We start from the raw sequence: 288,358 nt of genomic DNA, 5'->3' as shown, positions 1-288,358 counted from the left end.
TTGTATATTCAAGAGTTAAAAATATATACAAAGTTAATATAACTGAGCTTTTACAAAGAGCTACTATCAAAGTTTGTCTATAGTTTGGTAACCTTTGTAATCATGAATTATATAATACAAATAGTTTTTACATCATTGCTTTTTATTGTTCACCTTCAGTTTATTAAACATATAAGAAAAAACAAAAACAAACATAAGTTATTACTTGTTATAAATATGAATATTCATCAATTATAATTTGCTAATTAGCTTCTTTAAGTTATGTTTCAAAAGTTTGGGTGAACATTAAACAATTGAATTTTTAATGATATAAAGAGTAAAAAAACTATTATAATGAGAGATATTTATAATAGAATATTGTATATGTCATAACACTTCATATACTATATTTCATATTTGTATCTTATTATTAATTACTCGGTCGTAAAAAAATGTATAAAATCACTTTAGATGTATTTAATTCTAAATTTAATTCTATTATTTGATTGTTTATGACTCAATGATGCGTCATATCTTGTATTTTATTCTGTTTACTTAAATATCAAAATAATTTTGTGCAAGTATGTAACTCCTATCTACTTTCCTTATAATTTTCATAAAAAAAATGTAGATATACTTTATTGCAATAATACAAACAGTAAGATGGAAATAAACAATAATAGAAATACCTTAGATCAACAATATTACGACTTCCTTTTATTGCCCGCCGTAAATGCCAAAATTCCGAGTTGCATGTTACAACTTTGCGATATCATTACTTGCATGTCCTCCAAGTGTCCTTGCCAGCAAAGACTTCAATTTCAGTCGTTCACTCCTCTTGTAGTATACTTCCACCCGAAGCCCAGCTGTCCTCATCTTTACCGTAAAGCTTTCATATATAAAGCATAGCCATCTGATGAACTCCATAGTTATCCTTTTTCCTCATCTATAAAAAGCGTTGCCTGCCTTAATTTCTTTATAAGCTCGGACCTTGATTTTTTTCACCTACTTTCTTTGCTAGCTCTGCACTTCTAATTTTTTCCCCACATCACATCTCAGAAACTATGAGAATTTCAATCTTTCAAGAGTCTAAGATAATAGTGAGCCTTAGTGATGTTTGGAAGGAACTACGAGCGTTGCTAATTGTGCCATTATTATATGTTGCACTTGCTGCATGTGTGCTTATGTCCATTATGCTATTTATTGAACGACTCTACATGACCGTCGTAATATTGTATGTAAAAGCATCGGGGAAAAAACGATACACACAATACAAGCTAGACACCGTGCGAGAAAAGATGAAGCGGGATCGAAGCTATCCGAAAGTCTTAATCCAAATACCAATGTACAACGAAAGTGAGGTAAAATTATAACTTTACCTGTAGACTTCTTGTAACTATTATAAACATGTATAAATCATTATTTATTGTATTGCATACAAGAAAAAATTGTGTAACCGATAGAACAAATAATCAATAAACAATGTATAATTCATACAGATTATTTATTTCACACGACCATGGCGAACACAGCTTTTATATTAAAAACCTTCATTTGAGTAATTGGTTTAACATAAAATCATCAGTATATATCTCAAGAAGGATGACAATCAAAACATTTTACATATTACATGCTAGGCATGGGCACTTAATCAGTTTAAGTATATCTTGCACTGCGATATTCAGTTTCAGCATACATACACATATACTAGATCTAATTTAGAAGATCGGACTAAGGCCCTCAATCCTAGGACTTAAAAACCGTATATCAGCGGAATGAGTGTCTGGTACCAAACTCTCTGAGTTTTATTAAGATCTATCTTCATATCCTTTTGTCCAGGTCTACAAGCTCTCAATTGGAGCTGCTTGTACACTTTCATGGCCAAGAGACCGGCTCATCGTTCAAGTTCTTGACGATTCGACCAATAAAACAATAATGGTAGTATTTTTATCTCAATCAAATTAATTCCGGAACTATACTTGTTGGAAATGAATGTGTAATCTGATGTTCAAATGCAGGAAAATGTAAAGGCAGAGTGCAGGATATGGCAAAATGAAGGCTTGAATATTAAGTATGAAAACAGGGCCAACAGAAATGGCTATAAAGCAGGCGCTTTGCGAGAAGGGTTACAAAAGCAGTATGTTGACGAGTGTGAATATGTGGTGATATTTGATGCAGACTTTCAGCCAGAGAAAGATTTTCTTGAAAAAACTATTCCTTATCTTATTGATAACAAGGAACTGGGTATGGTTCAGGCCAGATGGAAGTTTGGTAAGACCTATGAATCTTTATCATGTTCAATATAATTTCCTGGATTATCTTATTGAATAATTTGTCCGGAATGATCAAGCCTTTAAGTCCTTTAATCTGTTTCTCAAGATAATAAACTAACAATATTTTTAACCTAGTTAACGCGGATGAATGTCTTATGACCCGGCTCCAGGAGATGTCGTTAAACTATCACTTCTCTGTTGAGCAAGAAGTAGGCTCCTCAACATGTCAATTTTTTGGATTCAATGGTAAAGTAAACCCCTAGCACGATAGAGTATTGGATTTGAGGAAGTAATAAATAACTCAATAATTTTTTTTAATATTATTCAAAATAATTATGTCCGTAGGTACTGCTGGTGTGTGGAGGATTCAAGCAATTAGGGATGCGGGTGGATGGAAAGAGCGGACCACGGTGGAGGACATGGACCTTGCAGTCAGAGCTAGTCTACGGGGTTGGAAGTTTGTCTTTGTAGGAGATGTGTCGGTAATTTCTATTTCAAACTTTAGTTTCATTCTTTATTCTAGTAGTATACGTCTGAAATAAAAAACCCCAATATTCTTTTATAGGTTAAGAATGAACTACCGAGCACCTTCAAGGCTTACCGATTCCAGCAGCACCGCTGGTCATGCGGTCCAGCTAACCTTTTCAAGAAAATGACAAAGGAAATTATGCATTGCAAAGTAAGACAACTTCACAGTCTAGTCACACCAAAAACCAACGACTCTCGAAAAATTTCACAAGCAGTTATAAATGTCCTTGAAAGAAACTTACATTTACCTTGTTTTGTTATACAGCGCGTGTCCATTTGGAAGAAGATTCACCTCATTTACGGATTTTTCTTTGTTAGAAAGATCGTAGCACACTGGGTGACCTTTTTCTTTTACTGTGTCGTAATTCCGTCATGCGTTTTAGTCCCTGAAGTTTATCTTCCGAAGGCATTGGCGATCTACATTCCCGCCATCATCACCCTTCTGAACACAGGTGGCACTCCCAGGTAGTACAATTTTTTAAAATAGTATAATACTTCATTTTAAGAGATATCTATCATATTTCATAGTATTTAGAAAAGATTCTAATTTAAATTTACCTGAAATGATACACTGATAAGCAGATCCTTGCATCTTCTTATCTTCTGGATTCTCTTTGAGAATGTCATGTCCCTTCACCGTACTAAGGCAGCAATAATTGGACTGTTAGAAGCAAGCCGAGTGAATGAATGGATCGTGACGGAGAAGCTTGGAAACAAGAAGAACCAAGCAAGAGTGTCATTTTTTAGATCCCGGTTCCAATGTGGGGAGAGGTACTATTTAATTACTGTTGCTCTACTATTTCATTGTCAATTAAGCTAACACCGGGAAACATTCAACCAATTCTCCTTTGTAACACATATATTGGGTTTGAACAGGATACAGAAGCTGGAGTTTGTGATGGGATTATTTATGCTTCACTGTGCCGTGTACAACATGTTATATGGTAATGATCACATGTTTGTATACTTGTTCTTGCAATCGGGAGCTTTTTTCACCATAGCATTCGGGTGTGTTGGCACCTTTGTGCCGGTGAATAACTGAAAATCAAGCCTGAGGATGGCACATTATCAGAACAACTGGATGATAATGTTTGTGAATGGTGCCAGAGAATTCTCGTTTTGCAAGAGGGCATAGTGAATGGTTCTGGGAGGTGCCCTATTTACTTTGTAATGTATGTCTGGTTTTTATCTACCTTATAATAAACTTTGTGCTTTTGGTTTGTAAGAGTTTGAAGAAGAGTACCGGTCAATAAACTATTCCCGCATAATAAATAAATTGGACTTCTGAATCAATAGTACGTGATAGACAACAGTAAATTTCGGATATATTTATCATTAGTTGCTCACAAGTATGTTCTAAAAAGGGCTTAACTTATTATCCTACTTCCATAGAATTGTATATTGCATTATTCTCCAAAAACACAATACAAAAAACTGCATAAATCTTCTGGCATCCAAAGGAAGATCAGGTATGAGGGTTGTTCTAAGAAATAGCATAGACATTTGTTTATCAGCTTATCTCTGTCCAAAATTCTTCACTTAAATTCCTTGATTGTCTACAATGTCTAAATTCCATGCTGCTTCTCGAAAATCTGTTCAATGCTTGAACTCAACTCAGTGCTGCTTCTCGAAAATCTAACTCAACTCATTTACTAATGTTCATCACTAATGTCAATAATTTACTAAGGTGCTTAATGAGATTTATCGATAATTGACTATCATAATCATGCTCTACCCCTAAAACTACAATCAGGCAATCAGCCTAATTAGTTAAATATCGAAAACTCACTGCCCATAAATATAATGTAATAACTTCAATAACTGACAAACAATTTAGGGTTCTTCAAGAGCCTAGCTTAAACGAGCTTTGACGTAACCGAGCACATTATGTGTGTTTGAGCTCCACCTCGGTAACTAAAGAGGGAAACACGAGTTTTTATCGAACAAAACAAGTCACAAAGCCAAAAATGCTCCAATTCAGCTAATTAAGTATTATAATTGTAACATGCCAAAACCAAACCCTAGGTAATTTGGTACACATTAATATAACACAACAATAATAATGCAATATGAAAGAAGTTTTCGTGCAGTAGTTGAACTCTTGTGCACATGGAAGGTCAGAAGTTCAACTACTAGCGTCGTGTGTAATCAATTAAAAAAATAATACCAATGCAATAAATTTATAACACAAATTTTGAAAATATATTCGAAAAGAAATATGAGTATATAAACAAAGGCAGATGAAGCAACTTACATCAGCATTAAAATGGACGGTTCAGATCAAATTTCACCACCAAAGATGATCTTTAATCCATGTCTCTTCAGAGAATTTAAATCATATTCCTATCCTCAGATCCTTTCTTCTCCATCTCGTGATTGACGTGGCGTGGTAAATCCCACGCGCCGCCACGTAATCACAGTAACGTTTGACACATCAGCGGGGTTTTAGCTTTTTACACGTATAATGGTAATGATTTTGTAAATATCTAGTATGTGGTTATTGGCATTTGGCACAGCACACGCTAAAAAATTTATTGGTAAAAATATTATTATTAAAAAACTCTACATCAATATTTTGGGATATCTCATGTACCCCTAGGAAAATCTGTAAACTATATTATTCATTTATTCTGATTAAAATACACTATATATATTATTTACAAAAAGAGCATTTATTTCAAAAAAAAAAAATTCGTATATGAGATTAAAGTATATTAATGCTCTTTTACATTTTATTTTATTCATCTAAAAAGATATTTATTATTCAATATCTCGCTAATAAGGTGTATCCGAGTTGTTTAGTGAAAAAAATTATAATGTCAGAATTTTTGTTCCAATTTATATGTATGTTAAATAAATTATTTAATATATATATAAGAATATATTATACTCCTTCCTTCTGTCCGATCTTACATGATTATTTGGCTTTTCACATATTTTTTTGTATTAGAAATATATACTTATAAATAATATATTTTATATTTTATATAAAAATATAAACTTTATATCTTTTATATAAGACAAAAAGTTGAAAATATATTATTTATAAGTATTTTTTCCGCGCACATCAAAATGCGCGAAAAAAATTAAATAAATCGGTGGGATAGAAAGTGTATGTATTAAATGCGGGGATCAAAATTCGGACGTGGATCGAAATTCGGACATGTCTCATCCTAATTTTCAAAATTAAAAAAAAACAAATTTATCCTTTCGTATCTTGAAAAATTAATCAATTTCTGCTGCGAGCAAAGCAATGATCCAAGGTAGGGCTGCACAATATTCCGGTCTGGATCCGGACCGGGTCTACCGGTCTCAGACCTGGACCGGATCGGACATACCCGGTCCGGTCCCCGGTCCTTAAAATTGAAAAAATCCGGTCTTCGGTCCGGTAACGTCCAAAACTTGAAAAAATCCGGTCCAGACCTGAATGGTCCTGAATTCATATATATAATTATTTTACGTTTAATTCATGTCTTATAAGATCATATATTAATATTAAATATTCACCCATATCATATTTTATTAATCCAAGTTAATAGATAATAAATTCATATAATAAAATAGATCGATCCTACACTTTAAATTACTAAATTACGTACTTCATATAATAAAATATTGATATTAATACTCTTAAAATTTTATATTTAGTTTTAAAATAATAAAATGTGTACTTACTTTTAAATTTTTATTAACGGATCAAGTAAAAAAAAAATAATATATATAAATTTGAAAAAACAATTAAAATAAAATTATATAAATAACTTTTTTATATAAATATTAATTAAACCGGTCCAAACCGGTCCGGTCCCGGTTCAATCCGGGTTTTCCGGTCCGGTCCTCGATCCTTAATTTTGAAAAAATCCGGTATTCTGTCCTGTCCGATTTTTGACCTTTGTGCAGTCCTAATCCAAGGGAATAAAAAGAATCGGCATCCCGCAGAATTTATAATCTCACGTAAATGCTTTAAAGAAGCTTCTAGAGTTCAATAAATCTTGTAAAAACAGGGGAACAGAACGTCATCTCAGGGCTCAGGCACTCAGCGTAATGATAAACATATAAGAGCAACTCTAAGTGGCTTTCTATTTCTTCTCTTTAAGTCATTTTTTGATAAAATTAATACAAAACTCAACTCCAACGGACTCCTAATCACTCCCTAAATATTTAAAATCTTCAAAACTTTCCTCATTATTGTTGAGTAGCCTGTATGTTAAACTAATTTAATATTAGTATATATTTTCCCTCCAAAATACTTTCACCCTTCCTATTTGTATTTGGTACATCAGATTCCCCCTATTTGTTGCCATTTAGTATCATGTCCAAAGATGATTCTGATTCCTCTGCAAGTCCAAGCAACAATAGCCCAATAACAAAATTGAACCTCTATAGGCAGCTCCCAACCACACTGTAGGAAAAAAAGCACGCCTAGTGGATGACAAAACGCTTCAGAACCTACCCAAGCACCTAGTTATAATTCTACATGTACAACAACTATATAGTTTCCTTTGCCCAATGCAGGTGACCGTTGTTATAAAACAGAATAAAAAGTATGAAGATATAAAATTTGAGGAGTGCTGTTGAAGCAGACCCAAATTTTATGACTTAAGAGCCCATATAATATTTGTTTTTATAAGGAGGCTACCAGCAACTCTTGGAGTTGCTCTAAGAATCGCAAGGTGCATTTACACTCCTCCATCTTTGGTTAAGACCACAGAGAGATCCTATCTACACTTACCCATCCTTCGGAGTTTTAAAAATGAAAGAAAGTAAATGAAGGGTAAATAAATTAATTTCACTTATTTTTGTAATTGAACTCCCCGGTTTTTAAAAGGAGCGAAAATAAGCGTTAATTATTGTAAATTTGATAATCTTTCACTCCAAAAATGGGATAAAAGTACTTTACTTGCTAATTACTTTTTTTCTTCCCATTAAAAAACTCGGGAACAAGTCCTTAATCTCGGTCCGGCTATTTCGACAACTAACATCGATGAAGATGATAGCATGTTTAAGCGGACGTTAGCATAACCAACATTCAACCTACGAACACGTGTGAGTTGGATAAGTTCGCCCCGCTTATGTTAAAGTGGGACGGCTTACGGGCTTTGAGTCCATTTAAGCTGAAATTTCATGTTACCAGACATACACTAAAACTTGTTATTCATCCATATTTATTAAAAAAAAGTTTATTTGAATTTCTTTTATGATACGTGACGGCTGACTACTTATTTCAAATTTGTATTTCAAACAAATTAATATATTATTTTTCTTCTGGCGAATGCCAAAATTTTATTTGAAAAAAAAGATAAAAAAGAGACTTTGTGCAGGACTGGATGTGAGGAAGTATGGAGGGTCAGGCAGCAACCGACCAGCTTTACAGAAAACACATCTTTACGCAAATCATAGGCTCTTTAGATTGGCGCTTTCTTAGTTTCGTCAACTATCCAAGTTCCAAAGTGATGTTAAAAGAAGTAAAACCAGTTGTTTATGTAAAATTTAATTACATTTATATAGTAACTCTTTGTGCAGCGAAATGAGATTGATTTATTACTTGTCGTCTCAGATTCGATTCTCGATCGCCCCCGAAAAGTATTTATTTGAACAAATATTACAAAGGTTCCTCTCTATTTTAGTGGTTGTGCATGTGCTCTGCAACCACAGAGAAAGGCTTTTGCTATATACTATGAATAATAATAATAATAATTCCACCGTCCATTCTGTTTTCCCAGAATTACATGCAGGATGCAGTATTGCAGTACATGATTCTTAACCTTTATAATGTTGTATAAATACAACACCTGGTTCTGTTTCATATACCAACTCATTTTGTGATTATACTCTAGTATTTTGGTCATTAATATTAGAGGTTATGGGGGAAGAAGTTAAGCATGTAAGTTCTTGTTTAGGTTGCGATGATATTATCTTTTTCATTAGTAGGTTATCGAAGATATGACTATTGCATCAAGCACGACCTTTAAAGCAATACCGAGCCTGTCTGTATTGGAAATGAACTAATTTCAATTTGTACAGGAACCAGAGCAAGCTCCGGTAGAAACCGAAGTAGAGGAGACGAAAGACGAAGAGAAAGCACAGGAGGAAAAGAAAGAAGAGCCAAAGCCACCTTCTCCATGTGTGTTGTTTGTAGATTTGCATTGTGTAGGATGTGCCAAGAAAATTGAGAAGTCCGTTTTAAGAATGAAAGGTACATTGGTTGATTAGTACTATAATTGAGACCATTTAATGTTAGTGTTAATTGGAAATTAATTAAATCAACAGGAGTTGAAGGTGTTGTTATTAGCATGGGGCAAAACCAAGTAACAATAAAAGGATTAGTTGAGCCACAGGCCATTTGCATGAAGATTATGAAAAAAACTAAGAGAATGGCTAAAGTTTTGTCCCCTCTACCTGCTGATGGTGAACCTCTTCCTGAAGTTGCAGCTTCCCAGGTTTGTAGATATCGATTTTTTTTTAAAGATTACGAATAAAGACTTGGGAGGCGTTTGGATGCACCACGGGAATGGGAATCGGGAATGAGAATGGAGGGTATAGGAATGGGGGTTAACGGGAATGGGAATGAAATGAAAACCCAAGGGGTATGCTGGGTTTGATTTACCCACCAAGAGGGAATGAAGTTCTCATTCCCCACCACTAAATTGGTAATCCAATCACTATCACTTGGGTTTAAGGTTTCGATTCCCGTTAACCGGACACATGAACCATCAACCAAACGCCCCCTTAGCATTTCAATATACATGAATTTTTTGCTTCAGGTTGCTGGATCAACTACTGTGGAGCTTAATGTGAACATGCACTGTGAAGCCTGTGCATTACAACTCAAGAGAATGATACTCAAAATGAAAGGTACATTCTAATGTTAAACCAATATAAATTGGCCTAGAAATGCATATTCTGAAAACTATCATAGAGTTTGTAGGTTAAATTGGTTTGCTGCAAACATGAACATAGAATTGCATTGAACTCTGCATATCTCATTCCTGCGGTATCTCAACATAACATATTCATTGAAAATTATTAGGTTCACTAACACTAGTAGTACAGTACTCTTGATAAAACTGAAATCGTTCATACAAAAAATTCGAGTGAGCATTTCTTGGTTCAAGACCGGGAACTCGTGTTGATTTTTACAAATTTCATTTCTCAGTCCGTGTTGATGTTAATTTTCCTTATTACAGGTGTGAAATCAGTGGAAACTGAGCTCAACTGCGGAAAAGTAATGGTGAGGGGAACAATGGACGGAGACAAGCTAGTAAATTACATACACAGACGTACTAGAAAACAAGCCAAAATTGTCCCACAACCAGAACCCGAAAAGCCACAAGAAGAACCAGCAAAACCCGAAGAAGAGAAGGCACCGGCTGCTGAAGAAAAGAAAGAAGAGCAGGGAGACATTGCCCCTGCGTCACAACCAACACCAGGAGAAGAGAAGAAAGATTGCAGGGACGGCGCTGGAGAAGCCAAGGAGGAAGAAGTAGTGATGATCAACATGATAAATGATGAACAAATAATGCAAAGAATGATGTACAGCAGTCAATATTATCAGCCAGTTTACATGGTTGAGAGAATCCCACCAGCTCCTCAGTTGTTCTCAGATGAAAATCCAAATGCATGTATCATTTCATAGATAATTATTACAAAGGAACATGCGAGGAATTTTATTGTTTGATCATTGAACTAGTTGTTGTTGGCTTGTTGCAGCTGGCTGGCCGTGGGGTTGCATAACAGCAATGTAATTAGTGGCTCCTAGTGTAAATTATATCAATTGAGATGTATTCGAAAATACAAACGGTCCCTCTCTATCTTATCATCTACGTTTTATTGAATTGTTAACATGAGTCAAGTTGTACGGAAACCACATTTTTGTCATAGACCTTAGAGACCACTTATGTTTTTCAACTGAAATTTTGCATAAAATATTTGCAAAACATATTATTTTGCGATTATGTTCTATAAAGATCATTATTTTATTCAAAATCTTGAACATAATATATATACTGCATGTAAAACATTACAAAATATTTTATTCTACAAAACATATTTAGTTTGCAGAAAATTTGTTCAAATTACAGAACTTATATATTATACTTATTAAACTTAAGTGGCCTTCAATAATTTTAATGAAATAATGATATTCGTTGAATATACTTTACAAAATAATATATTTCATAATATTTTAATTGCAGAACATAGTGGTCTCCGAGATCTCCGATAAAAACGTAGTCTCCGAACTTTTCTCTTGTTAACATGATTTAGACTATATGATGAAAAATTTGAATAATGTTAATAATTTAATGAGACGAACATAGGAGGAGAACTATTGTCCATTACCTTTTTATTTCCATAATCATATCTCATTATTGAACCTCGGACATTGTAACTAATTTTTAGTGACAAAGTTATATTCTCAATTGAAATGATATTCAAATGCTTTATTTTCCGGTGTGATTTCAAATCCATATGTTAGGTAATGTAAGCGTCTATGTGGTCGCAATGTTCATCCAACACGGCTTCTACTTTATACTTGGGCGGCAGCATATTAGATCCGTTTTTTAATACGGGCACATGATAAGCATATACTGATATACACTTGTGAAGTTGTGAGTTTGAGTCATTTGAATTAATTTTATAATTTAAAATATGATAGATATCTTGTATGCACAATAATTTTACACGTAAAAATGAATTTAACTTATAAAATTTAATAATTATTTTGTGCTCTTAGACATGTAGTAGACATTAGAAATACGCATTATTTATTTATTTGTTAAGTTCGGCGAGTTGATAATTCTTCAAAGATCAATTTAAATACTCCACGTAATACATTATAACGTTTAACTTAAATGTTTAAAAGTTTAAACGTATACAAGAACTTTAGGCATGAAAAAAATTTCAAACACCACCTAATACTTGCACTTTTATATAGCCTTAATTAGAACGATTTTTTTAATGTGTGTCCATATGCACATACTAAGAGAGTTATTGGTGTTTACAAAATATTGGTAGAGAGATAATGATGAACCACTGCATGTACAAAAAATTTCAATAATAAAATTTTTAAAACTCATCAATCACATTTTTATAGCATGTGCACATGAAAATATATTAGATAAACCGTAATTAAAAACCAACCATCTATACATCCAAATTATCGACCGTTGTTACATGTGCATAATTATCATCTCATTTGCTAAAGATGTATCAGAAACGGTGAGTTGAAAAAAGGGGTCAGAATGACTTGTTTAGTGATCGGAAGTTCTAAAATTCGAATTCGAATAAATTTTCTTTTCCGATTTGTGCGAGTTTAAACCAACTCGTATAATATATGGAGGAATATTTTAATAAGAGAGTCAGGATAAAAAAAATTATTAACAACATATTATATCACGATAAATATTGTTATTTGTAGATTACAAAAATATTTAAACCATTGTTATTCTCATTGTCTCAACATCCAATATTTGATCTTTTTATATCAGCAACATCTAACATGGCTTGCTCTTGGTCTTTTTTTAGTCTCCGGACATTGTGAATTGTGACTTGTACATAAAAAACAAAAGTTCCATCGACTGCTTTCAAAAATTCAACACAAGTTATAGTATTTAATTTCAATTAAGAACAAGTCCAGAAAATAATGAAGCTTGTGGGGCCCAGAAAGTTCATGAACTTTGGCCTTCATTTTTCCTACCGACCTCTAATCCTCTATATATAATCAACAAACCTAACAAAAACCTTCCACATTCAGGTTTTCAACTACCACGCGTTCCAGGGTTCGCTTCTACATTTTGTTCTACGTATATAGACGCACAACAACATCTCTCTCTCCCTCTCTCTCTCTCTCTCCCTCTCTCTCTCTCTCTCTCTCTCTCTCTCTCTCTCTTCCCCCTCTCTCTCTCCGAGTCTCTATAAAGATATAGGTAGAAAGAGATAAAGGAAACAAGGGGGAGAGATGATAAGGGTGGGGAAAATGGTGGAGTTATTGGAAGAATACAGAGTGTTCATGTCAATGTTGAGACAGGAGCTGTTGATATCAAGGCGCACAGCACCTCAGGCTTATGCTGTTGCTGCAGATACAAATGCTTCTCATTTTTTCGTTTACTTCTAAGCTACTCCATCTTCTCTTTTTTCTCCGAAACACATTGGTCCATTTAGTTTTATACCCCCGGTAGTTTATTTATGTATAGTCTCTGAGTTGATGTAATTCTTTCAAATCTGTTTATTTATGAGTAATCCCGGAAGGAAAATGTTATTTTCAAAATAATTTTTTTACTGAATGAAAATATCAAACTGCCCCTGCATTTACAATAAATATTTTCTGAAAAGATTAATATAAGGTTAATTTGATAATTTCACACTCCATTGCTCTAAAAACAAAAAAAATGCTCTGCAAAAATGACAAAAAAAGTATAAAAATAGTTATCAATGATTAATGCGACAGTATAAAATAATTTAATTTATGTTATTGACGTGAATACAAATATTTTATAATTATTATCCGTATATTTATCCGGCCAGTTAACCTGCTTTTAGCAGAGGTCTAATTGTGATTAAAATGTTGTGATTTTGAGCAAACCCTGCAAGTCTGCAACAGAAAAATGTTGCAACTCTGGTCGATTGGACAATGCTGGACAATTATTAGGAGTATATATTAAAAATACAATCTTTATTCTTTATTGATGTTTATGATTATAATAAAGAAAATGAGCAATTGGTCAACAAAGGCATATTATTTGATATGAATATCACGTGTGATGTGCCAAATTTCTCAAATTTTAAGACATGATACAAATTTTAAGACATGATATAATCATTCCAAGAGTCTCCACATTAACAGGGTGTCCCATAAATCATTTCATTTTGTGTTAGTATTATGTTTATTATTTATTAAAATATAATATAACTTAATCTAACTCTCACATTTTAATATTCTAAACGAGGTAATTTTTAATATGATATTATGATTCTACTTCATGTCACAAAAAAGGTAAATTATTACATCAAAAATGATCATTTTTATTCATGTTTGGGCTTAAAAATGAATATGCAGTCGCCAATATCTTTAAATGAGTTGAACATCTTCTAACATACTCTTAAAAATAATATAAATTATTACTCCCTCCGTACCGGCCAATTCTTTACGTTTGATTTAGGCACGGAGGCTAAAAGATATGTATAAATTAGTGAAAAAAAAAAGAAAAGTGAGTGAAGTGGTGGGAGATACTGGAGTAAAAGTAGTGTGAAAAATGAGAAAAAGTGGGAAAGTTTTGGGACCCATTAACTATTTTGGGTAAGTTTTAAAATGTAAAAAAATGGATGGAAAATTCCAAAAAGGAAAATTTAAAGAAATAGTTGGGACGGAGGGAGTAGCTCTTAACAATTTTGTACACATTTATTTCCAATAATACCCTTTATATTCACTCCTCCTTCAATTCTATATTATTGAAAGTAACTGAAATCATAAGAGTACAAAAAAAATGAAAAAAAGAGTATATCTTACCAATTTAATGTCAAATATTAGCTAACGGAGAGAGTCTTAGAATTGAATGGAAAAGCCTTTAAGAGAGTCTCTTGGAGCTAAAATTTAACCATTACTCTATATTTTTTAACTTAAGAACTTGGTGGATGATACTCTCCAAACAAGTTCTTAAATCAAAATAAGAAGAGTATGAAAAAAATAGAGCGCCAACGATACTTCTAATTACTCTTAAATTTGTAGGAGTCTTTTCTCTCTACTCTATTTTAAGAGCCATTATATTGATCTTAAACCTATTTTAATAAGATGTGTACTTGCACATATTTTTATTCAATTTTTTGTTATTTAAAAATTTCACATATAAATATTATATAGTTTAAGAGACAAGAAAAAGAGTATTATTAGAGTTAGAAACGAAAATTTATGCATTTACTTCTTATGAGCTACTCACATTATTTATATTATAAACTAGGAGCCTATTGTAGATTCTCTTAGTCACTTAATAAAGATGTTACTTATCAAGTAAAATGTATAAATATACAATTGAACATTGACTAAATAATAGTCAATAATTTTTTTTCCCGGTCCTAACATAGTATATATGGTTTTTTTATCGTATATAACTCGTAGCCGTTATACTTCTGGTGCGTACTGGGTAAATCCTACGGGTTCACGCAATAACCTGCAAAACACGTGAACCAAGTTAAACCGCATTACTTTACGGACTCACGTAATAACTTACAAACCACGTGAACCAAGGTAAACCGCAATTAAGCAGAGTCATAATCATAAATTCTCCTTTCGTGGGGATTCGAATCGCGTGGGGATTCAAACCTGTGATCAAGAGGATAATTATCACCTATTTAACCAACTGAGTCAACCCTTGCGGGCTATAGTGTATTTTTATTTTCAATAAATTAATAAACTCACTAAACCTCTGTTTTTTTATTACTTAATGCCTTGACTTTTGAAACATATATTTAGATGTTTTAAAAGTATACATATAAATTAATATTTTTTAAATTTTTTATTTCTATGAATTAAAACTTTTATTTAAAGTTTTATTCACAAACAAAAATTTAAAATATATTAATTATAATAGCTATACGGTCAAAATCTATACTATATTATAATAACCTGAATGTGATATAATTTGGTTCAACGGTTATTCTCTAATTTTGGTTATTAAAGAAAATTAATAAATAGTGTTATATATCCGCTAAATTACTAAATTATTAAACTACTAGATATATAGTCTACTTATCGTACTAAACTACGATCACAACCTATTCTATTATTAAAAAATAAATAAATAGTGTTATACATCCGGTAAACTACTAAATTATTAAAATATTAGACGGAGTCTACTTATTCTACTAAAATTATCCTATTATTTTTATTATAAATTAATAATTATTATATATTTATAAAAATATTTTCGAAATTAAAATATGAAAATATTTTTAAAATTTAAATATATGACGGGATAAATAAATTTTTAAATATTAACAGAAACTTGTGCATCGTACGGGATTTAAGCTATTTATGTTAAAACTAAATATTAAAAAACAGATAGAGTACTTTAACAAATTTAGCTCTTATTTTTTGTTTAGTGAAAAGTTAAAAACTTAATCAAATTTGTAGTATAATATACTCCGTACACAAGAAAGTCAAAATCTTTAAGGTAATTAAACAGCAAAATTTCTGTGGAAATCTGCCGACAAAACTGGTCGAAATTTCTGCTGGAATTGAGAAAATGATGGGAATTTTGTTGAAACTTATAGTACACATTACACAACTTTGTTGATGACCGTTTACTAGGACTTTTTTGTTGACACAGAAATAAAATAAAGAAAAAAGGGGAAGTAGATTAGATTAGATTTACATGCTGCCGAATACAAATGAAAAACAAAAACTAACACCAAATAAAGCACTTGTGATAATGAGTAACTATCATATGTCGTAAGCCAATTATTTTAAGCTCATAGTTGAAGATATACAATATATTCTATTTATAACAATCTGAAATAATAATAAAATATTATTTTTAAAATATAACCAATCATTATAGCTAACTCCACAAAATAAATAACCTTACATGTTCAGTAAATTTTTCGATAATCTCTATTTTAAATTATTTTAATTAACAGTTTTAACGATACCATTGGAAATGCAGGTAAACAGTACGAGTTAGGCTCTGACTCACTAAACATAATCATAAATTAATCATCAATTTGAAATATGACCAAAAGAATACTCCCTTTGTCCCATTGAATTTGATACGTTACTTTTCGGCACGCTTTTTTATGCTCATTTAAGATATAACTCCACAATATTTTTTAATTTTTTTTTCTGAATAAAAGTTTCATGTTTAAACTTTTAATAAAAAAAAATTTGAAAAAAACATTATCAAACAATACTTTATAAAAGTTTCGAAATACGTGTAAATAGTAAACGTATAATATTCAACGGGACGGAGGGAGTAGTTATCATCTTTTTAACCAATTGAGTCAACTCTTGCGGGCCATTTTATTTACAATTTTACTTTTAAAAAAAATACAAAAACGCTGATCGCAACCAAAAGTAATCGTATACTATACAACTTCTTTTTCGTTTTTTTAAAAGTGACTAAAATCCTTTTTGACTTCATTTGAGATTGTATTGATATCATTTGAGGTTGCAATTTGTTGAAAAATTATATTTTAATAAAAAATTTAAAAAATTGTATTTTTGTAAATAGAAACTTTAAAAACGTTGTATTTTTGTAAAAAAAATTCAAAGAAAAAAATATTTTTCAAAAAACCTCTATTACTTTTTCTCATGCGCGGTTTTGGGATATATAATACAATACGAAATTTGCATTATAGTTCCATGTAGTACTATTTAACGATAAGTTCGAATGAAAATACGAAAACTGGCCGTTGTTTAGCAGACCTGAAATTTGCACTATAGTTCCATGCTTAATATCCTTACTTTTCAAATTACTTGAATCTACTTAAAATATTTTCCATCGCACAATACTTTTTTAAGAACAAAGTGTTAATTTAAAAATAAAAAATTATACGAAATCTATATTATTAATCGAGTCGAATAAATAATAAATTGTAATCGCATGTTCTCATTAAAAGACAGTTAAAAGATATTTTGAACATATTGTAAATACAAATACCCACTTTCATACATTCTCGTTAAATTACCAGTACCCTCTTTATCATATCCCGATGTAGCTATTGTTTGAGTTATCGACCGTAACTGCGATTTCATAAAAAATTTCATCGCTAAATCAAGACCACCACTTACAATCAAGAAGCGAAAAACAAAGTTTTCACCGAGGAGAGATAAAATAACATGAAAATATAAGCCGAAAACCGAAATAAAAATAAATCAAAATAAATAAAAATTCAAAAAAACTAAGATCTGACATTGAGAACCACTATGCGATTAACTCTCGAATTCATTAAGTCTCATTTGAATTGAAGAAAAAAGTCAACCGAAAACCCCAATGTTGTAAATCTAAAAAAACAAATCAAAATCTAATTAAAAGTATAAAAATATTTCCCCTAACAGAAAGATTAATGAAAAAAATAAAATCAAACAAAATAAATAAAAGTTTGGGATTTTTCACCAGATAAATGGATAAAAATATCGCCAGTTATGGTATTTAAGCGGGAGGCGGCTCCGAGAGCAATGCTATTATTTGAGATCGATGCCATTGTTTGTTCCCATCACATAATACTTATTCATTTGTATTCAAATTCAAAAATTTAATAACAAATTTACAAATTTATTTGTATCATTTCCAGTACAAACACTACTACACCTTTTTTTTTGCTAAATAGTCAACTTTTTTTTTTTGCTAAATAATAAATAAATAGTCAACTTTTAATGGTGCTAACGTAATTAATAGAGGTAAGACTTGGAAGATATTGAATAACTTTTTATTAATATGTATAGTTTTTTTTCGAAAAAAAAACATTAGTTAATGAGATGGAGTAAGTTATTGACTTATTATTTTATTATATTTAGAAAATGATAATTGAGTGCCCAACATTTTCAAATATAAAAAAGAAAAATATTCGATGGCTATGTAATTGGACAAACACGACCCAAGGATTAATGATCATTTTTATGTGTTTATCTGTCTCGTATAATCTAGCTGATTTGATTGAACAATGATATAAATGGATCATCACAATTCACAATAGAGCATCTGCATCTATATTTATTGAAAAGGAAACAAAACATGTTCTGCTGTGTCCTACAAAAATCAGATAATTTCAAATTTTACTGAAATTTTGCATTCAGGGGAAAACGAAACATGTTCTTAATCGCAAGGTGCTTTGAGTTTGGAAACATTTGTAGTCTTTAATTCCGAGTTGGTGATAAGATATGTGAACTGCCAATAGTTTATTACTTTTTGTTGTAGGTCCGGGTTCCATTTTCACAAAAAATGAGTTCGATTTTCAAAAATAATAATTCTTATTATTACAATTTTGGACTAAAATATCCTAAATATCACAATATCTTTTATATTACAAAGAAACACAAATTAAAATTGAGTTTATAAATTTGCACATTAGGTGTTGTTGCTTGAGTGGTTTAAAGGGGCTAAAATAAGAACAATTGAACCTCCATAAAATAATAATTAATAAAATAATAATCTCGTTAAAATAATATTTTTCTCCGGTCCCAGCATAATGTACACAATAATAAAATAATAATCAATAAAGTAATAATCTCGGTAAAATAATATTTTTCTCCGGTTCCAACATAATGTACACAATATATATTTACTCCCGATAAAATAATAAACTAGTTAAAATAATATTTTTTCTTGGTCCAACCATATTACTTTAATGAGTTTTAACTGAATTTAGCACGTCGGAGGTTGCATGTTCGAATCCTATAGCCCGCAGAGTAATATTGTTTAGTACCAAAAATGCAAATATACAATACATTTTGTTATACCATAAAATCGTCATGGGTATTTTACTGGGTTTTTAATGAAATGGGTCGGATCACCGTCGAGGAAGAAGAAGGAAGAGTTCAGAAGAACGCGGTTCCGGAGCCTAGGATGCGCCCTATACAGGGCTAGCCTGATATGGGATTCGTTTGCGACGGCCGCTACGACAAGGAATCACGACTGTTGTTGACGAAGTTGTACATAAGGTTTATGACGGTCATTACATTGAAATCATCTAATGATTACAATGAAGGGGGCGTGTGATGGCCGCAACGACAAGAATGTTATAACGGCCGCTATAGTAGAAGACGACGACGGCGAACAAGTATTGGTGAAGAAGTGCTTAAAAGTTGTTGTGAAATTATGGGAAGAAGTAGAGCTATCAAGAATCAAGGAATGGTCCAGACTCTTGAAAAATGTCCCTTTAGGGCGCACCCCGTGCTATACGACCGCAGGGGGTGGCCGCTCCACAATATAAAATGAATAACTATCAAGGATTAGTAAGGAGGTTTCTCCCACAACTAAACTGGGAAGTGAATGAAACATTAAAAGAAGACAAGTGAAGAGGAGGAGCCCCGGAGGAGCCCCGAAGGGACCTTCCATGCCTAGATGCGCCCTAAGCATGCGGGGAGCCTCCGGAAGACTTCAACCTTCTTCCCTAAGAAGGAAAAGGGCCTCTGAGAGCCCGCCGTCCCGGAAAACATATTGAAGGCTTCGTTATGTAGTCTTGCGAGTTGTCCTCGTAGGGGAATGGTCATAAATACTTAGTGTGTGTTTGGTGTTATATCGCTGGGAGATTTTGGTTTTATATCGCACTTTACACTTATACGCTTGTGATCACTCGTTCTGTAGTCTGGTGGGTTATCCTCATCGGAGGGTAAGGATGTGCTTGAGTATTTGCGGTTAGTCATGTCTATACCTACTGAGAGTTTTCTTATCCATGAAGTTCCCAAGTCGTAACTGCACCTTGGCCTTTGTGACTAGGCCGCATCACCGGGCACTCCTAAAGTAAATCAATGTTCGGGTTATAATAGGAAGTTGGTTAGACAACTTCTATTGGGCCAATGAATGAGAAGTCAAGTCCATCTAGGTTTCTTGTTCTCCAAGAACTACATAGAGCTTGATCATCTATAAAATGAGGTACGTAGGCACATTGTAAGGGATGTGAAGCGAGAGCTCTATACGTCACTACCAAACACCCTTGCGATCTCAGCTCCCAATTCATCAGAATCACCACACTCCAACGACTTTTACCGCGAAGGACCACCGCTGCAGATCTTGATTACGGTCGTGAACCTCAAATCTTTGTTAACCAAATTCCTCCGTTAACAAATTGGCGCTATAAGAAGGGGCTTGAATCAAATCGAATCTTAGGAGGAAAATATGTCCAATAATGGTGGAAACTTTCGTGCCAATGACTTGAAGAATGCGGAACTCCGTTAGTTAGCGGAGCGTCTCCGGTTCTCATAAGCAACGCGGATCTGACAGAACAACTTTATTGGATGGGCGATGCATTGAATAGTTTTGATTCAAGATTTAGTACTGTACGACGGAGGAAGAGAAAAAGAGGCCACCACAAAATCCGTTCTGGTCAGACACGTAAAAAAGTTTCGATGGTAGAAGGAGGTGCTCCGGATGGTCATGGACAGTCTGAGGTTAAACATGTATCAATCACTCCGCGATGATTGAATTATTTTGAGGACACTGCTCCGATCATTGAACTCATGGGTGAAGATACAGATGGATGCAACAAGCAACATGGAGATGTACGCTTTAAGCGACATGAAGATGGACACAACAAGCAACATGGAGATGAACTCTTTAAGCGGCAGGAAGATGTATGCTTTAAACGACATGAAGATAGATGCTTCAAGCGGCATAAAGACGTACGCTTCAAGCAACATGAAGATGGACGCTTCAAGTGCCAATAAGATGAACGATTTCAATGACAGAAAGATAGATACTCCAATAAGCATGATGATAAATAACCTGTCACGCTTCAACAATGGTGATTTATTGAAACAACTCCATCGGATGAAAGATTCTTTAAAGCACTTCAGGAGAAGTTTAGGTCTAATCGAGGGTGGCGAAATCCAACATCACCCTCGAAGGTACCATTCTAAGGTGAACACGATTGATGAAAAATCTAAGAAAAAATGTGATGAACAAAATAAGGAAGATCGTGTATCCCACGACAAACATTTTCAGGGGGTAACACCCCGTCACTTGCAATACACTGAAGATGTTTTGATTGTAGAAATCTCAAATAATGAACAAATGTTTCAACCAAAGTCAAATCAAGAGCAAACGATAGCCCCACATGCACATCGCTCAGGATGTACTGATAGCGAGATCTGTCGTGATGATCTGGATATTGAGAAACAACGAAGAAGGTTATCTCGTTTGAAGGAGCGTATTGGCATCCAATTAAGCGACGAAGATCCGACGACGTTAATTCTAGAAACACAAAAGATTGGAGATCAACATAAAGTAGGGCTTCATAGGCGTTCAAGTACGCCCCTCACAAGGAAAGAAAGGTTTCGCGACAGTGAATACCCTCATTCGGAAAAAAGGCAAAGAAGTTTTGAATATAGAGGAAAAGGAAAAGAACCTGAAGACGTCAGCTGCGAGAGCCATAGTTGGGGAAGTAGAGGCGATACTCAGAGTGGCTCATACCGACAATGATGAAGGGGTAGAGATACACACCCCCAATAGTTAATGATGGAAGAAGGCCATACAGGAACATGGAGGCTCAAGATCAAATTTCGAGGCCTTAGGCGAATCTTAAAATGAGGCCTATTTTTATAAAATTATATATCATTTAATAATATTTTTTACAAAATTTAAGCATACAAAGTAATATCATCTTAAGCACACTGCTACATAAAAAAAGTAAAAAATAGTACATAAGATCAACTTGCTACTAACACCATGTCTTTTCTTCAAAATGCTAGTTCTCCCAAGTTTCACCATTCTTCACACATAACTAGCAGGGCAGTATAAATTGTGTCCATCTTCACTATTTCTAACACAATTTTAACTCTTCCAACTTTTTCTTCTTTCATTTCAAACTGAAAAAATAATTTAAAAACAAGAAAGTAGAAAGCATGAATAAAAAATAACAATTCACTCAAAATTTATTTGTCTAGCTTTCAATGTTGCAAATTTCTTAATAAAATCATTATAATCAATTTCTTGCAAGAATTCTTTTTCAATCGATAAAATAGTTAATTCATTCAACCTCTCCTATGATATTGTTGATCTCAAATATTTGTTTATCAATTTTAATTTTATAAAACTCATTTCTGTAGAAGCAACACTTACTGGAATAGTTAACATAATCCTATATGCAATATTAGCATTTGGAAAAGAATTAAGTTTTTTAATATAATTTAGTATGTCAAGTGGAGTACTATTATTCTCATGAATAAATTCTCTCAAAATTTTTATTTCCGAAAATAAATCTAAATCATTAATATTTGAAGCACTATTATGTTTTAGTGAATTTTTTAAATTGAAACAACTATCTTTCATTTTTTTATCATCTAAAGACTTCACTTTTTTAATACTAAATAAAAAACCAAAAATGTTTTTATATATCTTAAATTGATCAAAGCTTCTTTACAGTGATGATTAAGCTTGATCTAATATGTATAAAAGTAATTTGTTCTGAATGTTTATCTAGGAGATCTCCTAGTTTCACTGTCAATATTGTCATCAAATTTTATTTCTATGAAAAATAGGTTTTTTACAAATTCAGACTATACATCCATTTCACTAGCAATTTTTTGGCACAATTCATAGCATTTTCAAATCCATTTTCACTGTAATTTTGAAAAAAACAAATAAGAGCATTTAACTGTTCAATATCATCATTAATGCAAATATCTTTAGCCTGCATATTCTTACTAACAGAGTTAAGAACAAACTATATATCATACCAAATTATCATTGCCAATAAAAATTCAAAATTTGCAAGCTCATATGTGGCTAAATTTTTTGCTTCACTTTTAATTTTTTCATCCCCACCAATATCATATAATGTCAACAAAGCTTCTTTAAATTGTGGTGCTTATAGCTTTAATACTTTCAATACGACTTTCCCACCATGTTTATGACAAAGACTTAAGTGTTTGTTTAGGGTATGATCTTGTAAAATTTTCCATTTTTTAGTTGATGAAGAAAATATTGTATATATATGTTGAACGACACCAAGAAATTCAATAGTTTTATCACAAGAATTAGCCAGATCACAAATTACCAAATTTAGACTATGACAATCACAAGGAGTATAAAATGATCTAGGGTTAATATCTAAAAGTCTTTTTTGCACTCCCTGATGTTTCCCTTTCATATTTTAATTTGTGCTCGACTTTGATTGATTCGTAAGTGTTATTTTTTTATATGTTCAACAACATGATCTATCATCACTGTTCCAGACTTATATTAAACATGTTTAATGAGATTATGTTTCATTTCAGTAACTCATGAAGTATATTAATGTAAAATTTTAATATTAATGCTATGAAACGTATTTTGAAATATGCATAAAATTTGAATTTTGAAAAAAATTTTGTAATGAATATAATGATTTTTGAATTAATATTAAAATAATAATATAAATAACTGTCTTTTTATATTTTTATAAAAATTTACTCAACTGGAATGGTGTCACCATGGTAAACATGTTTAACGAGATAACATTTTTTAAAATATATGTGTATTGTTCACAATTTTAGAATGATCAATATTAATAAAAAATGTAACTAGGAGTGGCTTGATAAACTAGTTTATTGATTAGACACACACACACACGCACATTATGTTATTTTATTTCTTATATTTTTTTGCCAGAAAAGTCGAGATTTTATTCATTACTTAAATCATTAGACAAAACATACTGGAAATTGGAGTGGACATCTCCCACTCTCCAGATACGATCAGCAATGGAACAATTGTCACGAGCTAAGAAGTGCGCGACTTTGTTCGCAGATCGTTTAATGAACCTAAACATCAAATTTTTGCTAGATAAATTTGCAAGCAAAGTACGACAATCTTGAATCACTCTTTCCAAGTAAAATAAACACAAGAAGGAGCTTCAGATGGCATGTACCATCTACAAACAGTCGGATTCGATGATGACTTTCTTCTGGTTTGTACTCATTACCCAGCTTAAGGCTTCTCTAATTCCCATTACCTCATCTAGCTCTGGACTTGGACTTCCTCTCAAGCATTTTGAACGAGCTTCTACTAAGGAACCTTCGTGATTACGAGCAACTCATGCAAAGCTGTAGTTGTCTGTTTCCTCAAAAATTATTGCATCTATGTTGATCTTAATACTGTTAACATGTGGTTTGTTCCAGTGTTACATTCCGTCTTCTGGGGTCATGTAACCCATGAAGCGATTGAAAGTTTGATCTTGAACACTTCTCCATTGATTAAGAAGCGAGTACGCAGAATTCGACAACTCTGAGAGCTCCAAACTTTTTTAATTCCAAATGAGGTCGTTCCTAGTCTTCCATAACATCCAAAATATCATAACTGTGGTAGTGATATTCTTTGTTTTATTCTGCTGAAGCACCAACTCGAGCCAATTAGAAAATGTAAAGTACTCACCATAGACATGAGCTTTGTAATATTTGTCCCAAACTGAAATAACAAATGGGCACTGCACTAGAGTATGCAGGATTATTTCTGTATGTTCATTGCAAACTGCGTAAATTTCATTAACTGGGACTCTCCTTGAGATGGGATTATCTTTAGTGTGCAGACAATTTGAACCAAGAATCGTCCACCTCTTTGTCAACTGGAGTTGAGAGAATAATGCTTGCATCTCTACTGTCAAAGATATCTTCAACTAGATCGATATCCCAACTGTTATTCTCCATGCTAAACAATGATGAAACTTTTTGACCATGGATGGATTTAGACCTCGTATGAATGAACGCGTCATTATCTACAGGAAGCCAAGGATCTAACTCAATGTTTATCGAGTTTCCATTGCCTACTCTATAGCCTATGCCCTTTTTTATTATTTCCTGAGATTCAAGAACACTCCTCCAAATGTAGCTAGGATTACTACCAATTTTTGCTGACAGAAAATTTCCTTGGGGATAATATCGAGCTTTAAAAATCTTGCTGACTAGTTTTTATGGATGTTTAAGCAATCTCCACCCCTGATTACCTAACAAAACAATGTTATAATCCCTCATACTTCGAAAACCCATACCTCCTTGAGTCTTCTTCTTACATATTCTTTTCCAGCTTTGCCAATATATGTTCTTATCTTTCTTCGAGTTGGTTCTCCACCAGTACCTGCACATTAAGCTCTCTAGCTGATTGCACACCTCCATTGGCATTAAAAAAACACTCATGGCATGGTTTAGAAGGGTCTGGGCAACAGTTTTCAGCAGGATCTATTTCCCTCCATTTGAAATTATTTTTTTATCCCATATGCTAGTATTGTCCCGCATCTTGTTGTTAGGACGAAAACACACGCTAATATTCACGGAAGTATACGCGATCGCAAGTAATATAAAATTAATTCTAGTTCATTCCCACATAGACTAGTTTGGGTTAACTTTAATCAATGTACTTATGCAACAATGTTATGGTTATTATTCAATGCTAAGATGATCACAATTTGAGATTGTTTATAACTACGATTAACTAAGAGATTATAATAAGAATATTAACTAAGAGATTAAAAGAGATTGATTACTATATGACACAAACATGGGATTCTAACTTCATTACTACTTCATTCAATAGCCTCTTTGTTCTTAACCTTAGCATGCAATAGTGATGACACCAATCAGATAACACAAAACTAGTAAACGCCAACTTTCGTTGTATGAATACCCTACTACCAGACATTCACAAAAGAGATAGAAGCTGAATATACACCAATTATATTGAGACCCTATATATCTATAGAATTTGAAAATATAACGGTTTAATGCGCAAGTTATCCATCGTGATTACATAGGAAAAGTAAGATGGTTAAAATTACCTACGAATCATGCATAACAATACATGAACCTATGCTAGCATGGCAAGTTCTAAACCCCTAAATTCACTTTCGCTTCATTAGAGATTAACACGCTATCTTATAAGTTCACGACGCTCATAAAATGAATAATCACAACCAATACTAGATTATCATACAATCACCACACACTAAGGTATTGAAACAAATTAATTAAAGAAATCCATAAGTAAATCCGTTAGAACCCCACGATAACGATTAGCACATAATCGAACTCATCATCAACGTGGATTCCGATGAAAGCATGGTATAATAAACGTAGTGTTTATATTGAATAAATAATAAACCAAGTACGTAAAATAAGAGTATAGGTTCAATAAATAAGAAAACTAGCATCCAAGATTACAACTTAAAAAAAATATCACAAGAATAAACTAGATCCTCTTCGCCTTCGTTGAATTGTGCTATAAGGTATTCTTACATCATCTCCTTAAGCTCTGGTACGTCTCCTTATTGAAAAACGATCTTAATATGTTATTATATAGCAACCCATGCAGATTAGAAGTCCAAAGAATCAGAATTGTAGTAGAAACTGGATTCCTGGAAATCGACCCGACGCGACCGCACTCTTCACCAGCGCGGACGCGCTGTCTTCCTGCTCTCTGACGCGGCCGCTCGCTACTACAGCGCGGCCGCACGCTACTACAGCGCGGCCGCACGCTACTACAGCGCGACCGCATGCTACTACAGCGCGGCCACGCGCTACTACAGCGTGGGCGCCCTGACTCTTCGGAAAAACTTCTTTTTCTTGTTTTCTTAGCTGGTTTAAGTTGGTCTTTGCACGAGCAACCTTCTTGAAACATTCCTAACACCATTTTAGCATCAAAACAATGTTAAATTACCTGGATCCCTGCTATATATCTGAAATGTAAAAACACTACAAAACACATCAAAAACACAAATAACTCAAGTACAAAACACCAATTCAAGCCTTTATAGAGCATTCTAAGTGGACATAAATGCCACTTAACACTTGTCTTTAATAAAACTGAAAATTGCTGACTTGTTTTGACCCACAAAGTGGGGAAGTCCCAAATATTGATAATGAACATAGGCTTCCTTGAAACCTAGCTTTTGACTTAATTCCGTCTTCAAGTATTGCTGAGTGTTACTGCTAAACAAGACCGAAGATTTATCCACGTTAATCTTTTGACCTGAGGCTTGTTTTAAGACGTTTAACAAAGTCATTACATTATCTGCGCAGTCTAAGCTAGCTTTGTAAAAGATGTACGAATCGTCCGCGAAGAACATATGAGTTAAAGAGGGATCATATCTTGCCACCTTTATTCCAGATATGAGCTTACGATTCTCAAAATCTTTTAGAATAGCAGATAATCCTTTAATGCATATTAAATACATGTATGAAGATAAGGGGTCTCTTTGTCTGAGACCCCTTTCCGGAATTATTGAGCCAAAAAGCCTGCCAACATGAGATACCTTATAATTCACAGAAGATATGCAATAAACAGTTGGATTACTTGATGATTGAATCCTAATTTAGCTAATATAGCCTTCATATAGTTCCACTCGATCCGTTCATAAGGTTTAGACATGTCTAATTTCAGCGCCATCCAACAATCATTCCCTCGTTTTTTCTGTTTCATATAATGCATTACCTCGAAGGCAATCACTATTTTATCCGTGATCAGTTGACCCAGAATAAAAGCAGATTGAGATTCATAAATTATCGTATCAATAACACCCTTCAATCTGTTCGCCAATACTTTCGAGATGACTTTATAAAGCACATTACAAAGAGATATTGGATGAATATCAGTCAAGCAGAGATGATTAGTTTTCTTCGGAATTTAAGCAATATTTGTACCTTTCAGTTGATCATCTATCTTTCCTGACTGAAAAAAATTTTTGGCCATTGAAACCACCTCGTCTTTTACAATACTCCAACATTTTTGGTAGAACCTCGGGGTCATACCATCAGGGCCCGGGGATTTTTACGGATGTATACTGAACAGGGCATCCCTGACTTCCTTTTCCTGAACTTCAGCTAGAATTGCTTCATTTTGTTTCGTACTTACTTTCCTCGATATGCAATCTGTCACATTCCTCCAATTTGTGCTTACTGAGGTGAATAAACTCGTGAAATAATTCTCCACTGTCTGTTCCAGCCCTGTACCCCATTCGACCTTGTTTCGTTGACTATCATACAAAAGTCTTATACGATTAACTTTGCTTCTATTTTTCGAAGCCGCAAGAAAATACTTGCTATTTTGGTCTCCTTCACGAAGCCATAATTGTTTCGATCTTTGGCACCAAAAAACCTCTTTCTAAGCGTAAATTTCGGTCAGCTTCTTTTTTTCCATCATGATCCATTTGTGAAGAGTGATCATCTCTTCTCCCTTTTAGAGTTTTCAAGACTTTTTTAGAACGATTTATTCGCTCCTTAAAGTTGCCAGTGATCTCATTACCCCAAGCTGTCAAAATATCTGCACAAATAGTCAGTTTATCATACATGGAGCCATCATTTGAATTTTATACTTCCTCAATAATTTGATAGCAGCCAAGTGTTTTCAAATCTAAATTTTTTTGATCGAATGACTGTTGCATTAACCACAGGCTCTAGCAGAATTAGGCAGTGATCTGACGTTGATACCTCCAAGTTAGAGAGTTTCGCATCTTTGAATATACTAATGAAACCAGGGCTCACTAAAGCTCTTTTAAGAGAAACTTCATTATGATTATTAGTACCCGAACCTCCATCCCTGTGAACTCATAACCACATAAATCCATGTCTAAAATATTACAATCAATTAACACTTAATGAAAGCCTTACAACAAATGATTAGGATAAGGTCTACCCCCTCTTGTCTTGATGAGATAATACATTATTCATGTCTCCAATTAGGCACCGGGGGAGCGCATTTCGAGAAGCTAAAATTCTTACCAGACTCCAAGTTTCCTCCCTTTTGGTCTGTATAGCTTACCGTAAATTCCAGTAAGTCTATATTTTATGTTGTTTGTCCTTCAGAGTTATTATCCTTAATTTACTTTGATTACATTAAAAGTTGTCTTTGACCGGGTAATGATAAAAGTGGAATTCAGCTATATTATGAATCATATGAAAAATATGAATGATCTAGAAAAGACTTAACCCTCACATTTTTGGAAATACATTATTGGCCTCTTCTGTGAGCTAGACTATGAAATGCGTGGCGCCACACTCAAATGTTGATTTGAAATGATAGTCTACCATTGATCATGGAAACCTGGATTAAATCATGAAGATGATGACACATAACATGCCTCGAGTTTAATATATATTATATGGTTAAAGGGATTATATTACATTGTATATTATTCATGAAATATTTAATCGATCACCAATTTAATTATTATTACTTGGGTAATAATGATGTATTACTAGATGTCGCTCATTGTTTATAATTTTAATATGAGATATTAAAATTATTGTCAACGTAATAATAACTGTTATAGCCAAAATTTGGTACTGGATCATCTCGGGTCAAATACGGGTCAATTGGAATGGAATTGGGGCAAGAAGATGAATAATTAGGTTTTTTTCTGCATTGTATGAAGCGAAGACGCGCCCTGTATATGAAGGATGCGTCCATAATTGTGTAGGTTGTACTTTGGGTTGTCATATTAAGAGACGAGGAGGAAGATATTGAAAGGAGGAGGACGCGCCCAAGGCACAGGACGCGCCCTGATAAGTAAAAATAACGGGATGAGTTGTACAGGTAATAAGGTTGACATGCAAGGAGAATATGTGTATTTTACAAGGGGAGGACGCGTCCTGCCTCCTGGAGATGCACTTTTTGGGATGGTTGAGCTTGTTCTCATTCAGGACAAAGCAAATAGAGATACTTGGAAGATAGAGCAATATGTGGAGTTCATAGGGTCAGGACGCGCCCAATCGTTCAGGATGCGTCCTATGTGTGAAGAATGCATGATCAAGAGTAAGTTTATACCAAGGCAAGCGTGGAAGGAGAAATGAAGGATTATTTTCACTAACGTATTTGTTGTAGGTACTCTTTGAAGAATTCCCTCCTTGAGACGGTCAAGGAGGGGGTGTCCGTGAAAAGCTAGAAGACCTCCAGGGGTATGCTTGATGATTGAAGGCCTCCTCCTGTATTCAACGGGTGTCCTCGTTGGGGATGCAGGGTTAACTTTGGTGTATGCTTTGGGAACTCTTTTCTTGTATTCAATGGGTGTCCTCGTTGGAGAACTTTGGAGTCATCCTGCACTTTGCACCCAAGAGCTTGGGATCACCTGTCCTGCTATCTGGTGGGTTATCCTCATTCGGGTGACAAGGACGCATTTGGAACTTGGGGTGAACCGTGGCTATACCTGCGTCCGTAAATCAAGGGAGATAACTGTAGCAGAGTGTTATCCTTGCTTAGGGAGTTGCATTATCTATGAAGTCCTACGATTACGGACGAGCCTTGGGCCTTCGCGGTTGGGCCTCATAGTTGGACATTTCAAAAGCTAGTGGAAGATGGATTATTGATGGGCTTCTACCGGGCCTAGGAATAAGAAGTCTAAGCCCATTAGATTTCTTGTTCCCCAAGAACTACGTCAGGCTTGATCCCTATATAAATGGTACGTAGGCACATTGAGAGGGGTAAGAAGTTGAGAGCTGAAAAGGAGCCACCACTTGCCCTAATCAATCTCAGCCACCAATTGACACACAACCACCACACACCGCTTGATTTTTCGGTGAAGAACCACCGTCATAGATCTTAATTCCGGTAAGAAACCTCAAACTTTGTTGTTACCAGATTCCTCCATCAACAAATTGGCGCTAGAAGGAGGGGTGCTGATTAAGATCATAATCTTAGGTGGAAAAGATGTCTCACAATCATGATGGAGGTTCTTACGATGGAAGTGATAGCAGATCTGAAGGAGAGGGCGAGGGATGTTACACTCTCCATGAACCCTACGTGCCCAGAAACATAGTGAATCCTCCACGAGCTCCAGATATGGGAGGAACCCCACTCGTTCTCATCAGTAACAGTGATATATTGGAGCAGTTGTATCGCATGGGGTACACTCTGAACAATTTTAACTCGAGGTTGAGCACGACAGAGCGTCACAAAACATGGAGGGGCCGTCGTATGCCCCGCCATGGCCATGCTGCGGGGAAAGCTCCCGTGGTCGAAGGAGATACCCAGGATGTTCGCGGCCAAGCCAATGGAGGAAACCTGCAGATCACTCCGCGGTGCTTGGAATACTCTGATGATGTTGAGCCTATTGTGGAGCTTATAGATGAGGATACTGATGGAAGAGAGAGGCCTCGCACCGACAATCAGGTTGTCCCGCATCCGCATAGGTCTGGACGTACGATTGACGAGCGTCGTCATGCAGAGAATATCTAGAATTAGGAGGAAGAAAGACATGATTTGTCAGCCTTGAAAAGGAGACTTGGCATAAGATTGGAAGACGATGATTTGAGGATGTTGCTACTAGAATGGCAAAAGGAAGGAAATGGTGGAGAAGCGAGGCCCCATGATACAACGCGTATGCCCCCTACACATCCAAAAGATGATAGGGCGCGACACCACGAACACGAGCGTGCCCCTCCCCGTGAAAGGTTCGAGAATTATGGCCGAGGCTATCAAAGGAATGGACGGGGAAGGATGGGATACCAGCATGGAAGGGCGCCATATAATAGGAGAAGGGATGGCGCACCCTCCACTGAAGAAGCCCCTGTCATTGTTCGTATAGTTTCTCACAGTGCTACGGGCAATGGATCCAGTCTGCGTCCTCGTGACCGGGATGATGTTCAAATGCAAGAAAGGTTACAAAACAATGATGAGATACCGAGACGCGGCCAGGAGGAATCTCGTGCACAATCAATGTTCAAAATCAGGATGGTAATATACCACAACCACAACATCAGGGCGAGGGGTGGCAAGATCCACCAGTACACCCGGGGGGTAATCAAGGGGAACAACAACAGGTTGTGGGGCAACCTCAACAAATTAATATTCAAACCATCCCTGGAGTAGGAACATTTAATATGAATGATTTTAAAAGGTTACTCAATCATCTTGAAGGGGGTAGGGTAACAGCAACTGCTCAAGCCCCATCCCTTTTCTCTGTCGTGGTAAGGGAAGTGCAGCTGCCTGCGGGATACAGGAACACGGCCAATGACTTGCACTTTTATGGAAACTCCGACCCCGTGAAATTCTTGGGACGTTTCAATATTGAGATGGATGTATATCAGGTACCTGACTTAGCACGATGCCGTCTTTTGGCAGCCACCTTTAGAGAAGATGCTCAACAGTGGTTCCAAAAACTTGGTCCATGAGTTATCACATCTTGGGAACAAATGAAAACCTTGTTTCTGACTCAGTTCCAGGCTGCGGTGAAGTATACGCCACCTGTTACCACACTGGACAATGTGAAACAGAAGGAAGGGGAAAGTTTGACTTTATATTTCAAAAGATTCAATGTAGAGTCCTTTAAAGCGATTGAGCAATCACTTGCCGAGACAAAGAAGAATGATAATACCCACGGTTCAAAGGGGCGCGCTAAGAGGAGGCACATGTCCGTGAGTCCAGATTATCGGCGGAATGCTCGGAGCCCTAATAGGGTGAATGTTGTGAACGTGCGGAGAGAGTGGAGTCCATCTTCGAACTATGAAAAGAGAGTGAACAATTACACTCCGCTGGAAGCATCCATTGATCATATCTTCGAGTTAAATAAGGACATATGAATCTTCAAGAAACCGGACCGTTTGACCTCATGGTAAAGTAGAGAGAAGAAAAAATATTGTGAGTACCATGAGTCTACCGGTCACGATACCCACAAATGTCATCACTTAAAAGATGAGATTGAGGAATTGATCAAGGCTGGGTATCTGGGAGAGTGGATTGACAAAGTGAAGCAACGCAGAGGCAACGACAACAAGGGGAAATATGAATGGCATCCCCCACAAACAGACACCGATGAGAAGCCGGCCGAGGTTAAGTTCCAAAGAGCTGGAAGTAATCGGGAAATCTTCGGAGGACATCCATTTGTTGGTGATAGTAATCGGGCATTGAAAAGGAATGCTAGAGAGGCACGACACCTACCACTCACCAACATTCATAGCTTAGAAGATAGACCTCCAAAAATATTCAAAGGGGAATCCGCAGATATTACGTTCAGGGAAAGAGAATCGAGATGGTTGCATCATCCCCATAATGATGCGTTGGTAATAACTATGCTTATTGGGGCAATGAACGTACATCGAGTCTTCGTGAACAACGGAAGCTCTGCGAACATCTTATACAACAACACGTTCAAGAAATTGGGTTTCCCAGACAGTGACATGAATTTTGAAGACGCACACGTCTACGGTTTTACTGGGGAGGTAGTAAGAGTTATGGGTTCGGTTAGACTTCTTGTCACGCTCGGCGAAAGGGCTCTGTCTGTTACTCAAATGATAGACTTCAAAGTGCTGGATCAAGAGTCCGCGCACAATGTGCTGGTGGGCAGACCTTGGTTGCGAGCATTTAGGGTAATAACTTCGATACATCATTTAATGATAAAGTTCCCAACGCCTAACGGAGTGGGCAGTCTAAGAGGGTCGTAATACGAATCGCGTGACTGCTATCACAAGGCTGTTAAGGAATTTCGCAGGAGAAGGTATGAAGGAAAGAGTCTCCCCATTGAAGATATGGCAGACATTCAGGTAAAACCAAATGGAGAAGTTCACGCCCATTATTTTTTGGAAGATCCAGTAGAAGAAGGAACTCATATTACCAACACTCCTACTTGGATGTTGGGGAATGTTTCAAGGATTCGCAGTGTGGAGGAAGTCATGGTGAACTGCAAAGGAGATGTTGTGCAGAAGGAAATTAATGGAGAAAAGTTGGAAGGGAGAAGTGAGATTTTGCAAAGCCTGGAAAGTAGCCCCAAGGTCAGAGACAGGATGCGCCCTTGGAGAGTGAAAATAAAAGTGAGGTTGATGCTCCTCGAAAGAAGGATGCACCCTCATTATCTGTAAAAGACAATGTTCCTCTAACCGAGGATGCGTCCTCCCCACTTGCAATGCATGACACTATACCTTGTCCAGAGGTGGATGCTCCTTGCTATAAGGACGCGCCCTCAGGTGCAAAGATGGAAGTGGAAGACCACCGAGACTTTGATTTTGATCTTGATCCTAGAATACCTATGCCTACTGAGAAAACGGAACCAACTGAGGACATAATATCTATTCCAATTGATAAGGATGATCCAAGCAAGATTCTAAAAGTCGAATCTCAGTTAAGTCATTAAATGAGAGAGAGACTCACCCATTTTCTGATCAAAAATCTCGACGTCTTTGCATGGAGTCATTCAGACATGGTTGGGATCGACCCAGGAGTACTGTGTCATCGATTGAACATTTTCCCTGATTGCACGGGCATTCGACAAAAGCGTCACCCGGTGAGTGGAGAAAGGGTGATATCATTAAAAGAGGAGGTTGATCGATTATTGAAAGTTGGGTTGATTAAGGAATCCTTCTACCCCGAGTGGCTTGCGAATCCAGTGCTTGTGAAAAAGCCAAATGGGAAGTGGAGGACGTGTGTAGATTTCACATATCTCAATAAAGCTTTGCCCGAAGGACAGCTTTCCACTCTCACGAATTGACCAGTTGGTCGATGCGACGGAGGGGCATGCCCTTTTAAGCTTTATAGATGCATACTCCGGTTACAATCACATTCCCATGTACGGCCCTGATCAGGAGCATACATCCTTCATTACTGATAGAGGATTATACTGCTACATAAGGATTCCATTTGGATCGATCAACGCAGGCGCGACCTACCAACGATTGGTGAACATGATGTTCAAGAATCAGATTGGAAGAACCATAGAGGTATATGTGGATGACATGTTGGTGAAATAAAAGGAAGCAAGTGATCATATCAAGCACCTGATGGAAATGTTTAACATTTTAATGAGGTCTCGCATGAAGTTAAATCCGCAGAAGTGCATGTTTGGCGTGGAGTCGGGAAAATTACTTGGATTTATTGTCAAACATAGAGGAATTGAAGCTAATCCTGCAAAGATCAAGGCACTGCTAGACATGAAGTCTCCCACCAATGTGAAAAATGTGCAAAGCTTAAATGGAAGGATCGCCGCACTGAATCGATTTGTTTCTAAATCATCCGGCAGATGCAAGGAATTCTTTAAGGCGATTAAGGTGGCGGGAAAAAACTTTGTACGGACACCAGAATGTGAGGAAGCTTTCAGGAGGATCAAGGGGCAACTGGGAAACCCTCCTATGTTGTCGAAACCATTGGATAGGGAGTCTCTGTTCCTATATCTTACAGTTTCAGAGTATTCAATCAGCGCAGTGCTGGTGAGAGAAGAGGACGCGCAACAGTCACAATGTATTACGTGAGCAAACGACTGCACGATGCTGAAACTCGCTATACCAGTATGGAAAAGCTGGTTTATGCTTTAATCCTCGCATCAAGAAAGCTGCTCTCGTATTTCCAAGCTCATAGAATTGAAGTCTGTACAACATATCCTCTGCGACAAGTCCTTCACAAGCCAGAATCTTCGGGAAGGATGTTAAAATGGGTTGTGGAGTTGGGACAGTTTGACTTGGAATATATGCCTCACGCAGCAATCAAGGGTCAGGCCCTGGGTGATTTCTTGTTAGAATTTGATTTCGAAGTTGATGATAAGGCCTTGGTGGCGTTACATCCGCCTCATGCTGATGAAGTTTTAGATGAGTTTCCACACCCCTGTAGATTTTACATGTGGATGGAGCAATTAAGAATGGAGGAGCAGACATGGGCATAGTACTTGTATCTCCAGAGGGCCATCATCTGATGAGTTCAATTCACTTCAAATTCAATGTGATAAATAATTATGCGAAATATGAAGCATTGATCAATGGCCTAAAGATCGCTTTGGAAATGAGAGTGCGGAACCTAATTGCAAAGAGTGACTCGGAGCTGGTGGTAAACCAGGTAAATGAGGGGTTTTAAGCTCGAGGATCGCGCACAGAATTGTACTTGAGGTGCGCGCAGCGCCTGATCGGAAAGTTTAAAAAGGTTAGGCTGAAATGTGTTCCGTGGGAAAAGAACAGCAACGCGGATAATCTGGAAAAAATGGGATCCCAGCAGGAGGCTGTGCTGTTGGGATCTATACCCTTAGAAATCCAGAAGTTCCCTAGTGTCCCAGAGATAGAGGTGATGCAAGTAGATGAGGCTCCCAGGGAAACATGGATGACGCCCATTATTGCCTATATTTACAAGGAAACACTTCCTGAGGATAAGTTCAAGGCTCGGCGACTCCGCTACCAGGCTGCAAGGTATGTGGTGTATGATGAAGTTTTGTACAAGAGACGATTCAATCAACCGCTGCTCAGATGTATCGATGAAGAAGAAGGGAATTACATTTTAAGGGAGGTACATGACAGAATTTATGGTAATCACTCGGGGGGTAACTCATTGGCGATGAAAGTTTTACGTCAATGATATTATTGGCCTACGATGAAGGAGGATGCCGCGAATGTCGTTAGAGCATGCGATCGCTGCCAACGTTTTGTGAATTACTCATCTATGCCAGCGACGCTCTTGACTCCTATGGTGAGCCCATGGCCATTTGCCATGTGGGGGATTGATCTTATTGGAGAATTACCTAAGGCAAAAGGAGATGTCAAGTATGCAGTGGTCGCGGTTGATTACTTTACTAAGTGGGCAGAAGCTACGCCGCTGACGACTATCACCGTGAAAAAAAGCAAAGATTTTGTTTTCAACTTCATTGTGTGTAGGTTTGGAAGATTTTACAAACTTGTTTCTGACAACGGAAAGTAGTTCGATAGCAAGGAGTTGCAACAATTGTTTGAGGATTTAAAAATTAAGAAGGAATTTGCAGCGGTATATCATCCTTAGAGTAATGGACAAACAGAGGCCGTAAATAAAATAATAAAGCATACCCTCAAGACAAAGTTGGAGGAGCGCAAAGGAAATTGGCCTGAAGAACTCCCGAAAGTTTTATGGTCTTACAACACTACTCCAAGATCTACTACGAGAGAATCTCCATTTATGCTCACTTATGGGTACGAAGCTATGGTACCCGTGGAAGTTGGCTCGGGATCGCTTCGCAGAGATCGTTACACGAAGGAAGATGCAGAAGTTAACCAAAGGCTTCACTTGGACCTTTTGGAAGAAACAAGGGAAAACTCCCAGCTAAGACTCGCGACATACCAACAGCGTGCTGCAAGGTACTACAACAAGAAGATAAAGGGACAACTGCTGAAGGTAGGGGATCTGGTGCACAGGAAGGTGATGCCTAACATAAAAAATCCCCAGCATGGAGTATTTGGAGCTAATTGGGAAGGACCATACAAGATAAGAGCAATCTTATGGAAGAGGACTTATCATCTTGAAGACTTGGAAGGGAGGTTGGTTCCGCGAGTATGGAACGTGGAGCATCTCCGAAAGTATTATCAGTAAGGCGTGGCTTTGGCCCCTTACATATCATTTTTACATTTTCAGTTATATACTTAGGGTTGTGCCCAAATTATAGGCTAGAAGCAATAAAATTCCTCCTAGCCTAGGGGGTGGTGTATGTACTACTTACCTTAGAACTAGTTGAAGGATCGTATTTTCGAATAAATTCCCCACAGAGCATAGTAGCCATGGGACTGGTGCACTTTTGACACTAGAGCGCATTATGAATAAAGATTTAAAAAAATTTGCCAATGGCTGTTTGCTTGTATGTTTGCTTGGTTATATGACGTGTCCTCATACAAGGACGCGTCTTGAAAAGTAGTCCTTTATTTAAAATGGCAGAAACACAACTTGTAAAGGAAAAATTAAAGGAAATCCAGGTGACACTGAAACTAGGACGCGTTTTGGGCTAAGGACGCGCCCAACCTATGACTTACCAAATGAAATTTTATAATATAAGGCAAACATATGCATAATCTTGGTTGGTGCTCCTTTTGGTAGGATGCGCCCTATTTGTTTAAACCTTCAATTTTAGCATTCCATGAAATAACTGTACATGGGGACACGTCCTGGTTTAGGACGCGTCTATACTGATGTTAATCATTATATTACTTCAGGTTATTTCGAAATACCTGTCTTCAAAAAATTGAAGGTTGACGCGTCCACACAAGAGGACGCGCCCATATATTGTGCGTTGCATAGCAGGAATAGAAAAGTATATAGAAACACGCTATCATATCAAGGAAAAAACTTAAAGTGATAAATACATCATCCACGAAGTTTGATACAGTCAAAATACAAATACAACTTGCAAGGCTTAAAGGGACCTGCACCCTTGAGATAGTTCAAAAAAAGTTCATAATAAACATAAGATGCATCCTAAGTAGGAGGCGCGTCCTGGGGTTTGCCCTGGACTTTTGGAGAAGAAGGTGGAGGTTGGGCTTGAAGTGGAGAAGGCGTAGGGGACGCGCCATCCTCTTCCAGGCCGAGGATGATCCTTTTGTTCTAAATTGAGTCTGCATCCCTGATTCTAAAATCATTTACTTACTTCTGGGTATCCTCATCAAACTTGGAGAAGGTGTATTTTGGGTCATTTTCTATGTACCCAGAACACCACTCTTAAAAACCAGATGCAAACCCATTTTGATATACCAATTTCTTCTCTTCTTTCCAGCCGTGCAGCCTGTTATCATTCTATGTATCAAGCTCCAATTGCATGGTGAAATTTAGAGTAATTACGCTCTCCATAGCCTTCTCCACAGAGGTGATATTGCCTTCAAGTTGTGCCTTCTCACCCTCAAGACGCGTTTTATCTTGCTGCAATGGCAGGATCTCGGCATCTTTTTCGTTGGCAACAAGGTTTAGATTCTTCTCCAATAATCCGACTTTCTCTTCAGCTTGACTTTTGGCGGTGTCAGTAGAAGCAAGACGCGCCCTCATCCTGGCAACCATATTAGCACTCTGTCTTGCATGCAGATGGAGTTCAGCTGCATCCCTCATCATGGTCTGCTCGGTCTACTCCTCAGTTCTGAAAGTCCAACCCCTTACCTCCTCCTCAGTAAAAGTTCTAGAGGAGGATGTGCCCAGATATCCGAGGACAAAAGATTGATCATCAGGCACCATATTCTAATGCTTTGAGGGCGCGTCCTCCTTATCAGAGATGTTCAGCACAGTGGTATCAATGATCTTTGGTGGAGGGGAAGGAACTACAACATGCGAAGGATTTTTTATTTTTGGATCTTGTTTCACAGGAGCTTACTTCCTTGCTCTCAATTTTTTAGAAGTTCCAATAGCAAATCATTTTGGAAGAGAAGTCATGTCTGAAATATGACATGTAAGCATTAGTTCTGGGCACGCCCAAAAAAGAATATGACGCGCCTTCTACATATAAATTGACAGCAAGATATGAAAACTAATAGAAATTTATAATAAGACTTGCAATATTTAATCAACGAACAAATATATATGCCTCTTAAAGTGCTATGTCGCGCCCAAAGAAGAGGACACATCCACAACAATTGATTTTAAAACAAATAGGTATTTCTTAATACGAGCAATTAAAAGCAAGGTGCGTCCAACATGGAGGACGCGTCAAGATGAATATTTATTTCTAAGCATTATGGGATGTCATTGCAAGATAATTAGATAAACATTTAAACAAGTAGAGTAACAATTGACGCATCCTGGATACTATTGCATGCCCTATGTATAAGAGAAGTATTAACTTACCTTGTTCTATCAAGCTGAACTATTTTGGACGCATCAAGCCCTCTAGCTTTTTCAGAAGAAGTGAGCACAGGCTTCCCATTATAAAATTCGCGAAACTTACAAAGAGAACCTACTCGTAGGGACAAAGCCCCAATTTTCTTCAAATTTTCCTCAGTGATCATCTCCTTGAGGTTGAAATGGTCCTCAGCATACTTTAGAACTTTTAAGGCTCTTTTCTTTCTTTTTCCAGTTAACTCCCTTTGAGTTCTCTTATCTAAGAAGAAAAGTAAAGGAGGAACTAATAATAGGAAACACTACGAGGAAAGATAGGAAGAACAGTTAACATAGGGGTGGACGCGTTCCACACATAGGACGCATCCAGAAATTGCTATTTACTGGGATCCAGGTTAAAACGGACACGCGTTCTCTTGACATCGTAGACGTAGAAGAATGGTTCTTTCTAGTCTCTCTCATGGCTCACTTTGCCTTCATTGAATCCTTTGTTATTCAACCATTTGTTGACTACAAAGAAATGATACCCATGCAAAGATTTCCTGATGCTAAAGAAATAGCTGAACTCTTTCATAGAGGGCGCGCCCAACTCCAAGTTATGGTACATGATGTACAAGGCCCAAGCCAGCTTGTATGAGTTGAGAGAGAATTGGATATGGGCTACATAATACCATTTTAGGATTTTCTTGATGTATGGGTGCAAGGGCGTGCCCACACCTAGAGAGATGAGTTTGGGGGTGATCACTATCCTGGGAATCCTCAGATTCTCCATGGTGAAGAGATGGGGCTTCATCTTGCGCAGAGGACGCGCCCATATTCCCTCCATGTCATAATACTTCATAATCCAGCCAATCTACAATTATGTGGCTGTGGAATTCATGCCAACACAAGCCAACTTATTCACTTTCTTTCTCCATATATTCTTCTCTGTTTCAGGAAGGTCCTCGAGCTCTTTCCAGTCAAAGTCAAGTTCTACATCTTCTGGTTCCCAATGTTCAAGTGGAGTGTCAGACTTTTGAGGAGAAATGGAATATTTGTTGGGATCAGGAGCTCTTTGTTCGAATTCACTCTCACTATGAGGAGAGGACGTGCTTTGAGCAGGTGACGCGTCCTCCTCAGAGACAATCACATGAGAAGGCGGTTGGCTAGTTGTGGGGATAATCTCATCATCGGACCAATCTTCGATGGCTGACCTAGTGTTGAGAATTGGAGTTCTTTTACGTTTTAATTTTCTTTTTCCCATGCTGGAGCTTATAGGGACGTGATCCATAGAGTCAGAACTAGAATTTGGCATGATTGAAGATTTCGATTTAAGAGATTCAAAGACGCATGCTTCCGCCTCAAGAAATGGAGTAGTTCTATGAGATTCAGAAGGCTCGGGAAGGAAATGGGAGGTGGTGAATAAATACCAAGGTGCTTGTTGAAAACCTTGAATGGATGGAATGGAGAAGAAGAAGACGCGTCCTCCAGCTGAAAAAAGAAAGAAGAAGTTTCTAAGAACGCATCCACTGTTTTAGGAAGGAAATAGACGAGAAGAAAATAAGGAGATAAAAATATAAAAGGTGTATAAAAAATATATATATACATATATGTTCTAAGTAAGACGCGCCCAATTCGGAAGATGCGCCAATGCTTAAAAGTATGAAGGAAAGACAGTAAAGGCATGTCAACAAAACACAGATGAACGTAAGGTATAAAATAGGAAGACGCGTCTTCATTTGGAAATATGTATGGTGTACCCTTGGTTAAAACGGCGTAATTAATATCGGATAAAATATGCGACGAGGAAGTAAAATGACGCGCCCTATGTGGTAGACGCACCCACGTGTACTTAAACTTAGGGGAATTCTAATCGATTGTGGTTGATTTGGGGAAAATTTTTCTAAACCCTAGAAACATGCAATTGCAAAATCAAAGGAGCAAAACATGGAAGTTTAAAAAATATATACACTTATGCATGTAATGGGAAATGAAGAACAATAAAATGGAAAAGAAGAACACGAACAGTTTTTCACTCATTACAGATGATTTGTTAGACGAAATGAAGAAGTAAAAGAAGGTTCGTGTACCTTGGGACTTGGGGGTTTGATCGACTGTAGAAACTTGAAGAATGGTCGGTTGAATCGCCAGATTTCTGAATTAGAAACTCCTGCTTGAACGGCGGTGACGGCGGTTGTTGAGAGAGAAAGTGAAATAGTGATGAGGGTTTCATTTTGGGGTATTTATAGGGATATGTGGTGATGACGTAGGTACAGATGTCACATAATGGCTATGGAACGGTTAACCTCTGGGGAGTACGTGCGTAAAGCGATGACGTGTCTGTACGTCAGGACGCGTCCTGATGATTAAGGGAGGACAATCGAAATTTTTACTTGTATTTTTAAATTAAAATTCCAATTTTGTTTTCAACTGCAAATTGAATTTGGGGGGTAGTTATTATAGCCAAAATTTGGTACTGGATCATCTCGGGTCAAATACGTGTCAATTGGAATGGAATTGGGGAAAGAAGATGAATAATTAGGTTTTTGTCTGCATTGTATGAAGCGAAGACGTGCCCTGTATATGAAGGACACGTCCATAATTGTGTAGGCTGTACTTTGGGTTGTCATGTAAAGAGATGGGGATGAAGACATTGAAAGGAGGAGGGGCGCAGGACGCGCCCTGATAAGTAAAAATAACGGGATGAGTTGTACATGTAATAAGGTTGCCATGCAAGGAGAATATGTGTATTTTACAGGGGGAGGACGCGTCCTGCCTCCTGGAGATGCACATTTTGGGATGGTTGAGCTTGTTCTCATTTAGGACAAAGCAAATAGAGATACTTGGAAGATAGAGCAATATGTGGAGTTCATAGGGCCAGGACACGCCCAATCGTTCAGGATGCGTCCTATGTGTGAAGAATGCATGATCAAGAGTGAGTTTAAAGCAAGGTAAGCGTGGAAGGAGCAATGGAGGATTATTTTCACTAACATATTTATTGTAGGTACTCTTTGAAGAATTCTCTCCTTGAGACGGTCAAGGAGGGGGATGTTCGTGAAAAGCTAGAAGGCCTCCAGAGGTATGCCTGATGATTGAAGGCCTCCTCCTGTATTTAACGGGTGTCCTCGTTGGGGATGGGGGTTAACTTTGGTGTGTGCTTTGGGAACTCTGTTCTTGTATTCAACGGGTGTCCTCGTTGGAGAACTTTGGAGTCATCCTGCACTTTGCACCCAAGAGCTTGGGATCACCCGTCCTGCTATCTGGTGGGTTATCCTCATTCGGGGGACAGGGACGCGTCTGACACTTGGGGTGAACCGTGACTATAGCTGCGTCCGTAAATCAAGGGAGATAGATGTAGCGGAGTGTTATCCTTACACAGGGAGATGCATTATCCGTGAAGTCCTACGATTACGAACGAGCCTCGGGCCTTCGCGGTTGGGCCTCATAGTTGGACATTCCTAAATCTAGCGGAAGATGGATTTTTGATGGGCTTCTACCGAGCCTAGGAATAAGAAGTCTAAGCCTATTAGATTTCTTGTTCCCCAAGAACTACGTCAGACTTGATCCCTATATAAAGGGTACGTAGGCACATTGAGAGGGGTAATAAGTTGAGAGCTGAAAAGGAGCCACCACTTGCCCTAATCAATCTCAGCCACCAATTGACACACAACCACCACACACCGCTTGATTTTCCGGCGAATAACCACCGTCATAGATCTTAATTCCAAAAAGAAACCTCAAACTTTGTTGTTACAAGATTCCTCCATCAACAATAACCTATAGGACCCCACAAAGATAGTCTGGAGGAATATTTAATATAAATTCGGATTTGAATTAAATAGAACATTTGAATTATTTATTATTAATTAAGTTGGACTTTATTAATGGGATAAATAAATTTCGAAATTGTATATTATTAAATTTAAAATTCAGTTGTTATTAGATAACTGAGTTAGACTTAATTATTGAATAAATAGAATTTCAGATTATAATAAACTCTAATTCGGGTTATGGTTGTGATTGTTTTTGGCCTCTCTATATAAACATCTTTAAGGCTAAAATCAGGGCTACGTTTTTATTTGATAAAACACAAAACCCTAGTAGCTAAAGTTGTGTGAGAGAGTAGAAGAAAACAGGTCCATTCTTGGTGCTAGTACATGCCTCCTCCGTACCAACTTTCGTGTGGATATCTCTACGATGTAGATCATTAAGGCGGGATACGTGGTGTTCGATTAAATCCAGGATCTCCTTTAAACAACCATAATCGTAAATCTCTTTAGGTAAACATATAAATTACAAATTAAATATTATTTTTTTACATGGATCCTGCAGTGGGTTTCAATTTTATTCAGTTTTTGTAATTTTATTTATTGTTTTCGTATCGTTTTAATGCCCCGAAACCCTACATAATTTTTGTTTTATAATCTCTCAATTTTTATTGTGTCAATTTCTCAGTTAAATCGAGTAAAAAAATTGCTAGTGATTAGTACATTTATCTTTGGGGGAGTGACTTATCATACTACATAATTAGAAGGATGGTTAAATATTTTTATTTGATAGGTACGCTATAGCCTTGTTATTTAATAATTGAATTTTAAAAATATTGAATACTTTTCTTTGAGAAACGAGATAATATTGGATGGAAGGACCAAATGGTCTGGGAACAACAAGGAACTTGAAACAACTACAAACAAACTATTACTAACTAACAATAGAATAAAAACCTACCTTGCATAATACTTAGATAATGAGACCACATATTATTAGACTTGCCAACCAAGATTACCTAACATTACTTTCTCATTTTGTTTGCCCATTTGCAATATTAGTTGCCCGACATTCATGAAAGCATGTTAAATCTATCCCATTGCTGCAATTTGCTCCATTTTTGTCTTATCATTGTTGGCATCATTATCTGAATTCTAAGTCTCTATTGCATTCATTAATTCACTCACTAAGTTGTCAAGTATGTTAGGAGCATAAACACCCTTGAAGACTATCAGTGACATAAACACCTTTGAAAACTTCCTTGTTTAGGTCAACCAATAAAGAACTGAATACTCCAGAGAAGTGGATCAACCTTCATTCATCTAGAATTTGTGTAACATCTCGATATTTTTAAGATTATTTTTTTATTAAATATTTTATAATATTGGTGAGTTATCATTAAAATTAGTTTTTGTAAATTTATTTTTTTATTCTATAATCAGAATATTGTTTTAAGAGTAGGAGTTTTATAAAAAAATGAGGTTAAAAAAAAGAAGAGAAAGAAAAAAAGACGTAGTTTTTTTTTAAAAAAAAGAGACTTACGTTACTTACTTTTCTCAAAAATGGGAGAAAAAGAGAGAAATAGATGGAGAGAAGGGGAGAGAGTGAAAAAAGAAAGAAAAGTGAGAAGACAAGGAGAAAGAGTTGAACAACAAAGCTTAATTGAAGGTTAAAATTTTAGAGTTCAAGGAGATTAGCAAACCTAGTTGGATACTAAGGAATTTTGATTCTGAGGAATTAGGGTCTTTGTGATTGGGATTTCGGAATTCCTTGGTTAGCATTCATAATTACTAAACTCGAAGTACGAATATCTTTGTCACACTCTTTATCTTTGTATCGTTACTCGAAATTTGTATTTATACATTGTTATCCAATTTTGCAAATTTGAATTCTTGTAAATTTCGTATCTGATTCGTTATTCATCTCAATGTTACGATTTTATTCTCACTCGAAAGATAGTTTGAGTATATTTGTATTGCGTTCTTTAATTTTTCTGAGTTCTGCTTGTAAGTATGTTAAAATACGCCTTTTGTGTAATCTGGTGGGTTAAGTTCCGCTTGTACGTTCTAACTTCGTAAATTCATATTAAATTAAGAATTTGTTTAAATATTATGAGGAATGCCATTCTGGGAATCATTTTTCGTTATTTGCATTTTGTATTTATATGTTGCTGCTAAATTCTATGATATCAATGTCTTAAATTTCAAAATACTAATGTAATCAAGGGTTGATTTTGTTCTACAGTCCGCAATTCTTTGAGTTTTGAATTCGCTTCTTCTTCGTTTTTGATGAGGCTTACCATTCCGGAAAGGTCTTCGAATTACCTGCGACTTTTGTATTTCATGCTTTTCAATCGAATTCATTTTTAAAGAATAAATTGGCATTCTTTGAAACTCATCAGATTTGACCTTTTTTTAGTAATTAGCGATTTTGTACGATTTTTTGGTTTGTGTTATTGAAATAATATGTTTTGAGCTTATTTTAATATATTTGTATATGATTTGGGAGATATAAGATATTTGGGTATGTGGCCTTTGAGTCTATATTTTGAGTTATTTATAATCTATGTATGATTTGTGAGTTTGTAAGACATCAGTAGCAAGTGCATAATCTCGTGTTTGGCACCTCTTATGCGGTGTACTTCAAATTGTATGGGCGTGTAGCCGAAATTGTGGGACACATATAGCCATCTCTAGTGTGTTTATGATTTGGCCTTTTGGGTAGCATGCACTTATTATTGTGCAAGTCCCTGTAAGATATTGGGTATCATTTACTTTGTGCTATGCAAGCCTTGTAAGTTTTGATGACCGCATATTTTTGGAAATACGAAAATATAAGACATCCTCTAAGTGTAAGATTATCTCCCATTTTCGTATGTAAGTTATTTTGTGTATTATTTTGTAAGTGTAAAATTTTTTGTATGAATAGTTAGTAAATTATCTTGAGCATATTATTTGTAAGCGTATGGTTATATATAAGAGTATGATTACAGTTTGCCAGTTATGTTTTTGATTATATAATTTGTGATAATAATGCATAAGTGGTGAGAATATTTACAAGAGTAAGATTATTTTAATTCTATAGTATTTATTTTCATGCTGTGACTCGAGTATCAATTTTTATGTTGCCGCATATATTCAATTATTTTCTTGGACTCATCATTTTAATCTTTGTTTAGTTATGTGAGCCTTTGTTCATCATTTGTTCTCTTTATTTTTCTCGACATGTATTCTTACTTAGGTGAGATATCTTATGAGAAGAGTGCGAATTACAAATTTTGAGGATTTTGGTATTTTCTTACATTTCTGTTAGAATTTATTGGCGTGGTTGTAATTTAATTTTTTTTTATTCAAGGATTGTAAGTTTATAGATTTTGGGAAGATGTGGCGTTTCATGGATTTGTTTTGAGGAGTTTAATTAGGGGAGTTTGAATTTAATTATTGTTTTAAGTATTTATAGTTTATCGGGTTGTTAAAATTTGAGTCGCTGCCAAAATTTTATCTACTTTAGACCATTTTTATTTTCTTTATAATTTTTCTTTTACACATTACAAGATGCGATGGACGAGCGTCTTTCATTTTTCGTTTGAAATTATTTTAAATGTTTGAAACAAAATGGGGCTTTCATTATAAAAATAAATCATACATGAGGTACTCTACCAACATTAAAAAAGGAGTCATAAAGATGTTTTGACAATAGCAAAAATGGTACTCTAATTATGTAATGAGCTACTCAGCTCAATTTGATTGTCTTTTAACAAAAGAAACAGAGAATAAATTTATAAATTATAATTTTCAAAGTACATTTAAATGAAATATATTTGTTTATTATAATTTTAAAATTACTATTTTAGCCCCAGAATTGTAAATTTAGAATTTGGAATTACAATATGTAAATTATAAATTTAAAATTACTATTTAGCCCAAATTCACAAGTCATGGGCATTAGAAACAAAGTCAAGATGCAATTACCTAATATTTCATAGCTACTTACGCAACTACTGTTACAACAAGATAAACAACAAATTTCCATAAACAATTAGGCAAAAAAAACGTGATAAAAAATATAAATAAAAATCAAAAGCAAATTGTACTCAAGTGAGTCACAAACTCAACTCGCCATCACTTCCATTTTTTCAACTTGGTTTGCCATCTCTCTTCTTTCTCTGGTATGTTTCAATCTACAAACATGTATCAATAATTTTGTATCTTATGCAATTATACTTGTTTTTGTTATAATAAACTTACATACATGTATATGTGATTGTGTGTCACAAAATCAAGATTTTGCTATATAAATGGTCAAGTTTGTTTCTTGATTACCCTTTTCTTGATTTTTGTTTCTATTTTTTTGATATTTTTTGTGTAATTTCTTGATGATTGGTATGTATCAAGAATTGATTGTGCTGTGAATATTTGTGGGTTTTTGATCTGTTAAGTCAATGCTTAAACTATTCAAGAATTGATTTTTTTTTTTTGATTTTTGTTGTTGATAATTAGTCTTTATTCAAGATTGCTTAAAGGTGGAATTTTTGTGGGTTTTGATCAGTTAAGTCAATGCTTAAATTTAACATGATTTTATTAATCGCTGTTCCTGGTAATTAGTATTTATTCAAGATTGCTTAAAGGTGAAATTTTTGTGGGTTTTAATCAGTTTAATTATTGCTAAAAAGATTCATGATTTTTATATTGTTCTTCATGAATCTTGATATTTTGTAGATGTGAACGATCGATCGATTAAAGGTAGATTTTTTGCGGGTTTTGATTAGTTAAATTATTGCTAAATAGATTCTTAATTTTTTTATTGTTTCTTCTTGAATCTTGATATTTAGTTTATATTAAAGACTGATTCAAGGTGAACTTGTGGGTTTTGATCAGTTAAATTACTGCTTAAAAGATGCTTGATTTTTTTTATAGTTCTTATTGAATCTTGATATTTAGTTGATATGAAAGATTGATTGAAGGTGAATTTGTTGTGGGTTTTGATCAGTTTCATTGTTGCTAAGGATGCATGATTTTTTTATTGTTCTTCTTGAATCTTGATATTTAGTTGGTATGAAAGATTGATTAAAGGTGATTTTTTTTTGGGTTTTGATCAGGAAAGTCAATGCTACATAAAGATATGATGAGTTTTGGATATTTGGGTAATGGAGGATTATCATCAGCGGCTTCAAATTTATCACCTTTAGCTCCTCCTTTTACAGTTGATCGGTCGAATACAAAATTTGATTCGAACCTGATTAGTAATTTTAGTGAAAACAATTATGGGGTACCCTTTAGTTCCTCTTTGCATGATTGGCAATACCCTCAACCTTCAGCTTCTGCACCTGAATATTATTCCAATTATGAGTCGGAAATTGGTTCTTTACACACCACCGAATATTCTTACCCAGGCTCTGGGCCTATCAATCCACCAAATGTTCACTGGGCCCCTCCGAACCCTAACACGACGGATCCAAAAAGTAATCCATTTTCGTATTCTGGTGCACCTAAGCAGTACTATCCAACTTATCAAGTAGTTGATGATAGTGTGTCCTCGGTGGGTCTTAGTGAAGCTAATTATGAGTTGCTGTCAAGTTCTGGTATTGTACCTGTGGCTGGATCCTCTCAAGTTGATTACAGCCAGGGCTTGTCGAGTTTGGAGTTTGCCCCACCATGGGGTGGATATTGGAATGGATTATCAGAAGGAAATTGCGGTAGAAGGACTGATATTGATGGTAGTTTTCACTTTGAAGAGGCTGATTTTCCTGGTCCACATGTTTACCGAGATTACTTGAATCAAGGTATGGCCGATTTTTTAAGTGAACTGAACGTATCAATTTGTTCTTTTTTGTAATTTCTTTCTTTGATTAAAGGGCTTTATATTTCCAGCACATTGTTTCCGGTTTTATACGAAATATTTGGCTTTGATTTGATGCCTTTGTCTACAGTTTAAGATTAGTTCTGTCTTTTATATCTTCTGTCTAGTTAATGCTTAATTGTTTGGTATATAATATACTCTTTATTTAATTATAATTATACATTAAGCATTTTTTGCTGTAGTACTTGTTCAAAAAAAAGATTGTGGCTGGATAAAATCTTGTATAAGCTAAATAGTCCTTTTAAAAATACCATGTAAAATTTCAATATGCTCGTCTCATAAGTTGGCCGCTGTTATATACTTTAACTGCGAAGAACTTGTTTGCTGTTGTATACAGTATCCCGGATGACACATAGTTTGAAGCGACGAGAGCCATTGTCTTGGTTATATAGAATTTGTGCATTAAGTTCTTAGCAGAAGGCTATAGATTGTATAGCCCCTTATTTTCTTCTTACAATTTTAGGTCAAACCGAATAATATGAACGTTAGGGCATTAACAAATTTAGGATATTCTGTAGGTAAACAGACCTAGTATATCCCATTCGGAGGCAGGATCCGGGAACTGTTCCCCACTCTAGAGTGACTGTTCCCCATGCAGTAAAAGTACTCAGTTACATGTTCACCAAAAATGATGTTACATGACAAAAACTTAAAATGTAAATTAGCAAAAGAAAACCAAAAAACCTAAATTTATGATCTTATAAGGATTTGCATAAGAAAATGTATTTAATAAATGATTATGTTCAAGACAATATAATTGAGGCCCCAAATTTCAGTATGTACTATGTACATGAAGAGAGACTATACTATACTGCTGTTTTTTTTTCCAATTAGAAATGTATGCAGTACTGCAACTGTAATATGTGTGTGTGTACTTTGGATTTACTGCCCATCCTAGTGCTTGACAAGATATGTTTTTTTGCTTCATTGTCAAAGCATTGCTGTGTTTTTTTGTTTCCTTTTGGTTCCTAGTCCCGTTTCAGAACTTTTCTTGTGACAGATATCTTGTTGTTGGTTGTATTTTACTATTTCGTGCATGCCCGCTGGTTTATACATATTTTCTGTTCATGCTAGCTGATACATTGGTTTGACTTGGGTTTGTTATTGGTGGTTAATTAGTGTTATTTGCTAATCATAATCCGGTAACTCCTTTTGAGTCGTGACTTGAATAAAAAAATCATTCTAATATTTTAGGAGGGCCATACTTCCATGATACTCTGTCAGTTAGCTCCCCTACTGTTCTCTTCTGTCATAGTTGTCTCTTTTAGTGCAAGTTTTACTTCATAAAATTTCTTCCTGGTCTTCGACTAGTCCATGTCTCAGCTTATCCTAATCTTCCTTAACAATTATAATGTGAAACTTGCCACAATGAAGGGAAATTTAATGAATCGTCGTTACAACTATATCAATTATAAAAGAGAATTGTATTTGAAGTCATATTCATGATTTTCATCTGGCTATAACCTTAATTTCAGAATTGGTTTGTTCTTTTGGGATTTATCTTTAAAATGTTCCAACTAGCATCCATGCACTTTGCATTACGGAATATAAAAAGATCTGTCATTTATGGTCTTCTTGTTTAGCGGGAGAACCTGATTTTGTGAAATTATAAAAATATTTCATTTTTCTTTGTTTGACATCATTATAAAAATTAGGAAAAATGCTGAAAAAAATCCAGATTTTGAAAAACGTTTTCCTCTTCTAAAAAGGAGAATCCATTTTCTCCACAATCGCAAGGTATTTTAGAGATATTTTCCTCCAATTGTAAATATTTTATTTTCCTTAAATGTAATAAAGGCAGGAAACTCTGATATTTGTTAATATGAAGTAGATAAACGCTGGAAAATTAGAAAAGTTCGAAAAATATTTTCCCACGCTGAACAAACTCCTATATTCCTGGAAAAATTATGCGGAACAAAAGGGGCCTTAGGGAAATAATGTTATCTATGCGCAATTTTTAAACAAGTCCGGAAATATGTTCTGAATGGGACTAATACAATGTAACAGTAGATAGGCACCACGGGCCATAACAATGTTTTACCTTCTGCAATGAAAAATTACAAAAAATGCAATAGGTGCTTCACAGCTGAAAAAAGAAATGGCGAAGAGAAACATATACTTTTGCAGACCTCGATTTGTAAATATGTTCAACAGCAGTTTTAAAAATTTGAGCCACACAAATCCTGAAGGCCAATGAAGTTTCAGGGAGAGATTATAATACACGATGGGCAACTAGTATAGTTGTTCGTTTCTCATCCTTTTATTAGTTAAAACATGTTTGTGCTATGAATATTATAGGTATAACTGGTTTTAATAATAGCTGTTTGGTTTTAGTTAAAGTTTTTCCTCATAAAAATAAAGATGAAGTTCATAGGATCTGAATGTCATAAAGCAGCTTTAACATGTTTTATGTTAATTTTGTGTTATTTTGCAACATGCAGAAGTTGTTCCTGTTGAGTTTTCGAGGTGTAAAGAAAATTCTACAGCTACACAGAGAAAGTATGCTGATGTTTATGGAAATGAGAAGAATGCTCAGTTTCTTGCTAGAGATCAGCTGGATGATAGTTTGTGCCAAAATCTCAGATCTGGCCCTACTGAATCATTAAAAGCACCTTTCCTTGGAACTAGTACAAAAATTACAGAATCTAATCTCAAATCACCCTCTCAAGAACCAGTTACATTTTCCAGCAATCTTCGTAAGTCGAATAGTCTTTGCGGAAATGGGCTGCAACTATTTGATTCTTGCATCAGTGATTGCACATCTGTAACAAAGACGTCTGTACTGCCTGTAATAAGACCACCAATCTTTGGAACCAGTTTTCCTATACAAAATACAGTTGCTTCCAAAAATATAGACATCGGAGATGTTACAGCTGTTAACAGGAAGGATGTGAGTACTTATAACCAAACAATAGAGAAGGAACCTCTTCTGCCCCCAATCACTGAATTTAAAGAAGGTTTTTTGGATGCAAATCACATCGGCTTTCACGCAAGTAGAAATGACCAGCACATTTATTCCCCAGCCTCCTCTTCTTTGGCTAAGTCACTTTCTAATAATTCATTGAATCATGGAATTAAAGTAAGAGGAGGTCAAATTCCTGATATAAATGTTCCACATGGTTCTACTATGTCTGTTGATGGCACAGAAGCTTTGAAGCGTACCAATACCACAGAAAATTCTGATAATCACAACCCTGCTGAGGATTCACCATGCTGGAAAGGAGCACCGGCTTCTATGGTTTCTCCATTTGAACTTTTAGAAGCTATACCGCCTCAGAATCGTTTAAAGAAATTAGAAACACGTGACCTTTTGGATTTTGAAGCGGTTCAAAAGTTTCCTCCTCACGAGTTTGTAGTGGACTTCTCCAGTCAAGTATGTGAACCTAAACTCAGCAAAGAGAATTTGTCTCCAGATTATACTAAAGCAGTTCTTCCCATGAATAATCTCGATGCTACTTTGCCAGCCAAAGAATTCTTAGCAGCTGATGATGCTAAATTGAAGTCTGATGGCGTTGAACAGAATAGGAATATAGGAGATCAATATTCAAGCAATGTTGGAAACCCAATTAAACAATACAACCTGCTCGATACGTCAAAAAGTCATTCCGGCTCTGTGCAGAGTCAGACTCAACAACTGTGTCCCAAAGAGGTCAGTATAACACCTAACATGGCTGGTGCTGAGGATGCAGGGACTAGTACCTGTGATACCTTGGAAGATGGCTGTATCCCATTGCATTATGTGGAAAATGTTTTGTATTCACCCCATTCTGAAGAAGGTGATGGTCAACCACCTGTTATGGAGTCGAGTCAAAAAGTAAATATACAAACTATGGCCAGTGCACTGCAAAATATTTCAAAATTGCTCCTTTTATACAGCTTTGATGATGAATGGGAACTCAAAGAGCAAGAATCGAAGACCCTTGAGCATGCAATGAGGAATATTAATCTATGTTTGTCGAAGAAGATTGTTCAGTTGACTCCAAAACAGGAAACAATGTTCTCTAATGCAAAAACTTCTCATATACTTAAAGAGGTATCTAGTTTCAATGGTACTAATTGCATCTCAGAATTTTGCATTGGTTTCAGGGGTAGTAATTGCATTCCAGAATTTTGTCTAAGTGTTTTATGGTTCATACCCTTTGTCATGTAGTAAGTGGATTAATTATATTAGATCTGTAGTACTAGAGCTCCAAGCTGAACTAAATGTGTGTACCATATATTAATATGTTACCCTTTTGTTTTATTTTTCATCAAGCTGAGTTCCATCAATCATCTTCTCATATGAAGTTAACTAAATTTTTTCCAGCAAGTGAAAATGGATGGCTCATTGTCTATGTAAAGAGGAAATGATACTGTTCTGCAGCTGAGAATATAGTTCTAATACCAAGCTCCTCGTATTTTGTTGTGGAATAATAAGAGCTTATTACATTAATATTCTACAATAGCTTCTCGATGCTTATATTTTGACTTTTAAAATTTATTTATTACATAATTAATATTGTTTGCTTTTCTTGCATTGTCTACAGTTGATTGCAAATACTATTTATGTCTGGTCTCATGTTTTGACCACATTTTTCTTTAGGGTGCAACACAGTCGAGGCTCAATGCAACTGATGATGTAGGAAACACTACAGTTGATCATCTTGATTCATACTCTATGCATGAGAAGAAAAGGATATTTGGTGTATCCGATAAGGAAATTGAGAAAAATATGGATTTTGTTTCTCTGAGGAACGATGCAGATGTTACAAGACATCATAATATGGTTCAGGTATTTGTTTCAGCGGATCTCTTGAACCCAAAAATTATTGTTCAGATTAATTGATACGTGTAAACGAGATGATATGTAAATATTCTCATTTTTGTGTTTAAGCACCAAGTTACTGACATAAAAGTTTGAACCATTGCTTGCAGAACATCAAAAAGGTCCTTAATGAAAATTTTCAATTGGAGGAAGATATATCATCAGAGACTTTGTTGTACAAGAATCTGTGGCTTAATGCAGAAGCTGAGTTGTGTGTCACAGGCTTAAATTCGCGCTTTGATAAGGTGAAGATTCAATTGGAGGACTGCAAGTCATATGAAACCAAAGGTTATACATTTCCTCTTAAAATTTTTTAACAAAGCAAATGATTATTGTTCTGATCTTAGTGTGTTATGTTACAGAAAATTCAGTGATTCTAAAGAAAAGCCCTAGTTCAAACGTCTCTCCCGATCCCTGCCTAGACGTTGCCAGTGGGTTGACTCCTGAGATTAATGAAAGCCAAAAGCAAACAACATCAGTCCCTTGTATTTTAAGCACAAGAAGTGATGTTAATGATGATGAAGCATCTGTAATGGCCCGATTCCAGATCCTGAAATGCCGGGGTGACAATACGAATACTACTGTGGAAGAAAAGTCTCTGCCTAATGATGTGCAACCAGATGATGCTGATGTTAATGATGTTGATGATTCTGTCATGGCCAGATTCCAAATTCTAAAATGCCGGGGTGACAATGTCAATGAAAGTACCGTGGAATGGAATTCTCTGCCAGATGATACTGATGTTAATGATGTTGAGGATTATGTCATGGCTGGTTTTCATGTTCTAAAATTCCAGGGTGAAAACATGAGTACTAGTAATGTGGAAGAGAAGTCTCTGCCAGATGTTATGCCACCAGAAGGTACTAATTTTGAAGTGTCACGTCAGATTGTTGGAAGCCAAACTGGGAACAGAAGTTTTGATGTGGCAGTGGGATCTCGCGTTCACCCCCACAGTGACCATGGCAATGCGAAAAATATAGGGTCATCTTTACATGATCCTAAGCATGAAACAGTGAAAGAGGAGGATTCTGTCATGGCCAGGTTGCAGATTCTGAAATGCCGGGGTGACAATATAAATACTAGTGATGTGGAAGAGAAGTCTCTGCCAGATGTCGTACAACCAGAAGGTACTGATGTTGGAGTTCCGTGGCAGATTGTTGGAAGCCAAACCGGGAACAAAAGTTTTGATGTGGCAGTGGGATCTCGCGTTCACTCCCACAGTGACCATGGTAATGCGAAAAATGTAGTGTCATCTCCATATGATTCTAAGCATGAAACAGTTAAAGAGTTCAGTGTATATGCCTCAGATGATACAACTACAATACAATCCCGTAGAAACATCAGTATGCATAATGAGCTTGCTTCAGGCTCGGGCTGGCATAAAAACACTCCATCAGATTGGGATGATTCAACTAGATTAAACACCAGCATGCATAATGAGCTTGCTTCAGGCACGGGCTGGCAGAAGAACACTTCATCAGACTGGGATGATTTAACTACAATACAACCCCATAGAAACATTAGCATGCATAATGAGCTTGCATCAGATTGGGATGATTCAGGCTCGGGATGGCGTAAAAGCACTCCTTCTGATTGGGATAATTCAGGCTCGGGTTGGGGTAAAAACACTCTATCAGATTGGGATGATTCAGGCTCAGCCTGGCGCAAAAGTTCTCCATCAGTGTGGGATGATTCAACTACAATACAACCCCATAGAAACATCAGCATGCATAATAATGGTGGTTCAGGCTCTGTCTGGCATAAAAACACTCCATCTGATTGGAATGATTCAACTACAATACAACCCCGTGGAAACATCAACATGCATAATGAGCATGCTTCAGGCTCGGGCTGGTATGAGAACACTCCTTTAGACTGGGAACATGTGCTCAAGGATGATTATGTATGGAATAAGTGAAAAACAGAAATCGGCAGGTGTATTGCTCTTGTTTCACCTATTTCTACCGAGACATCTATAAATATTCAAATACTGCGCGTGTGATGTATATATGTGATATAAGAAGGTATTATGTCCAGTTGTGATGATACATTGTAAGTGTGATTTTAAACTCATGGCACCTGGTGCTCTTGTGCTCCTTTCTGCATTAAAAACTTGTGAAGTGCATTAAGAATGATGTATATAAACAAGCGGTGCATCCGTTATTGTAAAGTGAAGAACACATTGTGAATAGCCCCAAAGTGGGAGAAGTCCATGCAGCTTATACTCGATTGATTGCTATATAATACTGAGTTAAGAGTAGAATGCTTGTTGCTAGATGTCTGGGTCAACAAGATTGATGCCCTAAATTCAGTTCTATTTATATCTGCAGAATTTTCTACAACTAGATATTTAAGTCTTTAGGCTATTTGTTTCCTAACACAACTTTCTTGCCACAGATTTACAACCTTCACAGGCCAAGAGAGACCATAAGTCTGTAACTTCATTTTGTTGAGATGTTAATTGTTATATAAGCGGGATATACTAGATTGTAGATGCTACATTTGGGGATATACTAGATACTACGTTCTGTTTGGTTTGAACCGATCCGAAATTGATCCCATCCTAAACCGATTCGGTTATCCGATTTGCCAGGTCCGTCCTAGCAGGTTCTTAACATTGTTGTTGGGCACAAAATAGAAGGATGATGAGAAAAAGGGGTCTAAGTTAGCGAGACCTACTAATATAAATTTCAAGAAATGTGCTATCGAAGGAAATGTCAAGGAATTGAATAGGACATTACAAGATAGAAAGTGTTAAGAATCTATCGGGACGGAGGGAGTATGAAATAATTTCCGATAGAACTTGTCACCAGCCAATGGCCCCTGAACACAATTGATAACAGGTTCCTGCCTATGTAGAAGCTAATAAGCTTATACCAGTTCCTACTTTCTGGATTCGATACCTATCAGTTAGAAAATCGGCATTTAAAAGATCTTGATAATGATATTCAGAAGGCAACAACATAGCACAGCTACTGACCTACCTCTACCTTAAATCAAGGGTTAAAGACCGCAACTCACACTAATCAGCAAGATTAACTAATTATGATATCATATTAAGTTAACCACTAAAGTTGGATTATGTGCAACAAAGTCAATTGAACTGATCCCATGTATCCGATATTACAACTGTAATACGTTTCCCATGAATGATTAGATAATATAATATCGAATTTAAGTAAATTCTGTGCAAACCACTCTAGTTGTCCTTTTCCTCCTTTCTCCAGGCACTTACATCTTAGCTTCTTAAATGTATTCTACAGTCTCTAACCTAATCTTGCCATCCTCAAATGAGGAGTGTTAGGTTTCCCGAATCCGTTCCAAAAAATTTTCCGAAATGACGTGGCGTGACATTTGTCATGCCTTAATTTGTGGGTGCATATGTATGCACGTGGGGTCTCATCTCATTATCAGGAAAGTTACCAAGTATGCACCTTACACATCAGCATTTGAGAATGGTTTTGGGAACCATTTCGGGTACTCCAGCGTTTCTCTTCTCAAATTGCACTAAACAATCATTAATAGTAATCAGTGGACCATAGTATGAATAACTAAATCTTTATTTGTTACTATATATACAGACAGTAATTCCTTAACTAGGCAAGGACAAAGTTTTATAAGACCAAAATGAGTTCAAGAGAGCTATGTTCTTTTTTGTTTACTTTGGTTTTGGTTTCTTGTACTTTTCTTAAACTAGAAGCTCAGCTTCAAGTAGGGTTCTATTCACGGTCATGTTGGATGGCAGAGTTCATTGTTAAAAATGAGGTTCGAAACGCGTTTATCAGGGACAGGGGACTTGCTGCTGGTTTGGTCAGATTACATTTTCATGATTGTTTTGTTAGGGTAAGTAACACTTCACATGACTAATTTTACCTACTTAGTCAATGCTTAAAAGAAAAAAGACAAGGCTGCAATATGAATTCTAGTATTTGCTTCTGAACAAGTTCAATAGGAGATCAAAGTGCTAGCTGAAAGAAAATCTTGTTAATTTTTGAATGTAATCTATAGAATCTTTGGCAGATGCATAACTATATAATGTTATTAACAGGGATGTGATGCATCAGTCCTCATTGACTCTACCCCTGCAAACTCTGCGGAGAAGGATTCCCCGGCCAACAATCCTAGTCTTCGAGGATTTGAAGTCATTGACAGAGCAAAGGCCATGCTTGAAAGTACATGTAGAGGTGTGGTCTCATGCGCAGATATACTTGCATTTGCAGCCAGGGATAGCATCGAGATTGTAAGCACTGTCTCCGCACTCCTAAGTATTAAGAGTACTAGTATATGCATGCAACATGTCTATGTGCAATGTGTTTCATCAGCCTATAAATATGTTTATCGTAACATTGCTGTAGACGGGAGGACTTGGCTATGCTGTACCAGCTGGGAGAAAGGATGGCAGAATTTCAAGAGATTCAGAGGCATCGGCTAATCTACCAGGCCCTGCCAGTGATGTCGACCAACTCACTCAGGCCTTCGCAAACAAAGGACTGACACAAGAAGAAATGGTTACACTATCAGGTAAGCATTCTCGCAGTGAATAGTTTAGTACCAACCAGCACAACAAAAACTATATCTTTAAGCAACACAAAATAGATATATACTAAAGGTTTTATGAACTGTAGGTGCACATACCATTGGCCGCTCTCATTGCACTTCGTTCAGTAACAGACTGTACAGTTACAACACGACAACAATGCAGGACCCGAGCCTAGATTTTCCATACGCAGGGAGGCTAAAGCAGCAATGTCCAGAGGGAAGTACCAACGTTAATCTGGTGGTGCCAATAAACCCTTCCAGCCCTGCAACAACTGATGTAGATTACTACACAGACGTTCTTGCTAATCGAGGGTTGCATACCTCAGACCAAACGCTCTTAACAAATGCAGAAACAGCTAAGCAAGTTGCTCAAAATGCAATGAACCCCACACTCTGGAGAAGCAAGTTTGCTGCTGCAATGGTGAACATGGGTCGGATCGGTGTAACCACTGGTTCTGCCGCAGGGGAAATTAGAGCAAATTGTAGGGTCATTAATTAAAAGCGCCTTATCTGGCCTTCAATTCTATCTTTTCTTAAGTTGAAAGAAAAATGAGGATCCATATAAGCAATCCTCACACTGTACTATAAATTTGATTGTCTTGCATAGACCTCCAAAGGTCCTAGACAGATGCATGTTGATCTTAATTGGAGACCAATGTAAAAGCAGCAGCAAGTGTTAAGTCACGTATTACATATGTTTTCATTAATTGATGAGTTTGTGATTCCATATTATAATCATTTAAATATTATGTCTTAAAAGTAATTGTAATCAACATTCAACAAGACCTGGACATCAGATTTTAGAGAGCAAACAAAAACATTTTGTGATGGTTCCATCAGCATAACTGCATGAATGCAATCATCCGAAAGTAAAATATGACAAAATCTAGGTGCATCACAAACACTCGATAAATCATACAATCTACACAGTTCTATAATTATTAATTCACCATCGCACTGAAATCACAGGGAGAAAAAGGATTATCAAATTGGATTGGAGATTAAGCCTTCTTTACAAGGAAATGGCTGAAAACCCAACAAAACCAGAAAACACGCCTTAACCATGCAACAAGAATTGATGAATCAATATTCAATAGTACGCAGTTCATACGTTAATACTCATCCTAGGAGACCATTTGTTTCAGAAAAGACCAACTTCTACCTAGGTAGTGAGTTCCATTATAGCACTCACTATGTCACCGCTATGGGTCTTGAGAGCCTTAACAGCTTTGTTTCTTGATACCCCTGCTTGTGTCATTACCAACTCAATATCACGAACGTTCACATCAGTTTCATCAACCTCTTCCTCTTCCTCATCAGCTTGACTTATAGCAGGAAGGTCCGCCTTTGCCATCACAGATCCCAAGTCAGGCATCTTAAACTGTTGGGCAGCCTGTGTTTGCAACTGAGAGCTTAAATCTTCTATCTTGGCCTCTCCAAATATGATGTAGGTCTCAGAATTTGGGCTTTTGAAGACATCAGGTTTTGAGATGAAAAACAATACCTGACATGCGATACACAATAAAGATATTAATGCAATTTCCCCCGAAGAAGTTAAGCATCAAAGTCAATCATCATTAAGTTGAAAATTTACATTTTTAGTTCTCTTAATGGTGACCCTGCTTACACCTGTCACAGGTTTCATGCCAAGCTTCAACATTGCCTTGCGACTCTTCTTCTCACTTCTGCTCTGTTTTGAACTTTCAGTGCCACCTGGACCTCAATGTGTCAGTAAAAAGAAAATTTATGCACTACAATGAATTGGCTTGGAGCATATTGTATATTCCCCAGTTAAGTAAACAGAAGCAAATATCATATTACCAGTATGATTTGTGTTCTACTAGATTAAACGACGAGTTATATTCACACATTACATAAGTCGAAGTACTGACTATCAGCAAACAGAGAGACTCAAAAAACCCACAAAAACATATTTCCGTTGTATATATAACTTCTAAACCAGAACCATTTCTAGTGCTCCAGGCTTTGCATTAAAAATAAATAAATAAACTGACATGCAGATATTTAGGACAAAGGTAATATAACTTGTATACATGAAATCGGTATTCAACAGATCTCAAATAGATACAGCTTAGACATGGACTTTAAAAACTGATTGCAATGATATCCAATATAAACATTTGTATAACGAAAAGATACTAAAAAGTATACTTAGACATGATAAAAATATACATTTGTATATGTTGACTGAGATACGAGTAATACTATCTCATGTCATCATTCTTTAGGCAACAGATCATGCTGTATTACTAACAAAATCAATAAAACCATTATTTTACTAGCAAACGCGAAACATGATAACGATAAACATATGAAAGGCTGATACCATAACGCAGCATTACTGTTTATTTATTTTTATTCAAATCATTAAATCCAAATTATCCCCCAGAAAGACTTGTACCTCAACTTCTTGGTTTCCTATAGGGAGACGTGTCAACTATTACTTGCTTTTGGTAAATGGCTTACCTCTAGGCTCTAACCATAGGTCGCTGAGGTTTAGAGGGAACCGGAATTAGCTTCTACCTAATAATATAAGTATGCCCAATCACATCATCAAGTCATAAACATCGACCTTATATCCATATTATGATTATAGCTGTCAACATCATAAAGTATTTGTATACATTCATAATTCATATAACAAGGACGGACCAAAGGACAGAATAACAAGGAATGTAAAGTCAAGCCAACAGAGGAGGATGAGTAACGTCACCTAATGTCAGATACGGGAGTGAGGAATATTCAACAGATAAAATCATTTTAAACCTCTAATCCGATTTTAATACATTTTATCATTACAACTCCAACCGACTAATAAGACTTCCAACGACATTTTTGGTTAACATTCATCATTTCATCTGTAATATTTCTCACTAGTGAAAATAATAAAACCGTTTTCCCTTCAAAGACTAACTACAAATATTTCTTCAATATAAGCACTTTTTGTTTAAACCACTTACAATGCACATTTTGTTAACATACAACACAATTTAACATAAAATTATTATAAACGGAATCTAATAAAAAAGCTACACAACATAAAATGTTTCGCATTATGTCACAATTTAACCTCAATACTCTTAAAAAATAAATATATACCGCAAATTTATCAAAACAAAATAACGAATACGAAACATTCAAAAACAACAATTAGTAAGCATAGCAGTAAGCAAGTGACCTGGAGCGCCATCTTCCTTGTCATCCGACTCGGAATCGGACTCGTCATCATCATGGTCATCCTCTTCTTTCACATCCTCCACCACTGGCACATCTTCCTGTAAATCCACATTTTAATATATCAACAACTCACTAATAACATATAAAAAGGTCTTTATCTTATCTAATCTTATCTTACGTACCAGATTCCGGGTTCGATTCTAGACCGTCACGAATTCTAAAAAATTAAATACATACAATGATACAAAGGTCTAATTATGTTATTAATTTTCGTAACAAGTCGCTAATAATATATAAAAGGGCGTAACAATATATATTATCCTAGTATTTTAGTTTACGGGCGAGTCTTGTGTGCGTGAGTATTTAAATTTCTCGAAATTAAAGTAAGATAGGAAAAAGGTATACCTGAAGCTTGTTCTGGATTTCAATTTCTTCGATAACTGGACCAGGCATGGTGAATTTCAGGTGGCGTCTGTAGAGTTTAACACCAAATGTTGTTCTGTATAGGATAAAACTATTTATTTTTATATATCTAGGGTTATTAAGTTGGGCTCCCACATTGGGCTATGGTATTGGGCTCAGCAGGTTCTAGTTTCTGGGCTATAATATTTTTATTTTTCCTTTAAATTTCTTCAAAAAAAATAATAATAATGACTTAACTTTTTTAAAGAAATTTTATTTAGTAACAATAAAATTTTCTTTTATGCTATGAACAATGATATCTGGTGAGATAAAATCATAGGAAATGTGTGATTAGCCCTTTGAGGGAAACCTCTTACATAAAAAATCGTAGAGAACCCTTCATTAAATTATATAATTTCATCAAATTCGTTATTAATTTAAAATAATAATTATATTTAAATATAATAAAAATTTTAACAATTAAAATTTAAAAATTATTTTAAAATTGATTCTACTGTGTAATAATTTTGGATAAGTGTGATTTTACCGTAATTCTACATAAAATCACTTTAAACTATTCTATCAAATTTCAATAATTTTTTAAATAAAAAAATTGTGCAACTTTGTTTTTAATTTGGTAATTAAAATTTGTAACTATATATGATGAAAAATGAAATTAAATATATATTTATATTTTTTAAATAATGGTTATCTACAGACCCCTATCTAAGTCGGTTGACATCAAACATGATTATATTAATTAATATTTTGACATAAAAAACAAAATTATTAATATTAACAAATTCGTCATTATTTATAAATGTTACTAGCTCCTTTGTTAAGTTTTACTAAAATTTTGTGCAACATCCCACATATTTCAAATAGAAGTGAATTATTTATCAATGTGTATGATTTTCGTGAAAGACATTAACAACATAGGCAACGTTTTTAATATAACTCATTGAACAAATTATATATTTTCTTGTTTGTCTGTGTAATTTGTATCGAATTAATAAATGTAGGGTAATCATTATACATTTAAAATAGATTTAAATTAACCCATAAAATTTTGTCAATCTTTTCAAAAAATTAAACTTAAAATTAACACATATGTTATACGCAAAATAAAGCAAAATTTTTGAGTTTTTATCAAATAATCTATGAGAAATGATCCTCGATTTAAAAAGATTAATAATGCCTAACAAAAGTCATATAAATCCTGCAATTGTAATATTCAGCAAAGTAAAATTTACATTATCGTTAATATAAATTGTATTTTAATGGAAAATGTTAGTTTTTAAGGTTTAACGTGTAAGTTAATGTTATATCATTGTCTATATCGTAAATCATTAACTAAAGTTGAAAAAATATCCTTAGTTTTTAATCTTCTGAACAAAGTGCTAATTTTATAAGATCACATATAATTGTCAATGTCATGATTTTTGAATTAAAATTGACATAATCCATCTAGTTTTTAATATATTGAAAAAAATCTTAGATTCAATTAATCATTGTCATTTTCACAGAATAAAAGACACTTTTTTTCCTAGTGTATAATCTAAATACAAAGTTAGTATTCAATATTTTACAATTAGTAAAGATAAAAAAAAATTATGCATGTGTATGTATGTAAATTATTATTTGTTATATTTTCATGTAAATTATGCCACTCTCGTTTATTCATAAGTTAATTATCTTATTTATATAAATGTCCAATCATTATTATATTTGATTAGTCAATTGATTTTTCAAATAACATACATTTATAATTTTTCAAAAATTATAATTATTTAATAAATAAATTACAATTATTTATATATTGGAATCGCAGTAGCACATACAAATAATTCATACCTAATTTTACTCAGTCGAGCATGAACCATGGCTGCGACATAAAAATAATTTATATATTGTAAAGACTAATATATGATGATCACGTGTTTTTTTCTATTAATATCGTTATTCAAATAGTTTTAAGTTTCTTCGATTATGATTCTAATTTTTCTTCTTATAATAATTTAATAACATTGTATATTATTTTTCTAAAATTAAATATTTTTCAGCTCGATAAAATTTTATAAATCCTTTCAAATTATCGATCAATATAATATATATATATATAAATAGCATAAAATTGATTAAATCAAATGCTGCAATAGTCATTGATAATATATATATATATATATATATATAATCAAATAATGTGATCCTATAAACACATCTAAAACATTAATTTTTATTAATAAAAGATATTACAAAATTCCGCCTTATTGGTAAAATGTTCTCGTCGAACTCATAATTTAAATTTTCCAAACATAGACAAAAAAGATGTATTTTCGGCTAGATCATGTAGTCAAATTTCGAGTATTTCTTGAAAAATGGGTCAAGTTGTGATTTCTAATTCGAAATAAATCGAAAAAATTTGACTATTTATAATTTTAGCATATCTAAATGTTTAGTTTATGTATAGAATAGATATTTAAGTGATTTTGTGTTCGATATTTTATTTAGAAAAAATTAATTATATATTCAATATAATTGCTTTTTATAATAAAAAATTTATATAAAAAAACACGAGACATATTTTTAATTTGAAAATTGTTTAGCACATAAAGTAATGACCCGTTTATGTGTTATACTTAACTTTATATCCTTAGTACAATTTTTAAAATTAACTCTACAAATATTCATAATTATATTTGAATTTAAATAAAATGTTCATTATCTCTGACACTCACATATACTGATATGAAGATTTACGGGTGAACCCGAATGACTTATTTCAACTCCCATAACAATATTTTTTAATTTAATTTTTTATCTATTTTATAATCTCAGTTTGTACACGAATGAAGTTAATCTTGGAAGTAACAAATAGAAAAAAGGTATATTTTTGGTATTTTTTTTTAATTCTGACATGATAGTACAGACTAGGGGTGTACGCGGTTCGGATTGGATCGGTTTTGGGTTAAAAGTCGAATCAAACTGCGAAGAGCGGTTTTAGAAAATTGTCATCTGCAACCGCATCGGTTGCGGTTAACCGCATCAATTGCGGTTGCGAATTTGCGGTTATTGCGGACCAGTTTGCGATTCAACCACTTATTTTAAAATAATTAATAATTTGCAAAAAAATAAATTCGGAATAATAATAATAAATTCAAGTTTAAGTTACGCGATAAATTTACATTCAAAAATAAAATACAAACTAATGCTCCGTGTGGAGTAATGATATTAAAAACATACAAAAATATGGAGGTGAGAGAAAAGAAAAAAAAAGGATAAAAATAAAATTACATGTTAATTACATTTTTTTATTTATTTTGGTTATATATCTTATAATGATTGTGAATCTTATGAATGAAGTCTTAACATTAACCTAAGATTAGTTAATAAATGTGTATATTTATTAATTTATATGATATCAACTATATTTTTGGAAATATATTTTATAATAAATATATGTTGCGAGTTGCGAGTTACGGTTGTGGTTGCGATTTTTAAGAATCTAAAACCGCATCCAAACCACATCCAAACCGCGAATGAGCGGTTATTAAAATTTAAATCCATAACCAACCCTCGTTTCGCGATTATCCGTAAAATGCTGTTCAGTTGCGAGCGGTTGAGCGGTTCATCTGTACACCCCTAGTACAGACAATTAGCTTACATTTAAGAACGGAGTTAAGGTGCAAGTTTAATGGTTGCTTTTAGAACCATAAGCCTTATTGAAGCAGTTGATAATTGCATTACTAACATGCAAGTTTATTCATCTTCATATGAACTTATTTTTTATCTGCACCAACGAATCCACTAGAAAGATATGTTTAAGATGCAACTAATATGGTGTATGCATGACCCTATTTTTTAAGTTGGCTTTCAATAGACCGACTTTTTGGATGCTATATGTACCTTAGGCTGATAAAATTATTTTTCACTTATAATTATAATTACCGGAAAAAAGATCATCAATAACCGAAAAATGGTCGCAAATGACCTTGTCGATTTGGAAATGAATGAAGAACCGACCACGAACGATTGATATAGTCGGTCGTTTAAAACCTGGTTACTTTTGACCCATTAATTAGAAATAAAAGCAAATCGATCCTTAACCGACCGACTTTTTCGGTTGTTTATCAAATTTTGATTTTCTAATATCGGTCAATTACGTTGCAACACTTCATTACAATGCATTTATTTACCATGCATTTTCCACCACATATTTTCTAACTGATCTCGGTCTTTAATAGTTATAATGCTATTCTATATTTTCAATTAATCTTTTTTCAACCAATTTCAGTTGCATTTTAATCCGATGTGGATTGTCACATGACTGTTGGGCCGGAATATGAGACCTACAAAAAACTTAATCAACCGAAATCAGTCGATTAATTTCAATCGGTTGGAAAAGAAAAGAAAAAGTGATCAACCGTGGGTTAGTACGTGGTTGATTATAATCATAATTGCGACCAACCATGTTGATTGGTTATATTCGGTTGAAAATGAGGATCAAAATAACTAACGTGTGACCCACCCGGTAGTTTGTGACGAACCAACCAACGATTGACGGTCATAAAGACCTTTTCACAAGTTTCTTTTTCCGGTCTCTAATACTGGTATTCTCGATTTTCGATATTTGTTTTTGGTTTTTGCAGGCTAGACTTCAATTCATTATCTGCGGAGATGAATTCTAGTAGCTTAACTGAAATAACACCAACCTCCACATTTTCATGCTGCTAATAAATTTAAATAAAAACATTTTAAGAAATTTTGAGGGATTATTGAAACACCCTAGTTCCATATTGATAATATTAAAGACTTTTGTTAATTTTATAATTTCAAAGTACTATTACTATATGCATAAATTTATTAGGGGCATGTGATTAACTTGTTAATTACTCATGCTGACTGTATTTGGTCCAACACTCTTCTATTATTATATGCACCAATCTATTAGGGGTCTGTAATAGGCTTGTTAATTACTCAAGCTGTTCGATACATTTTGACTTATTTTGGAATCTGGACACACATTAAATAATTAAAAAATAAATTAATAATTATTTTATATTTAAAGTGATTCATATACATTATTTTAAGCATTAACCTATTGCAAATTTATGATTATATGTAATAGTTATTGATTGGAGATCCAAGTTGATGACAAGATTTCTCGTTTTGTCAGATTTGAATCAGACGGTATATATATGCCAAAACAGGCCAGAACATAATTGATCTAGTGCATGCATGATAACTTCCGATGAAGTTCTTTTAACATGCACGATGCATGATGCACCAGCACCATTGATTCCATTGGTAAGGTTGGTGACATTTCTTGACAATGCAACCTTCCAATTTCAGTAGGTGGACAACCAAGAATATCATGTCGTATTAACATGAACGAATCTCTGGCAATCTTATTAAAGAACAATTAACTGTTATGCTATATATGATCTATTGCTCAAGGATTGTTGAAAAACTAGTATGTCTGCAATATGATTTGTTTAAATTAACAAAGAAAGAGATGCTTTGAAAGCTGATTTTTATTCATCCAGTAATAGAAACATATATATGGCTCTTACATTAAAAAATGGCTGAAAAACAGGAACTAACAACTGCTCTCCTAGTACTTCTCTACCACAATGTTTATTCCACTACTTTCCTACAAATAAGCAACTAACAACAAACAAAATGACTAAACAAAAAAAAGACTCAAACAGACTAAACATTTAGATTATAAACCCAACAAATTCCCCCGTAATCTAAATGATTTGTTTCAGATTCTTCATTCCAAGTAGCCCCCGCATCCTTTCAAACTTAACTACCGAGAGAGCCTTTGTCAGTATGTCAGCACGCTGCAACTCTGTACGAACATGTTTCACTATAATCTCCCCTTTCTCAATGCACTCACGAATGAAATGGTAATGGATATCTATATGCTTACTTCTGCCATGAAATACCAGATTCTTTGTCAAATTAATAGTTGACTTGTTGTCTATGTAAAGAACAACAGGACCTCTATATTTTCCATTGATATGGCCAAGCAAGTTCTGTAACCAAATGGCTTGACACGCAGCAACTGTGGCTGCCATGAATTCATCTTCGCACGAGGATAACGCCACGCACCTTTGCTTCTGGGACACCCAGGTTATGAGAGACTCATTTAGATAGAACATCATGCCCCCGTGCCCTTCCTATCTTCGATTTGACCCGCCAAGTCGCTGTTTGAGAAGCTTGATAGAATGTTGTTTCCACTATTCTTTGAGTACACGAGACCATAGTTCAAGGTTCCTTTGACATACCTAAGTATCCGCTTAGCTGCATTTAGATGAACACTTGTAGGTTTTTCTATGAACCTGCTAATTATGCCTACCCTTCCTATCTTCGATTTGACCCGCCAAGTCGCTGTTTGAGAAGCCTAACAGAATGTTGTTTCCACTATTCTTTGAGTACACGAGACCATAGTTCAAGGTTCCTTTGACATACCTAAGTATCCGCTTAGCTGCATTTAGATGAACACTTGTAGGTTTTCTATGAACCTGCTAATTATGCCTACAGAGAATGCAATGTCCGGTCTTGTGTGAATTAAGTATCGCAATCCCCCAACTAAGCTCTTAAACTGAGTTGTATCAACCAGTTCTCCTCCTTCGTCCTTACCAATATTTTGCTTAGGATCCATCGGGTACTTAATTGGGTTACAGTCTCGCATTCCAACCGTGTCCAACACCTTTTTAGCATACGCTGTTTGCTTAACCTCTATGCATCCAATATTCTGTTTAACTTCCATTCCCAAGTAGTGTGAAAGTTTCCCTAAGTCATTCATATCAAAGCTTTCGTTCATCTGTTCCTTAAAATTTTTAATCACATCAGCACTTGTTCTTGTGACTAAAATGTCATCGACATAAACTGCAATTATGAGAGTCTCCCCATCGGTTTTTATAGTATAAACTGCATGTTCATGTGGGCACCTCTGAAATCCAATCTTCTCAATACACTTACTCAACTTCTCATACCAGGCCCGTGGCGCCTGCCTGAGACCGTAGAGTGCTTTTACTAGCCTATTGACTAAATGTTCCTTTCCTTTCTGCACAAATCCTTCAGGTTTTTGAACGTAAACTTCTTCGCGGATCTCACCATTTAAAAATGCGGGTTTGACGTCCAAATGATGGACCTCCCACCCATTATTTGCAGCAAGTGCGAGAAGCATTCTCACTGTTTCAATGCGTGTAACAGGAGCGAATATTTCTTCGAAATCGTCTCCTTCCTTTTGTACGTATCCTTTTGCTACAATTCTTGCCTTATACTTGATTATATCTCCATTTGTGTCCCTCTTGATTTTGAAAATCCACTTCAGTCCGATATCTTTATGACCAGGTGGCAATTGAGTGAGTTTCTAGGTACCGTTTTTCTCAACTGCTTCAATCTCCCTCTTCATGGCTTCTTTCCAGTTTCGATTATTTGCTGCCTGACTATAACTTATAGGTTCATCAACACCCATCAAGTTCAGTTCATCATCTTCAAGTTCTATCTCCTCGGTCTGTGCATAAATATCTGAGAGAGACTTATAATTATGTGGAGTCTCACTGCTGGCTTTAAAGTCTGCAAGTGATCCAGACGAGTTCGAACTCTGCATACTTTCATTGTTTGTAGACTCAGAATTTTCTTCGACTTAGTTTCTGCACTTGAATATGCAGCTGCATCTTCCTCATTTACACTTTCATCTTGTTCTTTCTCATTAAACCCAAACACAGTGAAAGTACCAGAGTGACTGTCTTCAACTTGTTCTTTAATTTCCATAGCCACTGTTTCTCCTCCTCGAAGATTACGTCCCTACTCACGTGCACAGTTTTGTTAATTGGATCATACAACCGGTATGCTTTTATACTAGGTTCTTTTCCCAAATGAATCACAAAAATGCTCCTATCATCCAGTTTTCTGACTTTCTGATTTGGCACTTTTATGTACGCCAAGCATCCGAAAACTCTTATATGTTCTATGTGTGGCTTTTCTCTTGTCCATGCTTCATACGGAGTCACTCCTGATATCGCTCGAGTTGGTAACCTGTTCAACAAATAAATGGAATAGCGTATAGCTTCTCTCCAAAATAAATTTGGTAATTGCATACCATTAAGCAAGCTACGAGCCATCTCGATCATCGTCCTATTTCTCCGTTCAACCACGCCGTTATGTTGTGGCGTGTAAGGTGTAGTGAAATGCCTCATTATTCCTGCATACTCACAGTAGTTTGTAAATTCTTTCGAGCAAAATTCTCCTCCCCTATCCTTCCTGAAGACCTTGATTATTTTTTCTGAACCATCTTCCACCAAAGCATGAAACTTTTTGAATGCATGAAAAGCCTCATCCTTCGTCTTTAACAGATATGTCCACATTACTCTACTATATATTCTACCAAAAGAAACACATATTTGTTACCTGCAGGTGTGAGAGGGGATAAAGGTCCACAAATTTCCCCATAAATTAGTTCTAATCCCCTTTTGGCATTGTAGATTGACCGATGAGGAAACCTTTTCCGTGGATGCTTTGCCATAAGACACCCAACACACAATCCTGTAGGGCAAGTTATATACCATCTTCGTAGAGTCCATCAACAACATTGCTTTAAAGTTTACATGCCCCAATCTTGAGTGCCATAGCCACGCATTATCATCAGATTTACCCAACAAACACATCGTTTCGCTGTGCTCAAGAATTATTTTATAAAGTCTGTTTACCGATCTTTTCACTTTCATCAATAAATTTCCTTTTTTATCATGAACCCACAACAAGTCACCATTAAGAGTAACCTTATTCCCTTCTTCTGATAATTGCCCAAGACTAATAATATTATTACAAAGTGAGGGAATATAGTATACCTCTCGCAAGATGCGTTCCTCACCCATTTTACACCTGAATACAATTGAACCTCGTCCCTTTATGTGCACCGTTGAACCATCTCCGAACTTGATTTGTCCTGTAATTTTTTCATCCAAATGTAAAAATTTTGAGCGTTGCCCGGTCATGTCATTGCTAGCCCCATTGTCCAAGTACCAGATATTTGATTCCACATGCTTGTCACCATGAGATTTGTTCAACTTTGGAGCCACCTTCTCTTCATTAATCAACATCATGCTCTCTTCTTTTCCTTCACATTCTGCAATCATTAAGGCTGGTTCATCATCCGAAATGTGCGAGATATCGACCTCCTCTTTACTCTCTTTCTCGCGTTTAGGCTTCCTACAGTCAACTGCATAACATCCAAGGATATTGCAGTTAAAACACCTAATACGAATTTTGTTGCGCATACCTCTGTTATTGTCCCGTCCTCGTGTTCTCTGGTCTGTTGTTCCCCTGCTTGAACGTTTGATACATTCATCTTTGGTGAGGAGTAGTTTCCCCTCTTCTTTCTCCTTCTTCACCCACTCTTCTTCAGTCAACAACAATTGGCTTCCACTTCCTTCTGTTTGACCCCGTAATCTCTCCTCATGAGCCTTTAAGGATCCCACGGTTTCTTCAAAAGTCATGTTTTCTACGTTGCCAAACTGCTCGATAGTGGACGTGATTTGCAAGAATTTTGGAGGAACAACTCTTAAAACCTTCTTGACAACGTATTCCTACGAAACTTCTTCACCCAGAGCACACATATTTGTTACTAGTGCTGAAATCTTCAGACAGAAATCATCCAACAAGTCAGAGTCTTTCATGCTCATAGACACAGATTCCGCTTTGAGAGTGTAACACCCTCAGATCCGGGGTCGGGAATCCGGATCGTCACGGTCTTTTTTTCCATAAATATCACTTAACTTAATTGAAAATAAATAACCTCATGCTTTGACCCCACAATAACACACACCACAACCCGTTATAGTCTCAGAGATGAAATTGAAATAAGTACAAGTCCTCGAATCCACAATTTAAACGTTATTACAATCCAAAATGATTACTTAATAAGTTTACAGTTAATTGCCATTATCTACCACAAGTTATAATTATACATAATTGATTCCCAAAGTAGAATGCCTGGTCTACAGATAGATCTACCTCTGCAGCTATAGCAGCTATGATATCAACGAGAAGATGCGGGACGCTTCCCACGCTCTTGCGTTGGGTCTGCTTGAGTCTGATCATCTTTCCTAACTGTTGTTGTGTGATGAAGAAATGAAGCAAGAGTGAGCATTACAGCTCACAAGATAATATATAGTGTAGTCAATAATGCAAGTATCTAAATGGATAACTTACTCGAAATTCTTATTAAGTGTAAGATAATTACTTACTGGATATAAACTTAAAGGGAGATGAAGTTACCAATTACTTCACTATACTTATATCATTTTAGAAAACTACTTGAACTATTACTGTTCAAAGTATAATAAGTTTTCAAAGGTTCATCACATAGATGGGACTTCAACATAAGACTTGAATAGATTCAATCTTTGAAATATTATTTGAATGAAATGAAGTTACGAGATACTTCATTAAGTCCCGATATATATATATATATATATATATATACCTATATATATCTCTCACGCATTCCCTGAAAACCTCTGTCATGATAAGTATAAACAGAGTTGTAATATCCAATGAATTTGGAACGAAGAGAATTTTGGCATAAACCCGATATCTTGCTGATCAGGAAAAGATACCAATAAGTAACCTTTTCTACTGTAGATGGATGAATTCCTCGCCGGTCATTACCCTGCCCGCATTAGGACCTCGCGCTAGACCGTTACCCGGCCACTCACGCGTGGATGGACTGTCACCCAGCCTCTTAGACCTTCATAGACCGTACCCCGGCCTGTCGCATATGCCGACTCAATTAGATGGACTTACTTCCCAAACGTTGGGCAAGTAATCAAATTGTTTTCTCAAAACAGCCACCTCGTTGCGAATATAAAATACACCACAGAGCCAGATCTCTCAGTTTTTTGAGCGAGTATTCAAGTCCCCTTCGAAAGGAAGATCTTAAATTTGAAAACGAGTTTGGGGATCCGCTCTAACTTTTAAAATCATTTTGAAGACTCGAAAACATTTTAAAGAATGTTTAGAGTAATGACGATTTAATAAAATAAATCAGTCCCGATATATTGGAGAATATCTGAATATTATTATTTAAATAATATTCCCTTAAGGATAATCTTTATAAAAATAATTGAAGTAGAAGTTTTAAAACTCATACTTGAAATGAATAATAAATAACAAAATATATACTTATACGAAAGTACGATCTTTATTTGAATAATCGAAAATAAGTTTGATATATCGAAACATTATTCTTGAATAAAATAAAGAATATTATTTAATAAAATAAGCGGAGTCATAAGTCCTCGAATGAATATTCAATATAATATTCATTAAATAAAATAAAGTTATCGAATAAACCTTATTCGATTAATAGTTTTGAAAACTATTTCTATATATATATATAAAATATATATACACATTATACTCGGGAACATCGACTCCCGGTTTAGAAAATGTTCACTTTTGGGTCCCCTATACTAAGGGTATACGCAACTACTGCTTATCTCTAACATATATATTATGCAACTTATAAGCAATTGAATCAACAATTAGATATCAAGATTTACGAAACAGGCATGCATATATACCATATTAGCATGCTCCAATATATCGCAAGATTTGCTAATAACAATCATGCACTTATCACAAGATAATGCATATACATATATACATCACAACAACAATATAACGGGTAGAAAACTTGCCTAAGCAACTGGGGGTGGTAAAAGGCCTGGGACGAGTCTGATAACCTATAAACAAAATATAAGTTGGAATTAAACCACGGTCGCGTAAGAAACTAGACTTTAACCAATTAGACTCTAACGTTCGCTTTTGCGCTTAACGATTCACATAAGTCGCTCGGGTACCCTCGGCTCGAGCTCCACCATTTTTAATAAATTGACCGTTACGAATTTTAAGGCGACTCTTTTGAGAATACTCTACCAACTGACCTATTAACCTTAAATAATTGTTTCATACTCCAAGTAGTCATTTAAGGACCTTAACCAAGGTTTCAAAGTAAGGCGAGGGGAAATGGTTCGTTCACGAAACGCTGTTACTTAAAATGGTCGTTTCTCCTAAACCGTACATCGGATTTAAGTGAAGCACATATCAAAACGAAGCTTATGACATAATCTAGCTAAACATGGTAAATTCACAGATTCAACAGTTAGCTCTCTGTGCCGAACACTAAGAACAAGCAGTTGTATAAAAACGGGCATTACGACGGCTATGTTTACGCGATTACCAAGTTTTAAACCACTCCAAACAACCACCATTCAACTCACAATCAACAATACAACCAAACCTCATCCAAACCTTACTACATCAGTCCTAAATCTCAAGATTTTCCAATTCATTCTGTTAGGTCCCAATGTGTTTGTAGAAGGGGGGTTGAATACAAACAATACCGAATAATCGAATTTAGTGCGGAATAAAAAATTGAAACAAAATTCAAGTTAAATAAGAATATTATTAAACTTGAAAGGTGTTACAACAACGGTATCAATTACAAGGAATTAATCTCAAATTAATTATCACAAATCTAGAATAAATTCGACATGAACTTTTTCTATTTTTTGCAATAAAAAGAATCAAATGCTAAACGCAATTTGAGATTAAGTTCTAGGGATTTTGATCCGCTAGATAGTTACACAAGAACAAGAGAATGATTTTTAGTTGTTTGGATTTAACTTTAATTACTAGAAATTGTGATCTTGAATTTAGCAGATGAAAATAAAATATTGTGCTCGGCTTCTGCTTCTGTTCTTGAGTGTGTTTTTTGGATAATGAATGACTTATGCTGCTTCTGTCTTTATAATTCAATCAACAGAATCACTTGAACTGGAATGACAATCCCATAGCTGGTAGAACTTTCGGTGAGACAATCTGTTGTACTACCATGACAATCGGTATGACAATCTGTTGTACTAGCATGACAATCGGTATGACTATCTGTTGAACTAGCAAGACTATCAAACTGAACTAGCATGACTATCTCCTTCCAGTAGAACTTTCGGTGAGACAATTGAAATGACCTGGCATGACAATCGGTATGACAACCCAGATTGTCATGCTAGTTCAATTTCAATTGTCTTGCTGAATTAAAATTGATTTTAATCCAAATAAAATTCTGAAAATTCTTAATATTAATTTAGAATTAATTAATCAATTAATTTAATTAATCAATAAATTAATCTTTGCAGATATAATTTATTTTCTTAATTAAATTATATGACTTAATTAATTAATAGAGAATTAATACTAATCTTGAGCAGCAACCACTCTTCTGAAAATCTTCTGAAAATTACTGAGAATTATGAATCAATTCCACCACTTCAATGTTGACACTCGATGTACTATCTGGTTCATGAGTGACTAACTTCCGTGACGTTTCTTCATGTCTTGACTTTGATACTCTTGATTTTATTCAGACTAAATCCTTATAATTCTCTGATACCCTGACGAGATCTCTGTCACTTGATTAAATCCACAATCTTGATTTGTATCACTGAGGCTTGATCAATTTCTTGAACTTCTTCCAGTGAAGTAATTCCTCAAGTCTGTAGATGAACCTTGTTTCTGAATCCTTTGACAGATGTTACTTTGTGAGATCTCTTTGACGGCAGATCCACTATTTACTTGTTACATTCTTATTTGAGTTGAATTAAATCCTCGAATAAACAAATAGGCTATGACATATGCCTTTCACATTCAACCCTAAACATGAACTACTAAATATACTTAAGTTTCATTAACTATAAACAAGATTCCAACATACAAATCACTACAAATCCAATCCAAACTTTAAAAACACAAGCATCATGCTTCTCATTTACTATAACAATCAAAACTAAACCTAATACTCAAAGTAAAGTTAGGGTTTGGAGGTGTTATACCTTCCTTGGAGTGATTAGAGTAGCTAGGAAGCCTTAAGAAGCCTTGAGATAGCTTAGGAATGCTTGGATCTTAAAGGAAATCAAAGAAAACAAAGTTAGTAACTTGAAAACACTATTCATCATCTTCTTCTTTGATTTATTGGAAGAGATTCATGAAGAATTGGAGGCTTAAACTTCTAGGATAACTATAACTAATCATTAGGAACCTTGGATAATTACCTTGTAATATAACAAAACTTGAATCTTGATTTTTGGAATTTTTCTTCTTGAAAAATGAAGAAGGCCGAGAGCTTCTTCTTTTTGGGAGGGTTTTACTTTGCTAAATATATTTGTGGTGGAAAATGAAAGTGAATGGGATATTTGGGTGATAAATGGGTTGATTAAAGTGAGTGGAGTGTGACTAAGCATGACATCACCTTGGTGACTTCATCATTTGCCACTTGTCATCACTTGGTGGTGGAAGCATCTTTTTATGCTAATCCTTGCTTAATTGATTGATTATCATCCTTAATCCTTGCACTAATCTCTCTTGCATTACATGTCGTTTAATTGTTATATGACTCGTTTATCGTTCGTTCTTGCTAATCGTTTGAGGGATCATATCCGGGATCTTATTACTTGGGTTTCCTTAACCTTTCTCAATATATTATATTCCTTTTATGATCCTCTCTAATAATCCTTGAATTTAAATCCTTTTAATCATGTTACCTTATACTCAATTCTTTCGGTATCAGGTGGATTTTTGGGAAAAATCAAAGTGTTTGAATTTGGATTCTGGCGATATTAACTTACACTTATATACCATATATAGTACTAATAAGATCTCAGAATATCAGTTAAGGAACTGCTACATAGTGTGGCATGAAAAGTTTTCTTAATCAGCATAATTAGCAAAATCACTATTCATAAGGGTTATAAAAAGTCCAAAATTTTTGGGGTTATTACAGTCTCCCCTCCTTAAAAGGATTCCGTCCCGGAATCAGATAAAAAACAAATGGGGGTACTTTTCTAGCATTGCACTTTCTAGTTCCCAAGTTGACTCCTCCATATTATGATTCTGCTATAGCACTCTGACTAGCTTGATCACTTTGTTCCGAAGCACCTGCTCCTTTTTATCCATAATCTTCATTGGCTTCTCCACGTAAGCCAGGTCTGGTTGCATGTCCACCTGCTCGTATTCCACTATGTGCCTGGCATCCCGATGATACTTCCTTAGCATTGACACATGGAATACATTATGAACTTGTTCTAGGTTCGGGGGTAAGGCTAGCTCGTAAGCTAACTTCCCAATTCGTCTTAGTATCTCAAAAGGTCCAATGTATCTTGGGCTTAGTTTCACTTTCTTACCGAACCTCATCAATCCTTTCCAAGGGGATACCTTTAGCAGTACTAAGTCCCCTACTTCATACTCCTTGTCCTTTCGGTCTAGGTCTACATACTTCTTCTGTCGGTCTTGGGCTGGTATAAGCCGTCCTCTGATGAGATCCACTATGTCTTTGGTCCTTTGGACCACTTCGGGTCCGAGCATCTTTTGCTCTCCCACTTCATCCCAACATAAGGGAGATCGACACCTTCTTCCGTACAGGGCCTCGTAAGGCGGCATTCCGATGCTGGCATGAAATCTATTGTTATAAGAAAACTCGATCAATGACAAGTGATCATCCCAACTTCCTTTAAAGTCTATTGCACAGACTCTCAACATATCCTCTAGTGTCTGGATGATCCTTTCACTTTGCCCATCCGTTTGGGGATGGTAAGCGGTACTCATGTTTAATTTGGTTCCCGTACATTCTTGAAAGCTCCTCCAAAATCTGGAGTTGAATCTGGGGTCTCGGTCTGAGACAATGGACGTTGGGACTCCATGTCGCATCACTATTTCCTTAAGGTAAATGTCCACCAATCTATCGACTGTGTATCTCTCATTAATAGGAATGAAATGAGCTGACTTTGTCAGTCGGTCTATAATTACCCATATGGCATCACGATTGGCTTTCGTCCTTGATAAGCCTACAATAAAATCCACAGCTATCTGTTCCCATTTCCATTCAGGAATCTCCGGGGGTCGTAAGAGTCCACTGGGTCTCTGGTGCTCTGCCTTTACTCTTTGGCAAGTCAAATATTTGCTTACCCATACTGCTACGTCCCTCTTCATGTTGGGCCACTAGTAATACTCCTTTAAATCCCTATACATCTTGGTGCTCCCCGGGTGAATGGAATACCTTGAAATATGGCATTCATCCAAAATCTCGTCTTTAAGCTCTTGAACATTCGGAACCCAAATTCGGTAGGAATACCTCATTATCCCCTTATCATCTCTCTCAGTATGGATCTCTTTTCCAGTCATTGACTCTTTGCCTTCATTCATTACTTTTTCTTGGCACAATCTAATCTTTTCTAATAATTCTGGCTGCTTCGAGATCTCAAACAGCTTTTCGGTTCCAGCTCAGGTTACCTTTACTACTATTTCCATTTTCTCGAAATCCCTTATCAATTCCTCCGAAGTCATTATCATTTTGAGTCTTTCCTTCCTACTAAGGGCGTCAGCCACCACATTGGCTTTCCCTGGATGATAGAGAATCTCACAATTATAATCCTTGATTAGTTCTAACTAGAGATGCACAAAAAGCCCGGGCCGGAAAATCTGGCCCGGCCCGATCCGGTCAAAGCCCGGTCAAGCCCGGCCCGGTCAAAGCCCGGCCTGATCCCGGCCCGGGCTTCGGGCCTCGACGGGCCCTATATTTTTAGGCAAAGCCCGGCCCGGTTAAAAGCCCGGGCTTCGGCCCGGCCCGGCCCGATTAAAAGCCCGAAAAAGCCCGGTTATAATCTGATTATTCTAATATATTTTCTTATATATTTATAAATTCACATTTACTATAATTATAAATAATACTTTAAACACATATATATTTACATATTTGTGATTAATAATATTATTTATATACTTCGTTGCATAAATAATGAAAGAAGATATAATAGTTACACTATATATATTTGGATATCATTGTTATGAATATTTGGATATCATTGTTATCATAACAATCCGATATAATTAGAAAAAAGCCCGGCCCGATCCGATCCGGCCCGAAAAAAAGCCCGGTTAGGCCCGCCTCGAGGGCCCAAACGGGCTTTGACATTTCCGGAAAGTCCGGCCCGGCCCGGCCCGGTCAAAGTCAAAGCTCGAAAAGCCCGACCCGGTCAAAGCCCGGGCTTTTTAAGGCCCGGTCAAAGCCCGGCCCGGTGGGCCTTTTATGCATCTCTTGTTCTAACCATCTTCTCTGACGCATGTTAGAGCTCTTTCTGCGTGAATATGTACTTGAGGCTCTTATGGTCTGTGAAAATCTCATACTTCTCTCCATACAAGTAGTGCCTCCAAATTTTTAAGGTAAAAACTATTGCCGCGAGTTCAAGGTCATGAGTAGGATATCTAATCTTATATTCCTTCAGTTGTCTTGACGCATTCGCGATCACCTTATCGTGCTGCATAAGCATGCACCCTAATCCTTTGTGCGACGCGTCACTATATATCACAAAATCTCTTTTTCCGTCTAGCAATGCCAACACAGGGGCCGTTATTAATCTTTTCTTCAATTCTTGAAAACTTTTCTCGCATTTTTCTGTCAATTCAAACTTCTCTGTCTTACGAGTAAGTCGTGTTAAAGGGGCTGCGATTTTCGCAAAATCCTGTACAAATCTACGATGGTAGCCGACCAATCCTATGAAACTCCTTAGCTCAGTGGGTGTGGTTGGCCTTTTTCAATTTGAGACCGCCTCTATCTTGGAGGGGTCGACCAATACTCCTTCCTTATTGATCACATGTCCTAAAAACTATACTTCATTCCGCCAGAATTCACACTTCGAGAATTTGGCAAACAACTGTTCTTCTGTGAGTATTTTTAGAGCTATCCTTAAATGCTCTGCATGTTCTTCCTCGGTCCTTGAGTAGATTAAAATATCATCGATAAAAACTATCACACACTTGTCCAAGTACTTCTTGAATACTCTGTTCATTAAATCCATGAAAGCCGCTGGGGCATTGGTTAATCCAAAGGACATTACCAAGAACTCATAGTGCCCATACCTGGTACGAAATGCAGTCTTTGGAATATCATCAGGTTTAATCTTTAGTTGGTGATATCCAATTCTCAGGTCAATCTTGGAAAAGTAGACAACATCCTTTAGCTGGTCGAACAGATCGTCTATTCTGGGTAACGGGTACCTGTTCTTTATGGTTAGCTTGTTCAACTCTCAGTAGTCGATACACAATCTCATGCTCCCATCTTTCTTCTTAACAAATAATACTGGTGCTCCCCACGGAGACACACTGGGTCTTATCATACCCTTATCCAAAAGTTCCTGTAATTGGGTAGCTAATTCCTTCATTTCTAATGGGGCTAATCGGTATGGTGCCTTTGAAACTGGCCGTCCCTGGGGCCAACTCAATAGCAAATTCAATCACTCTATCGGGTGGTAGTCCCAGAAGGTCTTGTGGAAATACATCTTCAAATTCGTTGACTACCGAAATGTCTTGCAAGTTGGGCACCTCCTTCTGCGTATCCACCACATAGGCTAGGAAGGCCTCATTTCCTTTCCGTAGCATCTTATTGGCCTGGGCCATGGTCAAAAATTTATGCGTCTGCCTCTTCCCTCTAAATATGACTCCTTTCTTCCTTGGGATATTCAACTTAACTTTCTTTCCCTTACAGTCTATATGACCATCATTTCTAGATAGCCAGTCCATTCGCAAAATTACATCAAATTCCCATAATTTAAAAGGAATTAGATCAACACTAAAAGATTATTCCCCTATGCCTAACTCACAGGCGGGGTGAATCTGGTTAACAGGAATAACTTCATGGTTGGCTATTTCTACTTGTAAGGGTTCTATCAAGGGTTCAGCCTTAAGTCTTAATTTAAGTGCAAAGTCCCTTGATATAAAAGATTTAGTTGCTCTCAAATCAAATAAAACATTTGCACTGACTGAATTTAGAGAAAGGGTGTTTGCTATCACATCTGAGTCTTTCATAGCATCTTGAACTGTCATGTTGAAAGTCCTCGCAGTAGGTGGTTTATTAGAAGCAACCCTGCTTTCTCCTGAGGCTGCTGGTTTGTTCCCTGGGCACTCCCTCCTCATGTGGCCTGGTCTTCCACACTGATAACAGATGGTGGTCGGGCTGACACTAGGGGGTTGTGAAGTACACTTGTTAGAATAATAACCCTCTTGACCATACTTAAAGTAAGTTACTGGCTTCCCTTTACACTCCCCCGAATGCATCCTTCCACAAGTGTTACAGGCTGGCAATGGGGGTCGAGATTGGTTGGAATAGGACATTCCTGACTTCTGGACGCTCTGGCTCACATTCACACTTACGGGCCGCTTAAACCCAGTACTCCTTCCCGGTAGGGACACTGCTCCTCGATTAAATCTAGTTGGGAAGCTCCCTCCTGCGGAACCTCCGCCCATGCTCATACTTTTCCTCTTTATTCCTTTCTTCTCTCTTTCCTTCTGCATCTGTTCACTTCTGGCTTCTGCAATCGTTGCCTTTTGCACCAGAGTGGCATAATCTGTAAGCTCAAGGATTGCCACCCTATTCTGAATCCATGATTTCAGTCCCTGCTGAAACCTCCTAGCTTTCTTTTCTTGGGTGTTCACAAACTCTGGCACAAACCTTGATAACTCAGTAAATTTTTCTTTGTACTCTGCTATAGATAAGTTATTCTGCTTTAGCTCTAAGAACTTTAGCTCCATCTAGTTCTCCATAAACCTCGGGAAATATTTTCCCAAAAACAACTGACTGAACCTCTCCCAGGTTATGATAGCATCTGTCTCCATATTTTTCTTGGATTCCCACCAGTAGTTGGCCTCTCCCTTCAGAAGGTAGGTAGAAAATACAGTCTTTTGTGCCTCATCGGTACTCAGAATCTCAAAGGATTTCTCCATTTCCTTTAGCCACGCCCTTGCCTCAACTGGGTCAGCTGATCCGTGGAACTCAGGGGGTTTTAGGGACTTGAAAGCCCTGAAAGAGTTTGCCACATCATTGTTATTTCCTTGAGGGGGTGGGTTTGGTTGACATTCCAAGTTCTGCCTTAGTAGTTGCATGAACTTCCCCATAGGATCCATGTCTGGGTTTGGTACTTGTTCCTCAACCTCAGCTTCTGCTTCTTCAGCCTCTATCTCAAATCCTTCAACATCAAATGTTTCCTCCACCTCTTCATACTGGGAGTCATCATGTTCAACATAATCCTCATCTTCCTCTTCACTGTGTTCTTGGTTCCTACTATCTTGGTTATGGCTTCCCTGGTTTTCAAACCCAGGGTTCGCCCTAGTTCCAATCCTTCTTGGCGGCATGATACTGATAAATTTTGGAAAATTCAACGTTAGGTCACAATCATACATAAGACTGTGCCTTGCACAGTTTCTATAATGGGGAGAACGTATCTCACAATCTATTATATTATGACAGTTCTAATAAGAAGTGCAGTAATAATAACGATAAAGACAGTGATCTCGTCACTAAGGAACTGAACTGAAAGGAAACAAATATATACATAATGCGAGAAATACATAGTTCGATCTGGTCAAAAGTACAACAGTGCTACAGTCATCTGCCCAAAAGTGAAATACATGAGTCTATCTATCTAGTCAGAGAAAGGGATACTATATACAAGTCAACTATCCCAGAAAATTAGCTCTTACTATGGCCTCGACTAACTAGACGACTAGACTACCGCATCACTGGTCCTGAATCAATCACCGGAGCGGGTCAACTCCCACACTCTCTCCATCGCACGACAGAAAATGTAATCAGCCTGCCTCCTGGATATCCTGCCATGTCTGTCTCCATGAAGTGATCGGAGCCTCGCATGGGCCATAAGCTCTATCCCAGTCAGCTCTCTCCTCAGAGATCGGAGTATGGTAGCTCTAGCCTCATGAGCTCGTGCACGCCTACCAGCTCTCTCCGCATCTAACTCTCTCCTGACCTCATCCAGCCGGGCCTCAGCAACAACCACTCGAGTCCTCAGAACATCCTGAACATAGCCGTGAACTAACGAAGACTACCTATGGGCAGGGTCGAGAGGTGATGAATCCGGAGCCGCTGGGGGTGCCTCCTCGGTCTGCCTAGGCTCGGGAGTATGGGTCTCAGAGCTGTCATCATAGGGGCTCCAAGATAGTGGTGGAGGGGTAGGAGCTCTGACCACGGGGAGTGAGGGTAGAGGGGTACCAGTATACTCCACTATAGCTCCAACATGCTCCTCAGCTACTGGGACCTCATCCGGGTCCTCCTCATCTGAAATCGCAATAACCTCTGTCTCTGACTCCTCACGCTCGAGCATCTCTGGGTCCTCTATCTCATGCTCCTACACATTAAACGAGCTAAGTTACTATCATGATACTTATAAGGGTTCCCGTAAGGGTTTTAACTGTCAGCGCTACTTTAAGTAGTCCGACCATGAACTTGACAAGAGTTCTTATTATCTTTGTGAGTTTATTATTATATCATCGGATCATCTCTGAGGTTTATAACACTTAGCTCTGATACCATTTCTGTAACACCCCCAGATCCGGGGTCGGGGATCTGCGTCGTCACGGTCTTTCTTTCCATAAATATCACTTAACTTAATTAAAAATAAATAACCTCATGCTGTGACCCCACAATAAAACACACCACAACCTGTTATAGTCTCAGAGATGAAATTGAAATAAGTACAAGTCCTTGAATCCACAATTTAAAAGTTATTACAACCCAAAATGATTACTTAATAAGTTTATAGTTAATTGCCATTATCTGTCACAAGTTATAATTATACATAATTGATTCCCAAAAGTAGTGTTAGATATATTTGATAATGTCATGTTTAATATGATTTGTGTTTAGTTTTCAGATCTTACTTAAAAAGGACAAATCAGTACTTAACTGAAATCAGCGCTTATACTGAAGTCAGAACTTAAGTTATCAGTACTTAAGGTTCAGGAGATATTTATCAGGAGATAATATCAGGACTTAAAGGAAACTTTCAGATAAGGAAGGCAGCTGATTGAAAGGAAAGAAGATCAAGACAAACGTAAGAAGAGATATGCATGAAGAAGGAATTCTGTGAAGAATGGAATACTTGGAAGAAAAGATAACTGATTGATATATTTTAGGAAGCAGAATTATATTCCATATCAATTAGCGATTATCTTGTAACTGTGTAGTATATAAACACATACATAGGGTTTACACTATATGTCTTATCATTATCGAGAATATTATTCATCGTAACCCTAGCAGCTCTCGTGATATTTGTTCATCACTGAGAGAGGACAGTTCTACATTGTAACAGAGTTTAATAAAGTTTGTTTTCTGTTACTTGTGTTCTTTGAATTCGATTTGATTGTGCTATACACTGTATTCAACACCCTTCTACAGTGTGTGTGACCTGACAAGTGGTATAAGAGCCTATCTGTTAATACACAAACAGTTTAAGATCCAAAAACAATCATGTATGAAGCATAAACTCCAACCAAGCCTACCAAAACTGAAGAACTCCCAAAGACTCAAAACTATAGTGGATATCAGGCTATTAGAGTTCCCATACTGAAACCATCTGAATATCCCATATGGAAGGTGAGGATGACTATGTTTCTGGAAGCTACAGATTCAGAATATCTTGACAGAATCAATGAAGGACCTCACAAGCCAAGAAAACTCGCTGTTGTAGTTGCAGGTGAAGCAGCAAAGTCTGTACCAAAGGAGAAAAGTGATTACACTGCTGAAGATATCGCATCAATTGCTAAGGATTCTAAGGTACGACACTTGCTACATAGTGCCATTGATAATGTAATGTCAAACAGGGTAATTAACTGCAAGACTGCAAAGGAGATATGGGATGCCTTGGAGATAAGGTGCCAGGGAACTGATTCGATTAAGAAGAACAGGAAGACAATACTCACTCAAGAGTATGAACACTTTGACTCAAAGCCTAATGAGTCATTGACTGATTTATATGACAGATTTGTCAAACTCTTGAATGATTTGTCACTAGTTGATAAGGAGTATGATCTTGAAGATTCAAACCTAAAATTCCCGCTAGCTCTTCTTGAAAGTTGGGATGTGAAGGCAACAATTATAAGATACAACTATAATATTGAAGAAACAACTCTTGATGAAATTTATGGGATGCTCAAGACTCATGAACTTGAGATGGAACAAAGAACCAAGAGGAAAGGAGGAAAGTCAAGGACAGTTGCTCTTAAGGCTGAAGAAGAATCCCCCAAGGCAGCTACCTCAAGGAAAGGCAAGGGAAAAGCGCTCATCACAAAGTCTGATACTGATTCATCAAGTTCTGATAGTGATGATGACTCAGAAACTGAAAGCTTGCCTGAGATGGATGCTGATGAAGAGATGATGAAGCTGTGTGCTCTTATGGTGATAGGAATCACAAAGATTGCATACAGGAAATTCAGAAAGGGAAAGAGGTTTTCCAGGAAAGGTGCAAGTTCTGATAAGAAGAGTTTCAGAAAATCTGAAGGCAAAGGAGGGAAGTCTGACAGAGGAGATTACACAAATGTCAAGTGCTACAACTGTGGTGAGAAAGACCACATATCTCCTGATTGCAAGCAAGTGAAGAGTGACAAAGGCAAGGCTCTTGTCACAAAGAAGAAAAGCTGGACATACACTTCAGATTCTGAAAGTGAGGTGAACTATGCCTTGATGACAAATGCTGATAGCAGTTATGAAACTGCTGAGTTAAAGGTACCTCAAACTACTTATGCCTTTCATACTGATGACATTAATGAGTTGAGAAGATATCTTAAAACCATGTTTATTAGTTATAGAGATCAAACTTTAACATGTGAAAGATTAACTTCTGAAAATCTTGCTTGTAAAAAGAGGAATGATTATTTAGAAAAAGAGTTAGTCATGTTCCATCAAACTCAGAAAGATAGAGATGATGCTTTCTATGTTAGGGATGAAATACGTAAAATGAATGAATCTCTAAAGAGTGAGTTAGAAAAGGAAAGAGAGATTATCAGGACTTCTGGAAGAACAACTCAAAATTTGTTAAGTAGTGGAAACTGGAAAGAGGGCTTAGGTTATGGAGATGATAAGAATGATAAAGGAACTGTAGATATTAAGCCTATAGTTGTTAAACAAAAGCCAAAGTTGAAACCTGTTAAGTTTGTAGCTGTAAAGATTGATACTGAGAAATCAGAAGTTAAAGAGGAATTAACTTCAGACAAACTAAAACAGGAAAAGACAATTGAAGTAAACGTAGGCTTAATGACAAAGAAGCAGCTTAAGCATAAGCTGAAAGATGTTAAGAATGTAAACAAGGTAAAGTCACCTAGGAAAAATAGGAATGGAAAGGAAGGTGTGAATAAAAGCAATGATTATAAGCCTGTTCCTTATGCTCCTAGAAAAACATGTCATAACTGTGGAAGTTCTAATCATCTGGCTTCTTTCTGCAGGAAGAATAAGAACATAAACTCCTTACCTTCAAAGTCAGGAGTTAAGAGTCAGTCTGTTAGATATAGGCCACAAAATCCTTGTTTACATTGTGGTAGTTTATGGCATTCCATTTATACTTGTAAGGAATATCATAGTTTGTACTATGATTATTATCAAATAAAACCTTCTTTGAAGAAAGTTAGCATTGTTCCTTCTAGTGTAAGTTCTGATACAAAGTCTGATAGTATAAATGCTGATAAGAAAAATGTTAACATAAACTCTAATGCTAAATCCGCTGCAAATGTTAACAAACTTAATAAGGCCAAAGGATCCAAGCAAGTCTGGGTCCTTAAAACTAATCATTAGTGGTCTTTGTGTTTGCAGGGAAACAGGAAAAACATCCTAGTTCTGGACATTGGATGTTCAGGACATATGACTGGAAATAAAGCCCTGCTATCAGACTTTGTTGAGAAAGCTGGCCCAAGTGTTTCTTATGGAGATGGCAACATTGGAAAAATACTTGGATATGGCAATATCAATCTTGGGAATGTCATCATTAAAGAAGTAGCTCTGGTCTCAGGACTTAAACACAATCTGCTGAGTGTTAGTCAAATATGTGACAGAGGTTATCATGTGGATTTCTTTGAAGAACACTGTGAAGTTGTAAGCAAATCTACAGACAAAGTTGTTCTGAAAGGATACAGGCATGGTAACATTTATGAAGCCAAGCTTTCAACAAGTACTGATGGTTCTGTAATCTGTCTGTTGAGTAGAGCATCAATTGAAGAAAGCTGGAATCGGCACAAGAAACTCTCTCATTTAAATTTCAACAATATAAATGAATTAGTCAAGAAAGATCTTGTGAGAGGACTGCCAAAATCAGTATTTGCTCCTGATGGCCTTTGTGATTCATGTCAGAAGGCAAAACAAAGAAAATCTTCATTCAAGAGCAAGACTGAATCATCGATTCTTGAGCCTTATCACCTACTACATGCAGATCTATTTGGTCCACTGAATGTCATGTCTATTGCAAAGAAGAAATATGCTATGGTCATAGTAGATGAGTTCACCAGATACACATGGGTGTATTTCTTGCACATAAAAAGTGAAACTGCATCTATCTTGATTGATCATGTCAAGCAACTGGATAAATTGGTCAAAGATTCTGTGAAGATCATAAGAAGTGATAATGTCACCGAGTTCAAAAATTTGATCATGGAAGAGTTCTGCAAAGACCAAGGAATCAAGCAGGAATTTTCTGCTCCTGGAACTCCACAGCAAAATGGAGTTGTTGAAAGAAAGAATAAAACTCTTATTGAAGCTGTACGAACTATGCTTGATGAAGCAAAGCTGCCAACCTATTTTTGGGCTGAAGCTGTGCAGACTGCTTGTTTTACTCAGAATGCTACACTCATTAACAAGCATGGAAAGATACCATATGAGATGGTGAAGAAAAAGAAGCCAAATCTGAAGTATTTTCATGTATTTGGATGCAAGTGTTTTGTTCTTAAGACTCACCCTGAACAACTATCCAAATTTGATTTAAAAGCTGATGAAGGAATTTTTGTTGGATATCCACTTTTCATAAAAGCCTTCAGAGTCTACAATTTAAGAACAAGGGTAGTCATGGAATCTATCAATGTCTCCTTTGATGATAAGAAGATTACTGGACTTGAAGATTTCAATGATCATGATCAGCTGAGATTTGAAAATGAAGATGCACCTGTGCAGGGGGAGCATACTGAAGATTCAACCAAATCTCAAGAAGCATCAGAACATACAACTGGCTCTTCAAGTTCTGATTCATCAAGTTCTGATAAGCCAAGTTCTGATAGTTCAGATAACTTAAATTCTGAAGGATCCAACTCAGAGAGCATAGTTTCAGGGGGAGCATCAGAAAATGTTGATGAAGATAGCATGGATCATGGGGGAGCATCCAGTTCTAGAGAAAAACTTCCATCTGCAAGGAAGTGGACTAAATCACACACACCTGACTTAATTATTGGAAATCCTGATACAGGTGTCAGAACTAGAACAACTACTTCAAGTGAATGTCTCTATAATTCTTTTCTTTCTCAGAATGAACCAAAGAAAGTGGAAGAAGCTCTTCAAGATGTTGATTGGGTACAAGCAATGCAGGAAGAGTTAAATGAATTTGAAAGAAACAAAGTCTGGACCCTAGTGCCAAGACCAAAGAACAGATCTGTTTTTGGTACAAAGTGGGTGTTCAGAAACAAAACTGATGGTAATGGCATAATTACAAAGAATAAAGCAAGGCTGGTTGCAAAAGGATATTCTCAACATGAGTGAATTGATTATGATGAAACATTTGCACCAGTTGCTAGATTGGAAGCCATAAGGATATTTTTGGCTTATGCTGCTCAAAAAAAGTTTACTGTCTTTCAAATGGATGTGAAAAGTGCTTTTCTCAATGGAGAATTGGAAGAGGAAGTATATGTTGAACAACCTCCAGGCTTTGTAGATTCCAAATTTCCAAATCATGTCTATATGCTTGATAAAGCACTTTATGGCCTTAAGCAAGCTCCAAAAGCATGGTATGAGACTTTAGCTCAGTTTCTTCTGGAAAGTGGATTTAACAGAGGAACTATTGACAAAACTCTGTTCTACCTCAACCATGGAAAGGACTTACTTTTGGTTCAGATATGTATTGATGATATCATCTTTGGTTCTACAAATGACAGACTTTGCAAGAAGTTTGCCAAACTGATGCAGTCAAGATATCAAATGAGTATGATGGGGGAACTTAGCTATTTTCTGGGCCTTCAAGTCAAGCCGAATGAAGAAGGCACTTTTATTTGTCAAACCAAGTACACCAGAAATTTGCTGAAGAAATTTGGAATGCAAGATTGCTCAAGTGCATCCACTCCCATGGCCACTGCAACTAAATTGGATAAGGATACTGGTAAATCAGTAGATATTACTGATTACAGAGGTATGATTGGCTCTCTACTCTATCTAACTACTAGTAGACCTGATATCATGTATGCTACCTGTCTTTGTGCAAGATTTCAAGCAGATCCATGAGAACCTCACTTAACAGCTGTGAATTTTTTTTTCAAGTATCTTAAGGGAACAGCTGATCTGGGATTGTGGTATCCCAGAGAATCAGACTTTAAGCTAATAGGTTACTCAGATGCAGATTTTGCAGGTTGCAAAATTGACAAGAAAAGCACAAGTGGAAGTTGCCAAATTCTTGGAGGCAGACTGGTTTCTTGGTTTAGCAAGAAACAAAAGTCAATTTCCACATCAAATGCAGAAGCAGAGTACATTACTGCAGAAATCTGTTGTGCACAGATTCTTTGGATAAAGAATCAGTTACTGGATTATGGGTTAACATATTTTAAAATCCCTATTTACTGTGATAATCAAAGTGCTATTTCTATGACAGGTAATCCAGTTCAACACTCAATGACAAAGCACATCAGCATAAGGTACCACTTCATAAGGGAACATGTGGATGAAGGTACAGTGGAATTGCACTTTGTTCCAACAGATCAACAACTAGCAGATATCTTCACAAAACCACTATGTGAAGCTACTTTTACAAGATTGGTAAATGAACTTGGAATGGTTTCAGGTTCTTTCTCTAAATCTGCTTAGTTTTTGCTCTGATGCATCAGACTTTATCATCAGTATTTACAGATATTATCATCTTTGTGTATTCTGTGCTTAATTGAAAATTGCTTAAATACTGATTGTTGTCTGATGTGAATTTCTAACCTCTGATAGTGATATGAATGTTTATGTGATTATTCAATCCAATGAGGATAAATATGCAAGATGCTGACCTAGTATTCTTTAATATACTAACAAATCCCATGTTTTAAGTAATTGTTTATGTGGAAATCTGTTGACAAGCAAATTCTGATATTTAGCTTAGTTAAGTTTACTTTGTCTATCTTATTACTAAGTCAAAAACTAGAATAATGCTTCTCATATGTTAAGTTCTGATGTTAGTAAATCTGGTGAATGTACTAAGTGCTGATAAGCCCCACTTATCAAAAGAAAAGGAAAAGGAAAAGAAATAAAAATCAAGTACTCCTTTGAGATCTAGAGTAAAAACTGTGGAAGGGAAGAACCAAGTGCATTGATGGTATTAAGTAATATGCATCAGAAAAGCAAAAACAAATATTTTTCTTGGTGACTTTTCACACTCTATGATTACTGGAGAAATACTCTGATAATAGCATAAATTCTGATAAGCAGTCGTGACTCACTTACACTGAGAAGCCACTGTAAAATGGAATTTCAAAAGATGCATAAAATAAGCACAAAACAGTTGAGGTAGACTCATGCATGAACTCATTCTAAAGTAGACTTCAGAATCATGACAGATTTTGAGCAAAGTTCTTAGTTATGCCTTATTTATAAGATGTACTAAAGTGAATCAAACTTTAATCTTTATCTGATATTTAGCTTACTGCACACACATACACTCCATATGAATGATGAAAATTACTGTGGTGATAAATGTTCTTTTAGATGAACAGTTTAAGTGTCAGTTGCATAAATTTTGAGGACAAGTTCAGATGGAAGTTCTGATAATAAGTTTTGAAGAAACGAAATCAGAATTTGTGTGACGAATTACAGAAACAGGCATTCACTTTTTGAGTTAAGAAATCATGTTCTGATGACTGTTAAGTTCTGATATAAGTCTAAGTTCTGATATTAAACTCTGATTCTTTACTTGACTTATTTGTGATTAAAATCTGAAACAGTCTTATTTAAAATCAAAATATGTTTGGGTGAGATATTAACAGTCAACATAATTTGGGTTAGTGGTGTACATCTATGCACAGTAATTTTTACTTGTTTCGTGTGCGCATTAAATCATGTTTTAAACTTTCAATGGCTATTTTTATTCTCATCAGTCTAGGGAGACGAGATAGAATTATTTATACCTATAACCATTCATTTTTCCTTGCGTCTCTTGGCATTCTATTGGCTATATAAACAGACACCTCATTCCGGCCAACAAATCTCTCATTTTCTCTCAAACTCTCAAACTCATTTCTTTTTCACTCATCACAATCATGGTTCATTACAACTTAGTTCTGAACTATGACACCTTCACTATCAATATGAGGTGTATAGAATGGCAGCAGGAATGACATGTCACTGCCATTCCTGATGAAATTTGGGACTCAGTTCCCCAAGAGGTCCTCACAGACCTCCTGTTCTTCTACATGGACTACCATCGCCATCTTGAGCGGCTGGAAGAGGAACGGCTGGAAGCTCTCCGACAGCAGGAGCGTATTATTCGTCTTGCTGTTCTTTTTGTTGAGAGTAGGAAGAAGAAATAATTTCTGCTCCCTGTTTCTCTTCACCGTCAGCTTTGTCCGGCTTCTTAGCTTAGGACAAAAGCTGTTGATGTTAGGATTTGTAGCTTAGGACAATCTTGTACTTTTAAGCATGTAATTTAAATTTCATGAAATGTATTTGCTCAATATATTAATGAAATTTTATATTTATGCAAGATTTTGTCACTGAGTCGTTTGATATTCTGATAACATTTTAAATCCTGATACTAACCATATTCTGATGACCTTCTTAGCTCTGATACAAATCAAGTTCTGACGTGGAAGCTTTTGTTTACTTGGTTTATTAATGGTCATTCTTTCATTGGTCTTTTTTAATATTGGTCACACAGTGATAAAAATTTATTAAGTGGGAACAGTTTTAAATTTTAAAATAAAACTGAACTACCTTGATTAATGGGATTACTTGGTAAGTGGAACGGTTTTTTTTCCTAGAAAAACTGCATGTGATAAGTAATGATTATACCCGTGCCCATTAAATATATTTTACTGCTGCATGTCTGACAGGTGTCTCAACGGTTACTTTTTCTACCGTGTATAAGTAAAAGAGAGAAAAGATTGTAAAATCTTTTATTTACTTTCATATTTTATCTCTCTCTCTCTCTCTCTCTCTCTCTCTCTCTCTCTCTCTCTCTCTTTACTTCTATTCTCTCATCTACTAACAATTTTTCAAACAGACATTTTCTCAAACACCTTACAGGCAATCTTTTTCCTCACAAATTCTCATGGCACCCAAGGACATAATCTTCGATGGAGCAACGTTTGTTCCAAATAACTTCTCTGCTATTCTTAGCAAGTCAGAAGCACCCTCTGAACTTCACTTCATTCATGAATTTCTTGCTAGTTCTGATATTGGGTATGCTCTGACTGAACTCGAAGCAGTTTCTGGTACTCAAGTACTGGAGTTCTGGAGAAACGGTGTGTATGATGATGGTGGTGCACAAGGGTCCCCAAGTAATATTTTTTCATCTGGGGAGGATGAGTATGTTGTGACATTGTCTACGGTTCGACAAACACTGCAACTACCTGAGAACTGTGTCTATTCTACTGTTGACGAGCCAGTTCTTCAAAACATGATGGCTAGTCTGGGATATGAAAGAACATTGGCAAAGCTGGGCCAGTTGAAGAGATCTTTCATAAGGAGGGAATGGAGTTTCTTCTTTGATTGCATAACTAAAGCTTTTCTAAACAAATGTTCCAATTTTGATGCAATTCCCATATTCAGCCAACAAATCGGGTATGCTCTTATAAACCGAACTGATTTTGAATATGCACGTGTTGTTTTAGGTTTTATCGGGGACATATTGAATGAAGATAGATCTACTGTTTATTTTGCTAGATTCTGTCAGCTTATTTATAGTTTCTGTTGTGATAATAAGCCCCAAGGTTTTGGTGAATTAATTTCATCATTCAGAATAGCTAAAAGAGCTTTTACTGACTTATTATCTACTGATAATAAGAAGGCTGTGTTAAGACCCCTCTTAATTCCTTTATCTGTCAAACAAGCCTTAATAACCTATGATCCCGTTAAGTACACTGCATTATATCCCGATGTTCAACCATCTGAACCTCATCCATCAGCACCTACCACTTCTACTCAACCACTACAAACTTCTCAATCTCAACCATCAGAACCTACAGTGCAGCCTTCATCTTCTAAACCTAAGAGGACTAAGAAAGTATCTCAGACACAACAAAAGAGAAGGAGATTCATTCTGCGAGATGAATCAGATGCTGAGGAACAGGTTCCTGTATCAGAACCTGTTGTTAAAGAAGCTGAGAAGGGCTCCTCTCAGAAGGATGATGATATTGGGAGTTCTAGGCCTATAAAAAGGCTTAGAAAGCATAATACTGATGATACAGCTCCTAAAGTCACCTTAAAAGCTAAAAGATTCAAAACATTGGCAAAAAGGCCTGAAGATTCTGGTAAAGGAATGGAAGCAGCAGCTAAGGAAGGAGATCAGGAATCTCTGATCTCACAAGACCCTGTTGAAGCTCACAATTCTCCTAGTGCTGATTCAGACCCTCATGCTACTCCTCACTCACCACTACATGAGCCAGAATCTACTCACATTCCTACACCTCCAGTATCTCCAGTAAATGCTGATACCCAAGGGCCAAGTGCTGAAATTGACATTCATAACTTGGGAGTGCCTCAAGTTTTGCATCTAGCAGCTCCAACAACTCAAGTCACTCCACCAACAACACCAATTCCTGATGCTGATGTAAATCAAGAATTGCCTACAACACCTTCTCTGTATCTAGATACTGAAGATCAGATTTTAGGTGAGCATCAGAATATGGATGTTGATCAGAACTTAGTTGGAGATCATCCCTTAGAAGATGATGTTGAAGCCTCCATAGCTTCTCATACTGTTCTTTTATCAGAAGATGCTGAAGCTGTTGACTTTGTAAGTTCTGATGCTGCAAATGTTGATGCTACTGGTAATGCTGCTACAAATTAAGATGCTGATGCAGCTGGTCCTTCTGGACATGCACCTTTGCAAGCTCCTTTAAAGGCTGAGATAGTCAAAAAGTTTGTTACAGGGGAAGAACCAGTACCTTGGAGTGAAACTCCTAGAGGACAGGAGTGGACTAAGGAGTGAAACTCAGTTACCTTTGTTCCTACTGAAAAGATTCTTGCTGAACACTTGGAAAAAGCTTATGAGTTGTTAGTCAATGAAGATTTCAAGACACAGCTAAGAGTTACTGCACTTACTACAAGGCACCTTCAAGGTCAACAGTCTGTAACTCAGGCCAAGGTGGAAAAGATTCAAGAAACCTTAATGCAGCAAGATACAGTTATCAAGCTGGACAAGAAAAGGTTTTTCAAACCTTCCTTTGACCAAATTACCAGCATTGAGAAAACTCAAGAGAAGCAACAGTCTCAGATTGATGAAATTTTGAAAAATCAAGCTTCTCAGCAATCTCAACTCAATGAGATCCAATCCTCAGTGGAATTGCTTCTCTCTCTTCTTTTACCTGCTGATTCCAAAAAGGGGGAAAAAGTAATTAAGTCCAAATGCAAACCTGATAAGACACTGAAGAAATGGATGATGGTAATGACCCGGGAAACTTTGGAATGGGTAGAGGTCGTGGTCAAGGTGGAGGTCTCTCATCAAGTAGAGCTGGAACTACAAGTTATTGAACAAGTTCTAATACTGGGAGAAGAATAACGTCTGATACTGGTAAAAGGATAAGTTCTGATGAGCTTTTGGAACTTGATGAAGAAATTTCAAGACAGTTATTTCTGAAAGAAAATCCGGGAATGGACTTTGAGAGTCTAATGGAAGAAGAAGCTAGACTTAAGATATAAAAGGTCAACTCCAAATCTGAAGCTTCTATTGTTAAAAAGAAACTTCCTATGGCTAAAGACATTGTGATAAAAGAAAGGACAAATCCTGTGGCAACCAAGGCCAAATCACAATTGCAGATAGATCTAAGGTCCAAGGGCAAAGAAAAAGTTGGTGAATCTATAAAGGTTTATGTGCCTCCTATGGATGAAGAAATTTCTGTTGAAGATGCTGATCTTACTCTGACTTCAAGGAAGATTTCTAAAACAACCTCTGACATGGCTCAAGTTGTTCAGAGTCGAGATATAGTTAGTTCTGATATAACAATGAAGCAAGCAACCTCTAACATAGCTCAAGTTGGCTTGATATTAGAAGATAAGTCAAAGGAAACCTCTGACATTGCTCATGTTAAATCCTCAAAGTTACTCCTACCAGGATTCACTAAATCCAAACAGACTCAACCTTTGAAGACTGCAGCAAATGGTTTTGAAGCAAGAGTGATTAATGGAAAGGAAGCAAGAGATAAATCTGGATTGGATAGTGATGATAAAAGAAGAGTGCAAAACACAACCAATGATCCAACTTCCTTAAGTGAACCAGGTATTGGAGCAACTCCTGAAAGATTGAATCAACTTGAATCTGTACTGATGGTCTACCATACCTTCTTGAAAGAACACATCTTGTTATATTTCATGACAGATGGAAGGGTTTACCATATAAGGGAAAATGCTATACCACTGAAGTATTTTGAGGAAGTGGAATATGTTTTATTCTTACTTCAAGTGAATGACAGAATAACAGAAAGTGCTGCAAATTATTTGAAGACTCAAATTCAGAGACAGAAAAGGCTTTATTCTGTAAAGTCTGGCAGCACATACTGTCCCAAGTACAAAGATCACAAGCGTGATATTGTTGATATGAAACCTAATACTGCAAAGATCAGAACATATCTTGGTATTAAGGGACTTGAATTCAATCTAGAGTCTGACGAAGCCTATGTCATAAGACCGGATCAGGAGTTGAGAAAAGCAAAAATTAATGATCTCAGATATGATATCTTTCAAACTGGTGAAGATACTGCAGAACTCAAAGATGCTAAAAGGAGGATGATTGATGAACTCAGATATGCTGAGAGATGTTTGTTAAAGAACTATCTCAGAACAACTCATGACATTGAAGAGATCAGAAAGTGAAGCCAAGTCAAGATCTACAACTGCTCAAATTCTGATGTATATACAGACTGAAGTTGTTATCAGAAGTTAAAGTTGGTAAAGCTTTAAGGACGGTAAGTTGTAGTTATCTAGTCAAATTCTCATGCATTTGTACTTAATGTTTTTGACATCATCAAATATCTGTTAAACTTGTATATTATGCTAATTTACAAGTTGGGGGAGATTGTTAGATATTTTTGATAATGTCATGTTTAATATGATTTGTGTTTAGTTTTCAGATATTACTTAAAAAGGACAAATCAGTACTTAACTGAAATCAACACTTATACTGAAGTCAGAACTTAAGTTATCAGTACTTAAGGTTCAAGAGATATTTATCAGGAGATAATATCAGGACATAAAGGAAACTTTCAGATAAGGAAGGTAGCTGATTGAAAGGAAAGAAGATGAAGACAAACGTAAGGAGATATGCATGAAGAAGGAATTCTGTGAAGAATGGAATACTTGGAAGAAAAGATAACTGATTGATATATTTTAGGAAGCAGAATTATATTCCATATGAAAGAGATATATCCTAAGTCCAATCATGTATGAGGATTTAGGAATAACTTTTATGTAATCTGTTTTGATTTCATAGATATTAATAAAAGACTTCTTTTGTTTTTATTGCGGGCTCTATCTATTTAAATATTTAAATAAGATATACCACAGTTTAGAGTAAAGATTTTTATGGATTGTGATGAGATCATAATAATGAGACCTAAAAGATGATAACTCTAAACTTAAATAGTTCCTGGTCGTAGGATTACTAACTGGTAATTAATAATCCGCAAAGATCGGTACATACTATGCTTGCTTCATTATGAAGGATGTCTGTTCTCATAGACATTTGTGTGGTGACACTATAGCTAGTATGTAGGTGCTTATTATAGAATAAGTTCACTGAACATGACTCACACAGCTGAACAACTGATGGAGTTCACTCACGTGTCAGCAGTTGTTCACATAGTGATAGTTGTACAAGTATCCTTAGACTTGAGGTCATCATAGTCATCTTGTGTACACTGAACTATGCTTTGGTTTAGTTCTTAGTCTCAAGGGACAATTATAAGGGCTCTACTGGGTATAAGAATTTGTACATGAAGATAGTGTATGATCAATAAAGGATCTACCCCTTCCAGTGTAGGAAGAGAATGTTCAATGCTGATCCACTTATGTTAGTTCAGGAATCTCTGGCCAGAGTGAATGAAATTAGAAAGGAGTTTCTAATTTACATTAAATAGAACTAAGTATAGTGAATGGGAAAGCAAGTGATTAAATAAGATAGTCTTGACACAAGTTCCATGCCTTGTATTTAATCGTGATATTGCAGGGTAGAAGGAATTAATTGTACCGTAACTACTCACTGAATAGGTTCTTGGTATTCTAAGCAGTGAATTCGTATTATCCGAATAGTCGCGATATGCTGAGAAGTATCCCTCACGATTTAGAATAAATATGATTAATTAATCACATTTAATGAATTAGAGAATTTATATAAATAATGATAAAATAGTTTTATTATTATTTATTTCTACTACCGGCTTAATATAGAACCTACAGGGTCACACCATAAAAGAGAATGATTTAATGGTGGAGAAATTAATTAATAATGGCTGATAATTATTTATTTATGAAATAAATAATTAATTGACAAATTTAATAATTGATTAAATGAGATTTAATTGATTATAAATTAATTAAGAAAAAGTTCTTAATATTATTAATTAAGAATTTCATTTTTGGAAATTAAATCAAGTGAGAGAATTATTTATAAAGTGTTTAGAAAAAGGATTAATAATTAAAAGGTATTTTAATTATTAGTGAGGATAATAAAGGGTTAATAATAATGATATTTTATGGGAAAATTTTCAGCTGAAAATTTTGCCTATAAATATACTATTATAGACCCTATTTTTGCCTCAACCAAAAAGATTTACAAAACCCTAATTCTCTCCATCTCCTCCTCCTTCATTACATCGTTTTCTTGGTGGATACCGGTGAAGTGCTTCACACTTGAGGAGCAGCTGCTAAGGATCTCCGTTCATCATTTTTGGATCGCCATTAAAGACCTCCATCTTTCCATTAACGTAAAGCTTCTTAAGGTAAACATACTAAACTACGAATTAAATATTATTTTTCGCACGGATCCTGCGGAGGGTTTTTTTTTTTTAAGATTTAAATTTATGTTTTCGTTGCGTTTATGTGCTAAAAACCCTTCAATGACATCAGAGCTACTTGCGAAAAGTTTTTAATTCATTTATGTGTTTAACTGTTTTTGATATATGAACATGTACGTGATTCACCATGATTTGATGTTGATATAATATGCTTATATATGTATGGTTTTGAATATATGATATTAATGTGAGTTGTATAATCATAAGATGATTATGTAATCTGTATATATACTGATATATATATGATTTATGTTTGTTCTAATTATGAGAATCATATTAGATACGGATTTTGAATTGGCTGCTGCAGATTTGCTGAAATCTGGGTCTGGTGTCCGATTTACGCAAATGAATACCCTATTCCATAGGTAAACGAGCGTCTGAACAAAACTGATAGCAAAAGCTATCAGCGACTTGTCTGTAAGGCGTTTGACGTCGTTTACTGCCCGTGAATAGTGATTCTTGTTTTTCTGATTTGATTCTGATTTTTCTGATTTTTGTCATATTTTCTTTTTATTATTAGATAATGGATAATATGATATGTTAAGATCGGATTATGTGTTTTAACATGCTTTATGTGTTGTATGAGCATGGTGGATGGTTATGGCCTTTCGACCTTAGTGTAATGGTTTTGGTTTTGGTTTTAAATACGACTTGCATGTCGTCAATCTTTGTAATCATAAATCTCGAATGTAACTCGAGTTATTCTTGTAAGTTCATTAGATTAGTTTTACTTTCAATCATGTAATGTAATTGAAGACTCAAGAAGGCTATCCAATGGTGGTGATACAAAGAAGAAGATGAGGCATACAAGAAGTCTAAACAAAGAAGAAGACTTATGTAATAAGTAGTTGTATTTATTTCCATCACCATATTAGATTGACCTTGATCTTTATCATGAGCTTGATAAAGATCACATAGGATGGGGCGATGACCAAACACATTTACTTTATTGCACTTTACATTTACTTGTTTATTTAATTTTATATATGAGATATATGCCTATGTTTACCATGCGATGATAGATTTAGGTGAACTTTAATCAATATAAGGCGTGCTCTAGAAAATCTAGAATATGAATCATTTCTTGCCTTAACAATAAATATTATGAATACGATCATGAGATTCTTGTGTTTATGAAACACGTAATTGAATATGAATTTTCAATATTGAGAGAAAGGATGATTCTGTTAACAACAGATTTCTATCTGTAAGAAAGGGTTATTAAGTGACGCCTCTTGACAATGCTCCACCCGATCTGGGAATCATCTGATTATCGATTATTGATTTGAAATATTTAATTTAAAAGGAAAAATCTCTTTATAATATGATTATGATTGTAACGTAATATAATCCCTCTAAAATTAAATAATATCAAGTAGTAATTGGCCAATGACACAACGGGCTTGTATCGGTCATAGCCTTCCAACATGGTAGAAAGTGGTTCTTATTTTTAAATCATTGTCGTTTTGTGCTACAGCCGAGGGCTTTGATTTTAAATAAGAAATACTTGTCTACTACATAGAGATGTGTACATTGAATTAGAATCTAAAGGTTGGTACGTGCTACAGCCGTGGACCGTTGGAGACTGATTCAATTGTACGAAATGTTGGGTTAGACTTGACTTAGAATATTGAGTTTGTCATGCCACAGCCGTGACTCAATTATTCAAGATGCTAAAGTTATATTAGGGAATAACATAAGATGTAATTGACAAGAGTTGCCTGCCTATTGAACATCACATGACGTTTCGTGCCACAGCCGAGGTTGTGTGATGGAATGTAGGATCCCTATTCCCACTAGAATTATGAATGCTTAATTTTCACTTAGGGGGTTGAATAAAATAGATAAACTAGTGGGAGACACTTATGAATAAAGACCCGATTCATATAGTGTTTTGAAATGAAATTGAATATTTGCTAAGTGTTGTTATGTATTTATCATTTACAGATTTACTATATTCGTCATGTCTTCTGTACTATCACTCCAGAGCATACTAGATGCTCACAAATTGACTGGTCCTAATTTAGCTATTTGTTTTCACTGTAACAAGTTGGGGCACTGGAAGAGGAACTGCAAGGTTTACCTTGCAGAATTGAAGAAGAAGAAGGGTAGTAAGACTACCGCTTCTGATTTAGGCATGTTCATGATCGAAGTTAATATGTCACTAGGTCAAATTTCTACTTGGGTATTAGATACCACCTGTGGTTCTCATATTTGCAATTCGTTGCAAGGACTAAAGGGAAGTAGGACTCTTGAAAAAGATGAGGTGATTCTACGTATGGGCAATGGAGCAAGGGTTGCGGCCATATCTGTAGGATCATTTAGTTTACATATGCCTACGGGCAAGACTATTATTTTGAATAATTGTTATTACGTTCCCTCTATTGTGGGGAATATTGTTTCTATTCCTATGTTGGATGTGGATGGTTTTTCATTTATTATTAAGAATAATGAATGTTCTATCCTTAGAGATAATGTTCTTTTTGGATATGGCATTTTAAATAATGGTTTGTATGTATGTGACATAGAGCATGATTTACTTCAGATTGAATAAACTAATAAAAGAAAACGAGATGATGAAAATCTGACCTATTTATGGCACTGTAGGCTAGGTCATATTAGTGAAAATAGACTGCGAACATTGCATAAGGAAGGGTTACTTGACCCCTTTGATTTTGAATCATATCCTACATGCGAGTCTTGTCTATTGGGTAAAATGACCAAATCTCCATTTAGTGGACATGGAGAGAGGGCTGCAGATTTGCTAGGATTGGTACACACAGATGTATGTGGACCAATGTCTACGCAAGCCAAGGGTGGATTTTCGTACTTCATTACTTTCATAGATGATAGATCTAGATTCAGATATGTGTATTTGATGAAACACAAGTCTGAAGCCTTTGAAAAGTTCAAAGAATATAAACATGAAGTGGAGAAATAAACCAAACACAGTATTATAACTCTTCGATCTGATCGAGGTGGTGAATACTTGAATGGAGAGTTTCTAGATTATCTCAAAGAAAATGGTATAGTCTCCCAGTGGACTCCTCCATATACTCTACAATTAAATGGGGTATCTGAAAGGAGAAATCGAACTTTGTTAGACATGGTTCAGTCCATGATGAGCTATGCGAATCTTCCAGTATTCCTATGGGGTTATGCATCGAAAACCTCAGCATATTTATAGAATAAGGTGCCTTCCAAATCTGTTCCTCTTACACCATATGAGATATGGAAAGAAAGGAAACCGAGTCTTAAACACGTTAAGATTTGGGGATGTCCAGCTTATGTCAAGAAAGTTGACCCAGATAAGCTGGAATCTCGATCCGTAAAATGTAATTTTGTGGGATATCCTAAAGAGACTTTGGGGTATTACTTTTACACCGATCACCGGGTGTTTGTCTCCAGACATGCTACCTTCTTGGAAAAGGAGTTTATCCTTGAAGGAAACGGTGGGAGCAAAATTGAACTTGATGAAGTTCAAGAAGCACAAACTACTACTGATCAAGTGGAAACACCTGTTCAGACTGAACAACCTTCTGTGGAACAGCCCATTCATAGGACAGGGAGAGTGTCTCACAACCTGAGAGGTATGATGGCCTTGTCATTGAGAATGACAATGAGTTGTCAATCATTGATGATGACGACCCTGTGACCTATAATGAGGCTATGCGTAGTGTTGACTCAGAGAAATGGCATAGTGCCATGAAATCCGAAAAGAAATCTATGTATACCAACCAAGTATGGACTCTGGTTGAGGCGCCTGAAGGTGTTAAGCCTATTGGGTGCAAGTGGGTATACAAAAGAAAGATTGGAGCAGATGGCTAGGTGGAGACCTATAAGGCCAGGCTCGTGGCAAAAGGATTCAAACAAAGGCAAGGGATTGACTTTGATGAAACTTTTTCGCCTGTAGCCCTGTTAAAATCAATTCGGATTTTGCTTGCAATTGCTGCTTACTACGACTATGAGATCTGGCAAATGGACGTGAAAACGGCCTTCCTCAATGGGGAACTTGAGGAGGAAGTGTATATGACACAGCCAGAGGGTTTTCTTTCCAAGGGAAATGAACACCTAGTGTGTAAGCTGCTGCGAACCATATATGATTTAAGGCAAGCTTCTCGTAGATGGAACATCCATTTTGATGAGACAATCAAAGAGTTTGGTTTTATCAAAAACATAGATGAACCATGTGTTTACAAGAAGGTTAGTGGGAGCGTGGTAACATTTCTTGTATTGTATGTGGATGACATACTTCTTATAGGAAATGATATACCGATGCTACAATCAGTCAAAGTATGGCTATCAAAGAACTTCACCTTGAAGGACTTGGGAGAAGCATCCTACATTCTCGGTATGAAGATCTATAGAGATAGATCTAGAAGAATGATAGGTCTTACCCAGGGTACATACATCCAGAAAGTGCTTAAAAGGTTTAGCATGGAAAACTCCAAAAGAGGTCTCATACCGATGAGCCATGGAGTGTCCCTTTCCGAAAAAATGTCTCCTAAGACACCTGAGGAAAGAGAGCGTATGAGTAAGATTCCTTATGCTTCAGCAATAGGATCTATCATGTACGCGATGTGTGTACAAGGCCTGATGTTGCTTATTCAATTAGTGTGACGAGCAGATTTCAGTCCAATCCAGGTGAAGACCACTGGAAAGCAGTGAAAAACATCCTTAAGTACTTGCGAAGGACTCAGGACATTTTTCTTGTTTTTGGTGGTGAATCTGAGTTGAAAATAGAGGAGATGTCAACGTCGAGAGAGTTGACACACATAACAACGTAGCAGACCCACTCACAAAGCCACTTTCTCAGAGTCACTTTGATCGTTATAAAGACAAGATGGGTATTAGATACCAGAGTGATTGGCTTTAGTACAAGTGGGAGATTGAAAGAGATATGTCCTAAGTCCAATCATGTATGAGGATTTAGGAATAACTTTTATGTAATCTGTTTTGATTTCATTGAAATTAATAAAAGACTTGTTTTGTTTTTATTGCGGGCTCTATCTATTTAAATGTTTAAATAAGATATACCACAATTTAGAGTAAAGATTTTTATGTATTGTGATGAGATCATAATAATGAGACCTAAAAGATGATAACTCTAAACTTAAATAGTTCCTGGTCGTAGGATTACTAACTGGTAATTAATAATCCGCAAAGATCAGTACATACTATGCTTGCTTCATTATGAAGGATGTCTGTTCTCATAGACATTTGTGTGGTGACACTATAGCTAGTATGTAGGTGCTTATAATAGAATAAGTTCACTGAACATGACTCACACAGCTGAACAACTGATGGAGTTCACTCACGTGTCAGCAGTTGTTCAAATAGTGATAGTTGTACAAGTATCCTTAGACTTGACGTCATCATAGTCATCTTGTGTACACTGAACTATGCTTTGGTTTAGTTCTTAGTCTCAAGGGACAATTATAAGGGCTCTACTGGGTATAGGAATTTGTACACGAAGATAGTGTATGATCAATAAAGGATCTACCCCTTCCAGTGTAGGAAGAGAATGTTCAATGCTGATCCACTTATGTTAGTTCAGGAATCTCTGGCCAGAGTGAATGAAATTAGAAAGGAGTTTCTAATTTACATTAAATAGAACTAAGCATAGTGAATGGGAAAGCAAGTGATTAAATAAGATAGGCTTGACACAAGTTCTATGCCTTGTATTTAATCGTGACATTGCAGGGTAGAAGGAATTAATTGTACGGTAACTACTCACTGAATAGGTTCTTGGTATTCTAAGCAGTGAATTCGTATTATCCGGATAGTCGCGATATGCTGAGAAGTATCCCTCACGATGTAGAATAAATATGATTAATTAATCAAATTTAATGAATTAGAGAATTTATATAAATAATGATAAAATAGTTTTATTATTATTTATTTCTACTACCGGCTTAATATAGAACCTACAGGGTCACACCATAAAAGAGAATGATTTAATGGTGGAGAAATTAATTAATAATGGCTGATAATTATTTATTTATGAAATAAATAATTAATTGGAAAATTTAATAATTGATTAAATGAGATTTAATTGATTATAAATTAATTAAGAAAAAGTTCTTAATATTATTAATTAAGAATTTAATTTTTGGAAATTAAATCAAGTGAGAGAATTATTTCTAAAGTGTTTAGAAAAAGGATTAATAATTAAAAGGTGTTTTAATTATTAGTGAGAATAATAAAGGGTTAATAATAATAATATTTTATGGGAAAATTTTCAGCTGAAAATTTTACCTATAAATATACTATTATAGACCCTATTTTTGCATCAACCAAAAAGATTTACAAAACCCTAATTCTCTCCATCTCCTCCTCCTTCATTACATCGTTTTCTTGGTGGATACCGGTGGAGTGCTTCACACTTGAGGAGCAGCTGCTAAGGATCTCTGTTCATCATTTTTGGATCGCCATTAAAGACCTCCATCTTTCCATTAACGTAAAGCTTCTTAAGGTAAACATACTGAACTACGAATTAAATATTATTTTTCGCATGGATCCTGCGGAGGGTTTCGTTTTTTTTAAGATTTAAATTTACGTTTTCGTTGCGTTTATGTGCTAAAAACCCTTTACCATATCAATTAGCGATTATCTTGTAACTGTGTAGTATATAAACACAGACATAGGGTTTACACTATATGTGTTATCATTATCGAGAATATTATTCATCGTAACCCTAGCAGCTCTCGTGATATTTGTTCATCACTGAGAGAGGACAGTTCTACATTGTAACAGAGTTTAATAAAGTTTGTTTTCTGTTTCTTGTGTTTTTTGAATTTGATTTGATTGTGCTATACATTGTATTCAACCCCCTTCTACAGTGTGTGTGACCTGACAAGTAGAATGCCTGATCTACAGATAGATCTACCTCTGCAGCTATAGCAGCTATGATATCAACGGGATGACGCGGGGCGCTTCCCACGCTCTTGCGCTGGGTCTGCTTGAGTCTGGTCATCTTTCCTAACTGTTGTTGTGTGATGAAGAAATGAAGCAAAAATGAGCATTACAGCTCGCAAGATAATATATAGTGTAGTCAATAATGCAAATATCTAAATGGATAACTTACTGGAAATTCTTATTAAGTGTAAGATAATTACTTACTGGATATAAGCTTAAAGGGAGATGAAGTTACCAATTACTTCACTATACTTATATCATTTTAGAAAACTACTTGAACTATTAATGTTCAAAGTATAATAAGTTTTCAAAGGTTCATTACATAGATGGGACTTCAACATAAGACTTGAATAGATTCAATCTTTGAAATATTATTTGAATGAAATGAAGTTAAAAGATACTTCATTAAGTCCCGATATATATATACCTATATATATCTCTCACACATTCCCTGAAAACATCTGTCATGAAAAATATAAACAGAGTTGTAATATCCAATGAATTTGGAACGAAGAGAATTTTGGCATAAACCCGCTGATCAGGCAAAGATACCAATAAGTAACCTTTTCTACTGTAGATGGATGAATTCCTCGCCGGTCATCACCCTGGCCGTATTAGGACCTCGCGCTAGACCGTTACCCGGCCACTCACGTGTGGATGGACTGTCACCCAGCCTCTTACACCTTCATAGACCGTACCCCGGCCTATCGCATATGCCGACTCAATTAGATGGACTTACTTCCCGAACGTTGGGCAAGTAATCAAATTGTTTTCTCAAAACAGCCACCTCGTTGCGAATATAAAATACACCACAGAGCCGGATCCCTTAGATTTTTGAGCGAGTATTCAAGTCCCCTTCGAAAGGAAGATCTTAATTTTGAAAATGAGTTTTGGGATCCGCTCTAACTTTTAACATCATTTTGAAGACTCGAAAACATTTTAAAGAATGTTTAGAGTAATAATGATTTAATAAAATAAATCAGTCCTGATATATTGGAGAATATCTGAATATTATTATTTAAATAATATTCCCTTAAGGATAATCTTTATAAAAATAATTGAAGTAGAAGTTTTAAAACTCATACTTGAAATGAATAATAAATAACAAAAGATATACTTATACGTAAGTACGATATTTATTTGAATAATCGAAATAAGTTTGATATATCGAAACATTATTCTTGAATAAAATAAAGAATATTATTTAATAAAATAAGCGGAGTCATAAGTTCTCGAATGAATATCGAATAAACCTTATTCGATTAATAGTTTTGAAAACTATTTCTATATATATATAATATATATATATACATTATACTCGGGAACATCGACTCCCGGTTTAGAAAATGTTCACCTTTGGGTCCCCTATAATAAGGGTATACGCAACTACTGCTTATCTCTAACATAGGTATTATGCAACTTATAAACAATTGAATCAACAATTAGATATCAAGATTTACGAAACAGGCATGCATATATACCATATCAACATGCTCCAATATATCGCAATATTTGCTAATAACAATCATGCACTTATCACAAGATAATGCATATACATATATACATCACAACAACAATATAACGGGTAGAAAACTTGCCTGAGCAACTGGGGGTGGTAAAAGGCCTGGGACGAGTCTGATAACCTATAAACAACATATAAGTTGGAATTAAACCACGGTCGCGTAAGAAACTAGACTTTAACCAATTAGACTCTAACGTTCGCTTTTGCGCTTAACGATTCACATAAGTCGATTGAGTACCCTCGACTCCACCATTTTTAATACATTAACCGTTACGAATTTTAAGGCGATTCTTTCGTGAATACTCTACCAACTAACCTATTAACCTTACATAATTGTTTCATACTCCAAGTAGTCATTTAAGGACCCTAACCAAGGTTTCAAAGTAAGGCGAGGGGAAATGGTTCGTTCACGAAACACCGTTACTTAAAATGGTCGTTTCTCCTAAACCGTACATCGGATTTAAGTGAACCACATATCAAAACGAAGCTTACGACATAATATAGCTAAACATGGAAAAGTCACAGATTCAACAGTTAGCTCTTTGTCCCGAACACTAAGAACAAGCAGTTGTATAAAAATGGGCATTATGACGGCTATGTTTACGCGATTACCAAGCTTTAAACCACTCCAAACAACCACCATTCAACTCACAATCAACAATACAACCAACCCTCATCCAAACCTTACTACATCAGTCCCAAATCTCAAGATTTTCCAATTCATTCAACCCTAAACATGAACTACTAACTATACTTATGTTTCATTAATTATAAACAAGATTCCAACATCCAAATCACTACAAATCCAATCCAAACTTTAAACACACAAGCATCATGCTTCTCATTTACTATAACAATAAAAACCAAACCTAATACTCAAAGTAAAGTTAGGGTTTGGAGGTGTTATACCTTCTTTGGAGTGATTAGAGTAGCTAGGAAGCCTTAAGAAGCCTTGAGATAGCTTAGGTTTGCTTGGATCTTAAAGGAAAATCAAAGAAAACAAAGTTAGTAACTTGAAAACACTATTCATCATCTTCTTCCTTGATTTATTGGAAGAGATTCATGAAGAATTGGAGGCTTAAACTTCTAGGATAGCCATAACTAATCATAAGGAACCTTGGATAATTACCTTGTAATATAACAAAGCTTGAATCTTGATTTTTGGAATTTTTCTTCTTGAAAAATAAAGAAGGCCGAGAGCTTCTTCTTCTTGGGAGGGTTTTTACTTTGCTAAATATGTTTGTGGTGGAAAATGAAAGTGAATGGGATATTTGGGTGATAAATGGGTTGATTAAAGTGAGTGGAGTGTGACTAAGCATGACATCACCTTGGTGACTTCATCATTTACCACTTGTTATCACTTGGTGGTGGAAGCATCTTTTTATGCTAATCCTTGCTTAATTGCTTGATTATCATCCTTAATCCTTGCACTAATCTCTCTTGCATTACTTGTCGTTTAATTGTTGTATGACTCGTTTATCGTTCGTTCTTGCTAATCGTTTGAGGGATCATATCCGGGATCTTATTACTTGGGTTCCCCTAACCTTTCTCAATATATTATATTACTTTTATGATCTTCTCTTATAATCCTTGAATATAAATCCTTTTAATCATGTTACCTTGTACTCAATTCTTTCGGTATTTGGTTGATTTTCGGGAAAAATCAATATGTTCGAATTTGGATTCCGGCGATCTTCACATACACTTATATACCATATAGAGTACTAATAAGATCTCAGAATATCAATTAAGGAACTGCTACATAGTGTGGCATGAAAAGTTTTCTTAATCAGCATAATCAACAAAATCACTATTCATAAGGATTACAAAAAGTCCAAAATTTTTGGGGTTATTATGGAGAGTCTGAACTCTCGCTTTCTTGACACGATCTGCACCTTGGCACATCACCTCCACTACTTCCCACGCCTCTTTGGACATTTCCTTGTCTACAATCGACAATAGAATGTCCTCAGGGATGCTTTGATAAATTGCTGTCATGACGATTTTATCCATCTTGTCATCGCTGGTCGCTTTGGGGTTTTTTGGTACAACTGCCTCCTACACTCCGTGGGCTTTCATAAACGCTTTCATCTAAAGCGCCCAGGATGTGTAATTTGCCCTTGTCAATATTGGATAGCTCTACCTAATTGTTCCTTCTTTGTTTTTCTCTGGATTCATCGTAGGTGTTGCCCTTGGCATAAACTTGGGCATCAAACGTTGAACCTATCGCTCTGATACCAGATTGTTGAAAAACTAGTATGTATGTAATATGATTTGTTTAAACTTAACAAAGAAAGAGATGCTCTGAAAGCTGATTTTTATTCATCCAGTAATAGAAACATATATATGACCCTTACATCAGAAAATGGATGAAAAATAGGAACTAACAACTGCTCTCCTAATACTTCTCTACTACAATGTTTATTCCACTACCTTGCTATAAATAAGCAACTAACAGCAAACAAAATGACTAAACAAAAACAAAGACTCAAACAGACTAAACATTTAGATTATAAACCCAACAAGGATTACATCTTAAGTTCTATCTCTTGATCATTAACTGCCAGCAATTGCACTCATTAACTATGCCAAACACTTCCTTTTTTCCTGATCATTTCTTGCAGCTAACACCACATATAAGAACAATTAATTAGTACTTATATAGTAATCTCAGTATTTAATAACTGAAAGTAGGAATCTTACAATCAATTCCAACAAAATGGTGGGCATGTGTCTAACTTTGCGAGCCATCTACCTTTTTTATTTATGTGAATCAGTAACGTAACTGTTCGTCGACATATTTTAAACTATCATAATCTTTGTTGTATTCAACCAAATATACTGTCGGCTCAAAACCTGGTTAGATATTGTATGTTTAAAGTTGATCTGTCAAAAACCATCCTATAAAAGAGGGTACGCAAACACCATACTTGTTACGAATTAAACAGATCTTTCAAATGGATTCCATAATGCACACTAAAATTAATTCACGAGAAGATGAAGAAGCTTGCTTGTTAGCAATGCAACTCCAACTGCTTCAGTACTGCCTATGGTTCTGAAAGCAGCCATTGCGCTCGACCTTTTGGAGATCATAGCTAAAGCTGGCCCCGACGCCTACGTTACTCCAAATGAGGTAGCCTCTATCACTACAAGAAAAACGGCCATTTCCTACCAGCGTTTTGGTAGGAAATGGGCTATTTCTGGTAGAAAAAGGGGGCAATTCTTACCAAAAGGCTTGGTGGGATTTGCTCCAGTCGGAATTGCTTTGTGGTAGGAATTGGTGCTTGTGTCTCAAATGGTCCCACTTGCCAAGTGGCCGCCCATGTGGCGCGCCACATGGGCGGCCACGTCACCTGTCATGTCAGCTGCCACGTCATACAAATTGGGGTCAGATTGATGAGTTGGCATGTGAGACCCATCCACGTGTCCTGCCACGTGGCAATTGACACAGAAAAGACCTTTTTCCTACCAAAATTGGTAGGTTTTGAGTGAGTATTTCCTACCATAACTGGTAGGTTTTGATTGATGAATGGTAGGTTTTATGTCAGAAGACATGAATATCAGCATTTCCTACCAACCATTTCCTACCACTGTTTAGCTTGAATGTGGTAGGAAATACCTTGAATGTGGTAGGAAATGGCTTGAATGTGGTGGGAAATATTGGACAGTTTTTTTATAAAAAAATTTATTTCATTGATAACAATGTAGAACAAGTTGTACATAAATTAATATCTAAATCATAAGCATACAACAATAACCAAAATTGAAAAATTCATCATAAATCACAATCCGGACATATCACCATTATAACATTAAAAAAAATTACATATCCGTGATAATTACATATTAGAAATAATAATTCATTACAATAATTAATAGATGATTCAAAAGTTAAGACTAATCATCTTCAAGTTCTCATCATTGTTGAATCATTTGCCTTCATTCTTTGTAATTTCTTCATTATCGTTGTTGAATAATTTGTCTACATTCTTTGTGAGTTTTCCATTTTCGTCTTTGTTTCTTTCATTTCCTTGGTCTCGAGTGAATAAAATCTACATAAGAAGAGATTATAAATGTTAGTATTCATTAACGTACATGAACAATTAATACATTTAGTAAAAACAAATAAGTAATTATATAAACGAATCAAGATAAAAAATATGTTAAAAATATTGAAATGCATACATATATATGAGATGGTTTAAATGAAGAAGATGAAGATATTTACCAAAAGATAAGAAGAGGATGGAGAAATTATGAAATGAAATTTTAGTGGAGTAGATGAAATTGAAAGTGAAAAGAGGAAGATAGTGGTTTATAAGTTCAAATCACCTATTTCCTACCAATATTGGTAGGTTATGGGTTTAGGCAGAATTTTCAAATTTTTGAGTTTAATTTTGGCTCCGTATTTGAAATTTTCATTTTTGATTTTGGCTCCACATTTGAATTTTTTGTGAAATTAAGGTTCATTTCCTACCAATACTGGTAGGTTTTGAATTTGACGAAAATTTTGAATTTTTGGTTTTGGCTCCATATTTAAAACTTTTAGTTTTGGCTCCATATTTTGAATATTTGAATTTTCGTGAAACTAAAGTTTATTTCCTACCAATATTGGTAGGTTTTGAGTTGGACTTTGTTTTTGAATTTTTGGATTTCGCTCCAATTTTAAAAATTTTGAATTTACTTTCATGTTTAAAATTTTCGTGAAACTACAACCAATATAGGTAGGTAATGGGGTTTAACGATTTTTTTTTAATTTTTAGTGTGAGTGCAATTATTAAAAAGTAAATTAAATATTTTAAAAAAATTTTAAATGTCAATATAGGACTAAATACTAGTAAACCAAATATATTTATTTTTTTTTCTAAAATTTTTATCATATCCCTAAAAATATATAGAGAAACTAACAAATATATCTTAGTTAAAAAATTGGATAATATTTATTAAAAATCGAATATTATACGAAATTGTTAAAATAAAAATTTAATTACTATTTTCAGGTGATGCCTTTTCCTACCAATTTTAGGTCTATTTCATACCAAACTTGGTAGGAAATACCCAACTAGGAAAAGGACAAACAATTTTTTTGGGCAAAACCTACCAATTCCGGTAGGAATTAAAAGTTTGTTTTATGGGTTTATTATTAAAATATAATAGCTTAATTTTTAAAAAATCAATATTTCGACTACATGTATAAAATTCATGTATCTAATCATCCTAAGGTTGGATTATTAAAAAATAAAAATAAAAAATCCAAGTGTGTAATCCTAAACATCCCCGACACTTTGAGTTGAAAACCTAACTCAATCTTCGAACAATCTCGACGTTCTGTTTTCTAAACGATTTTCTTAGTCATAATTGTTTTCTTACCCAAATTTTTTTCCTAGTTTTATTTCACTATAAATTGACATTTCACTTGAAAAGTTTTAATTTATCGAATCATTTTCATATTTAATATTTTTTTCGTAATAATTATAATTATCCGAAAAACAAATGGAAACACGGGACTATAATTGTAATCAACTAACTTTTAGAGTTCCACTATTAAAATTAATTGATGTTTATGTTTTTAGAGTTTGATAAACGAAAATGTGACAAACAATGGGCGAAAAGTAAAAAAATATATGTTTCTTGCATTTTTTTCTATAGATCTATTATAAAAACATAATAGCTTAATTTTTAAAAATTCTATATTTCAATTACATGTATAAAACTCATATCTAATCATTCGTAAGGTTGGATTATTAAAAAAATCTAAATGTCTAACCCTTCCCCGAAACTTTGAGTTGAAAACCTAACTCAATCGTCGAACAATCTCAACGTTCCGTTTTATAAACGATTTTCTTAGTCATTATTGTTTTCTTACCCAAATTTTTTTCCTAGTTTTATTTCACTATAAAATGACATTTCACTTGAAAAGTTTTAATTTATCGAATCATTTTCATATTTAATTTTTTTTTGTAACAATTATAATTATCCCAAAAATAAATGGAAACACAAAATTGTAAGTGTAATCAACTAACTTTTAGAATTTCACTATTAAAATTAATAGAAGTTTATGTTTTTAGAGTTTGATCAACGGAAATGTGACAAACAATGGGCGAAAAGTACAAAAAAATATTTTTCTTGCAGTTTTTTCTATAGATCAATTATAAAAACATAATAGCTTAATTTTTAAAAATTCTATATTTCAATTACATATATAAAACTCATATATCTAATCATCCGTAAGGTCGGATTATTAAAAAAAATCCAAATGTCTAACCCATCCCCGAAACTTTGAGTTGAAAAACCTAACTCGATCTTCGAACAATCTCGACGTTCCGTTTTCTAAACGATTTTCTTAGTCATAATTGTTTTCTTACCCAATTTTTTCCCTAGTTTTATTTCACTATAAAATGACATTTCACTTGAAAAGTTTTAATTTATCGAATCATTTTCATATTTAATATTTTTTTTCGTAATAATTATAATTATCCAAAAAACAAATGGAAACACAAAACTGTAAATGTAATTAACTAACTTTTAGAGTTTCAGTATTAAAATGAATAGGTGTTTATGTTTTTAGAGTTTGATCAACGGAAATGTGACAAACAATAGGCGAAAAGTACAAAAAATATATTTTTCTTGCAGTTTTTTCTATAGATCTATTATAAAACATAATAGCTTAATTTTTAAAAATTCTATATTTCAATTACATGTATAAAACTCATATATATAATCATCCGTAAGGTTGGATTATTAAAAAAATCCAAATGTCTAACCCATCCCCGAAACTTTGAATTGAAAATCTAACTCAATCTTCGAACAATCTCGACGTTCTGTTTTCTAAATGATTTTCTTATTCATAATTGTTTTCTTACTCAATTTTTTTTTTCTAGTTTTATTTCACTATAAAATGACATTTCACTTGAAAAGTTTTAATTTATCGAATCATTTTCATATTTAATATTTTTTTTCATAATAATTATAATTATCCAAAAAATAAATGGAAACACGGACTCTAAGTGTAATCAACTAACTTTTAGAGTTTCACTATTAAAATGAATAGATATTTATGTTTTTAGAGTATGATCAACGAAAATGTGACAAACAATGAGCGAAAAGTGGAAAAAACATATTTTTCTTAGTTTTCTCCCATTTCCTACCAATATTGGTAGGAAACGACCTGAATTATTGATATTTATTTATGCTTCAGAAAAATGTTATATATTCTTAACAATATATAACATTAAGATTCTACCAAAACCTACCAACCTTGGTAGGAAAAACTTTCCCACCAAACTTGGTAGGAAATGGTCTCGGATTGATGATATTATTTCTTTTTTCATAAAAAAGTTTAATCAATAAAATAAGTGAGGGCTGATGACGTGGTTGGTGGGACCATTTCGGTATCAAATTTTGGTCAAAACCTACCAAAATTGGTAGGTTTTGAGTTTCCCACAAATATTGGTAGGTTTTGGTACTTGCGTGTATAAAATCTGGGCCCCACCTAGAGCAATTCCTACCAGTTTACGGGTTGGTAGGAAATGGTAGAGCAATTCCTACCAAATTTTTCTGGTTTGATTTGCTTGGTAGGTAGGTTATGCTGCCCACTTCAAAAACTTGGATGCACCGGTTATGATCGACCGCATCCTCCGAGTCCTGGCTAGCTACTCCATTCTTAAATGGGGGCTTAATGAGCTAGCCAATGGTCAAGTCGAGCGAAAATATGGATTAGCGAATGTTTGCAAATTTTTGACAAAAAATGCAGATGGAGTCTCCATGGCACCTCTTACGCTTCTGAATATGGATAAGATTATGATGGAAAGCTGGTAATATATTCTTGCTCTAATACTAGAAATACATGTTAAGTAACTGGTCAATCTAAAATATTAAGGTGTGAGTAAGGTCCCAACCAGATCTTATACTGTTCAACTACACAAACTTTGGCAAAGTCATAAATTTAACGCAATGCTAATTATTACAGGTACTACGCAATGATGGAATGAATGTATATGATTATACTGGCACAGATCCTCGATTCAATAAGATCTTTAACCATGCTATGAAAAATCATTCTACCGTTATCATGAAAAAGATCCTTGAGAAATACGATGGTTTCAAAGGTCTCAGGACTTTAGTTGATGTTGGTGGTGGTACCGGGGCTACCCTTAGTTCAATTATCTCCAAGTACCCAACAATTAAAGGAATCAATTTCGATCTCCCCCACGTTGTTGAAGATGCTCCATCTTATAATACTGGTACATCAACACTCTTTAGTCCCTGCACATGTAGAACACAAATGTATATATCCTTCTGCGTTTTGTTTCCTGAGTTAAATTAAACTCCAGTTAATTCTTATGCGTGTGTACAGGCGTGGAACACGTTGGAGGGGATATGTTTGCTAGTGTGCCAACAGGAGATGCCATATTTTTGAAGGTTGTATACATAATCGGATAATTAATTACAAAATTTGAAACTGATTAATCTGTTTACTGATAATTTACCTTGTGATCTTCGCAGTGGATATGTTATAATTGGAGCGACGAACAATGCCTGAAGTTGTTGATGAATTGTTACCAAGCACTCGCGGAAAATGGAAAATTAATAATAGCAGACTCCATTCTTCCGGAGCATCCTGGAAACGAAAATGCAACTAGGACAGCCATTCATTTTGATGCTATTATGTTGGCACATATTCCTGGAGGAAGAGAAAGGACTGAAAAATAATTCGAGGCCTTAGCTAAACGTGCAGGATTTAAACGTTTCAACAAGGCGTGCTGCGCTTTTGATATTTGGATTATGGAATTGTGCAAGTAGAGCTTGATATGGGTAACAAGTTCTTTGGGTGTATTATTAGAAGTCCATTTCTCTAGCAACACAATAAATTTCTGTAGTGAAAATAAAACTTGAAGTGTATTTGCTCTCTTTAACTTTTGTCTGAGAACTCTTGCATTAATGATAACGTTAAAAACTCATAATGTATGTGCTACTAATGTATTATCTTCTCTTCTTTTAACATTAAAAACTCTTGCAATTTCGTGGATTTATCAAGATGATTAGTCTACTTATATATAGGTACTACTTGAAAGGCCTTTGGAAAGAACATAGTATACGATTATACTAGCACAGACCCTCGATTCAGTATCTAATCAAACAAAAACAGAGGCTAATTAAAGAAGCTTATGTTACATGGGTTTTATGATAAATCAGGGAATGCTACTCCGAAAATAACACTTGAAAGTACTCCAATTGCTAATTCACCAACAACTTTAAACATTCTTTTACGTCGTGACATCTTCATGTTTGAACCAACTATTTGCTGCTGCTGCTGATGATGATGATCATCATCATGTTTTGCGCAATTTTGCATCTTATTTGGTGATCCGACATGATGATCTTGGTTTTCGTTACCTTGAGCTGTCCCGACGACATCGGGGTTGTTCATCTCATTATGTGCCTCCGGCTTGCAATTTCCACAACCAGAAGGGTTGTAATGTGTACTGTTATACATGCTAAATGCAGGATTATACATGTTATATGCTTGCACATAGCCAGGTTGATGATGATGATGATATACAGGATTATATAGATGTGCTTGAGCATTTACAAAGCCAAAGTTGTACATGTTATGATATGGATATGAATAACCAGGAGGCACACCACCACCGTGATGTGGTGGTTGTGGCAAATATGGATAAGAATAGCCAGGAGGCCCCCAACCACCACCGTGAAGTGGTGGTTGTTGCAAATATGGATAAGAATAGCCAGGAGGCACCCAACAAGCACCGTGAAATGGTGGCTGTGGCGGGGTTTGTAGTGTGTATGGCGGTGAGAATTGAATATTTCTAGTGGTAGTTGAAGATACCACTACTAGCACACAATCCAAATGAATATCAAAGCCATCACATTCCCCACACCTATAGCGCCAAGTTTACATACGCAACAAGGAGCATCGATTGTTGGCTTCTGTAGCACCAAAGGGTGCTCAACATGAAGTGCATGCCTCAAGTTTTGAGGCAATTCCGTACATACTGGATGCAGATCAAAATCGCAATCTTTGCACCGATAGAAATAACCCTCAATGTCGTCTTCGCATACATCACAGGTACGATTATTTTTCCGCATGCCATGTGCCTTACGGACCACTAGACTTAAGCGGTGGAGAGGGTGCATAAACGTAGAGAGTTGTTCAGGACACTTGGCACAAAACTCATGCATATTGAAGTCGCTACATGAGCTGCATTGAAAAGTTTTGCCGGATCCAAATGTTTTGCAGCAACCACAAAGGTATTCTTTGTTGCTCTCAAGTTGTAATAGGTTGTGACCCGGATGTGTCAAGTGCTCTGTAATCTCTATCATGCTAGTGCTCATGTTAAGATATAGTTGTGTTCAGTGCAGACCACTTAAATCATAGATTCTTATAGACCACTTATATTGTTTTGCATTACGTACTGCAACCGTCTAAGAAGGTCAAGGTTTAAGTGTTCCACATGGAACATTTGCCTATTAAGATATCATGGTTGTTCCGAGAAACATCGACTGGTGGCCAGATTGAATAGTCTCCTGACTATAAAACAAAAAAGAAACATTGGTTTCTTATGAACATAGTTTTCAAGTACAAGCAAGTGGGGAGATTAGCATCAAAGTGGAAAATTCTTGTGGAAATTTGAAAGATTCTCCGGAAGCAATTCCAAGCCGCCTTAATAGAATACCCGGAAGATATTAACTTAGCAGATGAACTAGAATTTTCATCGCTATTCGTGTTTATAGCAGACTGTTAGAATTTGCAAAATCTCCCGAGACAAAAATAAAAAAAATAACTTGGTTGAATAAAGTTACAGCAATAATAGCTTCGTGAAAATATGGTAGGCTAAAGTTAATGGCCTAAGTCAAAGATATATGCATGCAAGGTGTTACAGATGTGGATAAAACGGAAGTATTTTAAACTGAAGTAAACTTAGCATAGAAGGCTTGGTTGTTAAAGAGTAAATAGCGTGGAAAATGATAGGCTGCACAAGTTTAGAAAATATTGCCTGGATGTATATAGCTGTAACACGGTTTACGGTGAAATTAAGAAGATTATGCAGTCAATATAGTAGGCTACAATAATAAATATTGTGTGAGGTAAGGCATGATGTAAACCAGGTCTTTGTAGCCTATAAATAAGGATGTATGTTTCTGATAATATGTACTGAAGAAAAGTTGATATACACATCTACACCACAGTTGTAGCAAAAGAGCTGAAGCTCTAATTTTAGAGTATAAAGGCAGTGGCCTATTTTGAGTAAAAATCGAGTACTCTGTTGCTTGTATTAACATTATAAATATATATTGTTTGTTTGAGTTATACTAAAAATATAAATATATATTTTGCAAACTCATCACGTTTCCAACACAGACCTCCTGTGCAAAAAATACCATGACTAATTACAGCCTCGAGTTTCATGTAGCAAGTTCTTTTTACATTTTCAGTATCTAAACTTTACCAGTGATAATCTTATTCCAGAATCTATTGTCCTTTATGTGCCAAATGATACTTTAGTACTCTACAATATGTATGTGGATGGACACAATATGTTCAACTTCACTCCTTTAATCTTGGCTCAATCAGTTGTCACTGATATTTACTGTTGCTGCCCTTCCAGCTCCCAAAAAACTTAGTCATTACTTCCCGGGGGTAATAGTCGTATATATTTTTTGCCTGTCATCTTATTAAAGTGTGTTGATATTGAAGAGTATAAGATGACCTTCTTTTGACACCTTAAGGTTTCAAAGTGACCGGTTAGTTAACATGTATGGTCTTAACATGGCACCGGGATCTCTATACAGGTAGGGTTTGGAGTTCCATTCCTACCATGTTAAGTTAAGTGCATGCAAAAGAAAATGTGCATAAATTTATTGGCTTCTGTAGATTTCCTCCTGCAAAAATCTGTATACTGAATGTGAGAATAAGATTGCCTCCATTTGTAAACTAAAAGTAAATATAAAGAATTCTTTTTTCCTGTTTAGGCATTAGATAGTAAGTGTTCATGGGAGTTGAATATTTCTAAATTGAACAACAGAATATATTCTGCAGTGGGACTTTCTTCATGCAAAGAAGAAATACTTTCAAAGAAGTACAAATATTGTCTACCAACATATATTTAATCTTTTTCACCTGGCCAATACTAGGTAATGAATATTCGACCACAACCAACTTCAGATATTTCGAAAGAGTGTCGGAAGTCATCTTTAAGCACCTTATAGTAATCAAAAAGGTTGGTCTAATAAGAAAGTAAAATTTAATAACCTAACAAGAAAGAAAGTGTGCAACAAACCATCTTATAAAAGTACGTCCCATAGTCACACTCATCTAATGAAATCAAGCAATGGCGCATATCAAGAGTACTGCATCTGAAGCAGAAGAAGCTTGTTTGTTTGCATTGCAACTCGCAACTGCTTCTGTACTTCCCATGACTCTGAAAGTGGCCATTGAGCTTGACCTTTTGGAGATCATTGCTAATGCTGGCCCGGGAGCCTACATAACTCCGAATGTGTTAGCCTCCATGCTGCCCACATCAAACCTTGATGCAGCGCTTATGCCTGACCGTATACTCAAAATCCCGGCTAGCTACTTGGTTCTCAAATGTAATCTTGTTGAGCTACCTAATGGTCTCCAAGTGAGGAGGTATGGCTTAATGCCAGTCTGCAGATATTTGACTAAAAATACAGACGGTGTCTCCTGTAACTCCTTAGTTTTGATGATCACAACACAGCAAGCCATCATGTTGTTAGTTGAGAATGTTTGCAGAATATAACACCTTGATATCAGTGCTGTTTAAGTATCATGACAGCAAGCTATCATAAGACAGTAATCTATTTCAGCAAGCTATGATCACGATTGTCAGAATAACAGCAAGCCAAGATGCACAATCCAGATTCAACAAGGAAGTCGAATTTCTTGGAGATTTTATAGGATCTTCATATATATCAGTTGTAAGGACTTCTCTAATATATTAAACGTGCATGATATATATAGAGCTCAATTATAAATTGTTTTTAATCATTCAAATTGATTTCCTAAAGAATAGGAGTTTGTTTCTCTTTCAAACTCTTTCTTCTATATTCTGATTAAAACGTTTTATCCTCTACTAAATAGAAGAGATATTTTCTGAACGTTGGACTTCTGTGTTTCTCTTCTATCTAACGTACACATGAACGTTGGAAAACCATCCCAACGATCTTACACGGTAGAATTGGATTCTAGCCGTTGTAATTTGTTGAGGCTGTTTTCAAATGTTAATGTGTGGTTATACATGTGGTTTCTTGCAGTTTTTTTTAGACGACTTTGCAAGCAAGAATACATACAACTCCTGATCTTTATTGATTTCAAAATACTCTCGAGCTCTAAATATATACACGTGTTTTATCTTAGAGAGAGTTTATAGTTTGAGTTGTAAACTTTATCATTGATTTGTATTGTTCAAATTGTATTGATTAGTTGCTGGATAAGTTGGCTAGGGAAACAAGGGTTTAGTGGTACTTGCTAGAGGAGTTTGTACTACGGGGTAGTATAGTACTTAGAGAGCAGGTTCTTAAACAGGGTTTCAACAAGCCATTATCAGCAGCTGGGATAAAGGGAGATATATTGTTGTATCTTGTAGTTGTAACCTTCATTGATCAATAATATATTCTCTTACCAAGTTGGTAAGGGACCAGGACGTAGACCATAGGGGCTTAGGGGTCGAACCTGGCTAAAATTCTTGTGTGTTCTATTTACTTTCCTGCACATTATTTTCTGCATTGTATTTAGTCATATCAGCTTACTATCATTATCAGATTATAGTTCAGTTGGTAAAATCTCAGTAAGCTATTATCGGGTAAAATTTAAAAGTAATCTTAGTTAGCCATAATCACCTATTCACCCCCCCTCTAGGTGTAATTTCAGTTGGTATCAGAGCTTTGGTATACTAATCTTTCTGTAACAGGAATAGTATTCGATCGAAATGGCTGACAAATATCCCGAAGGAACCTCAGATTACCGAGCACCTCTCTTGCTTGGTACAGAAAACTATAACTGGTGGAAAGGTCGCATGGAAGTGTATCTATCCAGGGAGCCACTAGCTTTGAGAGTTGTTCAGAAGGGTCCTTTTGAGTTCAAGGATAAAGATGGCAAAGATGACTCTTGATGGTCCTAGAGGAAATAGAGCAAAGGATAAAATGCCAATCTATGATGGTGAAGACTTAGCTCCTCCATCTAAGATAAGGAAGACTTCACATGAAGATATTGCAAAGCATTCATTGCCAAAAGCTACACGGACAGTGAAGAATCACCCTCCAGAACAGGTTATTGGTTATATTTCTGATGGTCTCAAGACAAGAAAAGGCACTGCAAATTTTTGTGCTTATGCTGCATTTTTAGCTCAAGAGGAACCTAAAAATGTCAAAGAAGTACTTGAAGATGAAAATTGGATCACGGCTATGCAAGAAGAACTCAATCAATTCGAACGATGTGATGTTTGGGAACTGGTCAAGCCACCAAAGGATGCTTCAATCATTGGTACAAAATGGATTTTCAAGAATAAAGTGGATGAATTTGGTACTGTTACTCAAAATAAAGCAAGGCTCGTAGCACAAGGGTACAACCAACAAGAAGGCATTGACTTTGATCAAACTTATGCTCCAGTAGCTAGATTGGAATCAATTAGGATGCTTCTTGCTTATGCATGCTACAAGAAGATCAAGCTACATCAAATGGATGTAAAAAGTGCTTTTCTTAATTTATTTCTGGAAGAGGAAGTTTATGTTAAGCAACCCCCTGGTTTTGAACATGAACAACATCCGGACTATGTTTACAAGCTCAAGAAGGCATTATATGGCTTAAAGCAAGCACCAAGGGCTTGGTACAAGAGGCTTAGTAAGTTTTTGATCAAAAATGGCTTCATTCGAGGTAAAATTGATCCTACTTTATTTACTAAGCAAAATGGTAATGATATTTTGATTGTCCAGATATATGTAGATGATATAATCTTTGGATCCACTAATGATTCTATGTGTGAGTGGTTTTCTAAGTGTATGAGCAGTGAATTTGACATGAGCATGATGGGTGAGCTCAATTATTTCTTGGGGCTCCAAATTAAACAATCTAAAGATGGAATTTATGTGCATCAATCAAAATATGTCAAGAATTTGCTAACCAGATTTGGTTTTGACAATGTCAAGCCGAAATCTACTCCAATGAATCAAAATAGCAAGCTGACATCGGATGAAAAAGGTAAAGATGTTGATATCAAGAAGTATAGAGGTATGATTGGTAGTCTTTTATATCTTACTGCTTCTCGGCCAGATATTATGTATAGTGTATGTGTTTGTGCTCGTTTTCAAGCTAAACCTAAGGAATCACACTTAAATGCAGTTAAAAGAATATTTCGATATTTAATTGGGACTATTAATCTTGGGTTATTCTATCCTATTACAAGCACATTTGATCTTGTGGGGTATAGTGATGCTGACTATGCAGGTTGTCAAACTGATAGAAAGAGCACAAGTGGTGTTTGTACATATTTAGGACAAAGTCTCGTATCTTGGCAAAGTAAGAAACAAACTTCAGTTGCATTATCCACAGCAGAAGGTGAGTATTTGGCAGCTGGTAGTTGTTGCTCTCAAATTTTGTGGATGATTCAGACTCTACGAGATTTTGGAATCAAGTGTGGCAAAGTTCCAATCTATTGTGACAACACTAGCACCATCAACATATCAAAGAATCCAGTTAATCACTCAAGAACAAAGCATATTGATGTTCGTCATCATTTCTTGAGAGATAATGCTGCCAAAGGTAAGATTGAATTAGTTTTTGTACCTACTGAATATCAATTGGCAGATATCTTTACAAAACCCCTTGGCGAAGCAAGATTTTCTACCATTCGAAGGGAACTTGGCATGTGCAGTGTATAATGGCAAGCTATCTTTGGAAATTTGGTAATGTTAGCTTACTATCATTTTTCATGTTAGCTTACTATGATTGGTTATTTAAATGACATTTTTTGTGTTAAGTTATTTTTTGTTAATTATGATATGTCATTCTCTGTTTAATTATGTTTAAATATTTGCATGATTTGCTGATTTAATTGTTAAATGAATAAAGTGCTAATTATGGTGTTTTAGATAGATTTAAGATGTTATTTTGATAAGTGTTAGAATTAGGATAATTATTATTTGTTTTTAAATCTTATCCTAAATTCTCCCCTAAAAAGGCTATCAAAACACGGGTTAGGGTTTCAATTCTTATTTCACCGCCGCTCAGTTATTTTTCTACTTACCGTCTTCTCTCCAACATCATCGCAATTTGATCTCATCATGGTTCGAGCAACAAGGAAATCAGGTCTTCTCGCCAATCATACTGTCTCTAAACAAGATAACACTGTGGTTGATTTGGGAAATGAAAGTGCCGATGAAGTGTCTCAAACTCCTGATTACAAGAAGCTCAAGATCACTCTATCATTTGACTCTCCGGATTTGGAACAGAGGTTCACCGAGAATGCATTGGATTCTCGTCCCATTCTTCTGGGTATTCCAGTCGTCGGTAAGCTTCTTCAACAATCTGGTGCTTTAGCTTTGTTTAAGACTGTTGGGATGGATAATTTTGTGCTTGAATTACCGAAAGTTTATTACCCTGATTTAGTTCGTGAATTTTATGCAAATTTGCATGAGGATAAGTTTGGTAATTGTGTGTCCACAGTTCGTGATAAGCGCATTCGATTGAACCCTCCTTTTCTTAGCTCATTAATTAAGTTTGAGAATCCAACTGAGATTGAGGTTTTTATTGAAAAGGGTTTTGTTGTGTTACCTGATTTTTCTATAATGGATCAATTTAAGTTGCTGTTAGGGTCTGATAGCAATATGGAAGAAAATCCCTAACCTCCATCCACTACTTTAGTCACTCCAATGGCTCATTTTCTGTTTAAAATTTGTCGTGCTAATGTGTGTCCTAGAGGTGGAAATAAATCCACTTTCAGTTGTCAGGATGTTACTGTGGTTGCCATGATTTTAGCCGGTAGGGCTTTTGACTTGTCTCATTTGATTCTCAAGAATATGCTAGCTGCTGTGAATCAGAAGAAAATAGGTTTGCCTTATGGGTTGTTATTATCCAAGATTTTTGACTCATTTAAGATTGATCTTAAGTCTGCTGATAAGTTGTCTGTCAAGGAGGTGTTGGATGCTAAAACCATAGCAATGTCCAACCTGCATATTGAAAATGGTGAGTTGGTCAGGATCATTCTTACTCTACCTACTGAAACCCCTGCTGTAGCTGAGCCCTCAGCCTTTTCTCCAACTGCTGAGATGATGCAATTGCTTAAGGGTATTCAAGATGACAATACTCTGCTTTTTGGACATATGGATGCTACTACAGAGCAAGTGAATCAGCTGAAGACTGAGATTAAGGGATTGAAAGATATTATGCTTAACTTCATGTCTGCTGCAAAACCCTCGGCTTCTCAATCAAATGTTGTTTTGGAAACTGGACTAGATGATTTGGTAAATGCTGCTGGAGATATGGAAAATGAAGATCAGCCAGATGCTTATTTTTCTCCAAAGGATGATGCTGTCAACACTTCTGATCAGCCTTCAACCTAGATCTTTTTGATGCTTAAAGGGGGAGAAATTTAGGAGACTTATTTTATGCTTATGTTTATTTCTGTTTGGTTATTAAGACTATCTTCTGTTGACTTATGGTTAAGAATTTCTGTTGACTAGTTGGCTTATGAGTTGGCTTATGTTTAATCTGTGGTTTGCTACTTGGGTTATGATGCTACTTGGTTTATGTTGGCTGTTATTTAAGACTTAATTGACTTTTGGTTTTTAAGACTTGATGTAATGATTTATGCTGGTTGTTAGTTATGATTGGATATTTGGATATGCATATGTGTCATTTATATTAATTGCAGTAACATGTTATAAGTTTTTGAGATATGCATAGATTTAGGGGGAGTTTTTATAATTCTCCTAAATGTGTGTAATCATCAAAAAGGGGGAGATTGTAACTCCTTAGTTTTGATGATCACAACACAGCAAGCCATTATGTTGTTATTTGAGAATGTTTGCAGGATATAACAGCTTGATATCAGTGCTGTTTAAGTATCATGACAGCAAGCTATCTTAAGACAGTAATCTATTTCAGCAAGCTATGATCACGATTGTCAGAATAACAGCAAGCCAAGATGCACAGTCCAGATTCAACAAGGAAGTCGAATTTCTTGGAGATTTTATAGGATCTTCATATATATCAGTTGTAAGGACTTCTCTAATATATTAAACGTGCATGATATATATAGAGCTCAATTATAAATTGTTTTTATTCATTCAAATTGATTTCCTAAAGAATAGGAGTTTATTTCTCTTTCAAACTCTTTCTTCTATATTCTGATTAAAACATTTTATCCTCTACTAAATAGAAGAGATATTTTCTGAACGTTGGACTTATGTGTTTCTCTTCTATCTAACGTACACATGAACGTTGGAAAACCATCCCAACGATCTTACACGGTAGAATTGGCTTCTAGCCGTTGTAATTTGTTGAGGCTGTTTTCAAATGTTAATGTGTGGTTATATATGTGGTTTCTTGCAGTTTTTTTAGACGACTTTGCAAGCAAGAACACATACAACTCCTGATCTTTATTGATTTCAAAATACTCTCGAGCTCTAAATATATACACGTGTTTTATCTTAGAGAGAGTTTATAGTTTGAGATGTAAACTTTATCATTGATTTGTATTGTTCAAATTGTATTGATTAGTTGCTGGATAAGTTGGCTAGGGAAACAAGGGTTTAGTGGTACTTGCTAGAGGAGTTTGTACTACGGGGTAGTATAGTACTTAGAGAGCAGGTTCTTAAACAAGGTTTCAGCAAGCCATTATCAGCAGCTGGGATAAAGGGAGATATATTGTTGTATCTTGTAGTTGTAACCTTCATTGATCAATAATATATTCTCTTACCAAGTTGGTAAGGGACCAGGACGTAGACCATAGGGGCTTAGGGGTCGAACCTGGCTAAAATTCTTGTGTGTTCTATTTACTTTCCTGCACATTATTTTCTACATTGCATTTAGTCATATCAGCTTACTATCATTGTCAGATTATAGTTCAGTTGGTAAAATCTCAGTAAGCTATTATCGGGTAAAATTTAAAAGTAATCTTAGTTAGCCATAATCACCTATTCACCCCCCTCTAGGTGTAATTTCATCTCCATGACACCTCTTTTGCTCATGGCTAATGATAAGATTATGTGGGAGAGCTGGTAATGTATTCTGTTCTCTTCTATTTACATTAAAAACTCTTGCATTGTCGTGAATTTATCATGATGACTACTCTATTTATATACGGGTACTACTTGAAAGATGCTGTTCTCGATGGCGGACTTCCATTTAAAAAGGCCTTTGGAATGAACATATATGATTATACTGGCACAGACTCTCGATTCAACTTGATCTTTAACCAAGCTATGAAAGATCATTCTACAATTATCATGAATAAGATCCTCGAAAATTACAATGGTTTCGAAGGTCTTACGTCTTTAGTTGACTTGACGTCGGTGGTGGTACAGGAGCTTCCCTTCATGCAATCATCTCCAAGTACCCTACTATTAGAGGGATCAACTTCGATCTTCCCCACGTTGTCAAAGATGCTCCATCTAATATATAGTAATGGTACATAATTTGCATAATATAACTAAAGAAACCACCGTAAATTATAGCTCTTTCCACACATTTCTTTTAGTTCACTGCACAAAATTTAGTAATATGTGCGTGTATAGGTTTGGAACATATTGGAGGGGACATGTTTACTAGCGTGCCAAAAGGAGATGCATATTTTTGAAGGTTTGTAATGTGTTTACATATCAGTGTGTGTCGCGTAAATTCTGATAATTAACTAACCCTTTCCCTTTTTGCTAATTTAAATTTATCCGCTAGTTCATGACTTTGTGAACTCTGCAGTGGATATGTCACAATTGGAGTGATGAAAAGTGTTTGAGATTCTTGATAAATTGTTACCAAGCACTTGCGGATGAGGGAAAGGTAGTTGTTGCAGAGTCCATTCTTCCGGAGCAACCTGAAACCTCACTTGTTACTAAGATTGTCCTTCAGTTAGACGCCTCACTACAAGAAAACAGGACAAAACCGACCGTCAAAAACGGTCGGTTAAGAGGCAAAACGGTCGGTTAAAAGGGTCATAACCGACCACAGGGGTGGTTGGTTTTAGCCTGGTCGGTTATGACCTTTGGTCGGATTTAAGCCTCATAACCGACCAACACAGTAGTCGGTTAAGTGCCTGGGCATTTTACTAAAATGTGGGGTCACTGTGTACACGTGGTAACATGTGTGCACACGTGTCGCCACGTCACTGAGTCATAACCGACCGCAGGTGGTCGGTTATGTCTATTTCTAAATGTTGACTGAAACTCATAACCGACCGTGGTCAAAGTGTGCACATCGGTCGGTTTTATTTCAGAAGCTAACTTAAACTTCATAACCGACCGTCCTAAAACCGACCACCCTCTAAAGAAGACGGTCGGTTATGTCTATTTTTAAAATGTTGACTGGAACTCATAACCGACTGTGGTCAAAGTGTGCACATCGGTCGGTTTTATTTCAGAAGCTAACTTAAATGTCATAACCGACCGTCCTAAAACCGACCACCCTCTAAAGAAGACGGTCGGTTTTATGAAGAAGGTGGTCGGTTATGTCACCTGACGGTCGGTTTTCTGGGTTTTGTAATGGTCAAAAGTGGTCGGTTATGCCTATTGTCGGTCGGTTTTAAGGTCTGATTTTAAAAAAAATTGCAGGTTTTTCTGCAGCCCCTGGATACCAAACCAAATCAATACACAAATCCAATCCAATCACAACCAAACAACCAAACAACCAAAATAAACAACAATGATAATCATTAAACTATACTACTCAAAATCATTCGCAAAAACTAGTAAATTTCATAATTAAACCATAGTAATTAAATCCAACGCAAACATTCACAAACTCCGATAACCGGAGGATTAAACCGTATCATTACATCATCATAGTCTTAAAACCATCACAATGTATTATATTACATCCCATAACCATCAAATTACAATAGTCTTAAAACCAATCAATATAAACTAATCTGACAAATCAACATCGGACGATCCACCGCCATCACCGCCGCCATCACCGTCGCCATCATCAAAGTCCTCATCATCGGAGGTCTCATCCTCGGACGTGTAATCCTTATCGACTTCCATAGCACGCCGATTGTTTTCCTAGATACAAGTTTAATTAAACTAGTTAAAAAGAAGAAACAAAATTTACATGTGAATGAAAATAATAAATAAACAAGAAGGTCAAAAATTATACCTCCGCAACACGAGCTTCTGTCTTTTGGACGATATCTTTAATCAAGGAGTCCATGATATGCATGATCTCGCCACCGATAAGGTTATTCCATTGCAACCTTTGGCCAGGATCGGAGGATGGATCCGAGGCCTCGAGAGCGGTACGTGCGAATGTAGCTATTTCCGCATCGGAAAGTTGGCGAGCAAACCGATTTGGATTAGCACGGATCTCTGTAAGCACATTCCTCACGAAGGTAAGATATACATTGTCGGGGATGGCTTCACGTTGTCTCGGAGCGGATGAGGATGAGCCGGCTTCATTCCGTGTGGAATCTCGGTACCGGGTAGCAAGTGTAGGCAAGAGATCGGTGGCCCGAGCATTGGGGAACCCCACCACATAATTCTTTTCCGGCTTTGTACCTTGGGGGACCTCCAACGCTTCCATCCACCAATCCCACGGCTCATCCCGATCACCCGTTTGTGTAACCTCCACGGGCATGCGCTCGAGAATGGCGGCATATCGTTCCTACAAGTTCATTTAAAACAATTAACTATGCATTTAAAATCAAATAAAAATACATATAAAATCACATATAAAAATGCATTTAAAATCACATAAATACATATAAAATCACATATTAAGGATGCATTTAAAATCACATAAAAATGCATATAAAATCACATATAAAAATGCATTTAAAATCACATAAATACATATAAAATCACATATTAAATATGCATATAAAATCACATTAAAATACATTTAAAATCACATTAAAGTACATTTAAAATCACATAAAAATACATATAAAATCACATATTAAAGGTGCATTTAAAATCACATAAAAATGCATATAAAATCACATAAAAATGCATTTAAAATTACATTAAATACATATAAAATCACATATTAAAGATGCATTTAAAATCACATAAAAATGCATATAAAATCACATGAAAATACATATAAATTCACTTATTAAATATGGATTTAAAATCACATAAAAATGTATATAAAAAAACATAAAAATGCATTTAAAATCACATGAAAATACATATAAATTCACTTATTAAAGATGCATTTAAAATCACATAAAATGGTCATAAAAGTAAATAAAAATTACCGCAATATGCATGGCGGTCGGTGTAGTGTAGACGGGATTTTCCGGATCGGATCCAACTTTCCTATGACATTTATCCCACACCTCGAGTCTCGTCGGCTTTTTCTTGTTCTTGTTCGTCATTACCTTTCAAAATATTAAATAACTTATATTAGCACGTCCTAATAATTAGTTGATTATATTAAATATGGTGAACGTGTATGTATGTGTGTGTGATGGAATATAATAATATTACCTCCCGAACTTTATTGAATGACCTTGCACCGGCACTATGCAATCTTTCAACTTGTTGTCGGTTGGTGGATCCAACCGATGACCGGTGCAAGTGTCCTTCATTCTTCTCCCAATACTCCAAAAGGTCCTTCCAAAAAGGAACGGACTAATAAGGCGGCTTCAAAGACAACTTGCTCACGCCCTCCTCCCTTGCTTTTCGCTCCATCCTCTTCTTAAGCTCGTTCAAAGTCCTTTTTATCGTCACTTTAATGTGTTCTTCCACAATTTTTTGGGCCTTTGAACGGCTTTGCCCCTTAAGATGCCTATAATATTTCTAAAATTACAAGAAAAAGAAAACGAGGATAAATGCATCATAAAATCAAGAAATAAATGACAATAAAAAATATAAAATTAACTTACTTGAAACTCCTCGACTCTTGCATTCAACCAACCCGGGTGACGTTCTTCGATATCGGTATAAGTGTAACGCCCAAGTGGCCACTTCTCCCGAATCATAGCCAAAAGCGTTTTCTTAGCCGTATCATCTTCAATACTATATTTAAACAAAAGAAAACAATAAACATTAACAATTCACATAACAATATTGAACAAAACCAAAAATATAAACATATAGGAATAATGCAATTTAAAAACTTTTTAACTTACTGTCCATCGGAGATATCAATGCGATATGGCTTCAATGGCGGTTTCTCTCCATATATGCCACTCGAATGTGATCGAGGTCGCCTTCCTCGCCATTCTCGCTCCTCCGTATTTGTCATGTGCCGAGTCGGATCATTCGGGTACGAATCCGAATCCGTCGGCTCATCCTGCAAATGCAAATTCCCTCCTTTTCCCTTTGCACCCTTGCCCTTGCCCTTCTTACTCACGACTTTGGCCTTTCCCTTGGCCTTTTCCTTCCTCTTATCTTTTTCCGGCTCTTTGTCTTTCCCCTTCCCTTTTTTCGCCATCGCCAACACCACAAGACTTATCATAACCAATGTCAACATCCAAGCAAAAAGATCTTAAAATAAATAATAAAAATATATTAGCCAATATGAAAACAAACAAATCGATGAAATGACTTGCATTAGTAAATCACATTACATAAAAAAGCATTTAAAATCACATAAAATGCATATAAAATGCATATAAACGTATCCATTTCACAAATTAACGATAAAAATAAACAAAACTAATTAGAGCATTATTTAATTACGCAAATTAAACTATTAAATCAACTTAATCTATATATACAATAAATTAAAGTTCCAAACTCACATATAAAGTGCAATATTTATCCATTTTTGCGTACGGATCATGTTTACAAGAGCAAACCCCTACAAATTAACCCTAAAAATACATTTATACTTCTACCTAAACGTAAACAAACTGACAAAAACCCTAAAATTTATACTTATACATATATTCAACAAATTGACAAAACCGACGAATCTTTTACATGCAAAATTTTACATGAAAACTGAAAAATCATATGAACTTCAATTTAAGTGAGAATTATCCATTCGAGTACTTTTATGTGTTAACGAGAGCAAACCCCTAAAAATTAACCCTAAAAATACATTTATACTTCTAAAAAGAGTAAACAAACCGACGAAACACCCAAAAATTATGACTTTAACCTATATTAAACAAATTGACATAACCGACGAATGTTTAACATGCAAAACTTTACATAAAAATTGAAAAATCAATGAAGTTCGATTTGAAGTGAAACACATCAATTTATGTGAGAATAATACTTTAACAAACACAAAAAAACATATAATTAACTTCGAATCATATATATAAACACAAAAAATACATACACATACACACATATATGCAATCGAGTAAAACAATATCTTAATCGTAAGAAAATCTTACATCGAGAGCGAAACCGGAGGCTATGAGAGATGATTTGGGGCTCCTTCGTGAATACGCCATTGAATCGAAGTATTTTAGTGAAGTTTTGAGTGTAAGAGAGAGATAGAGGGATAGATAAAGAAATAGAGAAAAGAAAAGTGAACCGTTTTTTTATTTATAACAGACTTAAAACCGACCGTCTGGCACTTAAAACCGACCACCAGGTCGGTCGGTTTTAACCTTGAACCCTGTGCAACATGCAAAACGGTGTCGTTTTGCTCTAGGCGGGGTTTTTTAATTTTTCCCAAAAAAACCCGCATTTTTTTAGGTGGTCGGTTATGACCCAAAGTGGTCGGTTTTATAGTATTTAATTTTTATTTTTTTTTAATTTTGGGGTTTAGGGGTTACAAACCCCTAAATTAAAAAAAATCTTATAAAAAGATGATTATTATTATTTAAATAACTTAATTTTTGGTACATTTGCTCGTTTTTACCGCGTCGGTTCATCCGTACGGTTCGATCATGTGTATTTCATAATTTATATTTTTTAATTATTTCACTTTTTTAATCAAAATTGCTAATTTTCTTATAAAAACGTATTTGTGATCGTTCAAATATGCTAATTTTTTGTGCATTAATATATTTTTACATGAAGTTAACATCCGTATGGTTCGATCGTTAAAAATAAATTTTAAAATTATACTTATAGTATCGAATGGTATGTTCAACTTATTCTGTCTATAGAATGCCGACATACTTACTGAAATAATTATATTCCATATGATTTTGATTATACTATTTTTCAAATAGCCTAAATTTTGGTACATTTGTTCGTTTTCACCGCGTTAGTCCATCCATACAATTCGATCATGTGTAATTTATATTTTTCAATTTTTTTTAATTTTTAATTAAATTTGTTAATTTACTTATAAAAACGTAATGGTACTCGTTCAAAAGTGCTAATTTTTTGTGCATAAACATATTTTGACATGAAATTAACATCCGTATGGTTCGATCGTTGAAAATAAGTATTAAAAATGTACTTTGACCAAGACTGCTAAAACCGACCGAGGTCAAATGTGCAAAGTGGTCGGTTTTATTTCAGAAGTCAATTTAATTCTTATAACCGACCACCTTAAAACTGACCACCCCTTTAAGGAGACGGTCGGTTTTATCAAGAAGGTGGTCGGTTTTAGTAAAGGAGACGGTCGGTTTTCTGGGAAATATTACGGTCAAATATTATGATTTTTTTGGCCCTAACCGGACGTAAACGCATAAAAACTTAGCATGAAAACCAAAAATTCACAAACCCATTAAAAATTTACTATAACTTATAAATAAAGTATCCTAATCATTACAAAATTTACTAAAAATCATCTTTAAAATACAAATGACGTTATTCAAAATCGTCAAAACCATCATCATCTTCGTCATCATCATCATCCTCATTGTCACCTTCACTTATTTCTTCTTCTCCTTAATTTTCATCTTCGTCATCCTTTGTTATTCCCAGTGAACTAACAATGAGATTTACAGAAAAGGGGTTGAATGTAAATCTCAAAACTTTTTCAAGTTTTGAGCAGTTTCTAAGGCTAAGTGTTTTAGTGAGCAAATGCGTGTGAATTGCTTGAAGCTAATACATACAGATATATATTCAAACACAAATGTAAAGAACATAAAGAACTTAAAAACTTTTCTGGTGGATTTGCTGTTCCACCAGAGATGTGTTATTTCAGAAAATCTGTGATTCAAAGAATTAAATCATAGCTGCGTCCTAGTACAAACTAGATGATTTTCTCTCTGAATTTTTCTAAACAGCTCTGGAAAATTCACCATCTAATTACTAGCTGCCACTTGGTTTATATATCACCAAATTTACAAGTGAAGACAAAACTGTAAAATACAATTAAAAGGCTCTTCACATGTTTCTTCTTCACTTCTCTATCCAGTGCAATTTAGGTTTAGTTGAATCTTTGAATACTTCCTTGTTTGCACCAGAATGGAAATGCTGCATTTTCTTGATTCCTCCTAGAGGCTGCCACATTCCAGTTTGTCTCTGTCAACCCATGTGCCTCTGTCAGCTTATGAATTGTCACTATCAACTGCTATTGAACTAAGCATCCGTTGAAGCTTTCATCCGTTGATGCCTTATCCGTTGAAGCTTTATCCGTTGATGCATTAGCAGTTGAAGGTTTATCCGTTGATGTACTCATCCGTTGATGGATGTTATCCGTTGAAACTTTAGAGACATCCGTTGAAGCTTTGTTTCTCATCCGTTGAAGGTCTTTACTATCAGTTGATACTACTTGACTTATACAAAATTACAAGACATAGAATATTTACAATTAGCCCTCCTATTTGGATATCCACTAGTAGTCAACATGACTGATAATTTCCCACAATATCTAAGAATTACAACTTAAATACAGAGAATGAAATGTGCTACAATACTAAACTTATTTCTAAGTAAAGCTACTCCTTCAACGGATAGCCATAATGGTCTTATCCATTGAGGCTACAAACACTAGATTTCTACTTAAGTGTTTTGTTTAACTTATCATCAAACTAATACACATATTCCTAACAATCTCCCCCTATTTATGTCCACTAGAAGTGTAGGCATAAATTTGGGTTTAACTTGATGATAACAAAACACTTATCAAACATATGAACTAAAATAAAGTAGAAATTCAAAAGTGCTGCAAAAGTGTGTATACTGAGATAAAATTGAAGAATTACATTGTTTCCAAGGGTGCTCCTTTAGTCTGAGCAAATTAATTCCTTTTCCTTTGATCCCTTGTTTTTTTCCCTAGCCTCCTGTCATTCTCCTCTATTTGGAGTTGGAGTTGTCTGTAGAATTCAGCTTCATCTTCTTCATTGATGTCAAACTTAGATTGCATATCCTTGAGAGTTTCATTACTGGCAATCTTGAGCTGATCTTCAAGTCTGAAAAATCTTTTGACTCCTTTATTGTCTCTGAACTCCATCAACCAATGAGGTGATTTATGAACTGTAATTCCTCTCTCTTGGATGAGTAATGTTCTAGGCAAGGCATTTGGCTCCCACCAAGTTTTCCTTATGCTGGCAATCTTGTTGAGAATCTTAGTTTTGGCAGTTCTGGTAAAGCCAGAATCCCTTTTTATAGCTGAGTAGACTCTAACCAAGGTAGATTAGCCTTCATTCAGAATTATGTAAAGAGGCCAAGTCCTTTCCCCACTTCCTTTGTATTTGAACACTAGTCTTTCTGGAAGCTGTCTGTAGGCATCTATTCCCCTTACTTCCTCCAGCTCATCCAGATAGAGTTCAATATCTGAAAATTCCTTTATGTCACAAATGTGAACATAATCATCCTTTGAGGCTTGTGGCTTAGGCTTAGGCTTCTGAGTGAATTTGATTGAGGTTAGAGGAGTTGTTGATTTGATTTTTCTTTTCTGTTTCTTTGATGGTGGAGAAGTGGTTAAGAAGGTGGGCAATTTGATGGTGTCCCAATCAATTGGTTCCTCCTTAGGAGTGATTATTTCACCATGGATGTTTATGAAGAGGTCAGGCACAATGGGTTCAGGAATAGAAGGTAGTGGTTTGGATTTTGATTGGGTTTCTTCAGTTTCATCTATAGTCTTCCTTTTTGCATTGGCCTTCTTTCTGTTCCCTTTCTGCCATTCCTTTCTTTCCTTACTTCTTTCTTCCACATCATCACTAAGCATGTCCCCCATACCTACATCTTCACCCTTGTCTTCAATTTCTTTCTTTTCTTCATCTTGACTTGACTCTAGCTGTTTTTCAAGTTTTGCTTGTGTTCTTCTGTCAGCCTTTAGCTTTTTAGCTTCTTCCTTCAACCTTCTGGCTTCTTCCCTCTTGGCTATTGAGAATTTGGGATGTCCTTGTATAACACAGATACTCTTTCCCTCTCTAAAGATAATAGCCATGTTCATTCTTTCAACCACATCCTTGGTCTCCTTGTGCTTTATGATATTACCACCCAAAACCTTGTCTTCATCAGGCTTTGGAAGAGGAAAATCCACTTCTTTCAACTGAGCAAGGCTTAGAGGGTTCTTTGTAGAGTCCTTATTGAATCTGTTGTTGTGCTTGAGAACCATAGGTTTCAGATTCTTGGAAGAAGTCTCTCCAACCTAATTTCTCCTTAATGGCTTGAGCTCCATAATGATTGGCTCCACCTTTGTGCTATGCTTCACAGATTGTGATTTTGAAGTTGTAGAACCAAAAATTTATTGCATCTTTTCATCAATTCTCCTCCTTTGCTCTTTGACTTTTATCTCAGCTGCTGCTATCTGGATTAGATCAATTCCATCAAGCTTTCCTTTGATTTGAAGTGTTGGAGAAGTGGTGATGGCAGGAACTAGCACTTTAGAGATTTGAACTTTTGTTGATGGCTCTCCTTCCCCTTCCCCTTTATTCTCCCCCTTTTTGTTATCATCATGGGTAGGGGTCAAGCCCTGTGCTTTTGCCAGCTGCAATAGTAGACTTGTCTGAGATTGTTGATTTTGAAGAATGGTGACCATAAAGTTTTCAATGACTTGAACTCTGTTCTCCAACTTGGCCAGCCTCTTGTCAGCATCAGATTCTCTCCTCAATCTCAGCAACAATTCTTGCATTGTACCATAAGGCATAACTGAATCCAACCTCTCAGAATTGTAGGATTTCAGATCAGCAATATCCTTCTTGAGTTCATCCACACTCAAATTCTGTCTGATGTGCTGCAACTGCAAGAGATACAGAGAGTCTAGATGAGCTTGAAGAATAGCCTTGGTACCAGCATCTGAAGTGTCCTGAAGGGCCTTTTGAATAGCCATAACTTGCTTGATCAAGGCTACACCAAACTGTCCTGGTGTAGATTTCTTTGTCCATGCCCATTCAGGTAAATTTGGAACATAACTTGGGCCTGCATCTCCCCCTAAGTTCATGCTTCCATCCAAAGACATAGATGAAAGGAATATGTCCTAAGTCCAATCATGTATTAGGATTTAGGAATAACTCTTTATGTAATCTGTTTTGATTTCATTGATATTAATAAAAGACTTGTTTTGTTTTTATTACGGGCTCTATCAATTTAAGTGTTTAAATAAGATATACCATAGTTTAGAGTAAAGCTTTTTATGGATTATGATTAGATCATAATAGTGAGACCTAAAAGATGATAACTCTAAACTTAAATAGTTCCTGATCATAGGATTACTAACTGGTAATTAATAATCCGCAAAGATCGGTACATACTATGCTTGCTTCATTATGAAGGATGTCTGTTCTCATAGACATTTGTGTGGTGACACTATAGCTAGTATGTAGGTGCTTATTATAGAATAAGTTCACTGAACATGACTTGCACAGCTGAACAACTGATGGAGTTCACTCACGTGTCAGCAGTTGTTCACATAGTGATAGTTGTACAAGTATCCTTAGACTTGAGGTCATCATAGTCATCTTGTGTACACTGAACTATGCTTTGGTTTAGTTCTTAGTCTCCAGGGACAATTATTAGGGCTCTACTGGGTATAGGAATTTGTACACGAAGATAGTGTATGATCAATATAGGATCTACCCCTTCCAGTGAAGGAAGCGAATGTTCAAGGCTGATCCACTTATGCTAGTTCAGGAATCTCTGGCCAGAGTGAATGAAATTAGAAAGGAGTTTCTAATTTGCATAGAACTACTCATAGTAAATGATAAGCAAGTGATTAAATTAGATAGGCTTGACACGAGATCCATGCCTTGTATTTAATCGAGACATTGTAGGGTATAAGGAGTTTATTGTACGGTAACTATTCACTGAATAGTTTCTTGGTATTCTAAGCAGTGAATTCATATTATCCGGATAGTCGCGATATGCTGAGAAGTATCCCTCACGATGTAGAGTAAATGTGATTAATTAATTAATCATATTTAATAAATTAGAGAATTTATATAAATAATGATAAAATAGTTCTATTATTATTTATTTCTACTACCGACTTAATACTGAACCTACAGGGTCACACCATAAAAAGAGAATGATTTTATGGTGGAGGAATTAATTAATAATAGCTAATAATTATTTATTTGCGAAATAAATAATTAATTGGAAAATTTAATAATTGATTAAATGAGATTTAATTGATTATAAATTAATTAAGAAAAGTTCTTAATATTATTAATTAAGGATTTAATTTTTGGAAATTAAATCAAGAGAGAGAATTATTTCTAAAGTGTTTAGAAAAAGGATTAATGATTAAAAGATGTTTTAATTATTAATGAGAATAATAAATGGGATAATAATAATATTTATGGGAAAATTTCAGCAGAAAATTTTGCCTATAAATACACTATTATAGACCCTAATTTTATTCTAACCCACACAAAACCCAAAAAGTTTGGAAAATCCAATTCTCTCCACCTCCTTCCTCCTCCTTAACATCGTTTTCTTGGTGGATACCGGTGGAGTGCTTCACACTTGAGGAGCAACTGCTAAGGATCTCTGATCGTTGTCTCCGAATTATTTTTAAAGGTTAAATTCGATCCCTCGAATTTTTATTCATGATCTGTATGCTTTTATTTGGATTTTATATGTGTAAAAGTGTTTTGCCATGCCCCCGCTGCGTTAAAAATCCAACAATGGTATCAGAGCATAGGTTGTATGCATATAGATCTGTGGTAAAAATTTCAGAATTTTATGTGTTTGTATGAATTAATTATGAATTTTACAAGTTATATCATGGATTAATTTTGTCTGATGAGAAATCGTTTCTCAAAATAATTTTGAATGTTGATCTGGGTTCTACAAGTGTTGTAGATCGTCTGGGTATTTTTTTTTCATAATTTTATGATGTATAGATTTTTTATTATAAATTTTTGGAGTTGTTTCAATTAAAATTCGTAATTTAATAAGTAAATATATGTATATATATAGTATATATATATATGTTTGTATGGGATGTATATGTTTCTGCTGTTGTCTTGCTGTTCTGTTGATTGCTGCATGGAGAAGGACAGAGAATGTCAGGCGGCTCGTTTTCCGAGAAGAAAGCAGGCGACGGCTGCTGAAAAAAAAAATATAAGGGTGTCGCGCATTCCGGGAATGCGTTACACCCCCGTGGCGCATTCACGGAATGCGTTACACCCTTTAATGGCTTAAAAGGGTTGTAACGCATCACCGGAATGCGTTACAGGGCTTGTAACGCGTTCCTGTAATGCGTTACAGCCCGTCTGTTAATTTTAAATTGATTTTCTGGGAGTTTCGTAACTCCGTTTTGGGCGTGCAATATACCGTTGGATTCGTTTTTCCGAGACGGATCTAATGGAGTGATTAATTTTAGTTTATATAAAAGTTTTGAACTGATTATATTTCATGAAGTGTTTTAAAGATGTTTTTGATTATTTAAATTGCTTTTAAATGCTTCATGTGATACATAGAGATGTATAATGCTTAGACTAATGTGCTAGATGATATAACATGCCTACCTTGATGTTTATTCATGTTGATATATGTGATATATGCTTAGTTTATCATGCGATGATAGATTTAGGTGAACTTAAATGAACATAAGGCGTTTGTTAGACAATCTAGTATAGTGAAATTGTTTCATAACCTTAAGAATAATATTATGAATACAATCATGAGATTCTTGTGTTTATGAAACACGTAATTGAATATGAATTTTCGATATGAGAGAAAGGATGATTCTGTCAACAACAGATTTCTATCTGTAAGAAAGGGTTATTAAGTGACGCCTCTTGACAATGTTCCACCCGATCTGGGAATCATCTGATTATTGATTATTGATTTGAAATATTTAATTTAAAAGGAAGAATCTCTTTATAATATGATTATGATTGTAACGTAATATAATCCCTCTAAAATTAAATAATATCAAGTAGTAATTGGCCAATGACACAACGGGCTTGTGTCGGTCATAGCCTTCCAATATGGTAGAAAGTAGTTCTTATTTTTGAATCATTATCGTTTCGTGCCACAGCCGAGGGCTTTGATTTCGAAATAAGAAATACTTGTCTATTACATAGAGATGTGTACATTGAATAAGAATCTAAAGGTCGTTACGTGCCACAGCCGTGGGCCTTTGGGGACTGATTCAATTGTACGGAATGTTGGGTTTGACTTGACTTAGAATATTAAGTTTGTCATGCCACAGCCGTGACTCAATTATTCAAGAGGCTAAAGTTTGATTAGGGAATAACATTAGATGTAATTGACAAGAGTTGTCTGCCTATTGAACATTACATGGCGTTTCGTGCCACAGCCGGGGTTGTGTAATGGAATGTAGGATCCCTATTCCCACTAGCATTATGAATGCTTAATTTTTCACGTAGGGGGTTGAATAAATTAGATAAACTAGTGGGAGCCACTTATGAATATAGACCCGATTCATATAGTGTTTTAAAATGAAATTGAATATTTGCTAAGTGTTGTTATGTGTTTATCATTTACAGATTTACTTTGTACATTATGTCTTCTGCACTATCACTCAGGAGCATACTAGATGCTCACAAATTGACTGGTCCTAATTATGCTGACTGGCTTCGAAACTTGAGAATTGTTCTCAGGATTGAGAAGCTGGAATACGTGATTGACTCACCTAAGCCTACTGAACCTGCTAGTGATGCATATAATGATGAACATGTTGTGTATCGTAAGTGGATAGATGATGCAAATGTTGCTCAATGCATCATGCTAGCTTCCATGAACATTGAGCTACAGAAGCAAAATGAGCATATGGATGCTCATACTATCCTCATGCATTTACAAGAGTTGTATGATGTGGCAGGGAGAACAGCTCGATATGAGATATCGAAGGAGCTGTTCGGTTGTAGGATGTCTGAGGGATCATCTGTGAATGACCATGTACTTAAGATGATCAATTTGATTGAACGTCTTGGACAACTTGGTTTTGCCATGGATGGGGAGCTGAGCCAAGACTTGGTCTTGCAATCGCTTCCGAGTTCGTTCTCACAGTTTATTGTGAACTTTCACATGAATAAGTTGGATGTCAGCCTGCCTGAATTCCACAACATGTTGAAGACTGCGGAATCGAATTTTCCCCCCTAAGAAGAGTTCTGTTCTTCTAATTGGTGAAGGTTCCAATCCTAAGAAAAGGAAGAGGAACCCTTCCAAGAAGAAGAAAGTAGGTGAGAAAACGCCGGTTCCACCAAAAGCTGAAGACCCCAAGAGCAAAGTTGTTTGCTTTCACTGTAACAAGGTGGGGCACTGGAAGAGGAACTGCAAGGTTTACCTTGCAGAATTGAAGAAGAAGAAGGGTAGTGAGACTACCGCTTCTGATTCAGGTATGTTCATGATAGAAATGAATATGTCATTAAATCAAATTTCTACTTGGGTATTAGATACCGCCTGTGGTTCTCAAATCTGCAATTTGTTGCAGGGACCAAGGAGAAGTAGGACTCTTGAGGAAGAGGAGGTGATTACACTGATGGGAAATAGAGCAAGAGTTGCTGCTGAAGATGTAGAATCATTTCATTTACATATGCCTACGGGCAAGACTATTGTTTTAAATAATTGTTATTTTGTTCCCTCGATTGTGAGAAATATTATTCCCATGTTAGACTTGGCTGAATTTTCATTTATTATTGATAATAATGAATGTTCTATTCTTAGAGATAATATTCTTTATGGACGTGGTGCTTTAAATAATGGTCTGTATATATGTGACATAATTCACTCCAGATTGAACAAACTAATAAAAGAAAAGGGATGATGAAAATCTCACTTTATAGTGGCACTGTAGTCTCCATTTAGTAGACATGAGAGAGGACTGCAAATTTGCTAGGAATGGTACACACAGATGTATGTGGACCAATGTCTAAGCAAGCCATGGGTGGATTTTCATACTTCATTACTTTCATAGATGATAGATCTAGATTCGGATATGTGTTTGATGAAACACAAGTCTGAGGCCTTTGAAAAGTTCAAAGAATATAAGTATGAAGTGGAGAAACAACCAAACATAGTATTATAATTCTTCGATTAGATCGAGGTGGTGAATACTTGAATGGAGAGTTTCTGGATTATCTCAAAGTAAATGGTATAGTCTCCCAATGGACGCCTCCAGATTGGTATCTGAAAGGAGAAATCAAACTTTGTTAGACATAGTTCGGTCCATGATGAGCTATGCAAATCTTCCAGTATTCCTATGGGGTTATGCATTGGAAACCTCAGCATACTTACTGAATAAGGTGCCTTCCAAATCTATTCCTCAAACTCCGTATGAGATATGGAAAGAAAGGAAATTGAGTCTTAAACATGTTAAGATTTGGGGATGTCCAGCTTATGTCAAGTAAGTTGACCCAGATAAGCTGGAATATCGATCCGTAAAATGTAGTTTTGTGGGATATCCTAAAGAGACTTTAGGGTATTACTTTTACACCGATCATCGGGTGTTTGTCTCCAGACATGCTACCTTCTTGGAAAAGGAGTTTATCCTTGAAGGAAACAGTGGGAGCAAAATTGAACTTGATGAAGTTCAAGAAACACAAACTACTACGGATCAAGTGGAAACACCTGTTCTGACTGAACAACCTTTTGTGGAACAGCCCATTCATAGATTAGGGAGAGTGTCTCGCCAACCTGAGAGCTAATATGGCCTTGTCATTGAGAATGACAATGAGTTGTCGATCATTGATGATGACGACCCTGTGACCTATAATGAGGCTATGAGTAGTGTTGACTCAGAGAAATGGCATAGTGCCATGAAATCCAGAATGGAATCTATGTATACGGTATACAAAAGATAGATTATAGCAGATGGCCAGGTGGAGACCTATAAGGCCAGGCTTGTGGCAAAAGAATTCAAACAAAGGCAATGGATTGACTTTGATGAAGCCTTTTACCTGTAGCCCTGTTAAAATCAGTTCGGATTTTGCTTGCGATTGCTGCTTACTACGACTATGAGATCTGACAATTAGCCAGGTGGTTTTATTTCCAAGAGAAATGAAAACCTAGTGTGTAAGCTGCTGCGAACCATATGTGGTTTAAAGCAAGCTTCTTGAAAGATGGAACATTCGTTTTGATGAGACAATCAAAGAGTTTGATTTTATCATAAATGTAGATGAACCATGCGTCTACAAGGGTTAGTGGGAGCGCGATAACATTTCTTGTGTTGTATTGAATTAAGAGTTGACACACATAACAACATAGCAGACCCACTCACAAAGCTACTTTGTGAAAGTCACTTTGATCGTCATAAAGACAAGATGGGTATTAGGTACCAGAGTGATTGGCTTTAGTACAAGTGGGAGATTGAAAGGAATATGTCCTAAGTCCAATCATGTATTAGGATTTATGAATAACTCTTTATGTAATCTGTTTTGATTTCATTGATATTAATAAAAGACTTGTTTTGTTTTTATTACAGGCTCTATCTATTTAAGTGTTTAAATAAGATATACCATAGTTTAGAGTAAAGCTTTTTATGGATTATGATGAGATCATAATAGTGAGACCTAAAAGATGATAACTCTAAACTTAAATAGTTCCTGATTATAGGATTACTAACTGGTAATTAATAATCCGCAAAGATCGGTACATACTATGCTTGCTTCATTATGAAGGATGTCTGTTCTCATATACATTTGTGTGGTGACACTATAGCTAGTATGTAGGTGCTTATTATAGAATAAGTTCATTGAACATGACTCGCACAGCTGAACAACTGATGGAGTTCACTCACGTGTCAGCAGTTGTTCACATAGTGATAGTTGTACAAGTATCCTTAGACTTGAGGTCATCATAGTCATCTTGTGTACACTGAACTATGCTTTGGTTTAGTTCTTAGTCTCCAGGGACAATTATTAGGGCTCTACTGGGTATAGGAATTTGTACACGAAGATAGTGTATGATCAATATAGGATCTACCCCTTCTAGTGAAGGAAGCGAATATGTTCAAGGCTGATCCACTTATGCTAGTTCAGGAATCTCTGGCCAGAGTGAATGAAATTAGAAAGGAGTTTCTAATTTGCATAGAACTACACATAGTAAATGGTAAGCAAGTGATTAAATTAGATAGGCTTGACACGAGATCCATGCCTTGTATTTAATCGAGACATTGTAGGGTAGAAGGAGTTTATTGTACGGTAACTATTCACTGAATAGGTTCTTGGTATTCTAAGCAGTGAATTCATATTATCCGGATAGTCGCGATATGCTGAGAAGTATCCCTCACGATGTAGAATAAATGTGATTAATTAATTAATCATATTTAATAAATTAGAGAATTTATATAAATAATGATAAAATAGTTCTATTATTATTTATTTCTACTACCAGCTTAATACTGAACCTATAGGGTCACACCATAAAAAGAGAATGATTTTATGGTGGAGGAATTAATTAATAATAGCTAATAAATTTTTATTTGTGAAATAAATAATTAATTGGCAAATTTAATAATTGATTAAATGAGATTTAATTGATTATAAATTAATTAAGAAAAGTTCTTAATATTATTAATTAAGGATTTAATTTTTGGAAATTAAATCAAGAGAGAGAATTATTTCTAAAGTGTTTAGAAAAAGGATTAATGATTAAAAGGTGTTTTAATTATTAATGAGAATAATAAATGGGATAATAATAATATTTATGGGAAAATTTCAGCTGAAAATTTTGCCTATAAATACACTATTATAGACCCTAATTTTATTCTAACCCACACAAAACCCAAAAAGTTTGGAAAACCCAATTCTCTCCACCTCCTTCCTCCTCCTTAACATCGTTTTCTTGGTGGATACCGGTGGAGTGCTTCACACTTGAGGAGCAACTGCTAAGGATCTCTGATCGTTGTCTCCGAATTATTTTTAAAGGTTAGATTCGATCCCTCGAATTTTTATTCATGATCTGTATGCTTTTATTTGGATTTTATATGTGTAAAAGTGTTTTTCCATGCCCCCGCTGCGTTAAAAATCCAACAATAGAGGCATCATCATTAGAATTTACTTCAAATTCTTTAAATGGCTCACCAGCTGGAGGAGGCATCCTATTAACAACAGCTTTATCTCTTTGAAGAGATTTTGAAGTGTGCACTAGGTTCAAAGTCTGCTCTGCCTCCACATTGCCCTGAGTTGCCAACAGTTGATAGGCTGAAACAGGATGAGTAAAAGTATCAGCATCCAAGGAAATGTTATCAATTTCTGCTTTGTAATGTTGCTGAAATTGTCTTCCCTTTTTAGCATCATCCACAATCATTGACTCACTAGAAATGGCTGGATCCACCCTTATAGCTTCTGTACCTGCTTTTCTCTCATTTTCTCTATATTCTTGCATCAGGGGCTCCCCCTGGCTCACACACATCCTCACACCCTCACCCTCACCTACTAAGGTGGCACTCCCCTCACTCACTTTTACCATGCTGGAAGAAATAACATGCATAGTTTGACTCTCAACCTCTCCTTTTGCCTGGGAGCAACCCAGCCTCTCACTCAAATTATCACTCCCTTCCCTCAATCCTAGAAGTGATTGTACAGTAACCATGTCTTCTACACTTGGAATTGATTCAGTTATATGTGTAGAGACCATCAACGGATAGGGAGTATCTGTTGAAGTGGAAACTGATGATATCAACGGATAACTGCTGTCAAGCTTATCCGTCGAAGAACAACCACTTGTCAACGGATGAGAGATATCCGTTGAAGAAGGAAAAGATGTAGATATTGAAAGTGACATAATTGTTGAATCTGTGTGAATTGATTTTAAGTGGGGGGACACATATTCTTCAACTAAGTCTGAAAGAATTGGATGATGATCCAACAAATCATCCAAAAGATGATGATCACCAGGATTTGAGTGGGGCTCCTCCCTGAGTTTTAAAGAGGGAGAATCAGGAATTGATGTGAATATCATATCCACATCCAGAGATGGTGATGGAGAATTTGGTGATTGATGTTTGTCTATTATGAGAGAATGGGGCTGTGACTCCACATTTGCTGGAGCCACATCAAGCTGAATTTGAGAAGGCAAAGATACAGGTGGATGTATCTGTGCAGTGTGTGCCCCCTGTGTTGAAACTAGGGTTTTAGCCTTCTTTCTTCTTGAAAAGGCTTTGATAGGTGAATGTGTGGCCTCAATGTCCCTCCCTCTTTTGTTCTGCGTCCCTGGTTGGGGACTATTTTCAATAGCTGCATCCTTTTGGGAGATGCAACTAGGGATGTGTTTGACTCCTTTTGAACCGCCACAGTCTTTCGAGAAACTGTGGCTTGGCTGGCTAGGGTACCACTCACCTCTCCCACCTTATCCTGGGGGGTTTCTTGATGTTCACCCCTCCCCTCACCACTCACACCCTGTTCACTCCCTTCAGGGTTTATGGTAGTTGTTACAACTGTTGTCTTTTGAGAAACAATAGAGGTGGTTTTCTTTGACTTGTGTTTTGGAATTTTAGCTTTGGTGGCTTTGGTAGGAATCTGTTGGGATAAAGACACAGATTCCATTGCCACACTAGAAGGCAAAGAAACAATGGGGTTGGAAGAAGTAGGAGTTGCAGAAGTATTTACCTCACTTACCTGAGGTGCATCCATTATTGACAAATATACCAATGGCACCTGGCTGTTGAGGTTAATTCTCACAAGGTCTGCAAGGACCCTTTTCTCTTGTGCCCAGCATTTTAGTTTATTGCTCTCATTAGTTATGACCAAACCTTCAGCAACATGGTTAGCCAATAACATAAAGAATCTAGCATAGCAGATGTTATGAGATCTATTAGCTTTGTTACCTAACCTGGAACCTAATTCTAGCATGACATAGTTGCTAAAATTAAAGTACCTATCAGAAACTAGCATATAGAGCATATTAACAAGAAATGAAGTTATGGCATCAAAATTGCTAATCTTCCCAGAGAAAACCTTAATAAAGGCATCTCCAAGAAAACTCCATTCTTTCCTAAGGCCCTTTCTTCTAATGCTCCCTAAACTAGCAGAATCAAAAGAATAGCCTATGGAATCTAACATAGCAGATACATCATTATCAGTGTGTGGTGTCATGGCATTATTCTCAGGTAACTTAAAACAAGACTGTATATCATCACAGTTAATACAGTAATCCTTACCTTTGAGAGAGAAAGCAATGGTCATATCTGTGGAGTTGAACTCTGCAGTTGTCCAAATCTCCTCAATTACCTCACAATAGATAGTTGGGGCTTCCAGCATTGCATAGCTTAGTTTGCAGTTCTTGATGAAGTCCATCATCTTGTGATAATCTGAGTGGGCTTCATTCTTTTCCACCAAGGCTACGAAATTGTTCTTTTCATAAACAAATCCAGACTGAGACATAATCTTGACTACTGGTGCCATTGTTGTGAGTAGAGGTTGCAGAGAAAAGATTGAGAGTTTTGGGAGAGAAAGAGAGTAAAAATTGTAAGAAAGCATAAAGTGAAAATAAGAATTCAATGGGATTTTATACTGTCTCGAATTAAAACGTAAATAAAATGATTAAATGATACTTTTAAGTAAATTACAGCCGTTTGAGAATAAAGAAAACTGTAGAAATTCTGAAAACTGCCTTTAATACATACAACAGTGTATATATGTATCAACGGTTAAGTAAACAAATCAACGGCTGTGACTCACTTAAAGTAACTGATGTGACACTTCAACGGATGAGGTAAATAGATATCCGTTGAAGATTAACACAGTTTTTATCCGTTAAAGGATAAAATTACCAGAAATATATTTGTCTTTCAACGGATAATGAACATCCATTGATAGAACAATTTTGGCTTTCAACGGATAGGGAATATCCATTGATAGAATAAACTTTACTTAAAGCCAACTTTGTTCTTGCCACAAATTCATTTCAGGCTCCATAAACAGATTATAATGAGGACATGAACTCATGAATAATTAAGCATACCTAGCTCACTTACTAATCTTGTGAATGTTGATTCATCAAGTGGCTTGGTAAATATGTCTGCAATCTGCTTTTCACTTGGAACAAAATGAAGTTCCACTGTACCTTTCATCACATGTTCCCTTATGAAGTGGTACTTGATGTCAATGTGCTTGGTTCTTGAGTGTTGTACTGGATTTTCAGTAATGGCAATGGACACTTGTGTTGTCACAGAATATAGGAATTTTGTCAACAGTTAGTCCATAGTCAAATAGTTGATTCCTCATCCACAGTATCTGTGCACAGCAACTACCAGCAGCAATGTACTTAGCTTCAGCTATTGATGTTGAAACAAAATTTTGCTTCTTGCAGAACCATGATACAAGCTTATTCCCTAGAAATTGACAGGTGCCAGTTGTACTTTTCCTGTCTATTTTACAACCTGCATAATCTGCATTTGAGTAGCCAATTAGATCAAAACCAGACTCTCTAGGGTACCAAATTCCTAGATTTGGAGTCCCTTTGAGATATCTGAAAATCCTTTTAATAGCCACTAAGTGAGACTCTTTAGGGTCAGCTTGAAATCTAGCACAGAGACATGTAGAAAACATTATATCAGGTCTACTAGCAGTTAAATATAAAAGTGAGCCAACCATACCTCTATAACTTGAAATGTCTACAGACTTTTCAGCCTTGTTTAATTCAAGCTTGGTGGCAGTGGCCATGGGAGTTTTTGTAGATGAACAATCCGTTAAGTCAAACTTCTTTAAAAGATCATAAATATATTTAGTTTGACTAATAAAAATTCCACCACTAACTTGTTTAACTTGTAAACCAAGAAAATAAGTTAGCTCTCCCATCATGCTCATTTCATATTTACTTTGCATTAATTTAGCAAACTTTTTACAAAGCTTATCATCTGTACAACCAAATATAATATCATCTACATAAATTTGAACAAGTATTATAGAGCCATTAACATTTCTAGAGAAAAGAGTTTTGTCAACAGTGCTCTTGTGAAGTGATTATTTAGAAGAAATTTTGACAAAGTCTCATACCAGGCTCTAGGTGCTTGCTTTAGTCCATAGAGTGCTTTCAACAGATAATACACATGGTCTGGAAAATTTGGATCTTCAAATCCTGGAGGTTGGCTTACATAAACTTCTTCCTCCAATTCCCCATTCAGAAATGCACTCTTGACATCCATTTGACAGACCTTGAAATTGGCATGGGCTGCATAGGCTAGAAAGATTCTGATGGCTTCAAGTCTGGCAACTGGAGCAAATGTCTCATCAAAATCTATTCCCTCTTGTTGAGAATAGCCTTTTGCAACCAATCTGGCTTTATTCCTTATGACAATGCCATTTTCATCCATCTTGTTTCTGAATACCCATTTTGTGTCAATAGAACTCTTGTTCTTTGGCTTGGGTACTAGCTTCCATACTTTGTTCCTTTCAAATTGGTTTAGCTCCTCTTGCATTGCTAAAATCCAATCTGGATCTAATAGAGCTTCTTCCACTCTCTTAGGTTCCTCCTGTGATAGAAAGCTACTATACAGACATTCATCTTGAGTAGCTCTTCTAGTTTGCACTTTAGATGTAGCATCACCAATGATCAGTTCAAAAGGGTGATTTTTGGTCCATTTCCTTTGAGGTGGTAGATTAGCTCTAGATGAGGTTGCCTCAGTATTGTCATGATGTGAGATAGAGTGTTGATTGGTTGAAACTCCCCCTGAGTTGCTGATCCTTTGAAAGGAATTGGGAGTTCTATCAACTGATGAGGTGAAATGATTATCCGTTGACAGACTGTGATCAACGGATGCTTCATTATTAACTTCAACAGATGATGCACTTTATCTTTCAACGGATGCTACATTACTTCTATCAACGGAAGCTGAATTGTGACTTTCAACGGATGCAGCATTCTGTGCATTATTCAAAGGCAGATTCTGAATTCTTTTCGAGGTGCCTTCTCCATCATTCTCATCTTCACTATCATCACAATATATCTCAATGTTGTCAAATTTGAGTCCTTCATGATGTCCCTCATCTGTTAGTCCATCAATCTTTTTATCATCAAACACAACATGCACAGATTCCATGACAATGTTGGTTCTTAGATTGTAGACCCTATATGATTTTCCTGCAGAATAACCAACAAATATTCCTTCATCAGCCTTTGCATCAAACTTCCCTTTGTGATCAGGTTGATTCCTTAGAATGTAGCATTTGCAACTAAAGACATGCTAGAAAGTTTAAAGTTGGTTTTCTTCTCTTGAACAATTGATAAGGAGTCATGCCTTTTGCCTGATTAATTAGAGAAATATTCTGAGTGTAACATGCACAGTTAACAGCCTCAGCCCAAAAGTATGTTGGGAGTTTTGACTCTTCAAGCATTGTTCTTGCAGCTTCAATTAGTGATCTGTTCTTCCTTTCCACCACACCATTTTGTTGTGGAGTCCTTGGAGCTGAGAACTCATGCATGATCCCATTTTCTTCACAGAACAACTTTATGGTTGAATTCTTGAACTCAGTTCCATTGTCATTCCTAATATTCCTTACTTTGAAATCTGGATGATTGTTCACTTGCTTGATATTATTGATGATGATTTCACAAGCTTCATCCTTTGATCCAAGAAAGTAATTCCATGAAAACTTTGAGAAGTCATCTACAATCACCTGACAATATCTTTTCCTTGAAATTGACAATACATTGACTGGTCCAAAAAGATCCATGTGTAGCAGTTGTAATGGTTCATCAATTGCTGATTCAAGCTTCTTACTGAATGATGCTTTCTTTTGCTTTCCTTTCTGACAAGCATCACACAGTCCATCCCTTATGAATTCCACTAGAGGGATTCCTCTAACTAAGTCCTTTTTGACTAGATCATTCATTGTCTTGAAATTCAAATGGGACAGCTTCTTGTGCCATAGCCAACTTTCATCTGGACTTGCTTTGCTGAGAAGACAAGTAATTGATTCTGAATCTGTAGAGTTGAAGTAAGCTAAGTACATGTTCCCTTTTCTAACTCCAGTTAGAACCAATTTGTTGTCCTTCTTCCTTGTGACAACACAGGCTTCAGAATTGAAGGAAACAGTATTCCCTCTGTCACATAGTTGACTGATGCTCAATAGATTGTGTTTGAGACCATCAACTAATGCAACTTCATCAATGATGACATTTTCTTTTGAAATTAAGCCATATCCCATAGTGAACGCTTTGCTGTCATCTCCAAAGGTTATGCTAGGGCCAACTCTCTCCTTAAACTCTGTGAGCAGGGTGAAATCTCCTGTCATGTGTCTTGAGCAACCACTGTCCAAGTACCATAGATTCCTCCTTTTTCCTTGCACACAACAAAATCAATCAAGTTGATTTTGGTACCCAAGTTTCCTTGGGTCCAGCCTTGTTAGTCTTTTTCCTAGACTTCATTCCTCCTGCATCTTTTGACTTAGGTAACTTTGGGTCAACCTTGGTCTCAGATGTAGTTGGGTGAAGTGTAGGGTTAGTCACAGAATCATTTAGCACATTTGATTGAATTTGATAAGGCATAGATTGTGCAAACATATTATTCCACATAGGCATGTTGTATGGCATCTGAGGCATACTGAATGCCTTAAAATAAGGATTATTAACATATGGCATGTTTGCAAAATGTGCATGAGGATTCTGATGAGACATAACAGGCATAGCATGCAGAGGTGATATAGACATGTTAGGCATGGGGGGAGTTAAAGGTATGGGAGCATTCTTAATAGATTTGCAGTTATCAGATAGATGATTAACACTTTTACAATGCACACAGCTGTTTCTAGGAGCATACTTATCAGGTATGTAATTGTTCTGTTTATTAATCCCTACCTTCCCATTTCTATTAGATTTTCTTTTAGTTTACTTTTTATCCTCAACCAATTTAAGCCTATTTTTCAACTGATCTAAAGTCATGTGTCCTATATTCACCTTACTGGCATCTTTGGATGTGCTACCTCCTTCTTTGACAAAGTTCTTGAAAGTTGAATCAACCTTCTTATTGAGATTTTTCTTTTTAGAATCACTTGCCTGTTTTAATTGATGAGCTTCCAACGGATGCTCTTTTTCTTCCTTCAACGGATAACTTTCATCATCCGTTGATTCCACATCCGTTGACAATCCATCAATTAATTCCAACTCCTTTTTGTTTTTCTTCCAGGCATTCTCACAGAATGATTCAATTCCCTGTACCTTGACAATCTGAGCACTAACATCCCTAGATGTTTTCCAGGCCTTGATTACCTCTTGCTCACTTTCTAACTGTTTAGAAAGAATTTCTACTTTCTTAACAGCTTCTTCTAGTTCGCTCTCAACAATCAAGCATTTAATTTTAATCTTTTCAAGCTCAATTACCTGATTCTCTAACACAACATTCCTATCACTTAAAAACAAATTATTCTCTTTGATTCTTGTGTTTTCTTTAGCTAGTGATTTAAGGGAAACACGCAAATGATATAATTCATTGGACATATCATTTATGGCTTCATTGCATTCAACCTTAGAAAGCTGAGAGAGATCAGTAGTAATTACCTGGTTGCTTGATGAACTAGTTTCATTTTCATCAGAATTAGCCATCAGGGCTAGGTTGACATATTCCATATCATCATCTTCATTGGCTCCATCTGCTGCTCAATCATCTTGAGTTAGAAAGGCTCTTTCCTTTTGTTTGAGAAAATCGAAATATTTCTTTTTGTAATCAACTTGCTCAAATTTCTTCTTATCAGAGGATGGTTTTCTGCACTCATTTGCAAAGTGTCCACTTAAGCCACAGTTATAACATTTGAACTTAGATTTGTCCACCATGTTCTTGTTTGACTTAGTGAATTTTGGATTTTTCCTGAATTTCATCTTTACAAACCTCCTGGACAGAAAAGCCAGATGTTCATCAACATCATCAGAGTCATCTTGACTGGAATTGTCTTCATCCTCAGCTACTTGCTCCTTTCCCTTGCTTGATTCTGATTTGCTTGTGCCAATTTTGAGATTTGGCATTGTCCTTTCCTCATTCCTGGCTTCAATCTTCTCATTGTCAGCTACAAGTGCAACTGATCCTCCTTTTCTCTTTCCCTTTTCCAACAGCTCATCTTGCTCCATATCTAGTTCATAGGTCTTCAAAATTCCATACAATCTTTCAAGTGTGAAGTCCTTATAATCTTGAGAATTTCTTAGAGAAACAGTCACAGGCTTCCATTCCTTTGGTAGAGACCTCAGAAATTTTAAATTGGAGTCCTTGACTTGGTACAGTCTAGCCATACAGCTTCAATCCATTCAACAGTTTCTGAAATCTGTTGAAGGTATCATTCAATGATTCTCCTTCTTCAAAATGGAAATATTCATACTGTTGAATGAGAAGCTGCATTTTGTTTTCTCTAACTTGCTCAGTGCCTTCACAGATAAGTTGCACAGTATCCCAAATTTCCTTAGCAGTTTGGATGTTAATGACATTGTCAAACATATCTTGATCTAGGCCATTAAACAGAATGTTCATGGCTTTCTTGTCCTTGTGAACCTCTTCAATATCTTCAACAGTCCATTCCGCTTTTTGCTTGGGAATAGACTGTCCAACAGCAACTGTTGCAGTAGCAGCTGTGGCCACTTTGTGAGGGATGTGAGGATCATTTTCAATGCAGTTGATATAGCTTTCATCTTGAGAGAAAAGATGTAAATGCATCTTCACTTTCCAGTGATGATAGTTATCTCTTTCTAGGATTGGAATCTTTACACCAATATCCTTCTTACTCATGATGTTAGCAGAATAGATCTTTAAACTCTTGGTATGTTAAGAGCTTGCTCTGATACCAATTGTTATTCCCAGTGAACTAACAATGAGATTTACAGAAGGGGGGTTGAATGTAAATCTCAAAACTTTTTCAAGTTTTTAGCAGTTTCTAAGGCTAAGTGTTTTAGTGAGCAAATGTGTGTGAATTGATTGAAGCTAATACAGACAAATATATATTCAAACACAAATGTAAAGAACACAAAGAACTTAAAAAACTTTTCTGGTGGATTTGTTGTTCCACCAGAGATGTGTTATTTCAGAAAATCTGTGATTCAAAGAATTAAATCACAGCTGCGTCCTAGTACAAACTAGATGATTTTCTCTCTGAATTTTTCTAAACAGCTCTGGAAAATTCACCATCTAATTACTAGCTGCCACTTGGTTTATATATCACCAAGTTTACAAGTGAAGACAAAACTGTAAAATACAATTAAAAGGCTCTTCACATGTTTCTTCTTCACTTCTCTATCCAGTGTAATTTAGGTTTAGCTGAATCTTTGAATACTTCCTTGTTTGCACCAGAATGGAAATACTGCATTTTCTTGATTCCTCCTAGAGGCTGCCACATTCCAGTTTGTCTCTGTCAACCCATGTGCCTCTGTCAGCTTATGAATTGTCACTATCAACTGCTACTGAACTAAGCATCCGTTGAAGTTTTCATCCGTTGATGCCTTATCCGTTGAAGCTTTATCCGTCGATACATTAGCAGTTGAAGCTTTATCCGTTGATGTACTCATCCGTTGATGGATGTTATCCGTTGAAGCTTTAGAGACATCCGTTGAAGCTTTGTTTCTCATCCGTTGAAGGTCTTTACTATCAGTTGATACTACTTCACTTATACAAAATTACAAGACATAGAATATTTATAATTAGTCCTCCTATTTGCATATCCACTAGTAGTCAACATGACTGATAATTTCCCACAATATCTAAGAATTACAACTTAAATACAGAGAATGAAATGTGCTACAATACAAAACTTATTTCTAAGTAAAGCTACTCCTTCAACGGATAGCCAGAATGGTCTTAACCGTTGAGGCTACAAACACTAGATTTCTACTTAAGTGTTTTGTTTAACTTATCATCAAACTAATATACATATTCCTAACATCCTTCAAATCATCTTCTTCGACTTCTTCGTCTTCTTCTTCTTCTTCACGCCGAATAAACGGTATTTGTCCATATTGTGCAAAATCGACAAAGAGCGAAAACGAGGTCGATGCACTAGATCTATCTTCCTAAAAAGCGTCCTCTATATCATTTTGCGCAACGATAGATTCATCAATCGTTCAACTTTTAGATTTGACCACCGTATATATTTTCGCTTTTGGATCCAATACACTGGGAGCATAATATACTTGTGAGGCTTGACTAGCTAAAATAAAAATCTCATTTGACTTCAATCTTGAAGTCATATCAATTGTAATCACACGATTCTTATCAATTCTCACACCATTACCAACACTATCAAACCATATACATTTGAACAAATATACATGATTGCATCCTTAATAAATAAGTCTAATAATTTCTTGTAGTTGACCATAATAATCAGGATTATTTCCGTGCAAATTTCCTTTAACAACAATACCAGAACTAGATGCAGATTTTGTTGAAAATTTATATCCATTAACTTGACAAGTCTCAAAAGTCATAACTTTTAATACCAGCCCTTCAAGTAAGTCCCTAAAACGAGGTCCTTCCACCTCATCTTTATCAACCTAAAAATAATTCAAATCGATGAGACATTGTAATTATAAGAATTTTAAAAAAAATCATGCAAATTAAAAATAGATAAATACCTTTTGTTTAAACCAAGTTTTAAATCGACTTTTGACAACACAATCTAAATCTCGAGGTGTTGTTTCCGGGCGTTGTCGCATAACAGGATCTTGGTACTTCCTACAATATAAAGTAAGATCATGCATGTGTTATTAACAAAAATTATTACGCATATTTTTTAAAGTAAGATTTGGTACCTTAGATAAGGTTGAACTTCAGGAGAGTTTAAAAGAACATATTCTTCCGCTAACTCTCGTTCATCATCACTCATGTATTGAGTTCCTTCCTTTCCAAGAGATTGAATTGGATATTTGAACACTTCTAAATTCTCGGAATTTTGCACATCAAACAAAACCTCGTTACGACGTACCTTATTATGGATCGTGTCAGAGACAAAATAAAAAGAACAAATATTAAAAATCTCCTCCTCCATATATCGTTCGGCAATTGACCCCTCAACCCTTGCTTTATTGCCGACTTTTTGTTTTAATTTTCCCAACAAACGTTCAATCGGATACATCCAATGCCAATAAGCAGGTCCAGCAAGTCTAATTTCTTCGGCTAAATGTACAACCAAGTGTTCCATCGAATCAAACCAACTTTGAGGAAAAATCGTTTCCAACAAACACAACGCTTTGATAACCGATTTTTCCAGTATTTCCAAGTCGGTTTTTGTAACCACGGATGAACATAAATCTTTGAAAAAGTTAGAAATTATCGTGATTGCATCGGCAATAGGCGCTGGTAGAAGTTCACGAATTGCGAGAGGCAATAATTTTTGAAGAAAAATGTGACAATCGTGCGATTTGAATACATAAAATGTACACTCCTCAACATTGCAACAACGTGATATATTTGAGGAATAACCATCCGGAAGTTTTAGTGAACTAATCCATTCACACAAAAGTTTACATTATTTTCTAGTAAGGGAATAAGGTGCTTTAGGTGACTTTCCTTTCTCATCGATCCACAAATGTGGTAACACCCCGAGATGCTTGCAATCCGCTCTTGCTTTTTTATGATCTTTTGACTTTGCCGCATTGACAATAGTAAAAAAAATGTTTTCAAAAACATTTTTTCTGTATACATGATGTCAATTGAATATCATAAACTATGTGATGACCAATAAGGGAGTTCGTAAAAGATTGGGACATGAGTCCAATGATGCTCTTCCCCGTATCCGACACTCCTTGCCTTCGAATTAGTCTTTCCGGGTGGTGGAAAAACTAAACCATCAAGCAATTCCTTAACACCCTCACCGGACAAACGACCACGAAACAATCTTCTTTCTTCGTTATCAAACAAATTACTTTTTTGACGGAGTGGATCATTTGATTCAAGGAATATTCGGTTCGTGCCATAGAAACTACATTTTCCACAATATTTTAATTGAAACCCTTGCACGCTTCAGACACACTTGACATCCCATCTTTCCTTTTCCCGACCACCCACTTATCATACTCATAGTGGGATAATCACTAATTGTCCACAGAATAGCCGCTCTCATTGTAAAATTTTGTTTCAAAGATTGGTCGTATGTCTTCACCCCGGTATTCCACAATAACTTCAATTCATCGATGAGAGGCCTTAGACAAACGTTAATATCTTTTCCAATACTATTTGAACCCGGAACTATATCGGTCATGAACATATAAGGCTTTTTCATACACATCGATGGTGGAAGATTGTAGACAACTATCACCACGGGCCACACACTATATGTTTTTTTTCCCGGTAGGGCCAAAAGGGTTGAAACCATAGGTCACAAGACTGAGCCTTATGTTACGAATCTCTTGAGCAAATGAAGGATACTGACGGTCAAAATTTTTCCACTCTTCTCCATCCGCGGGATGACTTATTTCTCCATCTTTCACATGTCTATTTTGTACCATCTCATGTGATCGGATGTATGTCCCGACATATATAAGCGCTGTAATCGATGGATCAAAGGAAAGCGTCTTAAGATTTTTTTTGCTATTTTTTACCATCTTTCCTAGAAACATCCCGATAACGATCTTCACCACATATATCACACACAAATTTATCCTTGTCATCTCCATAAAATAACATACAATCATTCTCACATAAATCAATTTTTTCATATTCAACCCTCAAATCCTTCATAATTTTTTTCATTGCATAATAACTTTCGGGTAATGTATGTTTTTTTGGTAACACATCCGTAAGAAGTTTAAGCAATCTATCAAAAGCTTTATTATTACAATGCGAGTTATTTTTGAATTCCAATAATTTGATGGTAAAGCTTAATCTTGTGTACTTTGTATTGCCGGGATAAATAGGTGCTCCATTTTCAACAATAACCTCGTACAATTTTTTAGCACTGTCATTTGGAGCTTCTTCTATATTCATAGTTTCCGTATCCGTAGTTTCATAAAATTGATAATTTTCATCGGCTAAATCATGTAACATCGCATTCAAATCTACCGGTTCTTCTACTCTCGAAGGTTCCCGAACACAATAACGGCGATGTGATGTTCGACTACGTTTTCTTCCTATTTTTTCACCGTGCGACGTCCACACGGTAATTTAAATTTTTACAACGTTTACAAGGACACTTCATTGTACCATCTTCCATTCCATTTTCGCTAGCAAATTTTAAAAAAATTTCTACACCAATTCTATATTCCGGGGTCAATGAAATTTTATCGCTTTGCAATTGATTACCAATCCAACTTCGATCAATGGTTTCCATCTACAATAATATTTTTTAAAATTAAAAAAAACATATTTAACAAATAATTTATCATTAATCTCATATTTATTCATGTATTTCATAAAACACACAAACACACACACTATAATTACAATAAATGAAACTAACTTACAAATTATCTACTACCAAACTTCAATTCTCACAACAAACATTATATAAAAAAATAAAAACATTAAATACATACAACAACATTTAATACATACACCACCAACATAAACACACACACACACAAATTATTACAAAATATGGAAATAACTTACAATTTTCTGAAACTCCTCCACTTCAATCCTTTGTTTTTTTTAATTTTTTGGCCAAAATCAAGAAATGAGGGATATAACAAAAAAATTAAAAAAAACTAGGTTAAAACTGACCGTCAGCGGTCGGTTTTAGGCAGAAGAATAAAATGATACTGTTTTCTCTATAACGGGTACTTTTTTTGTACTTTAAATTAATTTTTTATTATTCTACAAAACCGACCACCATATTAGGTCGATTTTAACCTGCTGAATTTGTGTATATAACCGACCACATGAAGGTGGTCGGTTTTAAATGTGACACATCAGCAAAACGATGTCGTTTTTTTTTCAATAAAACCGACCACCAGTGGATGGTCGGTTTTATGTGTGCCACGCCATCGATACGGTGTCGTTTAGTTGGCATATAACTGACCACTGACGTCGGTCGGTTTTAAGGTGACCAAATCGACGTCGGTCGATTATGTCCGGTCGGTTTTACCCTATTTTCTTGTAGTGTATATGTTGATAGATATTCCTGGTGGAAGAGAAAGGACTGAAAAAGAGTTTGATGCATTAGCTAAACGTGCAGGATTCAAACGTTTTAACAAGCTGTGCTGTGCTTTTAATATTTTGGATTATGGAATTTTGCAAGTAAAGAGCTTTATGTGCAAAGTGAGCTCTTCGATTGAGATATATTGCAGTTGTAATATTTCGATCCATTTATCTTGCTAATAAAATAAGAAATTCTGTTGTTTTCTGTTCAACTATGCCTAAACAATCACCAGATGTTTGATACTTCTCTATAACTACTATTACATATACTAGATAACCCGTGCGAAACACGGATTAATTAATTTTTAAAAATCATAAGAATGTCAAAATTTCTAATTTTAATTTGAAAACCCAACCTAAACTATCCAGCTGTCGGGAAAGATTGCCCAGTATACCCACTAAACATGAATGTAAATAATATATCACGAAAATGCATGTTTTGTATATATATAGGAATAAACATGTCGAACATGCATGTTCTTATAATTTTCTTTTACTATATGATACGCATGTTGAACACTCGTATTCAGAAAACTCAAAATTTTAATTACAGTGATTACGCATAAGAAACAGTTGTATAGTTCAAACAAAATATTAGTACGCATAAGTTCGTCGGTATTTTAACCACTATTACACGCTAATATGTATCTTCGGACATCTAGTTTTCGGGCATCGTACAACTATGTTGAAATTAATATAAGAATTGCAATTAAAAAATGCGTAAAATAATACATATAATATTATAAGTCATATATAAATTAAAGAAGAATACATAGGTGATACTTAAAAATTAAGAAGTATAATCAAAGCAGGATTCTACTAATTATATTAAATCCAAACAGCTAAAAACAATATATTTTCAAGTAGGAGTGTATCTATATTTATATATGGAATTAAGATGGTATGGGTGTTGTTTGGAAACAGTGGCGGATCCAGAATTTTTTTTCAGTAGGTTCCTTACACAGAAAAAATACAATAATTCGGCTTAGTTTTAATATATACGTAGTTTAGTTTTTTTTTTGAAAACAATATACGTAGTTTAGTTTTGTTTGGTAGAATTTTCAGAATTGATATCTAATTCGGCTTGCAACAGGTTAATTTGATTTAGTGGGCTATTATGACTTTTGGGCTATTCTATTTCTTAAACTAATGGGCTGGGCTGGAGTAGACTTATATATATTTGTGGGTTCCTGGTTTTTTGGTAGTGGGTTTCTGACTTAAAATTTTTTTATATCTTATGTCAGTGGGGTCCTCTCCACCCACTGAAGAAAGGATACATCCGCCCTTGTTTAGAAATCAAAAAGTATAATTACAATGGAATTTTAATAATTATATTAAAAAATCATATGATTCAAAAAAGTTAAAAAGATAAAATTACTTTTATTATAGTCGTATAATATATTGAATTAGCAATACATAAGAAAATTAGGAATACAAAGGTTAAATTCAAAAGGATGAAACAAAAATAAAATCAAACTTAATAGGATAAGACATGTATAAGATAACAAAAATTAAATCATATTTAATAGAATCATAAGACACGTAGAAATATAAGTTATACATAATAAAGGATGGTTATAAAAGTTTTAGTATAGTTAAAAGACATAAAAAATAAAATTTTAAGATATACATACATGAATGAATAAGTGAAACCAAAAGTTGGTGGTACCAAAAATTAGTAAAACCAAAATTTACCAAAAATTAGTGAAACCAAAATTTATGTACCACTTAAAAGGGGTTTCGCTTATTAATAAAGGTTACTAATGATATTACAAGCGAAGAAAATTACAGTTTTAATTGGACTACATCACAGGTACCGCGTCCGATGTCCCACAACCAGCAGATTAAGAATCAACTTCCGGTGACGGACTACAAAATTTTTGGAGACCATGATGATGAGTGTGCTGTGTGCTTGCGAGGGAGCTTAGAAATTGTCACATGTCCTTGCCAAAATGCTGATTTCGAATCAACCGATGTGTTATTGAAAACCTCTTAAATTTAATGATAGACATAAGATGTCTAATTTTATATAGACAAATATGATTAAACTGAAAATAATATTCATAATTTATTATCGTCAAAAATGGGGAAGCTCAACATTTCACTGCCTACTTTACCTGAACAAATTAGACAAAAAATTCCAACTCCCCTACTCATTCCTGTTTCCAAGACTAAGGGGGAGATTGAGGCTAGGATTGCAAAATATAGGGATGCTAAGACACAATCTAAAGAGACTTTTCAGGTGGGACAAAGCTCGGGTGCTAAAGTTGATGTTGGAAAAGAAAGACTACTAAGGGCTGCAGAAGGACCTAATTAAGATCAGGAATTCAATGACCTTCTTGCAGCACTAAGAGTATCTCTACAACACAAATATATGACTTGCAAGAAAGCTTTGGGCAAGAACATCAATTTTATAAGAGCAGTGGTCGTGAAAGTTGATAACTTCCTAGAGAAAAGGATTGTCATGAACATCAATAATGATGGTGTGGACAGATGTCTCCAGGTGACTCTTCCATATCTTCAAACCTTAAGAGCATCTGAACTGGATGTAATGATTGACAGAGTAAATTTAGTGATTCAAGAAGACACTCAACTACTCCAAGAGCTCAAAAATGCACAGATAGCAGTTTTCCCAGAAGCCTATCTACATCCACACAAAGGAGTAGTTTATGTCTGTCCAACAACCAGTCAAGCAAGGCATCTCATTGTTCCCAAACACTGTGTTAGATAAAACATGAGGCTGATCATGACATTGCAGTCTGACTTGAAGCATAAAAAGAATAAGAAGCCTGAGGATGTTGAAATGATAAAAATCTTGGACATGTATCTCTTGAATCCTGACACCATGTTGCCAAACACTCAGTACAATCTAAGGAAAGATGAGGATGATGATGAGCAGAAATTTTCAACCTTTAACTCAATCTTCAAAATCAACTATCTCAAATATCAAACCATCTCAAACCTCAAAGCCCAAATTTCTATACAGACAAACTGCTAACTCTTTCCTTAAAATTCCAATCACCACAAGCCAAACATCTCTAAAGAAAATCCTAGTCCTACCCTCTGTCAAACCATCACACAAAACTCATTTCAAGACTGTTGGGAGAAAACCTAAGAAGGCCAAGTCTACTGAAAAAGGTGAAGTTACTGAAAGGGCCATCTGGAACTGCTTCAAGTAAAGTGACTTTCTACCTTTAAATTGGTGCATCTCAGATGAAGATTATTTCCAATATCTAGCTGAAGAAATAGTTAGAGTCTGGGTTGTATCTCTAAGGGAAGTTAAAATTTACTATGAAGATGGGTCTTTCACCTTTCTTAGCTGTGATTTAATGGATTCTCTTTCTCCCACATGAATTAAGAGAATGATAAGTTTGCTAAAGGACAAGGATACTGCTACAAGGGCATGGAGATTAGTTCTAGCTGAATGGCTGATTATAAGGGAGGAAAGAAGAAAAAGAAATGAGGCTGAATCTGAATAAAGAGTGAGGAAGTATGATGAGGAAATTGAGATGTTCATTAAAAGATCATAAGAGCTCAAGGCCAAAGGGATGAGTAGAATCTCTAAGGATGGGAAATTTCTAAACATCAAGGTTGGTGGATTCTTAAGATTTAGGATTGATTTACTAGACATTGGTTATCCAAAGGTAGCAAGACAAAAACTTATAGAAGCTCTAAGTGGGACACCTATAGTAGAAGAACTTGAAATTCTCGATCATCTAAAGGATCTCCTTAGAGAAGAAACAGAATTAAAAAATGTCTTTACCTGATACTTGTAACCATTCAAACTCTGTAAATCTTCTAATGTATAAAAGTTGTAATTCTGTCAAGTCTTATGTATTAATTTCATTTTCCATTTTAACTTGGGGTTAGTCTTGTTAACAGGCATGAATTTATGTTAAGCGATCTTCTGACAAATTGGGGGAGATTGTTGTGCAAGATATGCCTGTACTTTAACAAGACTAAGTCAAATTGACAACCGTAAGTTAGTTGTATTGTAATCTTAGTTTGGATTTGTACTTGTAACATTTAAAGTCTATAAAAATGTAAAAGAGCAGACTGGAGTCTTTTTATTTAAACAGTATCAAGCTTAAGGATTATATCTGGAAGAAGATCAAGAAGATCATGCCCCAGAAGAATTATGAAGAAGCTTGGAGTTGAATAAATCTGTTTGGATAAAAATATTTTAAGTCAAAGATCTCTACAAGTCACGAATTTAGTGTTATAGAGAAGTTACTCGAGAACTCCAAATGACTTATCGAGAAGTCAGGAAAGCTAATAGAGAACTCAGAGATATCGACAAGCCAAATTGAAGACATGAAGATTGGAGATATCGATAAGTCATTTCTTTATTAAAGAACTCAGAGTTATCGACAAGTCAACATTCATTAGAGAACTCTGAGTTATCGATAAGTCAAATTCCACTAGAGAACTCAAAGATATCGATAAGCCAAAATTCACTAGAGAACTCTGAGTTATCTACAAGTCAAATTTGACTAGAGAACTCTGAGTTATCGATAAGTTAATAGGCCACTAGAGAACTCATAAATATTGATAAGTCAAAGTGAAGATATGAAGATTAGAGATCTCGACAAGCTAAATTCTCTTATAGAGATCTCAGAGACCTCTACAAGTCAAAATTAACTATGGAGTATTAGAGATCTTGATAAGCCAATATACTTATCGAGATGTCAAGTTCTCTATGGACTAAACTGGAAGATCTCGAGGTAAAATCTCAAAGTACAAAATTGCAGACCAGTTCAATATCCAAGTTTTACAATCAACAAACAATCCAACCACCTGGATTGACAAGTCTACAAAAAGTAGTTTGAAGAGTGTTCAAGATCAAGGGTGAAGATTAACTGACAAAGGAAGATCAAAGTTAACACAGTATGCAAAGATATGGTAATCTAGAAATGGAAGATACACTTATCCTAAAATGGAAATGACAAGTGACAGTTTACTAAAATTAATAGCATGTCTTATTATACACTTTGTAAACCAGCAGTTAACTAAATTATGAAGTTAATACTGGTCCTTTGTTAAAAGCAATATAGATTTTTAGATCAGGAACCCTTGTATTCTCTCAAGAAAGAAGCTAAGCTCTTTATCAACAAAAAGTCTAGATATTTTGTAGCAAAACATTCTTAATTTTAATATAAAATTAAGTGAGTTTTGAAAGATCTGTGTTCTTCATTATTGCATGTTTAATTTATGAATGAACACATTTCACTACCACAATTGATTTACTTCGTTCACAACCAAAATAGTTCAAGAAAAGCATAAAAATATAAAAATACATTCATCCCCCTCCGTGTGTAATTCATTACCTAACAACCCCCCCTCTGTGTGTAATTAATTACCTAAAAATATCCTTAGTTCAACTTTTTTTAAATAACTCTACAAATATTCATAAATTATGTTTGAATTTAAATAAAATGTTCATTATCTCTCATACTCGCATATACTGGTATGAAGATTTATAGGTGAACCTGAATGACTTGGTTCAACTCTAATAACAACATTTTTTAATTTATTTTTTATCTATTCTATAATCTCAGTTTGTACACGAATGAAGTTAATCTTGGAAATAACAAATAGAAAAAGGTATATTTTTGGTATTTTTTTTAATTATGACAGGATAGTACATATTAGGGGTGTACGCGGTTCGGATCGGATCAGTTTTGGGGTAAAAGTCAAACCAAACTGCGAAGAGCGGTTTTAGAAAATTGTCATCCGCAACCGGCGGTTGCGGTTAACCGCGTCAATTGCGTTTGCGAATTTGCGGTTATTGCGGATCGGTTTGCGGTTTAACCACTTATTTTAAAATAATTAATAAATTGCAAAAAAATAAATTCAGAATAATAATAAATTCAAGTTTAAGTTACGTGATAAATTTAAATTTAAAAATAAAATACAAACTAATGCTCCGTATGGAGTAAGGATATTAAAAACATACAAAAATATGGAGGTGAGAGAAAAGAAAAAAGAAAAGGATAAAAATAAAATTACATGTTAATTACATTTTCTATTTATTTTGGTTATATATCTTATAATGATTGTGAATCTTATGAATGCAGTATTAAAATTAACTTAAGATTAGTTAATAAATGTGTATACTTATTAATTTATATGATATCAACTACATTTTTGAAAATATATTTTATATTAAATATATGTTGCGAGTTATGGTTGCGATTGCAATTTTGCGATTTTTAAAAATTTAAAACCGCATCCAAACCGCGAATGAGCAGTTTTTAAAATTTAAATCCACAACCAACCCGCGTTTCGCGATTATCCGCAAAATGCGGTTCAGTTGCGAGCGGTTGAGCGGTTGGATGCGGTTGAACGGTTCGTCTGTACACCCCTAGTACAGACAATTAGCTTACATTTAAGAATAGAGTAAAAGATGCAAGTTTAATGGCTGCTTTTAAAACCGTAAGCATTATTGAAGCAGCTGATAATTACATTACTAACATGCAAGTTTATTCATCTTCATATGAACTTATTTTTTATCTGTACCAACGAATCCATTGGAAAGATATGTTTATGATGCAGCTAATATGGTGTATGCATGACCCTATTTTTAAACTGGCTTTCAGTAGACCGACTTTTTGGTTACTATATGTACCTTAGGTCGATACAATTAATTTTCACTTATAAATATGATTACCGGAAAAAAGAGTCATCAATAACCGAAAAATGATCGCAAATGACCTTGTCGATTTGGAAATGAATGAAGAACCGACCACAAACGATTAATATAATTGGTCGTTTAAAACATGGTTAGTTTTGACCCTTTAATTAGAAATAAAAGCAAATCGATCCTTAAACGACCAACTTTTTCGGTTGTTTATGAAATTTTGATTTTCTAATATCGGTCAATAACGTTGCGACACTGCATTACAATGCATTTATTTACCATGCATTTTCCATCACACATTTTCTAACCGATCTCGGTCTTTAATAATTATAATGCTATTCTATATTTTTAACTAATCTTTTTCCAACCAATTTCAGTTGCATTTTAATCCGATATGAACTGTCACATGACTGTTGGGCTAGAATATGGGACCTACAAAAAACTTAATCAACCGAAATCAGTCGATTACTTTTAGTCGGTTGGAAAAGAAAAGAAAAGAAAAAATGATGAACCGTGGGTCGGTACTTGGTTGATTATAATCATAATTGCGACCAACCATGTTGATTGGTTATATTCGGTTGAAAATGAGGATCAAAATCAACTAACGTGTGACCCACACGGTCGTTTGTGACGAACCAACCAACGCTTGACGATCATAAAGACTTTTCACAAGTTTTTTTTTCCGGTCTCTAATACCGGTATTCCCGATTTTTGATAATTGTTTTTGGCTTTTGCAGGCTAGACTTCAATTCATTATCCGGTTAGATAATTCTAATAGCTTAACTGATAAAACACCAACCTCCACGTTTTCATGCTGCTAATAAATTTAAATAAAAACATTTTAAGAAATTTTGAGGGATTATTGAAACACCTTAGTTCCATATTAATAATATTAAAGACTTTTGTTAATTTTATAATTCAAAGTACTATTATTATATGCATAAATTTATTAGGGGCATTTGATTAACTTGTTAATTACCCATGATGACTGCATTTGGTCCAACACTCTTCTATTATTATATGCACCAATCTATTTGGGGTCTGTAATAGGCTTGTTAATTACTCAAGTTGTCCGATACATTTGACTTATTTTGGAATCTGGACACACATTAAATAATTAAAAAATAAATTAATAATTATTTTATATTTAAAGTGATTCATAAACATTATTTTAAGCATTAACCTATTGCAAATTTATGATTATATATAATAGTTGTTGAGTGGAGATCCAAGTTGATGACAAGATTTCTAATTTTGTCAAATTTGAATCAGACGGTAGATTAGATGGTATATATGCCAAAACAGGCCAGAACGTAATTGATCTAGTACATGCATGATAACTTCCGATGAAGTTCTTTTAACATGCACGATGCACCAGCACCATTGTATCCATTGGTAAGGTTGGTGACATTTCTTGACTACAACCTTCCAATTCCAGTAGGTAGACAACCAAGAATATCACGTCGTATTAACATTAACGAATCTATGGAAATCTTATTAATTTTATTATTTTTTTACGATTAGCACCAAATAAATTATTTTACCATTTCTTTTTATAATTTGAATATTTTATTTTTCGCCGGGAATCATGTTATTAAGTTTAGGTAAAAGTATCTCAAATAATATTGCCACGAAAAGTTGTGATATAATGTTAGTTTTATTTTTTTGTTGCTAATATAAAAGAGAAAAACAAAAGTTTCAAATTAGACAATAGCATAAATTAATTAATGTGGTTCAATTTTATGAAGAAAATGTATAGATACCAAATTATGGCCAAATTGAAACACAATTGACACATCTAATATTCTTTTATCAGGCACCAAAAAGTTTCAGTTATTATTTTTACTACAACTACAAAGTAACTATCACTTAAATATAAAATGTAGGTATTTGATAAATATAGTTTGGAAGAAAAAATTTGAGTGTTACATCACATGGAGGTACATATTTGTTATTTTGTTAATTAACAAGCAAAATGTTTACCAATTAAACTGCAACAACCAAGTACGATATGACAACATTTTATGATCTTGTAGCGGAGGATTTGGAGAAAAACAAAACAGAAAATGGGAAAAATGAAGATATAAACGATATAATTGTATTTGAGATATTAATGTAACACCGGTCCCAAACTTCCTTATAATACTATAGCCTTCTTTTTTGTTGTTGTGTGTAGATGGAAAATGAATGCTTAGATGTTACACGATTCATCACTATTCTCGATCCTTATTAAGGTAATAATAATATTATGGTACACCTATATGTACATCCAAGAAATCACTATATGTTAAACAAATGTATAAAATATCCCATAATTTAATGGCTTAGAAATATGATCTCGTACTATGTCAAATAAACTTTTTTAAGTATTGTTGAAATAAAATATTTAAGTTATGCATCAAAGTAAGCTTTTTTTAATTTTCTTTATGTATATATGTAGGAAATTTCTATGGATGCCACTATTTAATCGGAGATCACCTATGTTCTACAATCAAAACACTATAAAATATATTAGTTTGTGAAGTATGTTCAATGAATATCCCTAATTTATTAAAATTATATATATATATATCTTAATATGTATATTTGAAGTACTAAAATATGTATATTTAATAAAAAATGTGAATTAAAAAATAATGCAAAATTTTGTAGTTCACAATTTCGGTAATTACATTTTATAAAAATCAGATCATGTCAATTTTTTGCTTAAATATTTTCTCAATAATTTTGAAATTTGACTAAAATCAAAATAAGATATTTATTGATAATTACTCGCCGTCGTCTTCGACGACGCCTCGTATTTTGTCACTAAAAAAAGTATAATAGAGGATAAACAATAATTTTAAAAATTTAAATAATATCAAGATAAGTTATTTATTGATAATTTCTCGGCATCGTCGAAAATGACGCCTGGTATTCTCCAACTAAAAAAGTATGAAGATGATATACAATAAATTTGATATTGGAATAAAATCAAAATAAAATATTTATTGAATGTTTCTCGATTTCGTTTTCGAGATGTCTCGTATTCTATAACTAAAAGATATAATCTAGTATATACATTAATTTTGAAATTGGAATAAAATCAAAATAAGATATTAATTGATAATTTCTCGGCCTCGACGACGCCTCGTATTTTGCAACTAATGAGATATAAAAGAAGATATAAAATAATTTAAAAATGGAGTAATACTAGAATAAAATATTAATTAACAGTTTCTCAAATTTCTTTTCAACGCCGCCTCATTTTCTATCACTCAATATTTTAAATGTAGTGCTGGGTACCCATTAGTGATGTGGCAATTTAGGCTATTCTATTTGGGATGATTGATATGAATGCATGAGGCTCATCTTATTTAATTATGCCATGACCAATAAACAGGTGACACATGAAATTTTGGAATGAGTTTGGGATTCAATTTTGGGTACATAGCATTTCTAATAATATAACAAAGGATATACAATAATTTTGAAATTATAATTTTAAAATTGGAATAAAATCAAAATAAGATATTTATTGACAGTATCTCAGCGTCATTTTCGATGACGCCTCATATTCTTCAACTAAATAGGTATAAAAAAGGATATATAATAATTTTTAATTAAAATGAAATTATAATAATATATTAATTGATTGTTTCTCTTCTTCATATTCGACGACACTACAACATTTTTGCAATCATACAACTGTTTTTTTTTCGTTGTCTGAAAGATAGTTTTTCCGTTGTCTATCCAACACTCGTGTGATCGAAGGTTGGACAACGGTTGTTAATACAGTTGTAATAAGGGAGATTCAACAACAGTGTTTAACACTGGTTACAATCTGGATGACACAACGGTTGTTTTAGAAAAACAATTGTTGGAACATTTTTAACATGACAGTTTTCTTAGTAATAAACAACGGTTTATTTACGTCATGAGAAAGTTCTAAATTTTCTTTCCAATTTTAAATATCTTTTCCAAACAATAGTTATTTTATCCATCTATTATTTATATAATAGAACAACAACAGTTATTTTCAGAGGTAGTAATATAAGTATCTTTTAGACAACAGTTTTAGGGTGGTGTTATAATGCAAAATAGATAACGAATTATTTTTCGGGAACCATTGAAGAAACATTTGTAACACAACAGTTTACTAAGTAATAGACAACAGTTTAAAAAACCATTATCTTATTAGGTATATGCATTTTGCATATCAATTTCATATTTAATTAAAACCAGCTGCATAAAAAACCACAAAAATCAGTCCCCTGCCAAAATAAAAATACCATAATTCATACCATAATCCAAAACAAAATCATACCATAATCTAGGCCCCCGCCAAAACAAAACCAATTCACTACCACACCATAATCCATACCATACCATAGTCCATCCGTTCAACAATCCAAAACAACCAGATCTACCTACCAAACTACCAGCAATCCACCGAACACAAAATACATTATCGCAAGTCTACTTATCACCAACTACATACATAAAACATCCACTTTACGATAAGTTCAAACGAGTCTACTTGTCAACATACGATAAGTTCAAACGAGTCTACTTGTCAACATACGATAAGTTCAAACGAGTCTACTTGTCACCAACTACATACATAAAACATCCAGTTTACGATAAGTTCAAAAGAAAAGAAAGGCGAGGACCTAGCTTGCACAATGTTTCATAAAATATTTTGCAAACTGAACCCTGATCTCGTTGATGTCATCCTCAGTGTAAACCAGGTTTGATCTACGCAGCCACTGAAATATGATCCAAAATTTTGTATAAGTAACATGTTCTGCCCTTATAAGAGTAAATACAAAGTGGATGAAAAGGCCCATAGATAGTCAATTGTCACCTTATTAGCAAAGTCCAGCTCCTTATCATGAATGATTTCCATCATGTATCGCATCACAAACAGGCCACAATCCTTGTTCCCGATTTGCACTGGAACTCCCTAAAATATCAAACATAAAATCATTTAAAATATCCAGTCTCCTTTAATAACATAATTAATATATGATCACAAAAATAAATAAATACCGCCATGTTCTCCCACAATACTTTCTTCTTCGGAACCTTTTTCAAATCCTCCTTGTACATTTTAATGGCACTGCAACCAAAACGAGATATATCAAAACATAAAATAACCACTACAAAATATGGTCGGACAAGATTTATAAGTTAAGACTTAATAATCAAATTTTATAACGTGAACTCTTACTTGTCGACAACATCCACCCATTCTCCATTTGCAATTCGGCGTTTAAGAGGGTCCATATAGTAGACTACCTCTGCGTCTGGATTGACAACTGTCAGGGTCCAGTGGTTGCTACAAAAAATAAACAGAGGTCCAGTAGATCTCTGATCGTTGTCTCCGAATTATTTTTAAAGGTTAGATTCGATCCCTCGAATTTTTATTCATGATCTGTATGCTTTTATTTGGATTTTATATGTGTAAAAGTGTTTTTCCATGCCCCCGCTGCGTTAAAAATCCAACAATAGAGGCATCATCATTAGAATTTACTTCAAATTCTTTAAATGGCTCACCAGCCGGAGGAGGCATCCTATTAACAACAGCTTTATCTCTTTGAAGAGATTTTGAAGTGTGCACTAGGTTCAAAGTCTGCTCTGCCTCCACATTGCCCTGAGTTGCCAACAGTTGATAGGCTGAAACAGGATGAGTAAAAGTATCAGCATCCAAGGAAATGTTATCAATTTCTGCTTTGTAATGTTGCTGAAATTGTCTTCCCTTTTTAGCATCGTCCACAATCATTGACTCACTAGAAATGGCTGGATCCACCCTTATAGCTTCTGTACCTGCTTTTCTCTCATTTTCTCTATATTCTTGCATCAGGGGCTCCCCCTGGCTCACACACATCCTCACACCCTCACCCTCACCTACTAAGGTGGCACTCCCCTCACTCACTTTTACCATGCTGGAAGAAATAACATGCATAGTTTGACTCTCAACCTCTCCTTTTGCCTGGGAGCAACCCAGCCTCTCACTCAAATTATCACTCCCTTCCCTCAATCCTAGAAGTGATTGTACAGTAACCATGTCTTCTACACTTGGAATTGATTCAGTTATATGTGTAGAGACCATCAACGGATAGGGAGTATCTGTTGAAGTGGAAACTGATGATATCAACGGATAACTGCTGTCAAGCTTATCCGTCGAAGAACAACCACTTGTCAACGGATGAGAGATATCCGTTGAAGAAGGAAAAGATGTAGATATTGAAAGTGATATAATTGTTGAATCTGTGTGAATTGATTTTAAGTGGGGGGACACATATTCTTCAACTAAGTCTGAAAGAATTGGATGATGATCCAACAAATCATCCAAAAGATGATGATCACCAGGATTTGAGTGGGGCTCCTCCCTGAGTTTTAAAGAGGGAGAATCAGGAATTGATGTGAATATCATATCCACATCCAGAGATGGTGATGGAGAATTTGGTGATTGATGTTTGTCTATTATGAGAGAATGGGGCTGTGACTCCACATTTGCTGGAGCCACATCAAGCTGAATTTGAGAAGGCAAAGATACAGGTGGATGTATCTGTGCAGTGTGTGCCCCCTGTGTTGAAACTAGGGTTTTAGCCTTCTTTCTTCTTGAAAAGGCTTTGATAGGTGAATGTGTGGCCTCAATGTCCCTCCCTCTTTTGTTCTGCGTCCCTGGTTGGGGACTATTTTCAATAGCTGCATCCTTTTGGGAGATGCAACTAGGGATGTGTTTGACTCCTTTTGAACCGCCACAGTCTTTCGAGAAACTGTGGCTTGGCTGGCTAGGGTACCACTCACCTCTCCCACCTTATCCTGGGGGGTTTCTTGATGTTCACCCCTCCCCTCACCACTCACACCCTGTTCACTCCCTTCAGGGTTTATGGTAGTTGTTACAACTGTTGTCTTTTGAGAAACAACTAGAGGTGGTTTTCTTTGACTTGTGTTTTGGAATTTTAGCTTTGGTGGCTTTGGTAGGAATCTGTTGGGATAAAGACACAGATTCCATTGCCACACTAGAAGGCAAAGAAACAATGGGGTTGGAAGAAGTAGGAGTTGCAGAAGTATTTACCTCACTTACCTGAGGTGCATCCATTATTGACAAATATACCAATGGCACCTGGCTGTTGAGGTTAATTCTCACAAGGTCTGCAAGGACCCTTTTCTCTTGTGCCCAGCATTTTAGTTTATTGCTCTCATTAGTTATGACCAAACCTTCAGCAACATGGTTAGCCAATAACATAAAGAATCTAGCATAGCAGATGTTATGAGATCTATTAGCTTTGTTACCTAACCTGGAACCTAATTCTAGCATGACATAGTTGCTAAAATTAAAGTACCTATCAGAAACTAGCATATAGAGCATATTAACAAGAAATGAAGTTATGGCATCAAAATTGCTAATCTTCCCAGAGAAAACCTTAATAAAGGCATCTCCAAGAAAACTCCATTCTTTCCTAAGGCCCTTTCTTCTAATGCTCCCTAAACTAGCAGAATCAAAAGAATAGCCTATGGAATCTAACATAGCAGATACATCATTATCAGTGTGTGGTGTCATGGCATTATTCTCAGGTAACTTAAAACAAGACTGTATATCATCACAGTTAATACAGTAATCCTTACCTTTGAGAGAGAAAGCAATGGTCATATCTGTGGAGTTGAACTCTGCAGTTGTCCAAATCTCCTCAATTACCTCACAATAGATAGTTGGGGCTTCCAGCATTGTATAGCTTAGTTTGCAGTTCTTGATGAAGTCCATCATCTTGTGATAATCTGAGTGGGCTTCATTCTTTTCCACCAAGGCTACGAAATTGTTCTTTTCATAAACAAATCCAGACTGAGACATAATCTTGACTACTGGTGCCATTGTTGTGAGTAGAGGTTGCAGAGAAAAGATTGAGAGTTTTGGGAGAGAAAGAGAGTAAAAATTGTAAGAAAGCATAAAGTGAAAATAAGAATTCAATGGGATTTTATACTGTCTCGAATTAAAACGTAAATAAAATGATTAAATGATACTTTTAAGTAAATTACAGCCGTTTGAGAATAAAGAAAACTGTAGAAATTCTGAAAACTGCCTTTAATACATACAACAGTGTATATATGTATCAACGGTTAAGTAAACAAATCAACGGCTGTGACTCACTTAAAGTAACTGATGTGACACTTCAACGGATGAGGTAAATAGATATCCGTTGAAGATTAACACAGTTTTTATCCGTTAAAGGATAAAATTACCAGAAATATATTTGTCTTTCAACGGATAATGAACATCCATTGATAGAACAATTTTGGCTTTCAACGGATAGGGAATATCCATTGATAGAATAAACTTTACTTAAAGCCAACTTTGTTCTTGCCACAAATTCATTTCAGGCTCCATAAACAGATTATAATGAGGACATGAACTCATGAATAATTAAGCATACCTAGCTCACTTACTAATCTTGTGAATGTTGATTCATCAAGTGGCTTGGTAAATATGTCTGCAATCTGCTTTTCACTTGGAACAAAATGAAGTTCCACTGTACCTTTCATCACATGTTCCCTTATGAAGTGGTACTTGATGTCAATGTGCTTGGTTCTTGAGTGTTGTACTGGATTTTCAGTAATGGCAATGGCACTTGTGTTGTCACAGAATATAGGAATTTTGTCAACAGTTAGTCCATAGTCAAATAGTTGATTCCTCATCCACAGTATCTGTGCACAGCAACTACCAGCAGCAATGTACTTAGCTTCAGCTATTGATGTTGAAACAAAATTTTGCTTCTTGCAGAACCATGATACAAGCTTATTCCCTAGAAATTGACAGGTGCCAGTTGTACTTTTCCTGTCTATTTTACAACCTGCATAATCTGCATTTGAGTAGCCAATTAGATCAAAACCAGACTCTCTAGGGTACCAAATTCCTAGATTTGGAGTCCCTTTGAGATATCTGAAAATCCTTTTAATAGCCACTAAGTGAGACTCTTTAGGGTCAGCTTGAAATCTAGCACAGAGACATGTAGAAAACATTATATCAGGTCTACTAGCAGTTAAATATAAAAGTGAGCCAACCATACCTCTATAACTTGAAATGTCTACAGACTTTTCAGCCTTGTTTAATTCAAGCTTGGTGGCAGTGGCCATGGGAGTTTTTGTAGATGAACAATCCGTTAAGTCAAACTTCTTTAAAAGATCATAAATATATTTAGTTTGACTAATAAAAATTCCACCACTAACTTGTTTAACTTGTAAACCAAGAAAATAAGTTAGCTCTCCCATCATGCTCATTTCATATTTACTTTGCATTAATTTAGCAAACTTTTTACAAAGCTTATCATCTGTACAACCAAATATAATATCATCTACATAAATTTGAACAAGTATTATAGAGCCATTAACATTTCTAGAGAAAAGAGTTTTGTCAACAGTGCTCTTGTGAAGTGATTATTTAGAAGAAATTTTGACAAAGTCTCATACCAGGCTCTAGGTGCTTGCTTTAGTCCATAGAGTGCTTTCAACAGATAATACACATGGTCTGGAAAATTTGGATCTTCAAATCCTGGAGGTTGGCTTACATAAACTTCTTCCTCCAATTCCCCATTCAGAAATGCACTCTTGACATCCATTTGACAGACCTTGAAATTGGCATGGGCTGCATAGGCTAGAAAGATTCTGATGGCTTCAAGTCTGGCAACTGGAGCAAATGTCTCATCAAAATCTATTCCCTCTTGTTGAGAATAGCCTTTTGCAACCAATCTGGCTTTATTCCTTATGACAATGCCATTTTCATCCATCTTGTTTCTGAATACCCATTTTGTGTCAATAGAACTCTTGTTCTTTGGCTTGGGTACTAGCTTCCATACTTTGTTCCTTTCAAATTGGTTTAGCTCCTCTTGCATTGCTAAAATCCAATCTGGATCTAATAGAGCTTCTTCCACTCTCTTAGGTTCCTCCTGTGATAGAAAGCTACTATACAGACATTCATCTTGAGTAGCTCTTCTAGTTTGCACTTTAGATGTAGCATCACCAATGATCAGTTCAAAAGGGTGATTTTTGGTCCATTTCCTTTGAGGTGGTAGATTAGCTCTAGATGAGGTTGCCTCAGTATTGTCATGATGTGAGATAGAGTGTTGATTGGTTGAAACTCCCCCTGAGTTGCTGATCCTTTGAAAGGAATTGGGAGTTCTATCAACTGATGAGGTGAAATGATTATCCGTTGACAGACTGTGATCAACGGATGCTTCATTATTAACTTCAACAGATGATGCACTTTATCTTTCAACGGATGCTACATTACTTCTATCAACGGAAGCTGAATTGTGACTTTCAACGGATGCAGCATTCTGTGCATTATTCAAAGGCAGATTCTGAATTCTTTTCGAGGTGCCTTCTCCATCATTCTCATCTTCACTATCATCACAATATATCTCAATGTTGTCAAATTTGAGTCCTTCATGATGTCCCTCATCTGTTAGTCCATCAATCTTTTTATCATCAAACACAACATGCACAGATTCCATGACAATGTTGGTTCTTAGATTGTAGACCCTATATGATTTTCCTGCAGAATAACCAACAAATATTCCTTCATCAGCCTTTGCATCAAACTTCCCTTTGTGATCAGGTTGATTCCTTAGAATGTAGCATTTGCAACTAAAGACATGCAGAAAGTTTAAAGTTGGTTTTCTTCTCTTGAACAATTGATAAGGAGTCATGCCTTTTGCCTGATTAATTAGAGAAATATTCTGAGTGTAACATGCACAGTTAACAGCCTCAGCCCAAAAGTATGTTGGGAGTTTTGACTCTTCAAGCATTGTTCTTGCAGCTTCAATTAGTGATCTGTTCTTCCTTTCCACCACACCATTTTGTTGTGGAGTCCTTGGAGCTGAGAACTCATGCATGATCCCATTTTCTTCACAGAACAACTTTATGGTTGAATTCTTGAACTCAGTTCCATTGTCATTCCTAATATTCCTTACTTTGAAATCTGGATGATTGTTCACTTGCTTGATATTATTGATGATGATTTCACAAGCTTCATCCTTTGATCCAAGAAAGTAATTCCATGAAAACTTTGAGAAGTCATCTACAATCACCTGACAATATCTTTTCCTTGAAATTGACAATACATTGACTGGTCCAAAAAGATCCATGTGTAGCAGTTGTAATGGTTCATCAATTGCTGATTCAAGCTTCTTACTGAATGATGCTTTCTTTTGCTTTCCTTTCTGACAAGCATCACACAGTCCATCCCTTATGAATTCCACTAGAGGGATTCCTCTAACTAAGTCCTTTTTGACTAGATCATTCATTGTCTTGAAATTCAAATGGGACAGCTTCTTGTGCCATAGCCAACTTTCATCTGGACTTGCTTTGCTGAGAAGACAAGTAATTGATTCTGAATCTGTAGAGTTGAAGTAAGCTAAGTACATGTTCCCTTTTCTAACTCCAGTTAGAACCAATTTGTTGTCCTTCTTCCTTGTGACAACACAGGCTTCAGAATTGAAGGAAACAGTATTCCCTCTGTCACATAGTTGACTGATGCTCAATAGATTGTGTTTGAGACCATCAACTAATGCAACTTCATCAATGATGACATTTTCTTTTGAAATTAAGCCATATCCCATAGTGAACGCTTTGCTGTCATCTCCAAAGGTTATGCTAGGGCCAACTCTCTCCTTAAACTCTGTGAGCAGGGTGAAATCTCCTGTCATGTGTCTTGAGCAACCACTGTCCAAGTACCATAGATTCCTCCTTTTTCCTTGCACACAACAAAATCAATCAAGTTGATTTTGGTACCCAAGTTTCCTTGGGTCCAGCCTTGTTAGTCTTTTTCCTAGACTTCATTCCTCCTGCATCTTTTGACTTAGGTAACTTTGGGTCAACCTTGGTCTCAGATGTAGTTGGGTGAAGTGTAGGGTTAGTCACAGAATCATTTAGCACATTTGATTGAATTTGATAAGGCATAGATTGTGCAAACATATTATTCCACATAGGCATGTTGTATGGCATCTGAGGCATACTGAATGCCTTAAAATAAGGATTATTAACATATGGCATGTTTGCAAAATGTGCATGAGGATTCTGATGAGACATAACAGGCATAGCATGCAGAGGTGATATAGACATGTTAGGCATGGGGGGAGTTAAAGGTATGGGAGCATTCTTAATAGATTTGCAGTTATCAGATAGATGATTAACACTTTTACAATGCACACAGCTGTTTCTAGGAGCATACTTATCAGGTGTGTAATTGTTCTGTTTATTAATCCCTACCTTCCCATTTCTATTAGATTTTCTTTTAGTTTACTTTTTATCCTCAACCAATTTAAGCCTATTTTTCAACTGATCTAAAGTCATGTGTCCTATATTCACCTTACTGGCATCTTTGGATGTGCTACCTCCTTCTTTGACAAAGTTCTTGAAAGTTGAATCAACCTTCTTATTGAGATTTTTCTTTTTAGAATCACTTGCCTGTTTTAATTGATGAGCTTCCAACGGATGCTCTTTTTCTTCCTTCAACGGATAACTTTCATCATCCGTTGATTCCACATCCGTTGACAATCCATCAATTAATTCCAACTCCTTTTTGTTTTTCTTCCAGGCATTCTCACAGAATGATTCAATTCCCTGTACCTTGACAATCTGAGCACTAACATCCCTAGATGTTTTCCAGGCCTTGATTACCTCTTGCTCACTTTCTAACTGTTTAGAAAGAATTTCTACTTTCTTAACAGCTTCTTCTAGTTCGCTCTCAACAATCAAGCATTTAATTTTAATCTTTTCAAGCTCACAACATTCCTATCACTTAAAAACAAATTATTCTCTTTGATTCTTGTGTTTTCTTTAGCTAGTGATTTAAGGGAAACACGCAAATGATATAATTCATTGGACATATCATTTATGGCTTCATTGCATTCAACCTTAGAAAGCTGAGAGAGATCAGTAGTAATTACCTGGTTGCTTGATGAACTAGTTTCATTTTCATCAGAATTAGCCATCAGGGCTAGGTTGACATATTCCATATCATCATCTTCATTGGCTCCATCTGCTGCTCATTCATCTTGAGTTAGAAAGGCTCTTTCCTTTTGTTTGAGAAAATCGAAATATTTCTTTTTGTAATCAACTTGCTCAAATTTTTCTTATCAGAGGATGGTTTTCTGCACTCATTTGCAAAGTGTCCACTTAAGCCACAGTTATAACATTTGAACTTAGATTTGTCCACCATGTTCTTGTTTGACTTAGTGAATTTTGGATTTTTCCTGAATTTCATCTTTACAAACCTCCTGGACAGAAAAGCCAGATGTTCATCAACATCATCAGAGTCATCTTGACTGGAATTGTCTTCATCCTCAGCTACTTGCTCCTTTCCCTTGCTTGATTCTGATTTGCTTGTGCCAATTTTGAGATTTGGTATTGTCCTTTCCTCATTCCTGGCTTCAATCTTCTCATTGTCAGCTACAAGTGCAACTGATCCTCCTTTTCTCTTTCCCTTTTCCAACAGCTCATCTTGCTCCATATCTAGTTCATAGGTCTTCAAAATTCCATACAATCTTTCAAGTGTGAAGTCCTTATAATCTTGAGAATTTCTTAGAGAAACAGTCACAGGCTTCCATTCCTTTGGTAGAGACCTCAGAAATTTTAAATTGGAGTCCTTGACTTGGTACAGTCTGCCATACAGCTTCAATCCATTCAACAGTTTCTGAAATCTGTTGAAGGTATCATTCAATGATTCTCCTTCTTCAAAATGGAAATATTCATACTGTTGAATGAGAAGCTGCATTTTGTTTTCTCTAACTTGCTCAGTGCCTTCACAGATAAGTTGCACAGTATCCCAAATTTCCTTAGCAGTTTGGATGTTAATGACATTGTCAAACATATCTTGATCTAGGCCATTAAACAGAATGTTCATGGCTTTCTTGTCCTTGTGAACCTCTTCAATATCTTCAACAGTCCATTCCGCTTTTTGCTTGGGAATAGACTGTCCAACAGCAACTGTTGCAGTAGCAGCTGTGGCCACATTGTGAGGGATGTGAGGATCATTTTCAATGCAGTTGATATAGCTTTCATCTTGAGAGAAAAGATGTAAATGCATCTTCACTTTCCAGTGATGATAGTTATCTCTTTCCAGGATTGGAATCTTTACACCAATATCCTTCTTACTCATGATGTTAGCAGAATAGATCTTTAAACTCTTGGTATGTTAAGAGCTTGCTCTGATACCAATTGTTATTCCCAGTGAACTAACAATGAGATTTACAGAAGGGGGGTTGAATGTAAATCTCAAAACTTTTTCAAGTTTTTAGCAGTTTCTAAGGCTAAGTGTTTTAGTGAGCAAATGTGTGTGAATTGATTGAAGCTAATACAGACAAATATATATTCAAACACAAATGTAAAGAACACAAAGAACTTAAAAAACTTTTCTGGTGGATTTGTTGTTCCACCAGAGATGTGTTATTTCAGAAAATCTGTGATTCAAAGAATTAAATCACAGCTGCGTCCTAGTACAAACTAGATGATTTTCTCTCTGAATTTTTCTAAACAGCTCTGGAAAATTCACCATCTAATTACTAGCTGCCACTTGGTTTATATATCACCAAGTTTACAAGTGAAGACAAAACTGTAAAATACAATTAAAAGGCTCTTCACATGTTTCTTCTTCACTTCTCTATCCAGTGTAATTTAGGTTTAGCTGAATCTTTGAATACTTCCTTGTTTGCACCAGAATGGAAATACTGCATTTTCTTGATTCCTCCTAGAGGCTGCCACATTCCAGTTTGTCTCTGTCAACCCATGTGCCTCTATCAGCTTATGAATTGTCACTATCAACTGCTACTGAACTAAGCATCCGTTGAAGTTTTCATCCGTTGATGCCTTATCCGTTGAAGCTTTATCCGTCGATACATTAGCAGTTGAAGCTTTATCCGTTGATGTACTCATCCGTTGATGGATGTTATCCGTTGAAGCTTTAGAGACATCCGTTGAAGCTTTGTTTCTCATCCGTTGAAGGTCTTTACTATCAGTTGATACTACTTCACTTATACAAAATTACAAGACATAGAATATTTATAATTAGTCCTCCTATTTGCATATCCACTAGTAGTCAACATGACTGATAATTTCCCACAATATCTAAGAATTACAACTTAAATACAGAGAATGAAATGTGCTACAATACAAAACTTATTTCTAAGTAAAGCTACTCCTTCAACGGATAGCCAGAATGGTCTTAACCGTTGAGGCTACAAACACTAGATTTCTACTTAAGTGTTTTGTTTAACTTATCATCAAACTAATATACATATTCCTAACATCCTTCAAATCATCTTCTTCGACTTCTTCGTCTTCTTCTTCTTCTTCACGCCGAATAAACGGTATTTGTCCATATTGTGCAAAATCGACAAAGAGCGAAAACGAGGTCGATGCACTAGATCTATCTTCCTAAAAAGCGTCCTCTATATCATTTTGCGCAACGATAGATTCATCAATCGTTCAACTTTTAGATTTGACCACCGTATATATTTTCGCTTTTGGATCCAATACACTGGGAGCATAATATACTTGTGAGGCTTGACTAGCTAAAATAAAAATCTCATTTGACTTCAATCTTGAAGTCATATCAATTGTAATCACACGATTCTTATCAATTCTCACACCATTACCAACACTATCAAACCATATACATTTGAACAAATATACATGATTGCATCCTTAATAAATAAGTCTAATAATTTCTTGTAGTTGACCATAATAATCAGGATTATTTCCGTGCAAATTTCCTTTAACAACAATACCAGAACTAGATGCAGATTTTGTTGAAAATTTATATCCATTAACTTGACAAGTCTCAAAAGTCATAACTTTTAATACCAGCCCTTCAAGTAAGTCCCTAAAACGAGGTCCTTCCACCTCATCTTTATCAACCTAAAAATAATTCAAATCGATGAGACATTGTAATTATAAGAATTTTAAAAAAAATCATGCAAATTAAAAATAGATAAATACCTTTTGTTTAAACCAAGTTTTAAATCGACTTTTGACAACACAATCTAAATCTCGAGGTGTTGTTTCCGGGCGTTGTCGCATAACAGGATCTTGGTACTTCCTACAATATAAAGTAAGATCATGCATGTGTTATTAACAAAAATTATTACGCATATTTTTTAAAGTAAGATTTGGTACCTTAGATAAGGTTGAACTTCAGGAGAGTTTAAAAGAACATATTCTTCCGCTAACTCTCGTTCATCATCACTCATGTATTGAGTTCCTTCCTTTCCAAGAGATTGAATTGGATATTTGAACACTTCTAAATTCTCGGAATTTTGCACATCAAACAAAACCTCGTTACGACGTACCTTATTATGGATCGTGTCAGAGACAAAATAAAAAGAACAAATATTAAAAATCTCCTCCTCCATATATCGTTCGGCAATTGACCCCTCAACCCTTGCTTTATTGCCGACTTTTTGTTTTAATTTTCCCAACAAACGTTCAATCGGATACATCCAATGCCAATAAGCAGGTCCAGCAAGTCTAATTTCTTCGGCTAAATGTACAACCAAGTGTTCCATCGAATCAAACCAACTTTGAGGAAAAATCGTTTCCAACAAACACAACGCTTTGATAACCGATTTTTCCAGTATTTCCAAGTCGGTTTTTGTAACCACGGATGAACATAAATCTTTGAAAAAGTTAGAAATTATCGTGATTGCATCGGCAATAGGCGCTGGTAGAAGTTCACGAATTGCGAGAGGCAATAATTTTTGAAGAAAAATGTGACAATCGTGCGATTTGAATACATAAAATGTACACTCCTCAACATTGCAACAACGTGATATATTTGAGGAATAACCATCCGGAAGTTTTAGTGAACTAATCCATTCACACAAAAGTTTACATTATTTTCTAGTAAGGGAATAAGGTGCTTTAGGTGACTTTCCTTTCTCATCGATCCACAAATGTGGTAACACCCCGAGATGCTTGCAATCCGCTCTTGCTTTTTTATGATCTTTTGACTTTGCCGCATTGACAATAGTAAAAAAAATGTTTTCAAAAACATTTTTTCTGTATACATGATGTCAATTGAATATCATAAACTATGTGATGACCAATAAGGGAGTTCGTAAAAGATTGGGACATGAGTCCAATGATGCTCTTCCCCGTATCCGACACTCCTTGCCTTCGAATTAGTCTTTCCGGGTGGTGGAAAAACTAAACCATCAAGCAATTCCTTAACACCCTCACCGGACAAACGACCACGAAACAATCTTCTTTCTTCGTTATCAAACAAATTACTTTTTTGACAGAGTGGATCATTTGATTCAAGGAATATTCGGTTCGTGCCATAGAAACTACATTTTCCACAATATTTTAATTGAAACCCTTGCACGCTTCAGACACACTTGACATCCCATCTTTCCTTTTCCCGACCACCCACTTATCATACTCATAGTGGGATAATCACTAATTGTCCACAGAATAGCCGCTCTCATTGTAAAATTTTGTTTCAAAGATTGGTCGTATGTCTTCACCCCGGTATTCCACAATAACTTCAATTCATCGATGAGAGGCCTTAGACAAACGTTAATATCTTTTCCAATACTATTTGAACCCGGAACTATATCGGTCATGAACATATAAGGCTTTTTCATACACATCGATGGTGGAAGATTGTAGACAACTATCACCACGGGCCACACACTATATGTTTTTTTTCCCGGTAGGGCCAAAAGGGTTGAAACCATAGGTCACAAGACTGAGCCTTATGTTACGAATCTCTTGAGCAAATGAAGGATACTGACGGTCAAAATTTTTCCACTCTTCTCCATCCGCGGGATGACTTATTTCTCCATCTTTCACATGTCTATTTTGTACCATCTCATGTGATCGGATGTATGTCCCGACATATATAAGCGCTGTAATCGAGGGATCAAAGGAAAGCGTCTTAAGATTTTTTTTGCTATTTTTTACCATCTTTCCTAGAAACATCCCGATAACGATCTTCACCACATATATCACACACAAATTTATCCTTGTCATCTCCATAAAATAACATACAATCATTCTCACATAAATCAATTTTTTCATATTCAACCCTCAAATCCTTCATAATTTTTTTCATTGCATAATAACTTTCGGGTAATGTATGTTTTTTTGGTAACACATCCGTAAGAAGTTTAAGCAATCTATCAAAAGCTTTATTACTACAATGCGAGTTATTTTTGAATTCCAATAATTTGATGGTAAAGCTTAATCTTGTGTACTTTGTATTGCCGGGATAAATAGGTGCTCCATTTTCAACAATAACCTCGTACAATTTTTTAGCACTGTCATTTGGAGCTTCTTCTATATTCATAGTTTCCGTATCCGTAGTTTCATAAAATTGATAATTTTCATCGGCTAAATCATGTAACATCGCATTCAAATCTACCGGTTCTTCTACTCTCGAAGGTTCCCGAACACAATAACGGCGATGTGATGTTCGACTACGTTTTCTTCCTATTTTTTCACCGTGCGACGTCCACACGGTAATTCAAATTTTTACAACGTTTACAAGGACACTTCATTGTACCATCTTCCATTCCATTTTCGCTAGCAAATTTTAAAAAAATTTCTACACCAATTCTATATTCCGGGGTCAATGAAATTTTATCGCTTTGCAATTGATTACCAATCCAACTTCGATCAATGGTTTCCATCTACAATAATATTTTTTAAAATTAAAAAAAACATATTTAACAAATAATTTATCATTAATCTCATATTTATTCATGTATTTCATAAAACACACAAACACACACACTATAATTACAATAAATGAAACTAACTTACAAATTATCTACTACCAAACTTCAATTCTCACAACAAACATTATATAAAAAAAATAAAAACATTAAATACATACAACAACATTTAATACATACACCACCAACATAAACACACACACACACAAATTATTACAAAATATGGAAATAACTTACAATTTTCTGAAACTCCTCCACTTCAATCCTTTGTTTTTTTTAATTTTTTGGCAAAAATCAAGAAATGAGGGATATAACAAAAAAATTAAAAAAAACTAGGTTAAAACTGACCGTCAGCGGTCGGTTTTAGGCAGAAGAATAAAATGATACCGTTTTCTCTATAACGGGTACTTTTTTTGTACTTTAAATTAATTTTTTATTATTCTACAAAACCGACCACCATATTAGGTCGATTTTAACCTGCTGAATTTGTGTATATAACCGACCACATGAAGGTGGTCGGTTTTAAATGTGACACATCAGCAAAACGATGTCGTTTTTTTTTCAATAAAACCGACCACCAGTGGATGGTCGGTTTTATGTGTGCCACGCCATCGATACGGTGTCGTTTAGTTGGCATATAACTGACCACTGACGTCGGTCGGTTTTAAGGTGACCAAATCGACGTCGGTCGATTATGTCCGGTCGGTTTTACCCTGTTTTCTTGTAGTGTATATGTTGATAGATATTCCTGGTGGAAGAGAAAGGACTGAAAAAGAGTTTGATGCATTAGCTAAACGTGCAGGATTCAAACGTTTTAACAAGCTGTGCTGTGCTTTTAATATTTTGGATTATGGAATTTTGCAAGTAAAGAGCTTTATGTGTAAAGTGAGCTCTTCGATTGAGATATATTGCAGTTGTAATATTTCGATCGATTTATCTTGCTAATAAAATAAGAAATTCCGTTGTTTTCTGTTCAACTATGCCTAAACAATCACCAGATGTTTGATACTTCTCTATAACTACTATTACATATACTAGATAACCCGTGCGAAACACGGATTAATTAATTTTTAAAAATCATAAGAATGTCAAAATTTCTAATTTTAATTTGAAAACCCAACCTAAACTATCCAGCTGTCGGGAAAGATTGCCCAGTATACCCACTAAACATGAATGTAAATAATATATCACGAAAATGCATGTTTTGTATATATATAGGAATAAACATGTCGAACATGCATGTTCTTATAATTTTCTTTTACTATATGATACGCATGTTGAACACTCGTATTCAGAAAACTCAAAATTTTAATTACAGTGATTACGCATAAGAAACAGTTGTATAGTTCAAACAAAATATTAGTACGCATAAGTTCGTCGGTATTTTAACCACTATTACACGCTAATATGTATCTTCGGACATCTAGTTTTCGGGCATCGTACAACTATGTTGAAATTAATATAAGAATTGCAATTAAAAAACGCGTAAAATAATACATATAATATTATAAGTCATATATAAATTAAAGAAGAATACATAGGTGATACTTAAAAATTAAGAAGTATAATCAAAGCAGGATTCTACTAATTATATTAAATCCAAACAGCTAAAAACAATATATTTTCAAGTAGGAGTGTATCTATATTTATATATGGAATTAAGATGGTATGGGTGTTGTTTGGAAACAGTGGCGGATCCAGAATTTTTTTTCAGTAGGTTCCTTACACAGAAAAAATACAATAATTCGGCTTAGTTTTAATATATACGTAGTTTAGTTTTTTTTTTGAAAACAATATACGTAGTTTAGTTTTGTTTGGTAGAATTTTCAGAATTGATATCTAATTCGGCTTGCAACAGGTTAATTTGATTTAGTGGGCTATTATGACTTTTGGGCTATTCTATTTCTTAAACTAATGGGCTGGGCTGGAGTAGACTTATATATATTTGTGGGTTCCTGGTTTTTTGGTAGTGGGTTTCTGACTTAAAATTTTTTTATATCTTATGTCAGTGGGGTCCTCTCCACCCACTGAAGAAAGGATACATCCGCCCTTGTTTAGAAATCAAAAAGTATAATTACAATGGAATTTTAATAATTATATTAAAAAATCATATGATTCAAAAAAGTTAAAAAGATAAAATTACTTTTATTATAGTCGTATAATATATTGAATTAGCAATACATAAGAAAATTAGGAATACAAAGGTTAAATTCAAAAGGATGAAACAAAAATAAAATCAAACTTAATAGGATAAGACATGTATAAGATAACAAAAATTAAATCATATTTAATAGAATCATAAGACACGTAGAAATATAAGTTATACATAATAAAGGATGGTTATAAAAGTTTTAGTATAGTTAAAAGACATAAAAAATAAAATTTTAAGATATACATACATGAATGAATAAGTGAAACCAAAAGTTGGTGGTACCAAAAATTAGTAAAACCAAAATTTACCAAAAATTAGTGAAACCAAAATTTATGTACCACTTAAAAGGGGTTTCGCTTATTAATAAAGGTTACTAATGATATTACAAGCGAAGAAAATTACAGTTTTAATTGGACTACATCACAGGTACCGCGTCCGATGTCCCACAACCAGCAGATTAAGAATCAACTTCCGGTGACGGACTACAAAATTTTTGGAGACCATGATGATGAGTGTGCTGTGTGCTTGCGAGGGAGCTTAGAAATTGTCACATGTCCTTGCCAAAATGCTGATTTCGAATCAACCGATGTGTTATTGAAAACCTCTTAAATTTAATGATAGACATAAGATGTCTAATTTTATATAGACAAATATGATTAAACTGAAAATAATATTCATAATTTATTATCGTCAAAAATGGGGAAGCTCAACATTTCACTGCCTACTTTACCTGAACAAATTAGACAAAAAATTCCAACTCCCCTACTCATTCCTGTTTCCAAGACTAAGGGGGAGATTGAGGCTAGGATTGCAAAATATAGGGATGCTAAGACACAATCTAAAGAGACTTTTCAGGTGGGACAAAGCTCGGGTGCTAAAGTTGATGTTGGAAAAGAAAGACTACTAAGGGCTGCAGAAGGACCTAATTAAGATCAGGAATTCAATGACCTTCTTGCAGCACTAAGAGTATCTCTACAACACAAATATATGACTTGCAAGAAAGCTTTGGGCAAGAACATCAATTTTATAAGAGCAGTGGTCGTGAAAGTTGATAACTTCCTAGAGAAAAGGATTGTCATGAACATCAATAATGATGGTGTGGACAGATGTCTCCAGGTGACTCTTCCATATCTTCAAACCTTAAGAGCATCTGAACTGGATGTAATGATTGACAGAGTAAATTTAGTGATTCAAGAAGACACTCAACTACTCCAAGAGCTCAAAAATGCACAGATAGCAGTTTTCCCAGAAGCCTATCTACATCCACACAAAGGAGTAGTTTATGTCTGTCCAACAACCAGTCAAGCAAGGCATCTCATTGTTCCCAAACACTGTGTTAGATAAAACATGAGGCTGATCATGACATTGCAGTCTGACTTGAAGCATAAAAAGAACAAGAAGCCTGAGGATGTTGAAATGATAAAAATCTTGGACATGTATCTCTTGAATCCTGACACCATGTTGCCAAACACTCAGTACAATCTAAGGAAAGATGAGGATGATGATGAGCAGAAATTTTCAACCTTTAACTCAATCTTCAAAATCAACTATCTCAAATATCAAACCATCTCAAACCTCAAAGCCCAAATTTCTATACAGACAAACTGCTAACTCTTTCCTTAAAATTCCAATCACCACAAGCCAAACATCTCTAAAGAAAATCCTAGTCCTACCCTCTGTCAAACCATCACACAAAACTCATTTCAAGACTGTTGGGAGAAAACCTAAGAAGGCCAAGTCTACTGAAAAAGGTGAAGTTACTGAAAGGGCCATCTGGAACTGCTTCAAGTAAAGTGACTTTCTACCTTTAAATTGGTGCATCTCAGATGAAGATTATTTCCAATATCTAGCTGAAGAAATAGTTAGAGTCTGGGTTGTATCTCTAAGGGAAGTTAAAATTTACTATGAAGATGGGTCTTTCACCTTTCTTAGCTGTGATTTAATGGATTCTCTTTCTCCCACATGAATTAAGAGAATGATAAGTTTGCTAAAGGACAAGGATACTGCTACAAGGGCATGGAGATTAGTTCTAGCTGAATGGCTGATTATAAGGGAGGAAAGAAGAAAAAGAAATGAGGCTGAATCTGAATAAAGAGTGAGGAAGTATGATGAGGAAATTGAGATGTTCATTAAAAGATCATAAGAGCTCAAGGCCAAAGGGATGAGTAGAATCTCTAAGGATGGGAAATTTCTAAACATCAAGGTTGGTGGATTCTTAAGATTTAGGATTGATTTACTAGACATTGGTTATCCAAAGGTAGCAAGACAAAAACTTATAGAAGCTCTAAGTGGGACACCTATAGTAGAAGAACTTGAAATTCTCGATCATCTAAAGGATCTCCTTAGAGAAGAAACAGAATTAAAAAATGTCTTTACCTGATACTTGTAACCATTCAAACTCTATAAATCTTCTAATGTATAAAAGTTGTAATTCTGTCAAGTCTTATGTATTAATTTCATTTTCCATTTTAACTTGGGGTTAGTCTTGTTAACAGGCATGAATTTATGTTAAGCGATCTTCTGACAAATTGGGGGAGATTGTTGTGCAAGATATGCCTGTACTTTAACAAGACTAAGTCAAATTGACAACCGTAAGTTAGTTGTATTGTAATCTTAGTTTGGATTTGTACTTGTAACATTTAAAGTCTATAAAAATGTAAAAGAGCAGACTGGAGTCTTTTTATTTAAATAGTATCAAGCTTAAGGATTATATCTGGAAGAAGATCAAGAAGATCATGCCCCAGAAGAATTATGAAGAAGCTTGGAGTTGAATAAATCTGTTTGGATAAAAATATTTTAAGTCAAAGATCTCTACAAGTCACGAATTTAGTGTTATAGAGAAGTTACTCGAGAACTCCAAATGACTTATCGAGAAGTCAGGAAAGCTAATAGAGAACTCAGAGATATCGACAAGCCAAATTGAAGACATGAAGATTGGAGATATCGATAAGTCATTTCTTCATTAGAGAACTCAGAGTTATCGACAAGTCAACATTCATTAGAGAACTCTGAGTTATCGATAAGTCAAATTCCACTAGAGAACTCAAAGATATCGATAAGCCAAAATTCACTAGAGAACTCTGAGTTATCTACAAGTCAAATTTGACTAGAGAACTCTGAGTTATCGATAAGTTAATAGGCCACTAGAGAACTCATAAATATTGATAAGTCAAAGTGAAGATATGAAGATTAGAGATCTCGACAAGCTAAATTCTCTTATAGAGATCTCAGAGACCTCTACAAGTCAAAATTAACTATGGAGTATTAGAGATCTTGATAAGCCAATATACTTATCGAGATGTCAAGTTCTCTATGGACTAAACTGGAAGATCTCGAGGTAAAATCTCAAAGTACAAAATTGCAGACCAGTTCAATATCCAAGTTTTACAATCAACAAACAATCCAACCACCTGGATTGACAAGTCTACAAAAAGTAGTTTGAAGAGTGTTCAAGATCAAGGGTGAAGATTAACTGACAAAGGAAGATCAAAGTTAACACAGTATGCAAAGATATGGTAATCTAGAAATGGAAGATACACTTATCCTAAAATGGAAATGACAAGTGACAGTTTACTAAAATTAATAGCATGTCTTATTATACACTTTGTAAACCAGCAGTTAACTAAATTATGAAGTTAATACTGGTCCTTTGTTAAAAGCAATATAGATTTTTAGATCAGGAACCCTTGTATTCTCTCAAGAAAGAAGCTAAGCTCTTTATCAACAAAAAGTCTAGATATTTTGTAGCAAAACATTCTTAATTTTAATATAAAATTAAGTGAGTTTTGAAAGATCTGTGTTCTTCATTATTGCATGTTTAATTTATGAATGAACACATTTCACTACCACAATTGATTTACTTCGTTCACAACCAAAATAGTTCAAGAAAAGCATAAAAATATAAAAATACATTCATCCCCCTCCGTGTGTAATTCATTACCTAACAACCCCCCCTCTGTGTGTAATTAATTACCTAAAAATATCCTTAGTTCAACTTTTTTTAAATAACTCTACAAATATTCATAAATTATGTTTGAATTTAAATAAAATGTTCATTATCTCTCATACTCGCATATACTGGTATGAAGATTTATAGGTGAACCTGAATGACTTGGTTCAACTCTAATAACAACATTTTTTAATTTATTTTTTATCTATTCTATAATCTCAGTTTGTACACGAATGAAGTTAATCTTGGAAATAACAAATAGAAAAAGGTATATTTTTGGTATTTTTTTTAATTATGACAGGATAGTACAGATTAGGGGTGTACGCGGTTCGGATCGGATCAGTTTTGGGGTAAAAGTCGAACCAAACTGCGAAGAGCGGTTTTAGAAAATTGTCATCCGCAACCGGCGGTTGCGGTTAACCGCGTCAATTGCGTTTGCGAATTTGCGGTTATTGCGGATCGGTTTGCGGTTTAACCACTTATTTTAAAATAATTAATAAATTGCAAAAAAATAAATTCAGAATAATAATAAATTCAAGTTTAAGTTACGTGATAAATTTAAATTTAAAAATAAAATACAAACTAATGCTCCGTATGGAGTAAGGATATTAAAAACATACAAAAATATGGAGGTGAGAGAAAAGAAAAAAGAAAAGGATAAAAATAAAATTACATGTTAATTACATTTTCTATTTATTTTGGTTATATATCTTATAATGATTGTGAATCTTATGAATGAAGTATTAAAATTAACTTAAGATTAGTTAATAAATGTGTATACTTATTAATTTATATGATATCAACTACATTTTTGAAAATATATTTTATATTAAATATATGTTGCGAGTTATGGTTGCGGTTGCAATTTTGCGATTTTTAAAAATTTAAAACCGCATCCAAACCGCGAATGAGCAGTTTTTAAAATTTAAATCCACAACCAACCCGCGTTTCGCGATTATCCGCAAAATGCGGTTCAGTTGCGAGCGGTTGAGCGGTTGGATGCGGTTGAACGGTTCGTCTGTACACCCCTAGTACAGACAATTAGCTTACATTTAAGAATAGAGTAAAAGATGCAAGTTTAATGGCTGCTTTTAAAACCGTAAGCATTATTGAAGCAGCTGATAATTACATTACTAACATGCAAGTTTATTCATCTTCATATGAACTTATTTTTTATCTGTACCAACGAATCCATTGGAAAGATATGTTTATGATGCAGCTAATATGGTGTATGCATGACCCTATTTTTAAACTGGCTTTCAGTAGACCGACTTTTTGGTTACTATATGTACCTTAGGTCGATACAATTAATTTTCACTTATAAATATGATTACCGGAAAAAAGAGTCATCAATAACCGAAAAATGATCGCAAATGACCTTGTCGATTTGGAAATGAATGAAGAACCGACCACAAACGATTAATATAATTGGTCGTTTAAAACATGGTTAGTTTTGACCCTTTAATTAGAAATAAAAGCAAATCGATCCTTAAACGACCAACTTTTTCGGTTGTTTATGAAATTTTGATTTTCTAATATCGGTCAATAACGTTGCGACACTGCATTACAATGCATTTATTTACCATGCATTTTCCATCACACATTTTCTAACCGATCTCGGTCTTTAATAATTATAATGCTATTCTATATTTTTAACTAATCTTTTTCCAACCAATTTCAGTTGCATTTTAATCCGATATGAACTGTCACATGACTGTTGGGCTAGAATATGGGACCTACAAAAAACTTAATCAACCGAAATCAGTCGATTACTTTTAGTCGGTTGGAAAAGAAAAGAAAAGAAAAAATGATGAACCGTGGGTCGGTACTTGGTTGATTATAATCATAATTGCGACCAACCATGTTGATTGGTTATATTCGGTTGAAAATGAGGATCAAAATCAACTAACGTGTGACCCACACGGTCGTTTGTGACGAACCAACCAACGCTTGACGATCATAAAGACTTTTCACAAGTTTTTTTTTCCGGTCTCTAATACCGGTATTCCCGATTTTTGATAATTGTTTTTGGCTTTTGCAGGCTAGACTTCAATTCATTATCCGGTTAGATAATTCTAATAGCTTAACTGATAAAACACCAACCTCCACGTTTTCATGCTGCTAATAAATTTAAATAAAAACATTTTAAGAAATTTTGAGGGATTATTGAAACACCTTAGTTCCATATTAATAATATTAAAGACTTTTGTTAATTTTATAATTCAAAGTACTATTATTATATGCATAAATTTATTAGGGGCATTTGATTAACTTGTTAATTACCCATGATGACTGCATTTGGTCCAACACTCTTCTATTATTATATGCACCAATCTATTTGGGGTCTGTAATAGGCTTGTTAATTACTCAAGTTGTCCGATACATTTGACTTATTTTGGAATCTGGACACACATTAAATAATTAAAAAATAAATTAATAATTATTTTATATTTAAAGTGATTCATAAACATTATTTTAAGCATTAACCTATTGCAAATTTATGATTATATATAATAGTTGTTGAGTGGAGATCCAAGTTGATGACAAGATTTCTAATTTTGTCAAATTTGAATCAGACGGTAGATTAGATGGTATATATGCCAAAACAGGCCAGAACGTAATTGATCTAGAACATGCATGATAACTTCCGATGAAGTTCTTTTAACATGCACGATGCACCAGCACCATTGTATCCATTGGTAAGGTTGGTGACATTTCTTGACTACAACCTTCCAATTCCAGTAGGTAGACAACCAAGAATATCACGTCGTATTAACATTAACGAATCTATGGAAATCTTATTAATTTTATTATTTTTTTACGATTAGCACCAAATAAATTATTTTACCATTTCTTTTTATAATTTGAATATTTTATTTTTCGCCGGGAATCATGTTATTAAGTTTAGGTAAAAGTATCTCAAATAATATTGCCACGAAAAGTTGTGATATAATGTTAGTTTTATTTTTTTGTTGCTAATATAAAAGAGAAAAACAAAAGTTTCAAATTAGACAATAGCATAAATTAATTAATGTGGTTCAATTTTATGAAGAAAATGTATAGATACCAAATTATGGCCAAATTGAAACACAATTGACACATCTAATATTCTTTTATCAGGCACCAAAAAGTTTCAGTTATTATTTTTACTACAACTACAAAGTAACTATCACTTAAATATAAAATGTAGGTATTATTTTTATTCACCGTGTCCATTTTGTTACTTCCTCCTGTATATGCACCCTTACATCATTAATTTTTTTTTTCACATATGATATTACATATGATACTTTTGTGTATATATTTAGGTTTGTTGAACATTAGTAATGAATGATTAAGTAATTGTTCGAATCTGATTTTATTCATCCATACATATTCTTCATATCATAGAATCAAATAGCTATTAAGTAAACATATAATGATTTAACAATTATAGATGAAAATGAAGTATATTTAAAACTTGGGGATTGAGTCTGAGTTAAAAGAATACTTTGTACCAAATGTTACAAACATGCATTTGAGCAATCCATAGAATAGTTAAACGCAGAACAAATATGTTGTAATCCAACTTGTACTTATAATAAGCATATAATGTCTGTATTGTGACATAGGTATTTGATAAATATAGTTTGGAAGAAAAAATTTGAGTGTTATATCACATGGAGGTACATATTTGTTATTTTGTTAATTAACAAGCAAAATGTTTACCAATTAAACTGCAACAACCAAGTACGATATGACAACATTTTATGATCTTGTAGCGGAGGATTTGGAGAAAAACAAAACAGAAAATGGGAAAAATGAAGATATAAACGATATAATTGTATTTGAGATATTAATGTAACACCGGTCCCAAACTTCCTTATAATACTATAGCCTTCTTTTTTGTTGTTGTGTGTAGATGGAAAATGAATGCTTAGATGTTACACGATTCATCACTATTCTCGATCCTTATTAAGGTAATAATAATATTATGGTACACCTATATGTACATCCAAGAAATCACTATATGTTAAACAAATGTATAAAATATCCCATAATTTAATGGCTTAGAAATATGATCTCGTACTATGTCAAATAAACTTTTTTAAGTATTGTTGAAATAAAATATTTAAGTTATGCATCAAAGTAAGCTTTTTTTAATTTTCTTTATGTATATATGTAGGAAATTTCTATGGATGCCACTATTTAATCGGAGATCACCTATGTTCTACAATCAAAACACTATAAAATATATTAGTTTGTGAAGTATGTTCAATGAATATCCCTAATTTATTAAAATTATATATATATATATCTTAATATGTATATTTGAAGTACTAAAATATGTATATTTAATAAAAAATGTGAATTAAAAAATAATGCAAAATTTTGTAGTTCACAATTTCGGTAATTACATTTTATAAAAATCAGATCATGTCAATTTTTTGCTTAAATATTTTCTCAATAATTTTGAAATTTGACTAAAATCAAAATAAGATATTTATTGATAATTACTCGCCGTCGTCTTCGACGACGCCTCGTATTTTGTCACTAAAAAAAGTATAATAGAGGATAAACAATAATTTTAAAAATTTAAATAATATCAAGATAAGTTATTTATTGATAATTTCTCGGCATCGTCGAAAATGACGCCTGGTATTCTCCAACTAAAAAAGTATGAAGATGATATACAATAAATTTGATATTGGAATAAAATCAAAATAAAATATTTATTGAATGTTTCTCGATTTCGTTTTCGAGATGTCTCGTATTCTATAACTAAAAGATATAATCTAGTATATACATTAATTTTGAAATTGGAATAAAATCAAAATAAGATATTAATTGATAATTTCTCGGCCTCGACGACGCCTCGTATTTTGCAACTAATGAGATATAAAAGAAGATATAAAATAATTTAAAAATGGAGTAATACTAGAATAAAATATTAATTAACAGTTTCTCAAATTTCTTTTCAATGCCGCCTCATTTTCTATCACTCAATATTTTAAATGTAGTGCTGGGTACCCATTAGTGATGTGGCAATTTAGGCTATTCTATTTGGGATGATTGATATGAATGCATGAGGCTCATCTTATTTAATTATGCCATGACCAATAAACAGGTGACACATGAAATTTTGGAATGAGTTTGGGATTCAATTTTGGGTACATAGCATTTCTAATAATATAACAAAGGATATACAATAATTTTGAAATTATAATTTTAAAATTGGAATAAAATCAAAATAAGATATTTATTGACAGTATCTCAGCGTCATTTTCGATGACGCCTCATATTCTGCAACTAAATAGGTATAAAAAAGGATATATAATAATTTTTAATTAAAATGAAATTATAATAATATATTAATTGATTGTTTCTCTTCTTCATATTCGACGACACACTACAACATTTTTGCAATCATACAACTGTTTTTTTTTTCGTTGTCTGAAAGATAGTTTTTCCGTTGTCTATCCAACACTCGTGTGATCGAAGGTTGGACAACGGTTGTTAATACAGTTGTAATAAGGGAGATTCAACAACAGTGTTTAACACTGGTTACAATCTGGATGACACAACGGTTGTTTTAGAAAAACAATTGTTGGAACATTTTTAACATGACAGTTTTCTTAGTAATAAACAACGGTTTATTTACGTCATGAGAAAGTTCTAAATTTTCTTTCCAATTTTAAATATCTTTTCCAAACAATAGTTATTTTATCCATCTATTATTTATATAATAGAACAACAACAGTTATTTTCAGAGGTAGTAATATAAGTATCTTTTAGACAACAGTTTTAGGGTGGTGTTATAATGCAAAATAGATAACGAATTATTTTTCGGGAACCATTGAAGAAACATTTGTAACACAACAGTTTACTAAGTAATAGACAACAGTTTAAAAAACCATTATCTTATTAGGTATATGCATTTTGCATATCAATTTCATATTTAATTAAAACCAGCTGCATAAAAAACCACAAAAATCAGTCCCCTGCCAAAATAAAAATACCATAATTCATACCATAATCCAAAACAAAATCATACCATAATCTAGGCCCCCGCCAAAACAAAACCAATTCACTACCACACCATAATCCATACCATACCATAGTCCATCCGTTCAACAATCCAAAACAACCAGATCTACCTACCAAACTACCAGCAATCCACCGAACACAAAATACATTATCGCAAGTCTACTTATCACCAACTACATACATAAAACATCCACTTTACGATAAGTTCAAACGAGTCTACTTGTCAACATACGATAAGTTCAAACGAGTCTACTTGTCAACATACGATAAATTCAAACGAGTCTACTTGTCACCAACTACATACATAAAACATCCAGTTTACGATAAGTTCAAAAGAAAAGAAAGGCGAGGACCTAGCTTGCACAATGTTTCATAAAATATTTTGCAAACTGAACCCTGATCTCGTTGATGTCATCCTCAGTGTAAACCAGGTTTGATCTACGCAGCCACTGAAATATGATCCAAAATTTTGTATAAGTAACATGTTCTGCCCTTATAAGAGTAAATACAAAGTGGATGAAAAGGCCCATAGATAGTCAATTGTCACCTTATTAGCAAAGTCCAGCTCCTTATCATGAATGATTTCCATCATGTATCGCATCACAAACAGGCCACAATCCTTGTTCCCGGTTTGCACTGGAACTCCCTAAAATATCAAACATAAAATCATTTAAAATATCCAGTCTCCTTTAATAACATAATTAATATATGATCACAAAAATAAATAAATACCGCCATGTTCTCCCACAATACTTTCTTCTTCGGAACCTTTTTCAAATCCTCCTTGTACATTTTAATGGCACTGCAACCAAAACGAGATATATCAAAACACAAAATAACCACTACAAAATATGGTCGGACAAGATTTATAAGTTAAGACTTAATAATCAAATTTTATAACGTGAACTCTTACTTGTCGACAACATCCACCCATTCTCCATTTGCAATTCGGCGTTTAAGAGGGTCCATATAGTAGACTACCTCTGCGTCTGGATTGACAACTGTCAGGGTCCAGTGGTTGCTACAAAAAATAAACAGAGGTGCTTGTTAAATAGTAAAGCCTAAATTTGATGCTTTTTTGTCACTCAAACAACTTAAATATCATAAAAAAAATTACATTTCTATTGAATTAAAATCAACCTAAAAATTATTTAAACTCACTATTTGTGAAAAATAATCTAAAATGTGATACTAGTAGAGTGTAATTTACTGTAATAAACATGATCAGGTATAACATCAAAAATTGAAGGCTCATACTGATAAAATTTAAATTCCAGTAAATAAATCAACTTTAAAACTGAACCTATACAATTATCATCAAATTTGAACTTCAAATATTATGAGGTTGAACTATACAATTTCCCCCGTCTTAGAAACAAACCTAACATCTAGTAACAAAATCAATTAAATACTGTAAGCCACTTGATTACTTTTATATTAACTTCAAAACTGTCAAGGCATTTGATTACGTTTATAATGAACCAATGCAATTAATATAAATTTCAACAAATATTATCGAGTTTAACTATACAGTTGAACCCATTCCTTACAAAATTAAAGCTAAATTCTTGAAAAAAATTAATAAAAAACTGGCAAGGCTTAACAGCTTAATAGCTTGGGATAGTAAAAATACTTACACATCATTGTACGGCAGGAGAAAATGCTGCTCTTTCCTAGAATCTTTAAATCTTGAACACAATTCACGCGACCTCTGCACTGCACTGCCACATCCAATGGCACCGATTGTGCCCGGATCTACAAAGCTAATCATGTTGACCATCTTATGCTTCTTCACATATTCATTCAAGAAGCTACAAATTAAATTAAGCAGTCCTTAGTAAAGATTGTCATATTTATTCCAAGGCTATATACTCCGAAAAAAACTTTGAATGAAAAGCTTACTGAATAAAAAGGCAAATGACAGAGCCGGCCATTTCACCTCCAGAGCACACTGCATGTATATCAGATAAGAACATGATTTGCTTCTTTGTAAAGCCAAATGCTTCTTTGCTTAGCTCAAAAGAAATTGTTCGGCCACCACTCAAGGCTTCCTTTGCCCATGTCCACAAACGTTTCATTACAGAAGGATAATTCGGACCAATTTGAACAACAAGCTCTGGTTCAACATCTTCAATTACTTTATACGTCTTCTTCTTTTTCTTAGCACGGGCTTTCTTGGTTTTCTAAAACAATTGCAAATAAAAATAATTAAAAAAACAGACTAAACAAACACATAGTACATATATTAACCATACTAAAAAAGCATTCTGACCTTGGCGGCCAAAACATGAGAAGTACTGCTATTGTTTCCTGCAATTATCAAGTTTCTCGGCCATGCAATAAAAGTTCCCATGGCTTCTTGAGCAGTCAAAATTTCATCCCCGATAGGGAAGGGAATCTTAGCATCTCCTTGAATGACTTTAGTGATAGACACCCTTGCGTTCTTTTCTCCAAGACTTACTCCATGGATAGTCTTCTCATGTCCTTCGGAAACGTGTACTTCATCAATTGTTGCACAAGCAACAATATTGCTCAACGATCCAACAGCCAATCGGCATACAGAACCACCTGAAGAATCCACTTTCATTTCCTCAACAGCCCTTCCATTATCATCCTCACCTGCCACCTTTTTATTATCCTCAAGCTCTACCGCTAAATCCACAAACAAATTATCTATCAATGTCACATTTTTATGATCACCTACAGCCACATCCACATCCACATCAACCCCACCCTTAGAGTGACAGCTTGCCTGCTGGGAATTTGGTTTCGGACTACCATCATATTGTACACCATTTTTCGATGAATGTGCATTATATTTTTCAAATTCAGCAGCCCAAAATGCATCTCTCTCTTTAATAATTTTTGGAGTCTCCTCTGCCATGTACTTTTGAATTGCCTCACGTACCCTTTCTTCCACTGTCCTCGCTTTTTTTTCCCTCGGAAGATCAAAATAAACCGACTGCTTCACATGAATTCCCTGACCACGTACTCTGCCTCCGTGCTCAGGCTTACCGAGCGCCATTGTTAACACATCATTAGTACCTTCAACTTTAAGCTTTCCTTCCTTAACCTCCTCCTTCATCTTTTTCTACAAAAAATTCAGTAACATTTTTCACCATAAGCACATACATCCTTTAAGCACATTCATCCTTTAATTAAAATATTACACAACTAACACCAATTTGTTTTTACTAGTTATAAGCACATTCATCCTTTAATATATTTAATTTAATAGATTCAATTGCAAGCACAAGAGACAACTTAGTTTACTTGGTGGTACAGGGGACCTAGTAAGTACATTCATTGACAAACTAATCCAAGGATAAAAAATATTAAAATAAAATATTAACCAACACAGAATACAAAATATAGACATTTAATATTATGAACCAATTTTCAATGTAAACATGTGTATTTGACTCTCTTAGTGAACAATGGATTATTAAAATATATAATTAACTACTAATATTAAATATGATACAATCAACATGCTACTAGCACTAAAGGCATACAAACAAATCCTAAGTTAAACTAGAGACCACTAATTCGAATTATACATTGTAATAGAAAAAGATAAACTGTAGAAAGGCTTCATGTGTATATAATTTATTAAAATTTAACTTTTGAAACTTCAGTTCCTTATTAAAAAATACACAAATATGTGCATCAAATAGAATGGACAATTATATTAATAACTTACAATTTCCTTAGCTTTTTCTGCAACTTCATGATTTAAAAAATTACCATCTTCGTCCATCCTTGCTAGGATCCAAGTGTCCGACCGATCTACTTCCTCTGCATCTGGATGAGATTCAGTCTACATTTACATGTAAAGGATCACCTTAGTAATAACATAAACATGCTTGTAAAATTAATATGAAGCAAAAAATGTGCATGTTATTTCATTTCACTAACCCATTCATTCTCGAGATTAGCATAACCTTTTCGAGACATTCGATGTGGATATTTACTCAGCTTCCTTCTTTCTTGTTGTTCTTTATGAATTTTCTTCATAAAAAGCAGCAATAAGGTTAGAAGATCATAACTAAGTAAATATTAAAATGAATAAAGCTAAGTAGAAATATACCAGAAACTCAGGCGACGTGCGATCAGCAACAAATATGTCCCAGTGTGATTTTTCTATAAAAGTAAAATCTGCAGGAGGATGTGCAAAAAATTGAGGTTGATCCAGATAAGGAAGAATGTAGTACTTGGTCAGCCGACATTTAAATTCCCTCCATTTTGCCCCGGCCGATCTGAATACCAACTTTTTTGCAGACTCAGGTACAACATAAGCCATCTACGTACATATACCAACAAATTTAAAGTTAAAAGGTGCTAGTTAATGAAGAACAACTAATAAAAATAAAAGTTAAAATGATGGAAGTTATTTATATTCATTTTACCTGCACACAGTCCCAAATTTTTGTCTTTGTCTCTTTAGGAACACATTTCCAAGAATCATGCCAGATCGGGGTTTTGGTTCTTGCCAAAACTCCAATATATGATTGCATCTCTTTACCTTCTTCACCATATGGCTCTCCTTTTGCATTAAAAGACACAGTAAGTTTGATCCCTCGGATCTTGCGTTTCACAATTCGGTGCATTGTTACACAGCCTCGCTTCAATAGTTTTAGTCCTTGAGTATTGTCCGGTTTGGTAACAACTTTTTCTCGTTTTCTTTTCTTTGATATTTTCTTTTGTAAGTTTTCAGAAATGGCCTTCTTCACAGTTTTTGGGGGAGAACTCAATGGAGTGGAGGTCTCGCTATTCGTGGACTTTGTCTTTCTTAAAGCCCTTAGCACACTCATTGTCCTTGGATGGGGTGAAGATCGTGTCTTTTCGAACCCATTCCTGTGAGACGCTTTCTTTTTCAAATTTCCCTTATCTGCCTTGGTCTTCTTCTTAGGAGTAGCCATAACCTATGAAGTACACAAACAAGGAATAAGTACAACATTAACATGACAGTAAACTCAATAAAACTCAAAGACATTACAGGTAAAAGAACCTAAAAACAACAAAAGAATAACCATCTGAGATATCTTAACTTTCCCACTTAAAAGCGTATTATAAATTTTACTTGAAATGACACACTTTGAGTGCCTAAACTAACCAGAGATGTACACAAACAAACATTCAACCACCAATAAAATCTAGCTTATAATCGTACAACTTACGGCATGTGAATAAAGATAAATTATCCATTTATTATAGGACAGTAGCACAGGGCACATTCAACTAACTAATCGACTGCAGAGTAATAACAAACAAACCAGTAATTTCATCTCAAAAATCAATAGAAACATGAAACAAAAAACAAGAAATTAGCACAGTTACAAGATTTCAAACAGAAATTAGCACCCTATTAATATCCATTTGGAACAAAAAACAAGAGAATAGCAAGAACCAGGGGTTTCATCATGAGATAATTACAGTTTAAAACCAGGGGTTTCATCATCAACACTCAACACTCCACAATTGCATGCAAAATTTACATAATAAAACAAACCAAAGACACTCCACAATACCATCAAACATTGCATGCAACATTCCGCAAAGCAAAGACACTCCACAATACCATCAAACAGAGCATGCAACATTTAAATCTCATAAAATATTTAGTTAAAAATAAAAAACCCCAACATAGATGAGGGCTTTACGGTCTCTAATTGAATTAGAAACATACCAGTATAATCGAATGGAAGAAGAGGAAGAAGATTGTGTGAAGAAGAGGAAGAAGATTGTGTGAAGAAGAGGAAGAAGATTGTGTGAAGAAGATCGCCGTGAAGAAGAGTAACTGATGATGGGGAAGAAGGGGGTTGGGGAGTTATGACGAGGAGTAACTGATGGGGAAGAAGGAGGTTGGGGAGTAAAGTTTTTGGGGGATATTTCGGGGGATACTAAAAAATAAAGGGGGGAGATGAAATTTAAAAGAGAGGGAAAATGAAAAAAATTCACTTCAAACCAACGGCCTAGATACAGATCTGGTTTAATCCAACGATCAACAAAATCTGTTATTATTTAATTTTTTTAAAACCTAAAAATCAAAAATTAAAAAATATATAAATTATCCATATATTTGGAGATATAGTAACTGTTGTAAGATCAACTATCACATAACGGTTCTTACAGGATACCGTTATCATATCCTATATTATTTAAATAATAGTTGTGTAACGGTTTCTTACACAAACCGTTGTCTCATATATTTTCCAACAAGAGTTTTTTGTTCTAAACCGTTGTCTATAATCTAAAACAAAAATAAGAATAATCTATTGTAAAACTTTTAATTTTTAAATGTTCGATGTTTGCGAGTGCACATATGTTGATAAAACATTTGACGTAATCCATAAAAGTTAAATTTTTGGTACCTTAAAAGTTCGATAATCTGATTCGAAGACTTCGATTATATCACTATAAACAAATAATAATAATAAGTAAGAATATTACTATAAACAAACGTAGATTACGCTGACAGAGACGTTTGTGAATAAAAATTTATTAAACAACTAATAATTAAGGATATTAAGTTTCTCTTTGTAAAATTTTAAAATAATTAAAGATGGAGTTGTAACTAGGGTGGAGCACGGTTTGGTTTGGGACATTTTTTGGCCAAAACTGAAACTAAAACCATATGTCATTAATTTTAATATTTAATAAATATAAGTTGAATTTACGACTTATAAGTTGATAAGTAAGTTATGTTTCAAGATGTCAATCTAATCAAAATTCATTAATTTTAATTAGATGTTGAATTGTTGAATTATGATTTTAGTGAAAATAAATGTTAAGCTATTTTATTGAAAGCTGAAAAAGACTTTCATACATAAGAAAAAAGAATTACTATCGTTGGGATCTGATTCTGCAGTAGAATCAGATCCCAACGATAGTAATTCTTTTTTCTTATGAATGAAAGTCTTTTTCAACTTTCAATAAAATAGCTTTACATTTATTTTCACTAAAATTATAATTCAACAATTCAACATCTAATTAAAATTAATGAATTTTGATTAGATTGACATCTTGAAACATAACTTTATAAAATAAAGTTGATGAAGAAGAAAAAATCAAAATATATTCAGAACAAAGTACGTCGTTACTAACATTCAACTTATCAGCTTATAAGTCGTAAATTCAACTTATAAGTAGGGTCGACTGATAAGGTGACTTATAAGGGGTTACGGTTACGATATAAGGATCACTAGGGGAAGAGAATTTATGATTATGCCTCCTGAGTTAGAGTATGTCCCTAAATGCGGTTTAGCTTGGTTCACGTGGTTTGCAGGCTATTGCGTGAACCCGTACGGTTTACCCAGTGCGCACCTGAAGGGTAGCGGCTGCGGGTTACCTACAATAAAAAAAATTATTTGGGGTTAAGATAGGGTTTAAAGTATAATGTTTAGAATAATTGATGAATATGCTTAATAAGAAAGATTCAATTAATATAAAAACACATCTGAACATCTTTTTCTAGAAAAGGTATCAATATTGTATATGATAATCATATTCATATTCGAAGCACATCCATATGTTTGGATCATTGAAAGGGTGATTTAAACATCCATATAATTGGATCGTCGAAAATATTTACAAATTTAAAAAATATCGATAAACATGGGATATCAACTCCAAAAAGTCGAACTTATCGCTAGTGAGTTATATGTAACAGTTTACAAACAACTATTTAATCTAGTGTTGGGCAATAGTTTTTCAAAAACACTATTATGTAAAACAATATATAGTTCGGAACTCCCAATTGTCGATACGATCAAGTTGTAAAAACAAATAACAAACTAAAGATAATTAGATGATTTATTTACCGATCGTTTAACACTAATAATATAAAAAATATTGAAATTGAAAATGATAATAAAGACATTCTAAACGATTCAAACTACACTAATATCTATTAAAGAACATCTTCACAATTTTTCGTGTAATATAAATTCGATATTCTTATTACCGACATACTATTTCGTTAAAATAATTTGTGATTATTTATTTTTTAATAAATTATATAATTTATTCCTCTATATTAATTTATTCAAATACATAAAATCCAAATTATTGTGGTCCTAGAAAATAAATGAATTAATATTATTCAAAATATTTTAATTTATGAGCCATGTAATTCTTATATAATAATTTAGTTGAGACTTAAACATATTATTAATTACTTTTTATTTCAGACATATATTTGTTCAGACATATGTATCTGTCGGAACAAGAACACATTTATTTACTTGGTAGTTAGGCCGTTCATCCATGTCCATGTGCTCTCAAATCCATAATACTCTCAAATCTATGCTCAAATTCATGCTAATACTCTCAAATCTATGCTCAAAATCGTGCTCATACCCTCAAGTCCTCGAATCTAGATATCAAATCCATGTCACATCAAGATTCCAAGACATCAAGATCTCGGGTTTTAAATTTATTTTCACACTTGAACAGGTAAGTACAGTCTTTTATGAAGTCTGGTTTATATGTACTCTCTTTTGAATTCATTTTGATGAATTCATTCTTTTGTGATTCTGAACTAGGGTTCATATTGATTCGAGGGAAATATAAAGACTTCACAATTCATTTTTAAGAAGCTATAAGGATAGGTAAGTACTTTAATTTATGCACTTGGGTTATATAAGTCCTCTGTTTTGAATTCATTTTGATGCCTTTTTTACTTCAATTAGGGTTCAGTTATAAAGATTTTGGGGAAATTTAAAGATTTCATAATTTAGTCTGAATTTGAGGTTCTATTCAGACTTTTAAAAGATGGATAGGTCATGGTTAAAAGCGGATAGAAGAACGAAAGAGTTCAAAAAAGGAGTGGAAGATTTGTTAATATTTGCATTTGAGAATGGTTATAATGCAGAAAAAATCAGTTGTCCATGTGTAAACTGCGCACATAGTAAATCATGGAGAGCGCAGATAGTTAAAAACCATCTTTTTCAAAATGGTGTTGATCAAACTTATACACGTTGGATATGGCACGGGGAGAATAATTCTGTAGAAAGTTCTAATGAAACCGACACTTCGGAATCTATCAATCAAGGCACCTCAAGAATGGGTGAACGTGACGAGGACGACGACGATGATATGTCTTCTGATGAAAGTTCGGACGAAACCGACACTTCTGATTTCATTAACCATGTTAAAGGTGAACATCAACCTCTTTATCCTGGATGTGGGAGGTACACTAAGATGAAAGCTCTGGTCCAGTTATACAACTTGAAAGTGAAGCATGGTATGTCTGATTCATGCTTCAGTGATATTCTGTTATTACTTGGCTCTTTACTTCCAGAAGGCAACAACATCCCTTCTTCCTTCAATGAAGCAAAAAAAACCTTATGTGCATTAGGAATGGGGTATGAAAAGATACACGCATGTCCGAATAATTGTCTCTTATACCGTGGCGATTTAGATGAAGAACAAACTACTTGTCGCGTATGTAAGGCCTCTAGATGGAAATTGAATAAAAAAGGAGATGAACTTGAAGGGGTCCCTGCTAAAGTTCTATGGTATTTCCCGCTGATACCAAGATTACGAAATTTATTCAATACACCTCACATTGCAAAGGACATGACGTGGCATGACACCGAGCGACAAAAGGATGGTAAAATGAGGCATCCGGCTGATTCAATAACATGGAAGGAAGTCGACCAAAAATGGCCTGATTTTGCATCAGAGACTAGGAACCTTCGATTAGCTTTATCTTCCGATGGTTTCAATCCTTTTCATGGAAACCGTACTGATTACTCAAGCTGGCCTGTTTTGCTATCAATTTATAACCTTCCTCCATGGCTTTGTATGAAGAGAAGGTATATTATGCTCTGCTTGTTAATATCTGGACCGACTGAGCCTGGAAATGATATCGACGTGTTCCTTCAACCACTAATAGAAGATCTGCAAGAGTTGTGGCGTGGGAAACAAATGTACGACACTTATAAGAAAGAGTCTTTCATGCTTAGGGGCATTTTATTATGGACAATAAGTGATTATCCTGCTTTAGGGAACTTGTCAGGAAATGTTATTAAAGGGTATAATGCGTGTACTATTTGTATTGATGAAACGAAAGCTACTAGGTTGGTTAATTACCGTAAGACGGTGATTATGAGGCATCGAAGATGGTTGCCCCGTAATCATCCTTATAGAAGGCAGAAATCAGCTTTTGATAACACTGTGGAGAAGGGGGTCGCCCCTGTTCCATTAACCGGAGAAGAGGTTTTTCAAAGAGTACAGCATTTAAGGGCCCATGTATTTGGAAAGAAACAACGGCAACCACGATGGAAGAAAGGTGAACCTCGACCTGTTTGGAAAAAGGTTTCAATATTCTTCCAACTTGAGTATTGGGAATTTTTGCCAGTTAGGCATGTTCTCGATGTGATGCACATCGAGAAAAATATATGCGAAGCCCTTGTTGGAACTTTACTAAATATTCCGGGGAAGACAAAAGATAGGGAATCTGTCCGTCTTGATATGGCTGAAATGGGAATAAGAACGGAGCTGAGACCTAAGACTCCTGGAAAGAAAGAAAAGGTACCGTTGGCATCATGGAACTTAACGCATGCAGAAAAAAAAATAGTTTGTTCATCATTTCTTAAAATGAAGTTGCCAGATGGATTTTGTTCAAATATTAAGAATCTTGTAAACATGGAAAATCTTCGGCTTGTTGGAATGAAATCTCATGATTGTCACACGATATTGCATCATTTGCTTCCAATCTCAATTCGATCAGTATTACAAAAACAAGTCAGGTGCACAATTATTAGGTTTTGCCTTTTCTTCAAGGCAATTTGCAGTAAATTGATCGATGTAGACAAGTTGGAAAAAATGCAGAGTGAGTTAGTGGAAACATTGTGCCAGCTTGAAAAGCACTTTCCCCCTTCGTTCTTTGATGTGATGATCCATCTCTCAGTTCATCTCGTGAGAGAGGTTAAACTTTGTGGGCCAATATTCCTTCATTGGATGTATCCCTTCGAGAGATATCTAAAAGCGTTTAAAGGATATGTACGGAACCCGGCTCATCCCGAAGGGTGTATTGCTGAGGCATACATTGCCGAAGAGGCGGTGGAGTGTTTGGTGAATTTTGAAAAATCTACCATAGGAGTGTCTCAAAATGCAAAGTATGAGCAGAATGCAAGACCTCTATCTGGTGCGACATTGATAAAGCCGAGCGATGAGGACTTGCATCTAGCACATTTGTGTTTTCTCCAAAATACAACTAACATTAGACCATATTTTGAGTAAGTTAGTGATATTTAAGTGTGTGTTATTTCATTATTTTATGCACTTTGATTAATATACTAAAGAAAGTGATTTTTCTTGCAGCGAGCATATGGCATCTTTGATGACAAGATACCAACAACATGAAAATGATGAAGTCTGGCTTAAAAACAAGCAAAATGCAGAATTTCATAAATGGTTCAAGAAAAAGGTATAATTGTTATTTGAATAAAAACATCATAAATAGGCCTAGTTTATATTTTTCCCTGGTAAATGTATTTGTTATTTGTTTATTTAAGCAAACATCATAATTAATATTTATCAATTTGTTTTAAATAGATTCAATCAGAATTGTTGGATGACCATAACAACATACCTGAGGAGATAAGGTGGATTGCTGAAGGGCCCAACAAGAATGTCCCTACATTTAGCGGATATAGAATCAATGGTGTTACGTTTAGCACCAAGGAGCGTGATGACACTCGACAAGTTCAGTGTAGTGGTGTCTGTGTCGTTGCAGATACAATGCTTGTACAGGGTAAGGAGAAGAATATTGAACATACTTCACAGACCTACTATGGAGTTATAATAAGTATATGGGAGTTGGACTATAACAAATTTAGAGTCCCAATATTTCGTTGTAATTGGGTAGATATGAACCAGGGGGTTAAGGTAGATGACTTGGGATATACAATTGTTAATTTGAACAAATTAGGTTTCGTAAATGATCCATTCGTGCTAGGAAAACATGTTAAGCAGGTTTGTTACATTGATGATCCTCTTGAAAAACATTGGTATGTCGTGTTGAAATTACCGGAAAAGAACTGTTATGAACAATGTGACGATGAAAATGATGGATCAGTAGAAATAGAACTTGAGAATGAGCTGCACTTGCCAATGTTTCCCAATGTTGACGAACTTGATGAGGAAAAAGCTAGTTATATGCGGGACGAAGATGAATGGATTCAACTCCCATGATGGTAAAAATTACCTTCTTTTAAGTTAATTTCCTAGAAAATTACCCCAGCATGAGTTACCTCTCTGCCTTCTATAATTTATTTATTCGTAAATCTTTTTTTATTTCTCGAATTATTATTTGCCAAAATTTGATAATTTTAATTAATCAGTGTCAATTACGATTACTGTTTTAATATATATGAAGTTAGCAGTTTTTTTAATTTTTATAAATGATTTATCATACTGGAATTTGTCATTTTCTAATTTATCGCTCCCTTTTTCTTGATTGTTTGGACTGTCTGGCATTTATATGTTGGATTCAGTGTCATCTAATTATTGGACAGTAGTGTTGATGGGCCATAAACCCTGTTAATCTTAAATTTGTAACCATGTTCAGTTTTTTTATTTTTCTTTCAGTGACCAATGTGATTATTGATCTGGATTTCATTGTTTCCCGTTTTTGCCCATTTTCGTGGAAAAGCCTGTTTGATTGCATTATTGGTTTTATGGACATGCCTAATTAAAACTGTTGGTCGCTTGTCAAGGTTTTGGTTGGAATTCTGATCGAATAAGGTGTTCATATATGATACCCTGCTTCTTCTCTGCCAACAACTTGTTACTGGGGGTGGAGGGTTACCAGCACCTTCTTCCACTGTCTTCAGCTGGAGGAATTTGGTCCAAGTCAACCGGTGACGATTAAAAAACGGGAACTTACTGCCAATGAAAAGACCCTTGTCTAGCTGCAGAAAAAGTCAAGAACACGGGTATTAGAAAGACACAGCGAGGAAGAAAATACTCAGTAATCATCTAACATCAACTCATCAAGTTTCTTCAAGAAATACTCTTGATATTTTACTTATTTATGAACTTTTATCAATTTGCTTACCTGGAATACATTTCTTTCACCCACAATTGCTCCATTGACAAACTTTGTGTTGTCTCTTGTTATATTAGCCTGTAAGAATGCCATTCGGTCAATGCCAGTGCCACTGAGGGTTGTCGGAGGTCCATGAGCACTTACGCCTCCACTTGGCAACACCCTTTGCTCAGCTGGACATATATTACTACTTTCATCTCGTGTTGTTATCTCTTCCATCACAATTCCATAAGTGAACTTGCTTTGACGAGTGAAATTCTGCAATAAGTAATTATTTGTTGGGTGTGATAAGTAAGCTTACATAACATCTTAATAAGTAATTTGGTTTGTGAATTATCCAATTGAAATTAGTTGTTGACTTGAGGAAATATTCTGATTTGCCAACTTGATTGAGGGTTTTTTGCTAGTCTATATTGGTTGGATGATATTTTGTTAGGTAGTCATTGGTTGGCTACTTTTGGATTAATTTTCTGGGGATTTAATATATATACAACTCATTTTTTTCATTTTAACATTACTCAGAGACAACAGTTTATAGATAATCTATTAAACTATCTTCTACCTAGAGTTTAGACAACATGCATGAAGAACCAAACCATTGTGTGTTTAAGTTTCTAACAAGTTTTTTACATCTCAAACCGTTGTCTATTAGTTAAATTAAAATAGGAGGGAGAATGAAAAATAAATAATTCAAAACAACCTCTAAAAGTATCTTTTAAAGTGTGGTGTTTAGACAACGCGTTATAAATCTGTCGTGTAAATCTTATAAATATAATGCTTTAAAACACCATTATCTGTGGCCTTTCCTTTTAACAATGGTATAAACGCACAGTTGTTTGATTTTTAATGAGACAAGGGTAAGAATAAGCACTTGTCCAAATTACACAACATAAGCAGCAAAACCATCGTCTTAATCTGATAAATGGTTGTTATTTAACAACAGTTCTAGCGTGTTGTCTTAGTATTCTAAGACAACATTTTAGTTTGCACACTGTTGTCTGATTCCATGGGAGGGCATAACAAAGACAACAGTTTTTGAACTAATAGATAACTATTGTCTGTCCTTAAGCTCACACAACTGTTTTTTTTCAAAATCATTTCACCGTTGTTGTATTTTTTAGGACAACGGTATTTTTTTTAACCGTTGTCTTTCAACCGTTGTCTGATTGCATTTTTCTTGTAGTGACATCGTATGCTATAACTAAAAAGTATAATAGATGATATACAATAATACTGAAATTAGAATAATATAAAATTAAGATATAAGACGCCTCCTATTATGCAGCTAAAAAGGTTTAAAATATAAAAAGTATTTTTTTTTAATTTCAAAGTTATTAAATTAAAAATGTAGCATGGTGAATTCTTTTTATGTATATTTAACAAAACGTATGAATTAAAAAATAATGTGAAACTAATGATGCACAATTTTGATCGTTATATTTTACAAAGTCATATAAATCAATTGTTTGCTTAAATATATATTTATTTATCAATATGTGTATTTAAAGTAGAAAAAATACATATTTTATGAAAGAGTATGAATCGAAAAAAGATGTGAAATTAATGATATAAAGTTTCATTTATTATATTTTACAAAAATTAAATCATATTAGTTTTTTTCCTAAATATATTTTTGAATAATTTTAAATTAAAATTAAAATAATATATTTTATTGGCGGTTTCTCAGTGTCATATTCGACGACCAATCGAATTTTATAACTAAAATGGTGTAATAGAAAATATGTATATATCATAATTCGTTGCATTATATAAACAATACTTTAATATTAAAGAACATAACACAACAGAGTTACTATAATCTCGTAGTATGTCAAATAAAAAATTATGATTATAGATGAAATAAATTTTAAGTTATAAAGAAACAAAATTAGATATTTCTCCTAATATACGTATATTCGAAGTAGAGAAATATGCATAATAATGAAAAAGTATTAATTAGAAAGGATGTTAAAATAATTGTGCACATTATCATATGTTCAATTTTATAAAAAACCGGATCACATTAATTTGTTGCTTAAATTTATTTCTCAATAATTTAGAAATTTAAACCTAATCAAAATAATATTTTTAGTGACGGTTTATATTCTTTAATTAATAAGATATATTAGAGACGTCAATTTAAATTTGTCTCTACATCCTCTTCTCTTTCTCAAACTATCAAACTATAGGGACCTTACCGGCGCTTTAAATTTTAATTTTATGGTAAAATTTATGATGTCAGATTTAAAGAAATAATTTAAAATAATAGAGACACGAATGTTGCGATACGCGGCGGACCAAAATTTTTGTTACAAATATATTATAAAAAATAATACCCAAGTTAAAAGCCAAAAAACATATATAAATTCCAAATTTGCTACCAAAATACCTATCCAAAACAATGAATACATGGCTTTTCCATAATTTGGCTTTCATTTCCATTTCCAGTACGACTACAAAGTAACCATCACTTCAAACATGGAGGCAAAATATATTGATTTCTAAACATATATATGTATATATATAATATAAATATATGTACATTTAGTAAAAATATGAATTTTAAAAAAGAATGTAAAATTTTTGGGCATATTTTTTATTATTACATATTATAAAAATATGACTAGATTTAAATTTTACTTAGATTTCTTTCTTAATAATTTTGAAATTTGAATAAAATCAAAATAAGATTCTTACTCAAGTTTTCTTGATTTCATGTTAACCATACCTCATGTTCTCCAACTAAAATCAGATAATAGAGGATATACAATAATTTTGAAATTAATAAAAAATAAGAAATTTATTTAGTGAGAGTTTCCTGGCTTTGTCTTTGATTACGTCTCGTGTTCTGCAACCAAAAATATTTAATAGACGATATACAATAATTTTGAAAAACGTTTAATAAAAAGGCATAAATTAAAAAAGAATGTTTCAATTATTATTTTTATAAAAATATGAGCAGATTAAATGTTCGATTATATTTCTTCATCAATAATTTTGAACTTGGATTAAAATTAAAATAAATTTTTTATTAACGGTTTCTCGGCGGCGTCTTCGACGACGCCTCGTGTTCCCCAACTAAATATAAAAGAGTATTTGCTCACAGTCTCTCGTCTTCGTCTTTAACGTATTCTGCAACTAAAAAAGTATAATTGAGGATATATAATAATTTTGGAAGAAATTATGTACAGTTTTGATATACAAAAAAAGTATGAATTAAAAAAATGTGAAATTTATGGTGCAAAGATTCAATTATTACATTTTATAGAAATCGGATAATAATAATTTTTTGCTTAAATTTCTTAGTAATAATTTTGAAACCACAATAAAATAAAATTTATATTGACATTTTATGTGCGACGCCTCGTGTTCAGTAACTAAAAAGATATAATCGATGATATACAATAATTCTGAAACTGCAAAAAAATAAAAATAAAAAACTTATTTTATTTCCTTACTTAACTAATTATTCTTTGTAACTAAAAAATATATTACCTTTTCTATTTTTCCCCTTTTCAAAAGTATCGTGTAAAAATAAATTTATAAATTAATACAGAAAAATTATAATTACTAATAACTAATAATATTTTCAATTAAAACACATTTAATTTTCTATTTTTTAAAAACAAAACTCCCTTCTTTTTTTAAACTAACATAATTTTAATGCACAAAATAAAGTAGTAATATTAAAATTACTCGTAATTAATCCTATCTTTGCATTATACTTTTTTTTTTATTTATAATGAAATGACTTTCGTTTCCAATGACATAACAAACATACACATGTATATATATATATATATATATAAACTATTATTAAATAATATATTTTAAATATTTTAAATAGTAATTTTTTAAAAAATGTAACAATGCTCCGCTACAACTTAAATTTGCATAAAAAGTACTTTATAATAATTTTTAAAGTGAAACTTTATTCAAACCCTTATAATTAGAGAAATTATATAGCGCTCCTCATAAATTCCAAACCTAGTATTTCTATAATAAAAATAATTATTGAAAATGTGGAGTATAAAGGTAAAAGCTACTCAATAACAATTATGTAAATAATAATTAATTAACTTATGCAAATTAGGTATATATATTTTCCCTTCTTAAAAATGGTAATATTCATAAATTGTAAAATAAATATTTTTCACTGTAGTTTTAATTGAATTTTTTTAAAATATAAATATTTTTAAATGTCACATTTAGAATTCTTAAAATTATATTTCTGGTAAATATATATTCTACTATTATTTATGACTAAAATTTTGAAATGCAAAATTCAAAAATATTACATAAACAATATATATATATATATATATATATATATATATTTGAAATATTCTTCTTTGTGATTTGATTCCATTTCATAATATTTTTATTCTTACAATTAAAGTACATAAAAAATGTTATTACAAACAATAAATAACTTTTTTAGGATGGTGATGCGCGCAACTTTAGAACTGCTAATTTAAATTATTTATGTATATATATTGTTGAATATTTTTTTTAAATAAAATATGATCATATTTTTATGTCGTATAAAGATTAAATTGCGCGATCACTTTTTTTAGCAATCCTAATTTTTTTTATTAATACCAAACTTGAGTTCATTTTATTTAATTAATTACATGTTTAATAGAAATGTGAAAAAATCATAATAAAATTTGGTTTCTAATATTGGAAAATTATCAATTAGCATGATTTAATATAATTGTAAATTTTATAATACGTCGTTTTTTATAAATTTTTGAAAAAGTAATTGAATAAAAAATGTATTATGATTATGTTTTAATTAAGTATAAATATTTAATTGTATAACAATTCAGTATCTTTTTAAATGATCTTTCTAATATCTAATATCTATTAAATATTAAATTTTATTTATTTAATTTAGTTAATTATAGTATGAATAAAATGAAGTCTAAAAAATTATTAAAAAAGATAATTTTGGGTTGATTCTGAATATAGTGTATATAATATTTAATTAAAAGTAGTTTGATTAGTCGAGACTTGAATATGATTATTTGGCAATTGGTCATTCATTATTTAAATATTTATAATATTTGAAATTAAAAATAGTTTAACATTTATATATCGCGATATAATTTTAACTAAATCAACTTAGTTGAAAATGATTTATAAATTAATTTATCTTAAAAAAAATTCATATATATATTTATATAATAAAGGAGCAATTGCCAAAAAATAATCAAAATTTAAATGTTTTGTACCTGTAGAAGATACAAAAGACACTTTTTTTCTTTTTAAAGATGACTCTCAATTCATTATCTTTGAATATATTTTAGAAGATTTGTTAACATTTTTTTACTAAATTATTTGTTATCTACCTTTCTTGTGAGAAAACATTTTCAACCAACTTCATCTCTAAAACTTGTTTTCTAGTCTTGTATCACATATGGATCCATGGCCAGAATAATCCGAATTATCAACTAAGTGAGGGTCTTTTTTTGCTTTATAAATTTTGAAACAAATTTATTAAGTGAATCAGCAGGTATAAAATTTAATATATAGAGAAAAAACCGTATAAAGAATAATGCACACAATTTGACAATTTTATGTATTAGTCTATAACAAAAAATAAATTTTGAGTAATGTTTAATGACTAGCACAATATAACTCCAATTCCTTTTCCTCACTTACAACAATGCATGTATCCAACAACTTTACCACATAGCTCTCTTGATACGTGATGTGGTTATCGTTGATCTGTTTTGACCAAGCTGAAAATATAGAGTCAACATGAACACTTACAAACATACCGAGCACATGAATTGCTGGTCTATGTTGCAATAAGGTGAGAAAAAAACTGATGTCCCGTATTTTACAATATTGACAAATTTAGTAAATTATTTTAAGATTTATAATTATACCCATAAAATATATGGACATATTTGGGAGAAAAAAACTAAGGTGACGTATATATGTAGAATACATTAGCAAGTGATATGTGAAATAACTTTGCAAGTGTACTGTAATTTTTGTTCCTTTTGTTGTATGTTCTCTAACCGTAGACAACCCTCACAATCTGAGTAAAGCATTCCACGATATTGCTTCCAACGCCACTCCTTCGCTAACTATCAAACTTCAAACCTCTATAGCTTCAAACTGATATTCTGGATCCACCATGACTTTGCAAGCTCCATGATAAAGAAATTGAAACGTGCACCACTACCTTTCTTATACATTGCATTTATGTGATGTTCCTGTTAGAAAATTAGGATTTTAGAGCTTAATTTAATTATGTTCTTGATGTTAATCCTAAAATCTAATGATTGGAAATTGTTCAATGATATTTGAACTTAAATTTTCATGTATGGTTTTAAGAATTTTCTTAATGAAATCCATATGAAATGAGAGTTGAAAGTAGCTTGGAAAAGCTTGGAAAAATTTGAGAATGTTTGTCCCACATTGAAATAAATAAAGGAGGGTGTGTGCTTTATATGGTATTACCCACATGAGTAGTATACAACTACTAAGGTGTGTGATGGTCCATTGTGTTGTTGTGTGCTTCACGCGCACACACACACACACGCGCGCCCCGCCCCGCCACGCACCGCACCGCACCGCACCGCACCGCACCGGACCGGGTCGGGTCGAAGGGCGATTTGGGCGAATGTCTCGGCGTCTCGCGTACGCGAGGCGACCTGGGCGAGGATTTTATTTATTTGAGAATTATTTAATTCGAATTTATTTATTGGTGATTGGATTATTGGGCTGGGTACTGATATAGGCTAAGTCCTACAAATAATCTGATCTGTAACAAGTTCTGAAATCAGAATCAGAACTTAAGAACTGATGAATAAAATCAGAACTTAACAAGTTCTGATATCAGAATCAGAACTTAAGAACTGATGAATAAAATCAGAACTTAACAAGTTCTGATATCAGAATCAGAACTTAAGTACTGATGAATCGAATCAGAACTTAACTTAAGTTCTGATTATAATGTGGGTGTTAATGTGAAAAGCTGTTACAAATAATTTAAATTCAAAAGCTGTTCAGTTTTGATTTTTTCATTTATGAATTCAAAATCTGATCAGTTTTGATTTTTTCATTAATGGAGCAGTTTAATTCAGACATTAAGTGTGTGGACAGTTTCATTTTTCCTCTCCTATAAATAGAGGCTAAACTGAATGAATATTGGGGAGACATAACACACACTACATTCTCATCTCTTCTCTTCAACCTCTCTGCTTTTCTCTCCCATAAGTCCTGAAGTGCTGATATTTTTCCGGCGACTGAGGTGCTGGTCGAAGTGGAGGTTTTGTTGCTGCTGTTAAACATAAACTCCGAGCTGTTTTATCCTGGTGGAGATATTGCACACATCCCAAACGCAGCAGGTAGGGGGCAATAATCTCTTCAAGAGCAGCCAGGACTTCGAGCAAGGCCTGGTGACTCAGCTGTGATCATTTTCTTGGCATTTTGTATCTGCAAACCTTTGTTTCAGTCACGGTTGAAAGCTATGGTTTCGGGTACATCTTACTTTCTCTCTTCGTTATTTCAGTTACTGATTTTGTTTACCTGCATGTTTTGTTTTGTTAACTGTGGTCTTGGCCTAAACTTGTTAAATTCTTTATACACTTGCCTCTATGTTGCTATACTTGTTAGTGAGATATCCAACATTCTTGAAGAGATTATTAGTTATTTAGAATTTAACATTATGGTTAACGAAAGTGAGGTTATCGTTGGTGGTGGTAGCAGTTCGGGTGCAACTGCTGGAGCCATTGATTGGACCACCTATAGTTTCCCACAAGCTGTTGAACTAACCGGTTTACCGGAGAAATTCAACGGTGGCATTGGCTTTTCTCGCTGGCAGAAAAGGATGAAGTTGTGGTTGACTATAAAGGGTCTGTGGCCGGTTGTGGAATATGAGAAACCAGTAGTGGATCAAGAGAAGGCTGACACAGTTAAGGCTTTTGCGAAGTGGGCTGAGAAGGATGGAGTGGCTAGGGCGGCCATTCTGGCGGCACTAACAAACACTTTGTTTGATGTCTATTCTTCTGATGCCTACTCTGCAAAACTCTTATGGGAGAAGCTGGACCAGACACATAATACTGACTCACAAGGTCTAGAAAAGTATTCTGTGGCAAGGTTCCTCGAGTTCAAGCTGGTGGACAATAAGTCCATGACTGAGCAGGTGCATGAGTTCGAGATGATAGGCATGCTTTGAAGGAGTCTGGAATGAATCTTCCGGAGAAGTTCAAGGTGATGAGTGTGATTGAAAAACTCCCGAAGTCTTGGGAAGAGTTCTCTCTCTCCCTGAAAAGACAGAAAGGAGAGATCACCTGGACCAACCTTATGCTGGACATCTCAGTGCAAGAACAACACAAGTCCAAACAGGGACATATGATGCCAACTGAACACGGTACCTCGAAGGTAAACATAGCAACTGTAGGACAAAAGAGGAAGGCTTTTGCTAAGAAAGCTAATAGTAATAAACCTAAGAATGACAAGGACAAGGCCAAGAAACCCAAGGCAAACAAACCATGCTGGTCTTGTGGGCAGGTTGGGCACTGGAGTAAGGACTGCCCTACGAAGAAATCGAAGAAAACCGAGGTAGCACAAGCAAATGTTGTGCTTGGAACCGCAAGTGGGCCTGTAGTGAACATGGTTGTTGGTGAGGCTACGGCTTCTGAAACCAACGTTGACCGGTATGTATCCTACAACCCTGTGATATTTTCTACCTATCTGTCAAATGAATGGTTGATAGATACTGGAGCTAATGTACATATTTGTGCTGATATTAGTTTATTTGTATCTTATCAACAGAGTCATAGCTTGACTGTGAAGATGGGGAATGCTAGTGCTGCTCAAGTACATGGAGTTGGAAACGTGGATCTGAAGTTCCCTTCAGGACGTATTCTATCTCTGACGAGAGTGCATCATGTTCCCGACATGCGTAGAAATATAATAAGTGGAAGCTGTTTAGTTTCTAGTGGTTTTGAAATTTCGTTCAAATGTAATAAAGTAGTTCTTATTCACACTGGTACATTCTTTGGCAAGGGTTACTTGTCAAATGGTTTATTTGTTATTAATGCGGATCCCGTTTTGGGAAGTTTGAATAATAATGTTATTCCTACTGTTAATTGTATTGAATCCTCAAATATATGGCATGCTAGACTAGGTCATTTAAACTTTGGTGCTCTTAAGAACATGATGAACTTAGAGTTGATTCCAAAATATACCATAGAAAAGAATTCTAAATGTCAAGTATGTGTGTCTGCTAAACAGATAAGGAAACCTTTTCATAACGTTGTTAGGGATTCAGACTTGTTGGATTTAGTACACACTGATATTTGTGAATTTGGTGGTGTGTTGACCAAGGACCAGTTTAGATACTTCATTACTTTTATAGATGATAGTAGTAGATACTGTTATGTTTATTTACTTAGACATAAGGATGAAGCACTTACTAAATTCATTATATATAAAACTGAAGTAGAAAAACAAACTAGTAAGCTACTTAAAAGATTGAGATCTGATAGAGGTGGTGAGTATACGAGTAATGCTTTTAATGAATTTTGTGCAAACAATGGTATAGTTCATGAAGTTACTCCACCATACACACCTGAGTCTAATGGGGTTGCTGAGCGAAAGAACAGAACATTTAAAGATATGATTAATAGTATGCTTATTAACTCTGGGTTGCCTAAATACATGTGGGGAGAGGCTCTAAATACGGCTTGCCATATTTTGAATAGAGTCCCTCTGAAACACATGGATAAAACACCCTTGGAGTTATGGAAAGGCAGGATGACTAGTCTTAAGTATCTTCGTGTGTGGGGGTGCCTTGCTAAGGTGCTTGTACCTGAACACAAGAGAAAGAAACTAGGTCCAAAGACTGTTGACTGTATCTTTCTGGGCTATCTTGAAACCACTAGAGCTATGAGATTTTTAGTGTTAAAATCTGACATAGATGGTATAGTGGCAAACACGATAGTTGAATTTCGAGATGCGACATTCTTTGAGGATGTCTACCCTATGAAGACTGGAATACCTGAAACGACTTCTGAGGAAGATCTTACTCACACATCAAGTTCTATTCCTGATCATGTGGAAAAGATGACAAATGTGGGGGCGGAACCTAGTAGTAGCTCTATTCCTAAGGAATTAGAGGAACCACGGAGGAGTAAGCGTGCAAAGGTAGTCAAGGATTTTGGAGGTGATTTCATCACTTACAATATCGAGGACGAACCTTTAACTTTCCGGCAAGCTATGGATTCTTCTGAGTCAAGGCACTGGAAGGGCGCTGTCAAGAGTGAAATTGACTCTATTGTTTCCAATGGAACATGGGAGTTGGTTGATCTCCCTCCTGGGTGTTCTACTATTGGGTGCAAATGGGTCTTTAAAAGGAAGTTGAACCCTGACGGCTCAATAGATAAGTACAAAGCTAGACTGGTAGCTAAGGGTTTTAAGCAAAAGGAAGGAATTGATTATTTTGATACATACTCTCCGGTTGCAAGAATGGTAACAATCCGAATGCTTATAGCATTGGCTTCAGTCCATGGTCTTATCATCCATCAGATGGATGTAAAGACGGCTTTTCTTCATGGTGAACTTGAAGAAGAGATTTATATGGATCAGCCTGATGGATTTGTTGCAACAGGCAATGAAAGGAAAGTATGTAAGTTGATCAAGTCCATCTATGGCTTGAAACAAGCTCCCAGAGATTGGCATAAAAAGTTTGATGAAACTATATTGCCTTTCAGTTATAAAATTAATGAAAGTGATAAGTGTGTCTACACTAAAGTTAAAGGTAATGAGTGTGTTATTTTGTGCCTATATGTGGATGACATTTTACTGTTTGGAACCAATATTGAGATTATTAACGAGACTAAAGAATTCTTGAAAAGGCATTTTGAAATGAAGGATATGGGTGAGGCAAGTGTGATTCTTGGAATCAAATTGATTCAGTCCACTGAAGGAATAACCTTGACTCAATCTCATTATATAGAGAAATCTATACTTGAGAAATATGGTTATTCACAGTGTAGAATCGCTAGTACACCTTATGATTCGAAAGTTGCCCTTGTCAAGAATACTTCAGGAGTGCCTGTTTCTCAGTTAAGGTATTCTCAGATTATTGGGAGCTTGCAGTATCTTGCTAACTGTACTAGACCAGATATTTCATATTCTGTGTCTAAATTGGCGAGATATACAAGCTGTCCAAACAGAACTCATTGGGATGCTCTTGATAGAGTACTTAGATATCTAAAAGGCACAATGTACCTTAGTTTACACTACAGGAGATTTCCTGGTGTGCTTGAAGGGTACAGTGATGCAAGTTGGATAGCTAAGAAGTCTGGTTCCAATGGAGTGACTGGATACGTGTTCACCTTGGCTGGTGGAGCAATATCCTGGAAGTCAAGCAGACAGACTATTGTTACTCGGTCTACTTTTGAGGCTGAGTTGTGTGCACTTGATGCCACAGGGACGGAGGCTGAATGGTTACACGGACTTTTGTCTGCAATACCTGTAGTAAGCAGACCGCTTCCTGCTATTGCTATTCACTGTGATAGTCGAACAACTATCGACAAGATTAGCAGTAAAAAGCATAATGCTAAAACTAAGAGACACATCCAAGTTAGACTCAAGTCTATAAGGGGTTTAGTGACTGATAGGATCATAGCTATAGAGTTCATAGGAACTCAGAATAATATAGCTGATCCTCTTACTAAAGGACTGGAACCTGCAGTGGTCCTTAAGTCAAGGTTGGGGATGGGATTGTCAACCCATCATAATTCATCAACAGTGGGAACCCAATACACATGAGAGGAGATCCCTCGAAGTGTATTCAATGGGTAATAACAAGCTGTAAGGATGAGTTGGTAGTACCTTTGCTACATAGATGATACTATAGTATCTGAGTCTATCCCCTGTAAACCTAGAAGGTACTGACACTGCCAGAAAAGCAAGAGTGGTAAAACTCTGAATGGGATCAAGTCATTTGACGAGATAGAGGCAGTATATCTCTGGAGATGCCCAACTAAGCGAATGTAATTGTGTGGTCGCAATTAGAGGATTGGGTTAATCCTTGAAGCATTCGACGAACAGGATCGAGACATGACCATTAATGTCTCAAAGTCGTAGATTGGCACCATAACCTTTGACTTGTCGTCGTCTATGGAATATGGTTATACTAAACGGATTAAGATTCAAGGTGAAACATTCCATCTAAGTCCGATAGCCATTGAAGTAGAGGAATTAGGAGGGTTCAAACCTGGAAGGGTACCGACTCTGAAAAACAAGTCATGATGGGAAATTGATCACATTTCTGTATGGATTTGTGGGGGATTGTTAGAAAATTAGGATTTTAGAGCTTAATTTAATTATGTTCTTGATGTTAATCCTAAAATCTAATGATTGGAAATTGTTCAATGATATTTGAACTTAAATTTTCATGTATGGTTTTAAGAATTTTCTTAATGAAATCCATATGAAATGAGAGTTGAAAGTAGCTTGGAAAAGCTTGGAAAAATTTGAGAATGTTTGTCCCACATTGAAATAAATAAAGGAGGGTGTGTGCTTTATATGGTATTACCCACATGAGTAGTATACAACTACTAAGGTGTGTGATGGTCCATTGTGTTGTTGTGTGCTTCACGCGCACACACACACACGCGCGCCCCGCCCCGCCACGCACCGCACCGCACCGCACCGCACCGGACCGGGTCGGGTCGAAGGGCGATTTGGGCGAATGTCTCGGCGTCTCGCGTACGCGAGGCGACCTGGGCGAGGATTTTATTTATTTGAGAATTATTTAATTCGAATTTATTTATTGGTGATTGGATTATTGGGCTGGGTACTGATATAGGCTAAGTCCTGCAAATAATCTGATCTGTAACAAGTTCTGAAATCAGAATCAGAACTTAAGAACTGATGAATAAAATCAGAACTTAACAAGTTCTGATATCAGAATCAGAACTTAAGAACTGATGAATAAAATCAGAACTTAACAAGTTCTGATATCAGAATCAGAACTTAAGTACTGATGAATCGAATCAGAACTTAACTTAAGTTCTGATTATAATGTGGGTGTTAATGTGAAAAGCTGTTACAAATAATTTAAATTCAAAAGCTGTTCAGTTTTGATTTTTTCATTTATGAATTCAAAATCTGATCAGTTTTGATTTTTTCATTAATGGAGCAGTTTAATTCAGACATTAAGTGTGTGGACAGTTTCATTTTTCCTCTCCTATAAATAGAGGCTAAACTGAATGAATATTGGGGAGACATAACACACACTACATTCTCATCTCTTCTCTTCAACCTCTCTGCTTTTCTCTCCCATAAGTCCTGAAGTGCTGATATTTTTCCGGCGACTGAGGTGCTGGTCGAAGTGGAGGTTTTGTTGCTGCTGTTAAACATAAACTCCGAGCTGTTTTATCCTGGTGGAGATATTGCACACATCCCAAACGCAGCAGGTAGGGGGCAATAATCTCTTCAAGAGCAGCCAAGACTTCGAGCAAGGCCTGGTGACTCAGTTGTGATCATTTTCTTGGCATTTTGTATCTGCAAACCTTTGTTTCAGTCACGGTTGAAAGCTATGGTTTCGGGTACATCTTACTTTCTCTCTTCGTTATTTCAGTTACTGATTTTGTTTACCTGCATGTTTTGTTTTGTTAACTGTGGTCTTGGCCTAAACTTGTTAAATTCTTTATACACTTGCCTCTATGTTGCTATACTTGTTAGTGAGATATCCAACAGTTCCTTGACTGTGGCCACTTAAACCAATACAGATTTTGTGTTGGCAGTGACATATAATCTATCAGTCCTTCTTGATGTTAATGTGAAAATTATATTTAATGAGCTTATGTAAAAGCTCTATATATTAAAATTTATAGACATTATCCTATTTATGTTTAGTTAGAATCCATATAATCAGAAAAAAAATCATGTTAAGACCTATGCAAAATGAATTACCTTAAACCATTATTACCACCTGGATTATAGAATGCTTCAAACTAGCACCTCAGGATAATATCAGAACTGTTGGATTTCAAATGCAGCGGGGGCATGGCAAAACACTTTTACACATACAAAATCCAAATAAAAGCGTATAAATCGTGAATAAAAAATTCGAGGGATCGAATCTAACCTTTAAAATAATTCGGAGACAACGATCACAGATCCTTAGCAGTTGCTCCTCAAGTGTGAAGCACTCCACCGGTATCCACCAAGAAAACGACTTTAAGGAGGAGGAAGGAGGTGGAGAGAATTGAGTTTTCCAAACTTTTTGGGTTTTTGGGGTTCGTCGGTTAGAATAAAAATAGGGTCTATAATAGTGTATTTATAGGCAAAATTTTCAGCTGAAATTTTCCCATAAATATTATTATTATTATTATTATCCCATTTATTATTCTCATTAATAATTAAAACACCTTTTAATTATTAATCCTTTTTCTAAACACTTTAGAAATAATTCTCTCTCTTGATTTAATTTCCAAAAATTAAATCCTTAATTAATAATATTAAGAACTTTTCTTAATTAATTTATAATCAATTAAATCTCATTTAATCAATTATTAAATTTTCCAAATAATTATTTATTTCACAAATAAATAATTATTAGCCATTATTAATTAATTCCTCCACCAATAAATCATTCTCTTTTTATGGTGTGACCCTGTAGGTTCAATATTAAGTCGGTAGTAGAAATAAATAATAATAAAACTATTTTATCATTATTTATATAAATTCTCTAATTTATTAAATATGATTAATTAATTAATCATATTTATTCTACATCGTGAGTGATGCTTCTCAACATATCGCGACTATCCGGATAATATGAATTCACTGCTTAGAATACCAAGAACCTGTCAGTGAATAGTTACCGTATAATAAACTCCTTCTACCCTACAATGTCCCGATTAAATACAAGGCATGGATCTCGTGTCAAGCCTATCTAATTCAATCACTTGCTTACCATTTACTATGCTTAGTTCTATGCAAATTAGAAACTCCTTTCTAATTTCATTCACTCTGGCCAGAGATTCCTGAACTAGCATAAGTGGATCAGCCTTGAACATTCGCTTCCTTCACTGGAAGGGGTAGATCCTTTATTGATCATACACTATCTTCGTGTACAAATTCCTATACCCAGAAGAACCCTAATAATTGTCCCTGAAGACTAAGAACTAAACAAAAGCATATTTCAGTGTACACAAGATGACTATGATGACCTCAAGTCTAAGGATACTTGTACAACTATCACTATGTGAACAACTGCTGACACGTGAGTGAACTCCATCAGTTGTTCAGCTGTGCGAGTCATGTTCAGTGAACTTATTCTATAATAAGCACCTACATACTAGCTATAGTGTCACCACACAAATGCCTATGAGAACAGACATCCTTCATAATGAAGCAAGCATAATATGTACCGATCTTTGCGGATTATTAATTACCAGTTAGTAATCCTATGACCAGGAACTATTTAAGTTTAGAGTTATCATCTTTTTAGGTCTCACTATTATGATCTCATCATAATCCATAAAAAGCTTTACTCTAAACTATGGTATATCTTATTTAAACACTTAAATAGATAAAGCCCGTAATAAAAACAAAACAAGTCTTTTATTAACATCAATGAAATCAAAACAGATTACAGAAAAGTTATTCCTAAATTCTCATACATGATTGGACTTAGGACATATTCCTTTCAATCTCCCACTTGTAGTAAAGCCAATCACTCTGGTATCTAATACCCATCTTGTCTTTATGACGATCAAAGTGACTTTCAGAAAGTAGCTTTGTGAGTGGGTCGCTATGTTGTTATGTGTGTCAACTCTATTTCAATACAATACAAGAAATGTTACCGCGCTCCCACTAACCCTTTTGTAGACGCATGGTTCATCTACGTTTTTGATAAAATCAAACTCTTTGATTGTCTCATCAAAACGAATGTTCCATCTTTCGAGAAGCTTGCTTTAAACCACATATGGTTCACAGTAGCTTACATACTAGGCTTTCATTTCCCTTGGAAAGAAAACCATCTGGCTATATGCCAGATCTCATAGTCGTAGTAAGCAGCAATCGCAAGCAAAATCCGAACTGATTATAACAGGGCTACAGGTAAAAGGTTTCATCAAAGTCAATCCATTGCCTTTGTTTGAATTCTTTTGCCACAAGCCTGACCTTAAAGGTCTCCACCTGGCCATCTGCTCTAATCATTCTTTTGTATCCCGTATACATAGGTTTCATTCCGGATTTCATGGCACTATGCCATTTCTCTGAGTCAACACTACTCATAGCCTTATTATAGGTTACAGGGTCGTCATCATTAATGATCGACAACTCATTGTCATTCTCAATGACAAGGCCATAATACCTCTCAGGTTGGCGAGACACTCTCCCTGATCTATGAATGGGCTGTTCTACAAAAGGTTGTTCAGTGAGAACAGGTGTTTCCACTCGATCTGTAGTAGTTTGTGCTTCTTGAACTTCATCAAGTTCAATTTTGCTCCCACTGTTTCCTTCAAGGATAAACTCCTTTTCCAAGAAGGTAGCATGTCTGGAGACAAACACCCGATGATCGGTGCAAAAGTAATACCCTAAAGTCTCTTTAGGATATCCCACAAAACTACATTTTACGGATCGATATTCCAGCTTATCTGGGTCAACTTTCTTGACATAAGCTGGACATCCCCAAATCTTAACGTGTTTAAGACTCGGTTTCCTTTCTTTCCATATCTCATACGAAGTTTAAGGAACAGATTTGGAAGGCACCTTATTCAGTAAATATGCTGAGGTTTCCAATGCATAACCCCATAGGAATACTGGAAGATTTGCATAGCTCATCATGGACCGAACTATGTCTAACAAAGTTCGATTTCTCCTTTCAGATACCAATCTGGAGGAGTCCACTGGGAGACTATACCATTTACTTTGAGATAATCTAGAAACACTCCATTAAAGTATTCACCACCTCGATCTAATCGAAGAATTATAATACTATGTTTGGTTTGTTTCTCCACTTCATACTTATATTCTTTGAACTTTTCAAAGGCCTCAGACTTGTGTTTCATCAAACACATATCCGAATCCAGATCTATCATCTATGAAAGTAATGAAGTATGAAAATCCACCCATGGCTTGCGTAGACATTTGTCCACATACATCTGTGTGTACCATTTCTAGCAAATTTGCAGCCCTCTCTCCATGTCTACTAAATGGAGACTGCAGTGCCACAATGAAGTGAGATTTTCATCATCCCTTTTCTTTTATTAGTTTGTTCAATCTGAAGTAAATTATGTCACATATATACAGACCATTATTTAAAGTACCACGTCCATAAAGAATATTATCTCTAAGAATATAACATTCAATATTCTCAATAATAAATGAAAATTCAGCCAAGTCTAACATGGGAATAATATTCCTCACAATCTAGGGAACAAAATAACAATTATTTAAAACAATAGTCTTGCCCGTAGGCGTATGTAAATAAAATGATTCTACATCTTCAGCAGCAACTCTTGCTCCATTTCCCATCAGTAGAATCACCTCCTCTTCCTCAAGAGTCCTACTTCTCCTTGGTCCCTGCAACAAATTGCAGATATGAGAACCACAGGCGGTATCTAATACCCAAGTAGAAATTTGATTTAATGACATATTCACTTCTATCATGAACATACCTGAATCAGAAGCGGTAGTCTCACTACCCTTCTTCTTCTTCAATTCTGCAAGGTAAACCTTGCAATTCCTCTTCTAGTGCCCCACCTTGTTACAGTGAAAGCAAACAACTTTGCTCTTGGGGTCTTCAGCTTTTGGTGGAACCGGTGTTTTCTCACCTACTTTCTTCTTCTTGGAAGAGTTCCTCTTCCTTTTCTTAGGATTGGAACCTTCACCAATTAGAAGAACAGAACTCTTCTTAGGGGAAAAATTCGATTCCGCAGTCTTCAACATGTTGTGGAGTTCAGGCAGGCTGACATCCAACTTATTCATGTGAAAGTTCACAACAAACTGCGAGAACGAACTCGGAAGCGATTGCAAGACCAAGTCTTGGCTCAGCTCCCCATCCATGGCAAAACCAAGTTGTCCAAGACGTTCAATCAAATTGATCATCTTAAGTACATGGTCATTCACAGATGATCCCTCAGACATCCTACAACCAAACAGCTCCTTCGATATCTCATATCGAGCTGTCCTCCCTGCCACATCATAGAACTCTTGTAGATGCATGAGGATAGTGTGAGCATCCATATGCTCATGTTGCTTCTGTAGCTCAATGTTCATGGAAGCTAGCATGATGCATTGAGCAACATTTGCATCATCTATCCACTTACGATACACACCATGTTCATCATTATGTGCATCACTAGCAGGTTCAGTAGGCTTAGGTGAGTCAATCACGTATTCCAGCTTCTCAATCCTGAGAACAATTCTCAAGTTTCGAAGCCAGTCAGCATAATTAGGACCAGTCAATTTGTGAGCATCCAGTATGCTCCTGAGTGATAGTGCAGAAGACATAACGTACAAAGTAAATATGTAAATGATAAACACATAACAACACTTAGTAAATATTCGATTTCATTTCAAAACACTATATGAATCGGGTCTTTATTCATAAGTGGCTCCCACCAGTTTACCTAATTTATTCAACCCCCTACGTGAAAAATTAAGCATTCATAATGCTAGTGGGAATAGGGATCCTACATTCCATTACACAACCCCGGCTGTAGCACGAACCGCCATGTAATGTTCAATAGGCAGACAACTCTTGTCAATTACATCTCATGTTATTCCCTAATCAAACTTTAGCCTTTTGAATAATTGAGTCTCGGCTGTAGCACGACAAACTCAATATTCTAAGTCAAGTCTAACCCAACATTCCGTACAGTTGAATCAGTCCCCAAAGGCCCACGGCTGTAGCACGTACCGACCTTTAGATTCTTATTCAATGTACACATCTCTATGTAATAGACAAGTATTTCTTATTTCGAAATCAAAGCCCTCGGCTGTAGCACGAACCGACAATGATTCAAAAATAAGAACTACTTTTCTATCATGTTGGAAGGCTATGACCGACACAAGCCCGTTGTATCATTGGCCAATTACTACTTGATATTTTTTAGAGGGATTATATTACGTTACAATCATAATCATATTATAAAGAGATTCTTCCTTTTAAATTAAATATTTCAAATCAATAATCAATAATCAGATGATTCCCAGATCGGGTGGAGCATTGTCAAGAGGCGTCACTTAATAACCCTTTCTTACAGATAGAAATCTGTTGTTGACAGAATCATCCTTTCTCTCATATCGAAAATTCATATTCAATTACGTGTTTCATAAACACAAGAATCTCATGATTGTATTCATAATATTATTATTAAGGTTATGAAACAATTTCACTATACTAGGTTGTCTAACAAACGCCTTATGTTCATTTAAGTTCACCTAAATCTATCATCGCATGATAAACTAAGCATATATCATATATATCAACATGAATAAACATCAAGGTAGGCATGTCATATCATCTAACACATTAGTCTAAGCATTATACATCTCTATGTATCACATGAAGCATTTAAAAGCAATTAAAACAGTCAAAAAACAGCTTTAAAACACTTCATGGAAATATAAACAATTCAAAACTTTTATATAAACTAAAATTGATCACTCCATTAGATCCGTCTCGGAAAAACGAATCCAACGATATATTGCACGCCCAAAACAGAGTTACGAAACTCCCAGAAAATCAATTTTAAAATCAACAGAGGGCTGTAACGCATTACAGGAACGCGTTACAGGACCTGTAACGCATTCCGGTGATGCGTTACACCCCTTTTAAGCTTTTAAAGGGTGTAACGGATTCCACGAATGCGCAATAGCCCTTCCCGCGCGCGTGCGCCACACGCGCCCGACAGCAGCCGCATGTACCTGTCTGCTTTCTCGGTTGCCGTGCCGCACCTGACTTCTCTGTGTTTCCGTCTCTTTCTTTCCGTGCAATCAGTAACAGTAGTAGACAAGCAGCATAGCAGATACAGATATATACATACATACAATTCATATATATATATATAGGATTTATTTAATTACGAATTTTAATTACAAGAACTTCAAAAATTCATAATAAAAAATCTATACATCCTAAAATTATGAAAAAAAATACCCAGACGATCTACAACACTTGTAGAACCCAGATCAACATTCAAAATTATTCTGAGAAACGATTTCTCATCAGACAAAATTAATTCATGATATAACTTGTAAAAATTATAATTAATTCATACAAGCACATAAAATTCTGAAATTTTTACCACAGATCTATATGCATACAACCTAAGCTCTGATACTATTGTTGGATTTTAAACGCAGCGGGGGCATGACAAAACACTTTTACACATACAAAATCCAAATAAAAGCATATAAATCGTGAATAAAAATTCAAGGGATCGAATCTAACCTTTAAAATAATTCGGAGACAACGATCAGAGATCCTTAGCAGTTGCTCCTCAAGTGTGAAGCACTCCACCGGTATCCACCAACAAAACGACTTTAAGGAGGAGGAAGGAGGTGGAGAGAATTGGGTTTTCCAAAATTTTTTGGTTTTTGGGGTTCGTCGGTTAGAATAAAAATAGGGTCTATAATAGTGTATTTATAGGCAAAATTTTCAGCTAAAATTTTCCCATAAATATTATTATTATTATCCCATTTATTATTCTCATTAATAATAAAATACCTTTTAATTATTAATCCTTTTTCTAAACACTTTAGAAATAATTCTCTCTTTTGATTTAATTTCCAAAAATTAAATCCTTAATTAATAATATTAAGAACTTTTCTTAATTAATTTATAATCAATTAAATCTCATTTAATCAATTATTAAATTTTCCAAATATTTATTTATTTCACAAATAAATAATTATTAGCCATTATTAATTAATTCCTCCACCAATAAATCATTCTCTTTTTATGGTGTGACCCTGTAGGTTCAATATTAAGCCGGTAGTAGAAATAAATAATAATAAAACTATTTTATCATTATTTATATAAATTCTCTAATTTATTAAATATGATTAATTAATTAATCATATTTATTCTACATCGTGAGTGATGCTTCTCAACATATCGCGACTATCCGGATAATATGAATTCACTGCTTAGAATACCAAGAACCTGTCAGTGAATAGTTACCGTACAATAAACTCCTTCTACCCTACAATGTCCCGATTAAATACAAGGCATGGATCTCGTGTCAAGCCTATCTAATTCAATCACTTGCTTACCATTTACTATGCTTAGTTCTATGCAAATTAGAAACTCCTTTCTAATTTCATTCACTCTGGCCAGAGATTCCTGAACTAGCATAAGTGGATCAGCCTTGAACATTCGCTTCCTTCACTGGAAGGGGTAGATCATTTATTGATCATACACTATCTTCGTGTACAAATTCCTATACCCAGAAGAGCCCTAATAATTGTCCCTGGAGACTAATAACTAAACCAAAGCATCATTCAGTGTACACAAGATGACTATGATGACCTCAAGTCTAAGGATACTTGTACAACTATCACTATGTGAACAACTGCTGACACGTGAGTGAACTCCATCAGTTGTTCAACTATGCTATAGTGTCAGCACACAAATGTCGATGAGAACAGACATCCTTCATAATGAAGCAAGCATAGTATGTACCGATCTTTGCGGATTATTAATTACCAGTTAGTAATCCTATGACCAGGAACTATTTAAGTTTAGAGTTATCATCTTTTTAGGTCTCACTATTATGATCTCATCATAATCCATAAAAAGCTTTACTCTAAACTATGGTATATCTTATTTAAACACTTAAATAGATAAAGCCCGTAATAAAAACAAAACAAGTCTTTTATTAACATCAATGAAATCAAAACAGATTACATAAAAGTTATTCCTAAATCCTCATACATGATTGGACTTAGGACATATTTCTTTCAAGAACACTGCTTTTTAATCCCACTAAACCTCACACTTCTGAATGAAAATAAATAAACCCATATATAACCTCCTAAGTCTTCACTCGATTCCTCCAAAGTTTCTGATTTCTAAATTTCCTACCAACAAATGAAAGATAATTAAGAAAAGAAATTCTTTTACCTTTAAAATTAATAAGATCAATATATGTAATCAATAAGATAAACAAAACTAAGTTATTATTGTTAAAGACATGAAACATTAAATTTTATAACAAAATTAATTATACTTTAATTTTTCTATGAAAACACCAAGAAATCACATCTCCTGTTCCAGGGTCCAAATCTTAAAATGTATTCCATGTAAAAATGCTCATGTTCATGCATGAATTACATCTATCCGACATGTCAAATATTGAAAGAAATTATTCTTTGTGAAACATCTCATGTAATATTGCTTTGTCCTTTATATGTACCTCGGTGATTGTATACAAACTTTATAATTTTCAACTGATACAATATCAACAAATTATCCGTGAGCCATCTTGGAAGTTGTCGATATAACCGCGCACGTGCAATACAAACGTGAATAGGAAGAGGCTAAAGGTGTTAGGTTGTTCTCATTTTCACATGCATATATTTTACATCAAAATATATTTTACATATTATTTTTAAAATTAGATAAAGATATAAGGTAAGAAAACATGTGTTACTTAACATAATTGATAGTATAGAAGCACATTTACATGGATATGAGGGATTCCGCATTTATTAGAGGAGCTAGACCACATAGAATTAGGCATCAAATACTTTGCTTCCATAGTCAGCATATACAATAATATATTTCTTTGATAATTATTATGAAATTGAATAATTGCAAGATTCTAATAAAAAATCATGACAAAGTTACATTGCATTCAATAATCAATTTTCTTAAAATTTTAAATATTCTGAAGAAAATATGACAAAATAGAGTTAACGTATTGTAACATTCAAATAATACACGCAATGTGCGAGTATATAACCTCGATGGTTGTAGCAGTATAAATTTTCTCTTCAAATCTCACATCAATTTTCTCGAGATCTTGTAATCCCTATTATCCACATAAGGGGAAATGTCTCTTCAAAGTGTCCATTCTATAAAAAAATAATAATAAAATATCACGTAGTCATGAAACTAAAAATTAAAGATATATGTCTCACAAAACTTTAATTCCTTTTAAATAATAAGAATATAGAGTCAAAAGGCATTAAAAATAGCAGAAAAAATACATAAAAAATCACAAAATAAAGGGCCTTTTCAAGATTCTTCACCGGGCCAAGTTTTGTAATGTACCATATTAACAAAGTAGTACTGATCTGGAACCTCCATTTCAACATGGAATATGTCCACAATAGTACTTTAGCAACTGCTAGTGACCTGTCCTCTAGAAGGGTGAGAAAACTTGATTCGGTTTTTAGAAGCAGATCGAATCTATAAAAAAAGAAGTAGTTACCTGAAGTTTGCATTGGGTGTCCTCCACCATTGCAGATAATTGTACCACTGGTTTGATATTCTTATTGAGTCTAAAATCAAAACATAATAAAAGAATTTTGTTGCATACTTTGCTGAGCCAATCCTAGCAGTGTTGATTCGCTGATCTAGCATTGTTAGGCGACAATCCTAAAGACCCGAAATAAAAGAATTTTGCTACATCTGAGCCATTGCCATTAATACATCAAAATTCACTGTCCAAAATACATAGCCTTTATGTCAACATAATATGAAAAATATAATAGCATATATAAACATTGTCCAACCCGCTGAACTCTAACAAAAATGAAAGAAAATAAATACATGTGCCAAATGTTTAATCTGGACTCTAATAAAAAATTAAATTCTTGTAAGGTTGTAAGAAACCTCCTCAACAAAAATATTTGATGTTATATTCTTGCTTGATCAATTTTTGTTGATGCATTGAGCTAACTATTTTTGATTGCCTGATGATAGATATATCGATAAAGCCTTAGAATATTAGGGTGATGTGATAGGAAGATGAGAAAACTTGATTCAGTTTCTGTAAGCAGAATCTACAAAAAATGAAGTAGTTACCTGAAGTTTACATTGTGTGTCATCCACCATTACATATAATTGTACCACTGGTTTGATATTCTCAACGAGTCTAAAATCAATATATAATAAAGAATTTTGCTGCATACTTTGTTGAGACAATCGCAACACTGCAGATTAGCTGATCTAGCATTGCTACGCGATAATCCTACAGAACCAGAAATAAAAGAAGTAAAAGAATTTTGCTGCATACTTTGTCGAGCCATAGTCATTCATACATCAAAATTCACTCTCCAAAATACATAGTCTAGATATGTCAACATAATATGATAAATACAATAGCATATACAAATATTATCCAACCTACTCAACTCTAATAAAAATTAAGGGAAATAATCACATATGCTAAATGTTTAATCTAGACCCTAATAAAAAAAATTAAATTCTTGGAAGGTTGTAAAAAACTCCTAAAAAAAGTACTATTATATTCTTGCTTGATCAAATTTTGTTGATGTATTGAGCTAACTATTTTTGAATACCCGATCATAGATATATCCATAAATCCTTAGAATATTACGGTGTCGTGATAATTTTGGATACCTTCTTTGTGGCGTAGCTGATGCTCCATCATGGCCTACTCACTGCGCATATAATTTCCAATGATCACACAATCATCAAAAAACTGATATTTAGTTCCTTACAAAATAAAAAGACAATATATGGTGGGAAAGTAGATGGAGATCATGTATATGAATCCAAATGCTTATACGAAAATAACATAAGTTCAAGCATCTAAAGATTGAAAAAAGGATTGACCCTCTTTTTTTCCAGTAGATACATATGCCCAAACTTTCCTCTTCCAAAAGGCTTCCCAATGTCAAAATCAATAAGCGTCAACCGCTTTTTCTTCGCAGATGCAACCTTAATGGATGCTTACAAAATCACATTATCAAAAACAACAATTTAGGTCCATAATAAAATAAACAAATCATTCAGTCTCATCAAACTTTAAATTTTAGCTAAAACTTACGAATACGACAATATAGCTGTTCCCAAATTCAAATTATAAAAATGAGGCAACATCGTAAGACAACAACTACATATACACAATTAATAATCAAATAATTAAACTCAACCTAATTTCGACAAACTCTAATAATCACTTGCTTCCTAAAAACACGAAAAACCATCTTTGGTTCGACTAATAATCCACAACAATATTGAGAACAAATTAGTTGAAACAATAAAAAAACCATCTAATACAAACATACATAAGATAAATTAGTTTACAAATTTACATAAGATGAATCATTTTACACTTCCTCATCGTTCATTTTAAGATCATTCTTCAAGAAAATAACAAAAATAACAAAACATAGTTATTTAGAACCAAAATCAAACAGTTGGAGTGCAAAACTTAAGTTTTTACATAATCAAAAAATTAATGAAAACAGAGGCATACTTTTGAATCATTAATGAAATACAATGATTACCCGCTTTTCAGAAGCAGCCATCGGTAATCATCTGTAAAAATACAATTCAAAATTATGAGGATCATAAAAATAAAGATTCAAATACATGGATAAGCATATAGATATATGTATGGATAATGATATCGTGATTGTAGACAGAGCATGCAATGAAAGAGACGATCGATGGAGGAGGCTAGAGTTATACAGCATTACCATATTTAGACAGAGTACAATTCGAAAAAATTCAAATGTACTATTCAGTTGTATTAATCAAGGAACAGTTTAGGTGTATAAATTGTATATTAGGTTAGTTTCCATATCGGTTAATATTAATTTAAATGTGAAATATACATGGATATGAGTATAATATAAAGTTTTATATGTAAAAAAATAAAATGAATCATGGATCGTGGGTCATGGGTAAATTAGGGGTAAAAGTTACATGAGCAATAGTAGCATTTAAGATTGTACAAATATAGATATCTCTTGATCATTAACGGCCAGCAATTGCACTCCTTAACTATGCCAAACACTTCCTTTTTTCCTTGCAGCTAACACCACATATAAGAACAATTAGTTAGTACTTATTATATAGTAATCTCAGTCTTTAATAACTGAAATTAGGAATCTTACAATCAATTCCTACAAAATGGTGGGCATGTGTCTACCTTTGCGAGCCATCTGCCTTTTTTATTTATGTGAATCAGTAACGTAACTGTTCGTCGACATATTTTAAACTATCATAATCTTTGTTGTATTCAACCAAATATACTGTCGGCTCAAAACCTGGTTAGATATTGTATGTTTAAAGTTGATCTGTCGAAAACCAGCCTATAAAAGAGGGTACGCAAACACCATAATTGTTACGAATTAAACAGATCTTTCAAATGGATTCCATGATGCACACTAAAATTAATTCACAAGAAGATGAAGAAGCTTGCTTTAGCAACTCGCAACTGCTTCAGTACTGCTATGGTTCTGAAAGCAGCCATTGAGCTCGACCTTTTGGAGATCATAGCTAAAGCTGGCCCCGACGCCTATGTTACTCCAAATGAGGTAGCCTCTATGCTGCCCACTTCAAACTTGGATGCACCGATTATGATCGACCGCATCCTCCGAGTCCTGGCTAGCTACTCCATTCTTAAATGTGGGCTTAATGAGCTAATGAGCTAGCCAATGGTCAAGTCGAGCGAAAATATGGATTAGCGAATGTTTGCAAATTTTTGACAAAAAATGCAGATGGAGTCTCCATGGCACCTCTTACGCTTCTGAATATGGATAAGATTATGATGGAAAGCTGGTAATATATTCTTGCTCTAATACTAGAAATACATGTTAAGTAACTGGTCAATCTAAAATGTTAAGCTGTGAGGAAGGTCTACACAAACTTTGGCAAAGTCATAAATTTAACACAATGCTAATTATTACACACACACACATATATATATATATATATATATATTCTTTTATTTCGTTCCATAGTTAAATTGAACTCCAGTTAATTCTTATGTGTGTGTACAGGCGTGGAACACGTTGGAGGGGATATGTTTGCTAGTGTGCCAACAGGAGATGCCATATTTTTAAAGGTTGTATACATGATCGGATAATTAATTACAAAATTTGAACTTGATTAATCTGTTTACTTATAATTTACCCTGCGATCTTCATAGTGGATATGTCATAATTGGAGCGACGAACAGTGCCTGAAGTTGTTGATGAATTGTTACCAAGCACTCGCGGAACATGGTAAAGTAATAATAGCAGACTCCATTCTTCCGGAGCATCCTGGAAACGAAAATGCAACTAGGACAGCCATTCATTTTGATGCTATTATGTTGGCACATATTCCTGGAGGAAGAGAAAGGACTGAAAAAGAATTCGAGGCCTTAGCTAAACGTGCAGGATTTAAACGTTTCGACAAGGTGTGCTGCGCTTTTGATATATGGATTATGGAATTGTGCAAGTAGAGCTTGGTATGAGTAACAAGTTCTTTTGGTGTATTTCTTAGAAGTCCAATAAATTTCTGTAATGAAAATAAAACTTGAAGTGTATGTGCTCTCTTTAACTTTTGTCCGAGAACTCTTGCATTAATGATAACGTTAAAAACTCTTAAAATCCAATCCGAGATCCGATCCGATAAGAAAAATCCGATCCGAGATCTGATCGGAATAAAAATATCTGTTTTAATTTACTTATAATTTACCTTGCCATCTTCGTAGTCAATCTGATAAACCAGGGAATGCTACTCCGAAAATAACACTTGAAAGTACTCCAATTGCTAATTGACCAACAATTTTAAACATTCTTTTACGTCGTGGCATCTTCATGTTTGAACCAACTATTTGCTGCTGCTGCTGCTGCTGATGATGATGATCATCATCATCATGTTTTGCGCAATTTTGCATCTTACTTGGTGATCCGACATGATGATCTTGGTTTTCGTTACCTTGAGGTGTCCCGACGACATCGGGGTTGTTCATCTCATTATGTGCCTGCGGCTTGCAATTTCCACAACCAGAAGGGTTGTATTGTGTACTGTTATACATGCTAAATGCAGGATTATACATGTTATATGCTTGCACATAGCCAGGTTGATGATGATGATGATATACAGGACTATATAGATGTGCTTGAGCATTTACAAAGCCAAAGTTGTACATGTTATGATATGGATAAGAATAAACAGGAGGCACACCACCACCGTGATGTGGTGGTTGTGGCAAATATGGATAAGAATAGCCAGGAGGCCCCCAACCACCACCGTGAAGTGGTGGTTGTTGCAAATATGGATAAGAATAGCCAGGAGGCACCCAACAAGCACCGTGAAATGGTGGCTGTGGCGGGATTTGTAGTGTGTATGGCGGTGAGAATTGAATATTTCTAGTGGTAGTTGAAGATACCACTACTAGCACACAATCCAAATGAATATCAAAGCCATCACATTCCCCACACCTATAGCGCCAAGTTTTACAGATACCTTTACATACGCAACAAGGAGCATCGATTGTTGGCTTCTGTAGCACCAAAGGGTGCTCAACATGAAGTGCATGCCTCAAGTTTTGAGGCAATTCAGTACATACTGGATGCAGATCAAAATCGCAATCTTTGCACCGATAGAAATAACCCTCAATGTCGTCTTCGCATACATCACAGGTACGATTATTTTTCCGCATGCCATGTGCCTTACGGACCACTAGACTTAAGCGGTGGAGAGGGTGCATAAACGTAGAGAGTTGTTCAGGACACTTGGCACAAAACTCATGCATATTGAAGTCGCTACATGAGCTGCATTGAAAAGTTTTGCCGGATCCAAATGTTTTGCAGCAACCACAAAGGTATTCTTTGTTGCTCTCAAGTTGTAATAGGTTGTGACCCGGATGTGTCAAGTGCTCTGTAATCTCTATCATGCTAGTGCTCATGTTAAGATATAGTTGTGTTCAGTGCAGACCACTTAAATCATAGATTCTTATAGACCACTTATATTGTTTTGCATTACGTACTGCAACCGTCTAAGAAGGTCAAGGTTTAAGTGTTCCACATGGAACATTTGCCTATTAAGATATCATGGTTGTTCCGAGAAACATCGACTGGTGGCCAGATTGAATAGTCTCCTGACTATAAAACAAAAAAGAAACATTGGTTTCTTATGAACATAGTTTTCAAGTACAAGCAAGTGGGGAGATTAGCATCAAAGTGGAAAATTCTTGTGGAAATTTGAAAGATTCTCCAGAAGCAATTCCAAGCCGCCTTAATAGAATAACCGGAAGATATTAACTTAGCAGATGAACTAGAATTTTCATCGCTATTCGTGTTTATAGCAGACTGTTAGAATTTGCAAAATCTCCCGAGACAAAAATAAAAAAAATAACTTGGTTGAATAAAGTTACAGCAATAATAGCTTCGTGAAAATATGGTAGGCTAAGGTTAATGGCCTAAGTCAAAGATATATGCATGTAAGGTGTTACAGATGTGGATAAAACGGAAGTATTTTAAACTGAAGTAAACTTAGCATAGAAGGCTTGGTTGTTAAAGAGTAAATAGCGTGAAAAATGGTAGGCTGCACAAGTTTAAAAAATATTGCCTGGATGTATATAGCTGTAACACGGTTTACAGTGAAATTAAGAAGATTATGCAGTCAATATAGTAGGCTACAATAATAAATATTGTGTGAGGTAAGGCATGATGTAAACCAGGTCTTTGTATCCTATAAATAAGGATGTATGTTTCTGATAATATATAAATAAGGATGTATGTTTCTGATAATATGTAGATATACACATCTTAGTAAAGTTGTACACCACAGTTGTAGCAAAAGAGCTGAAGCTCTAATTTTAGAGTATAAAGGCAGTGGCCTATATTGAGTAAAAATCGAGTACTCTGTTGCTTGTATTAACATTAAAAATATATATTGTTTGTTTGAGTTATACTAAAAATATAAATATATATTTTGCAAACTCATCACGTTTCCAACAAGTGACATCAGAGTTAAGGTTCCGTTCGTGAAAAATGGCGACGATGGTGCAACCAAATATTCCAAAATTGACGAGTACAAATTACGGGAACTGGAGTATTCAAATGAAGGTATTACTCGGTTCCTACGATAATTGGGATATTGTCGAAAGCGGGTATGACGAGCCCACAGATGCAACCGCTGAAGCAGCCCTGTCAAATGCTGAGAAGATGATTTTGAAAGAGATCAGGAAAAAGGATAAAAAGGTGTTATATACAATTATTCAAGGAGTTGACGAATCAACCTTTGAAAAAATTTCAAATTCAAAAACGGCGAAAGACGCGTGGGAGATTCTGCAGAAATCATTCTAGGGTGTCGAGAAAGTCAAAAAGGTTCGGCTCCAAGTGCTACGTGGTGAGTTCGAAAATTTGAAGATGAAGAGTTCTGAAAATATTAGTGAATTTGTTACGCTTTTGAAAACGGTGACAAATGAGATGAAAAGAAATGGGGAAAATCTCGATGATGTTCGGGTCATGGAAAAGTTGCTCCGTTCATTAACAAGAAAATTTGATTATGTTGTTACCTCTATCGAAGAGTCAAAAGACTTATCCACAATTTCCATTGATGAGCTGGTTGGTTCACTTCAAGCCCACGAGCAGCGAATGAACCAGTATGATGATGTAAGCCATTTGGAAAAGGCGTTGCAAAGTAAGGTGTCCATTGGTGACAGTTCTGGCAGTAACAGAGGTGGCTTTAGAGGTGGCTACCGTGGTGGACGAGGACGAGGAAGACAGTCCTTCAATAGAGGTCAGAATTCTGAAGGGTATCAGCCATCTGGCCGTGGTCAAAATTTCAGAGGCCGAGGACGAGGCGTATATCAACAACGAGGTGATAAGTCTCAATATCAGTGCTATAACTATAATAAATATGGCCATTTCAGTTATGAGTGTAGAGCACCAAAGGTGGAAGAAAGAAGTCATTTTGCAGCAGCAAAAGAAGACAAAGATGTTGGCACTGCTATGTTCCTCACTTACAAAGGAGACGAGGAAAGTAAGAAGAATGTTTGGTATCATGACTCAGGGGCCAGTAATCACATGACTGGTCATAAGGAATTGTTCACGGAGATAGACAACACCATCAGCGGAGAAGTTACTTTCGGTGACTCGTCAAAGATTCCGGTGAAAGGAAAAGGTACCGTCACGATCATGTCAAAGAAAGGTGAAAAGAAATATATAAATGATGTTTATTATATTCCTGCATTGAAAAATAATATTATCAGTCTTGGCCAATTTGTGGAGAAAGGATATAATATACAGATGCAGGACAATTCCCTCATTATCAGAAATCAAGCTCGGGAATTGATTGCAAATGTGGGGATATCAAAGAATCATTTGTTTACACTTGATATGCAAACAAATGTGCAGAAGTGCTTAAAGTCGGTCATTAAAAATGACTCGTGGTTGTGGCATTTGAGATATGGTCATCTTGGATTTTCTGGCCTGAAATTATTATCAAAGACAAAAATGGTGGACGGTTTGCCAGAAATCAACGAACCAGAAAATTTGTGTGAAGCATGTGTAAAGGGGAAGCAACATCGACAAAGTTTTCCCGTTGGAAAATCTTGGAGAGCCAGGAGGCCATTGGAGATTGTTCACACAGATATTGCTTGTCCATTTGATATATCATCACTTGGAGGTAATAGGTATTACCTAACTTTTATTGATGATTTTAGCAGAAAAAGTTGGGTGTATATCATCAAAGAAAAATTGGAGGCTCTTGATAAATTCAAGGAGTTCAAAGCACTGGCGGAAAAACAAAGTGGCCATTATTTGAAGATACTCAGATCAGACAGAGGAGGCGAGTACACTTCAAACTTGTTTAGAAGCTTCTGCCGAGCACATGGAATAAATCATCAATTGACAACAGCCTACACTCCTCAACAAAATGGCGTTACAGAAAGAGAGAATCGCACTATTCTTGATATGGCAAGGAGTATGGTGAAAGCAAAACACTTGCCAAGAACTTTCTGGGTGGAAGCCGTTCAATGTGCAGTTTATTTGTTGAATCGTTGTCCAACAAAAAGTGTCAGAAATAAAACTCCGAATGAAGCATGGAGTGGTAGCAAACCATCAGTTGGAAATCTCAGAATTTTTGGGTGTATTGCTTATGCCCATATTCCCGATCAGAAAAAAAAGAAGCTGGATGACAAAGGAGAAAAGTGTATTTTTACAGGATATGACAAAAGAAGCAAGGCGTACAGATTCTACAATCCCCTGATGAAGAAATTAATTATTTCTTGAGATGTTGAGTTCGATGAATCAGATTACTGGAGATGGAGCGAGGATGAAAGAAAAGTTGCTGGTTTATTTTTCAATGGTGATGACGATGACGGTGATAACCAAACATTGAAGATGACGGAGACGATGATCAAACTCCTCCACCAAGTCTAAATCAACAAACTCCTGTATCGACACCATCCACGGGAGGAAGCAGCAGTTCAGGGGGAGCACCACGAAAGATGCGGAGTTTGGATAATATCTACGAAGCTACAAGTTCGGTAGAAATATCTTTTGATTATTCTCTATTTTATCTAATGGCTGAATGTGATCCAGTTACATTTGAAGAAGCTTCTGAAGAAAGCAAATGGAATAAAGCCATGGACGAAGAAATTGGCTCAATCAAGAAGAATGATACTTGGGAATTCATAGATCTTCCAGAAGGACACAAAGCAATTGGTGTCAAGTGGGTCTATAAAACTAAGACGAATCAAGATGGAGAAGTGGAGAAATACAAGGCGTGGTTGGTAGCTAAAGGCTACAAGCAGAGATATGGCATTGACTATGACGAGGTATTTGCTCCAGTTGTAAGAGTTGATACCATACGACTTCTGACAGCAATTGCAGCTTAGAATCAGTGGAAAATATTTCAGATGGATGTCAAGTCAGCATTTCTGAATGGTTATCTTGAAGAAGAAGTCTATATTGAGCAGCCTCCCGGATATATTCAGAAAGGCCGGGAAAACAAAGTCTATAGGCATTAGATAATAAGTGTTCATGGGAGTTGAATATTTCTAAATTGAACAACAGAATATATTCTGCAGTGGGACTTTCTTCATGCAAAGAAGAAATACTTTCAAAGAAGTACAAATTTTGTCTACCATCATATATTCAATCTTTTTCACCTGGACAATACTAGGTAATGAATATTCGACCACAACCAACTTCAGATATTTCGAAAGAGTGTCGGAAGTCATCTTTAAGCACCTTATAGTAATAAAAAAGGTTGGTCTAATAAGAAAGTAAAATTTAATAACCTAACAAGAAAGAAAGTGTGCAACAAACCATCTTATAAAAGTACGTCCCATAGTCACACTCATCCAATGAAATCAAGCAATGGTGCAACATATCAAGAGTACTGCATCTGAAGCAGAAGAAGCTTGTCTGTTTACATTGCAACTCGCAACTGCTTCTGTACTTCCCATGACTCTGAAAGTGGCCATTGAGCTTGACCTTTTGGAGATCATTGCTAATGCTGGCCCGGGAGCCTACAGAACTCCGAATGAGCTAACCTCCATGCTACCCACATCAAACCTTGATGCAGCGCTTATGCTTGACCGTATACTCAAAATCCCAGCTAGCTACTTGGTTCTCAAATGTAAGCTTGTTGAGCTACCTAATAGGTCTCCAAGTGAGGAGCTATGGCTTAATGCCAGTCTGCAGATATTTGACTAAAAATACAGACAATGTCTCCATGGCACCTCTTTTGCTCATGGCTAATGATAAGATTATGTGGGAGAGCTGGTAATGTATTCTGTTCTCTTCTATTTACATTAAAAACTCTTGCATTGTCGTGAATTTATCATGATGACTAGTCTATTTATATACATGTACTACTTGAAAGATGCTGTTCTCGATGGCGGACTTCCATTTAACAAGGCCTTTGGAATGAACATATATGATTATACTGGCACAGACTCTCGATTCAACTTGATCTTTAACCAAGCTATGAAAGATCATTCTACTATTATCATGAATAAGATCCTCGAAAATTAAAATGGTTTCGAAGGTCTTACATCTTTAGTTGACTTGACGTCGGTGGTGGTACAGGAGCTTCCCTTCATGCAATCATCTCCAAGTACCCTACTATTAGAGGGATCAACATCGATCTTCCCCACGTTGTCAAAGATGCTCCATCTAATATATAGTAATGATACATAATTTGCATAATATAACTAAAGAAACCACCGTAAATTATAGCTCTTTCCACAAATTTCTTTTAGTTCACTGCACAAAATTTAGTAATATGTGCCTGTATAGGTTTGGAACATGTTGGAGGGGACATGTTTACTAGCGTGCCAAAAGGAGATGCCATATTTTTGAAGGTTTGTAATGTGTTTACATATCAGTGTGTGTCGCGTAAATTCTGATAATTAACTAACCCTTTCCCTTTTTGCTAATTTAAATTTATCCGCTAGTTCATGACTTTGTGATCTCTGTAGTGGATATGTCACAATTGGAGTGATGAAGAGTGTTTGAGATTCTTGACAAATTGTTACCGAGAACTTGCGGATGAGGGAAAGGTAGTTGTTGCAGAGTCCATTCTTCCGGAGCAACCTGAATCCTCACTTGTTACTAAGACTGTCCTTCAGTTAGACGCCTCACTACAAGAAAACTAGGACAAAACCGACCGTCAAAAATGGTCAGTTAAGAGGCAAAACGGTCGGTTAAAAGGGTCATAACCGACCACAGGGGTGGTTGGTTTTAGCCTGGTCGGTTATGACCTTTGGTCGGGTTTAAGCCTTATAACTGACCAACACAGTGGTCGGTTAAGTGCCTGGGCATTTTACTAAAATGTGGGGTCACTGTGTACACGTGGTAACATGTGTGCATACGTGTCGCCACGTCACTGAGTCATAACCGACCGCAGGTAGTCGGTTATGTCCATTTCTAAATATTGACTGGAACTCATAACCGACCGTGGTCAAAGTGTGCACATCGGTCGGTTTTATTTCAGAAGCTAACTTAAACTTCATAACCGACCGTCCTAAAACCGACCACCCTCTAAAGAAGACGATCGGTTATGTCTACTTTTAAAATGTTGACTGGAACTCATAACCGACCGTAGTCAAAGTGTGCACATCGGTCGGTTTTATTTCAGAAGCTAACTTAAATGTCATAACCGACCGTCCTAAAACTGACCACCCTCTAAAGAAGACGGTCGGTTTTATGAAGAAGGTGGTCGGTTATGTCACCTGACGGTCGGTTTTCTGGGTTTTGTAATGGTCAAAAGTGGTCAGTTATGCCTATTGTTGGTCGGTTTTAAGGTCTGATTTTAAAAAAAATTGCAGGTTTTTCTGCAGGCCCTGGATACCAAACCAAATCAATACACAAATCCAATCCAATCACAACCAAATGACCAAACAACCAAAATAAACAACAATGATAATCATTAAACTATACTACTCAAAATCATTGGCAAAAACTAGTAAATTTCATAATTAAACCATAGTAATTAAATCCAACGCAAACATTCACAAACTCCGATAACCGGAGGATTAAACCGTATCATTATATCATTATAGTCTTAAAACCATCACAACGTATTATATTACATCCCATAACCATCAAATCACAATAGTCTTAAATCCGATCAATATAAACTAATCCGACAAATCAACATCGGACGATCCACCGCCATCACCGCTGCCATCACCGCCGCCATCATCAAAGTCCTCATCATCGGAGGTCTCATCCTCGGACGTGTAATCCTTATTGACTTCCATAGCACGCCGATTGTTTTCCTAGATACAAGTTTAATTAAACTAGTTAAAAAGAAGAAATAAAATTTTCATGTGAATGAAAACAATAAATAAACAAGAAGGTCAAAAATTATACCTCCGCAACACGAGCTTCCGTCTTTTGGACGATATCTTCAATCAAGTAGCCCACGATATGCATGATCTCAGCCATCGATAAGGTTATTCCATTGCAACCTTTGGCTAGGATCGGAGGATGGATCCGAGGCCTCGAGAGCGGTACGTGCGAATGTAGCTATTTCCGTATCGGAAAGTTGGTGAGCAAATCGATTTGGATTAGCACGGATCTCTGTAAGCACATTCCTCACGATGGCAAGATATACATTGTCGGGGATGGCTTCACGTTGTCTCGGAGCGGATGAGGATGAGCCGGCTTCATTCCGTGTGGAATCTCGGTACCGGGTAGCAAGTGTAGGCAAGAGATCGGTGGCCCGAGCATTGGGGAACCCCACCACATAATTCTTTTTCGGCTTTGTACCTTGGGGGACCTCCAATGCTTCCATCCACCAATCCCACGGCTCATCCCGATCACCCGTTTGTGTAACCTCCATAGGCATGCGCTCGAGAATGGCGGCATATCGTTCCTACAAGTTCATTTAAAACATAAACGATGCATTTAAAATCAAATAAAAATACATATAAAATCACATATAAAAATGCATTTAAAATCACATAAATACATATAAAATCACATATTAAGGATGCATTTAAAATCACATAAAAATGCATATAAAATCACATATAAAACTACATTTAAAATCACATAAATACATATAAAATCACATATTAACCCTCATTTAAAATCACATAAAAATGCATATTAAATCACATAAAAATGCATTTAAAATCACATTAAAATACATATAAAATGACATATTAAATATGCATATAAAATCACATTAAAATGCATTTAAAATCACATTAAAGTACATTTAAAATCACATTAAAATACATATAAAATCACATATTAAAGGTGCATTTAAAATCACATAAAAATGCATATAAAATCACATAAAAATGCATTTAAAATCACATTAAATACATATAAAATCACATATTAAAGATGTATTTAAAATCACATAAAAATGCATATAAAATCACATGAAAATACATATAAATTCACTTATTAAATATGCATTTAAAATCACATAAAAATGCATATAAAAAAAACATAAAAATGTATTTAAAATCACATGAAAATACATATAAATTCACTTATTAAAGATGCATTTAAAATCACATAAAATGGTCATAAAAGTACATAAAAATTACCGCAATACGCATGACGGCCGGTGTAGTGTAGACGGGATTTTCCGGATCGGATCCAACTTTCCTATGACATTTATCTGACACCTCGAGTCTCGTCGGCTTTTTCTTGTTCTTGTTCGTCATTACCTTTCAAAATATTAAACAACTTATATTAGCACGTCCTAATAATTAGTTGATTATATTAAATATGATGAACGTGTATGTATGTGTGTGTGATGGAATATAATAATTTTACCTCCCGAACTTTATTGAATGACCTTGCACCGGCACTATGCAATCTTTCAACTTGTTGTCGGTTGTGGATCCAACCGATGACCGGTGCAAGTGTCCTTCATTCTTCTCCCAATACTCCAAAAGGTCCTTCCAAAAAAGGAACGGACCAATAAGACGGCTTCAAAGACAACTTGCTCACGCCCTCATCCCTTACTTTTCGCTCCACCCTCTTCTTAAGCTCGTTCAAAGTCCTTTTTATCGTCACTTTAATGTGATCTTCCACAATTTTTTGGGCCTTTGAACGGCTTTGCCTCTTAAGATGCCTATAATATTTCTAAAATTGCAAAAAAAAAGAAAATGAGGATAAATGCATCATAAAATCAAGAAATAAATGACAATTACAAAATAAAATAAAATTAACTTACTTGAAACTCCTCGACTCTTGCATTCAACCAACCTGGGTGACGTTATTCGATATCGGTATAAGTGTAACGCCCAAAAGGCCACTTCTCCCGAATCATAGCTAAAAGTATTTTCTTAGCCGTATCATCTTCAATACTATATTTAAACAAAAGAAAATAATAAACATTAACAATTCACATAACAATATTGAACAAAACCAAAAATATAAACATATAGGAATAATGCAATTTAAAAACTTTTTAACTTACTGTCCATCGGAGATATCAATGCGATATGGCTTCAATGGAGGTTTCTCTCCATATATGCCACTCGAATGTGATCGAAGGTCGCCTTCCTCGCCATTCTCGTTCCTCCGCATTTATCATGTGCCGAGTCGGATCATTCGGGTCCGAATCCGAATCCGTCGGCTCATCCTGCAAATGCAAATTCCCTCCTTTTCCCTTTGCACCCTTGCCCTTGCCCTTCTTACTCGCGACTTTGGCCTTTCCCTTGGCCTTTGCCTTCCCCTTATCTTTTTCCGGCTCTTTGTCTTTCCCCTTCCCTTTTTTCGCCGTCGCCAACACCACAAGACTTATCATAACCAATGTCAACATCCAAGCAAAAAGATCCTAAAATAAATAATAAAAATATATTAGCCAATATGAAAACAAAAAAATCGATGAAACAACTTGCATTAGTAAATCACATTACATAAAAAAGCATTTAAAATTACATAAAATGCATATAAACGTATCCATTTCACAAATTAACGATAAAAATAAACACAACTAATTAGAGCATTATTTAATTATGCAAATTAAACCATTAAATCAACTTAATCTATATATACAATAAATTAAAGTTCCAAACTCACATATAAAGTGCAATATTTATCCATTTTCGAGTACGGATCATGTTTACAAGAGCAAACCCCTACAAATTAACCCTAAAAATACATTTATACTTCTACCTAAACGTAAACAAACCGACAAAAACCCTAAAATTTATACTTATACATATATTCAACAAATTGACAAAACCGACGAATCTTTTACATGCAAAATTTTACATGAAAACTGAAAAATCATATGAACTTCAATTTAAGTGAGAATTATCAATTTCGAGTACTTTTATGTGTTAACGAGAGCAAACCCCTAAAAATTAACCGTAAAAATACATTTATACTTCTAAAAAGAGTAAACAAACCGACGAAACACCCAAAAATTATGACTTTAACCTATATTAAACAAATTGACATAACCGACGAATGTTTAACATGCAAAACTTTACATAAAAACTGAATAATCAATGAAGTTTGATTTGAAGTGAAACACATCAATTTATGTAAGAATAATACTTTAACAAACACAAAAAACATATAATTAACTTCGAATCATATATATAAACATAAAAAATACATACACATACACACATATATGCAATCGAGTAAAAAAATATCTTAATCAGTAAGAAAATCTTACATCGAGAGAGAGAATTATTTCTAAAGTGTTTAGAAAAAGGATTAATGATTAAAAGATGTTTTAATTATTAATGAGAATAATAAATGGGATAATAATAATATTTATGGGAAAATTTCAGCAGAAAATTTTGCCTATAAATACACTATTATAGACCCTAATTTTATTCTAACCCACACAAAACCCAAAAAGTTTGGAAAATCCAATTCTCTCCACCTCCTTCCTCCTCCTTAACATCGTTTTCTAGGTGGATACCGGTGGAGTGCTTCACACTTGAGGAGCAACTGCTAAGGATCTCTGATCGTTGTCTCCGAATTATTTTTAAAGGTTAGATTCGATCCCTCGAATTTTTATTCATGATCTGTATGCTTTTATTTGGATTTTATATGTGTAAAAGTGTTTTTCCATGCCCCCGCTGCGTTAAAAATCCAACAATAGTATCAGAGCATAGGTTGTATGCATATAGATCTGTGGTAAAAATTTCAGAATTTTATGTGTTTGTATGAATTAATTATGAATTTTACAAGTTATATCATATGGATTAATTTTGTCTGATGAGAAATCGTTTCTCAAAATAATTTTGAATGTTGATCTGGGTTCTACAAGTGTTGTAGATCGTCTGGGTATTGTTTTTTCATAATTTTATGATGTATAGATTTTTTATTATAAATTTTTGGAGTTGTTTCAATTAAAATTCGTAATTTAATAAGTAAATATATGTATATATATAGTATATATATATGTTTGTATGGGATGTATATGTTTCTGCTGTTGTCTTGCTGTTCTGTTGATTGCTGCACGGAGAAGGACAGAGAATGTCAGGCGGCTCGTTTTCCGAGAAGAAAGCAGGCGACGGCTGCTGAAAAAAAAATATAAGGGTGTCGCGCATTCCGGGAATGCGTTACACCCCTGTGGCGCATTCACGGAATGTGTTACACCCTTTAATGGCTTAAAAGGGTTGTAACGCATCACCGGAATGCGTTACAGGGCTTGTAACGCGTTCCTGTAATGCGTTACAGCCCGTCTGTTAATTTTAAATTGATTTTCTTGGAGTTTCGTAACTCCATTTTGGGCGTGCAATATATCGTTGGATTCGTTTTTCCGAGACGGATCTAATGGAGTGATCAATTTTAGTTTATATAAAAGTTTTGAACTGATTATATTTCATGAAGTGTTTTAAAGATGTTTTTGATTATTTTAATTGCTTTTAAATGCTTCATGTGATACATAGAGATGTATAATGCTTAGACTAATGTGCTAGATGATATAACATGCCTACCTTGATGTTTATTCATGTTGATATATGTGATATATGCTTAGTTTATCATGCGATGATAGATTTAGGTGAACTTAAATGAACATAAGGCGTTTGTTAGACAATCTAGTATAGTGAAATTGTTTCATAACCTTAAGAATAATATTATGAATACAATCATGAGATTCTTGTGTTTATGAAACACGTAATTGAATATGAATTTTCGATATGAGAGAAAGGATGATTCTGTCAACAACAGATTTCTATCTGTAAGAAAGGGTTATTAAGTGACGCCTCTTGACAATGTTCCACCCGATCTGGGAATCATCTGATTATTGATTATTGATTTGAAATATTTAATTTAAAAGGAAGAATCTCTTTATAATATGATTATGATTGTAACGTAATATAATCCCTCTAAAATTAAATAATATCAAGTAGTAATTGGCCAATGACACAACGGGCTTGTGTCGGTCATAGCCTTCCAATATGGTAGAAAGTAGTTCTTATTTTTGAATCATTATCGTTTCGTGCCACAGCCGAGGGCTTTGATTTCGAAATAAGAAATACTTGTCTATTACATAGAGATGTGTACATTGAATAAGAATCTAAAGGTCGTTACGTGCCACAGCCGTGGGCCTTTGGGGACTGATTCAATTGTACGGACTGTTGGGTTTGACTTGACTTAGAATATTGAGTTTGTTATGCCACAGCCGTGACTCAATTATTCAAGAGGCTAAAGTTTGATTAGGGAATAACATTAGATGTAATTGACAAGAGTTGTCTGCCTATTGAACATTACATGGCGTTTCGTGCCACAGCCGGGGTTGTGTAATGGAATGTAGGATCCCTATTCCCACTAGCATTATGAATGCTTAATTTTTCACGTAGGGGGTTGAATAAATTAGATAAACTAGTGGGAGCCACTTATGAATATAGACCCGATTCATATAGTGTTTTAAAATGAAATCGAATATTTGCTAAGTGTTGTTATGTGTTTATCATTTACAGATTTACTTTGTACATTATGTCTTCTGCACTATCACTCAGGAGCATACTAGATGCTCACAAATTGACTGGTCCTAATTATGCTGACTGGCTTCGAAACTTGAGAATTGTTCTCAGGATTGAGAAGCTGGAATACGTGATTGACTCACCTAAGCCTACTGAACCTGCTAGTGATGCATATAATGATGAACATGTTGTGTATCGTAAGTGGATAGATGATGCAAATGTTGCTCAATGCATCATGCTAGCTTCCATGAACATTGAGCTACAGAAGCAACATGAGCATATGGATGCTCATACTATCCTCATGCATTTACAAGAGTTGTATGATGTGGCAGGGAGAACAGCTCGATATGAGATATCGAAGGAGCTGTTCGGTTGTAGGATGTCTGAGGGATCATCTGTGAATGACCATGTACTTAAGATGATCAATTTGATTGAACGTCGTGGACAACTTGGTTTTGCCATGGATGGGGAGCTGAGCCAAGACTTGGTCTTGCAATCGCTTCCGAGTTCGTTCTCACAGTTTGTTGTGAACTTTCACATGAATAAGTTGGATGTCAGCCTGCCTGAATTCCACAACATGTTGAAGACTGCGGAATCGAATTTTCCCCCCTAAGAAGAGTTCTGCTCTTCTAATTGGTGAAGGTTCCAATCCTAAGAAAAGGAAGAGGAACCCTTCCAAGAAGAAGAAAGTAGGTGAGAAAATGCCGGTTCCACCAAAAGCTGAAGACCCCAAGAGCAAAGTTGTTTGCTTTCACTGTAACAAGGTGGGGCACTGGAAGAGGAACTGCAAGGTTTACCTTGCAGAATTGAAGAAGAAGAAGGGTAGTGAGACTACCGCTTCTGATTCAGGTATGTTCATGATAGAAATGAATATGTCATTAAATCAAATTTCTACTTGGGTATTAGATACCGCCTGTGGTTCTCAAATCTGCAATTTGTTGCAGGGACCAAGGAGAAGTAGGACTCTTGAGGAAGAGGAGGTGATTACACTGATGGGAAATAGAGCAAGAGTTGCTGCTGAAGATGTAGAATCATTTCATTTACATATGCCTACGGGCAAGACTATTGTTTTAAATAATTGTTATTTTGTTCCCTCGATTGTGAGAAATATTATTCCCATGTTAGACTTGGCTGAATTTTCATTTATTATTGATAATAATGAATGTTCTATTCTTAGAGATAATATTCTTTATGGACGTGGTGCTTTAAATAATGGTCTGTATATATGTGACATAATTCACTCCAGATTGAACAAACTAATAAAAGAAAAGGGATGATGAAAATCTCACTTTATAGTGGCACTGTAGTCTCCATTTAGTAGACATGAGAGAGGACTGCAAATTTGCTAGGAATGGTACACACAGATGTATGTGGACCAATGTCTAAGCAAGCCATGGGTGGATTTTCATACTTCATTACTTTCATAGATGATAGATCTAGATTCGGATATGTGTTTGATGAAACACAAGTCCGAGGCCTTTGAAAAGTTCAAAGAATATAAGTATGAAGTGGAGAAACAACCAATCATAGTATTATAATTCTTCGATTAGATCGAGGTGGTGAATACTTGAATGGAGAGTTTCTGGATTATCTCAAAGTAAATGGTATAGTCTCCCAATGGACGCCTCCAGATTGGTATCTGAAAGGAGAAATCAAACTTTGTTAGACATAGTTCGGTCCATGATGAGCTATGCAAATCTTCCAGTATTCCTATGGGGTTATGCATTGGAAACCTCAGCATACTTACTGAATAAGGTGCCTTCCAAATCTATTCCTCAAACTCCGTATGAGATATGGAAAGAAAGGAAATTGAGTCTTAAACATGTTAAGATTTAGGGATGTCCAGCTTATGTCAAGTAAGTTGACCCAGATAAGCTGGAATATCGATCCGTAAAATGTAGTTTTGTGGGATATCCTAAAGAGACTTTAGGGTATTACTTTTACACCGATCATCGGGTGTTTGTCTCCAGACATGCTACCTTCTTGGAAAAGGAGTTTATCCTTGAAGGAAACAGTGGGAGCAAAATTGAACTTGATGAAGTTCAAGAAACACAAACTACTACGGATCAAGTGGAAACACCTGTTCTGACTGAACAACCTTTTGTGGAACAGCCCATTCATAGATTAGGGAGAGTGTCTCGCCAACCTGAGAGCTAATATGGCCTTGTCATTGAGAATGACAATGAGTTGTCGATCATTGATGATGACGACCCTGTGACCTATAATGAGGCTATGAGTAGTGTTGACTCAGAGAAATGGCATAGTGCCATGAAATCCAGAATGGAATCTATGTATACGGTATACAAAAGATAGATTATAGCAGATGGCCAGGTGGAGACCTATAAGGCCAGGCTTGTGGCAAAAGAATTTAAACAAAGGCAATGGATTGACTTTGATGAAGCCTTTTACCTGTAGCCCTGTTAAAATCAGTTCGGATTTTGCTTGCGATTGCTGCTTACTACGACTATGAGATCTGACAATTAGCCAGGTGGTTTTATTTCCAAGAGAAATGAAAACCTAGTGTGTAAGCTGCTGCGAACCATATGTGGTTTAAAGCAAGCTTCTCGAAAGATGGAACATTCGTTTTGATGAGACAATCAAAGAGTTTGATTTTATCATAAATGTAGATGAACCATGCGTCTACAAGGGTTAGTGGGAGCGCGATAACATTTCTTGTGTTGTATTGAATTAAGAGTTGACACACATAACAACATAGCAGACCAACTCACAAAGCTACTTTGTGAAAGTCACTTTGATCGTCATAAAGACAAGATGGGTATTAGGTACCAGAGTGATTGGCTTTAGTACAAGTGGGAGATTGAAAGGAATATGTCCTAAGTCCAATCATGTATTAGGATTTATGAATAACTCTTTATGTAATCTGTTTTGATTTCATTGATATTAATAAAAGACTTGTTTTGTTTTTATTATAGGCTCTATCTATTTAAGTGTTTAAATAAGATATACCATAGTTTAGAGTAAAGCTTTTTATGGATTATGATGAGATCATAATAGTGAGACCTAAAAGATGATAACTCTAAACTTAAATAGTTCCTGATTATAGGATTACTAACTGGTAATTAATAATCCGCAAAGATCGGTACATACTATGCTTGCTTCATTATGAAGGATGTCTGTTCTCATATACATTTGTGTGGTGACACTATAGCTAGTATGTAGGTGCTTATTATAGAATAAGTTCATTGAACATGACTCGCACAGCTGAACAACTGATGGAGTTCACTCACGTGTCAGCAGTTGTTCACATAGTGATAGTTGTACAAGTATCCTTAGACTTGAGGTCATCATAGTCATCTTGTGTACACTGAACTATGCTTTGGTTTAGTTCTTAGTCTCCAGGGACAATTATTAGGGCTCTACTGGGTATAGGAATTTGTACACGAAGATAGTGTATGATCAATATAGGATCTACCCCTTCCAGTGAAGGAAGCGAATATGTTCAAGGCTGATCCACTTATGCTAGTTCAGGAATCTCTGGCCAGAGTGAATGAAATTAGAAAGGAGTTTCTAATTTGCATAGAACTACACATAGTAAATGGTAAGCAAGTGATTAAATTAGATAGGCTTGACACGAGATCCATGCCTTGTATTTAATCGAGACATTGTAGGGTAGAAGGAGTTTATTGTACGGTAACTATTCACTGAATAGGTTCTTGGTATTCTAAGCAGTGAATTCATATTATCCGGATAGTCGCGATATGCTGAGAAGTATCCCTCACGATGTAGAATAAATGTGATTAATTAATTAATCATATTTAATAAATTAGAGAATTTATATAAATAATGATAAAATAGTTCTATTATTATTTATTTCTACTACCAGCTTAATACTGAACCTATAGGGTCACACCATAAAAAGAGAATGATTTTATGGTGGAGGAATTAATTAATAATAACTAATAAATTTTTATTTGTGAAATAAATAATTAATTGGCAAATTTAATAATTGATTAAATGAGATTTAATTGATTATAAATTAATTAAGAAAAGTTCTTAATATTATTAATTAAGGATTTAATTTTTGGAAATTAAATCAAGAGAGAGAATTATTTCTAAAGTGTTTAGAAAAAGGATTAATGATTAAAAGGTGTTTTAATTATTAATGAGAATAATAAATGGGATAATAATAATATTTATGGGAAAATTTCAGCTGAAAATTTTGCCTATAAATACACTATTATAGACCCTAATTTTATTCTAACCCACACAAAACCCAAAAAGTTTGGAAAACCCAATTCTCTCCACCTCCTTCCTCCTCCTTAACATCGTTTTCTTGGTGGATACCGGTGGAGTGCTTCACACTTGAGGAGCAACTGCTAAGGATCTCTGATCGTTGTCTCCGAATTATTTTTAAAGGTTAGATTCGATCCCTCGAATTTTTATTCATGATCTGTATGCTTTTATTTGGATTTTATATGTGTAAAAGTGTTTTTCCATGCCCCCGCTGTGTTAAAAATCCAACAATAGAGGCATCATCATTAGAATTTACTTCAAATTCTTTAAATGGCTCACCAGCTGGAGGAGGCATCCTATTAACAACAGCTTTATCTCTTTGAAGAGATTTTGAAGTGTGCACTAGGTTCAAAGTCTGCTCTGCCTCCACATTGCCCTGAGTTGCCAACAGTTGATAGGCTGAAACAGGATGAGTAAAAGTATCAGCATCCAAGGAAATGTTATCAATTTCTGCTTTGTAATGTTGCTGAAATTGTCTTCCCTTTTTAGCATCATCCACAATCATTGACTCACTAGAAATGGCTGGATCCACCCTTATAGCTTCTGTACCTGCTTTTCTCTCATTTTCTCTATATTCTTGCATCAGGGGCTCCCCCTGGCTCACACACATCCTCACACCCTCACCCTCACCTACTAAGGTGGCACTCCCCTCACTCACTTTTACCATGCTGGAAGAAATAACATGCATAGTTTGACTCTCAACCTCTCCTTTTGCCTGGGAGCAACCCAGCCTCTCACTCAAATTATCACTCCCTTCCCTCAATCCTAGAAGTGATTGTACAGTAACCATGTCTTCTACACTTGGAATTGATTCAGTTATATGTGTAGAGACCATCAACGGATAGGGAGTATCTGTTGAAGTGGAAACTGATGATATCAACGGATAACTGCTGTCAAGCTTATCCGTCGAAGAACAACCACTTGTCAACGGATGAGAGATATCCGTTGAAGAAGGAAAAGATGTAGATATTGAAAGTGACATAATTGTTGAATCTGTGTGAATTGATTTTAAGTGAGGGGACACATATTCTTCAACTAAGTCTGAAAGAATTGGATGATGATCCAACAAATCATCCAAAAGATGATGATCACCAGGATTTGAGTGGGGCTCCTCCCTGAGTTTTAAAGAGGGAGAATCAGGAATTGATGTGAATATCATATCCACATCCAGAGATGGTGATGGAGAATTTGGTGATTGATGTTTGTCTATTATGAGAGAATGGGGCTGTGACTCCACATTTGCTGGAGCCACATCAAGCTGAATTTGAGAAGGCAAAGATACAGGTGGATGTATCTGTGCAGTGTGTGCCCCCTGTGTTGAAACTAGGGTTTTAGCCTTCTTTCTTCTTGAAAAGGCTTTGATAGGTGAATGTGTGGCCTCAATGTCCCTCCCTCTTTTGTTCTGCGTCCCTGGTTGGGGACTATTTTCAATAGCTGCATCCTTTTGGGAGATGCAACTAGGGATGTGTTTGACTCCTTTTGAACCGCCACAGTCTTTCGAGAAACTGTGGCTTGGCTGGCTAGGGTACCACTCACCTCTCCCACCTTATCCTGGGGGGTTTCTTGATGTTCACCCCTCCCCTCACCACTCACACCCTGTTCACTCCCTTCAGGGTTTATGGTAGTTGTTACAACTGTTGTCTTTTGAGAAACAACAGAGGTGGTTTTCTTTGACTTGTGTTTTGGAATTTTAGCTTTGGTGGCTTTGGTAGGAATCTGTTGGGATAAAGACACAGATTCCATTGCCACACTAGAAGGCAAAGAAACAATGGGGTTGGAAGAAGTAGGAGTTGCAGAAGTATTTACCTCACTTACCTGAGGTGCATCCATTATTGACAAATATACCAATGGCACCTGGCTGTTGAGGTTAATTCTCACAAGGTCTGCAAGGACCCTTTTCTCTTGTGCCCAGCATTTTAGTTTATTGCTCTCATTAGTTATGACCAAACCTTCAGCAACATGGTTAGCCAATAACATAAAGAATCTAGCATAGCAGATGTTATGAGATCTATTAGCTTTGTTACCTAACCTGGAACCTAATTCTAGCATGACATAGTTGCTAAAATTAAAGTACCTATCAGAAACTAGCATATAGAGCATATTAACAAGAAATGAAGTTATGGCATCAAAATTGCTAATCTTCCCAGAGAAAACCTTAATAAAGGCATCTCCAAGAAAACTCCATTCTTTCCTAAGGCCCTTTCTTCTAATGCTCCCTAAACTAGCAGAATCAAAAGAATAGCCTATGGAATCTAACATAGCAGATACATCATTATCAGTGTGTGGTGTCATGGCATTATTCTCAGGTAACTTAAAACAAGACTGTATATCATCACAGTTAATACAGTAATCCTTACCTTTGAGAGAGAAAGCAATGGTCATATCTGTGGAGTTGAACTCTGCAGTTGTCCAAATCTCCTCAATTACCTCACAATAGATAGTTGGGGCTTCTAGCATTGCATAACTTAGTTTGCAGTTCTTGATGAAGTCCATCATCTTGTGATAATCTGAGTGGGCTTCATTCTTTTCCACCAAGGCTACGAAATTGTTCTTTTCATAAACAAATCCAGACTGAGACATAATCTTGACTACTGGTGCCATTGTTGTGAGTAGAGGTTGCAGAGAAAAGATTGAGAGTTTTGGGAGAGAAAGAGAGTAAAAATTGTAAGAAAGCATAAAGTGAAAATAAGAATTCAATGGGATTTTATACTGTCTCGAATTAAAACATAAATAAAATGATTAAATGATACTTTTAAGTAAATTACAGCCGTTTGAGAATAAAGAAAACTGTAGAAATTCTGAAAACTGCCTTTAATACATACAACAGTGTATATATGTATCAACGGTTAAGTAAACAAATCAACGGCTGTGACTCACTTAAAGTAACTGATGTGACACTTCAACGGATGAGGTAAATAGATATCCGTTGAAGATTAACACAGTTTTTATCCGTTAAAGGATAAAATTACCAGAAATATATTTGTCTTTCAACGGATAATGAACATCCATTGATAGAACAATTTTGGCTTTCAACGGATAGGGAATATCCATTGATAGAATAAACTTTACTTAAAGCCAACTTTGTTCTTGCCACAAATTCATTTCAGGCTCCATAAACAGATTATAATGAGGACATGAACTCATGAATAATTAAGCATACCTAGCTCACTTACTAATCTTGTGAATGTTGATTCATCAAGTGGCTTGGTAAATATGTCTGCAATCTGCTTTTCACTTGGAACAAAATGAAGTTCCACTGTACCTTTCATCACATGTTCCCTTGTGAAGTGGTGCTTGATGTCAATGTGCTTGGTTCTTGAGTGTTGTACTGGATTTTCAGTAATGGCAATGGCACTTGTGTTGTCACAGAATATAGGAATTTTGTCAACAGTTAGTCCATAGTCAAATAGTTGATTCCTCATCCACAGTATCTGTGCACAACAACTACCAGCAGCAATGTACTTAGCTTCAGCTATTGATGTTGAAACAAAATTTTGCTTCTTGCGGAACCATGATACAAGCTTATTCCCTAGAAATTGACAGGTGCCAGTTGTACTTTTCCTGTCTATTTTACAACCTGCATAATCTGCATTTGAGTAGCCAATTAGATCAAAACCAGACTCTCTAGGGTACCAAATTCCTAGATTTGGAGTCGCTTTGAGATATCTGAAAATCCTTTTAATAGCCACTAAGTGAGACTCTTTAGGGTCAGCTTGAAATCTAGCACAGAGACATGTAGAAAACATTATATCAGGTCTACTAGCAGTTAAATATAAAAGTGAGCCAACCATACCTCTATAACTTGAAATGTCTACAGACTTTTCAGCCTTGTTTAATTCAAGCTTGGTGGCAGTGGCCATGGGAGTTTTTGTAGATGAACAATCCGTTAAGTCAAACTTCTTTAAAAGATCATAAATATATTTAGTTTGACTAATAAAAATTCCACCACTAACTTGTTTAACTTGTAAACCAAGAAAATAAGTTAGCTCTCCCATCATGCTCATTTCATATTTACTTTGCATTAATTTAGCAAACTTTTTACAAAGCTTATCATCTATACAACCAAATATAATATCATCTACATAAATTTGAACAAGTATTATAGAGCCATTAACATTTCTAGAGAAAAGAGTTTTGTCAACAGTGCTCTTGTGAAGTGATTATTTAGAAGAAATTTTGACAAAGTCTCATACCAGGCTCTAGGTGCTTGCTTTAGTCCATAGAGTGCTTTCAACAGATAATACACATGGTCTGGAAAATTTGGATCTTCAAATCCTGGAGGTTGGCTTACATAAACTTCTTCCTCCAATTCCCCATTCAGAAATGCACTCTTGACATCCATTTGACAGACCTTGAAATTGGCATGGGCTGCATAGGCTAGAAAGATTCTGATGGCTTCAAGTCTGGCAACTGGAGCAAATGTCTCATCAAAATCTATTCCCTCTTGTTGAGAATAGCCTTTTGCAACCAATCTGGCTTTATTCCTTATGACAATGCCATTTTCATCCATCTTGTTTCTGAATACCCATTTTGTGTCAATAGAACTCTTGTTCTTTGGCTTGGGTACTAGCTTCCATACTTTGTTCCTTTCAAATTGGTTTAGCTCCTCTTGCATTGCTAAAATCCAATCTGGATCTAATAGAGCTTCTTCCACTCTCTTAGGTTCCTCCTGTGATAGAAAGCTACTATACAGACATTCATCTTGAGTAGCTCTTCTAGTTTGCACTTTAGATGTAGCATCACCAATGATCAGTTCAAAAGGGTGATTTTTGGTCCATTTCCTTTGAGGTGGTAGATTAGCTCTAGATGAGGTTGCCTCAGTATTGTCATGATGTGAGATAGAGTGTTGATTGGTTGAAACTCCCCCTGAGTTGCTGATCCTTTGAAAGGAATTGGGAGTTCTATCAACTGATGAGGTGAAATGATTATCCGTTGACAGACTGTGATCAACGGATGCTTCATTATTAACTTCAACAGATGATGCACTTTATCTTTCAACGGATGCTACATTATTTTATCAACAGAAGCTGAATTGTGACTTTCAACGGATGCAGCATTCTGTGCATTATTCAAAGGCAGATTCTGAATTCTTTTCGAGGTGCCTTCTCCATCATTCTCATCTTCACTATCATCACAATATATCTCAATGTTGTCAAATTTGAGTCCTTCATGATGTCCCTCATCTGTTAGTCCATCAATCTTTTTATCATCAAACACAACATGCACAGATTCCATGACAATGTTGGTTCTTAGATTGTAGACCCTATATGATTTTCCTGCAGAATAACCAACAAATATTCCTTCATCAGCCTTTGCATCAAACTTCCCTTTGTGATCAGGTTGATTCCTTAGAATGTAGCATTTGTAACTAAAGACATGCAGAAAGTTTAAAGTTGGTTTTCTTCTCTTGAACAATTGATAAGGAGTCATGCCTTTTGCCTGATTAATTAGAGAAATATTCTGAGTGTAACATGCACAGTTAACAGCCTCAGCCCAAAAGTATGTTGGGAGTTTTGACTCTTCAAGCATTGTTCTTGCAGCTTCAATTAGTGATCTGTTCTTCCTTTCCACCACACCATTTTGTTATGGAGTCCTTGGAGCTGAGAACTCATGCATGATCCCATTTTCTTCACAGAACAACTTTATGGTTGAATTCTTGAACTCAGTTCCATTGTCATTCCTAATATTCCTTACTTTGAAATCTGGATGATTGTTCACTTGCTTGATATTATTGATGATGATTTCACAAGCTTCATCCTTTGATCCAAGAAAGTAATTCCATGAAAACTTTGAGAAGTCATCTACAATCACCTGACAATATCTTTTCCTTGAAATTGACAATACATTGACTGGTCCAAAAAGATCCATGTGTAGCAGTTGTAATGGTTCATCAATTGCTGATTCAAGCTTCTTACTGAATGATGCTTTCTTTTGCTTTCCTTTCTGACAAGCATCACACAGTCCATCCCTTATGAATTCCACTAGAGGGATTCCTCTAACTAAGTCCTTTTTGACTAGATCATTCATTGTCTTGAAATTCAAATGGGACAGCTTCTTGTGCCATAGCCAACTTTCATCTGGACTTGCTTTGCTGAGAAGACAAGTAATTGATTCTGAATCTGTAGAGTTGAAGTAAGCTAAGTACATGTTCCCTTTTCTAACTCCAGTTAGAACCAATTTGTTGTCCTTCTTCCTTGTGACAACACAGGCTTCAGAATTGAAGGAAACAGTATTCCCTCTGTCACATAGTTGACTGATGCTCAATAGATTGTGTTTGAGACCATCAACTAATGCAACTTCATCAATGATGACATTTTCTTTTGAAATTAAGCCATATCCCATAGTGAACGCTTTGCTGTCATCTCCAAAGGTTATGCTAGGGCCAACTCTCTCCTTAAACTCTGTGAGCAGGGTGAAATCTCCTGTCATGTGTCTTGAGCAACCACTGTCCAAGTACCATAGATTCCTCCTTTTTCCTTGCACACAACAAAATCAATCAAGTTGATTTTGGTACCCAAGTTTCCTTGGGTCCAGCCTTGTTAGTCTTTTTCCTAGACTTCATTCCTCCTGCATCTTTTGACTTAGGTAACTTTGGGTCAACCTTGGTCTCAGATGTAGTTGGGTGAAGTGTAGGGTTAGTCACAGAATCATTTAGCACATTTGATTGAATTTGATAAGGCATAGATTGTGCAAACATATTATTCCACATAGGCATGTTGTATGGCATCTGAGGCATACTGAATGCCTTAAAATAAGGATTATTAACATATGGCATGTTTGCAAAATGTGCATGAGGATTCTGATGAGACATAACAGGCATAGCATGCAGAGGTGATATAGACATGTTAGGCATGGGGGGAGTTAAAGGTATGGGAGCATTCTTAATAGATTTGCAGTTATCAGATAGATGATTAACACTTTTACAATGCACACAGCTGTTTCTAGGAGCATACTTATCAGGTGTATAATTGTTCCTTTTATTAATCCCTACCTTCCCATTTCTATTAGATTTTCTTTTAGTTTACTTTTTATCCTCAACCAATTTAAGCCTATTTTTCAACTGATCTAAAGTCATGTGTCCTATATTCACCTTACTGGCATCTTTGGATGTGCTACCTCCTTCTTTGACAAAGTTCTTGAAAGTTGAATCAACCTTCTTATTGAGATTTTTCTTTTTAGAATCACTTGCCTGTTTTAATTGATGAGCTTCCAACGGATGCTCTTTTTCTTCCTTCAACGGATAACTTTCATCATCCGTTGATTCCACATCCGTTGACAATCCATCAATTAATTCCAACTCCTTTTTGTTTTTCTTCCAGGCATTCTCACAGAATGATTCAATTCCCTGTACCTTGACAATCTGAGCACTAACATCCCTAGATGTTTTCCAGGCCTTGATTACCTCTTGCTCACTTTCTAACTGTTTAGAAAGAATTTCTACTTTCTTAACAGCTTCTTCTAGTTCGCTCTCAACAATCAAGCATTTAATTTTAATCTTTTCAAGCTCAATTACCTGATTCTCTAACACAACATTCCTATCACTTAAAAACAAATTATTCTCTTTGATTCTTGTGTTTTCTTTAGCTAGTGATTTAAGGGAAACACGCAAATGATATAATTCATTGGACATATCATTTATGGCTTCATTGCATTCAACCTTAGAAAGCTGAGAGAGATCAGTAGTAATTACCTGGTTGCTTGATGAACTAGTTTCATTTTCATCAGAATTAGCCATCAGGGCTAGGTTGACATATTCCATATCATCATCTTCATTGGCTCCATCTGCTGCTCAATCATCTTGAGTTAGAAAGGCTCTTTCCTTTTGTTTGAGAAAATCGAAATATTTCTTTTTGTAATCAACTTGCTCAAATTTCTTCTTATCAGAGGATGGTTTTCTGCACTCATTTGCAAAGTGTCCACTTAAGCCACAGTTATAACATTTGAACTTAGATTTGTCCACCATGTTCTTGTTTGACTTAGTGAATTTTGGATTTTTCCTGAATTTCATCTTTACAAACCTCCTGGACAGAAAAGCCAGATGTTCATCAACATCATCAGAGTCATCTTGACTGGAATTGTCTTCATCCTCAGCTACTTGCTCCTTTCCCTTGCTTGATTCTGATTTGCTTGTGCCAATTTTGAGATTTGGCATTGTCCTTTCCTCATTCCTGGCTTCAATCTTCTCATTGTCAGCTACAAGTGCAACTGATCCTCCTTTTCTCTTTCCCTTTTCCAACAGCTCATCTTGCTCCATATCTAGTTCATAGGTCTTCAAAATTCCATACAATCTTTCAAGTGTGAAGTCCTTATAATCTTGAGAATTTCTTAGAGAAACAGTCATAGGCTTCTATTCCTTTGGTAGAGACCTCAGAAATTTTAAATTGGAGTCCTTGACTTGGTACAGTCTGCCATACAGCTTCAATCCATTCAACAGTTTCTGAAATCTGTTGAAGGTATCATTCAATGATTCTCCTTCTTCAAAATGGAAATATTCATACTGTTGAATGAGAAGCTGCATTTTGTTTTCTCTAACTTGCTCAGTGCCTTCACAGATAAGTTGCACAGTATCCCAAATTTCCTTAGCAGTTTGGATGTTAATGACATTGTCAAACATATCTTGATCTAGGCCATTAAACAGAATGTTCATGGCTTTCTTGTCCTTGTGAACCTCTTCAATATCTTCAACAGTCCATTCCGCTTTTTGCTTGGGAATAGACTGTCCAACAACAACTGTTGCAGTAGCAGCTGTGGCCACTTTGTGAGGGATGTGAGGATCATTTTCAATGCAGTTGATATAGCTTTCATCTTGAGAGAAAAGATGTAAATGCATCTTCACTTTCCAGTGATGATAGTTATCTCTTTCTAGGATTGGAATCTTTACACCAATATCCTTCTTACTCATGATGTTAGCAGAATAGATCTTTAAACTCTTGGTATGTTAAGAGCTTGCTCTGATACCAATTGTTATTCCCAGTGAACTAACAATGAGATTTACAGAAGGGGGGTTGAATGTAAATCTCAAAACTTTTTCAAGTTTTTAGCAGTTTCTAAGGCTAAGTGTTTTAGTGAGCAAATGTGTGTGAATTGATTGAAGCTAATACAGACAAATATATATTCAAACACAAATGTAAAGAACACAAAGAACTTAAAAAACTTTTCTGGTGGATTTGTTGTTCCACCAGAGATGTGTTATTTCAGAAAATCTGTGATTCAAAGAATTAAATCACAGCTGCGTCCTAGTACAAACTAGATGATTTTCTCTCTGAATTTTTCTAAACAGCTCTGGAAAATTCACCATCTAATTACTAGCTGCCACTTGGTTTATATATCACCAAGTTTACAAGTGAAGACAAAACTGTAAAATACAATTAAAAGGCTCTTCACATGTTTCTTCTTCACTTCTCTATCCAGTGTAATTTAGGTTTAGCTGAATCTTTGAATACTTCCTTGTTTGCACCAGAATGGAAATACTGCATTTTCTTGATTCCTCCTAGAGGCTACCACATTCCAGTTTGTCTCTGTCAACCCATGTGCCTCTGTCAGCTTATGAATTATCACTATCAACTGCTACTGAACTAAGCATCCGTTGAAGTTTTCATCCGTTGATGCCTTATCCGTTGAAGCTTTATCCGTCGATACATTAGCAGTTGAAGCTTTATCCGTTGATGTACTCATCCGTTGATGGATGTTATCCGTTGAAGCTTTAGAGACATCCGTTGAAGCTTTGTTTCTCATCCGTTGAAGGTCTTTACTATCAGTTGATACTACTTCACTTATACAAAATTACAAGACATAGAATATTTATAATTAGTCCTCCTATTTGCATATCCACTAGTAGTCAACATGACTGATAATTTCCCACAATATCTAAGAATTACAACTTAAATACAGAGAATGAAATGTGCTACAATACAAAACTTATTTCTAAGTAAAGCTACTCCTTCAACGGAATAGCCAGAATGGTCTTAACCGTTGAGGCTACAAACACTAGATTTCTACTTAAGTGTTTTGTTTAACTTATCATCAAACTAATATACATATTCCTAACATCCTTCAAATCATCTTCTTCGACTTCTTCGTCTTCTTCTTCTTCTTCACGCCGAATAAACGGTATTTGTCCATATTGTGCAAAATCGACAAAGAGCGAAAACGAGGTCGATGCACTAGATCTATCTTCCTAAAAAGCGTCCTCTATATCATTTTGCGCAACGATAGATTCATCAATCGTTCAACTTTTAGATTTGACCACCGTATATATTTTCGCTTTTGTATCCAATACACTGGGAGCATAATATACTTGTGAGGCTTGACTAGCTAAAATAAAAATCTCATTTGACTTCAATCTTGAAGTCATATCAATTGTAATCACACGATTCTTATCAATTCTCACACCATTACCAACACTATCAAACCATATACATTTGAACAAATATACATGATTGCATCCTTAATAAATAAGTCTAATAATTTCTTGTAGTTGACCATAATAATCAGGATTATTTCCGTGCAAATTTCCTTTAACAACAATACCAGAACTAGATGCAGATTTTGTTGAAAATTTATATCCATTAACTTGACAAGTCTCAAAAGTCATAACTTTTAATACCAGCCCTTCAAGTAAGTCCCTAAAACGAGGTCCTTCCACCTCATCTTTATCAACCTAAAAATAATTCAAATCGATGAGACATTGTAATTATAAGAATTTTAAAAAAAATCATGCAAATTAAAAATAGATAAATACCTTTTGTTTAAACCAAGTTTTAAATCGACTTTTGACAACACAATCTAAATCTCGAGGTGTTGTTTCCGGGCGTTGTCGCATAACAGGATCTTGGTACTTCCTACAATATAAAGTAAGATCATGCATGTGTTATTAACAAAAATTATTACGCATATTTTTTAAAGTAAGATTTGGTACCTTAGATAAGGTTGAACTTCAGGAGAGTTTAAAAGAACATATTCTTCCGCTAACTCTCGTTCATCATCACTCATGTATTGAGTTCCTTCCTTTCCAAGAGATTGAATTGGATATTTGAACACTTCTAAATTCTCGGAATTTTGCACATCAAACAAAACCTCGTTACGACGTACCTTATTATGGATCGTGTCAGAGACAAAATAAAAAGAACAAATATTAAAAATCTCCTCCTCCATATATCGTTCGGCAATTGACCCCTCAACCCTTGCTTTATTGCCGACTTTTTGTTTTAATTTTCCCAACAAACGTTCAATCGGATACATCCAATGCCAATAAGCAGGTCCAACAAGTCTAATTTCTTCGGCTAAATGTACAACCAAGTGTTCCATCGAATCAAACCAACTTTGAGGAAAAATCGTTTCCAACAAACACAACGCTTTGATAACCGATTTTTCCAGTATTTCCAAGTCGGTTTTTGTAACCACGGATGAACATAAATCTTTGAAAAAGTTAGAAATTATCGTGATTGCATCGGCAATAGGCGCTGGTAGAAGTTCACGAATTGCGAGAGGCAATAATTTTTGAAGAAAAATGTGACAATCGTGCGATTTGAATACATAAAATGTACACTCCTCAATATTGCAACAACGTGATATATTTGAGGAATAACCATCCGGAAGTTTTAGTGAACTAATCCATTCACACAAAAGTTTACATTATTTTCTAGTAAGGGAATAAGGTGCTTTAGGTGACTTTCCTTTCTCATCGATCCACAAATGTGGTAACACCCCGAGATGCTTGCAATCCGCTCTTGCTTTTTTATGATCTTTTGACTTTGCCGCATTGACAATAGTAAAAAAAATGTTTTCAAAAACATTTTTTCTGTATACATGATGTCAATTGAATATCATAAACTATGTGATGACCAATAAGGGAGTTCGTAAAAGATTGGGACATGAGTCCAATGATGCTCTTCCCCGTATCCGACACTCCTTGCCTTCGAATTAGTCTTTCCGGGTGGTGGAAAAACTAAACCATCAAGCAATTCCTTAACACCCTCACCGGACAAACGACCACGAAACAATCTTCTTTCTTCGTTATCAAACAAATTACTTTTTTGACGGAGTGGATCATTTGATTCAAGGAATATTCGGTTCGTGCCATAGAAACTACATTTTCCACAATATTTTAATTGAAACCCTTGCACGCTTCAGACACACTTGACATCCCATCTTTCCTTTTCCCGACCACCCACTTATCATACTCATAGTGGGATAATCACTAATTGTCCACAGAATAGCCGCTCTCATTGTAAAATTTTGTTTCAAAGATTGGTCGTATGTCTTCACCCCGGTATTCCACAATAACTTCAATTCATCGATGAGAGGCCTTAGACAAACGTTAATATCTTTTCCAATACTATTTGAACCCGGAACTATATCGGTCATGAACATATAAGGCTTTTTCATACACATCGATGGTGGAAGATTGTAGACAACTATCACCACGGGCCACACACTATATGTTTTTTTTCCCGGTAGGGCCAAAAGGGTTGAAACCATAGGTCACAAGACTGAGCCTTATGTTACGAATCTCTTGAGCAAATGAAGGATACTGACGGTCAAAATTTTTCCACTCTTCTCCATCCGCGGGATGACTTATTTCTCCATCTTTCACATGTCTATTTTGTACCATCTCATGTGATCGGATGTATGTCCCGACATATATAAGCGCTGTAATCGAGGGATCAAAGGAAAGCGTCTTAAGATTTTTTTTGCTATTTTTTACCATCTTTCCTAGAAACATCCCGATAACGATCTTCACCACATATATCACACACAACTTTATCCTTGTCATCTCCATAAAATAACATACAATCATTCTCACATAAATCAATTTTTTCATATTCAACCCTCAAATCCTTCATAATTTTTTTCATTGCATAATAACTTTCGGGTAATGTACGTTTTTTTGGTAACACATCCGTAAGAAGTTTAAGCAATCTATCAAAAGCTTTATTACTACAATGCGAGTTATTTTTGAATTCCAATAATTTGATGGTAAAGCTTAATCTTGTGTACTTTGTATTGCCGGGATAAATAGGTGCTCCATTTTCAACAATAACCTCGTACAATTTTTTAGCACTGTCATTTGGAGCTTCTTCTATATTCATAGTTTCCGTATCCGTAGTTTCATAAAATTGATAATTTTCATCGGCTAAATCATGTAACATCGCATTCAAATCTACCGGTTCTTCTACTCTCGAAGGTTCCCGAACACAATAACGGCGATGTGATGTTCGACTACGTTTTCTTCCTATTTTTTCACCGTGCGACGTCCACACGGTAATTCAAATTTTTACAACGTTTACAAGGACACTTCATTGTACCATCTTCCATTCCATTTTCGCTAGGCAAATTTTAAAAAAATTTCTACACCAATTCTATATTCCGGGGTCAATGAAATTTTATCGCTTTGCAATTGATTACCAATCCAACTTCGATCAATGGTTTCCATCTACAATAATATTTTTTAAAATTAAAAAAAACATATTTAACAAATAATTTATCATTAATCTCATATTTATTCATGTATTTCATAAAACACACAAACACACACACTATAATTACAATAAATGAAACTAACTTACAAATTATCTACTACCAAACTTCAATTCTCACAACAAACATTATATAAAAAAAATAAAAACATTAAATACATACAACAACATTTAATACATACACCACCAACATAAACACACACACACACACACATTATTACAAAATATGGAAATAACTTACAATTTTCTGAAACTCCTCCACTTCAATCCTTTGTTTTTTTTAATTTTTTGGCCAAAATCAAGAAATGAGGGATATAACAAAAAAATTAAAAAAAACTAGGTTAAAACTGACCGTCAGCGGTCGGTTTTAGGCAGAAGAATAAAATGATACCGTTTTCTCTATAACGGGTACTTTTTTTGTACTTTAAATTAATTTTTTATTATTCTACAAAACCGACCACCATATTAGGTCGACTTTAACCTGCTGAATTTGTGTATATAACCGACCACATGAAGGTGGTCGGTTTTAAATGTGACACATCAGCAAAACGATGTCGTTTTTTTTTCAATAAAACCGACCACCAGTGGATGGTCGGTTTTATGTGTGCCACGCCATCGATACGGTGTCGTTTAGTTGGCATATAACTGACCACTGACGTCGGTCGGTTTTAAGGTGACCAAATCGACGTCGGTCGATTATGTCCGGTCGGTTTTACCCTGTTTTCTTGTAGTGTATATGTTGATAGATATTCCTGGTGGAAGAGAAAGGACTGAAAAAGAGTTTGATGCATTAGCTAAACGTGCAGGATTCAAACGTTTTAACAAGCTGTGCTGTGCTTTTAATATTTTGGATTATGGAATTTTGCAAGTAAAGAGCTTTATGTGTAAAGTGAGCTCTTCGATTGAGATATATTGCAGTTGTAATATTTCGATCGATTTATCTTGCTAATAAAATAAGAAATTCCGTTGTTTTCTATTCAACTATGCCTAAACAATCACCAGATGTTTGATACTTCTCTATAACTACTATTACATATACTAGATAACCCGTGCGAAACACGGATTAATTAATTTTTAAAAATCATAAGAATGTCAAAATTTCTAATTTTAATTTGAAAACCCAACCTAAACTATCCAGCTGTCGGGAAAGATTGCCCAGTATACCCACTAAACATGAATGTAAATAATATATCACGAAAATGCATGTTTTGTATATATATAGGAATAAACATGTCGAACATGCATGTTCTTATAATTTTCTTTTACTATATGATACGCATGTTGAACACTCGTATTCAGCAAACTCAAAATTTTAATTACAGTGATTACGCATAAGAAACAGTTGTATAGTTCAAACAAAATATTAGTACGCATAAGTTCGTCGGTATTTTAACCACTATTACACGCTAATATGTATCTTCGGACATCTAGTTTTCGGGCATCGTACAACTATGTTGAAATTAATATAAGAATTGCAATTAAAAAACTGCGTAAAATAATACATATAATATTATAAGTCATATATAAATTAAAGAAGAATACATAGGTGATACTTAAAAATTAAGAAGTATAATCAAAGCAGGATTCTACTAATTATATTAAATCCAAACAGCTAAAAACAATATATTTTCAAGTAGGAGTGTATCTATATTTATATATGGAATTAAGATGGTATGGGTGTTGTTTGGAAACAGTGGCGGATCCAGAATTTTTTTTCAGTAGGTTCCTTACACAGAAAAAATACAATAATTCGGCTTAGTTTTAATATATACGTAGTTTAGTTTTTTTTTTGAAAACAATATACGTAGTTTAGTTTTGTTTGGTAGAATTTTCAGAATTGATATCTAATTCGGCTTGCAACAGGTTAATTTGATTTAGTGGGCTATTATGACTTTTGGGCTATTCTATTTCTTAAACTAATGGGCTGGGCTGGAGTAGACTTATATATATTTGTGGGTTCCTGGTTTTTTGGTAGTGGGTTTCTGACTTAAAATTTTTTTATATCTTATGTCAGTGGGGTCCTCTCCACCCACTGAAGAAAGGATACATCCGCCCTTGTTTAGAAATCAAAAAGTATAATTACAATGGAATTTTAATAATTATATTAAAAAATCATATGATTCAAAAAAGTTAAAAAGATAAAATTACTTTTATTATAGTCGTATAATATATTGAATTAGCAATACATAAGAAAATTAGGAATACAAAGGTTAAATTCAAAAGGATGAAACAAAAATAAAATCAAACTTAATAGGATAAGACATGTATAAGATAACAAAAATTAAATCATATTTAATAGAATCATAAGACACGTAGAAATATAAGTTATACATAATAAAGGATGGTTATAAAAGTTTTAGTATAGTTAAAAGACATAAAAAATAAAATTATAAGATATACATACATGAATGAATAAGTGAAACCAAAAGTTGGTGGTACCAAAAATTAGTAAAACCAAAATTTACCAAAAATTAGTGAAACCAAAATTTATGTACCACTTAAAAGGGGTTTCGCTTATTAATAAAGGTTACTAATGATATTACAAGCGAAGAAAATTACAGTTTTAATTGGACTACATCACAGGTACCGCGTCCGATGTCCCACAACCAGCAGATTAAGAATCAACTTCCGGTGACGGACTACAAAATTTTTGGAGACCATGATGATGAGTGTGCTGTGTGCTTGCGAGGGAGCTTAGAAATTGTCACATGTCCTTGCCAAAATGCTGATTTCGAATCAACCGATGTGTTATTGAAAACCTCTTAAATTTAATGATAGACATAAGATGTCTAATTTTATATAGACAAATATGATTAAACTGAAAATAATATTCATAATTTATTATCGTCAAAAATGGGGAAGCTCAACATTTCACTGCCTACTTTACCTGAACAAATTAGACAAAAAATTCCAACTCCCCTACTCATTCCTGTTTCCAAGACTAAGGGGGAGATTGAGGCTAGGATTGCAAAATATAGGGATGCTAAGACACAATCTAAAGAGACTTTTCAGGTGGGACAAAGCTCGGGTGCTAAAGTTGATGTTGGAAAAGAAAGACTACTAAGGGCTGCAGAAGGACCTAATTAAGATCAGGAATTCAATGACCTTCTTGCAGCACTAAGAGTATCTCTACAACACAAATATATGACTTGCAAGAAAGCTTTGGGCAAGAACATCAATTTTATAAGAGCAGTGGTCGTGAAAGTTGATAACTTCCTAGAGAAAAGGATTGTCATGAACATCAATAATGATGGTGTGGACAGATGTCTCCAGGTGACTCTTCCATATCTTCAAACCTTAAGAGCATCTGAACTGGATGTAATGATTGACAGAGTAAATTTAGTGATTCAAGAAGACACTCAACTACTCCAAGAGCTCAAAAATGCACAGATAGCAGTTTTCCCAGAAGCCTATCTACATCCACACAAAGGAGTAGTTTATGTCTGTCCAACAACCAGTCAAGCAAGGCATCTCATTGTTCCCAAACACTGTGTTAGATAAAACATGAGGCTGATCATGACATTGCAGTCTGACTTGAAGCATAAAAAGAACAAGAAGCCTGAGGATGTTGAAATGATAAAAATCTTGGACATGTATCTCTTGAATCCTGACACCATGTTGCCAAACACTCAGTACAATCTAAGGAAAGATGAGGATGATGATGAGCAGAAATTTTCAACCTTTAACTCAATCTTCAAAATCAACTATCTCAAATATCAAACCATCTCAAACCTCAAAGCCCAAATTTCTATACAGACAAACTGCTAACTCTTTCCTTAAAATTCCAATCACCACAAGCCAAACATCTCTAAAGAAAATCCTAGTCCTACCCTCTGTCAAACCATCACACAAAACTCATTTCAAGACTGTTGGGAGAAAACCTAAGAAGGCCAAGTCTACTGAAAAAGGTGAAGTTACTGAAAGGGCCATCTGGAACTGCTTCAAGTAAAGTGACTTTCTACCTTTAAATTGGTGCATCTCAGATGAAGATTATTTCCAATATCTAGCTGAAGAAATAGTTAGAGTCTGGGTTGTATCTCTAAGGGAAGTTAAAATTTACTATGAAGATGGGTCTTTCACCTTTCTTAGCTGTGATTTAATGGATTCTCTTTCTCCCACATGAATTAAGAGAATGATAAGTTTGCTAAAGGACAAGGATACTGCTACAAGGGCATGGAGATTAGTTCTAGCTGAATGGCTGATTATAAGGGAGGAAAGAAGAAAAAGAAATGAGGCTGAATCTGAATAAAGAGTGAGGAAGTATGATGAGGAAATTGAGATGTTCATTAAAAGATCATAAGAGCTCAAGGCCAAAGGGATGAGTAGAATCTCTAAGGATGGGAAATTTCTAAACATCAAGGTTGGTGGATTCTTAAAATTTAGGATTGATTTACTAGACATTGGTTATCCAAAGGTAGCAAGACAAAAACTTATAGAAGCTCTAAGTGGGACACCTATAGTAGAAGAACTTGAAATTCTCGATCATCTAAAGGATCTCCTTAGAGAAGAAACAGAATTAAAAAATGTCTTTACCTGATACTTGTAACCATTCAAACTCTGTAAATCTTCTAATGTATAAAAGTTGTAATTCTGTCAAGTCTTATGTATTAATTTCATTTTCCATTTTAACTTGGGGTTAGTCTTGTTAACAGGCATGAATTTATGTTAAGCGATCTTCTGACAAATTGGGGGAGATTGTTGTGCAAGATATGCCTGTACTTTAACAAGACTAAGTCAAATTGACAACCGTAAGTTAGTTGTATTGTAATCTTAGTTTGGATTTGTACTTGTAACATTTAAAGTCTATAAAAATGTAAAAGAGCAGACTGGAGTCTTTTTATTTAAACAGTATCAAGCTTAAGGATTATATCTGGAAGAAGATCAAGAAGATCATGCCCCAGAAGAATTATGAAGAAGCTTGGAGTTGAATAAATCTGTTTGGATAAAAATATTTTAAGTCAAAGATCTCTACAAGTCACGAATTTAGTGTTATAGAGAAGTTACTCGAGAACTCCAAATGACTTATCGAGAAGTCAGGAAAGCTAATAGAGAACTCAGAGATATCGACAAGCCAAATTGAAGACATGAAGATTGGAGATATCGATAAGTCATTTCTTCATTAGAGAACTCAGAGTTATCGACAAGTCAACATTCATTAGAGAACTCTGAGTTATCGATAAGTCAAATTCCACTAGAGAACTCAAAGATATCGATAAGCCAAAATTCACTAGAGAACTCTGAGTTATCTACAAGTCAAATTTGACTAGAGAACTCTGAGTTATCGATAAGTTAATAGGCCACTAGAGAACTCATAAATATTGATAAGTCAAAGTGAAGATATGAAGATTAGAGATCTCGACAAGCTAAATTCTCTTATAGAGATCTCAGAGACCTCTACAAGTCAAAATTAACTATGGAGTATTAGAGATCTTGATAAGCCAATATACTTATCGAGATGTCAAGTTCTCTATGGACTAAACTGGAAGATCTCGAGGTAAAATCTCAAAGTACAAAATTGCAGACCAGTTCAATATCCAAGTTTTACAATCAACAAACAATCCAACCACCTGGATTGACAAGTCTACAAAAAGTAGTTTGAAGAGTGTTCAAGATCAAGGGTGAAGATTAACTGACAAAGGAAGATCAAAGTTAACACAGTATGCAAAGATATGGTAATCCAGAAATGGAAGATACACTTATCCTAAAATGGAAATGACAAGTGACAGTTTACTAAAATTAATAGCATGTCTTATTATACACTTTGTAAACCAGCAGTTAACTAAATTATGAAGTTAATACTGGTCCTTTGTTAAAAGCAATATAGATTTTTAGATCAGGAACCCTTGTATTCTCTCAAGAAAGAAGCTAAGCTCTTTATCAACAAAAAGTCTAGATATTTTGTAGCAAAACATTCTTAATTTTAATATAAAATTAAGTGAGTTTTGAAAGATCTGTGTTCTTCATTATTGCATGTTTAATTTATGAATGAACACATTTCACTACCACAATTGATTTACTTTGTTCACAACCAAAATAGTTCAAGAAAAGCATAAAAATATAAAAATACATTCATCCCCCTCCGTGTGTAATTCATTACCTAACAACCCCCCCTCTGTGTGTAATTAATTACCTAAAAATATCCTTAGTTCAACTTTTTTTAAATAACTCTACAAATATTCATAAATTATGTTTGAATTTAAATAAAATGTTCATTATCTCTCATACTCGCATATACTGGTATGAAGATTTATAGGTGAACCTGAATGACTTGGTTCAACTCTAATAACAACATTTTTTAATTTATTTTTTATCTATTCTATAATCTCAGTTTGTACACGAATGAAGTTAATCTTGGAAATAACAAATAGAAAAATGTATATTTTTGGTATTTTTTTTAATTATGACAGGATAGTACAGATTAGGGGTGTACGCGGTTCGGATCGGATCAGTTTTGGGGTAAAAGTCGAACCAAACTGCGAAGAGCGGTTTTAGAAAATTGTCATCCGCAACCGGCGGTTGCGGTTAACCGCGTCAATTGCGTTTGCGAATTTGCGGTTATTGCGGATCGGTTTGCGGTTTAACCACTTATTTTAAAATAATTAATAAATTGCAAAAAAATAAATTCAGAATAATAATAAATTCAAGTTTAAGTTACGTGATAAATTTAAATTTAAAAATAAAATACAAACTAATGCTCCGTATGGAGTAAGGATATTAAAAACATACAAAAATATGGAGGTGAGAGAAAAGAAAAAAGAAAAGGATAAAAATAAAATTACATGTTAATTACATTTTCTATTTATTTTGGTTATATATCTTATAATGATTGTGAATCTTATGAATGAAGTATTAAAATTAACTTAAGATTAGTTAATAAATGTGTATACTTATTAATTTATATGATATCAACTACATTTTTGAAAATATATTTTATATTAAATATATGTTGCGAGTTATGGTTGCGGTTGCAATTTTGCGATTTTTAAAAATTTAAAACCGCATCCAAACCGCGAATGAGCAGTTTTTAAAATTTAAATCCACAACCAACCCGCGTTTCGCGATTATCCGCAAAATGCGGTTCAGTTGCGAGCGGTTGAGCGGTTGGATGCGGTTGAACGGTTCGTCTGTACACCCCTAGTACAGACAATTAGCTTACATTTAAGAATAGAGTAAAAGATGCAAGTTTAATGGCTGCTTTTAAAACCGTAAGCATTATTGAAGCAGCTGATAATTACATTACTAACATGCAAGTTTATTCATCTTCATATGAACTTATTTTTTATCTGTACCAACGAATCCATTGGAAAGATATGTTTATGATGCAGCTAATATGGTGTATGCATGACCCTATTTTTAAACTGGCTTTCAGTAGACCGACCTTTTTGGTTACTATATGTACCTTAGGTCGATACAATTATTTTTCACTTATAAATATGATTACCGGAAAAAAGAGTCATCAATAACCGAAAAATGATCGCAAATGACCTTGTCGATTTGGAAATGAATGAAGAACCGACCACAAACGATTAATATAATTGGTCGTTTAAAACATGGTTAGTTTTGACCCTTTAATTAGAAATAAAAGCAAATCGATCCTTAAACGACCAACTTTTTCGGTTGTTTATGAAATTTTGATTTTCTAATATCGGTCAATAACGTTGCGACACTGCATTACAATGCATTTATTTACCATGCATTTTCCATCACACATTTTCTAACCGATCTCGGTCTTTAATAATTATAATGCTATTCTATATTTTTAACTAATCTTTTTCCAACCAATTTCAGTTGCATTTTAATCCGATATGAACTGTCACATGACTGTTGGGCTAGAATATGGGACCTACAAAAAACTTAATCAACCGAAATCAGTCGATTACTTTTAGTCGGTTGGAAAAGAAAAGAAAAGAAAAAATGATGAACCGTGGGTCGGTACTTGGTTGATTATAATCATAATTGCGACCAACCATGTTGATTGGTTATATTCGGTTGAAAATGAGGATCAAAATCAACTAACGTGTGACCCACACGGTCGTTTGTGACGAACCAACCAACGCTTGACGATCATAAAGACTTTTCACAAGTTTTTTTTTCCGGTCTCTAATACCGGTATTCCCGATTTTTGATAATTGTTTTTGGCTTTTGCAGGCTAGACTTCAATTCATTATCCGGTTAGATAATTCTAATAGCTTAACTGATAAAACACCAACCTCCACGTTTTCATGCTGCTAATAAATTTAAATAAAAACATTTTAAGAAATTTTGAGGGATTATTGAAACACCTTAGTTCCATATTAATAATATTAAAGACTTTTGTTAATTTTATAATTCAAAGTACTATTATTATATGCATAAATTTATTAGGGGCATTTGATTAACTTAGTTAATTACCCATGATGACTGCATTTGGTCCAACACTCTTCTATTATTATATGCACCAATCTATTTGGGGTCTGTAATAGGCTTGTTAATTACTCAAGTTGTCCGATACATTTGACTTATTTTGGAATCTGGACACACATTAAATAATTAAAAAATAAATTAATAATTATTTTATATTTAAAGTGATTCATAAACATTATTTTAAGCATTAACCTATTGCAAATTTATGATTATATATAATAGTTGTTGAGTGGAGATCCAAGTTGATGACAAGATTTCTAATTTTGTCAAATTTGAATCAGACGGTAGATTAGATGGTATATATGCCAAAACAGGCCAGAACGTAATTGATCTAGTACATGCATGATAACTTCCGATGAAGTTCTTTTAACATGCACGATGCACCAGCACCATTGTATCCATTGGTAAGGTTGGTGACATTTCTTGACTACAACCTTCCAATTCCAGTAGGTAGACAACCAAGAATATCACGTCGTATTAACATTAACGAATCTATGGAAATCTTATTAATTTTATTATTTTTTTACGATTAGCACCAAATAAATTATTTTACCATTTCTTTTTATAATTTGAATATTTTATTTTTCGCCGGGAATCATGTTATTAAGTTTAGGTAAAAGTATCTCAAATAATATTGCCACGAAAAGTTGTGATATAATGTTAGTTTTATTTTTTTGTTGCTAATATAAAAGAGAAAAACAAAAGTTTCAAATTAGACAATAGCATAAATTAATTAATGTGGTTCAATTTTATGAAGAAAATGTATAGATACCAAATTATGGTCAAATTGAAACACAATTGACACATCTAATATTCTTTTATCAGGCACCAAAAAGTTTCAGTTATTATTTTTACTACAACTACAAAGTAACTATCACTTAAATATAAAATGTAGGTATTATTTTTATTCACCGTGTCCATTTTGTTACTTCCTCCTGTATATGCACCCTTACATCATTAATTTTTTTTTTCACATATGATATTACATATGATACTTTTGTGTATATATTTAGGTTTGTTGAACATTAGTAATGAATGATTAAGTAATTGTTCGAATCTGATTTTATTCATCCATACATATTCTTCATATCATAGAATCAAATAGCTATTAAGTAAACATATAATGATTTAACAATTATAGATGAAAATGAAGTATATTTAAAACTTGGGGATTGAGTCTGAGTTAAAAGAATACTTTGTACAAATGTTACAAACATGCATTTGAGCAATCCATAGAATAGTTAAACGCAGAACAAATATGTTGTAATCCAACTTGTACTTATAATAAGCATATAATGTCTGTATTGTGACATAGGTATTTGATAAATATAGCTTTGGAAGAAAAAATTTGAGTGTTACATCACATGGAGGTACATATTTGTTATTTTGTTAATTAACAAGCAAAATGTTTACCAATTAAACTGCAACAACCAAGTACGATATGACAACATTTTATGATCTTGTAGCGGAGGATTTGGAGAAAAACAAAACAGAAAATGGGAAAAATGAAGATATAAACGATATAATTGTATTTGAGATATTAATGTAACACCGGTCCCAAACTTCCTTATAATACTATAGCCTTCTTTTTTGTTGTTGTGTGTAGATGGAAAATGAATGCTTAGATGTTACACGATTCATCACTATTCTCGATCCTTATTAAGGTAATAATAATATTATGGTACACCTATATGTACATCCAAGAAATCACTATATGTTAAACAAATGTATAAAATATCCCATAATTTAATGGCTTAGAAATATGATCTCGTACTATGTCAAATAAACTTTTTTAAGTATTGTTGAAATAAAATATTTAAGTTATGCATCAAAGTAAGCTTTTTTTAATTTTCTTTATGTATATATGTAGGAAATTTCTATGGATGCCACTATTTAATCGGAGATCACCTATGTTCTACAATCAAAACACTATAAAATATATTAGTTTGTGAAGTATGTTCAATGAATATCCCTAATTTATTAAAATTATATATATATATCTTAATATGTATATTTGAAGTACTAAAATATGTATATTTAATAAAAAATGTGAATTAAAAAATAATGCAAAATTTTGTAGTTCACAATTTCGGTAATTACATTTTATAAAAATCAGATCATGTCAATTTTTTGCTTAAATATTTTCTCAATAATTTTGAAATTTGACTAAAATCAAAATAAGATATTTATTGATAATTACTCGCCGTCGTCTTCGACGACGCCTCGTATTTTGTCACTAAAAAAAGTATAATAGAGGATAAACAATAATTTTAAAAATTTAAATAATATCAAGATAATATATTTATTGATAATTTCTCGGCATCGTCGAAAATGACGCCTGGTATTCTCCAACTAAAAAAGTATGAAGATGATATACAATAAATTTGATATTGGAATAAAATCAAAATAAAATATTTATTGAATGTTTCTCGATTTCAGTTTTCGAGATGTCTCGTATTCTATAACTAAAAGATATAATCTAGTATATACATTAATTTTGAAATTGGAATCAAATCAAAATAAGATATTAATTGATAATTTCTCGGCCTCGACGACGCCTCGTATTTTGCAACTAATGAGATATAAAAGAAGATATAAAATAATTTAAAAATGGAGTAATACTAGAATAAAATATTAATTAACAGTTTCTCAAATTTCTTTTCAACGCCGCCTCATTTTCTATCACTCAATATTTTAAATGTAGTGCTGGGTACCCATTAGTGATGTGGCAATTTAGGCTATTCTATTTGGGATGATTGATATGAATGCATGAGGCTCATCTTATTTAATTATGCCATGACCAATAAACAGGTGACACATGAAATTTTGGAATGAGTTTGGGATTCAATTTTGGGTACATAGCATTTCTAATAATATAACAAAGGATATACAATAATTTTGAAATTATAATTTTAAAATTGGAATAAAATCAAAATAAGATATTTATTGACAGTATCTCAGCGTCATTTTCGATGACGCCTCATATTCTGCAACTAAATAGGTATAAAAAAGGATATATAATAATTTTTAATTAAAATGAAATTATAATAATATATTAATTGATTGTTTCTCTTCTTCATATTCGACGACATCGTATGCTATAACTAAAAAGTATAATAGATGATATACAATAATACTGAAATTAGAATAATATAAAATTAAGATATAAGACGCCTCCTATTATGCAGCTAAAAAGGTTTAAAATATAAAAAGTATTTTTTTTTAATTTCAAAGTTATTAAATTAAAAATGTAGCATGGTGAATTCTTTTTATGTATATTTAACAAAACGTATGAATTAAAAAATAATGTGAAACTAATGATGCACAATTTTGATCGTTATATTTTACAAAGTCATATAAATCAATTGTTTGCTTAAATATATATTTATTTATCAATATGTGTATTTAAAGTAGAAAAAATACATATTTTATGAAAGAGTATGAATCGAAAAAAGATGTGAAATTAATGATATAAAGTTTCATTTATTATATTTTACAAAAATTAAATCATATTAGTTTTTTTCCTAAATATATTTTTGAATAATTTTAAATTAAAATTAAAATAATATATTTTATTGGCGGTTTCTCAGTGTCATATTCGACGACCAATCGAATTTTATAACTAAAATGGTGTAATAGAAAATATGTATATATCATAATTCGTTGCATTATATAAACAGTACTTTAATATTAAAGAACATAACACAACAGAGTTACTATAATCTCGTAGTATGTCAAATAAAAAATTATGATTATAGATGAAATAAATTTTAAGTTATAAAGAAACAAAATTAGATATTTCTCCTAATATACGTATATTCGAAGTAGAGAAATATGCATAATAATGAAAAAGTATTAATTAGAAAGGATGTTAAAATAATTGTGCACATTATCATATGTTCAATTTTATAAAAAACCGGATCACATTAATTTGTTGCTTAAATTTATTTCTCAATAATTTAGAAATTTAAACCTAATCAAAATAATATTTTTAGTGACGGTTTATATTCTTTAATTAATAAGATATATTAGAGACGTCAATTTAAATTTGTCTCTACATCCTCTTCTCTTTCTCAAACTATCAAACTATAGGGACCTTACCGGCGCTTTAAATTTTAATTTTATGGTAAAATTTATGATGTCAGATTTAAAGAAATAATTTAAAATAATAGAGACACGAATGTTGCGATACGCGCCGGACCAAAATTTTTGTTACAAATATATTATAAAAAATAATACCCAAGTTAAAAGCCAAAAAACATATATAAATTCCAAATTTGCTACCAAAATACCTATCCAAAACAATGAATACATGGCTTTTCCATAATTTGGCTTTCATTTCCATTTCCAGTACGACTACAAAGTAACCATCACTTCAAACATGGAGGCAAAATATATTGATTTCTAAACATATATATGTATATATATAATATAAATATATGTACATTTAGTAAAAATATGAATTTTAAAAAAGAATGTAAAATTTTTGGGCATATTTTTTATTATTACATATTATAAAAATATGACTAGATTTAAATTTTACTTAGATTTCTTTCTTAATAATTTTGAAATTTGAATAAAATCAAAATAAGATTCTTACTCAAGTTTTCTTGATTTCATGTTAACCATACCTCATGTTCTCCAACTAAAATGAGATAATAGAGGATATACAATAATTTTGAAATTAATAAAAAATAAGAAATTTATTTAGTGAGAGTTTCCTGGCTTTGTCTTTGATTACGTCTCGTGTTCTGCAACCAAAAATATTTAATAGACGATATACAATAATTTTGAAAAACGTTTAATAAAAAGGCATAAATTAAAAAAGAATGTTTCAATTATTATTTTTATAAAAATATGAGCAGATTAAATGTTCGATTATATTTCTTCATCAATAATTTTGAACTTGGATTAAAATTAAAATAAATTTTTTATTAACGGTTTCTCGGCGGCGTCTTCGACGACGCCTCGTGTTCCCCAACTAAATATAAAAGAGTATTTGCTCACAGTCTCTCGTCTTCGTCTTTAACGTATTCTGCAACTAAAAAAGTATAATTGAGGATATATAATAATTTTGGAAGAAATTATGTACAGTTTTGATATACAAAAAAAGTATGAATTAAAAAAATGTGAAATTTATGGTGCAAAGATTCGATTATTACATTTTATAGAAATCGGATAATAATAATTTTTTGCTTAAATTTCTTAGTAATAATTTTGAAACCACAATAAAATAAAATAAAATTTATATTGACATTTTATGTGCGACGCCTCGTGTTCAGCAACTAAAAAGATATAATCGATGATATACAATAATTCTGAAACTGCAAAAAAATAAAAATAAAAAACTTATTTTATTTCCTTACTTAACTAATTATTCTTTGTAACTAAAAAATATATTACCTTTTCTATTTTTCCCCTTTTCAAAAGTATCGTGTAAAAATAAATTTATAAATTAATACAGAAAAATTATAATTACTAATAACTAATAATATTTTCAATTAAAACACATTTAATTTTCTATTTTTTAAAAACAAAACTCCCTTCTTTTTTTAAACTAACATAATTTTAATGCACAAAATAAAGTAGTAATATTAAAATTACTCGTAATTAATCCTATCTTTGCATTATACTTTTTTTTTATTTATAATGAAATGACTTTCGTTTCCAATGACATAACAAACATACACATGTATATATATATATAAACTATTATTAAATAATATATTTTAAATATTTTAAATAGTAATTTTTAAAAAATGTAACAATGCTCCGCTACAACTTAAATTTGCATAAAAAGTACTTTATAATAATTTTTAAAGTGAAACTTTATTCAAACCCTTATAATTAGAGAAATTATATAGCGCTCCTCATAAATTCCAAACCTAGTATTTCTATAATAAAAATAATTATTGAAAATGTGGAGTATAAAGGTAAAAGCTACTCAATAACAATTATGTAAATAATAATTAATTAACTTATGCAAATTAGGTATATATATTTTCCCTTCTTAAAAATGGTAATATTCATAAATTGTAAAATAAATATTTTTCACTGTAGTTTTAATTGAATTTTTTTAAAATATAAATATTTTTAAATGTCACATTTAGAATTCTTAAAATTATATTTCTCGTAAATATATATTCTACTATTATTTATGACTAAAATTTTGAAATGCAAAATTCAAAAATATTACATAAACAATATATATATATATATATATATATATATATATATATTTGAAATATTCTTCTTTGTGATTTGATTCCATTTCATAATATTTTTATTCTTACAATTAAAGTACATAAAAAATGTTATTACAAACAATAAATAACTTTTTTAGGATGGTGATGCGCGCAACTTTATAACTGCTAATTTAAATTATTTATGTATATAAATTGTTGAATATTTTTTTTAAATAAAATATGATCATATTTTTATGTCCTATAAAGATTAAATTGCGCGATCACTTTTTTTAGCAATCCTAATTTTTTTTATTAATACCAAACTTGAGTTCATTTTATTTAATTAATTACATGTTTAATAGAAATGTGAAAAAATCATAATAAAATTTGGTTTCTAATATTGGAAAATTATCAATTAGCATGATTTAATATAATTGTAAATTTTATAATACGTCGTTTTTTATAAATTTTTGAAAAAGTAATTGAATAAAAAATGTATTATGATTATGTTTTAATTAAGTATAAATATTTAATTGTATAACAATTCAGTATCTTTTTAAATGATCTTTCTAATATCTAATATCTATTAAATATTAAATTTTATTTATTTAATTTAGTTAATTATAGTATGAATAAAATGAAGTCTAAAAAATTATTAAAAAAGATAATTTTGGGTTGATTCTGAATATAGTGTATATAATATTTAATTAAAAGTAGTTTGATTAGTCGAGACTTGAATATGATTATTTGGCAATTGGTCATTCATTATTTAAATATTTATAATATTTGAAATTAAAAATAGTTTAACATTTATATATCGCGATATAATTTTAACTAAATCAACTTAGTTGAAAATGATTTATAAATTAATTTATCTTAAAAAAAATTCATATATATATTTATATAATAAAGGAGCAATTGCCAAAAAATAATCAAAATTTAAATGTTTTGTACCTGTAGAAGATACAAAAGACACTTTTTTTCTTTTTAAATATGACTCTCAATTCATTATCTTTGAATATATTTTAGAAGATTTGTTAACATTTTTTTACTAAATTATTTGTTATCTACCTTTCTTGTGAGAAAACATTTTCAACCAACTTCATCTCTAAAACTTGTTTTCTAGTCTTGTATCACATATGGATCCATGGCCACAATAATCCGAATTATCAACTAAGTGAGGGTCTTTTTTTGCTCTATAAATTTTGAAACAAATTTATTAAGTGAATCAGCAGGTATAAAATTTAATATATAGAGAAAAAACCGTATAAAGAATAATGCACACAATTTGACAATTTTATGTATTAGTCTATAACAAAAAATAAATTTTGAGTAATGTTTAATGACTAGCACAATATAACTCCAATTCCTTTTCCTCACTTACAACAATGCATGTATCCAACAACTTTACCACATAGCTCTCTTGATACGTGATGTGGTTATCGTTGATCTGTTTTGACCAAGCTGAAAATATAGAGTCAACATGAACACTTACAAACATACCCAGCACATGAATTGCTGGTCTATGTTGCAATAAGGTGAGAAAAAAAACTGATGTCCCGTATTTTACAATATTGACAAATTTAGTAAATTATTTTAAGATTTATAATTATACCCATAAAATATATGGACATATTTGGGAGAAAAAAACTAAGGTGACGTATATATGTAGAATACATTAGCAAGTGATATGTGAAATAACTTTGCAAGTGTACTGTAATTTTTGTTCCTTTTGTTGTATGTTCTCTAACCGTAGACAACCCTCACAATCTGAGTAAAGCATTCCACGATATTGCTTCCAGCGCCACTCCTTCGCTAACTATCAAACTTCAAACCTCTATAGCTTCAAACTGATATTCTGGATCCACCATGACTTTGCAAGCTCCATGATAAAGAAATTGAAACGTGCACCACTACCTTTCTTATACATTGCATTTATGTGATGTTCCTTGACTGTGGCCACTTAAACCAATACAGATTTTGTGTTGGCAGTGACATATAATCTATTAGTCCTTCTTGATGTTAATGTGAAAATTATATTTAATGAGCTTATGTAAAAGCTCTATATATTAAAATTTATAGACATTATCCTATTTATGTTTAGTTAGAATCCATATAATGAGAAAAAAAATCATGTTAAGACCTATGCAAAATGAATTACCTTAAACCATTATTACCACCTGGATTATAGAATGCTTCAAACTAGCACCTCAGGATAATATCAGAACTGTTGGATTTCAAACGCAGCGGGGGCATGGCAAAACACTTTTACACATACAAAATCCAAATAAAAGCGTATAAATCGTGAATAAAAAATTCGAGGGATCGAATCTAACCTTTAAAATAATTCGGAGACAACGATCAGAGATCCTTAGCAGTTGCTCCTCAAGTGTGAAGCACTCCACCGGTATCCACCAAGAAAACGACTTTAAGGAGGAGGAAGGAGGTGGAGAGAATTGAGTTTTCCAAACTTTTTGGGTTTTTGGGGTTCGTCGGTTAGAATAAAAATAGGGTCTATAATAGTGTATTTATAGGCAAAATTTTCAGCTGAAATTTTCCCATAAATATTATTATTATTATTATTATCCCATTTATTATTCTCATTAATAATTAAAACACCTTTTAATTATTAATCCTTTTTCTAAACACTTTAGAAATAATTCTCTCTCTTGATTTAATTTCCAAAAATTAAATCCTTAATTAATAATATTAAGAACTTTTCTTAATTAATTTATAATCAATTAAATCTCATTTAATCAATTATTAAATTTTCCAAATAATTATTTATTTCACAAATAAATAATTATTAGCCATTATTAATTAATTCCTCCACCAATAAATCATTCTCTTTTTATGGTGTGACCCTGTAGGTTCAATATTAAGTCGGTAGTAGAAATAAATAATAATAAAACTATTTTATCATTATTTATATAAATTCTCTAATTTATTAAATATGATTAATTAATTAATCATATTTATTCTACATCGTGAGTGATGCTTCTCAACATATAACGACTATCCGGATAATATGAATTCACTGCTTAGAATACCAAGAACCTGTCAGTGAATAGTTACCGTACAATAAACTCCTTCTACCCTACAATGTCCCGATTAAATACAAGGCATGGATCTCGTGTCAAGCCTATCTAATTCAATCACTTGCTTACCATTTACTATGCTTAGTTCTATGCAAATTAGAAACTCCTTTCTAATTTCATTCACTCTCTGGCCAGAGATTCCTGAACTAGCATAAGTGGATCATCCTTGAACATTCGCTTCCTTCACTGGAAGGGGTAGATCCTTTATTGATCATACACTATCTTCGTGTACAAATTCCTATACCCAGAAGAACCCTAATAATTGTCCCTGAAGACTAAGAACTAAACAAAAGCATATTTCAGTGTACACAAGATGACTATGATGACCTCAAGTCTAAGGATACTTGTACAACTATCACTATGTGAACAACTGCTGACACGTGAGTGAACTCCATCAGTTGTTCAGCTGTGCGAGTCATGTTCAGTGAACTTATTCTATAATAAGCACCTACATACTAGCTATAGTGTCACCACACAAATATCTATGAGAACAGACATCCTTCATAATGAAGCAAGCATAATATGTACCGATCTTTGCGGATTATTAATTACCAGTTAGTAATCCTATGACCAGGAACTATTTAAGTTTAGAGTTATCATCTTTTTAGGTCTCACTATTATGATCTCATCATAATCCATAAAAAGCTTTACTCTAAACTATGGTATATCTTATTTAAACACTTAAATAGATAAAGCCCGTAATAAAAATAAAACAAGTCTTTTATTAACATCAATGAAATCAAAACAGATTACAGAAAAGTTATTCCTAAATTCTCATACATGATTGGACTTAGGACATATTCCTTTCAATCTCCCACTTGTAGTAAAGCCAATCACTCTGGTATCTAATACCCATCTTGTCTTTATGACGATCAAAGTGACTTTCAGAAAGTAGCTTTGTGAGTGGGTCGCTATGTTGTTATGTGTGTCAACTCTATTTCAATACAATACAAGAAATGTTACCGCGCTCCCACTAACCCTTTTGTAGACGCATGGTTCATCTACGTTTTTGATAAAATCAAACTCTTTGATTGTCTCATCAAAACGAATGTTCCATCTTTCGAGAAGCTTGCTTTAAACCACATATGGTTCGCAGTAGCTTATATACTAGGCTTTCATTTCCCTTGGAAAGAAAACCATCTGGCTATATGCCAGATCTCATAGTCATAGTAAGCAGCAATCGCAAGCAAAATCCGAACTGATTATAACAGGGCTACAGGTAAAAGGTTTCATCAAAGTCAATCCATTGCCTTTGTTTGAATTCTTTTGCCACAAGCCTGACCTTAAAGGTCTCCACCTGGCCATCTGCTCTAATCATTCTTTTGTATCCCGTATACATAGATTTCATTCCGGATTTCATGGCACTATGCCATTTCTCTGAGTCAACACTACTCATAGCCTTATTATAGGTTACAGGGTCGTCATCATTAATGATCGACAACTCATTGTCATTCTCAATGACAAGGCCATAATACCTCTCAGGTTGGCGAGACACTCTCCCTGATCTATGAATGGGCTGTTCCACAAAAGGTTGTTCAGTGAGAACAGGTGTTTCCACTCGATCTGTAGTAGTTTGTGCTTCTTGAACTTCATCAAGTTCATCAAGTTCAAGGTTAAACTCCTTTTCCAAGAAGGTAGCATGTCTGGAGACAAACACCCGATGATCGGTGCAAAAGTAATACCCTAAAGTCTCTTTAGGATATCCCACAAAACTACATTTTACGGATCGATATTCCAGCTTATCTGGGTCAACTTTCTTGACATAAGCTGGACATCCCCAAATCTTAACGTGTTTAAGACTCGGTTTCCTTTCTTTCCATATCTCATACGAAGTTTAAGGAACAGATTTGGAAGGCACCTTATTCAGTAAATATGCTGAGGTTTCCAATGCATAACCCCATAGGAATACTGGAAGATTTGCATAGCTCATCATGGACCGAACTATGTCTAACAAAGTTCGATTTCTCCTTTCAGATACCAATCTGGAGGAGTCCACTGGGAGACTATACCATTTACTTTGAGATAATCTAGAAACACTCCATTAAAGTATTCACCACCTCGATCTAATCGAAGAATTATAATACTATGTTTGGTTTGTTTCTCCACTTCATACTTATATTCTTTGAACTTTTCAAAGGCCTCAAACTTGTGTTTCATCAAACACATATCCGAATCCAGATCTATCATCTATGAAAGTAATGAAGTATGAAAATCCACCCATGGCTTGCGTAGACATTTGTCCACATACATCTGTGTGTACCATTTCTAGCAAATTTGCAGCCCTCTCTCCATGTCTACTAAATGG

General features: G+C 34.7%; 7 protein-coding genes, 3 long non-coding RNA genes and 3 pseudogenes across 11 annotated transcripts in view; 8 read left to right on the top strand and 5 right to left on the bottom strand.

Moving 5' to 3' along the window:
• The window catches only part of LOC141721525 (uncharacterized), a 10,643-nt gene extending 5,359 nt beyond the window's left edge, over positions 1 to 5,284 (bottom strand). The window contains exon 1 of the long non-coding RNA XR_012574774.1: positions 5,035 to 5,284. This is a non-coding gene — a long non-coding RNA (uncharacterized LOC141721525). The remainder of the gene's footprint in view (positions 1 to 5,034) is intronic.
• LOC141721524 (glucomannan 4-beta-mannosyltransferase 1-like) lies at positions 1,164 to 4,005 on the top strand. The gene is made up of 9 exons (XM_074524467.1): positions 1,164 to 1,340; positions 1,819 to 1,917; positions 1,998 to 2,250; positions 2,388 to 2,498; positions 2,598 to 2,734; positions 2,818 to 2,931; positions 3,046 to 3,245; positions 3,363 to 3,551; positions 3,657 to 4,005. Exons 1-9 carry the CDS (start codon positions 1,164 to 1,166, stop codon positions 3,820 to 3,822), a joined length of 1,446 nt encoding a protein of 481 aa, XP_074380568.1. The 3' UTR covers positions 3,823 to 4,005.
• A 3,248-nt stretch (positions 5,285 to 8,532) lies between the features above and the next one.
• LOC141717288 (heavy metal-associated isoprenylated plant protein 9-like) lies at positions 8,533 to 10,601 on the top strand. Its single transcript, XM_074519377.1, has 5 exons — positions 8,533 to 8,664; positions 8,805 to 8,976; positions 9,051 to 9,220; positions 9,545 to 9,635; positions 9,968 to 10,601. The coding sequence occupies exons 1-5, from the start codon at positions 8,644 to 8,646 to the stop codon at positions 10,414 to 10,416; spliced, it is 903 nt and encodes a 300-aa protein (XP_074375478.1). The 5' UTR covers positions 8,533 to 8,643; the 3' UTR covers positions 10,417 to 10,601.
• A 25,065-nt stretch (positions 10,602 to 35,666) lies between these two features.
• On the top strand, positions 35,667 to 36,715 carry LOC141720015 (uncharacterized). The gene is made up of 3 exons (XM_074522373.1): positions 35,667 to 35,979; positions 36,120 to 36,205; positions 36,320 to 36,715. The coding sequence occupies exons 1-3, from the start codon at positions 35,667 to 35,669 to the stop codon at positions 36,713 to 36,715; spliced, it is 795 nt and encodes a 264-aa protein (XP_074378474.1).
• Positions 36,716 to 47,672: 10,957 nt separating this feature from the next.
• Positions 47,673 to 56,586, top strand: LOC141721522 (uncharacterized). The gene is made up of 6 exons (XM_074524466.1): positions 47,673 to 47,828; positions 48,759 to 49,442; positions 51,961 to 53,552; positions 54,102 to 54,290; positions 54,434 to 54,611; positions 54,686 to 56,586. The coding sequence occupies exons 2-6, from the start codon at positions 48,767 to 48,769 to the stop codon at positions 56,239 to 56,241; spliced, it is 4,191 nt and encodes a 1,396-aa protein (XP_074380567.1). The 5' UTR covers positions 47,673 to 47,828; positions 48,759 to 48,766; the 3' UTR covers positions 56,242 to 56,586.
• Positions 56,587 to 57,940: 1,354 nt separating this feature from the next.
• LOC141717287 (peroxidase 5-like) lies at positions 57,941 to 59,576 on the top strand. Its single transcript, XM_074519376.1, has 4 exons — positions 57,941 to 58,166; positions 58,372 to 58,563; positions 58,679 to 58,844; positions 58,949 to 59,576. Exons 1-4 carry the CDS (start codon positions 57,951 to 57,953, stop codon positions 59,359 to 59,361), a joined length of 987 nt encoding a protein of 328 aa, XP_074375477.1. The 5' UTR covers positions 57,941 to 57,950; the 3' UTR covers positions 59,362 to 59,576.
• A 254-nt stretch (positions 59,577 to 59,830) lies between these two features.
• Positions 59,831 to 62,586, bottom strand: LOC141721521 (nascent polypeptide-associated complex subunit alpha-like protein 2). Its single transcript, XM_074524465.1, has 4 exons — positions 62,466 to 62,586; positions 62,062 to 62,158; positions 60,457 to 60,575; positions 59,831 to 60,366 (listed from the first exon to the last, which is right to left on the bottom strand). Exons 1-4 carry the CDS (start codon positions 62,511 to 62,513, stop codon positions 60,025 to 60,027), a joined length of 606 nt encoding a protein of 201 aa, XP_074380566.1. The 5' UTR covers positions 62,514 to 62,586; the 3' UTR covers positions 59,831 to 60,024.
• A 47,636-nt stretch (positions 62,587 to 110,222) lies between these two features.
• Positions 110,223 to 116,232, top strand: LOC141721520 (caffeic acid 3-O-methyltransferase-like; annotated as a pseudogene).
• A 2,221-nt stretch (positions 116,233 to 118,453) lies between these two features.
• LOC141721516 (caffeic acid 3-O-methyltransferase-like) lies at positions 118,454 to 236,790 on the top strand (annotated as a pseudogene).
• On the bottom strand, positions 196,616 to 197,019 carry LOC141721519 (uncharacterized). The gene is made up of 3 exons (XR_012574773.1): positions 196,954 to 197,019; positions 196,769 to 196,867; positions 196,616 to 196,670 (listed from the first exon to the last, which is right to left on the bottom strand). It is a non-coding gene; the product is annotated as an uncharacterized LOC141721519 (long non-coding RNA).
• On the bottom strand, positions 199,967 to 200,778 carry LOC141721518 (uncharacterized). The gene is made up of 4 exons (XR_012574771.1): positions 200,631 to 200,778; positions 200,436 to 200,524; positions 200,140 to 200,232; positions 199,967 to 200,041 (listed from the first exon to the last, which is right to left on the bottom strand). It is a non-coding gene; the product is annotated as an uncharacterized LOC141721518 (long non-coding RNA).
• Positions 236,141 to 238,294, bottom strand: LOC141721513 (uncharacterized). Of its 2 annotated transcripts, none has more exons than XM_074524462.1 (2): positions 236,943 to 238,294; positions 236,141 to 236,605 (listed from the first exon to the last, which is right to left on the bottom strand). In XM_074524462.1, the coding sequence occupies exon 1, from the start codon at positions 238,156 to 238,158 to the stop codon at positions 236,959 to 236,961; it is 1,200 nt and encodes a 399-aa protein (XP_074380563.1). In that variant the 5' UTR covers positions 238,159 to 238,294; the 3' UTR covers positions 236,141 to 236,605; positions 236,943 to 236,958. The 2 variants fall into 2 exon arrangements, with proteins under 2 accessions (XP_074380563.1, XP_074380562.1); XM_074524461.1 differs by having other exon boundaries at positions 236,141 to 236,587.
• Positions 238,295 to 242,581: 4,287 nt separating this feature from the next.
• On the top strand, positions 242,582 to 271,133 carry LOC141720014 (caffeic acid 3-O-methyltransferase-like; annotated as a pseudogene).
• The last annotated feature ends 17,225 nt before the right edge of the window (positions 271,134 to 288,358 follow it).

Source organism: Apium graveolens, chromosome 4 (genome assembly GCF_009905375.1).
Source record: "Apium graveolens cultivar Ventura chromosome 4, ASM990537v1, whole genome shotgun sequence".
Lineage (NCBI taxonomy): Eukaryota > Viridiplantae > Streptophyta > Magnoliopsida > Apiales > Apiaceae > Apium > Apium graveolens.
This window is presented reverse-complemented; position numbering and strand designations above follow the sequence as displayed.

Coding starts and splice junctions, on each gene's coding strand:
- LOC141721522 (XM_074524466.1), top strand. CDS start 48,767: ATGCTACATAAAGATATGATGAGTTTTGGATATTTGGGTAATGGAGGA. Junction 54,291..54,433: donor GACATCATAATATGGTTCAG/GTATTTGTTTCA, acceptor CATTGCTTGCAG/AACATCAAAAAGGTCCTTAA. Junction 54,612..54,685: donor CAAGTCATATGAAACCAAAG/GTTATACATTTC, acceptor GTTATGTTACAG/AAAATTCAGTGATTCTAAAG.
- LOC141717287 (XM_074519376.1), top strand. CDS start 57,951: ATGAGTTCAAGAGAGCTATGTTCTTTTTTGTTTACTTTGGTTTTGGTT. Junction 58,167..58,371: donor TTCATGATTGTTTTGTTAGG/GTAAGTAACACT, acceptor TGTTATTAACAG/GGATGTGATGCATCAGTCCT. Junction 58,564..58,678: donor CCAGGGATAGCATCGAGATT/GTAAGCACTGTC, acceptor ACATTGCTGTAG/ACGGGAGGACTTGGCTATGC.
- LOC141721524 (XM_074524467.1), top strand. CDS start 1,164: ATGTCCATTATGCTATTTATTGAACGACTCTACATGACCGTCGTAATA. Junction 1,918..1,997: donor CGACCAATAAAACAATAATG/GTAGTATTTTTA, acceptor GTTCAAATGCAG/GAAAATGTAAAGGCAGAGTG. Junction 2,499..2,597: donor TCAATTTTTTGGATTCAATG/GTAAAGTAAACC, acceptor TTATGTCCGTAG/GTACTGCTGGTGTGTGGAGG.
- LOC141721521 (XM_074524465.1), bottom strand. CDS start 62,513: ATGCCTGGTCCAGTTATCGAAGAAATTGAAATCCAGAACAAGCTTCAG. Junction 62,159..62,465: donor AAATCCAGAACAAGCTTCAG/GTATACCTTTTT, acceptor GTGGATTTACAG/GAAGATGTGCCAGTGGTGGA. Junction 60,576..62,061: donor CAAGGAAGATGGCGCTCCAG/GTCACTTGCTTA, acceptor ATTGAGGTCCAG/GTGGCACTGAAAGTTCAAAA.
- LOC141717288 (XM_074519377.1), top strand. CDS start 8,644: ATGGGGGAAGAAGTTAAGCAT. Junction 8,665..8,804: donor TGGGGGAAGAAGTTAAGCAT/GTAAGTTCTTGT, acceptor CAATTTGTACAG/GAACCAGAGCAAGCTCCGGT. Junction 9,221..9,544: donor CTGAAGTTGCAGCTTCCCAG/GTTTGTAGATAT, acceptor TTTTTGCTTCAG/GTTGCTGGATCAACTACTGT.
- LOC141721513 (XM_074524462.1), bottom strand. CDS start 238,158: ATGAGCACTAGCATGATAGAGATTACAGAGCACTTGACACATCCGGGT.
- LOC141720015 (XM_074522373.1), top strand. CDS start 35,667: ATGGAAAAGCTGGTTTATGCTTTAATCCTCGCATCAAGAAAGCTGCTC. Junction 35,980..36,119: donor AGATGAGTTTCCACACCCCT/GTAGATTTTACA, acceptor CGAAATATGAAG/CATTGATCAATGGCCTAAAG. Junction 36,206..36,319: donor CGGAGCTGGTGGTAAACCAG/GTAAATGAGGGG, acceptor CCGTGGGAAAAG/AACAGCAACGCGGATAATCT.